We start from the raw sequence: 288,358 nt of genomic DNA on the forward strand, positions 1-288,358 counted from the left end.
TGCTTCCAGAGTACGGAAATCACCTACTCTGCATTAAACAGCATATTCCTATCCCAAAACTCCTAGCACAAGTCTTAGTCATCAACTGTGGAGGCAAAGTCCTATCATAAGGCTCCTAGCACAATGTGAACTACCATCCGTGCAGCAGGGGGAAGCTTCTGCAAGGAACTGCAACCAGCCTCATACTAGAGATAAGTCAGGCATCCAGATCTAGGTAAAATCTCCAACCAAGGTTAAGTAGAGAACAGGGTGTCTTCTTCAGGGGAGATTGGGGAGGAGAGGGTCCTCCATGTTGCCAAACTAGGAGAGAGGAGCCAGGCCAGGTAGACTGTCACCTCTGGCGAGCAGGGCCTCCCAGCAATGGGCGACCTCCAGATAGATAAGATCACGTCAAGGAGGACTGCATAGACGACTCACAGCACGGCACATTCTTCGAGGGATCTTCCTAATAGTCTCCTGGTCCTAGAACAAGCCAGCACCCTAATGGATGACACCCCCACTCCTGCCATGGCCACCAGGTGAGCAATGCCTGCCATTAAGCCCTCCTGGGACCTCACTTCAGGCCTGGAGCCCCACACACCCATCCTCACACTCATCCCATCACACACCAGCTGGCTTTGAGAGGACACAAGCAGAAGTTATGAGAGGCACCTGGGGTGCAACAGCTTTGCGGACCTGCACGCAGGCCATTGTGGCCTTTGCCAAGAAGAAAACACCATGAGAACCAAGAGGAAGCTGGGAGCGTCCTAGCCGCATTACCACTCCAACTCTTCCTCTTCCTCCTCCTCTTCCTCCTCCTCCTCCTCTTCCTCCTCCTCCTCCTCCTCCTCCTCCTCCTCCTCCTCCTCCTCCTCCAAAATAACAGCCAAGTCTCTGGGCTGTGAGAGCATCCTGCCGAGACCCCTCACCACCTACAGACACACAGAGACACCAGGGAGATGATGAAGTTCTTTAATGAGAAGCAGGGGAGTGGGAGGCAGAGGGAAGGGATGGGTGAAGCCAGAAGGGAGAGGGAGGGAGCACTTCTGTGTCCTGCCCTCAGGAGGTCTGGGTGCAGCAATGCTCTGAGGCAGCCTGGACCCCGGCATTCCTTGCTGTGGGAAAGAGGAGAGTCAGTTGAGCCAAAATGATTCATGCAGGGGGAAAATGTTGGGATGCTGGGGTCTCCACTCACCAGACCCAAATAGGGCATAGGTCATTTCCCTCCTCCCCTCTGCGAACCCCATCCCCACAGTTCTCCATGCTCATGTGTGAAAAGGGGACAGATAATTTCAGGGCAAGAGCATGGCAAAGGGATGACAAGGATACTGTTGGACTCAGGCTCTGCCCACACATGCGCAGATCCACGTGGGCAGATCTCTGAAAAGCATCTCCCAAGCATCACACAGCAAAGAGGAACCCAGGAAGGCTGCTAGACCCTAGGCATGGCTGCCATATCCTAAAAGCAATCCATGCTGTGAATAGAGTCAACATGGTAACTAAGGGGAAGGGAGCTGCAAGGGAGGGATTTCCCTTCTGCACAGAACTGCAGGGGATGCATTCAGAGAGGCATTCTCTCCAGTTGCAAACCAACTGCAGGGTATCAGTGAGGGATATTCCTAAGTCCAGGAAATAACACCCCTGAAGCAAAATACCCATGGGTAGAGTGTGTTCCAGTAGAACAGGCAGTACCTGTCCACACAGGTAGGCAAAGGTTAGAACACAGGGTCTCCAGAAGCCCCAATGACCCCAGGACCATGATTTCCTCAAGTGTCCAACAAAAATGACCACTTACCCTAATCGCTTCCTAGAGGGCAGGTTTCTGTCCAAGAAAGAAAGAACATACTTCAGAAGGTCCAGGGAATTCAGTCAGAAAACCAAGGCCCTCCATCAGCCAGCATGTATCCCACCCACAAAGGACAAAGCTGAGTGAGAGGCAGCCAGTTGTCCTGAGGAACTGGCTGCCTCCTTTGTGTAGGGCGGGAGAACATGGCAGCTTGCTTCCTACCACTCTGCCTGGGGATGAGGATGCTCTCTGTGTTGAGGCCTCCAGCCTTCACAGCATTCTGAAAATCTTCCAGTGCCTCCTGGTGGAGGTCACGGTCTCTGCCTATAGGAGAGGTCAGGAGGGACATGGTGTCAAGGACAGACCTGGGGGAGCTGATAGAGCTTCCCTCGAGCCCAGGGAACCAAGCATCTTAGGGTGAAGTGTGAGACATGGCCCACCCAGGTAGGGATATGAACCAGGGCTGGATGAGAGAGGAGAATCCAGGTGGGGAAGGAGGACCAGAACAGCATGGTCATCCCTCCATCTGACCTTGAGGACACGGGCACTGTGCCTTCATCTCACCCAAGTTTCTCTCAGGGCAGTTGGGGACACTGTGACCAACCTCACCCCGGAGGAATATGTCACCCTTGGCTGAGGGCTCCGTGCTGCCTCTCTGCTCTATGTGGGCAGTGCCCAGTCCCAGGGAGGGCTCAGGAGGCTCTGGGGCTCTTTCCCAGGCAAGGACACGGGTACGTGCTGTGATTGGGGCTGGTCTTTATATGATGGATCCTGTTCTGTACCCATCCTTATTCCTGCTGGAACCCCAACAGTGGTGAGGCCCCTTTCACCCTGTGAACCGTTGGCCCATTTCACAATAATGGGACTCACCCACGAGTTTTACAATTCGGAATTGTTCCCCGTGTATGTTGTTTTTCCAGTAGAAGATGTAGTGATCCTGCACAGCAGATGGTATGATGAAGAGCTCCTGAGTGCCCCCATCTGTGGAGGTAGAGTCACACGGATCCTTAATAAGCACCCTGCCCCTTCAACAAGGATCTAAGGGTGTCCTGGAGCCTCACAACCTGTCTTCCTCCCAATTGCTCAGTTCTTACTGCCCCAGCTTCTCCACCATCCCAGAGCCTCAGTTAGAAGGAACCTTCATTTCCATGGGAGCCACATACATGGGATGGCCATGCCCCAACCTGTGTGTCATACAGGAGCGTCTGCCTCTGGAACCAGATACATCCCTCTCTTGACTCCCTCCAGGAGCTCCCCATAGCCTACAAATGGGACAACACTGGGCTGTTCTGTTGACTAGTTTTATGTCAACTTGACACAAGCCAGAGTTATCAGACACGAGGAAAGCCCAGTTGGGAAAATGCTTCCATAAGATCAGGCTGTAGGTTAGCTTGTAGGGAACTTTCTTAGTGATTGACAGGGAGGGCCTAGGCCAAATGGGGCCACCTCCATAAGAAAGCAAGCTGAGCAAACCAGGAAAAGCAAGGAAGTAAGGAGCAAGCCTCCATGGCCTCTGCATCAACTCCTATACCCTGCCTTGTTTGAGTTCCTGTCCTGACATCCTTTGAAGTAAGCACCAATGTGGAAGTGTAGACAAAATAAGCCCTTTCCTAAGCTTGTTTTTTAACACGGGGTTGCATTCCTACAACCGTACCCTAACTAAGACAACAGCTGATTCTCATGTACGGACCCATGTACCACCCCCGATGTAGTGTTTGGTGTCGGCTGTTCCCTTCCCATCAGGAAAACTGTCTCATGGTAGCCATCATGGGAATTAACAGGGTTAGGAGAAAGCAAAGGTCCTCAAGCCATGGGTCACTGTGGGATGGCCGCACTGGTCTCATGTGTGTCAAGGATGTTGGGTACAGCCCTCACAAGCCCAGGGACTCACAGGCTGTGTATTTTATAGGCACAGATGTCTTCTCTAGGACAGTGATCATCTCGTGGCATCGTCCTTCAATCCTGGAACACAGAAGGTCTGTGAGACACACTGCCCAGCCACACAACTCTCTTCCTGGCAGCACACACAATATTGTCTACAGGTGCCTGGTCCCAAGGTGACCAAGGAAGTGCAGGCTTCACTGGGTCCCAATTACATTACCAGTAGGCCTCCTGAGTCACGTGCTCAAGTCCCCTGACTCCCACAGTGACTCAGTTCTGTATCATGTCACCTGCTGGCTGCACCCTGACAGCCTCTTGCTCACTCCCTCGGAGAACCTAGGCTACTTGGTTGGCAGACATCGTCTGAAACAAATCCTCCCTTCCTCACCTGCATGCTGTGTGACCCCCGGGGCTCACCCTCTGTCTCTGGAGATACTTAGGGAGGAGCCCAACAATCCCTGTCACCAGGCCATTGAGGAAACTTCTCAGAGAGCTTGATTCGGGGGAAAGAACAAAGGGCTCGCTCCAGGGTAACTGACAGGGCAGGGGCTGTCCAAATGCTGGACCTGGTAAAGACATCTCAGACACTGTCTTCTTCAGGAGCTACTAAAGCGACAGAAACCCAAATATGAGATCAGACAAGAAGGTAGAGGCCACAGGGATAGGAAGTCACACAGGTGTGAGACAGCAGAGGTAATAGTCTTCAAAGAGAAGAGGTCACACACATGACAGGTCACACCAGCGACTGGTCCCAAAGGTCACACCAGTGGGAACAGGCTGGGATTTCAGTGTCTCCGCAGAACCTGATAAACTTTCTCCCTGGGGTGCCATACACCTCTCAAGTGTTGTGAAATCCTGGCCCCTGCCTCCTTTACAGGCAGAATTTTATGCTACAGAGAAAACAGACTGAATGTTTATCCTGGATTTGGCAGTGAAACCCTTCTCCAAGGGCCTGGGTCACTGACAAAGGATGTCCCTTGAGAATAGAAAGTGGGTGCCACTTCCATATGAGATATTTTCTCTGCACCACTGACTGTACCATGGTCACCTCTAAAGTGAGACACCCTCAGTGGTTCTGTGGTCCCAGTCCCCCAGCTCACCCCATGCACCCCACTCAGCCCCCAGTTCTCCTATGTCGCAAAGACCAATAAGAATGCTACCAACTCAGTTGGCACACACTCACAGGACAGTGAAGTTGACTTGCAGGTTGCCCCCTTCCAGGGTCGTGATGGTCATGGGAGTCACAGACATAGACCTTAAATCCAGGCCAGGAATTTCCTTGTCAGATGCTGTAGCTTTCAAATACCACATTCCTGTCAGCTGGAGAAGGCACCCGCCCATCAGGATTCAGGTAGACCCCAAGACTGCCCCTAGTCCTTAGCCCCTGTCCCTAGCTTGCTTCCATGTTCTGGACATGTGAAGTGTTTCCCCTTCTATCAACCCATCAAATAAGCTAGTTCAACCAGGGCCACAGCAGTGTGGTCACCAACCCTTGCAGGTGTGACACTATCACAGACCCTGCACTCCCAGAGCACAGTGAGGAGAGATGGACTCTGGACTCTGACCTCCTCCAAGCCCTCTGCACCCAGAACCATCTGACCAGATTCCTTGTGCTGTGTCTGGCATTCCCTCAGAGTAGGTGTTCAAGCCTGGCTCTGAAACGATGTCTCTTTAGATGAAGAAGCAATGGCCCCTCCAACCCACAACCTCAACCCCCCAATCTGCCATAACCCTCCTCGAAGCCCCTGCCCTGCTCAGCCTCACATCTATATTCTCTTCTGCGGCCGGGAAGGCCTGGGCCTGCAGGGCAGCAACAAGGCCGAGGCCAAAGCACAGGATCAGGGTCTTCATCTCCAGAGTCTGTGCTCACAGGTCCCCAACAAGTCACTGGGCTAGCTGAGGAGGCTGTGCTGGGGCTCCACTCAGCTGCCTTTTATACTGCCTAAGCCCAGGGTCCCCAGGAAGTTGGCAAGGATGACTGACCAGTCCCTTCCTGGACATTCACCATGGCCAGCTCTTCAATGGACCAGATAAAGGTCATCATTGTTGGAAATTTCTAGATAACACTCAATACCCAGAGGATGATGGGACTGGGATACTTGTAGATTTGCCCTGGCAAGAAAGTGAGTCTGAGGTAGAGATGCAGCCTCCCGTGTCAGGAGCCCTGAGGGTGAGAAGAGCAGGAGCGAACTCCTCCTGCACACAGTGCGGTCATCCAGCTGGCTCACACGCTCATTGACACAGAGGAGGTCACTGAAGCCAGACAGTCCTGAGCTCCATTCTCAGGAACCTTCCTGAATCCCAGGGCAGGACACTGCATCTTAGATTCATCTTGGAAAAAGAGGGAAGTGGGAGCCTACTATGTGACTCTCAAGGTTTGTGCTTAAAGATGTGTCCCCTCCTCAGCAAGGTGTGCACTAGCCTCTGCTCATATGCAGAACAATGGTGGCTCAGACATAGAAAGAAAGCAAGGAGGCCATATGTACACAGCCCATGGGACAGAATCACAGACTGGAGCTGGTGGCTCAGCTGTTAAGAGTCCTTTCTGCTCTTGCTGAGGACTTGGGTTGAGTTCCTAGCACCCATAGGGTGGATCACAGCTACCTGCAGCTCCAGTTCCAGGGGATATGTACTTTCTTTGGGCTCTCAATTACCTGCATGCATGTGCTACATATAAACTCAGAGAGACTTGCAGTCTGATAAAGGCCTAAGGCACACGGACTCCTGTCCCTGAAGCTGCAGATGGCAGGGGTCTTTTTCCTAAGTAGTATGAGAGGATTCCTTGATACATTAGGAGCCTAGAGGGTTCCTATGGCTCCTATACGACACTGTTTATAACTTACTCTCCTTGTCTCCAGCACCCTCCGGGTCTATGTTGTTGTCTGGGCAACCGTGTTGTAGCATGTTCACTCTCTGTGGCCTTTTGGGTGAGGTAAGACATCTCTAGTTCGGTTCCAAAGCTCTTATTCTCAGGCTTGGGTCAGGAATTCAGAATAAATCTCCTCCTGGGACGGGATGTCCTTGTTACCATTTGTTTGGTTTTGCTTTTCAAATTTTTCCAATTCTCTGTACTTTAATATTCAAGAGCATCACAGCTGAGCGGAACACTGGCATTGAAGGCCGAGGCTCTCTGACTTCCAGTGGAATCAAGACTGCAAGGTGACAGAGAAGGGAAAAGTGGGCAGGCAATATGACCCTCTCCTAAACAAAACATTGGACAAAAGCAGCTTCCGGTTGGCTTACTGGCTAGCAATAAATGTCAACTTGCTACGACTTATATTCACCTGGAAAGAGAGTTTCATTTTGGGAATTATCTAGATCAAGTTAACCTGTAGTCTTTCTGTGTAATTGTCTTCATTGTTATTGACAGCCCTTTGTGGGCAGTACTGATGTGGGATTCTCTTCTATGTGTTGCTTTTATTGGTTAATGAATAAAGATGCTTCTTTGCTTTGTGATATGGCAGAACGGAGCTAAACGGTGAGGGTAGGGTAAGCAGCTGAATTCTGGGAGAAAGAAAGTGGAGTCAGTGAGATGCTTCATAACCGATGCTGAAGGAGACAGACACCTGGGAATTTTACCAATAGGCCACTACCTCGTGTTGGTGTACAGATTAATAGAGATGGGTTAATTCAAGATGTAAGAATTATCTAGAAATATTCATAATCTATTAGGCCAAACAGTATTGTAATTAATATAGTATCTGAGTGATTATTTGGGTCTGAATGACCCGGAAACGAATGAGCATTCTCCACCAACACAGCACCATTGGGCCCTGAAGTGTATTGGTGAAGAAATCTATCTGCGTGCTAAGCAAGCTTGCAGCACGGGTGCATTTATTTCTTGTTCTTGACTGTGGATGTGATGTGCCTGAGTCGCCTTAGCTTTCCCTCAGTCATGGACTCTGGCCCATACCTGTAAGTCAGATAAATCACTTAACTCTGGGTGTTTTTTTTTCTATTTTTGTTTTGTTTTTTGTTTTTACACATTATCTACAATGAAACTTTCCTGCCTTAAGTTGATTTTTATTAAGGCATTTTATCACTGCAGTAGAAATGAAACCAGACTGTTGAGAAATTATTTTATCTCCTGGTCTCTGAGGGTTCACTCTGTGGTCTCTTGAACCCGTGTGTTTAGGCTGAGTACTGGGAACTTGTGGTAGAAGAGGCTTTCCATCTCCTGAAAACAAGAAACAGAGAAACTGAAGAGAAACCAGATCAATTCCTCAAAGACAACTTTTAGTAACCTACTTCATTTAACTAGGTCCTATCTCCTAAGGCTTCCAGAACCTTCTCAAATAATATCAACAGCTAAGGACCAAGAGTATACCACATGAGCCTATGAGAGATACTTCATATTCAAACCTCTAAATCCCAAAGATATGAGTGTCTCATAATACATAATGCATCAAGAGTCTTCCAAGTTGTAACTGCTGGAGCAGACTTCAAAGTCTGCAGTGCACAATTCCCTGTGAGATTCAAGGTAAACCCTTAGCTCTATGTCCCTATAAAAGAAAAACAGAAAATGTCATACTGTCAAGATAAAATAGGACAGAGGAAACATCCCCATTCCCTAGGACTCATAAGAAGAAAGCATGGGATCAAAGCAAGACTGAAACCCAGATGGGGAATCATTAAGTCCTATCGTCTATGTCCTGCTCTTGAGTCACACAGTGTGGTCATCACAGCTCAGACAATCCTGGCAAAACCAACCCCTAAGATGCTGGTAGGTACACCCTGGCTTGGGGATACCTCTCTGGGGCTGGTTTTGTTTGCTATCTGGAGCTCTTATCAACAGAGAATTTTCATTCCCTACATAAATTCCCAAGGTAAACAATACATGGTCCTCATAGTTACTCTCTCGGGAGCTGCTTGCAGGAATCCGGAGTCTGCTGTTCATTGCCTAGCCTCCAGGACTTTCTCTGAAACTTGGGTGCAAGCCTCCACTTCTAGGTAAATGTGAATTGTGCATGCCTGCAAAAGCCTCACTGCAAATGCAGTTCCTGGTCCTGCCAAAAGGGCAGCAGATGGGCCGCCTTGGTAGTAGCAGCCTCTGAGTACCTGGTTACTGAGGGAAATGGATCTGGGGAAAACAACGTCTGAGTCAGATCTATCCACGTGAAGGAAATTCTTTCAAATAAATTTACTCTTTTGTGCCCATGAGTCTGCAGTAACTGGGGCCTCACCAGTTCACCAAGGTATGGTTCTCATTGTTTCAATTAAAACTATTTGATTTCTTTTCAATGGCTGTGATTTTTTCAGAAACAGTGACTTTCTTAGTTGCAACGTTCCATGAGCTTCTATGATGAAAATGCAAAAGTTTTTCCAAGTCTTTCTACTCTGTATTTTGTTCTTGATCCTCTCAGTGAACCCAACCAACAATGACCCTACTGTAGTCTCGATTCTTGGCTGCCTTGAAATTTCCTCGACTAGATTAATTAGTGTGTCACAGTTACTTCAGCCTTTCCCCAAGACCTGGGACATGAACAAACAAGTTCTCTCCACAATGTGACACACACTTCCTCAAGCCCAGTTCCCAGTAACGGTGTCATTTTCGTCGATACCACATGAGTGCAGTCTTTCCTGTTGGTCTCACATTCTCACAGGAACACTCCTTACATCTTTTCCTCAGAATACTAGGGCTTCTCTAGCCATCGTCTCCAAATTTGTCAGATTTCTCCCGCAAACCAGTTACAAAGGCTCCTGAACCACATGGTCAGGTAGCCATAGCAACAAGCCCACTTCTCCAGTATTACTTTTTAAAAAAATATCTTAGGGGCTTGGAGATATGACCCAGAGCTTAAGAACACTGCCTGCTCTTCCAGAGGTCCTGAGTTCAATTCCCAGCAACCACATGGTGGCTCACAGCCATCTGTACTGAGATCTGTTGCCCTCTTCTGGCCTGCAGAAACACATGTAGGTAGAATACTATATACATACTAAATAAAAGATCATTTTTCAAATTTTTATCACATTATTTAGTGTATGTATGTATACGTGTGGACACATTCACACCATGGAGTGCTTTTGGAAGTCAGACCACAGCTTGGAAGAGTTCACTCCCAACACCCCATAGACCCCAGTGGCCTGACTCAGTTTATCAGCGTTGGTGGCAGAGACCTTCACCTGTTCACATGTTGAGCCATCCCCCCAGCCCCTGGTCTACACAACCTAAAGGAAGTTAGGGTCCATCTGGCTCCTTGCTTCAGAGATTTCAGTTTGTCCTGGCAAAGGGCAAGGCAAACCAGCCTAGTTGCACTGTGAAAGAAACACACCGAGGGCTTCCCTTTCTGCTTCTCCTTTTTGAGAACCCATATCAATTCCAACCCCGTTATTCCCTTCCCCCTACTGAGGGATGAGATCATCTTCTCTCATGCGGCTCTCCTCACTTTAGCTAATCCTCTTTGGATTCCCTTAAAGATGCATCCAGAGTCATATTTTGCTAAAGTCCTAGGCCCTTCTCCATCTAATCCAATCTCAGACAGGATTCACAATCACTCTGGGCCTACGTGATGGGTTGTGAGAATATCTTCAGAAATGGCTTTCCCATTACCAATTCACTGTATGGAACTATCTGCCGTCCCTATGGATGAGGGCACAGAAGATTCCCCCCTCAAGTATCTGCTGAACTCTAAGAACAATGATAGAAAGTTCTGGCTTCCTGTGGCTCACAGAAAAGTTGTCCAAACTTGTAGATTTCTTGGGTGTTTTTGGTACCCTGTAGCCCAAGCCAGTATTGAAGGCTCAGAGTCGGCTCCCAAGCTTCAGTTCCTCTCAGAATAGTTAAGTCATTCAAAACCAGCATGACACAGATATGAAGTTGGCTCTCCAGTGATGCAGAAAATGGAATAATTGTCGGATACCCACTTCCTCATAGAGGAGCCAAGCCATCTGAAGCCAGCACAGCTCAGGTATGAGGTTGGCTCTCCACAGATGCAGATAACTGTGTAATGGAGACTCACTTCCCTGTGGAAGGGCCAAGCCAGCTGAAGCCGGAATGCTGTAGATCTGAGACTAGTGCTCACGGGAAGCACTGTACAGTTGTTTGGGGTGAGGACTCGGACAGTGTTATTGATGAGCGTGTCTTTTGCTGACGTTTGAAAGGTCAGTCGCTACGCTTTAAAGACACGTCCTGTTGCCTGTCACGGCTCCTTACTCAGGGCTGACTGCCGCAGCCAGCGCAGCCTGGATGCCGAGACTGGCCGGGGGTGCAGAGATTGAGAATCATAGGCTTCTTTTCCCTTTATTTTGCCCAGCAACCTTTTATACCTCTACTTCTTCTGTGGAGACCCTCAGGCCAGAAAGAACACAAACATCCTTGTCAATTACAGACCACAAGTCAGTTCCCCTGTCGGGTCAGGGCGAGTGAGGGCAGCTGGATCACAACAGATACCTCCACAGTGGTTCTGCTTATGGTGGTGCTGGGGGCCATTCTGAGCCCCACGTCTCCGGACTCCTCACTATCCTGCACTTCTCTGTCCCTGACATCCACATCACTCTACTTGTTCCTTATGGTACAGCTGTCCTCTGACACACAGCCTCCATACTGGGCACCGCTTGCCTCCCAAGCTTAGCCCACAGCCTGAGCCTCTGCTCTCTGGACTGGAATCCAGGCATTGGGCCAGCTCTGTTCAAGGGCTCACTGGGCAGGCTTCTCCCATAGGTTTTCCTCTAGGGTTCTCAGACATACTCAGTGTGTTTCTCCATGTTTGTCTGAGACATCCCCTGTGCATTTCTCTGGCCAGCCCCAGCAGCACAGACAGAGGGACAGGCCACTGTACATCAGTCAGAGCCTCCCTGTAGGTGGAAGAGCATCATTATTCCTGAGGACATTGGCCTGTGTGGGAGGAAGGAGAGAGAAAATGGATGTCAGGCAGCCACTCACAGTGCCTCCACCAGCCCCAAAGAGACCCAGAGTGTACCCAGGACAAGAATACCAGAGGCCAGTGAGGTGGCTGTGGCACCACAACTTGAGTGCAGATCAAAAAGATGGGCAAGAAACTACGGTGAAAAGGCAATTGTTCCCAATGAGCCGCACGCTCCATGGTACCCAGCTCAGACTCAGCGGAGAGTTTAGGGTGGGTTGAGTTTATACACAATTCTCACTTTTTTCTTAAAAGTCTAAAAATTATCTATAATGCATACACACACACACACACACATATGTGAACATTATTTTCTGTGTTTGATTGTACAAACCATCAGGAAATCTGAGATTTCAACAGTGGGAACCAAAGGTCATCTATGTGACACGCAGCCTTCCCATGAGCTCTTTGGCTTATGGTGAATCACTTGGCAGGTGGCCACAGCTCAGGGCTCACAAAGTCAGAAGAAAGGGGAGAGATGGTCTTAAACAGTGGGGCGATTCAGACCCCTGGATGTGGGATGGGGTGAGTCTGTAGAGAAGGGGGAACCCCAGCCACGCTCAGCACTGGATGCCTCTTCTGAAGGAGGACAGGAACCCTACTGTGGAGGGCATGGGACAGGAGATCTGAGTGGCAGCATCTGGCAAGAATCAAGGCATTTCTGTGTCCTGATCGATGGTGAATCTGGAATCTGGCAAGCCTCTGGGTGGGCCAGCACCACGCTCACTGTTTTCAACCTTGCCTTCCCTTTTTTAGGAAAAGGGGTCCAGGATGGCAGAACCCTGGCTAGACAATGAGGCACTTAAATAGCCATAATCCTTGGTCTCTTCCTCTTCCATAGGCCTGTCTAGACAAACCACAGCACTGACACATTCATGGGGCTTGCCCCACAGAGAACTTCCTGCTGTTTGTCTGGGGACCAGACAGGATACACACGATGGTTTTCTCCCACATGGTTCATGGCCTGTAGGGCCCTCCCTGGCCGCTCCCAGCCCCACATAAAAGTTGCCTGTGTGAAGAGGTGGAGGCCAAATGGGAAGAGACTGGGTCAGACTTGAATGAGCCCCGGTTTCCCAGGAGATGTCCTTGAGAGGCTCAGTGTTGCTTTCCTAGTGGCTTCTTTCCTGCCTCCCTCCCTTTGCGTTCCTTCCCCTTACTCCTGGGGACTTCAGTCTCCCTGGTTATAACACTTTGGGGTGGGGTGGTTCTTAAGCTGGAACTCCAGGAGATCAAGGAAGGAAAGAACTGTGTGTGTTTCCAAATGGTCCCCTTCTTTTCTATTGGTTTGCAGGTCTTAGATGGTCAAAGGGTCTGGATTACCCCACAGGAGATGCCCAGGCTTCTGAAACATCAAGTAAGTGACTTAGTTTCCAGCATGAGGTACCCAGGGTAAGGCTGGCATAGATGCCCCCAGACAACATCCATGACATTACTTGGCCCCTGGGTGAAGTAATCTCCAGGCGTGTTCCCATTTGTGTGACATTTACTGTGACATGGCACAAGCCATGTGTGTCCTGTGTTCAGATTAGCCATAGTCAGGAGGAACTGAAGGAGAAAGAGCCGGAAAGCAAACACAGCCTTTCCCTGAACACAGTTCCTTCTGTACACAAATATGCTCTGGTCAGGACCCCACCCTCAGCTTCTGAACCAAGAGTAGATACTATCTCAGTCACCTGCGATGCAGTCCAGTGAAGTCCAGACAACATTTACTGAGTCTCGGCCTGGAAAGATGAGGGGCCTAGCTGCTGGTTGGTCCTGATCTGCCCACTTTGCAGTACCTCTTGATACAAGGAGTGAGGCCTGTGATGGAGACAGGCGTGGAGTGGAGGAACAAGTGGGACTGGGTATGGCTCTAAGCTCCCTGAAGCCTGAGTAGTCAGGTCCTTCCTGACTCAGGGAAGCATCTAAGTTAGACAATGTGTTGGGGATGGCAGAGGGCTGCAAAAAGTAACGGAGAGACACACAGAGTTGATATGACTGTCAGACACATTTTGATCTTTCAGAGGACCCGGGTTTGATTCCCATCATCCACATGGCATCTCATAACCCTCTGTAACACCAGTTTCGGGGGATCCGATACCTTTTTCAGCCCTCTTTAGGCAACAGGCATGTGTGTAGCCGCCCATGAACACACGTCGGCAAACACTCATAAGATAAAAGTAAACTAATTTTAAAAAGAAAACTTAGAACTCCAACAAACAGGATATCATGGTTGGATCATTTCTACTTACATAACCTTGGCTAGCCTCTTCGAAACTCCTTCTGCCCTGTGACCACTATTCCTTGATTCCGGCTTCCTGTGGAACTGACGTCATACTACTTCCTGTACTTAAAACAGAACTGTTTCAGCCTTTGTTGGCTGCGGAGTTGGAATTAAAATCATTTCTCCTCATTGATTGAGAGGATGAAGGGAGCATGCAGCTTTGGCACAGATGTCCTTGTAAATTCTGCCAGGAAATAAGAAATGTGACTGTTCTATTTCATGATATACCATCAGCCTGAGGCTGCACAGTGACAGCCTGCTGTGGTTCAAGGCCCAGCACCCCTGGGACAGGACACCAGATGTTCTGGCACAAAGCCTGTTGGGGATGCTCCTGAAAGCCGAGACCATATAATAAAGATGGGTGCAAGACGACCATATGGTAAAGATGAGTGTAATCTGACGTGACTGTTGGTTTCACCCACCTATTGCCTAAAAACCTACACCACAGAGACAGATGACTGTGGCAAATGCCGTAAAAATCACATGAGACATGGGCTCCTTGCTTGTGCGTGGAAAGGCCCACATGTGAACAGTCTGGAGTCTGTCGGAGACAGCAGAGCCTAGGGTCCTAGGTCTGCCTCCTCAGCACAGCAAGCCCACGAATGAGGGCTCGGCCACCTCATCTTGTCAGCATTCATCACACTGTGTCTGCCGCGGGGCTCTGAGGTCTAACCAGTGGTTTGCATCAATTTGTGGTCTTTTCACAAGGCACTGCATCCTGGGTGTCCTTTTCTCTCACTCCCCTTCTCACCGACTTTGTTCCTTTACTCTCGTGTCTCCGGCTTTTTCCAAACTGTCTGTAGAAAATTCTTTGTGTACTTTGCCCCCCAGTCTCAGCACTGGAAGCTGCACCTGTATCTTCCCTTGTCTTGGACCCAGAGCCGAGGGGAGGGAGGAGAGGCGAATAAGAGTATTCTTCCTCCTCATCCTCAGTACTGTGGTGACTAGTCAGTTCACACCCCCCACCCCACTTCTCCATCACTGCTCATCACTGAAGAACGTTAGTGCAGGAGCTGATGCAAACACCATGGCGGAGTGCTGCTTACTGGCTTATTACACGTGGCTTGTTCAACTAATTTTCTTTCTTTCTTTTCTTTCCTTTTTTTCCAGGGGAGAGAATGAATTCAGTCACACACTACCACAAATTATGCAGGTGAGTTCCCCAAGTTTGGAGGGGTCAGTCCATCCAGAGTGTATTGAATAAGCCTCACCCTGAGAAAACCACCTTCCCAATCACAGCACGGCTCCTGCTTGCTTGTTTTCCTTCACTGACTTTTTTATTTGTTTGCATTTGTATGAGGCTGTATAAGTTTATATGCAAATGTGCATGTCAGGGCCTGAAGAGGGAAAGAGAGTGTCAGTATCCTGGGCACTGGAGTTACAGGAGGTTGTGAGCCATAATATGGGAACTAGGAATTGAACACAGATTCTCTGCAAGAGCATAAAAGACACTTAACATCTGAGTCACCTTACCAGATCCAGTCTGTGATTCTGTCCCATTGATGATTGTGTGGGCATGTTTCCCTGTACATACATACTCACACAGGCCTTCTTGCTTTCTTTCTATGTCTGAGCCATCATTGTTCTGCATATGGGCAGAGGCTTGTGGACCAGGAACTGTATATACAGTGAGGCTTTTGCAGGCATGCAGAATTCACATTTACCTAGAAATGGGGCCTTGCACCCAGGTTTCAGAGAAAGTCCTGGAGGCTAGGCAATGAACAGCAGACTCAGAATTCCTGCAAGCAGCTCCTGGGAGAATAACTATGAGGACGACGTATTGCTTTCCTTGGGAATTTATAGATGTAGGGAATGAAAATTCTCTGTTGATAAGAGCTCCAGATAGCAAACAAAACCAGCCCCAGAGAGGTATCCCCAAGCCAGGGTGTACCTACCAGCATCTTAGGGGTTGGTTTTCCCAGGATTGTCTGAGCTGTGATGACCACACTGTGTGACTCAAGAGCAGGACATAGACGATAGGACTTAATGATTCCCCATCTGGGTTTCAGTCTTGCTTTGATCCCATGTTTCCTTCTTGTAAGTCCTTGGGAATGGGGATGTCTCCTCTGTTTTATGCTATCTTGGCAGTATGACATTTTCTGTTTTTCTTTTATAGGGACATAGAGCTAAGGGTTTACCTTGAATCTCATAGGAAATTTTGCACTGCAGACTTTGAAGTCTGCTCCAGCAGTTACAACTTGGAAGACTCTTGGATGTATTTTCTATCATGAGGCACTCATGTCTTTGGGATTTAGAGGTTTGAATATGAAGTATCTCCCATAGGCTCATGTGGTATACTCTTGGTCCTTAGCTGTTGATATTATTTGAGAAGGTTCTGGAAGCCTTAGGAGATAGGACCTAGTTAAATGAAGTAGGTTACTAAAAGTTGTCTTTGAGGAATTGATCTGGTTTCTCTTCAGTTTCTCTGCTTCTTGTTTTCAGGAGATGGAAAGCCTCTTCTACCACAAGTTCCCAGTACTCAGCCTGAACACACGGGTTCAAGAGACCACAGAGTGAACCCTCAGAGACCAGGAGATAAAATAATTTCTCAACAGTCTGGTTTCATTTCTACTGCAGTGAAAAATTCCCTGATAAAAATCAACTTAAGGCAGGAAAGTTTCATTGTAGATAATGTGGAAAAACAAAAATAGAAAAAAAAAACACCCAGAGTTAAGTGATTTATCTGACTTACAGTTATGGGCCAGAGTCCATGACTGAGGGAAAGCTAAGGCGGCCCAGGCACATCACATCCACAGTCAAGAACAAGAAATAAATGCACCCGTGCTGCAAGCTTGCTTAGCACGCAGCTAGATATCTTCACTAACACACTTCAGGGCCCAATGGTGCTGTGTTGGTGGAGTCTGCATGTTCGTGTCCTGCCGCTCAGACCCAAATAATCACTCAGACACTATATTAATTACAATACTGCTTGGCATATTTGTTTATGAATATTTCGTAGATAACTCTTACATCTTGAGTTAACCCATTTCTATTCATCTGAGCAAGCCACTAGGTAGTGGCCTACTGGTAAAATTCCCAGGTCTCTGTCTCATTCTGCGCAGCTACATGGCATCTCACTGACTCCACCTTCTTTCTCCCAGAATTCAGCTTATCACCCCCCCTCACTGCCTAGCTCCATTATGCCCTATCACAGGGCAAAGCAGCTTCTTTATTCATTGAAAGCAACACATAGACAGAAGAGAATCCCACATCAGTGCTGTCCACAGAGGGCTGTCAATAACAATGAAGACAATCCCACAGACAAGGCTACAGGTTAACTTGATCTAGATAATTCCCAAAATGAGACTCTCTTTCCAGGTGAATCTAAGTCGTAGCAAGTTGACATTTATTGCTAATCAGTAAGCCAACCAGAAGTTGCTTTTGTCTGGTATTTTATTCAGGAGAGGGTCATATTGCCAACCCACTTTTCCCTTCTCTGTCACCTTGCAGTCTTGATTCCACTGGAAGTCAGAGAGCCTCGGCCTTCAATGCCAGTGTTCCGCTCAGCCATGATGCTCTTGAATATTAAAGTACAGAGAATTGGAAAAATTTGAAAAACAAAACCAAACAAATGGTAACAAGGACATCCCGTCCCAGGAGGAGATTTATTCTGAATTCCTGACCCAAGGCTGAGAATAAGAGCTTTGGAACTGAACTAGAGACGTCTTACCTCACCCAAAAGGCCACAGAGAGTGAACATGCTACAACACGGTTGCCCAGACAACAACATAGACCCGGAGGGTGCTGGAGACAAGGAGAGTAAGTTATAAACAGTGTCGTATAGGAGCCATAGGAACCCTCTAGGCTCCTAATGTATCAAGGAATCCTCTCATACTACTTAGGAAAAAGACCCCTGCCATCTGCAGCTTCAGGGACAGGAGTCCGTGTGCCTTAGGCCTTTATCAGACTGTAAGTCTCTCTGAGTTTATATGTAGCACATGCATGCAGGTAATTGAGAGCCCAAAGAAAGTACATATCCCCTGGAACTGGAGTGCAGGTAGCTGTGATCCACCCTATGGGTGCTAGGAACTCAACCCAAGTCCTCAGCAAGAGCAGAAAGGACTCTTAACAGCTGAGCCACCAGCTCCAGTCTGTGATTCTGTCCCATGGCTGTGTACAGATGACCTCCTTGCTTTCTTTCTATGCCTGAGCCACCATTGTTCTGCATATGAGCAGGGGCTAGTGCACACCTTGCTGAGGAGGGGACACATCTTTAAGCACACACCTTGAGAGTCACATAGTAGGCTCCCACTTCCCTCTTTTTCCAAGATGAATCTAAGGTTCGGTGTCCTGCCCTGGGATTCAGGAAGGTTCCTGAGAATGGAGCTCAGGACTGTCTGGCTTCAGTGACCTCCTCTGTGTCAATGAGCGTGTGAGCCAGCTGGATGACCGCACTGTGTGCAGGAGGGGTTCATCCCGCTCTTCTCACGCTCAGGGCTCCTGACACGGGAGGCTGCATCTCTACCTCAGACTCACTTTCTTGCCAGGGCAAATCTACAAGTAGCCCTGTCCCATCATCCTCTGGGTGTTGAGTGTTATCTAGAAATTTCCAACAATGATGACCTTTATCTGGTCCATTGAAGAGCTGGCCATGGTGAATGTCCAGGAAGGGACTGGTCAGTCATCCTTGCCAACTTCCTGGGGACCCTAAGCTGAGTAGTATAAAGGGCAGCTGAGTGGAGCCCCAGCACAGCCTCCTCAGCCAGCCCAGTGACTTGTTGGGGACCTGTGAGCACAGACTCTGGAGATGAAGACCCTGATCCTGTGCTTTGGCCTCGGCCTTGTTGCTGCCCTGCAGGCCCAGGCCTTCCCGGCCACAGAAGAGAATCTAGATGTGAGGCTGAGCAGGGCAGGGGCTTCGAGGAAGGTTATGGGAGATGGGGCGGGAGGGGCTGATGCTGTTGGTTGGAGGGACCGTTCCTGCTTCATCTAAAGAGGCATCATTTCAGAGCCAGGCTTGAACCCCTACTCTGAGGGAATGCCAGACACAGCACAAGGAATCTGGTCAGATGGTTCTGGGTGCAGAGGGCTGGAGGAGGTCAGAGTCCAGAGTCCATCTCTCCTCACTGTGCTCTGGGAGTGCAGGGTCTGTGATAGTGTCACACCTGCAAGGGTTGGTGACCACACTGCTGTGGCCCTGGTTGAACTAGCTTATTTTTTGATGGGCTGATGGAAGTGGAAACACTTCACATGTCCAGAACAAGGAGGCAAGCTAGAGACAGGGGCTAAGGACTAGGGGCAGTCTTGGGGTTTCCCTGAGTCCTGATGGGCGGGTCCTTCTCCAGCTGTCAGGAACGTGGTATTTGAAAGCTACAGCATCTGACAAGGAGATTCCTGGCCTGGATTTAAGGTCTATGTCTGTGACTCCCATGACCATCACGACCCTGGAAGGGGGCAACCTGCAAGTCAACTTCACTGTCCTGTGAGTGTGTGCCAACTGAGTTGGTAGCATTAGTCTTGGCCTTTGCGACATAGGAGAACTGGGGGCTGAGTGGGGTGCATGGGGTGAGCTGGGGGACTGGGACCACAGAACCACTGAGGGTGTCTCACTTTAGAGGTGACCATGGTACAGTCAGTGGTGCAGAGAAAATATTTCATATGGAAGTGGCACCCACTTTCTATTCTCAAGGGACATCCTTTGTCAGTGGCCCAGGCCCTTGGAGAAGGGTTTCAGTGCCAAATCCAGTGTAAAAATTCAGTCTGGGTCTGTTTTCTCTCTAGCGTAAAATTCTGCCTGTTAGGGAGGCAGGGGCTCCTGAAGAAGACAGTGTCTGAGATGTCTTCACCAGGTCCAGCATTTGGACAGCCCCTGCCCTGTCAGTCACCCTGGAGTGAGCCCATTGTTCTTTTCCCCGAATCACGCTCTCTGAGAAGTTTCCTCAATGGCCAGGTGACAGGGATTGTAGGGCTCGTCCCTAAGTATCTCCAGAGACAGAGGGTGAGCCCCAAGAGTCACACAGCATGCAGGTGAGGAAGGGAGGATTTGTTTCAGACGATGTCTACCAACCAAGTAGCCTAGGTTCTCCGAGAGAGTGAGCAAGAGGCTGTGGGGTGCAGCCAGCAGGTGACATGATACAGAACTGAGTCACTGTGGGAGTCAGGGGACTTGAGCACGTGACTCAGGAGGCCTACTGGTAATGTAATTGGGACCCAGTGAAGCCTGCACTTCCTTGGTCACCTTGGGACCAGGCACCTGTATACAATATTGTGTGTGCTGCCAGGAAGAGAGTTGTGTGGCTGGGCAGTGTGTCTCACAGACCTTCTGTGTTCCAGGATTGAAGGACGGTGCGAGAAGATAAACATTGTTCTAGAGAAGACATCTGTACCTAAAAAATACACAGCCTGTGAGTCCCTGGGTCTGTAAGGGCTGTACCCTTGACACACATGAGACCAGTGTGGCCATCCCACGGTGACCCATGGCCTGAGGACCTTTGCTTCTTCTAACCCTGTTAATTCCCATGATGGCTACCATGAGACAGTTTTTCTGATGAGACAGGAACAGCCAACACCAAACACTACATTGGGTATGGTAGATGGGTCCCTAGATGAGAATCGGCTGTTGTCTTAGTTAGGGTACGGTTGTAGGAACGCAACCCTGTGTTAAAAAAACAAGCTGAGGAAAGGGCTTATTTTGTCTACACTTCCACATCGGTGCTCACCTTCAAAGGACGTCAGGACAAAACTCAAACAAGGCAGGGTATAGGAGTTGATGAAGAGGCCATGGAGGCTTGCTCCTTACTTCCTTGCTCCTCCTGGTTTTCTCAGCTTGCTTTCTTATGGAGGTGGCCCCATTTGGCCTAGGCCCTCCCTGTCAATCACTAAGTAAGAAAATTCCCACAAGCTAACCTACAGCCTGATCTTATGGAAGCATTTTCCCAACTGGGCTTTCCTTGTCTCTGATAATTCTGGCTTGTGTCAAGTTGACATAAAACTAGTCAACAGAACTGCTCAGTAGTGTCCCATTGGCTATGGGAACTCATGGAGAGAGTCAGGAGAGGGATGTATCTGGTTCCAGAGGCAGACCCTCCTTTTTGACACACAGTTTGGGCACATGACCATCCCATGTATGTGGCTCCCATGGATAGGGAGGTTCCTTCTAACTGAGGCTCTGGGATGGTGGAGATGCTGGGGCAGTAAGAACTGATAAGCTGGGCAGGAGTCAGGTTGAGAGGTGCCAGGCAGGTGCCAGGACACCCTTAGATCCTTGTTGAAGGGGCAGGGTGCTTATTCAGGATCCGTGTGACTCTACCTCCACAGATGGGGGCACTCAGGAGGTCTACATCGTACCATCTGCTGTGGAGGATCACTACATCTTCTTCTGGATAAACAACATACAAGGGGAACATTACCTAATTGCAAAACTCTTGGGTGAGTTCTATAATTGTGTCGTGGGCCAAAGGTTCACAGGGTGACAGGGGCCTCACCACTGTTGGGGTTCCAGCAGGAATAAGGATGGGTACAGAACAGGATCCATCATATAAAGACCAGCCCCAATCACAGCATGTACCCGTGTCCTTGCCTGGGAAAGAGCCCCAGAGCCTCCTGAGCCCTCCCTGTGACTGGGCACTGCCCACATAGAGCAGAGAGGCAGCACGGAGCCCTCAGCCAAGGGTGACATATTCCTCCGGAGTGAGGTTGGTCACAGTGTCCCCAAATGCCCTGAAAGAAACTCAGGTGAGCTCAAGGCACAGTGCCCGTGTCCTCAAGGTCAGATGGAGTGATGGCCATGGTGTTCTGGTCCTCCTTCCCCACCTGGATTCTCCTCTCTCATCCAGGCCCTGGTTCACATCCCAACCTGGGTGGGCCATGTCTCACACTTCACCCTAAGATGCTTGGTTCCCTGGGCTGGGAGGGAAGCTCTATCAGCTCCCCCAGGTCTGTCCTTGACACCATGTCCCTCCTGACCTCTCCTATAGGCAGAGACCGTGACCTCCACCAGGAAGCCCTGAAAGATTTTCAGAATGCTGTGAAAGCTGGAGGCCTCAACACAGAGAGCATCCTCACCCCCAGGCAGAGTGGTAGGAAGCAAGCTGCCATGTTCTCCCACCCTATACTAAGGAGGCAGCTAGTTCCTCAGGACAACTGGCTGACTCTCACTCAGCTTTGTCCTTTGTGGGTGGGATACATGCTGGCTGATGGAGGGCCTTGGTTTTCTGACTGAATTCCCTGGACCTTCTGAATCATGTTCTTTCTTTCTTGGACAGAAACCTGCCCTCTAGGAAGCGATTAGGGTAAGTGGTCATTTTTGTTGGACACTTGAGGAAATCATGGTCCTGGGGTCATTGGGGCTTCTGGAGACCCTGTGTTCTAACCTTTGCCTACCTGTGTGGGCAGGTACAGCCTGTGCTACTGGAACACACTCTACCCGTGGGTCTTTTGTTCAGGATCCCTTCATGGGTGTTATTTCCTGGACATCAGGAATCTCTCTCACTGATACTCTGCAGTTCGTTTGCAACTGGAGAGAATGCCTCCCTGCATGCATCCCCTGCAGTTCTGTGCAGAAGGGAAAGTCCTCCTTTGCCGCTCCCTTCCCCTCAGTTACCATGTTGACTCCATTTACAGCGTAGGGTGTTTTAAATATATGGCAGCCCATGCCTGGGTACCTCTTTGCTGTTGATGCTTGGGAGATGCAGTTCAGAGATTTGCCCATGGATAACTGCGCATGTATGAGCAGAGCCTGAGTCCAACAGTATCCTTGTCATCCCTTTGCCATGCTCTTGCCCTGAAATCATCTATTCCCTTTACACACATGAGCATGGAGAACTGTGGGGATGGGGTTCGCAGAGGGGAGGAGGGAAATGACCTATGCCCTATTTGGATCTGGTGAGTGGAGACCCCAGCATCCCCACATTTTCCCCTTGCATGAATCATTTTGGCTCAACTGACTCTCCTCCTTTCCACAGCAAGGAATGCCGGGGTCCAGGCTGCCTCAGAGCAATGTGCACCCAGACCTCCTGAGCACAGGACACAGAAGTGCTCCCTCCCTCTCCCTTCTGGCTTCACCCATCCCTTCCCTCTGCCTCCCACTGCCCTGCTTCTCATTAAAGAACTTCATCATCTCCCTGGTGTCTCTGTGTGTCTGTAGGTGGTGAGGGGTCTTGGCAGGATGTTCTCACAGCCCAGAGACTTGGCTGTTATTTATGAGGAGTTGGAGTGTTAAAGTGGCTAGGATGGATGCGTGCTCCCAGCTTCCTCTTTTTTCTCATGGTGTTTTTTTCTGGGCAAAGGCCACAATGGCCTGCATGCAGGGCTGCAAAGCTGTTGTACCCTTGGTGCCTCTCATAACTTCTGCTTGTGTCTTCTCACAGCCAGCTGGTGTGTGATGGGACAAGTTTGAGGATGGGTGTGTGGGGCTCCAGGCCTGAAGTGAGGTCCCAGGAGGGCTTAATGGCAGGTGTTAATCACTTGGTGGCCATGACTTGAGTGATGGGTTTCATTTGTTATGGTAGTTGTTTATGCCAGAACCAGGACACCATTAGGAAGATCTCTTGAAGAGTTTGTAGTTCTTTTCCTCGTCTATGCAGTCCTCCTTGACATAATCTTGTGTATCTGGAGGTGGCCCACAACTGGGAGGCCCTGCTGGTCAGAGGTTGCAGTCCACCATGGCTTGGCTGTTCTTTCCTAGCTTGACAGCATTGAGGACTCCCTCCCCCTATGGCATAAAGTCTCCTGTTCTATAGTTAGACATGGATGCCTAACTCTAGTATTTATTTCTAGTATAATCTTTGACACAGTTCCCTGAAGAGGCTTTCCTCTTTTTCACATAAGATAATTTGAAGCAGAACACTTCCAATAAGGGAAATCATAAGTAAAATTATCCCAAACTAACTGCAAAAGTATTCTAAGATTATGATTATTCTTTATTGTAAGGGAGAAAACTCATGGAACAGGAAAGGGAGTCCAACCTCAAGGTATGTAGTGAGGGAGAGAGAGAGAAAGAGAGAGCTGGCTGGGCAGGCAGCTTTCTCTGGGTACCCAAGAGTCATGCCCCAACCTGGTCCAGGCTTTTAAAGGTCATTGGCTGAAGGAGGTTCTCCATCACCTCCCCCTTTTGGGTAAATGAGAGCGTTCCAAACCCAATACAAGACTACATACACTAGGAACAGATTTCAAGTATAAAATTAGAAGTACAACCAGCATAAATTAAACTATATTAAACAAGGTACATATGCTAAATATTTTAATAAACATTCTATCCTAAGGAGTCTAAGTCTTGTATTTGAAATGGCTTGGCCTGATCAGAATAAGGTAATTACAGCTATTTAATCTTCAACCCCATCGAAGGCCTGAGAAGGGAAATAATATTACTTGAGTAGACAGGAAGTGCAATCAAGGAGCTTCCAAAATGTGCAGTAGATGACAGAGACAACTGGCTACCTGAGCAATCACCCAAAGTCTCATTTGCAATGTTGAAGCAACCAACTTTGGCTAAGGCCTAGAGTCGCCGACTGACCATTTTCAGAAGCAGGAAAATTTTCAAAACCATCTTATCTTATCTTGGCAAGGTTTGTAGTCTTTTTTCCTGTATCCTGCTTGTCCTGTCTAGACACCATGCACTTTGTTAGTGGTCGAGGAATAGGCAGTTCCTTGTCCTAAGACCAGTTGTGCTAAGAAGAAAACAAGCTCCCAGTTTAGTGCCTTTGGTGCTCAACGTTCTCTTGGGAATAGACTGGTGCTGCCAGGAGCAATTGTGTCTCACTTCAACAGAACCCTAAGTTATTTAAATGCCATATTCTACAGCTCTTTGAAGTTGTTGAAGATTACCTATTCTTGTCGAAGCCTCACGTGCCTGGCCTTTGCTTGTGCTGGCTTTTTGTAGAAATTATTCTTCATCTCTTTCTATCTTTCTATCAGTGTGGTCTTCCAGCAGGTGTAATCAGAGAAAAGTCACCCAGATTGCAGGCACCTACCCTGGGCATCCTGGGCCCAGCATGGTTTGTCTATTGGCATCATCTTTCCTCTGAGCAGCAGGGCCTGTGATGGTCTATCTGTCCATCACCTGTAGACAATGGACTGTCCTGGGCAGAACTGAAGTCTGGGTCCATTATGAGGAAGGACACTGAGATGATGGATCTATGAATGGCTTGATTTAGAGGCTGGGTTGTTCCTGGGTTTCATGCCAGGCCCTCCAGAAGAGGTGACTGGAACCAACATTGACCTGGAAGGTGACGATATACAAGACATCATAGGTTTTTTTTTTATATTTTTTGGTTTTTCAAAAAAGGCTTCCTCTGGCTGTCCCAGAACTTATTCTGTAGATTAGACTGGCCTCTACCTAGCAGAGACTCACCTGCCTCTGCCTACAGAGTGCTGGCATTAAATGAGAGAACATTTTTTGTCGAATTTGTTGGAAGAAGATTAGGGTTTGGGCTGTATCTCAATTATCTGCAGGACAGTTAGGTCCATTTGACACTTAGCAGGGTGGTCTTTGGTCTGGGAACTGTTCTCTCTGACCACATCATATCTACCATTTTTACAGGACCAGCTGTGTCTGCTTACTATAGTATTCACCTGGACTCAGAGAAGCATCAGTCATGGCTCTGAATCTACCTTTACCTTCCTCTCCTCCTGGGAGGAGGCAAACATAACATGGTGTAATCTGCGAGTGTAGCCACTGTTTCAGGCATTAGGTAGAAGGTTAAGCTCATCCTGTGTCAGGTCCTGTGGGTGGGAACAAGAAAAGATGGGACAGATGTCTAGGAGATGATCTTCCTCTTGCCCTGTGTTCTAGGAAATCTACTGGATATGGTGAGTTCCAGCTGACCTTGGATGAATTCAAAGAACATCAGGGTGTCTCCCATAACAGTAAGTGCTCAGGTGAAGGGTTTTCCTTTTAATTGAGATTTCAGGGAGACAGAGGACAACTGTACAGCTCAGTTTCTGTCATTGCCTGGAGGGCTGAATGCTTTGACATCATCAAGTTCCAGTTTTGGGAGGCGGTCTCTGTTGATTGCACCATGATCAGGACAGACAGAACCACCATCGGGATGTCACTGCTCATGGGTGTGTCCTGCTCAGTCTGAGTTGTGAGAGCTGGGCATGGCATTCTTGGGCAGTGGGTACAGAGTGAGTGACTATTTCCTGCTCCCCTTGCTCTAGCTCCCAGCCCATGCCTGAGGTCCCTGGGCTCTTTGAGAGAGGGGTTTGTAAGCTCTTGGGAGTCCTCAACCATGGTGTCCTGAAAGCCCAAGACTCACAACCACGTCTGACCCACCCATCCCTAGCCCTTACCTCTTTTCCTTTCATCCTTTGTCATGGTCCTGCTCTGAGTAGACACCTGGTTGGGTACATCTGTGCTGCTGCCATGGCAGTAGGGGTGGGATCCTGGTTTCCGGAGTGTGGCGGCCTGAGCACTACTCAGCACGTTGTCAAGTATAAGACGTCCCCTTCTGACCAGACAGGTCTGAGACCCTCATTAACCATCCTATCAAGAGAAAATGGGAAGGTCGGGGAGATGGCACGGTCAGAGGAGCTGGTTCCTCCAGCATGAGAGCCTGTGTTCAGTAAATTCACTAGTACAGCTGTAATCTGATCACTGGCGCGTCAGAAGCAGGTGGAGAGTGGGGTGTGGTGCAATGGGCAGCTGGCGTAGCTGAACTGAACTCCAGGCTTAGTGGGAGACTAACAAATAAGGTTGAGAGCAATTGAGGCAGTCATGTGATATCAACCTCTTGCCTCCACATGAACAAACACACCCATACAAGAGCACACCACATATAAGTACATATGTTCACACAGACATGAACATCCAGAATACATAAGTAAAGAAGAATTTAAAAGGAAAAGAACTTGTAGATGACTGAGTAGATAAAGGTATTTAATGCCAAATCTGAACCTTGAGTTTCCTGGGGCCCTCATGGTGGAAGGATAGAACTGACTCCTGCAAGTTGTCATCTGACCCTCACAGGTCTCACACACACACACACACACACACACACACACACACACACACACGCCCAAGCACACATCCTGGCTTAAGCTTGTGCATCCTTTGCTAAGATACAGGCTATCATTCACATTCTGAGAATGATAGGTGTCTCAGTCCAGTGTCCCGGGCTGTCTCCATTCTCACAGGGTGGGTCTAGAAACTGTGGGACCCAAGGACACAGCTCCGAAGTCTCCAGATGCTAACATCACCAGCCCCTGAGAGCCGTGTGTCTATCCTGAGCCCTGCAGCTCTCATGACACTTTTCCCCTTTGTCATCATTGTCCGGCTGCTCTGCTCCCATGTCTGGAACACAACACTACAGACCCATCCTCTCTGTGTATCTACACTTGGGGCAGGAGTGTCAGATACATCTAGAAGCTGCAGGTGAAGGACCACAACATCCTCTACAGTGAATGGACTTTATTTGAGAGGTAGATCTATATGGAAAAGGGCCATAAGTGAGGGTACCAGGGACCCCTCTTCCTGCATGATCTCCACTACCAGACACCAGTGGAATGTGCAGCTGCTTCAGCCTTGACCTGGGGACTAGGAAGTTTTTTCTGCTGATCTGGTGTTGGGCACAGGGTGCTGCCCATGCATTATGCATGATCTGACACCAGAAGGGATCATTGGGCCTGTACTTAGGTGGTGAGGGCAGATGTGACTCTCAGAGCCTTGACCACTTAGGCTGGAGTTTCCAGAAAAAAAAATCATGAAATGTTACTTCCTGGATTCTCAGATTGCATGACACAGCAGTTTGAGGGATTGTGTCCTGCCAGATGCCCTTGGTGGGTAAGATCCCTTAATGTCAGGATACAGACCAGTATATCCAGGGGACCGGATTTTCTAAGTCATGTTGTCACACTGCATGGCTGCTTAGACGCTGTCACATCCATGTGACCAGTCAACGGAAAGATGTCCATTCCTCCTTTTGTATCCGCTTCTATTTTCACTCTAAGGTCTTGCCTCCCGTCCTGCTGCTACTGCTGTAGGGTGAAGCCCTGGTGCTGGACACTGTTCCTGTCCTTGTGTCACTGGCTCCCTGCAGGGCTATGTAGTCACACCTCCACTGCTCCTCCGATCTCTGACCACAGGAAGTATCTTAAGGAAAACCTGGAGGTCCTTGAAAGAGTGTTAAAAATCCCCACAGTGCAAAGGATTTCTGCAAGAAAACATCGTTGTCCCTGAGCAGAGGGGCGAGAGGATGTGCTGCTCTGCCCCTCCCATGTGTCCTCTGTGTCTGCCAGGAAACTCTGTGACCCTAGCTGTCTCTGTATCCCTGGTGTCCCATGTGTTACTGTGTGCCCTTCTCCCTCCTCAGTAGGACAACAGAGCCTGATGAAGTTCAGGGTCCCAGGAGCATCTAAGCTGAAAGAGTGTTGGGGCCTCCCTATTCACCCAGTGTTGTTTCTCTGGCTTGGGTGTTCTCTGTTTCTACAGAAATTATGTCCCTAGAGATCACAACGGTAAGTGACCCTCTGCAAGAACCTTAGGACAAAGCAGCCTTCTTAGTTCCTGAGGTCTATGGTCCATCTGCTTGGGCCCTGCTACTGAGACAGGAGAGACCCAGCTTGGTCAGGCGACAGTGTCTCCCCCAGGAGGTGGCCCCAAACTCAATTCTAAGTACACTAGGGAAATCTGTCCTTCCTTTCCCTAGAATTCTTCCCATACTCAGTGTTATAAAAATGCTGGCCTGCTCTGTCATCTGGTACCCTGTCCCTTTAAAAGACAGTCTCTGCCCACTCCCAATCACCCCTTCCAGTGGAGGCAAGCTGATCTTGTGCCTGTTTTTCTCTCTCTCTGTCTCTCTCTCTGTCTCTCTGTCTCTCTCTCTGTCTCTCTCTCTCTGTCTGTCTCTCTCTCTCTCGCATACCCTTTTACCCTCCCAATAATCACCAAATAATTTCTATACCCAAGCTTTCTCCTCATGGCCTATCTTTCTGTCTCCCACCCTCTGAAGCCTCTCTCACCTGCAGTGGGACCTGCCAGGGTCATCTGTGCCAAAAATCTTTAGCTCTGGTCTCCATGTGGCCTCATCTCCTACCCAACACACCCAGCAAAGATGCTTAGTGATTTGTCTGGTCAAGTCAGCTCAGGATTGTGCTTAGTGGCTTCCATGGCTGGTTATTATGTCAATTTGACACATCTTAGAAGATGGCATATCAAACCGGAAAATACCTGTATAAGATCAGGCTGTAGATTAGCTTATAGGGTATTTTCTTACTGATTAATGTGGAGGGTTTAGTCCATTAGGATGGGGTCAGCCCTGGGCTGGTGGTCCTAGTTAAAGACACAAGCAGGTTCAGTAAACTCAACGAGCAAGAGAGTAAAAAGGAGTACCTTTCATGGCCTCTGCACCAGCTCCTGCCTCCAGGGTCCTGCCCTGCTTGACTTCCTGTGTGATGAACAATGATGTTTCCTCTCCAAATGGCTTTTGGTTATGGTTATAGCTATAGAAACCCTTAGACAGGATCCACGATTGCCCAGCAGTGACTTTACAGTGACTGTGGGAATGAAGTTCTGTGATTGACACTTGTCTCCCATGTGGCTACTCTCTGACTGTTACCATAATAGTAAAAGAAGGGCCCCTCACTGTTCAGTTGGAACCCCTGACTTGCCCCTGCCTGATCCAGAAAGCCTCATTCCCGTCTCTCCTCCTTCTCCAAATCCGCCTGCTCAGAGATTCTCTGAACAAAGCAAAGATGCCAAAAAGGCCAATTCTGCATCCTTGATGGCTACTGCAGCTTTCTACCCTGAAGTTTCTGGACACCCAAGTCTTCACCTAAATGTTATGATTTATGAAGCAGGTGACCTGAAGCCATGGTGGGTGGGAGACAGAAAGATATGCTATGCAGAGAGAGCTTGGGTATAGTTTATTTAGTGGGTATGGGGAAGGGTAAAGGGGTCATTGATGGAAGAGAGAGAGAGAGAGAGAGAGAGAGAGAGAGAGAGAGAGAGAGAGGAAGAAATAGAGGAAGGAAGAAAGGGGAAGGAGGGGAAAAGAAAGGTAGAGTCAGCCTCTTCAGAAGAAAGACAGTGAGAGAAAGAAGAGAGTAGGCTTGCCTTGTTGGGAAGGAGAAGATTGGGAGTGGGTGGAGCTTGTCTCTTCACTCAGGTGACAGGGCAGGCCAGCAGAGTTATAATTGTAACATGAAGTATTTGTGAGACCCACAGAAGTGGATCTATTTCATCTTGACTAAAAGTCAGAGAGTTTGAGCCTATTCTTGCTCTTTCAAGGTTATTGACAGGAGATTTAACTTAAGATGTGGCTACTAGCCAAGATATCTTGACCTAGGGTGTGGTTACTTAGTGTTTTTGGTATTAAGATGATAATCACTTTGTTTGTTCCTTATATCATGATAAAAAAAAAAGTCCTTTTCTTTCTTTCCCTCGTGTAGGTTGGGATATTTAAAGATCATAAGAAATAAACACGGGAGGGTTCAGTATTCCTGGGTTGCCCTCCCAGGACTGTCCTATGTCTCTGTATCATTTTTGCATCTGTCTATTCTGCCTGACGTTTCTAATCCACATGCCCCTACCCTGGAGCACAGGAACCCGGTGAGGCTGGACCCCGACAGCTGTTGCCTCATGTGTGGCTATGACGCTAAGTGCTCTGTTGTTGACTATACTTGGGCAAAACCAACTTATGACTGACACATCATCACCCCTTGCCTACAATCCATAAAATCTCCTTACTTTTGTCTGGGGGTTCGACTTCTCTGGCCTCAATCTTTGGGACCAGTGTACTAGCCCAGGAATTTCTTTGTTCAAATATACCTGTGTAGATTTTCAATTTGGCTTGATCTGGCTTCCTGCATCAGCTGAGAAACTTATTAAGGGAGTAGGGGCAGAAAGCCTATCACTCACCTCCATTCCTCTTCTGGTCACAGTTGCTTTCTGTAAATCCGGAGCTAGCCCTGCCACCACACATGGGTATAGCCTTCCTGGATTGCTCCTCTCTCTGGATCACTTTCCACCAAGATGTACCCTTCCAGACCCTCTCCTCCAGGATCCTCACTACCCACAGGACCACCCTCCTAGAGCCCTCTGTCTAATCCCCGCTTACACCTGAATCTAGCTGAAGCACGGAGCCTCCATTCTAGACTCAGAAAGTGGATATGAAGTCTCCTGCTCCCTGACAGCAGCTCTAACAGGGTTGAGGAGCTGTGGGACCAAACAAGTGCCTGGCCAAGGATCTGGACTCTCTCAGTTCTGCAGAAGTTCATTTGAGGAGCCACCACCCCACATGGCTTCGGGAGATGTCTGACAAGAGGCGGGGGAATTTTGGAAGTGTTGGGGGCACACAACGTATGTATACTTGAACTTACAGAGAAGCACTAAGAGAACCAGGGACGTTAATCATGCGGGGGTGTCTCCCCAATGGAGGAGATAAAAATCAAATACCTGCATTCCATCCAGAAAGCTAAGAGTGAAGGTTATTAATGACCTGATGAACTTTTTGCTACCTATGGAGGTAGACCTTACCCAAATCCCCCAGAATGATTATCCCAGACTCTTTTCTCCTTAGACTTTTCCCATCTTTGGGATAGATGTTGCAAATATTTTATGGCCTGCTGACCTTTATTGGTCAGAAATAGGCCACACCGGATTCTAGGCTTTTAGAACCCACCCTCATGGTCACATGTACTCTGTAAATGAGTCTCTGTTGGGCACCTGGAATTGGACTGAAAAACATGCTGACAATGAATTGCTTGCATTAGAGTCCCCGAAGTCTGATCCAGGTTGATAGAACTGGGGAGATGGTATCAGATTCGAATGTGTTCAGGTTACACTAGAACTTTGTAGCACAGGGATCTTGATACGATGGGGGACTTTGTGGAATCCTGTGAAGGATGTGATCTGGGGGCAGGGGCAGTGGTGGAGGGATAAGGATTGCTTAGATCTTCTGCCATCACCCTTCAAGGAACGCAGAACTGGATGCAGTTTCTCTGCCTATTTTTATTGACCTTTACCCTCCATTTAGTTTATATAAGGCTCAACTGTGCTGACATTACCTCACAGGGACATGGGGCCTACAGTGAGGGAGGAATGACCCTGTATTGAATGATAAAGACAGATTTAGAAACTGCCAGACACATAGGGATGTGGTTTCCTGGATCATGAGTATGCAGCACCATCGTTCTCTGAGAACATGTTGATGGATTCCAAATGAGCATCAGCATTAACCCTTCATCTCGATTCCCACCTTTATCTTTATGTTCTCTCTTTACCCTCCTCTGCCTGGACCTGGTTCTTATTGTAGACAATAGGTCACCTTGAAAAGGAGTCATCCCTTTAAGTGTCTGGAAGATCCTGAGCTAGTCTGGCCATATTGGAGGTGACAGATAGCCAGAACCTTACAAAGGTACAGAGTTGTTTGTTGTGTTGTTTGGAAGCATGTGTCCCTATTCTACAGGTCTTGTAGGGGAGTCATGGCATCTATGGTAAACATTAGAACGTAACAGTTGATTCTCACTGTATCTAGGGTAGCAGTTGAATGTGTTAATGATTGTTAGAGGTACCCAGACCTTGAAGAAATTATAGTAGAGATCAGTGATTGTTTTCTATGATTTCAAGGATTGTTTTCTAATGGAGTTTTCCATCTGTTGCGTGACTTTGGTCACAAGACTATGCAGGCACACGTGGAGGTCTTGAATTATTGGACACTGCAGATCGTACACAATAAGGACTAAAGGTTGTAGGGTGTGATGATTTCTTTCACAAAACATATAGAATAGATCAAAGGAGCTTTGGTATGAGGACCTTGTCATGCTCCAAACACAGCCTTTGCATATAATAAATAAATATGCTTCTGAATGAGGTCTGAGGCTCAGATTACAAAAGCTGTTTCTTCCTGTTTCCATAAGCCTAAAATTACATTCTGGGGTTACTGTCCATTTTTTGGACAACCTACATAACACAGAACACTTGACCAAGATCTAAAGAAAATTATGATAAGGTCAAATGCCTCCACGAATTTTATAAGAAAAAAGTTGAAATATTTCATGTCATAATTTCATAATTTCTGGGACAGGCACCAAAGCTACAGAGAAACCCTGTCTCAAAAAACCAAAAAAAAAAAAAAGAAGGCTTCCTGGTTTGTGCTAGTTGCATGAACAACTCTGACTCTTTCTGGAGGTGCAGCTATGGAACATTTAAATGGGGTCTGTGAGCAGAGTGCTACAACTTGCTTAATGGCAACATAGACCTGCTGTGTGCCTGGAAATGGGGCTATCAAGCATAACTTGCGGAGCTGGCAGTGAAAAGACCTCTGCCATGTTGGACTGGGTGGAGTCAAAAGGCAAAGCAGTTTTAGTCTTAGCCATGTCACTTAGCATTTTAAGAAGTGGTCCTTAATTCAGAAAATGATTACAGATAGTCAATAAAGACAAATTCAGATGAAAAGGACCTCTAAATAGGTCATAGTGTTAAAGAAATGTATGTAGACTTGGGAAAGAGAAGAAAAAGAGTTTAAAAAATTATAAAAAGAAATACTTTTAAAAAGTAAAGCAAAGTCTTTAAAAAAACAGCAAAAGTAATATAAAAGAGTACAGACAGTGATAGATTAAAGGAGTCTTTGCTTATTATAAAATAAGCCATGTAAAGATAGAATATACACAGAGAGTCTGAATTATGAATATTAATATGTTTTCTTTGAATTATTTTGACTGTGAGCTAAGTACAGAGAGACAGTTCATTGTACAGACTGCTAAGCTAAACCAACATATATACTTTAAAGGTGCCTTGACTTCAAAATTTGGGTCTAAGGATATGTTGCTTTGGAAAAGAGGTCCTGCTTTTGTTTCCACAGAAGATGAGAACCTGTGGATTCCTTCCAGGCTAGTGTGGTTTGACAGAACAAGAACTCCTGAAAGGACTCCATAAACCCCTAAAATTACTTCACCCAACAAAAAGCAGGAAGCAGTTTGTAAAGAACTACACCCAAATTCCCAAATATTGTTTATAAATGTTTGTTTACATTTAAAGGGGGATATGCTATAGAGATGAATACTTTGAATTGGTATGGATCTTGATCTATTGATACAAATTTAAGGTCAATTTTGTTATATGTCTATTTCTGCTCTTGGTTAAGCTATTGTGTTTGTTTAGCTCATTTAAAAATGATGTATAATTAAGAAATACAGGTTAATATATAATCATCTATAATAGTCAAGCTTGTAGTCATGTTAGTTAGGTTTTCTAGATGTACAGAGATATATTTCAGATGGATAGATATTCTTCAGATCTTTCAAAGATGAACAGAATATGGCATTTAAAATATTCTAAGAATTTAAGACTTTTTATGACAATGAGACACATCTGCTCCTAGCAGCACCAATTACTTCAGAGAGGTTGATGGGCATTGAAGAAACTCATTATGAGATTTGCTTTCTATGTGATAAGGCTAGCCATTTGGGCAAGAAAATATTCTTGCCTGGACTGATTGATGGCATATTATATGAACTAGACTTGCAGGACCCACAGGAAAGTGATTGTTGAACTTTCCAAAAGAGGGCATTGTCCTTTGGGGTTCTTGCTTCACAGAATACACTGTCAAACATTCTGCAGGACACAGAAGAAAGCAACTGATAAACTTTGCCATTACAAAGCAGAACAGATCTTCAAATTTCCTGCTTCGTGGAAAAGTCTGCCAGATACTATGGGCCAGTAGGCTGAAGATAAATGCCCCAATGTTACATAAGAACTTTGGGTGACTGTCCAGGCAGCAAGACGTTCTGTCAATTCTAGAACCTTGGAAGTTGCTTACAATGCACTTCATGTTTACTTAGGTAATATTATATCCTTCTGGGGTCCTCGATGGAGTTGAAGAATGGGTAGTTATAATTAAAATTTTCTTTAATTATGCTAAAAGATAAAGTAGATATAAATATTGTAACTGTAATTATTGCTTGATACCTGTTTTGCTATATGTAATTTTACTATGTTAAAGTTAAAACCTTCCTTTTTATTTAGAAAGAAAAAGGGAGGTGATATGGGATTCCCCTCTGTATACCATTGATTAATAAAGAAGCTGCTTTGGGCTTCTAGCAGGGCAGAATAGAGCAAGGTGGGAATTCCCAGCAGAGATAGAGGAGAAGGTAGGCAGAATCAGTGGGATGCCATGTAGCCACCAAAGGAGAAAGATGCCTGCTGGAGCCCACCAGAACCTTTCTTGTAGGCCATGACCTTGTGGTGACATACAGATTAGTAGAGATGGGTTGGTTTAAGATGTGAGATTTAGCTAGAAACCATGCATAAGCTAATAGGCCAAGCAGTGTTGTAATTAATACAGTTTCTATGTGATTATTCCGAGTCTGGGTGGCCAGGAATGAACAAGCAGTCTCCACCTACAATTCATCTTCTGACAGACACTGAAAAGTTTCTGCACCCCAATAAACCTCTCTGCCAATACAGTAATGTGAATCAGACCAAATCAATCCAAATTAGAAAAAGCCCAGGTTTAATGGATACCAGTGCTCCCAGGTGACCTTGCAGCACTACAGAGAAGAGATTGGGAAGGATGACTGGAAAACCACGTGTTTGTTCTCTGGGGTAAAATTTAAATACCCTGTGGGAGGGGTCTTGAGCTTCTCTGGGGAGGGGTTGTTGATTGGCAGGCTTTCTTGGAGGTGGAGTCTGAACTAAAGCAAGTCCCAGGGGAGGGGTTTGGGATGGAACTTCCACCCAGACACTTAGGCTGGTTCTTAAATCTGGTGAACAGGCCTGCAGTAAACATGGATATGTGAGGGTCTCTGTGGAGTGGTGGGCCTAGACTCCTTCAGGTAAACAACTCAAAGGTGGTATGTCTGGTTCACACGGTAGTTATATTTCAATTTTTTTGAAAGAATTTTTATATTTCAATAATTTATGTTCCTAATATTTATTTATTTTTTGTTTTTATATCCTGACCACTCCCTCCATTCCTCCCAATTTCTCTTCAGAAAAGGGCAGGCCTCACATAGATATCAGCCAGCCATGGTATATCAAGTTGCAGTGAGATTAGGCACTCCCTTTTCTATTAAGAGTGGATGAGGCAACTCAGTAGGAGGAAAGGGTCCCAAAAGCAGGCAACAGTGTCAGAGACAGCCCCTGTTCCCACTGTTAGGAGTCCCACAAGAAGACCAAGTTACACAACTGTAACGTATGTTCAGAGGGGCCTAGGTCAGTCCCATGCAGGCTCTCTAGTTGTTTATGAGCCCAGGCTAGTTGATTCTGTGGGTTTTCTTGTGGTGTCCTTGACCTCACTGGCTCCTACAATCCTTCCACTCACCCTTCTTCCACAGGATTCCCCCAGCTCTGTTTAATGTTTGGCAGTGGGTCTTTGCATCTGTTCCCATCAGTGCCAGGTAAAGTCTCTCTGATAATAGTTGGGTTAGACGCCAATCTATGAGTATAGCAGAATACCATTAGGAATCATTTCATTGACTTTTTTTTTTTAGTGCCAGTTGAGTTTGATTTTATCCTAGGTTTCTGGACTATCCTGCCTGTGGGTCCTGGCCCTCAGGAATGAGTTCCCTCTTAAGGTATGGTTCTCATGCTGGGTCAATCATTGGTTGGTCACTCCCACAATTTCTACACCACCTTTACTCAAACTCATCTTGTATTCAGGACAAATTGTATGTTGAAGACCTTGTGGTTGGGTTGGTGTTCCAGACTCTCCACTGAAAGTCTTGTCTGGTTATAGTAGATAGCTGGTTCAGGCTCTGCATCCCCTATTGCTAGGAGTCTTAGCTAGGGTCACACTCATAGACTTCTGGAAGTTTCCATTGTACTAGGTTTCTAGCTCATTTCAGAGATGGCCCCAGATTCCAGTTGTCTTTCCCAGTTCTCTCTCCCTTTATTTACCTCCAACATGATTACTCCTCTTTCCATTCTCTACCTCCCCATTGAGACTCCTCCCCCATCCACCAGCGCTGTCTATTTTATTTCTCCTTCACAGTGAGGTCCATGCATCCACCCTTGAGCCCTCTTTGTTACCTAACTTCTCTGGGTCTGTGGATTGTAGCATGGGTAAGGTTCTGGCTTTTGCATCTTTCTCCTTTGGCTGCTACATAGCATCTCTTTGACTCTGCCTGCTCTCTCTGTATATCTCTGTTTGGATTTCCTGCCTGGCTTTATTCTGCCCTGTCATATGCCAAAGCAGCTTCTTTATTAACCAATGATAATGAAACATAGTCACAGCATACAGAGGGGAATCCCACATCACTTTTCTAATTCCATCCATTTGCCTTCAAATTTAGTGATGTCATTGCTTTTACCACTGAGTCATACTCCATTATGTAAATATACCACATTTTCTTTATCCATTCTCTCAGTTGAGGGACATCTAGGTTTTTCCAGGTTTTGGCTATTATGAATACAGCTGCTATGAGCATAATTGAGCAAGTGTCCCTGTGGTATGGTAGAATGTCCTTTGGGTATATGCCTAAGAGTGATATAGCTGTGTCTTAAGGTAGATCTAGTTCCAATTTTCTGAGAAACCCCCACATTGATTCCCAAAGTGGCTGTACTAGTTTGCACTCTCACCAGCAATGGAGGAGTGTTCCTCTTGCTCCACATCCTATTCAGCATGAGCTGTCACTTGTGTTTTTGATCTTAGTCATTCTGGCAGGTGTACTATGGAACTTCAATGTTGTTTTAACTTGCATTTCCCTCATGGCTAAGGATTTTGAACATTTCTTTAAGTGCTTCTCAGTCATTTGAATTTCCTCTGTTGAGAATTCTCTGTTTAGATCTGTACCCCATTATTAATTAGATTATTTGCTTTTTTGATGTCCAGTTTCTTGAGTTCTTTATATATTTTGGAAATCAATACTCTATTGGATATGGGTTTAATGAAGTTCTTTCTCATTTTGTAGGCTATTATTTATTCTATCAACAGTGTCCTTTGCCTTATAGAAGTTTTTCAGTTTCATGAGATCCCATTTGTTTTAACTGTCAACCTTATTGTCTGCATAATTGGTGTTCTGTTCAGGAAGTTTTCTCCAGTGCCAATGCGTTCAAAGCTATTACCAACTTTCTTTTCTAACAAGTTCGATGTATCTGGTTTTATGTTGAGGTCTTTGATAAACTTGGACTTGAGTTTTGTGCAGGGTGATAGATATGGATCTCTTTGCATTGTTCTACGTGTCAACATCAAATTATGCCAGCACCCTTTGTTGAAGACACTTTCTTTTTTCCATTGCATAATTACTTCTTGTTTTAAAAACCAGGTGTCTGTAGGTGTGAGGATTTACTTCTGGGTCTTAGATTTGGTTCCATTGTTCAACCTGTCCATTTTTATGTCAATACTATGTGTTTTTTTTGTTGCTATTGCTTTGTAGCACAGCTTGAGATCAGGGATGGTGACACCCCTGGAAGTTCTTTCATTGTACAGAATTGTTTTAGCTATCCTTTTTTGTTCTTTTCTGTATGAGGTTGGGTATTGTTTTCTCAAGGTCTGTAAAGAATTGTATTGGGATTTTAATGGGATTGCATTAAATTTGTAGGTTTCTTTGGGAAGAATGAGCATTTTACCTATGTTAATCCTACCAATCCATGAACGTGGGCAATCTTTCCATCTTTTGATATCTTCTCCAATTTCCTTTGTCAAAGACTTGAAGTTGTTGTCATACAGGTCTTTCACTTGCTTGGTTAGAGTTACCCTAAGATATTTTATATTATTTGTGGCTATTGTGAAGGGTGTTATTTCCCTGATTTCTCTCTCAACCCATTTATTGTTTGTATACAGTAGGGTTATTGATTTGTTTGAGTTAATTTTGTATCCAGCCACTTCATTGAAGGTGCTTAACAGCTATAGGAATTTTCTGGTAGAAATTTTGGGGTTGCTTATATATACTATCATTAATCTGCAAATAGTAATACTTTGATTTCTTCCTTTTCAATTTGAATCCCCTTGAATTCCTTTAGTTATCTTACTGTTCTAACTAAAATATCAAGTACTATATTGATAGCAGATAGTGGACAGCCTTGCCCTGTTCCTGATTTTAGTGGAATTGCTTTGTTTCTCTGCATTTAATTTCATGTTGGCTCTTGGTTTACTGTATATTGCCCTTATTATACTTAGGTATGTCCCTTGTATCTCTGATCTCTCAAAGACTTGTTTTTTTTAATCATGAAGGGATATTGGAGTTTGCCAAAGTCTTTTTCAGCATCTAATGAGATGATTATGTGTTTTTCCCACAATTTGCTTATATAGTGGATTGTGTTGACAGATTTCTATATGTTGATCAATCCCTGCATCTCTGGGGTGAAGCTCACTTGATCACGGTGGATGATCTTTTTGATGTATTCTTAGATTCAGTTTTCAGATATTTTATTGAGTATTTTTGCAGCAATGTTCATGAGGGAAATTGGTCTGCAATTCTTTTTCTTTGTTTAGTCTTTGTGAGGTTTGGGTATCAGGGTGACTGTAGCCTCATAAAAAGAATTTGGCACTGTTCCTTCAGTTTCTATTTTGTGGAATATCTTGAGGAGTATTGGTTTTATCTCTTCTTTGAAAGTCTAGTAGAATTCTGTGCTGAAATCATTTGTTCTCTGACTTTTTTTTTTGGAGACCTTTAATGACTGTTTCTATTTCCTTGGGGTTTATAGGTCTATTTAAATGGTTTATTTGGTCTTGATTTAACTTAGGTAAGTGGTATCTATTAGAAAATAATACTTTTTTTTAGATTTTCCAATTTTTTGGATTGTATGTTTTTGAAGTATGATCTAATGATTCTTTGGATTTCCTGGGTGTCTGTTGTTATGTTCCCCTTTTAATTTCTGATTTTCTTAACTTGAATATTCTCTTTCTGCCTTTTGGTTAGTTTGAATGTGGATTGGTCTTGCTGATTTTCTCAAAGAACCAGCTCTTTGTTTCATTGATTCTTAATATTGTTCTCTTCATTTCTATTTTATTTATTTCAACTCTAAGTTTGATTTTTTTTCTTACCATCCACTCTGTCTTGGGTGTGTTTGCTGCTTCTCGTTGGAGAGATTTCAGGTGTGCTGTTAAGTCACTGCTATCAGAATTCTCTAATTTCTTTATTTTTTTAATTTATTTATGTATTAAAGATTTCTGTCTCTTCCCCGCCACCGCCTCCCATTTCCCTCCCCCTCCCCTAATTAAGTAACCCCCCCTCAGCCTGAAGAGCAATCAGGGTTCCCTGCCCTGTGGGAAGTCCAAGGAACCCCCACCTCCATCCAGGTCTAGTAAGTTGAGGCACTAGTGCTATGAACTTTTATCAGCACCACTTTTATTTTGTCCCATAACTTTGGGCATATTGTACATTAATTTTCATTGAATTCTAGGAAATCTTTAATTTCTTTCTTTATTTTTTCATTTACCCAGTGATAATTCAGAAGAGATTTTTTCATTTTTCATGAATTTTTAGGCTTTCTGATGTTCCTGAAGTGCAGCCTTCATCCATGGTGGTCTGATAATATATCAAGTGTTATTTCAATTTCTTTTATATCCGTTGAGACTTGCTTTGTGACTGAGTATATGCTCAATTTTTTCCAAGTATATGGTCAATTTTGGAGAAGGTTCTATGGGGTGCAGAGAAGAAGGTATGTTATTTTGTGTTTGGGTGTAATGTTCTGTAGGTATGTTAGGTCCATTTGAGTCATGATCTTTGATAGTTACATTTTTCTCTTTTAGTTTCTGTCTGAATACCTGTCCATTGATGAGAGTTGAGTGTTAAAGTCTTCCACTATTAATGTTTGGGGTCCAATGTGTGATTTAAGCTTTAGCAATGTTTCTTTTACAATTGTGGGTTTTCTTGCATTTTGGGTATAGATGTTGAGAACTGAGATATCATCTTGGTGGATTTTCCTTTAATGAGATGTCCTTCTCCATCTTTTTTTTTTTTGCTTAATTTTAGTCTATTTTTTAGATATTAGGATAGCTATACTACACCAACTTGCTTTTTAGGTCCATTTGATTGGAAATTCTTTAAGGGAGATTTTTATTTCTTCTTTAAGGACCTCTACCATCCTCATAAAGTTGTTTTTAAGGTCCTTTTTTGTGAGTCGACTGTGTTGGAATATTCATTTCTTGCTGTCCTAGGATGGTTGGGCTCTGGTGGTGCCATATTGCCCTGGCTGCTGTTAATTGTATTCTTCCACTCACATTTACACTGAGTTTGGAGTGATTAGGTCTAGGTCCTAATTTCTGAGTTTGCCTTTGCTGGATAGGTTTTTTTCCCCTCTTGGTTTCTGTTTCCTCTTTGGTTTTCTAGTCTTTGTGGTGGTTGGGGTGATCTCTGGCCTATCAGAGAGTATGTCCAAGTTGGGAACTGACCTTCTGGTGGTTAGCTTGGTTTAGCAGTGAGTCTCTGATCATCTGATTGGGCTGTCCTGCACCTGTTCTGACTGATGTGGCCTGCACCTGAGCAGCTGAAGTCTGCTCTGACTTGCTTGGCCTGCGCCTAAATGGTGGAAGTCTGCTGAGGTTGGGGGCAGGGCCAGGCTGGCAGCAGTGTGGGTGATGAGCTGGGTTGGCATGGGCTGTGGGATGCATCTTTGCGCACAGAATTTAGGGTGTTCCTACTCACAATTTTTAAGGGGTTTTCCTCCCTCATATCCTCACTAGGTCTTGTTGGTATTGATTTTTTAATGATAGCCATTGTGATCAGACTAAGACAGAATCTTAGTAAAATTGTAATTGGCATTACTTTAGTGGCTAAAGATGTAAGATATAACAAATAGTCTTATTGACCATTCAGTTTTGGAGAGCTCTCTGCTCATTTCATTAGACTATTTATTGGTTAGATAAGTTGGTTTTTGAGTTCGTTTTTGTGTTCTTGGTATTAATCCTTCTTCGACGTTTAACTAGTTGTGGTGACTTTAAGGAGATTTTAGAAGCCTTTGTTCCCCTTAGGCTTGTGTATTTGCAGCCTTGGTTCCTAGTTGGTGGCGCTTTTGGGGCGGTTATAGAACTTTTAGAAGGTACAGCCTTGCTGAGTAAGTACAGCACTGTGGGCAGCATTTGAGATTTTACAGCCTTGTTTCCTCCATGCTCCTTTTGCCCCTGAGCACAGAGGAAGTGTGGTCAGCAAGCTCCATGTGCCTGCTCTGTGGACTCCAGCCTTCTGCAGCTGTGAACCAAGGTGCACTGCTGTTTGCTTACGCTTCCTTTGGTCATGGCACTTCATCTTAGCTACAGAAAAGTAACTAATGTAGTAATTATACCAGAGGAGTGTTGTTGCTGTGAAGAACCCAACCAAGTTAAGTTGATTTTAGGAGAAATTTGGAAGACTGTGAGACCTTGGACTAGATAAGTCATTGCTGTTTTAAGCAGAGCTAAATGGGCCATTCTAGTAGGGGCCTGGAAGGTGATAGTGCGGAGAGCAATGTGAGCAGTGGAGGCCTGGTTCATGAGCCTACTGTAGTGTTGTAGAATATATTCTAACGTGTGTTACATTTATGCTGTGGGATATATGTTTAATGATGCAAAGATGTGTTAAAGATGTGTTGCATTCTTTTTTCTTTCTTTCTTTTTTAAGACAGGGTTTCTCTGTGTAGTTTTGGAGCCTGTCCTGGCACTCGCTCTATAGACCAAGATGGCCTCAAACTCACAGAGATGGGTGCTCCTTCTTTTAAAGCCCTGAGTGAGAGGGTTCCATGTGGAGAGATTGTCAAGCTCACATGTCTGGTGTTTCTGACACAATCTGACATGATTCAGTGTCGGTGTTGATTGTCACACAGAAGTCTCTCATCAGTTTGTAACTCTAGCTGTGTTGGAAGGGGAAGATGTTAATTTGTGAGAGTATGATGTGGATTCTCTCTTCCCTGTCGTTTTTTTTTTCAAAACAGACTAATTCAAGTCAAGGCAGGCACTATGGAATGGGTTAGCTAGAGGCTAGGCACAGCCTGGAAGTTGGTATCACTGCAGCATGCAGGAGCCTGCAGCATCCCTGCCTGGTGTCCTCACCAAGCCACAGCATGAATGCTGAGCTTTTTTGAAAACTCCACCAGACAAATGAGTCCATAGCTGTTCAATTTAGCCTCACGTGACCTGTCTTGACATCAGCTAGAGTCTTTACCGTGGTAAAATATGAGGGACCCATAGTCCAAGTCCTGATAGTATCCTTACTGTCTTCTGAGATTTCGCAAGCTTGGTCTTTCCAGTCAGCCTTCCCCGAGGAATGCCCTTGAGCTCCTCATACAGCTCTGAAGGGCGTGTCTATCCTGCAGCTGCAATCCCTTCCTAATTTCCCGTAGAATCATTTCAAGGTTTGAGACCCACATGCTCAGGCTTCTTACAGCAGTGACCCCACTTATCAGTGACTCTTCCTTCTGTTAGTTTCTCTCTAGTGGGAGTCATGTCACAACACAAAAGAGAAACAATACAGTGGAGAAAAGATTGATTCTGGTTCATGGTTCAGGAAATTCTATCGATCACGTAAGAAGGCAAGGTAGGTGAATCAGCTCTGTGTCTGGGCATGGGAGTGGTGTAGGAGGGTCATCTGTCTATGTGTTACTTTCATTGGTTAATAAAGAAACTACCTTGACTTTTTGATAGGGTAGAATTTAGATAGGTGGAGTAGACAGAACAGAATGCTGGGAGAAAGAAAACAGAGTCAGACAGATGCCATGACTCTCCTCTCCAAGACGGATGCTGGTTAGACACATGCTGGTAAGCCACAGTCAAGTGGCAATACAGATATTAGAAATGGGTTAGATCAATATGTGATAGTTAGCCAATAAGGGACTGGAGATAATGGGCCAGGCAGTGTTTAAATGAATACAATTTGTGTGTTGTTATTTCGGGTGTTAAGCTAGCTGTGCGGGAGCCGGGCAGGATGAAAAGCAGGCCTGCTGGCCCCATCACTACATGGGAGCTTATTACAGTCTGGTGAATCCGGGGTAGAGGGCTCAGGGCAGACCCAGAGGAGATTCCACTGGCATCCAGCATCTCCTAGTGAGGCCACAGTGCCAAAGGTTCTAGTTTTCCCAACAAAGGCCTATATTTAGTGGTCAAGTGTGCAAGCATGGTGACTGTGAGGGTCATTTCAGGTCCTCATAACACCCAGAAGCTATCCCACACACAGACACATCTGCAGAGACAGGCATATACAGACACAGATTTGGACCCTGCCATACGGATTCACAGAGATACAGATACACACATAGAAATAGCGGCACACAGTCACGTATATAAACATGCCCCTCCCCAATGGCACAGGTTCATACAAAGACACATACAGGGATAGATGCAAACACACACACACACACACACACACACACACACACACACACACTGATTATATGTATACTTGTATACACAAAGACAGAGACACACAACCAAGCACAAAGGATGTACTCACTCACACATATAGGGAGAGACACCAGAATTCAAAGACAGGAACACTGATGAACTTCCAGACTTCCATGCCCTCTCAGATACCTACACGGACACACATGCATACTTACACATGTACATGGGCACACACACAGCTCCACATGGGCACAGCAGCAAGGCAGTAGGTTTGCACGGTCCTGACGCATAGGACAAAGAACCAATGGGAGGAGGGCACCTGAACTGAGAGAAATGAACAGCTCTGAGAAAAGGGGCGGTAGAATTTGGAGGCTTTCTAGAGTCTCAGGTGCTGAGTAGGATGTCTCAAGTTGCAATGAGGATGTCTGCAGAGTCCTCGTGAAAATGTGGGGAAGCCAGGACTCGGAAGTCAGAGTGTGGTGGGGAGAGAACACAGCTGAGCTCTCTGGGCACTGTGGATGGGGTAGGGTTTTGCAGCCACAATTGTTGTATAGAGAAGAGGTGGGGGCTTCATTTGGAGCTTGTAGTTCTGGGAGGGAAGAGGAAGTGTTGTGACCGGTTTTGGTGGGAATTGAACCTGGACATGGAAAGAGTGGGAACTGGGGAGCCCTGGTTATTCTCCAGGCTCTGGGTTCTCAGAAGTCACGTCTCATCTGATAATATTCTCCCCCCTGTTGACAAGGCTTTCTCAGGATGAGTGAAAACACAGGCAGGTGTGGAATTACAGACACAGCACCAGGTGTTCATGAGGTCCAAACAAAACAGTGAAACCACCCTAGAACATGAATAGGGGCTTTGTGCAGATGGGGTGTCACCCAGTGCAGGACATGTGTGCTGCAGGGAGGCCTGGAGCATGGGGCACCTTGGTGACCACACAGCCTGACTCTTCTTTCTGTAGTTCTGCAGATGAAAGGTTTTAGTGATTCCTACTGCTGTCTATAAGGGCTAGCACCTTTCCCGCCACCACTGAGAACATGAGCACCCTGGGGGCACTGAGGGTGAGACTTGGGTCTGGGTCGTGACCTTGGACTGGGTGAGCATCTGAGTTCATTGACCCACAGATAGACTTCTGTGACAGTCCCTGTGTTTCATGCTAGGCTGTGACCTCCAGTGTCACCATTCAGCTCCCCACAGGGTGTGGTACCTGGTGTGTGTACCAGGTAGAGCCAGCTGGCTCTCCACTCCATCACAGTGACCAGCGGCTTCTCTGTCAGCCTGTGGCTGCAAAGAACCTTCTTTCAATCTACAGGATTGAGTCTTTTTAGAATTTCTGTTTTCAGTGAAAGCCCCATGCAGGAGGCTGTGCACAGATGCAGTACTGCTTTATTGCAGTGGGCTGAGCTCTGCTGGGAGGGAAGGTCAGCAGGGATGGACTTCCCGAGAGGTTGTGCTTATTAACTTATGGTGTCTCTTCCTGAGAAGATGTGAGTCCTAAGGCGGTCAGTCATGCTCCCATGCCCTGTCACTGGTGAATAGAGGTGCCTGCTTCTGCCTTTCCTGTTTGTTGATGTCTTTGCCCTGGAAGCCAAGGATTATCTGCGCCAACTAGGTCCCAGGTCTAAGTATGTCCAGGCACCTTGTCTCCCTCTAGGTACAATCTTTGAGCTGTCCATCATGGCCATACATCCTATTTACGGATCCCCCAAGTCCTTTCTCCAATCAGGGAGCCGGCCAGCTGCTGCTCATGTTCTTTGCTCCCCAGGTCTGGAGACCCAGTTCCACTCTCTGTCCTTTCCAGACCAAACGCTTGGTATTCATCTTGCCTGTCCTCCACAGAAGAAAAGTCTTTCATTCCAACTCTCACCTTGGTCCTGGATCCCTGTGCACAGGAGACATTAACATCAAGGGGTAGTGCATCCTAGGCATCAAGACCAAGAGAAGGCAGGTTCTGAGGTGCGAAGGTCACATGCTAAGTAAGGTCCTTGAGGCCATTGTGTTAAGGCAGGGACAGAGACAGTATTTACTGAGTACTGAATGTCTTTGTGAGAAGATTGAGGAGTCATGTTCTTGGAGAACTGGTGTGGGACAATTGTTTATATTCTGTCAATTATGTTTTAAATAAATGCTGATTGGCCAGTAGCCAGGCAGGAAGTATAGGTGGGACAACCAGACAGGAAGTAGAGGGGTCAATGAGAACAGGAGAATTCTGGGAAGAGGGAAGCTCCCTCTGCAGTCCTGTCCAGACACAGAAGAAGGAAGATGTATTTGCCCTGCTGAAAAAAAGGTACTGAGCCATGTGGCTATCATAGATAAGAATAATGGGTTAATATAAGTTATAAGAGTTAATAAGAAGCCTGAGCTAATGGGCCAATCAGTTTATCAATATAGACTTCTGTGTGATTTCTTCGGGGGCTAAACAGCTGTGGTACCTTGTGGGAGGACAGAAACCAGGCAGCACAGAAACCCTGACAACAGAGAATTCTCCCTGATTGTGAGTGTGGAGAAAACAAAGACTGGACCCCAGGGTCAGCTGACAGATGAGTGAGGTGACGATGTCATCAATGACCCCATAGTCTCTGGGTGCTTGGTGGTGTCTACCACCCACGACTGGCTCACTCTGAGCTCTGTCTGCATCATGTTTCATTCTATGGGTGACTTTTCTCAGCTTCTTGTGCAGGACCTCCTCAAGGACACAGGTCTAAGTCCCTTTCAGGAAGATTATCTCTCAGGAGACCCCACTCCAGTTTGTCTGGCTCTGCCTGAAAATGGTGGGGAAGGTCCAATCATGACCAGGTCTCCTGCTGTGTGCACTAAGATACTCCCCAAGCCTCTCCCAGCCCCTGTTCCCACTTCATCTCTAGCTTGGGAACCCTTTAATAGCTCAGTCCATCCCTGATTCGCTACTCAGAGATGCCTTCCCCCAGCTTTTAGGAATGTGGTATGCAATTTGTTGGGCAGGAAATATGTATATTCCTGAAAAGAACTCCAGCCCGCTACTACCCTTCATGTTTATCATGAACACTATTGAGAAGTTGAGTTCAGGATGAAGACCACATCAGAGTGAACATCCAGGTAGGTGGCTCTGCTTTGGACTGCATCATCTACCATCCATTTACCTCCCACATGCCACCCAATTTCCTCCATAGTCTCCATGTCAACATGCCTGAGCAGCACACCAGGGGATTCTGTAACCACAGGATTGAGGGTTACATGGGTGGGTTGGGATAATACACTGAGCATCATTGTGTGGGGCTGTGTTCATTTCTGCTTAGGAACTATCCAAGGCCCTTCAAGATTTCACTGGTAACTGTGGTAGTAAGAAGCCAAGTATAGGCCTAGGATCCTGTCATTTGTGTGGTACATTTGGAGACACATTGGTTACCGAGTGTCTAAGTTAGGGTTTCTATTGCTGTGAAGAGATACCATGACCACAGCTACTCTTATAAGGGAAAACATTTAATTGGGTTAGCTTACACTTTCAGAGGTTTAGCCCATTATCATCATGGTGGGACATGGCAGCGTGCAGGCAGACATGGTGCTGGAGAAGGAGCTCAGAGTTCTATATCTTGATCTGCAGGCAACAGGAAGTGAACTATGTCACTGGGTATAGGTTGAGCATAGGAGACCTCAAAGCCCACCCCCACAGTGACACACTTCCTCTAACAAGGCCATACCTACTCCAACAAAGCCATACCTGGAAATAGTGCCACTCCCTATGGGGGTCATTTTCTTTCAAGCCACCACACCCCTGATGGGTCCTTAGCTCTTGGGACATAGCCTTGTGTGTTCTAGGTGTCAGACTATCCTGAAAGGGGTCTGTGCTTCTCACCCTTTCTGCACCAGTGTGTGTGTGTCAGTTGCTGTTTTCCCAGAGTGACTTGGACTGCACAGGGAGGTGTGTAGAATTATGATCAGCAGGGTTCTGAAGCTGTTGCTGGAGTTACATGGATTGGAAGGAAAGGCTTCCCGAGTCTTACGGTCAGGTCCAGTGTGTCCTGAGAAGGGTGGGAAAGTGTCCCAGTGAGAACCATTCTTTTGTCCCAAATTCCAGGAAACCCACTGGATGCATTTTGTTCACACAGTACGTGGATAATGTGAAAGACTTCCTGGTTTCTTTAAAATCTGTAAGTGCTCACTCATGCATTCTGCTTCTCATAGAGGCTTCTAAGACACCCGATGAGGCATTTCCCCACAGAGTCGTGGCACGACGGAGGCATCTTCTTCCTGATCACCGAGGATATCGGCATGGCCTATTACACGGATAGCTTTAAACATCCCACCTATGTAATGATGATGATCATGGTGTGTGGAATGATGAAGATCATGAACTTGTGAGGCATTGGGTCCAGAGTGGGCTCCTTCTACCTTACTTAGTCTGGTTTCCAACTGGGACAATTCTTGTCATTCTCGGGATCTTTAGGAGAATGATATGCAAGTTCTTGTCCTTTCTGCTCCTCAGCCATCACGTGACAAGTCCTGAGGCTCAGGTCCGCTTTTTGTCTCCACTCACCCAGTCCTGATGCCTTCACTCCCTTCTGTGTTTTCCACTGTTGTGATCTTTCTCGGAACAGATTTCTAGCTGACCTCATTCTTACGGGTCTGCTCTAGACAGACCTCCTGGCAGGAGCCAAGTAGCCTTGCCGAAAGACCAGGCGTGTTTCGGTTTCCTGGGCTGAGCTAGCCCTTGCAGGGACAACAACACCCCACCACCTCATGGAGACCAAAGATAGCTGCTCCACCCTGAAGCTGGAAAGTCCCTGGCTCCCAACCAACTCCCTGTTGACTCGTTGCTGCTAGGTTCAAACCAACCAATCAGCTGAGTTCGATACCCTACCCTGGAATTCCCCGAGCTGGGCTTAAAAGGACCTTGCACACTCCTTTCATGGTCATCGCCATTTTGCCTAAATGGTTGACTCCTACATGCGGGAACTTAGTTTTGAAGAAAGAAACGCTCTTGCTAATTGTATATGTGAGTGGTGGTCTTTGTAGAGTGATATGCAGACCCTAACAGGTCCAAGGTCATCAGTGCCAGGAGACATGACCTCCACCTGCCACTGTCCCCAAGCATTGAGAGCCTCATGTCTCCCATTAGCCCACAGCTCTGACCACACTTCACACCTCTCTTGGTGTTCGTCAGTCACTCTGCTCCTAGGATCCCTCCCAACCAGGTGCCACAGTGCTGTTTCCCTCCTGTGCTCCACCACAACCTTCTCCGCCATCCTCCTCTCTCCACTCCCTTCAACACAGGTTCTGCAGCCGAGTCCACGGTGTCCTGCGGGTGTCACAGCACAGACAACGCAGGCCCAGAGAGAAATGCCTTGGGCCCTACCTTCACATCATGATTACACTCTAGGTCCCTGTTGCTGCCCAGGTCCTCTAGGTGTTGCCAGTTTATTTTCTGACCTTCCTTTTCTGCATCAAATGTCACTGTTGGCCTGAAGTATGCAAGGACAAACAGGGCCCTCATCAATGCATGCCTTGGGGGAGGGGGAGAGGCTACTCAGGGTTATGTCGGCAGATGTGGGCATGCTGGGAGGGTTCTAGAGCGCAATGAGATCATGGATGCAGATGGTCACTCTTGGAGTCTTCCCCTTTACCCATCGTTATGTGCTAGGTGTGAAACTCAGCCCTTCCCTTCAGCAGAGTGTGCAGGCTCTATCCAGTGTGTGCCTGTGCATTGGGATCTGCATGCGTCTTCTGCTCCCCAGGGCTGTGGGGGTGGGGGCCCCCTGCTCAGAAGCTTTGTGAGTGATCCACCTGAGGCTTCAAGCCCTACTGCAGACACTGCTGCTCAGGTGAGCCTTGTCCCAAACCATAGGCAAACATGATTCTCTCCAAAGTCCTTCCATCTGGCTGACCTCTTTTATAGGAGTTTGAACTATTCCTCCCTGTTCCTGGCATTGAGTCTTCTCAGGTCCTAGATGATCGATCCATGAGGAAGGTTGGTGCCGTCCTCATTTTCTGAGACTTTATTTCCCACCCCTCTTTGGACTGGGTTCTTACAGTCCCACACACTATCACCCCATGCATCCCACAGGCCATCCTCTGGTTGCAAACCCACAATCTGTGAGGTTGTATGAAGCATTTGTAGTGAATACAGGCCTGAACAGACATCTTCAACCCTCCTTGTGATGGTAGAGATTGCGTTTTTCCTTGTGTCTTCTTCCTCTCTCTTCAGGATTTCCCTATAAGATATGACCACAGAAGCCCTCTTTAGAGCCGCCTATCTTTCACTGGCCCTGCAAACACATTCCTGAGAGTAATCTGAGAATGTGCTCTCTGAGGAGGGAAATGAAGGGAGGACCCCAGATGATCCAGGGTGAACATGTTCATGAGCTGGGCTCCAGCATAGGTCCTGCTCACTGTGGTCATAGACACGGAACATGACCTTTTCCATGTCACTTTGCCTTTCATCTGTTCCACACAGAGTTTCGGGGAGAAGATGGGTTGAGGTGTTTCTGTGCATTTAATGGGACATGTGTGTGAGGCTTTCTCGGGACACGTGAGCACATTCTACTCATGCCGATATAGACTATCAGTGACAACCTTAAGAACAGTTAGACCAAAGCTTATGTTGACCAACAAATGCCTTTTTTTGGTTACTTGCATGGCATGGGGACAGGTTTCTGAAAGGTTACGAGTAACCCAAAGTTGACTTAGCACTTAGAAAAAGTCTCATCCGTTTCTGAGCAGTGGTGGCGCATGCCTTAATCCCAGCACTCAGGAGGCAGAGGTAGACAGATCTCTGTGAGTTCGAGGCCAGTCTGGTCTACAAGAGCTAGTTTTAGGACAGCTAGGACTGTAACACAGAAAAACCCCATCTCAAAAAACCAACCCCCCAAACAAAAACAAAACAAAACAACAACAACAACAAAACCCACCACCACCACCACCACCACCACCAACAACAACAACAACAAAACCCTCACCCTAGCATGGAGAACAATCCTCTTTACCTGCGTGGCTAGAGTCCCCTCTTCAGTTCATACTATATTCTACAGCATGTCGTGGAGCGAGGAGACCACAGGCAGCTGGGGCAGAAGTCCATATAGCAGTCAGGGAGGCGTGGAAGGACATGTTTGCAGCCTCAGCTTCAGGTTCATGGACCTCTCCACCTTTTCCTGGGTAGGGGAATGGGCTCAGGGGAGGATATTGTCAGAAGACTACAAAACAGATCAAAACAGCCCACATACATATGCATATACTGCTACTACACTCATTGCTCTGCATGTAAACTTTGGAAATTGGGAAAATAAGTGTAAAATAAAGCTGTTAAAGTCACGTCCTTACTGTGTCAACACTCTCACCTTTTCCACTTTCCCCACAGTAAACAGACAGTCTTCAGCTTGGGCTACAACTCATCACTATTTTTTCTGCTCTCTTTGTAACCTGGCTCTGGCCATCTTTCTCCCCGTCCCTTCTGTTCCTGTCTCAACCACACCCCTTTGACTCTTCTAGACCACACTGCATGTCCCTCCCACCTGGAGTCCCCTCCTACTTCCTCATCCATGACTCATTTCCTTCAGTTATGGGTTCCATTGTCCCCTTTTGTGCATCTGACTTGGGCAATTCCATCGAATTCACTGACCCCTGGTCCTCTTAGTTGCTCCCCACCTTCTTCCATTTGCTTGTTCCTCAGGGATGTGCCGCCTGTAACAGTATATAATTGAGTAACCAGGAAACTGGGAAGGCACAGTTAATACAATGAACACTGAACACAGTGTAAGGCGAGCTAGAGGCACTAACAGAGGGTTACAGGAGATTAGAGGAGGAAACCTTTTTGCATTAGGATCCCTTACACTTGGTTGGTCTCACCATGACGGAGAAAGTGTTACAGCTTGGGGCCTTGGCAAAGTCACTTCTTGGTTCTGGTTTGGTTTTAGACCCATTGAATCCTCCCACAGAGACAGTCACACCACCCACACGTAGGGTTTTACTTTTTCCTATAAATCTGTCTCTTAAATTTCCTTTTCCACCCTCAGTGATCCTGTTGGAAATCACTACACTCTTCCTTGCTCATCATGAGAATTGGGTTTTTGTTTGGTTTCTGTTGCTTTGATAAAAAACTGACCCAATCAAAGTGAGTCAGAGAAGGTTTTATTTTCATACAACTTCCAGGTGACAATCCACGACAGAGGAAATCCATAGCAGGAGCTCAGGACACGCACCTGGAGGCAGGAGCGGAAGTAGAAACCATGGAGGGATGAGTGCTGCTAGCTTGCTCCCCATGACCTGGCCAGCCCAGGACCTACTGCACAAGGGAGGTACTGCCCACAAGGAGTTGTGTCCTCCGGCATTAACTCTTAATCAAGAACATGCCTTACAGACTTGCTTATAGGCCAGCGTGATGGAAGAAGTCTCTCGGTTGAGATTCCTTCATCCCAGAGAGGCCTAGGTTTGTGTCAAGCTGACATAAAATGAACCAGCATAGAGAACCACCCATCAATTTGATGCCCAAACACATCTGTATAAACCATAGACTTTCATTTCTACTTGTTCCCAAGCTGTCAAGTTGACATTAATATCAGAATATAAAACTCAAACAACTTTGAGTCCCACAGTCTTAAAAAATTCCAACACCATAAAAAAATACCATGTTCCCTTAAAAAAACCCAATGTCTCTTTCGAAGTCTCTAAACTGTGGGATCTTGTAAAATGTGTGAATGTGTGTGTGTGTGTGTGTGTGTATATCAAGTATATATGTGTATATATGTATACACACACATACAGAGTTAAATAATTCTTGCTCCAAAAGGAAAGAACCAGGGCACAGTCACAAACAACTCAAATCACAATCTAACTTCAACAGTGAAAAAGTGCTTGATGTGTGGGACCTACTTATAATTCTCTATATTTCAACTGGCCTGGGCAGCTAGCTCCAATTCTCTGCCTCCGCCCTCTACACAACAAATATCTCACTTCTTAAGTTCTGCCAGCCTCCACCTCACATCTGCTGCTCTCTTTGGCAGTGGTTACACATGGTACTGGTGTGTCCAATGTCCTGGGGTCTCCATTCCAACTAAGCCTACACCCTCACCAATGGCCTCTCTTCAGGGACTCCAGCCCTGCCCCATGATGCCAAGCTTCAGTTTCCCATGATCTCTTCATACCTTCAAAACCAGAACCACCTTGGGGAGTGAAGAGATGGTTCAGCGGTTAAGCGCACTAATGCTCTTGTAGAAGATTGAGTCCTCTTATGATAGTTTAACTTACTTAATAAATTAAGTAAATTACTTAATACCTTTCATTTAATTTAGAGGAGATCTGATCCCCTCTTCTGATCTCTGTGGGCAAGAAGCACTTACAAGGTGCACAGGCACCCTTGTACCAAAACCCCTCACATGTAAAATGAAATGAGTAAATATAATAAGAGTTATATAAAATCCAGCACCCCTTGGGTGACTCTTACTAAGTTCAGATGAAAGCACAAGATGGAGCGTTAGCTCCCTCTGGACCACAGCTTCTGTGTGCTGACCCTCAGGGAATACTCCCAGAAAACTGTACCTCAGTGATTCTAGTCTCTTCTCGGTCACAGCTATTTTCTCAGCTCCAGTTAATCAGCCCCAATTGTCTGAGAGAAGCAGTGATTTCACTTCAGTGGTGCCGGTCTCTGGCAATCACAGTTATTCTTCAGACCCAGAAGACCTGACACCATGTATTATTAATTCAAAATATCACAAAACTCCTTTGGATCTCCTCAAGGAAGTCCCCCATCACCTGCCTGCTCTCACCTTTCTTTCTTCCCATCTCGCACAGAAGAGTCACTGAACTCTGATCAGCCAATGACTTTTCCAGAACAAAGTTCCGATTTCGCCATAGTCCTCCTCAAATTACATGGTTAGGCTTGCCACAGCAACAACCCCACTCTTGGTCCCAGGTTCTGTCTTAGTTCTGTGATAACGCCAAGACCATGGTAACCTATGGAAGGAAGGGTCTCAAACACAGGCAGAAAGCACAGTCAGCAAACAAAATGCCACTTGGCTTTTGAAATCACAAAACCTGCCCCTCAGTGGCAAACTTCCATCAGCAAGGTCACATCTCTTACACCTACCCAAAGAGGCCCACAAGCTGAGGGCAACATATTAAAAATATCTGAGTCTACGTGGGTCATTGTCATGCAAACCATCACAAACAATGAAAATAGTTTAGTAAAATAAAGAAATCAAAATGCGAAGAACATGAAAAGCGTGCCACCCAGAAGAAAGAGAGAGAGAGTGGAAAACTCTCTCTCTCTCTCTCTCTCTCTCTCTCTCTCTCTCTCTCTCTCTCTCTCTGTGTGTGTGTGTGTGTGTGTGTGTGTGTGTGCGCGCGCGCGCGCGTGTGCGTGCCTGAGAGAGAGAGAGAGAGAGAGAGAGAGAGAGAGAGAGAGAGAGAGAGAGAGAGGTGAAGGAGGAACACAGAAACACAGACATCTTTCCTTAAAATTTTTTTGGAGACAGAGTCTAGTGTAGGTGAGTCTGGCCTGCAACTCAGCTTTTATCTGAGGCTTGCACTGAACTCCCTATCCTCTTGTCTCCACCTCCCAAGTGCCGGGATTAAGCTGTGCAGCACACACACCAAGCTCCTCTTACCATATTAGTAACTGCCTCTCCTAACTGAGTGTGCTAACACAGGACACAACTCTGTCTCATCCGAGCGTGTCACTTGACACACAGAAGAGAGGTACGCAGCACTGGAGGTGGGAAGCCACGAGTCTGTGGGTGCCCCTACCTTCGAAAACCAAAGAGATCCAAGAGTGTTGGTTGTCAGCTTCTTCAAGGATCCCCCACTTCTTGTACTGAACAGTCATGTATCACATTGTCTTTATTTTGGACCTGGGCATCCATGGTGATCCCAGAGCACCCTCAAAAGTAATAAAGTCAAAGGGAAACAATCTGTAGTCCCCACTATGCAGTTCATCTTCCAGGAGGACTGATATTCATCTCAGCACTGCTCCCCATTTCTTTCAGTGCACCTCAGTCCTCTTCTGGCCTGGTGCTATTGGGGGAGCTCTCAGTACCTCCTTATCTATAAATGTCATGCAACACACAGACACTGGACCCTGCAGAGAGGCACCTGTGACTTAGCATCATCTAAAAGGTGACCACCCTGAAGTGTGGTGAAGGGCAGTGAAGGATGTGACCGGAAGTGGTGAGAATGGGAGCTCTAGAGTTGGGGAACTCTATAAGAACCACTCCCAGAATGAAATGGGGCCACTCAGAGAAATGCCTTACACCATGACACACTATGGACAGGGAATCTTCTCTTCCTACCTTCTCATATCTCTACCTCGTCTACCCCTGGTTAGACACCAGCCACCCATTCTTTTGACTCCTGAGAACATGAACCGTCTGTGGACGCCCCATGAAGCCCTGTCTAGATCACCAGGGATTGACTGCAATCCCTGTTTCACCAACCCTGGATGGGTTCCCCCATCACTTTACTTTCTGGGTCTCTATGAGCATAGTTGGTATAACTCAACTCACGGGGTGACAGGAGTGTGACGGCTTCTCATCATACTAGCCATGAGATTCATGATTTGTCAATCACCTCTGCCTAATGTTTCTCATTGCCTTTTCTCAAAGGATAGAATTACATACACCATTGTCATAAATGCTTTCATCGGTGATCCACACACTGAAATATAATCTATGTGATTTTAATTGGCAGGGCAGCAAACAGGAAGCTCTTTGGTACCACAGCCATGGAGACTCCAACCTTCTCATTATTCTTTGCTTCTAAAGAGCACAGGCCCCACCCTTCCAGCCCTTGCATGTTGGGGTCAAGGCCTAGGTCTTGTGAGTATCTCAGCAAGAGCCAAGGCTTGTCAGAGACTGCACATTAATATTGTTTATAGGTAGAGTAGCTGTCCAACTTGAGTCCATATTGTTTATAGATACGTGGATCTATCCAACCTGGATCCACATAGGTACAAAGATGCCATTGTGTGACCCGTACCTGTCTCCAGAGTCTGGGCCAGCTGGGTATCAGAACAGGACACTGAGGGCCAAGAAGTACAGGACGGGGAGGAAGGAGGCTGTGTTGCTACTGGAGAGGGACCTGTACTGAGTCATTGGAGAGGCAGCCAGGGAAGCTCAGCCACAGACTCTGGATTTAAGAGGTCCTGGCCATCTTGTGTCCCTCTTGCCCTTTAGATCCAAAGGAACCTAGACTCGTGGTCACCTTGGCGTCCTGTCAGTTTTCAGACAAATAAGAGTGTTAATTTTAATGTGATGGAGACTCTTGTCTAAGAAAGTTGATGCGGTTGTATAAACACTGTCTCTCAACTGCCTCTGTCAGACCTGTACCTATCATACTCTGTATGACCTGTACGGATCATAGGTCTGACAGAGGCAGTTGAGAGACAATGTTTATACAACCGCATCAAGTTTCTTAGACAAGCATCTCCATCACACTAAGTGTTCCCTTTGAGAGTATCATGCCCACAACAAGGAACTTTGGAGTTCAGGACCACTGCCATGTGAGTGTCCCCCATGTATATTTTCTTCTTTCAATCCCTCCTCTACCTGTGTTTGGACATTGATGGCAGAAAAGCCCCTTCCTTTGAGAGGCCACAGTCTCAGCACCTAAAACTTGGAGGGGTTGATGTGGATTTTAGGGCTCGTTGCTCTAAGGCTGATGAAGCAGGAGATGTCGGCAGAGCACAGGCATGTGTTCTGAAAGAGTCTGATGGTTTCCTTTTTCCTAGGTTTGAGGGCGAGTGCATTAAGACAGGATTCCGTTTGCAGAGAACAGAGGAGCCTGGTCAATACAGTGCCTGTGAGTCCCCTGTCTCAGTTTCTTCGCCTGTTGCTGCGATAAAACACTCTAACCAACACTGCTTTTAGGGGAGAAAGGGTTTGCTTTAGCTCACAGTTCAAGGTGCGGTCCACAATGGTGGGGTATTCCAGGCTGCTGCAGCATGAAGCAGCTGCTCATATTACAGCCAGAGTCAGAAGAGAGCAGGGAATGCATTCATGCTAGTGCTCAGACGGCTTCACCGTTTCACACAGTCCAGGATCTTCTGCTCACACAATGCTCAGAGAACTTGTCATGTGCAGCAGAGTGCAAGAGGTTTACTGGGAAGGGGGAAGGGGAGGAGAGAGGGGGGAGGGGAGGGGGAAGGGGAGGGGGGAAAGGGAGGAGGGAGTGGGGAAAGCTAAAAAGAATGAAAGGCCACTTTGATCTTGGAGTGGGCACTTGAGACAGACAGAAAGACAGGAAAGCAAGAGGAGCAAGAATAAAAGAGAAGACAATGACAGATTGGTAATTTTTTGTTGCTACTAAGTCTATTTTATAACCCACTGCAGTTACCCCCTCCCTCCCATTCCCTGCCCCCATGTCCCCTCTGCCCCCTGAATCCACTTCTCTGCTTCTGTTCAGAAAAGGGCAGTCCTCCCATGGGCATCAAAGCCTAGTTGAACTAGGGCTAAGCTCATCCCCTCGTATTAAGACTTGGTAAAGCAACCCAGTATGAGGAACAGGTTCCCAAAAGCCTGCCAAAGCATCAGGGACAAACAGGCCCTGCTCCCACTGCAAGGAGTCCCACAAGTAGACCAAGCTCTACAACTACCATACATACATAGAGGGGCTAGGATGGTCTCATGCAGGCTCATTAGCGGCAGGGCCAGTGTCTGTGAGTTTCTATGGCCCCAGGTTAGTTGCCTCTGTGGCTTCTCTTGTGATGATCTTGACCCCTATGGCTCCTGCAATCCTCCCTCTCTTCTTCAGCTCTGCACAATGCTTGACTGTGGATCTCTGCCATCTGCTTCCATCAATTACTAGACAAGGCTCTCTGAAGATAATCAGGGCAGTCACCAATCTGATTACAGGAGATGACCAGGTGGGCACTCTTAAAGGGTGTGGGTGTCACGTAGCTGACAGTGGAAAGTCACCTGTCCTTGAGTGATGATGTAACCACTTTGTAGGCTGAGGCTGGCTCGCCACTGAGACAGGAACTAACTGACGGCACTGCCGGAGGAATGTTGCCTGACCTGTCGGTAGGAAGCACAGCTTGACCATAACCAAGCGGGACAGCAGGTGATAATTCTGCATCAGCATGCACAGCACCCTGTGGCACTAAAAGAGCCACTCAGCTGGGCGAACTTTCTGCTCAGTTCCGGCCTGATTTCTCCACATTTTCAGCCATAGTGTTTAGGGTCTTTACCAATAGGGTCTTATTATCTACTGCAACACATGACTATCACCGATGGTGAAATTACTGAGTGTGAGAACGGATCACGAGACACACCATGGAACCCACTTTAAGAGTTTGTTGAGAGAGAGGAAGACATGCACACAGGCCTGAGGAAACTGGTGCAGGAAGAGAGTGTGGAGCAAGTGTGTCTAGTTTTTAAAGGCTGCCTAGCGTACACGCATAGCGGCTTACATAGCTGCATCACCTGTAGATCATGTGACCACGCTGTACATAGATCACGTAGGGCTTGAGGTCTCTGGGTGACTACGTAAGTTGCCTGAACACTTGATGGCACATGTGTGGCCCTGGAACCTGGAAATGCCAGAGCTTTTGCCAAAGCGCTGGGTGATGGAAATGATAACATTTTACCCTTTTGTTTATTATAAAAATTGGGGGGGGGGAGGTTTATTAAGGGTAGCCAGAGGATGGGAATGGGGCATCAGGTCTCTTGTAGCTACTTCCTGCTGGCTTGTGGGTGTCAGAAAGTTGGGGTGCTTGGCCACTTCCTGGGATAGATGGTTGCTTCAGTGTATCTTTAGTATTTAAACATGTATGTGTGTGTAGGGGGGGTTGGATGTGCAGGTGTGAGAATGTGTATGCACTTGATTGTACATGCACATGTGCAGGCTAGAACTTGTCACGGCTGTCTTCCGTTGACTCACTTACCTCATTTTTTTTTTTGAGTCAATATTTCTCATTGAACCTGGAACATGGAATTTTGGCTAAACGGGCTGCCCGGCAAACCTGCAGGATCTCCAAGTCTCTATCTGCCATCCCCGGTGCTCTGGGGTTGTCGATACATGTTTTCTTGTCTGCCCTTTACATGGCTGCTGGGTATTTGAATTCATTCATGCCCCGGAAGCACATTACCCACTGAATAGAGTACACATCCCCCACATTCCAGCTCTTACAGCTTGGTTTTAACCATTCATTCAGATCTTTCCCAAATCTGTAAGGCGTTCGTTGAGTATCATTACTGTTAGGAAAAAAAATAATGAGAGGGGTGGCTCCGCCAGCGCAAAAAAGTCCAATTAGGTCAGATCAAACTGAATTAAAATGCCCATCGTTTTATTAAGTACGGTGCTCTTGGGTGGCCAAGTGCATGGCGGGGAGACAGGAAAGCAGGGAGCCCATGCAAACCCGGAACCACGTGTTTTTCTTCTTGGAGTCCACTTATATACCCTATGGAAGTGGTGTGCTATTAAATTTCCTTTGACAATTATTTTTATGGAGAATTGCCTCTATGTTCATCGGGAAGATTTGCCTCTACCTTTGTGTGCATGTTTCTAGCATTAGCATTAGAGTACTGTCATGAAGAAGGATGCTTAAAAGAAATCCCACATTAGCTCAGAATTGAGAATAATAGAGGGTTATTTATTTAGAGGTATACTCACAAATCAATATTCTCTGCTGGAGTGGAGAACAGCACCCAAATCCCGCAGCCGGAAAAGCGGCCGGACACATGCTTTACATGGGCATAAATAGTATAAGAGGCCACGCCCCAGTGGGCGGGTAAGTTAAAGGCTACTGGCTGTAGGATTTTCTACAGCACCGCCAGCTTTGTGAAAGTCAGTTCTCTTTCTGTCTTATGGAGTAGTTTGTGGGTCATTGGTGTTCATCCTTATTTAATATCTGGTAGCATTCTGCTGTGAATCTATTTTGGCCTGGGCTCTAGTTTTTGGAGAGGTTTGTATTACTGTTTCCATCTTATGCTCAGGATAGAACTTTTTGAGTTTTTTTTTTTGTTTTCTTTAGAACTTTTAAAAGTCATGGTTGTCTATGAAATTATCTATTTCTTTTATATTTCTCAACTTACTTGAATATAAGTTTTTAAAGCATGCCTTAATGATCCTTTGACTTTCATTTGGTGTCTGATGAAACATCTTCCTTTTGTCTCTAATACATTAGTGTTTCTTTTTTTCTTTTAATTAGTTTAACTAATTTTCTTCTATCTTTTTCATTTTTATTGAAGTCTCACTTTTTGGTTGACTTGCTTTTTCCTTTACTATCTCCTCAGTCTCTCCCTAATCATTAAATCATCCTCATCTTCTTCTTGTTCTTCCTCCTCCTCCTTCTCTTCCTCCTCCTCCTCTTCTCCTCCTCCTCATCCTCCTCCTCCTCCTTTTCCTCCTCCTCCTCGTCCTCCTCCTACATATATTACTTGAAAACTTCATATGTAAATATATTGGACTTATGTCCAGAAGCCACCTCTCCCCCTTCCAATGGCCCCTAGAACCATCCACTGCATCCTCTTCCCAAATTCATGATTATGTCACAGTTTCTCCACCTTCTCCTCCCAGCCCTTGTTCTCCTCCTGCCCGTCCTCCTTCTCCTCCACAAACCATGAGAATAGACAGTGCTGTGCACATGCACATGGGTGTAAGGCCATGCAATGAAGCAAGGGCAACCACTATGGGCAACTCCTCTGGAGAAAACTTCTGTAACTCAGCAGTAGCCACCTCCTGACCAAAGCTCCTTTGATTTTCTAGCCGGCAGCTCTAAGGTCTTTCTAAAAGCCTAAGGCCCACATACTCAGGGGTCTCAAGGTTCCCCTTTTAGTACCAATTTCTTCTGTTATTTCATCTTCTTTTTATTGGCAAAATGTACAACAGAAACAAGACAATAGAGAAGGAATTTATTCTGACTCATGTTTCAGGAGCTACTCTGTATCATGGTGGGGTAAGGCACAGTGCCTGAAATGGTTGAACCAGGGCAATATGAGATGGGGTCATGGCTTGTTTACATATTTTTTTAAAAGAAACATATTTATTGATTCTTTGGGAGTTGCACATCCTGCATCCCAATTCTGTTCACCTCATCAACCCACATATTCTCCCATCATCCCTGCCACACCCCCTTACAAAAGGAAACAAATCAAAGTAAGCAAGAAGCAAACAAAAGCAAAAGCAAAAACAAACAAACAAAAAACCCAACCCAAACCAAACCAAAACAAAAGTCATAACAGAAAATTCTCTTTGCTTCTCTTTCTTTCCTGTTTCTTCAACACCTCTTTATTTTTCCTGGTGGCAAGGGAGGCTTCAGAGTGTCATACAGTATACCTCTTTGTTCCATCAGTTTTACTGTCAAATGCTCATTGCAATGAGTCACCAGTCTGGCTCAAAGCCTTTAGTTTCTGATACATCATCATCACTGGATTTTCCCAGGAACTCCTCTGAGATATCCTGTGGCTGCCACAAGTCTTGGAGATCCTGTGGGTATCATTCCACAGGACCAGACCTTCCACCAGCTCTAGCAGGTCCTAGATGGGGTAGATGCTAGGGTGGGTCAACCCAAGGCCCTGCTGTGGGTCTGGATGGTAGCCAAGCTGGTCAGTCCAGGCCCCTGGAGCCATTTGCCTTGAGTGAGGGGGTGTAGTCAGCTCCCCTACATGCATGCCTTCAGGATCAGTTCACCCTGGCCTGTGGTGAGGGGTGGGGCCATCTCTCCAGCATGCAGGGTCCAGTTCTTTTGCTGTAGTGTCCAGCGAGAGGCAAGGCTGGCTTTCCCAGGGCCAGCGAAAGGCGTGGCCATCTCACCATGGCCCTCTGATTTCATATTGCATGGTACCTAAGGCCTCCTGAGATGACACAGGTTACAGACATTCACACAGACCCCAGGTGCAGCTGGCCCAAGGACCCAGGCATGGTCGTCTGCAGTATCTTGGGCCCGGTTGGCTCTGGGTGGAGGGTGAGAATGGTTGCAGCCCTAACCTTGAGCCTCTATGTGACCTTTGGTGAAAGGGTAGAACCCCAACTTCAGCACAGACCTCAGCCATGGGAGAACCATGGACCCCGACATAGTCCTTGATGCTTGTTTACATCTTGAGGGATCAAGAACTGCTTAGACTCAGGTGGATTCTACTAGTACCCCATGTCTTCTCATGCGGCTTCAGAGCCAAAGGTCTACGTGTTTCCCTGCGAAGTTCCTCCATCTGGTGCTGATGTGTTCAGATACAAGAACCTGTGGGAAACACCCAGGTAACACATACACACAGGGACATAAGCACAGGAATGTATGCCTAGATGCAGAGAGATCTGCACACACAGACCCTCAAGCACAAATGCACACACACAGAAACAGAGGCACACATACAACCACATATATACAACACATACCCTAAAACGCACAACGACACAGGATACAGGTACAGATATGAACACACATACACTGATCTGTTGACACACAGAGACACATCTAGTCACAACACGCATGCTCACAGACGGTGACATGGAGAGGTAGGCACCCACTTACCTGCACAGACAGAAACGAACTTGTGCACTCTTGTATTTGCTGCCCAAAACATATGCAAAGGCAAACACACACACACACACACGCATGCACGCACGCACACATCTCTACAAAGCAAGACAATGAAATTCTTTTGTGATATGAAAAAGAAGGGGGAAGTGAGGAGTAAGGACCCCTGAGCAACTGCAGTCCTGGCCTGACTCCCAACTTCTCTTGCAACATGGAGAGAGGAAAGGCAGTTGATCTAAGTACAGTTATAATTGATTTAGGCACATTGTTGGGACCCAGCTTCTGGGTGACTAGGACCAGCAGCATGGGGCAAGATATGTCTTCAGGGTCTCATGAGTCTAATGCAGTGGGGAAGACAGGACCCAGGAGTCAGGGTGCTGGAGGGAGAGGGCACAGTTCAGTTCTCAGGGGGCTGTGGCTACAGAACACAGTTGTGTGCCCAGCATTGCTATGTGGAGAGGGAATGATATGTGTGCTTAGTCCTCGGAGTCCTGGGAGAGACTGGGAGGTATAGAGGCTCCCTTTCTGTTGGGAATGGGACCTAAATGAGGGCGGGAACATGGGAGCCCTTGTAGTAATAAGGGCGGCGGCGGGGCTGTGTCCCCAACACCCCAGCCGCCTGCTCGGCTAGCTTTTGCCCCGAAATAATTACACACAAACTGTATTTATTTAAACACTGCTTTGGCCCATTTCTATCTAGCCTCTTCTAGGCTAATTCTCACATATTAATTTAGCCCATTTCTAATCATCTGTGTAGCGCCCCTAGGTGCACTTACCGGGAAGATTCTAGCCTATGTCCATCCTGGGTCGGAGCTTCATTGCTTGCGTCTGCCTGGGAGCTGGGAGCATGGTGTCTCTCTGAAGGCGTCTGCTCCCGAGAGGAGAGCTGTCGAGTCTGAGATCACTTCCTCTTCCTCTCAGCGTTTTGTTCTGTTTACTCCTCCCACCTATCTTCTAACCAATGAAATGAGCCAAGACAGTTCCTTTATTAGCCAATGACCTTCCTCCATCAAGCCCTGGTTCTCTTTCAGACTCTAGATTCTCAGCAGACCTTCAGACTCTGATAACACTCTCCCCCTCATGGACTTCGTCAGAATGAGTGACAGCACAGCCAGGTGTCTCCTATAGAAATGATCACTTCCTCTCAGAGGAAATGATCCCTTTCCTCTTTCCAGACTCTCAGAGAGGATGGGTGTCAGGGCACTGACTGAAGTCCCCAGGGCAACAGCCTGCCAATCATGCAGAGGGGCTTGTTGTGATCAAGGTCCTCCTGATCCTCCAGTCTGCTCTGAGATGCTTCCCAAGCCCCTCCTGCATCTGCCTCCCACTTCAGCTACAACCTGAAATCTTTCCCTGGCTCTTCCTCTCCCTCCTGTCCTCTTTGTGGTAACGTTCTCAGTTTAGCTATTAGGAAACCGGGACATAATTTATTGGGTAGGAAGCAAAGCTGAGAAGCCCGCTGCCACCCGTCACCTTTACCAAGCGCAGAGTTGGCTACTTGGAGTTGAGAATGAACATCTTGTGAGTCCCTGCCCTCAGGCCGACTGCTTGGGTCTTGGTTGTATGGTCTCCTCACTCTAGCCACACACGTTCTCTTGACTAGCGGGGTGGAGGATGCAAACATGGAATCCTCTTTTCTTGTCAGGAAATTGTATCAGGTGAGTTCCGAAACTGCAGGAAAGCTGTTCCCAGGAACACTGAGCTTAGCCCAGGAGACCCAGGGTCCAGCCTGTTGCATTCAGTACCGCTGCACACTGTGAATGACAGGAATGTCCAAGCACCATGCTGTTGTCGCTTGGAGAAACCAGTGTGGACACCGCCCATTTCTGTGTAGGAAGGGAGTCTCTGACTCTGCAGGATTTCAATGGATTCTGAGATCAATGAGGAACCCAAGGGATCATGCCATAGTCAGGGTTGTTTCATTTGGGGAGAGACCCTTGGAGAAACAATTGGAGACCAAGAGCATAGCCTGTCCTCCTCATGGAAAACAGTCGGGTGCATTGGTTGAACACTGTCCTGAACTCTGAGTGTGGGTTGGTCATTGGCTCTGTACCTATCCGTATCTGCTCTTTCCATGGCAGTGTGACATGGAGCACAGTGTGGCAGCCCAGAACTGTGACTGGTTGCTGTATGTATTGTGTAGGGAGCATTGAGCTCTCCTCACTGCTGGGAGCTGGAAAATGGGGGCAGGCATGAAGGAGAGAACCATGCTGCTGCCTTGTGTCCAGGAAACCCACTGGATGTGTTGAGTTCAAGATGGCCTTGAATGAAGCAGAAGACAAACCTTGATACCTCCCTCTCTGTATGCGCTTATATTTATGTTGTTCCATTTCACAGACGATTTTTGGGAAATCCTGACAGTCACATGCTTGTTCTTTGTCTTCAGGGATGTGGAACTATGTCACAGTGTTTCTTGGAGGGGAGAACTTCTTAAATGGCAAAACCAATGATGTACCAGATCTCCCTCCTAGAGTGTCTGGGGTCAAGGGAGGCAAGATGTCCTTGAGCCTCTGATGTATTTTGTGTGAATGTTTCCTATCCAGACATAACCAACTTCTACTCACCCAAGATAGTGCACCTAAGAGACTCAAGGCAGTTTAAGCAAGGCAAACGGGGCTCTGGCAGGCCTTGCCCTTCTCCCCAATTCTCTCTGCCTTGCTAAAAATTGTTAGATTACATCCCTAAAGCTAGCCACCAAGGGTCTCTTCCCTCATTTGGCCACTTCCTCCTCCTGAGGCTGACTACCAAGATCCAGTTACCAAAGTATTGACTAGTGACCGAAAGTACTCTTTGGCTCACCTAATTAATGTGTGCAATTAAAATTAAATACCTCATCCTAACATTGGTTTTCATTTCACCTTAAAAAATCACCATTTGCCTATGAACCACAACTGTCTATTCAGAGCCAGTCCTTTGTCTTCCTCCAAACCCTCTTGGGACAAATACCCCTTTTCCCTCTCCCTTTTCCCTTCCCCTTCTCCCTCATCCTCTGTCTCCTGTCTTTGTCTCTTATTCCCTGCCCTTTGTTCCTCCAGGACAAATTAATCTCTTTGTGCTGAGAACTTGGCCTCGTGGTATCTTGAGCCCAAACTAGTCCCTCCAGTAGCAGCTGTCCAGCTTGGTGATCCAGCGAATGATTATTGTTATTGTTTGCAGTATGTGGGTGAAGCGGTACTCAGAGGGGTGTGGGTGACCCCAAACCAGCTGAATTACTTAAAAGTCTCACCACAGCTTGATGGCAGCCTTCCCCCCTACATGGATAGCTTGTCTTCTTTAGCTTTTAATATTCTATATATTCTAAAGCACCTCCTGAGATGGGGAGACCTTGTGTAGCCTGGGGGAGACAGAACTTTGGGAGACCGTCTGTTGGTGCCACCTCCTCCTTCTGTGAGGATCTCTGGACTGGCCTGGTCTTGATGGTTTCTTCAGAACCACAGCTACCACACACAAATGGTGGTAGGTATTAGACTTGGGGGATAGTGTTCCACAACAGGCCTGTCTAGGAGCTCTACACTCTCCTTTCCTATGTGTGAAATGGTGTAGGAGGGTCTTCTTTCTATGTGTTGCTTTCATTGGTTAAATAAAGAGACTGCCTTGGCCTTCTGATAGGACAGCAGCTTAGATAGGCAGAGTAGACAGAACAGAATGCTGGGAGAAAGGAGGTAGAGGCAGAGAGCTGCCCGCCATGAAGCTGCCAGGTCAGACATGCTGAATCTTTCCTGGTAAGCCATGAGCTCGTGGTAACAAACAGATTATTAGAAATGGGTTGAATCAAGATGTGAGAGTAAGCCAATACGAGGCTAGAACTAATGGGCCAGACAGTAATTAATTAATACAATTTCCATGTAGTTATTTTGGGGGTTAAGCTAGCCGGGTGCCAGGAAGCAGCCCGCTGCTCCTTTTACTACACCTATGCAGGAAGGAGATGGTTAGCCCATTCCTCTGGATCCTCGGCATTTGAGAACTACCCAGGGGTTGTGAACTCCTAGATGCTCATCCACACAAGAGCTACTCCTAGATGCTCATCCACACAAGAGCTATGCCACTGAGTCAAATGCCCTTTGCACCCTACATCTGGGGTGAGAATATTTGTGTTCATTTCTTTGGGCATTGGGAAAATGGGCGTGGACCTTGACTGGTACCCTGAATATCCCTGCACACTGGACCCCACTGTGAAGCTAGGCTGACTTTCCTCCATTGAGGGAACACAGACCATGGGATGAAGACACTGGCAGGTGGGCCCTGTTCACAACAGCTCTTGACAGAGGGGAACTGTTGTTTTCTTCAGAAGGGTTTCATGTACCCTGGATGCAGACACAGGGTTCATGTATATTGAAGAGATTTTGCTTGGGAGCCAGGTAGATTGGTTAAAAGGCTGAGCTCATTGCTGTGGAAACTCACCAGAGGGTTCTCCTAGATTGGGGTGTGTTATGAGGAGGAATGCACTTTAGTAGCCAGCCCCACAGTGACCTCAGGGAAATGAGGACACCTTGTGGAACTCAGTGTAGAGAACAGCTTGGGAGGCTGGGTCACAGGGTGGCTTGTCTGTGGGACAGGGTGGAGGTGTGCTGGATCTAAGGGCCACAGGGTGTGTAGCTGGTTTACTAGGCTCATATGTATTGACTAAGCTTCTAATGCAATTAGAGCTGTATGCCTGGTCCCAGCGTGATGGGAAACTATGGCTGTGGTTTACTGGCAAGGTTCTGGCGTCTTTCTCCTTCAATAGCTACATGGCGTGGCGTCTGCCTGATTCTGCCTTCTTTCTCTTCTATCTCTACTTGGATTTCCCACCTTGCTATATTCTGCCCTGCTATAGGCTAAAGCAGCTTCTTTATTAACCAATGGTAATAAAACATATTCACAGCATACAGAGGGGAATCCCGCATCAGCGGCCCCCAAATCACCACCGTTTGTACTATCCCCTCTCTAACCTGGTCTCTGGCTATCATCCGCTCCCTGTCCTGCCATCCACTCCCTCTTCTCTGCCCTCCAGTCACTTCCTGTTACAGCCAGGCTCTGTCTGCCCCTTCCAGGCTCAACTGAATGTCCCTCCCTCTGGGAGTCCTCTTCCACTTCCTTATTCGTGTCTCATTCTCGTCAATACCCTCAATTATGTCTTTAAATGTCCCCTTTGTACAGCTGACTCAGACAGTTGAATCTACAACCCCTTGTGCCCATAGTGATTGTTCACCTTGCTTCATTTGGGCTTGCTCATGGCATATGCCACACTTGTAATAATCTATAATTAAGCAATCAGGAGATAGGAGCACCTAATAGAGCAGGGATAATTGATACAAGGAATACTGAACAATACAGTGTAAGGAGAGCTAAGACATCTAGGGTTGCGGAAAATCAGTGTGGAAGGTGTCATATATGGGGAACCCAAGTAACTTGACAATTCTGGTTTTGTTTGTAGACTTACTGGATCCTTACACAGAGACAGTTACACCATCCCCACATAGGGTCTTTCTCTTCCTGTAAATATATATATATATATTTCTCCTACTAACCCTGAATCTATATTTGGAACTGAAGAGACAAAACTAAAGCCATTTTAGACCTAGGGCTCATCTTTGTGAGAGTGTAACCTAGCAGGTACCCCACCCCAGGCACATTACCCCATGTACTTCTGAATTCAGAGAAAAGCCACAACCAGCCTAAAAACTACCTGGCTTCCCAGAGACTAGAGGACAGCCCATCAGAAGCTAGACAAACAAGTTAATTATTATTTTTTTTTTTACAGTTACTGGGTGGTTTTGTGGAAAGTTACAAAAATCCCATCTTGACTTAGCGCCAACTACCCCCCTACCCAAGGCACGTAACTCCCTGTCTGCAATTTTCCCCTTTAAAGACCCCATGCACTGTGAGCTCAGGGCCTGTCTTCCTCACCCGCTGTGTTGGTGTGTGAGAGAAGGCTCCTGCTTGCAAGCCTGTACAATAAATTGCATCGGAAGTTGGCTCCGTGGTGGTCTTGCTGGTGCGCGGGGAGGGGTGTGTGTGTGTCTTGAGACTCAGGCTCAACAGAACCTTCTGCACTGCACTACACAAACACATGGAGAGTGGACGTCCTCACTGGTCCTTGACGCTGTATAAATGGCCGTATTGCACAGCAGGAGCGGCCCAGGTTGCAGATCTTTTGTAGACGTTCTTCTTCAAAGTAAGAGAGAGACTCTTCTTCAGACAGTTCTTTCTCAGAATCTTGTCAAATGACCTTCCAGCACTGACTGATTGACACAGCACAGCATTTTCTACTTCAATTGTTTAAATGGTCGATTTCTTTTAAAGGACAGAATCTAATGTAGCTCAGGCTAGCCTAAAATTTAGTATGAAATTGAGACTGGCTTTGAGCTCCTAATCTTCCTGCCTCTGCCTCCCAAGTGTTGGGACTGTGCACTACCACACCAGGCCGCTTTTATCCAACTAGGAACTGCCCTAATTAGCTGCAGTAATTCATGACACATCTGGGCTTCACCAGAGTTGTTACTGGAAGCAGAGAAAAGACGGACACGGGCATTGAAAGTGAAACTGAGATCTATGATGGTTGTGACAGGCACTGTCTTCAAAAACCTGCAAGAGGACCAAGTTGGTTGGTCATTGGCACTTAACCCCAGCCCATCTCCTGACTGACCACTTATGCTTCAGCCTGAGTGTATTCTATAGGCGAACATTCAGAGTTACGAATACACACCTCTCAATAATGAACGAGGGACTGGAGAGTTATCTCATTGGTTAAAAGCAGATGCTACTCTTGTAGATTACCTGGGCTCCATTCACAGTACATATAGGGCTGCTCACAACTGTCTGTAATTCCAGTTCCAAGGGGAATCTGATGCCTTTTGCTGACCTCCTCCTCTACCTGCAACTGTGTAGGGCACATATACATGTGGGAAAAAAGATTTATTCACATAAAATAAATGAATCTAAACTGGCTAAAATAATCCCGTTTAGGGAAACAATCTTTAGTATACACGATGTAGGTAATCTTTTAGGTCAGACTGCTCCCCAGGAGTCTCAGATGCATCTTGTTCTAGCTAATTTGATGACAACTCAGCACAAGCTGGAGTCATCTGGGAAGACCAAACGTCAACCAGGAAAATGCCCCCACATTATTGGCCTGTAGAAAAGCCTGTGTATTTTCTTAATTGGTAGTTGATGTGGGAGTGTACAGCTCAATGTGGGCAAGGACCACTGGACTGGTGGTTCTTGGTGCTATAAGAAAGCAGGCTGAGCAAGCCATAAGGAACAAGCCAGTAAGCATCGGTTTCTACCTCCAGGTTGCTGACTTGAGTTCCTGCCCTGGCTTCTCTGGGTGATGGATTATGAACTGAAACAAGTTGCTTCTGGACATCAACAGAGAGCTAACTAAGACACACCTCAGTCCCAGCCAGTTCCCCTTGTGCCTGGTGCTGTTGGCACCAACAGAAATTCTATCAACTATCTATTCTGAGTAAAGCCCAGCCACTGTCCTTTGCAGTGAGGTATCTAGGAATTAGCTAGACAGAGAAGGGGTGGCCAAGTTGAGGTTAAAATTCAAGGTAGTGAGGGACACAACCCAAAACAATGAAAACAGGAGCCGTGGAATTGGGAATCCCTGCCGGAACTGCCACCAGAAAGAAAGGGGAGGCCTGAAGAGAAATGCCTTAGGCCGTGGGAACACACAGGCCAGGACTTCCTTCGTCTCTGGCTTACCATCTCCATAAGGTCTACCCAAGCCTGAGCACAAATGCCTGTTGACTCCTGAGAGCATCTACCATGAGGAGACCTCCACTTCCTGTCCTACCTCTTATCCTCCCAGGGTTACCTGCAGTCCTCTGTCCCCCCCCCCCCCCCCGGTGTCTTTTATCACTTTAGCTTACAGGTGTCCATGAACATAGCTTGAGCACTTGGTAGAACTCAGTCCACTGGGACAGAGGGAAGGACAGGTAGATAGATGATGGGAAATGGCTGTAATGTGTGTCAGCTGCCCTTCTTATTGCACGAGACTCGTGGGGGCAGGCCTCACCTGTCTGTCATCTGCATGTGGCTCTCGTGGTTTGGCTAAGGGAAGAATCACACACACCATTGCTGTAAGTGCTGACATCAGTAGGTCCTCACAGCAATGTGGATGGTGTCCATGGTGTGGTCAGCAGGACAAAGTACACAAAGTCCTTGGCACCCTGGGTGTAGAGACTCCAGGCTGCTCACTAATCTCTGGTGCTAAGGAGCGCTGGCCCCACCCGCTCACATCCAGGATGTCAGGCTTCCTGTGCAGTAGCAGCTAACAGGATTGGATCGTGGCAGCTTCTCAGCGCAGTCCAGGGCCTGCCATAGGGTGCTCATTAATATTGTTTAGATGTCCTTGAAGCTGTCAAAACTTGGTCTACAGAGGCACAAAGGTGCCTTTGTGGGACTAGAACCTCTCTCTGGAGCTCAGGTCAGATGGGACTCAGGACATCAGGATGGGGAGGGGCAAAACAGAGTTCCTAACGGAGTGAGCTAGGCTGAGACCGGAAGATGAGGTGGCCAAGGCTCCAAGGTCTTGTTGGAGATGAAACCCTGAACAACAGTGGGGGACACTTCTCTGTAGTGGGCACAAATTGGTTACTGCTTTATAGCTAGAGCCTTCGCAGCTTTTGGAATAAAGGGTGAACCCCAGGGGTCAAGGCTCTACTTGGGAGCTTGGAATATAATTGGGTAGATAGATGGGTGATGATGGTTCAAGAAGGGAAATGATAAGGGTGAGCCTCTGTGAGGTAAGAAGTGCGGTGAGAGAGAAGAGCTGCCTGGTGCACAGCATGAAGCTCGTCAGGTAACTGAGGTCTCTAATGTTCCTATGTGTTCCCGCCCTCTCAGAGCAGTCCAGGCACAGGAGCTCCTGAGCTGTCAGCTAGATCCTGACACATCAAATGTATCCCTACTCACATCTGGGGCAGGGTCACCGAGTAGCATAGGGCCATGTTGGTGGGCTCTTAGTGCACCGTTTGTGCCCAGGGTTGTGTGTGGGTAAGAAGCTCAGTCCTTTTCTTGGCTTCTGTGGGAGAGAAACCAGCTTCTAGATAAGATGGCTAAGGGAGCCAGGGGTGGCTGGGGAGCGAGCGCGGGAGTGGAGAAGGAGTAGGAGGCAGCCAGGTCCCTCCCTTCCTGGCTGCCTGTTCTCTACTCCTGTCCAAGAATCATTTAGACACCATTGTGGGTTCTGTGTATGCACCTTTGGACGTGCAGACATTGCAGGCCATTGTGTCTTTCATCTGCAGTAGGTAAAGAATGGTCATCTATCGCTGCACAATAACCTCCATGCCCGTGACGGACACGGATTTGTCGAGGTGGGGTGTGGTCAGTGCCGTTTGTGACCATAAAGGGCATTCTCCAAGGAGCCAGCACAGTCTCATTTTGTCATCCGTGTGACCTGCCTTGTCTATAGGACAGAGCCTGCAGATGAAGAGCCTGCTTTTGACTGTTACACTGTTCGTCCTGGTGACTGGCCTACGTGCCCAGGATGACCTGCCTTTCCTCTCAGAAGACAAGAACGTGAGGCAGGGAGCGATGGTGGAAGGGAGTAGGGGGAATGCTTGACTGTTGTCCGGTGCCTAAGGATTGGAGCCGGCACTCGTGAGCTTTTTAGTTCTCTGAGCCTGGTCTCTAGCCCTGCACCTCAGCCTGGAGTCTTGTCCGCTCTCTACTGCTCTGCCGTCTCTATTGCTGTTCTGCCAGCAGGCACGGGCCCTCCTGGACCACAGAGATGGACCCACAGAAGGGTCCTAGTTGCAGTGACTCCAAGAACCAGAATGTTTCTCAGGGGTGGACCTTCATGCCCTGTCCTAGAACCGATGACTTTGGGGGCTTTGAGAACAGACACATTCTGCCTAACTAGAACATGGGTTTTTGGTGAAACTTTAAGGAACACAGAACCGGGGAGTGGGGGCCAGACCATGTCAGGGGCTTCAGCCTGGGCTCTGAAATGTTTTTCAGACTCCTTCCCATGTGCTGGAGCCTGAGGAAGAACTTGGCTTGGACTGGGGTGTATTGGGTGTACACGGTATACAGGGCTCTGTTCGTTACAGGTCTCAGGGATCTGGTACAGGAAAGTCATAGTGAGTGACCAGAACATCACAGAGCAGAAGAGCCATGTGGAAGAATTCCCTTTTGTGGTGAGAGCCCTGGAAAAAGGAAGCATGGAGGTTACGTTGTTTTTCATGTGAGTGTCACCACCGTGAGTCTTCCCAGCTTTCCCTTCCCCTCTCCTCTATGCTTTGAGTGTTGATGACAAGTAGGTTCATGCTTTAAGGGGACACTATCACCTCAATCACTTGAAAAATCCTGACTGCACTTGAAATGGGGTAGACAGGTCACTGACTCACCGTGCAAGCTGAGCAGAACGCAGGTGTGGGCCCTGCAAGACACTGCTGCTGTGCTTCCTGTTTTCCAGGTTTAAGGAGAATTGCCAACAGATTGAATTCGTGCTGGAGAAGACAAAGAAGCCTGGCCAATACAGTGCCTGTGAGCCCGTTTGAATTTCTTCTCCCATTGCCTTGATAAAACTCTCTGTCCCAAAGGATTAGGGAAAGGGCGTTTATTTCAGCTCACTGTTCAAGGGGCAGTCCATCCTGGTGGAGAATTCATGGCAGCTGGTGCTTGGAAGAGCTGGTTATACCCCATCTACTGCTGGAAGAAGGGAATGGGGGATGCATGTGTGCTAGCGCTACCATCCTAGGCCAGCGGTTTTCAACCTGTGCGTGGTGACCCCTTTGGGAGTCAATATCAGATAGTCACATTATGATTCCCAACAGTAACAAAATTACAGCAGTGAAGTAGCAATGAAATAATTTTATGGTTGGGGTCACCACACAATGAGGAACTGTCTTAAAGGGCTGCAACACTAGGAAAGCTGAGAACCACTGCTCTACCCAGCTCCTTAGCACAGTCAGAACAACGTGTCAGGAACACTGCCGACCTGTTTTCTCTGTTTATCTACAGTTTGGGGCGCGAATCTCATGTACATCTATGAACTGCCAGTGATGGACCACTACATCTTCTACAGTGAATGCCGTTTTTTTGAGCAGAAAATCTATATGGGAGAGCTCATAGGTAGGACCCTGGCTACCCCATGTCCTGTGTTATCTCTATCACCAGAAGCCAGAGGATGTGCAGTAGCTACAACTTGGCATTAGGGACTAGAATGCTTAGTACGGAAGACTTGATGTGTATCTAGGTTCTGGACACCAGGTGCTGCCTGTGCAGTGGGCAAGATCTGAGTGAGAAGGGTCAGGTTGATGGGGATGTTCGGAGAAAAGGACAGATATAGCCCTCAGGGCCATAACAACTCAGGATGGAAGTTCCAAGCAGTGAACTATAGGCTGACTTTTCCTGTCCTGACTGCTTGTTCCCAAATAACCAGCAATCACTTCACAAATAACTGACTCAGAGACTTAATATAAATGCTCAGCCAATAGCTCAGGCTTATTATTAACTAGCTCTTACATCTAAACCCATTTCTATTAATCTATGTGCTGTCCAAAGGCTTGTGGCTTTTACCTCTACACCATTTTGTGTGTCCAACTAATTTTCCATCTGGCTGAAAATTCCTCTGACCTCACCCTTCCTCATCCCATCATTCTCAGTTTGACTTTCCCACCTAACTTTATCATGTTTAACTACTGGGCAATCAGTTTTATTGTTTATTAAATCAATCATAGTGACATATATTCACCCAGTGTACAGAAGGATTACACCACTGCAATAAACTGTCCAGTACCATTTTCTGGGGTCTCAAATTTCAGGAAGGTCAGTTCAAAGGGTTGGGTCCAAAAAGAGATCTTTGGTTGGCAATGTCCCTCTGGACTTGAGAGACAGACTGGTATCCCTGTGACCAGGGTGCTTCCAGGTCAGGGTGCAATTCTGTGCAGCCATTCAGAATATATCCCATCCTTTTGTACCTCCCTGCAGGCTATGTCCTTCTTCTCCATCCATACCCCATTTCCCTGTCTTCTCTAAGTGCTCCCTCCTCTCCTGCCTGCACCTGGCCCAGGGTAACGCCCCTAGTGCTGCCCTTGTACCACTGACTCCCTGCAGCACTGTGCAGTCACAACCCTGTGCTCATCTGGTCTCTGCCCCCAGGGAAGGATCCCACAGAAAACCACGAGGCCCTAGAAGAGTTCAAGAAGTTCGCACAACAGAAAGGCTTCCCACCAGAAAACATCATAGTTCCTGAGCAGAGAGGTGAGCAAATGACTTTAGAGATCACAGACTAGACCACAAAGGACCATACTTTCCTGTAGTTACATAGAACTGTCCACACCCCTCCTGTTCTCCTGTGTTAGCCATTATTCAGAAACCCTTGTGTTTCTCCATGTCCCTAGCATCTCTTTCTGTCTCCATTTGCCCTACTCTTCCCTCACCATATTCCAGGTCTTGGTCATGATGACATCTAAGCTGCATGTGTGATGGGGCCTAGGTCTTTTTCAGCACACACCTTCAACCCTGGATTTTTCTTTGTTTCTACAGAAATGTGTGTCCCTAAAAACCACAATGGTAAGTGACACCTGGAAGAAACTTAGGACAGCTCAGACTCCATAGTACTTGAGTTTTGTGGTTCATCTTTTGGATCCTTAAACTGAGATACGTGAGACCCTTTGTATCCAGGTATGAGCAGCCTTTCAAGGATGTGACCACAAGCAAAACCCCAGGACACTTGGGAACCCATTTATTTTTTCATAGACTCCTTCCCATGCCATGGGCTCCATGCGGTCTCACCTCCCACCCAACATACCCCCTACTTAGTGACCTACATAGGTGCTTAGTGACCTGCCTGGTAAACATGGCAGGCTGTGCTTGAGGATCACGAGTGTCTGGCAACATCTCCACAGTGTCTGTGGGAAGGGAGTTCTCTGATTGGCATCTGTTTCCTATGAGCTCCACTGGAGAAGGAGGGGGCCTCATCTCTGTCCTCTTCCTGTCACAGCTGTCCCTTGGAACTGCAAATCTTGAGTCAACTCTGCACCAGTTAATAACACTGCCTCTTCTGGAATACTCGTGCCCCTGGACCACCCAACCCTGAGACACACCCCTCAAGACCATCTCACTACCCATCGGACCACACTTCTGCTAGGACCCTTTGTCCCACCCTAAACCCAAGTAAAGCCTTAAGCAGCAATTTTGGACTCAGTGTGTGCTTTGGAGTCTCCTGTAAACTCCCAGAAGCTCTATGACCTTTTCATATGTGAGAAGCTCTGGGACCCAGTAGGTACCAGACCCCAAAGTCTGACTACCTCAGTCCTGTAGGATATAGGACACCCTAGAAGTTCATATGATGGGACAACCCCTGCCCTCCCTCTTATGGCTTCAGAAGGTGTTTGACTTTGTGGAGAATTTGGGAAGCTACTGGGTTGGGCACAGCTGGGGAGATGGTGTTACAGATGCAAATGTGTGCAGGTTTCCACAGGGATCTTACTCCAGTGGGGACTTTGGGGAATCTATGAGAGGCCATGTGGTGGGCTCTTAGCGCACAGCTTGTGCCCGGGGCACTGACAGAGTTGTGTGTGGTAAAGAAACTCAGTCCTTTTCTTGGCTTCTGTGGGAGAGAACCTAGCTTCCAGATAAGATGGCTAAGGGAGCCAGGGGTGGCTGGGGAGCGAGTGCTCCTATTCATGCTCTTAGCCCGGTTCTCTTAATGGTTTTTCTGCTGTGTGGGAACCCTGGAATCGACCTGTCCCAGGAATGATATCTCCCACTCAAGGTCCCTGTCCTAGACTGACTAGATCTGCCTGCTTATGACAGAGAGGGGCTAGCCATGACCAGGAATCTTCCTGATCTTCCAAAGTATCATGTTCCTCCAGGTGGTACTGGGACCCTCCCGGAGTCCCCTCTGCGTATCCTTCCATCTCATCTCCTGCCATGAACCCCTTTGCTTGTTCCCCCTCAAGGGTGGCATCCCCCTCTAGCTTCTAGGCAAGTGGTTCATAACTCACTGGGCAGGAAACCTGCAAAGCCATTATAGATAACTATTAAAGCCTGGTTTCTGGAAACCTAAACCTTACTAGAGTCCTGTAGAGCAGGAAGCTTTGTGTTGAAGAATACGTGTGTGCATTGCCTCTGCTGCCAGAGTGAAATCCAGCAGGACTGACAGCTGCCTGGGTAGCACAGAGTCTCACAGGAAAGCTGCCTGTTCTAAAGACTCTAGAAATAGTGTAAAGTCTGCCAAAATGTAGAATGGCTCAATGTTCCCCTTGGCCTTTGTCTCCCCCGCCCCCAGCCCCGAGGGTGTGTGCTGTGCATTGCTCTGTGGTGGACTCTGTCACACTGTGCTGTGCGCCTTCAGTCACTTCAGTGGACACTGCTGGGTGGAGGACTCTGGGGACGCTAAGTGAGATCCTCATGAGGTCCTTTGTGTTTCTGCCTGGTTACTAGGTTTTCTTCATCTCATGGTAAGACATAAACTTTCTTTCTTTGTCTGAGAAACCTTTTTTTTTAAAATCAAAGATTGTTAGCTCATTAAAGGCCCATATCGTATCAATCACTCCCTTCCCCTTTTCACCGATCAGCCAGTTTTGTCAGATTATGAAGACATCCACCACCAATGGGAAGAGACAGTCACCACCTACACTCAGGATGAAAGACAGAGTTTGTTTTAGTTACTTTTCTAGTGCCGTGACAAAAACCCCACGACCTAGGAAACTTACAGAGGAAAGCATCTAGAGGGCGCTTACAGTTTCAGAAGGTCCATGACCACCGTGGTGTGGAGCAGAGCAGCAGGCAGGCAGGCCTGGTGCTGGGGAGTAGTGTGAACTCACATCCTGGTCCAAAGTAGGTGGCAGAGAAAGAGAAAGACTCAGAACGTCATAGACTTTTGAAACCTCATAGCCCACGCCCAGTGACACACTTCCTAATCCTACCCAAACAGTTCTTCAATCTGGAAATAAAGTATCCAAACATATGAAACTATGGGTGCCATTCTTTTTTAACAAAGTTTTTTAATTGATTCTTTGGGAATTAAATATTGCACACCCCAATCCTACTCATTTCCCAGTCCCTCTATATTTGCACTTCACCCTTGTAGCATTCCCCTACAAAAAGAAAATTAAAAAAGAAATAATAAAAACCAAAACAAAAAAGAAACAATAAAAGAAAAAATTAAAATATCAAATAAAAACAAATAAAAATAGAAAACAAAACAAAAAACAACAAAAAAGCAAAACAAAAACAAACAAAACCCACTGCCCTCCCCTGTCTTTCCAGCGTCTCCATCTCCTCTTCATGCACCATAGTGTCATTGGGAACTGAGGTGTGTCACCAAGTAGACCCTTTGGTCCAAATAGCTTTACTTGCAAATATTCACTGTGTAATGAGTTGTTGGTCAGGTTCAAGGCCTCTGGTGAATCATCAATAATGGACCCTTACAGAAATTCCTCTCAGATATCCTGCTGTTGCCCTGAGTCATGGAGATCCTGTAGCTATGTTTCTGCAGGACCTGTCCCTTAATGTGCCCCAGCAGGTTATAGACGAGTTAGATGCTGGTGTGAGCTAACTCAAACCTTGGTGGTGTGCCTTGATGGTAGCTGAGTTGGTCAGTCTGGGCCCCTGGGACCACCCTCTCAGGCAAGGGGTGGAGCCAGCTTTCCATCGCCCTTTGTGAGGGGTAGCACCAGCTTTTCCAAGTGTGGTGTTGGGGGAAGCTCTCCTATGAGGGGAGGGGTTAGCTCTCTTGTTTTGGTGGCCATTGTGGCCAGCTCTCCCAGGGCTAATGAGGGTAGGGTTCAGCTTAGCATGACCCTAGGACCACAACACACATGGGTCTCTGTGTTAACACATGCAACAGACATCAACACAGACCTCAGCTGCAACAGGACCATGGACCCAGACATGGCCCTCAGCAGAAGCTTGGGCCTAATTGTCTCCATGGCCCCAGGGAATAGCACAGGTCAGTCAGATCTTTATGGGACCTGGTAGCAGTGTGATTCCTGGACTCCAACATGGCCTCAGGTAACAGTCAAGACCCCTGGCATCACATGCCCTTGATGGTAACAGGAACCCGTGGAGGCCCAAAAATGTGAGCCTATTTCCACCTTGACCAAAGGGAAGAGAGTTGGAACTCACTCCTATTCCTTCAAGGTTATTGTCTGTTTCTACCTCAAACAAAGGTCCCACCTAGATTTAGATCAGAGAGTTCTCTGAGGTTACTGTCAACAGGTGTGGCTAATAGCCAGACCTTGTATTTCAGCAACAGAGAAGTAGACATGTTTCTACCTCAAACAAAAGTGTAACTATCCAACTAAGGATTCCACCTAGGGAGTGGTTTGCCTACAAAATGTTTTGGTCTGGGGTGTGAGTGTGATTTGTTTTGTTCTAGCAACAAAGTGTTTTCCTAAGAATGTAGCCTGCAACCTTCAATTGGTATGTTGACTTCTTTGTATCATGTTAATGCATTTTTTTTTTAAAAAAATTCTTACTCCTGCCTTTTGGGGTCAGGGGTATTTTAAGCAATTGGAAATTAAACATGGGCGATTTCAGTATTCACTGGAGCTCCGTTCCGATCTATCCTATGTTTCTGTTTTATTATTTTCACTCGTGCCTTCATCTTCTTTTCTATTTTTCTGATCCCCATATGATGGAGGAGGGTCTTCTACCTATCTGTTGCTTTCATTGGTTAATTAATAAAGAAAACTGCTTGGCCTGATAGGTCAGAATATAGGTAGGTGGGGGAAGACAGAACAGAATTCTGGGAGAAAGAAAGCAGAATCAGGCACACACCATGAATCTCTGGCCCAAGATGGATGTAGGTTAGAATCTTCCCAGTAAGCCACCACTTCATGGTGCTACACAGATTATTAAAAATAGGTTAATTAAGATGTGAGAGTTAGCTAAGAAGAGGCATTTCCTGGATGGCTAAGGTGTTTCTCAGCCATTTGAGATTCTTCTGTTGAGGATTCTATCTTTAGATCTGCACCCCATTTTTAAATCGGATCATTTGGTTTGTTGATATCTAATTTCTTGAGTTCTTTATATACTTTGGAAATCAGCCCTCTGATGGTTGTCAGGTTGGTGAAGATCTTGTCTCATTCTGTGGGCTGCTGTTTGTCCTATTGACAGTGTTCTTTGACTTACAGAAGCTTTTTAGTTTCAGGAGGTCCCATTTATTGTCAATCTTCATGTCTGTGCTATGGGCATGCTGTTCAGAAAGTTGCCTCCTGCACCAGTGCTTTCAAGGCTACTTCCCACTTTCCTTTCTATCAAGTTCAGTGTATCTGGCTTTATGTTGAGGTCTTTGATCCACTTGAACTTGAATTTTGTAAGTCAATCTTGCAATCTTCTACATGCTGACATCCAGTTAGACCAGCATCATTTGTAGAAGATGCTTCTTGTAAAAAATCAGGTGTCCATAGGTGTGTGGGTTTACATCTGGGTCTTTCATTGGATTCCATTGATCAGCTTCTCTGTTTTTATTCCAATACCAAGCTATTTTTATTACTATTGCTCTGTAGTAGAGCTTTAAATCAGGAATGGTGATATCTCCAGAAATTATTTTATTTTATAGGATTGTTTTAGCTATCTTAGATTTTTTTGTTTTCCTTATGAAGTTGAGTATTATTCTTTCAAAGTATGTAAATATTTATGTTGGGACTTTAATGGGGATTTCATTGAATCTGTAGACTGCTTTTGGTAAGATGGCCATTTTTACTGTGCTAATCCCACTGATTAATGAGCATGGGAGATCTTTCTATCTTCTAATATCTACTCCACTTCTTGACCAAGACTTGATGTTATCATACAGGTCTTTCATTTACTTGGTTAGAGTTAGACTAAGATATTTTATATTATTTGAGGCTATTGTAAATGGCATTGATTACATGATTTCTTTCTCAGCCTGTTTATCATTTGTATATAGGAGGACTACTGACATTTTTGAGTTACTCTTGTATGTAGCCACTTGACTAAAGGTATTTATCAGCTGTAAGAGTCACCTGGTAGAGTTTTGGGGGCCATTTACTATCATATCATCTGAAAATAATGATACTTTGACTTCTTCCTTTCCAATTTGTATCCCTTTAATTTCCTTTAGTTGTCTAATTGCTCTAGCTAGAATATCAATTACTATATTGAATAGATATGGAGAGAGTGAACAAGCCTGTCTTGTTCCTGATTTTAGTGGAATTTCTTTGCATTTTTCCCTTTAATATGATGTTGGCGATTGGCTCACTGTACATTGCCTTATTATGTTTAGGTATGTTCCGTGTATCTAATAGTGGGCAATAGAGTGAATACTTGTGAGCTATTATTTATGGATAATTTACATTGATATAGTTTTTGTATACTGATACAAGTTCAAATTATATTTATTTTTGTTTACATTATTTATACACCTATGAAAAGTTACTCTATCATATTGTATTTATGTATGTTTCTACTTCTGTTTAGGACATTTTGTATATTGATACAACTTTTAGGATATATTTTTATATTGCATTATATATTACTCCTACCTCTGATCAAGATACTTATACATTGTTTACATTTTGAGGTCATTATCCTCACTTGTTGCACATTTGTGTACAGATTATTTAATATTCTGACATGAAGTCTTAGTATGTAAGTTATACAGGTATTAAATATTATAGGTCAATAGTTGTTCATGTTTGTTGTACATACAGTCAGATTGTTTAGTTTTTTTAGATACATAGAGATTGTATTCTGTTTAGATAGGTAATCCTCAACCACTTCAAGGATCTGTAGAACATGGCATTTAAATAACTTAGGGTTCTATTGATAGAGACATGGTTGTTTGTGACAGCACCAATCTATTCCTGAGAGAATGTTAAGTGCCAAAGATATTCTACTCAGAATTTATTTTCTTCTTGGCACAATTTGCCTTTGAGCAAGGAACTGCCTATACCTCAATCACTGACAAAATACATGGTATCTGGAAATGGCTAAGCAGGACATAAGGCAAAAGACTGTCAAATCTTGCCAAGACAGGGCAGGATGGTTCTGAAAAATTTCCCACCTCTGAAAATGGTCTGTCAGTTATGCTAGGCCTTTGCTAAAGTTGGTTGCTTCAATGTTGCAAATGAGGCTTTGGGTGATTGCTCAGGTAGCTTATTGTCTCTGTCATATATTGCTCTCTTTGGAAGCTGCCTGATTGTACTTCTTGCCTGCTCAAGTAATATTATCTCCCTTGTCATACCTTCAATGAGGTTGAAGATTACATAGTAGTAGTTACTGTCCTCCTATGATCTAGCCAAGCCATTTCCTATACAAGACTTAGACTCCTTAGGATAGTATGGGGGCCAGCCATAATAAGCTAAGTCTGGGCAGGGCACCCAAAGGAAGTTCTTTACTTCCAACCATTATCACCTGGGACTCTGGCCATCGATGAATTTAAATGGAATCTGGAGTCTCAATGATTTATCCTGAGACAATGCCTGGCAGGCCAAGATTGCCTGACCCCCACCCAAGAGCAGACCATTCAAAGGAAATGCTCTGGCATTCCAAGAGCTGTAGATAGAGACGCCTGCCAGTGCACCTCAACAGGACACCCCTAAACAAATGTCAGCCAATCAGGGGCCCTAAACCTCAGAGACCTCTCACCCCCACCTCTACTACTATAAAAACCCTATTCTAATTGAGCTTGGGCTCTGGGTATTCCACTATGTTGGACATGCAGAAGCTTGATTAAAATAAAGGCTCTTTGCTTTTACATATGGGACTCTGTCTCCTTGTTTGGCTTTTGTGGGGACCCCGTGGATTTAGTTATAACAGATAGAATGTTTATTAAAACATTTAGCACACATTCCTTGCTTAATATTGTTTAAGCTGGTTGTAATTCTAATTATACTTGACATCTGTTCCTAGTGTATATACTTTTGTATTGGGTTTGGAACTCTCTTATTTAAACAAAAGAAGGAGGTATTGTGGGAGCACATTCTGCTCCTTCAGCCAATAGCATTTAAGATACCAGCCCACTTGGGTGCGGTCTCTGATACTGTAAATGCAGCTGTAAAGTGTGCTCCCTCTCTTGCTTCCGGCTCTCACTTCCGGCTGCTGGACTCTGTTCCTGTTCATGTAGAGGACTGTTATCTAGGACAGTGATCTGTAAGTTTACCTTAAATAAATAACCTATTATTCATAATTCTGAACTCATGTGGGATTATTTTGTTACTTCCACCATCATATATCCCTGATCTCTCCAGAATCTTTATCAGGAAGAGGTGTTGGATTTTGTCAAAGGTATTTTCAGCATCTAATGAGATGATAATGTATTTTTTCTTTCATTTTTTTATATGGTAGATTATATTGACTGATTTTCATATGTTGTACCATTCCTGTGTCTCTGGCATGAAGCCTGCTTGGTCATGGTGGATGATCTTTTTGATGTGTTCTTGGATTTTGTTTGCATGTTTTTTATTGAGGATTTTGCTTCAAATTTCATGAGTAAAATTGGTCTGTAATCTCTTTCTTTGTTGGATCTTTGTGTGGTTTGGTCATCAGGGTGACTGTTGTCTCATAGAAAGAATTTGACAGTGTTCCTTCTGTTTCTATTTTGTGAGTTATTTAAAGAGTACTGTTATCATCTCTTTGACAGTCTAGAAGAATTTTGCACTAAAACCGTCTGGCCCTGGGCTTTTTTGCTTTTTGTTTGGAAGACTTTTAATAACTGCTTCTATTTCCTTAGGGGTTATATATCTTTTCAAATTGTTTATGTGCTCTTGATTAAACTTAGGTAAGTGGTATCTATTAAGAAATTTGTTCATTTCTTTTAGATTTTCTAGTTTTGTGGAGTACAGGTTTTTGGTGTATGACCTAATGATCCTCTGAACTTCCTTTTTGTTTCTGATTTTGTTGATTTGTATATTCTCTGACTTTTATTTTTGATAAGGATTTATCTATTTTGTTGATTTTCTCAAAGAACCAAATCTTTATTTCATTGATTCTTTGGATTGTCCTCTTTGTTTCTATTTTATTGATTTCAGCCTTCAGTTTATTTCCTGTCTTCTACTCTTCTTAGGTATGTCTCCTCCTTTTTGTTCTAGAACTTTCATGTGTGCTGTTAAGTCACTGGTATGGGATCTCTCCAAAATCTTCATCACGGTACTCAGTGTTATGAACTTCCTTTTTAGTGCCACTTTCATTGTGTCTCATAATTTTGGGTTTGCTGTGAATTCATTTTCATTGAACTCTAGTAAGGCTTTAACTTCTTTATTTCTTCCTTGACCCAGTAGTAAGTCAGTAGAGAGTAGTTCAGTTTCCACGAGTTTGTAGGCTTTCTGTAGTTTGTGTTGTTGTTGAAATTCATCTTTACTCCATGGTGGTCTGATAAGATATCGGGGTTATTCCAATTTTTTTGTATCTGTTGAGACTGGGTTTGTGGCTGAGTATATGGTATATTATTTTGTGTTTGTGTGAAATGTTACACTATCTCTTATGCTCATTTGATTAATAACATCTGTTAGTTCTGCTATTTCTCTGTTTAGTTTCTGTCTGGATGACTTGTCCATTTGTGAGAGTGGGGTGTTAAAGTTTCTCACTATTATTGTGTGGGGTTCACATTGTGGCTGCTCTTACATCTATATCTATCTATCTATCTATCTATCTATCTATCTATCTATCTATCTATCTATCTATCTATCTATCTATCTATCTATCTATCTATCTGATTTTCCAGGCAAGGTTTCTCTGTGTAACAGCTCTGGCTGTCCTGAAACTCAGTTTGTAGACTAGGCTGGTCTAGAACTCAATGAGATCCATCTGCCTCTTTGACCAGTGTGCTGGGATTAAAGACATACATCACCTTGCCCAGCTTATTTCACGTTTTAAAGGATGATGTTTGAAGTTATAGTTTTTGAGGGTGTAGTGTACATCTATCCACAATATATCCCTGCTGTTGAAAAATTGATTTTTGTTTTATTTCTTTCTAGTGTAATTTTGAGACCAACCTTTTTGAAGCAGCTCTTCATGTCCTTTTCATGCCTTTAAAACCAATACCACCAGGGTAACTCTTACACTACCAAGTTTAACTGCCAGAAGGAGCTACAGCCTTGGCCACGTTTGGAACATAGACTCCATGTTCTTGCAGCAAACATTTCCCAGAAGATTTCACCTCACTGATGCCGGTCTCCTCTTCATCACCACTAATTTTTCAGCTCCAGCTGACCTGTGCCAAGTATCCCATAAAACAAGGGTTTTACTTTAGTGACTCTGGCTTCTTGTTAATTACTGCCATTTCCTCAGCTCCTGCTGACCAGAACCACAGATTCTTCACACAAATGGCCTTATAGAATCTTTGCTTCCCCCTGAAACTTCATAGGCCAGGCTTCCATTGTCTGTATTGCTCTCAACATTCCTGTCTTCAAAGCTCTGACAAAATAACTCACTAACTCTCTCAATTACACACACACACACACACTATATATATATATATATATATATATATATATATATATATATATATATATGGGATTCAGTAGAATGACTTATAGACTGCAGTCCAGTTACTACAACAATGGTTGAGTGTGAATGGAAATTTCAAGAATACCATTGTTGCTGGGTCCATGAGACTGAGTATCTCAGCTGGTCTTCAGTATATGCTGGAATCCCAAAGAAGCATACTCCAAAGCTAGTGAAGAAATGGGCTTGCTATCAAGGTAAGAGCAAGCAGTAAAAAAAAAGCGAAAGCTTCCTATTTCCATGCCCTTATACAGGTTTCTAGTTGAAGGTGTGGCTTAGATATAAGATGTGTCTTCCAGCCTCAATATCTGGATTATAGGTATGTGTATTACCACCTCAACATCTGGATTAGAAGTAGAACTTCATAATTAAAATTTAACAAAATTTCCTTCACTCCTATGCCCTCCATTTTTGGATTTTAGCTAATTACAGAGGTTTCTGGACAATATTCCAGACAACAACAAATAGCCACCACAGGCCAATATGGACATCACATAGTCTGTGCCCATTATAACCACAATCACCAAGCAGCCTCCTGGTCTCTGCTCCCTTGGGCCCAATTAAACCCATTTCACTTAAATAATACAACTGAACAGCAGCATCTCCAGCCCTAAGTTCTGGCACAAGAAAGAGTGATAGCAATGCTCTTCAAATATCCTGGTGACCTTCTCACCATTTTGCATCTCATAGGATTAGAGAAGAACATGTATTCTGGGCCTCCCCATTGTGAAGGATGTGGTTTTAGATAGTGTGCCCACTCTAGCATCACAACTTTCCTGTGCCTTAACATCCCCTCATCAACACTGAACCAAGGGATTTCAGGCATCTCCAACTCCTCTTCAGTAGGCCATCTTTTTACAGATGCTTTATCCAATCATTCAAACTAACTTTTGGCACCCCCTTTAACTGTGCAAGCTTCCATATTGATCCTGGAATCTCCACTCAGAGGACCTGTATCAATAAATTCAACTTGATCTAGTTTTATGTTCCTTCCACCATTATCCCACAACCTTAAAAATCCACTCCCCCACATATTCCTCAGACTTCTGCTTGAACGAATTAGCAAATTTATTAAGCTCTTTAGTAGTGCAAGATATCTCCTCATGGACTACACTTTCCACCTCCCCTCTAGGAGCCTGCTTTGCCTCAAGTTTGGTGTAGGTCTAGAGGCAACTAATGGTGGTCCCCGATATCAGTATTGTTTTGCTTGGCATTTCCTTCAGAGAAAATCATTGTTGGTTTAACAGGCAATGAAGAATTAATTTTCTCAGTCAAAGGTGAAAAAGGCAATATTTCAAGGGGTGGACCTGAGGATACTACTTCAGGTGAGATTAACTCTTGAGAATCTGAGGGTTCAAAGTTCTCATCTTCATTAGGATCATCCTACACATCCTTATCCCAAAGTACACAATTAATTCTTTACCAATTAATGCTCTTACCTTAACTACTGATACCCTCTGAGGCAGGTATGGATGTTGGGGTCCCATATTGGGGTCCCATCTGTTGGGGTCCAGCCCCAATGGGGTTCTCATATTTCAGGATAGGGGTATCTGGATTAGAAATATTAGATAGGAGGATCAGAGATACAAAAGAAAAGAACAGTGATGTAGACTAGAACTGGGAAAGTAATCCAGTGAATATTGAATTCACCAGCATCTATTTTTCATATGCTTATATACCCCAATCCAAAAGGGAGGGAAGAAGGCAAAAGACTGCTTTAACATAATACAATGAACAAACAGAGCAATTACCTGTTTCAATTTACGAAACATCAAGCAACTATATCCTGAGTTAAGCGTTCTGCTTTTTAGGCAGACCAAGCATCCTATAGGCAGCCACTCCCTAGGTCAAACCTCCTGTTTTATTCTTGATGGAGAATAAATAGGCTTGAATTCTCTAACCTTTGGTCAAAGTGAAATGGATCCAACTCTGTGAGTCATTTCAATACCCAAGACACTAAATAACCATATCCTAGGTCAAGATATCTTGTTTGTAGACACACCTTAAGTCAGGACTCTTGTAAATAATCTTAAAAGAGCAAGAGCAGGCTTAAACTCTCTGACCTTCAGTCAAGATAGTGCGTGTAGTAGGAGGCCGCTTGCTCATTTCCCGGCCACCCAGACTCCTGAAATAATCACACAGAAATTATTTATTATTAATTTTTAATTAATAATAATAATTATTACTTAAATCACTACTTGGCCCATTAGCTTTAGCTTCTTATTTGCTAACTCTTACATCTTAATTTAACCCATCTCCATTAATCTGTGCATCACCACGAGGTCATGGCCTGCCAGCAAAGTTTCAGCCCATCTCTCTCCGGTGGCGGCTCCATGGCTTCTCCCTGACTCTGCCTCCTTTCTTCCAGCATTCAGTTTAGTTTTCCCTGCCTAGCTCTACTCTACCCTATCACAGGCATAAGACAGTCTCTTTATTAACCAATGGTATTTACAGCATACAGAAGGGAATCCCATATCAAGTGCAGACCCACTTCTGTGGGCCCCTACACATGGAGAGAAATTTTTACTGTAATTCAGCCAAGAAAGACACATTCACCAGCAAGAAACTAAGGGAGTCAAACACGTGTAAGGTTCTTCCATGGACTCCTCTCTATCTGGGCCACTGCAGGAAGGTGCTGTCCACTCAGTCAATACTTCCTGGAACCGTGGTCCCAGAGATATGTCCTAGTCAGTTCTAGATATTACAAAATTGACACTTAAGTTTAAGCACCACAGTAGAGTTGACTGGTTTTATAAGGGTGGGTTTTATGAATTCTTTATGTACTTTGAATGATAGTCTTTCATCAGATAATCAGCAACTCTTATTGTCTACATTTCCTGCTGAGTTATCGTCTATAAACCATATTTGCATTTAAACCAGTGAGCTGTACTGGATTAACTTTTATGAAGGCTGGGCAGTGTCTTTCTTATTTGTTTTATGTGTGCGTGTTCAGACAATCCAGCACTGCCCTTTCTCTGCTGTATTGGCCTTACTCCTCTGCAAAAGGCCAGTGAGCTGATATCTGTGGGTCGATGTCTGGACTCTTGCTTCTGCTCCACTCGTCTATGTGTCCAGTCTTTCAAATACCACGCTGCCCCAGGTAGTGTGAGTCCTAAGGCTTTATCCCTCATCACTGTGTCAACCGTCCTTGGATTTTTAGCTTTTCCACATATATTTTTAAAATTCAGTCTTCTTTTTTTTTCTTCTCTAGACAGCATCTTTTACCTCAGACTGATGTTGGACTCACTACGTAGCCAAGATGACCTTGAAATCTTGATTGCCTGCTCCCACCTGTAAAGTGCTGAGATCAAACTCTTGCTTTGTGTATGCCAGGGCAGCCATTCTACCAACTGAGACAAATTCCCCAGTCTTAACTAGCTGTTTGAAGCTTACAAAATAACTTGCTAAGATTCCGATGGTGCTCTATTGACTCTGTATCACAGACTGGGAAGCGCAGGTATCTTGGCAGTTCTGAGTCTTCCAGTACATAAACTGTAGTCTCTCTCTCTCTCTCTCTCTCTCTCTCTCTCTCTCTCTCTCTCTCTCTCTCTCTCCCTCATTCTCTCTCTCTAATGGGTCAAGTGAGGAGAGGAAGGAGAATGGAGCCTTGGGTCTTGCTCGACTGGTTTCCAGTTTCAATAAGCTCTCAGACAGATAGCGAAAGCCCGAGATGGAGTGGCGAGGAGGGAAGTGAAGGTCGATGGTGACCTGTGCTGTGGGCCTAAGCTCTAGCTTTCTGGCTCACAGTGTGCTTCTATGCAATGCAAGGTTGAGGCCCTGGAGCTCAGGCCCCACAGGAATGAGAGGATGAAGGCAGTTGACTGGCAGTGATTAGATTATAGAGAAGTAAGAAACACGAATTCGGAAAAATTAACCAAGGTGAACGGGACACCAAATTCCATTCTGCTGAACCTTGTTGTCTCTGGGTGATTCTGGGTTCTCACCTGCTAAAAGTGGATCAGAACATCACTGAGAAGTAGATGTGCGGGCCGGGCGATGGTGGCGCACGCCTTTAATCCCAGCACTCGGGAGGCAGAGGTAGGCGGATCTCTGTGAGTTCGAGACCAGCCTGGTCTACAGAGCTAGTTCCAGGACAGGCTCCAAAGCCACAGAGAAACCCTGTCTCGAAAAACCAAAAAAAAAAAAAAAAAAAAAAAAAAAAAAAAAGAGAGAGAAGTAGATGTGCAAAGGAGTCTCTAAACAGGTAGGGAAGTACCACCTGGAATAGGGTCCCTACCTGCACCGAGTTCATTGTGCACCTGCCCTTGTTCTTTATAGGATTTAATGGCCCCGCCCTGCCCTAGGGGCTATCTGCCAGAGAACAAAACTGATGTCTCTCTAGGGACCTTGGGGTTGGAGCTGCAGAAGTGTGCAGCTGAATTCTGAGACCTGGAGTTGCAGGGTGTAGTTGGCCATGAATGTTAAGGGTTTCTATAGGAGCTGAAGGTTTCTAAGCAGGAACTGCTAGGGATGAGGTGGGGCCAATGGACAGGGCACGGGGTGGGGTCCCTAGATTGAGGCTGGGAGGGATGGAGCTTTGCAGTATTAGCTAAGGTCTTCAGGACATATACTTTGAGTTCTGTCAGAAGAACCCTTGTCTTAGGCGGTGAGGGCATTGGAGGGTCAGTGCTGTGGGAGCGCAATCCATTTAGCCACATTGCTAAATATATAAAACCCTTAATAAATCGTTAAATAGACTTTTTTGGGTTCTCACTTCAGGTCTGGGTCCCCGGATGTATCCCTTCCAACTAGCATCCACCGCAACTGCTCTCAAGGTACATGGTACACTGACTATATCATTCCCAGGTCAGGAACATCACGGGGGATCATGACCCAGCTGCAGAAAAATGGACCATCACCAAGGCCTATGAAGAGCCATTAATGATAAGTCTGAAGTGGATTGTAGACTAATATTGTTTTGGTTGACTATGTTCCCCTCTGTTCTTTCACGGTATATATGTCTAGATCCCCTTCAAGAGCAAATACAAATTTGCCAAAAATGTCTCGCAGCACCCAGCCTTCACTTCCCCGTTGAAGCTGTTTGGTTTGCATGTACCAAAAACGATGCAAAGCAAAGGATGCACTTTGGCTTGCCTGTTTGTCAGATGCATCAAATCCTGATATCCTGTATCTTGGCATCCCTGTTGTTATGGTAAAAATAAAATGCTGTGGTTTCCCCGAGGGGTACAATGGCATAAACGCTGCAGGTCCCTGAGTGGTGGCAGAGGGCAGCAGGCCACAAGACCACAGCGGGCCACAAATGCAGCCGGTCCCAGGCAGGGAGCCATGCAGCAGGTGGGAGACAGAGATCTATTAGACATGCCATGCAGAGAAAATGGGTATTTTGGGTTATAGAGGGGAAAGGAAAAAGGGGAAGAGGAGAAGGAAGAAGAATACAGAGAGAGAGAGAGGCAGAGAGAGAGAGAGAAAGAGAAACAGAGAGCAAGAGAGAGAGAGGAGGGGGGAAGAGGAGAAGTGGGGAGAAGGGAGAGAGGCAGAAGCTGCCTCTTTGGGAAAAAGAACAAAAGCAAAGGAGCTCAGGCCAGAAACAGTAGGAAGATCAACTTGCCTCTGTGGATGGGGGAGGTAGTAGGCAGGGCTTGTCTCTTAAAGGGACAGGACAGACCATTATACCTGTTCCCCAGGATATATGCCTATGATGGTTCAGAAGGGAGAAAACACACATATGCACAGACACAGGGAGGCCCTTCCAACCTCCATGTTCATGGGAAAACAAATTGGTTTCCCCCTTTATACCCCCTCATAAGAAGCTTAGGGATAGGAACAGCAGGAGCCACTCTGGGCATCACTGCTACAGTAATGACTGCCATTAGCTTGAAAAGCTGAGGACCCAGGGATCTGTCTGTAGTAGAAAAAAATCGATTGTCAAGCTAGAACAGATGGATTTAGTCAAGGTGGGTTTACAGTACGGGAGAGTGTTTGATCTGCTTTATTTAGCACAAGGAGGCCACTGCGGCTTTAGGGGGTAGTTGTTTCTATGAAAATCATTTGGAAACAAACATTAGAGCTAAGTTGGTGTGCTCCAGAGAAACCTCACCTTGAAGAATGGGAAAAGGCCCTAAAAGAAAAAAAAAACCCAAATGGTTCCCATTCTCATAATCAGGCCCTTCCTGGGTAGTAACAATGCTGTCGGTCATGGCGGGGTCCACAGTTCTCCTGTGCCTGCTGATTATGGATGGTCCCTGCATCTGCCTTAGCCAGATATATAATTTCCCACTTAGTAGCTATTAAGCGGCTGGTCATTAATTCCCAATATGAAGAGGTTCCCAGCACAGAGACAAGACTTTTACAGGGTGCAACTCAATGGGAGAAATGTGCTAACTAACTTTATGTTTAAAAGTTTAAAAATTCTGTGCTTAAGAACTTTAAAGCAAAATTGGACTTTCAAATGTTGAGGGTTCTTAAGGATTAATTTTTGTAATTACTTAGTATTGTACACATTTAACAAAACTGTTTTGCAAAGTAATAGGTCTTAAGGTCAACCTCTGTTTCTGCTTCTGTAAACAAAAACTTGTCTTGATGGAGAGAGGTGGAAGAGAGAAGATAAAATGAAGGGAGGAAGGGAGAGAGAAAGAAACGAGAGAAGAAAGGGGGAAGGAGAAAGAAGAGAGAGAATATCCTAAAGCAAAACAGTCAGGAGAGGAGAACTTGGGGGAGGTTGATAGACTAGGAAGGAATCCAAGCTGAAGAAGACAGTGGGGGAAGATCTGGGGGACCACAGCAAAGGCAGTGGAGCCTGACCGCAGGGGGAGACATCCACAGTCCCTGGGCTCTTAGATGTCGGTGAGATACTGCCTGTGCCCTTGGGGATACCTGGCTGAGGACAGACACCTGGTTCCTGGAGACACACCTGGGCAAATCAGAAGTCTGCTAGAGTTTTTCCCCGCCCACAGGTGTTCAGGACTGAGCTCTCTCTCCTGAGGGTGGGTCCTGCTGTGTGCCTGAGGTCTGGGCTGTGCCTAAGGACTTACTACTACCCAGAAACTCAACCGTGCTGGGCCCTGCCATGGACCTCCGAGGTGAGCTGAGGGGTGAGGAAGGGGGCTGTGGGGTCCCTCGGTTTATTGCTCAATGTCTGGTTGGGGCTGCATTCCTGCTGTACCTGGGGCTCAGAGGCAGCAGGGCCAGGCCTGCTGGGCTGTCAGAACCCTGAGGGTCCCTGGATCTGTGTGTTTGTACTTGTGTACTAGTGAGGAGTGTGTAAGAGGGGCAGAGGTCTGGGTCATGTGGAAAGTCCTGATCTGACTAGGCAAGGCTGCCCTGGAAGTACGTTGAAGGCAAGTGGCCTGTTTGTCTCCTGGTCATCTTCTTCTCCCCCTGCCTAGGCATTCCAGGACAGAGGTGGTGGCCAGTGGCCATGAAGCTGGCCTTCGAGGGGCTCAGCTAAGTCCATGTCTCCTGTGGGAAGAAGGGGAGGATGGAGGCCAAGGGAAGAATCTCCAGGTGGCTGCGTGGCCAGTAATCCTTTAGGGCTGGAGGTGGGCTGGAGGGGAGGTGTGATGGGAGGGAGCACGGGGCTGGCTCCCCAGGATTCACCTGCCCAATCCAGGATCATTTTGATAAAAAAGAATACTCTTGGTGTTGTACAAAAAAAGGGCATACAATCAAAGCAAAATTAATCCAGGAAGGGAATTTCTTTTTGCAAAAAGAGTATGCTACCGGTGAAGTGGGAGAACAAAAGACACCTTTTCCCCATAGGGTGAGTAGTGACTGGGTCTCACCCCATTGGTGGGAGCTGGATTTTACAATCTGATGCTGTTGGCTCATTACTAATCAGCACAAAGGGTAAGGGTGTGATAGAATCAACAGGCGCATACACCAGAGTTTTACAAGCAGAGGGAGGCTGGAGAGTGTTGGCTAGTAACCTTGATAGGAAAACTAATTTCTCATACTCCCGTTTCCTCCTGTGGTAAAACACAGACAAAAAATTACCATCTTAACTGCTCCCCCACCATATCAAATAAGATAGTTCATTTATGTGTGGGATGTGTCTACGTGGGCATATGTGGCAGTCAGAGGACAGCTCTGTGGAGACGCTTCCCTTCTACCTCCTGGGCTCCAGAGCTCAGACTCGGGTTGTCAAGCTTATGCAGAAAGGCTCTACCTTCCGAGCCATCTTGCTGGCCAATTCTAGCAGTTTTAAGTGCAAGGCTCCGTGTCTTTAGACACATTCACACTAAGGTCAGGGAGGAAGCTCACTGCTGCCCCCTAATCCCCAGCAAGGGGCACTGAGGCCTGACAAGGTCCAATGTGGGTGCTGCAGGTCTCCCATACTTTCATGGCAGGGCCCAGGATGGTTCAGTTTCTGGGGTGTGAGTTGGGATGAGGTTGCAGCTGGGAGAGAAAACAAGTTGTGCTTGAAGCTGTAACCCAGGGTCAGGTAGTGGACGTGTGTGGGGGTGGGCAGGGTGACCCAGGATAGCACTGAGGGTGCTGTGGGGTCAGGGGAGCAAAGATGATGCAGAGGAGTGACCAGAGCAGCTAAACCAGGAGGGTGTGGAGGGCTGGAGGCCCAGGGGAGCCAGTTTGTCCTCCACTGTCAGCCGTGGCCGGAGGGTAAACTCTCAGAGGACAGAAGACAGAACCAGGACAGGGCTGCTCAGGTGCCAGGGAAGCTGGGTTAGAGGCCAGGACTGGGGATGAGCAGATGAGAGAAAGGCTAGGGCTCCTGACCTGAGCAGATTTTTCCAAGTTTCTCTACAAAGACAAGGCCAGACATGTTGGAGTTTGGGGTAGAAAGGGTGGTGGAGGAAATGTCACTATTTGTTGTCACCGTGTGTTGTCACAGAGCTCAGTTGGTTTCCTGTAGTAATTTATATCCTGCTCAGTTCTGAGATCTCTTATTGTCCTGGGTCCCCACCCACCATGCCTAGTGCCTAATGTACCTACGTGTCTACACTTTCACCTATTCTATGGATCTCAGTGTGGACAAAGACAAAGTAAGGACAGCCAAGATGTAGAAGGGAAAACATCATCACCCATGGCAGCAGGGGAAAAATGGGGGTGCAAAGCAATGCACTTCCTGAGTAAACCGAGCTTTCAGTAAGGGACATGCGCAGTCCTCCAGAGCTCACCCACTCCTGAGCAGAAGCTCACACGCTGACACAGACCATGGCTTTATTTGGTGCTAGGTTTAAATGGATAGCATTTGAGTTTTGTGCAGAATACCTGGAAAGGAACAAAAGTTTGGAAAACTTCTGAAGTACATTTTGCTGTTGATAGGCTGGAGCTGTGACGTGATGAATCAACCACAGAGGTCAACAACCTCACACAGGAGTGTATCAGAATCAGGGTAAGGGGGAGAAAGTGTGGTCTGCCGGGCCAGGATGGAAAAGGGACAAACGCGCAGGCAGAGCTTATGTAAGGGGCTTTATTGGGGAGAGGGAAGGGAATGGGAAAAGGGAGAGAGGAGAAAATAGACAGAGAGAGAGAGAGAGAGAGAGAGAGAGAGAGAGAGAGAGAGAGAGAGAGAGAAGCAGGAAAAGTCCTGTCTGCTCCTTCAGAGGAACAGTGAGAAAGAGAGACCTGGAGTGGGCAGAACTTACTTAAAAGGGAAAGCTTGCTCATGCGTACAGAGTCATGCACAATCAGGCAACGCGTGACGTAGCCACAAATGGTTGTAGGGCCCGTGGGCTGGCTAGGTGTTTGCCTGAATGCCGATGGGCCGGGGTCAGAATAATGCTGGGATCCTAACATTTCCATCTTTTTCTTATTTTAAAAAGGTGGGGGAATTAAAGGGGCTAGCAGGTGGGACGGCGCTGAAATTCCAAGACAGCTTGCAGCTGACTTAGCGGGCATTTTTGGGGCCCTGAAAGAGCTGGGCTGTTGGTAAATGGTCATTTCACTGCTTTCCCAGGCTATGTGGAACCTCCAATATTTCTTGGATCTGGCAAGATGCTGTCAGCAGAAGATAATGTTAAATTTAGAAAGAAAAAATTTTTGTTAGGTCCTGGCAATTGAGGGAAGGGCATGTCTGACCTGTTCAAAGTGAATCCAAGTCGACCTTTAGCTTTTATCTTTATATAAGCAAACCTTAAAGTACCTGTTCCTTTCCCCATCATTATGATATCACCTTAACCTTCAGGAGAGACAGGTGATTGATTTTGGAGGGTACCCAAGCAACTTGGCGGTCTTTGTGACTCCAGCTCTGTGGCTAATGGCTGGGAGTCCTGTAACAACAACAGCTAATTTATTTGATTAAGAGTTTTGAATGAGTCATTGGGGGTACATGGAGGGCAGGTTGATGAAGCAGGGTGTAATTATTAGAAACAGGAGAACGTGGATCAGCCTCAGGGGAGGAAGGGTGAGGAAGGAAGGTGTCTGGAGTTCCCAATCAAGCAGAGTACAATTGTGGGGTGAAGACTCATTCTTCTGAAATTCGGGACAAGACCATTGATCTTGGTGTCTTCCAAAGCTTAAGGGAACAGGGTGCTGTTGGGGTTACTGTGTATGGAGGAGGACGAGTTGGGGGTGGAGGAGTAAAGGGTTTGAGATGAGATAAATGAATCCAGGAGGGAGGCCTTCAAGCTTAGCAGCTGTTGGAGTTACCTGTCACTTAGGGAAAAGTGGTGAGGGGCATTGATCTGGAGGAGAGAGAAGGACCTGGTCTCCAGTGTTGACTTGAGATGGACAAGGGTTGGTACATGGTCATGGTAGGGTGTCCACAGTAGGGAGGGGAGATGATAAAGTAGGGGTGCAATTGAATGACAATGAGGGAATGGTGTTTAGCAACAGAAGGGTTTTGGGTGTCCCAGACTCTGGGTCCACCTGAGAGGCTGTCAAAGGTTAGACCCAGTAGGATGGGTGGCTAAGAGGAGAAGGGGAGGAGTTGCTGGAGAATCTGGGGTAAGATGAAGATGGGATCAAATGAGATAAAAGCTCCTACTTTTGCTAAAAGATTCCTTCTTAGGAAGAACACAGGACAGGTTGGCACTACCAAAAATGAAGGAGTGAGAGGAATACCCCCAGAAATGCAATTGAGTGTTGGGGTCTGATGAGGTAGATAAGGCTTTCCCCCTACCCCAACTACAGGGAGATGAGGAGAGGTGGGTCCCCCAAATTCTCTCATGACCAAGTTTGTGGCACCAGTGTCCAGAAGAAAGGAGATGGATCACCCTGATACCATGATGTCCACCCGGGGTTCCCTATTGGAGATGACAGTGGTGGTCAGGTCAAGAGAGCCTGGGCCTTCTCAGTCATCCACGGTCATGTCTAAGAAGTCGACTGGAGCGTGGTCTGTGTTTAAGGTCTCCATGCCACAATGTGCATGGGGACAGTTCGCTGACGAGTGTCCCTCTTGCTGGCACTTTGGACATGGTCTACATGACCCACGGGTATTAGGGAAAGCCCAAGCTCAGTGCCCATTTTGATCACATTTGAAACAAGGACCAGGAGATCTTTGAGCCCCAGAGGGCAAGGGATCCTGGGCAGACTCTGAGCCGGGTCAGATGGACTTGGCCAGCATCTGGTATTTATGTTTGTGGGCCTATTCATCCCTCTCATGGTATACCTTAAAGGCCAATGCTAAAACTTCTGCCTGTAGGGTAAGGGGTCCTCTCTCCAGATGCCCAAGCTTAGTCCTAATGTCAGAGAAACTCTGGAAAAAATAAGTCATAAGTAGTTGTCTGGTATATGGGTTTTAGGGTCTAAGTTAGTATACTTTAAGAGGGCCTTTGTAAGGTGTTCTAGGAACTGAGATGGATTTTCCTGTCTGTCCTGAACTATTTCCTGAAGTTTTTCATCATTTACTGGGTCGAGGGCAGCCTTACAAAGCCCCTCCAGGGGGCAGATTGTAAACTGATTTCTAGCTAAAATGCCCCCCCGGGGGGTATTATAGTCCCAATGGCGGTTACAATCTGTGACAGCCTCTGCCCTAACTGGGTGAGCTGCATTAGTCTGATGAACTTCCTGTGCATGGGCTCTAGCCTACTCCTAAACTCGCCTGTGTTCCTCGGGTAGTAGTTTGTTAGTTAGAATCATATACGTATATATAGAAAGGTGAGATCATAAGACTGGGTGGCATATTGGAATTCCTTTATAAAAGTGGTAGAGTTAGAGGTATAAGATCCCGGTTTCTTTTCTATTTGAGAGAGTTCTGCTAGTGAGGAGGTGACATGAACTTTAACCAGTCCATCCACCCCGGCTGGGAGAACTGGACCTGACTCGGTTGACTCGCGCAGGGGCCCGTGGAAGCACGAGAACGCGTAATGGTGGCTGAAGGACGGTGCCAGTGTTGGGTGCCTAGAGTGGCCTGGTGCTGGAGAGGGAGAAGGAGCTGGGGGGCAGTTGGATGTTGAGGATGAAACAGTGGGCGTTCATTAGCAGGACGTAGGATCTAAAGTAGTGGGAGTTTCCTCTGGCTCAGGTTCATATCTAGAAAAAAAACGAGATGGAAAAGATAGAGATGACGTTTTGCACTGAGACAGAAGAATGCCTGAACATATGATAACTCCTTCTGTTTGCAAGTTTGGACAAATTCCTTAAAGTTCGGAATCTAAGGAGCCGTAAGGCAGCCAATTTGAGTTATCTTAGGGGCCATCTGGGCCATTTCTTAGTACAGAGGTGAGTGAGTTTAGGGGCCTTTATATATGGCATTAAGTGGAAAGATTTTAAGTTTTCTGAAAGGCATCCCAGAAGGGCGGTAGGCTTATACTTTTCACAGGTTTGTTTCCCATGAGTGACGTAGGAAGATCCAAAGGCTTTTTTTTTTTTTTGCAAGTAAGGATCAGTGCTAATGTCTCAGGCCATCAATTTTATTAGTCAACGAAATTATAGGGACCGAGGGGACATATACTCCAAAGGCACAAGGCCGAGAAGGTGACTATACTCTAAAAGGACCCGTAGATCCAACAAGTGAAGCCATCACTCAGTGAGGGCAATGCTAAGGCACTATGCCCAAAAGCCTCACTTGTGGGGAGGTCTGCTGGAGGTGATTGTTGATGAAGTGGCCCATCCGTGACCTTGAAGGATGTGGCTGGGTGTGACCAGGATTACCAGAAGGGTGCTCGATATTCAACGGCCACTCCCATGGGTTCAAGTAAATGTTTATGCCAACTGAGGGTAGGGGAATTTACCAGTCGCAGCAGATATTGTGTGGAGTATCCCAGCAGAGGGGTAATTGGAACATGGGTTGTCAGTCCAGTCCATGGTCAGGACCCCACAGGAGGAAACACAGAGAGAGCCTGGCGTGTATCATGATATGAAAGGTTGTTGGAAGGCTGGAACTGTGGCAGTTAGGAATTAACCACAGAGCTCAACAACCCACGTGGGAGTTTATCAGAAAAGGTCAGGGTAAGGGGGAGAAAGTGTGGTCGACCAGGTAGGGAGTGGAAAAGGGACAAACAGGCAGGCAGAGCTTATGTGAGGAGTTTTATTGGGGGAAGGGAATGGGAATGGGAATGGGAAGGGAGAAAGGGGGGTGGGAGGGAGAGAGAGAGAATAAAACCTGTATTTTCATAAAAGAATTGGTCATTTTCATTCCTTTTTTATGAGATATGAAATTAAGTTAATGTAAGCAGTAACATTTTGAGATGCTAAATTTGTCCATTCTATGATGCCAAGGGCAGGAGTCAATTGTGCCAGAATACCTATAGGTAGTGAATGAAAATGAGGACATGACTAGTCCTAGGCATGGCTGAGGTGCAAGTTCTTAGTATAGATATGAAGAAGAATTCAGCCAGAGGCACCGTAAGAGTCCAGACTGAACAGGGCCAGTAGACTAGACCAGGTCATGAGAAGAAAGAGCGATGAGGAGAGTGAGAGAGGAAGAGAAGAGAGATAGGAGAGCGGGAAAATGGACAAAGAGAGATCCAGAAGTGGAGCAAGAAAGAACCAAGAGAGTGTGGAGTGCTGAGTTGTATGGGAAAGAGAAGCTGGGGAAAGGGAAGTCAAGCTCAGGGGCTGGAGAGGTTTAGGGTAGGGGTGGAGCTGAGGAGTGCTGAGAGCAGCCTGGACTCTCCAATGGGTACTTGCTGGGAGAGACTGGAGGCCACAGTCTGCTTTGATGTGCTAATAAACACCTCAGTTAGCCATCTGTCTAGCGTCTCCACAGGACCTATTCTAGGCTTTTGTTGATGCTATGGGGGTAACATCATCTCTGCTCTAAGTGCTCCTGAGCTGAAATTGGGGCATTGCTGGGGTTGAGGGTGGCAGGAAGGCTGGAGTGACGGTCAAAGGACAGGAAAGAAGAGAGGACTGCAGGCTGGGGTGAAACCTGTTTCGCTCGCTGCCCAGGTTCTAAGAGACCACGGGGGCTGGTGAAGTGTCTGCTGCGGTGGCTTAGACTGGTAGAAAATTCCTGGTGAGGCTCCTAAGGCTGCCTCATGTGTACTAGTTCTCAGTCTTCACTTGATTGGAAATCTGCATTGACGGACACAGACGAGGGAGAGAAGGGAAAGTTAAGAAGCTTAGGGGATTTTTTTTTTTTAAATCATGGCTGTATATTTGAAACTTTTAGGCCTGTGGTCATGGTAGTTGAGGGAAGGGGAATAATGTAAAGACTAGAGAAAGGGGACATCCCACCCTCAGGAATATGGAGGTGGGGCTGTTGATTGACAGGAGGACTTATTTGGAGTCCGAATGTGACCAGTGAGAGGAGGAGCCTGAAGCCTCAGGGGGCTTCCTGTAAGCTTACATGAATTTCTTAAGTTTACAAAAAGAGATAACAGTTTTAGATACATTAGTATTAGCACTGTTTGTAATCTGTCCTGAAATCCACACTGTAGAGAGAGCACAAGACTCACGTTTTGAGTCATAGTAAAAGCCTAGGAACTCAAAGAAATGAGTCTCGACTAAGAGAATTAATATTCTCTTCTCTGTCCAGGGGGAATGGATGTATAGATTGGACAGAGATGTTCTCAGCATGGCGAGGAGCACTTTTAGGTCTATACTTAGCAGACACCAAAAGGAAATTTAGTCTTTTGATCTTGTGACTGTGATAATAGCAGTCAGTGCTTTACCAGGACTGAGTAATAGCTTATCATAACTCCACTGATTAATGTTAAAACTCTGAATCTTTGGAGTTTTAATATAACAATAATATAGTGAGAAGGCAAGAAGTTTGAAACTTTATTCACGTACTTTAAATCACTCATTTAGACCTTTATATTGACACATTTTAAATCACTTTCTTAGACCCCCGTAACTTAGTTAACATTTTACCTCTTCAGACTTTAATGTCTTGGGTTTACACACCTTAAAACATTTTCTTAGACCCTCAAATATAAACCTTTAGCCTTTTCCGTCTATTCAATCATTTACTAAGAGACACAGGTGGTTGATGAGAGAAGTCATTCCTTTAAATAAAGGAATAATGTAAACACTCCGTTGAAACCTGTTTTGTGAGTTTATCTCTTTTAGTGAAGTTTGTCAGCAGACAAACTGTGTGTGTCTTTCTCAACTGAAGACCTAGTACTTCTAAAAAGAACTGAGGCCCAATTTTACCTACGAAATGAACAGACAAGGCAGCTGCAGCCTTGAGAAGAAGCTGTGTACTTGTTGCCGCCAAACTTAGAAAAGTCCAGTTGATCTTAAATACCACTATTGATCTGAGAAGGACCGGAAGTATAATCCAAACTGATTACGTATCAATTAAAAAGACAGAAATTTACCACTACCTGGGTTACCCTAGGTTCCCGCTGAAGGGATCTGTATGAGCTCATAACCCCTAAGACTAAGTTTTCAGCACAAAGGAGATTTATTTGTTCCTGAGGGACAAATGGCAGGGAACAAGAGACAAAGATAGGAGACAGAGGAGGGGGGAGAGGAAAGGAGTATTTGTTCCAGAGGGACAAAGGATTGACTGCCTCTAGATAGAGAGGAGACAGATGTGGCCCATAGACAAGTGGGGCTTCTAAAGGTAAAATGAGAAACCCCATGTTAGGATGAGGTGTTTACTGTGCATGTTAATTAGTTGAGCCAAAGGGGGCTTTTGATTGCTGGATTAATGGTGGAGGAAATGTTCAAATAAGGGCATAGACCTTGAGGATTAGCTTTAGGAAAGAATCTAATGGTTTTTATCAAGGCAGAGAAGGGCATGGTCTGCTAGAGTCCTGTTTGCTGTGCTCAGGCTCACTAGAGCCCCTTCATTCCCTCCTATTTGTTTTATTGCTGGGTGTTGGGGAAAGGTTGCTTCCTGCTGACGTTTGTGCATTGTTGTTAGGGGACCCAAGGCAGCTGGGAAGGTTTTAATTGAAGATTGTAAATGCCATATTCATCAGATGTCTGAAGAGTATAAGGAGCACGTGTTTATTAAGTATTTATGCTTAATTTTGAAAACAGGCTACATGAAGTTTATTTTGGTAATTAATCATGCATATAAGTATAGTTCTGAATACATTAAGCTAACACAGTATTTATAAGATCAGGGATCGCGGCTTTATCCTTTTAAAGTTTGAGCCTTGAAGTTTGAGTTGAAGATCTTTCAGCAAGAAAATAAACCTTAAACCATAAATGTAGCAAGCATCTGTCATTACAGAATATTACAGTGTTTCTTTCTACGACATAGTGTAAGCTATAGGCAGTGTCAGGACAAGAAAGGGTAAAAGAAAGAAAGCGACAGCAGCTTTGGTGGAGGGAGGTGTTATCGCCAGTCTAGAAGTTATATTTTAGTTTACTTGGTAATCAGCTGTGAAGCATTGGCTTCAGGAAGCAAGGGTGGAGGAGGCCACTGTAAGAGTGTAAGAGCGTGGCTGCTGTGGGAGCCTGAGGCTGGGTAAGTGGGGTATTTGGGTTAAGGACCAGCGGGAACCAGCATCAGGCCGAGAAGAGGGGGTCCTTTGGAGCTATGACAGGGCTGTGGATGAGTCAAGAGTTTTGGGGCATCACAGCTGGAAGAAGTCCCATGAACCACAGCAGTAGAGGAAGCAGGAGAGGAGGCTTTTGTGGCAGGCGCAGGGTTAGAGTAGCCTTCATTCGTAATCTCAACGGCCTCGTTGGGGAGCAAAGGTCATAGATCTTTGACCATCACATAGCACTTCATTACACCTTTAGCTGCTTGCATATGCCTTGGCTACCAGACCCAGAAAGTCTGAGAGATTTTCCTGTAGATGAGGAAATAGGAAAACTGACCTACTTTGGTGAGGCAGATTAGAGCAATCAGCTCAGTGTTCACAGTTTGGGCAGGGCCCTAATGGTGGGCCAGGCACGGGCAGTTCTTTGTCTACCGTTTAGGGTAACCATAATACAGGTGGAGCAGGCTGTGCCCCATCGTCTTCCACAACCTTGGAATAGTCTCTAGGAGCTGGCATTTCTATCTATACTGAAAACTTTTCTCATTAAACACTTTAAATGCCATATTCCGCAGATCTCTGGAGAGTTTGAGGAGCATGCATTAAGTATACCGACTTAAAAAAAAAACTTTATTTGTTTTTAGTTACTTGTTTTAGGTTTAACCTTGAAATCATATACCGGAAGCTAAATCAAGCTTGCCTTTGTAAATGAATTACAATGCACCTAGCATGGCTGTGTGCATAGTTCTGAGCATTTAAAAACTTGATCACTTTTAAGGAGATTGAGTATTAACTTGCATGTCTTTAATAGTTTACAAGTTTGTGGCTTTTTTTTTTAAAGATTAAGATTTTACAACTTTATTCCCTTTAAGTTTGATTTTAATGTGCCCGTATGCCCCTGTAGTTTCAACTCACACCCACAACCTCATAAGGTGACTCACTTTTTATTTCCAGGAATACGACATTTATCCTTCTGGGCTGAATGGGTGGTGCTGAGAAGATGATGGGGCCTCTTAGGGCAAGGCTTAGGTTGGAAAAATATGATTTGTACAATAAGGGGTCACTCAGAGCAGGACAGACCTGATTCCAACCACCCCAGTATTAGTGTTCATTCAGCCAGGCTCTGTTTAGGCTCACGGATCTCTTAATAAATCCTTAGAGTGGGATGGGGTGAGTTTCTCTCTTTTTGCTATGGAAAGACAGGTTTGGAGAGACGCAATGGGAAGGGTGAATGGAATTGGGGTGGTACAGCTGCAATCCCTGCTTCTATCATTGGGGATGCATTCCTGGGCTGTTCTCTGTCCTTTCTTCCCTCCCCACCCCCACTGTCCTTCCTTTGTTACCTTTCCTTCCTAATATATGTTGACAATTATTATATAGTAAAGCATACAGTGTATTCAAGTTGATAACTTTGATACTTGTGACATAGTCTTTAGTCAAGATAAGGAGCAGGTCAGCTCCTCAGTTCCTTCTGCCCTTGTGCTGTTCTGCTGTCCGTGGGTCAGAGACCAGTCATTTTCCTTGTTCTGGGACCCTCAAAGGACCTGAGATTCTTCAGTGGGTGTTCATACCCTTGAGGCCCTAGTTTAGATCTAGTCCCTGCCTGGAGCTGAGACAGATGTCTTGAAGATTGAAATGTTCAGGATTTTTAATGAACTTGACAAATTAGTGCCTATTCTTAGGCTACCCATATTTGTTTAATGTCTATTCGTCTACCCAGTGAAATGTGTTGAACCCTGGTAGGTATCCTCTAGCCAGGTACCAGGAAGGATGCCTGCCACAGTGAGCAGGATAAGGAGGTAGGCTTGGAGGTATAAGTGAAAGGCCTGGTGTGTACACATCTGAGAAGCAGCGTGTCAGGAGAAGAGCAGTGCAGGGGAAGCACAGCCCCAGAAGCTGGCGGAGAGTGCTGGGAGGTAGAAAGGGCTCCCACCACACAATACAAGCCTGGAGTTACAGCAATAGCTGATGAGCTTGCTGGGCACTGCTGCTGTGTGGACCTGTTTCTTAGAGAATGCTTGCTGGCTCTTGGAGAACTGACCAACCAGGAACTCTGGAAAGTGTAACACACTGGGTCTTCCTCTTTTCCGTGGGTCTCCCTAGTGCTTGACAAGAAGACTTATTGAACATCTTGGCAGTGACCATGCCTTGAGGTGACCTGATTGTCTAGAACCTCTCTGAACATCCTTAGCCATCTCTTCATTTCCTGTACAGGTAGTGATTGATGCTCGGTGATGCTTAAAACAACCCAACACCATAGCCCTGGCTGCTGCAAGTCAAAGAGATCCACCTGTTACTGTTGTTTTGATTTGTGCCTCCCTAAAAGCAAGAAATGCTGAGCAGCATTGTTATTTCTTAGTAAAATGCCTGGCAAACTTTTTTTTTAAATCCTAAAGTTAAGATATCTTGTCATTGTTAGCATTTTTATTGCTGTGCAGAAACACCTTAATCATGGCAGCTCTTATAATGGAAATACATTTAATTGCGGTGGATTACATTTTCATAGGTTTAGTCAATTACCATTATGGTGTGACCTGGTGGCTTGCAGGTGCACAAGGTGGCGGAAAAGCAGCTGAATGGTTTGATCTCTTGACCCACAGGCAATAAGAATTGGTGATGGCTTGATATAGGAGACCTCAAAGTCCATTCCAGTAGCGATACACTTCTTCCAGTAAAACCGTACCTACTCCAGGAAAGCCGCACCTTCTAAAGGTGTCACTCTCTCTGAGCACATGGGGGTCAGTTACATTCAAACTACTACATATCCCTTTTTGTATTTTATCAGTTTTCAAGTCCAATTCCAGAGGATCTGATGTCCTCTTGTGGTCTCTTCAGGGAATCAGCACGCATGTCGTTCACAGACACACATGGCAGTAATACCCACCTACCCCACAAAAACAGGCAGACAACCCCCCCCCCGCAAACAGAACCAAACAACTTAAAATGAGGTAAAAATAAAAAAAAAGAAATGAAAAGGATTTAAAATAATGGCTAGGGGCTGGAGAGCGAAACTGGGTGGAGGTTTTCTCTGAAAAGGGTTTTCACACCTGCATACAGACTAAGTCAGATCCTAGGTTGGCCAGGGTACCACCTGGATTTATCTTGCCAGGTGACAGGGGTCAGTATAATGCCCGAATCCTAACAGTATCAGCAGGCACTCAGGCTTTCTGAACTGTTGAGCCGTCTTTCCAGCTGGCTTTAAAATATTTTTTCCTTTTTAGCATTTATTTTTTATTGATTGAGAATTTCATACACGCATAGATAGGTTTTGATCAAATCTACCCTGTATCCCTCCCCTCTATCTCCTCCTCTATTCCCTCACATATATTTTCCCCATAACTTCGTGTGACTTTTCAAAAAACTCACTGAATCCACTTGACGCCACCTGCATGTGCTTGGGTGTGGGGTCACCTCCTGGTGCATGAGGAGTTAAGAGGCTTCATTCCTGAAGAAAATGGATTCTTATCTCCCCTGTAGCTGAGAGTTACCAGTAGTCTTTAGCTAGGATGGGACTTCCTGAGCCCTGGTTTTTAAAACATGGTGTGTGCATAGAGAGGCCAGTAGAGGGCGCTGCTTGGCCTCCTTTATAACACTTTACCTATTCCTTTGAGGTAGGGTCTCTCTCTGAAACCGAGGCTCAGTTTTCTTAGGCAGGCTGGAAGCCAACAGACCCCTTTGATCATCCACCACTGCACACACACTTGGAGTTGGGGTTGCGGGCTCTCATTCGTGGGATGCCTGTCATGCTACCTGCTTACTGGGATCCCTGCTCAGGCCCCCATGATAGCGCAGCAAATGTGTTTAATCCCTGAGCAACCTCTCCAGCTCCCACCACGTGGTTTTTGATGACTGCTAGAATGACGTGATGGGGAAAAAAATATTTTCTTAAATGGCTGGGACTATTTGGGCATTTTTTTTTTTAAAAAAAAAAAGCAACAGAAAAGAATGGAGAATTTTCACATGACCCTGTGGTAACTGTTGACAGCATCAAGCTACGTAAACAGCCAGCCGAGAGGGCACATGTGTTTCCTGACTCCTGTGTAGATGAAGAAGGGGATGTGGGGACATGCACAACAAGGGGTTCCTTGTTCAAAGTTTATCAAACAATTTCTAAATGGACACATTTTATTAGCTATAAAATAAACTTTAAGAAAGCTTTTTAGCTGGAGGTTGATGGGAAATGCCTTTAATACCTACATTCAGGAAGCAGAGGAATCCAGTATGGTCTACAGACTGATTTCCAGGACAGGCAGAGCAACAGAGAAAAACAAAACAAAAGACCAAAAATAAAAAAGATATGAAACAAACAACAAAACACAAGAAAAGAAAAATGCACATTCCTTTCTGTTTTTGCATTAAAGGTCACGTTTTTTCCCCTTTTTATTACAGCAGGTATTTTGCTCTTTTCAAACTCTTTATTTTTGTATATATGAGCGTTTTGCCTGCATGTGTCTGTGCGCCACTTGTATGCTTGGTGCCTGAAGGGGTCAGAGACCACCTTGGATTCCCTGAAACTGGAGTAGATCATGGCTGTGAGCTGGCATGTGGGAGCTCTTCAGAAGAGCAGCCAGTGCTCTTACCTGGTGAGCCATCTCTGCAGCCGCAAGAAGTTATTTTCAAAAAGCTAAAAAAGGAGCAACTATTTCAACATTGGGCAAATGTTACCTTCAGTCAGATTTCTCTATAACCTATGACCACCAAAACGGGGAGGAGAACATAATGAGGACAGAAAGTTCCCATGTCAGTTTCTCTTCGGTTCTAGAAGTTTTAGATCTCAGTTGTTCCTTTCTGGGAGGATGTGGAGACGTGGAGAGGAAGCATAAGAAGTGACAAATCGGATGGCTCAGTGGGTAAAGGTGCTGGAAGACAAACTTGACCTGAGTTCAATCCCTGGAACTCACAGTGTGGAAAGAGAACCGACCTTTGAAAGTTGCCCTCTGACCTCCATTAGTGCTCTGAGGCACGCACAGGTGCACACACGTGCAACTAAATAAGCAAATAAAATAAGAGAGAAAGTATTAGATCAGGTGGTTTAAAGGGGGAAGTAACTGCCTGGGACAGGGAGTCTAAGGCTTTTTAGACATAAACCTTTAAAACACACCATGTGTGTGCGGGTGTGCCTGTGAGTGACAGAGGACAGCCATGGGGAGTGACGTCCTTGCCTTTCACCTTGTTTGAGACAGGGTTTCTTTGTTGTTCCTCTCTGTGTGCAGGCTAGCTGGCTGTGAGCTTCCGGAGTCTCGCACCCCCTCCCACCTCATTACAGGAGTGCTGGGATTCCAGATGTCTGGCTTTTCCTAGGCTTTGGGGTCCTAGGAACTGAGGTCCCTATACTTGTGTGGCTATGACAAAAGCTTTACCCACTGAGCTCTTCTCCAGAGCCCACACCTGAGTCTATTTAAATCTATGTCTTTTAGGTCTATTTGAACTTGATTATGAGAATACATAACTTCTAGAGATGGGACAGTCATCTGAGGTATTAGGGGCATAGGTCAGCGGTGGAACACTTACCCAATACTCATGAGCCCTGGGTTTCAACCCAGGGTCCTAGGACTGTCCAGCTGCTGGCCCTGTGGATGTGAGCCTACAGGGGACAGAGGGGGAGCTGCCCTAGCCTCCTCTGATGGAGCCACAGTGACCCCAAGATATTCATTTGGTTCATTTCTATTTGCCCAGGGAAGGGGTGCTTAGTGGCGTGAGGACATGGGGGCCCTAGGGAATCTTGAGGGCCCAAGGGAGCAGCTGGAGTCAGGAGCAGGAAGTAAACAACTTTCTTTCCCCTCTGAGTGCACAGTCAGGCTGGAGCCTCATCAAGGATTGGGGCTGCCTGAGATAGGGCACCTTGGTTGCTGTGGTAATGTGGATGACCTCTGAGTCTCAGGAGAGACCTGGAGGGGGGTCAGGCCTAAGAACGGCATGTGTAACTGGATCCCTTGCTGCTGTTTTTCAGGAAAACCAAAATGCTTCTCGCTTCACCTCGGAATCCTTCCCCTCACAGTGTTCCTCTTGGTCTTCTTTGGGTAAGAACCCGGGCTGGTGAGGATCCTGAGCCGTGAGCATGCCCATTTCCATGGGAGTGATGAGGGTGCTCTTGGCCACTCCCACAGTGGCACGTCCACCTTTTGCTTCTCCCCAAAGTGAAGCGTCTCTTAAAAGACTCTTGATTTCACAAAAGGGTTCTTGGGGCTGGATGCCCTGTCATTTGACCCTAGCTATGTGGGTGGGTCTGGGGAAGGAGGCAAAGGCAGGTCTGGTGGCTCGGAGGCATTTCTCTCTAGATGCAGATGGTCTGAGAACCCTCACAGAGCAAACTCACTGCCATGTTCTGTAGACGCAGTCTGGAAATACAGTCCGGTGTAGTCTTGAGTTATAGGTACCTGGCATGGAGGTGGGGCTGTCTGCAGCTGCTACAGGTGTTTAGATAGAGGTCTTGTGCCCAGGGTCCTTCTTCTCACCACCTCTTTTTCTAGTGTGATGGGCATGCTTAGTTCTGTCACGTGGCCCTGAATCCCCACTGAGAACTTCTGTGTTCACTGTGCTGGGTGCAGTGGTGCCTTTTGGAGGCGGGGACAATTAGCTGGTCTCAGATCTGTGTCCTGAACAGCTGCCCCTGTGTGCACCCTTCCCACAGCTATGGGTTCCTGAGCCAAAGAAGTCAGAAATCGAGAGACCCAGGAGCTGTGACTAGGTGAGTGTTTGTGGAATGTGTGTGTCATATATGTATGTGGGTCCTATATGCGTATGCGTATGTAAGTGTGTATCATGTGTGTCTGTCATATGTGTCTGTGTGGTGAAGGGTTACTGACTGGGTGAACATTCTGCTTCCTGCTCTCTTGTGTCTCTGCCATCTTACACTTCTACATAGATGGGTCTACTCCTACTCCAGGCTGCACAGAGCAGCCTCAACTACCCCATGCTGTCTTTTTAAAGGGAGTGTTTGGGGGGGCACTATTATCTTTCCTGTCTTCAGCCTTGTCCTCCCTCCTGAACCTGCCTGGGACAGCTTCCATTCCCAAAACACCTTCCCTGCAGCCTGCTGAATGCAAGAGTTTTTTTTCTTCTATAACTAGAACAAAGTTGTACCCTCAGGAACTATACTCCTTCCTCCAGTCTCTGTGTACCTGGTCTTAATCTGTCTCCTGTGTTCTCCTTTTGCAGTGTGGATGTCGGAGAGCTGGATGTCCGGGAAGCTGCAGCCTTGTCAAGGTAACCTGCCCTCACATGGTGCTCGCCACTCTGGACTAAGGGGGTGCAGATGGAGGTGTGTGTGTGTGTGTGTGTGTGTGTGTGTGTAATTATGAGCAGCTAGGATGTCCCTTCCTGTACCCAAAGTGGAGCACCTAGCCCTACACTTTGCGTTGACTAACTGCATGTCATTTGACTTTTAAATTGTCTGCCTGGCTCTTGTGGTACAACTGAGTTTACAGATTTCACCGCATTCCCAGGGCAGCATACACAGAACGTTTACTCGTTCAGCGTAGTAAGCACATTCATGCTGTGGTGCAGCCATCACCACCATCCGTCTCCAGAACATCCCATCTTGTAAACTGTGTCCGTTAAACACTGACTCCCCATTGCCCAGCCCTACTGGGGGTCCTGGCACCCATCTTGCCTGTTCTGTGTTGTTCCTCTGAGCACAGCCACTCTGTAGTAGTGTCTCCTAGGGATGGGGTCCTGTAGGGTTTCTCTCCTGGTGCCTGGCCAGACTCACTCAGGAAGGTGTTATCCTGCACAGGCTTCATCCCTGTGCAGAAATTTCCTGTTTCCCCTTTTTTAAAGGCTCATTCACTGCCTTTAATAAAATTATTTTTGTTTTATGTGTATGAGTGTTTTGCCCACATGTATGTCTGTGTACAACATTCATGTCTGTAAGCAATGAGGCCATAAATGGTTTTGGATCCACTGGAACTGGAGTTACAGACAGGTGTGGGTCTCCATGTGGGTGCTGGGAACTGAATCCCGTTGCTCTGCAAGAGGAGCCTGTGCACTTCCGGCTGAGCATCTCTCCAGCCCTGCATCTGGGCTGCATAGGGCTTGTAGCTTACTAGTAGGGGTGGCTCATGACCCTTGGGGCTTGAACTTTTGAGGGAACTTTACACTGACATTGGGACCGGTCTCTGTTCAAGACAGAGAGCCAGGAATCTTTGTGCCATCAACCAGGGGAGGACCATGGCAGGCTGCAGGATCAGGCTAAATGGTCAGCATCAACCCGGGATAGAAATGTTCAGTGTCATATGACCTGTGATTAAAGTGGTCTCAGCTCTCCCAGCCTTAAATGCGGGAGGGGGTCATGATTTCCTCTTTCTGCCTCGTGTCAAGTAAGACTGTGATCTTCCTACTTTGGTCCATCCTAGGCTCCCAGGATCATGGACAGGCTCAATGGCTTGGTTGCCACCACTTGTTCAGGTCTGTGTGTCTGGTGCACAGCCGCCAGTGACATGCATTCCAGGGACTTTCTTGTCACCTTGAGTTCTGGTGTTTTCTTATTGCAGGATGGTCTACGCCCAGCCAAAGACGTTAACACCCAGGTGAGTAGATTTAGTCAGTGCATGTGTAGTGCAGGAGTCGCAAAGGTACAGAAGGACCATTTGCTTGCAGCCAGGAATAGTTCAGCAGCACACCTGAGACCCTGGGTTAGTCTCCAGCACTGGAAAAACAAAAAACCCAATTATGATTCTCTTGGCTCTTGGCACGCACTTCATCAACCCTTTCCGAGACTTAAGGTTGTCTGATTCTGGAGCCCAGAGCATCTTCTGGCTCTCATTTCCCATCTGGGCTTCTGTTCATTGTTTCCTGTCTCTGTCACCTGGGTTTTCAGAGATGTGGTGGTTGCAGTGGCAGTAAACTCAGTTGCTTCTAGAGCTTGGGGGAGTGGGGTTGGGGTAGTCAGTGAGAGCTGCTGATTAGCCCAGCCCACACTCAGGGATTGCCACATCCACGGCTGTCTCGCCTGTGTGACAAAATGCCTCTCAGGTGGTGGCTGTCTCAAAATGAGGGGCTCGTGCTTCCTGGAGCTTGGCCCCCCAGTGGTTTCCTGGCAGTCTGCTCCAGTTATGGTGCCTGATTAGCCTTAATGACCTCATTCACTTTGTTCCTGGCGATGGTTTCTTGCATTGGCTTTGCTATCTTTTCTTCTGTTCTACTTTTCTCTTGACAAAAACTTAATCTGTTCAGGGAACCAGGAGACATTCCCAACGGCTCCTTGAATACGGAGGAACTGATGCGTCAGTTCCCTCCCTTGATTCAGGCCATTAATGTTATGATTAAGACTCTGGCTTGCTCTCTGGGGGAATTTATGGATACCCTAGAACAGAAAGAGCTCATGATAGGAGATTTGGTAGAAGATGGGTAAATTATGAAGGAAAATGTATGGAATGGCATGAGTTACCATTTATGGAGAGGCTAGCCAGAATGAGAAACCCCTGTTACATTTTAGATAGGAAAGAAAGGCAGGCTATTCTTGATAACATGAAGCCAGCCATTCAATATTGGAGCAAACCTTGGGGGTGGAATCCTGAAGAATGGTGTTTGGGTTACCTTGGTTACCTTGAGGGCAGATATGATTTAGTGTAGTAATATGGGTGGCGGGGCTGCGTCCCCAACACCCCAGCCGCCCAGCTCGGCTAGCTTATGCCCAAAATAACAACACACAAACTGTATTCATTTAAACACTGCTTGGCTCATTTCTACCTAGCCTCTTCTAGGCTAACTCTCGCACCTGGACTAGCCCATTTCTTATCATCTGTATAGCACCCGTCTTACCGGGAAGATTCTAGCCTAAGTCCATCCTGGGTCGGAGCTTCATAGCGTGCATCTTCCCTGGAGCGGGGAGCATGGCGTCTTTCTGAGGCATCTGCTCCGGAGAGGAGAGCTGTCGAGTCTGACCTCACTTCCTCTTCCTCCCAGCGTTTTGTTCTGTTTACTCCTCCCACCTATCTCCTAACCAATGAGAGCCAAGCAGTTTCTTTTTATTTAACCAATGACCTTCCTCCACCAATTTAGGGCCATGAGAAAGCGCAATTGGTTAGTGGTGTAAGACAAATTTCAAAGAAAAGCTCTGCCCACCTGGCCCTGACCACAAGACTTGCTGAGAATAATCAATTGTCTGTAATCATTTTTCTATGGAAGCTTTTATGTCTTCCAACTTCCTTCTGTAATCTCTTAAAAGTGATGCTTGAATTTTAGTAAAATTGCAGCAGATTCAAATCTCGTTAAGGTTGTGTCTGTCTGTCATTCGCCGATTCCTGGGTTCTCCTAAGCCTTCACCCCTGCTCTTCCTCGGTCTTCGATCTCCAAGAGAGTCAATCTGTGGCAAGGGATGGTGGGCAGCCCTGAGGGAAGCTGAGGGTGAGAATCTGAGAAGGGTTCCTGCAGACGTGTTTGGTCACATGTTGCCTGTGGCTTTCTCCCCTTGCAGTAGAGAAGATGTTCTTGTCTTGACTCCGTGGCTGGCTCCCATCATCTGGGAGGGGACCTTCAACATTGACATCCTGAATGAGCAGTTCAGGCTTCAGAACACCACCATTGGACTGACAGTGTTTGCCATCAAAAAGTAAGCAGAGAGTGCTGGAGAGATGGCTGAGGATAAAGTACTTTGTTCAGGGACATGAGGACCTGAGTTTGATCCCTAATACCCGTGTAATGACTGGGCATGGAGTCACACCTCTGTAATCCCAGTACAGGGTGGAGGGGAGAGACAAGTGGATCCGGGCAGCTTTCTGGACAGCACAGACAAACAGTGAACTTCAGAGTCAGAGAAGGAACCCTGTCCAAAGAACAGAAAGAAATGACAGAAGAAGACACCCAAAGTCAACTTTGGCCTCCACATAGGCACACAGACAAGTAAAGATGAACATATACAATGGGCAGACACACACATGCACACATACACACACACACAATAGTCAAGGTGGACGCCAGTCACACTAAGCTTCATTTTTGTATTTAATATGAAGCAGGCATGGGGCTGGTTCACTCTGTCACCCTGGTTAACTCTAGAGGGCTCAAAGGGGAATGAATTCAGCTGTGACACCTGCCAGTGCCCCAGGCCAGCTGTTCCTCGCTCTGTGATCCTAGCCAGGTGCTATTTTCACCTCTCAGCACACACTACACACTTCAATGTGTACTTATCCCCAGGTCTGGTGGCAAGGGACGGAACGTCCACAGAGCTGCAGCCAATCATGTGTGTCCCAGGCTTTTCTTCTTAGGCCACCACCAGCTCACAAATCATGATATGGAGACTTAGTATTAGTTTTGAATGCTTGACTTAGCTTACCTTTTATTTTAATGTGTTTCTCTTTATCTACATTTTGCTGTGGGGCTTTTTTTTTTACCTTTCTACGTTCATTCATCAGTTTGTTCCTTCCTACCTAACTTCCCCCTTCCTTCTTCCTTTTTTTCTCCCTTGTTTTGTTTTCTCATTCCTCCTTCTCCTCCTCCTCCTCCTCCTCCTCCTCCTTCTCCTCCTCCTCCTCATTCTTCTCCTCTTCCTCCTTCTCCTTTTTTCTTCTTCTCTTGTCCTCTCCTATTTATTCCCTCTGCCCAGCAGCCCCACCTAACCATCTTTTGCCTAACCATTGGTTGTTCAGGTTTTCATTAGAACAATCAGGTGCCTTAGGCAGACACGATGAAACATATGAACACATCTTTACATAGTTAAACAAATGCAGCATAAACAAGTGGAACACATCTTTCATAGTTAGAGTGATGTCCACAACAGATGTGTCCTCAGATGCAGGACAAGGTGGACAGCAATGGTTGGGTCAAACCTTTCATTTTAGCCTTGTGGGTGGAGAGCAGCAGACCTGTAAAGCCCTGAGACCCTTCGTCAGGCTGACTTTAGGTCACAGACAAGAAACTTGCCCTGTGGAAGCCTGCAGAAGCGGGACAGAGTGGCATTACAGTGTAGAAGGCTGTGGAAGGCTGAGAGCTGCTTTTGTGTGGCCTGTGAATGAGAAGAAAGGGGCTTTATCCCTCCCTGCAAGGGCTCGGTGAGACCCAAGGATAGCACTGAGGCCTTTATACCCATCAGTCTTGAGAGAGGTTTGGGGCTCAGCTGGAGGGATCCTAGGCACCTTGAGAATGCCTGCAGTGCTAGGGACAGAGAACTTCACAGTAACAAGACACACACACTACATTGTCTGGGTGCTGCTGGGTTCATGAGCAAATGCCTTGCCAGGTGTGAGTAGGTGCTTGGTGGGAAGAAGGCCTCTAAGGGAACTAGCATGGTCACCTTGGCATAAAGACAACAGACACGTCTACCTGTATTCTGCCATGGTCCCCACCATGTTGATAACGGCCTGAACATCTGAAACTGTAAGCTGCCATCTCAATGAAATGTTTCCCTTATAAATATTGCCATGGTCATGACCTCTCTTTTCAAAAATAAAAACCCCAAGTAAGACAGAAGTCTTTTGCCCTTGGACCAGAGAGTTTGGCTTAGGCTTGACCTTCCTTTTAGGGTGCCCGTTTCCCCTTCCCTGCCTTCTCTGCGAGACTGATTCTTTCTTGGTGGAGACCATAGGGGAAGACTCTTAGGAACATGAGAGAGTTACTGAGTGGTTGTCCACAGGCAACTTCAAGTCTCCTCTGAGTTAGGTCTGGGATAGAGAGAACCTTTCCTTTCCTGAGGCAGGACCCTGGAGGGTGCCACAAAGGAGGGGTGCAGGTACTAGGCACTTAAAAATCTATCTTGGCCCACCAGAGCTTAGAATGTGGGACCCTGTGCCCAGGCTCTGCTCAGGCCAATGCAAGGGTATGGAATGTGGAATGTGTTGGGATGGAGGGGAGGGTGACAGACTCCTGGAGAGGTGGCCTGCTGAGGGGCCTGCCAAGACAAGAGATACCTGCAGCACATCTGCCTGGATCCCCAAGTCTGGAGTCATCTCTGCTGCCTGAGTAAAAGCTTCCAGGCCTCTGCTTCAACATTTCTTGCTTAGATGTGGTGCTGATGGTACCCTTCTGAGGTAAAGGAGGGTGAGGTGAGGAACAGCCTGCAGACTGCTCAGTACAGCTGTAAAGTGGGGATGCTGTTACTTCAAGCCTCATGTTAGCCATGGTTTCTGCTGCCTGGGCCCCTGCCCTGGTTAGTCTTGCCCTAGCTGTGTTAAACCTCTGCTTACCCCTTTGTCATCGTCCACAGGTATGTGGTGTTCCTGAAACTGTTCCTGGAGACAGCAGAGCAGCACTTCATGGTGGGACACAAGGTCATCTACTATGTCTTCACTGACCGTCCTGCCGAGGTGCCGCAGGTGCCCCTGGGGGCAGGACGGAAGCTGGTGGTGCTGACCGTGCGCAACTACTCCCGCTGGCAGGATGTGTCCATGCACAGGATGGAGATGATCAGCGACTTCTCTGAGCGGCGCTTTCTGCAGGAGGTAGACTACCTGGTGTGTGCAGATGTGGACATGAAGTTCCAAGACCACGTGGGTGTGGAGATTCTCTCAGCACTCTTCGGTACCCTGCATCCCGGCTTCTACAGAAGCAGCCGAGGGTCCTTTACCTATGAGCGCCGGCCGAAGTCCCGGGCCTACATTCCCCGGGACGAGGGTGACTTTTACTATGCAGGGGGCTTCTTTGGGGGATCAGTGGTGGAGGTGCACCGTCTCACCAAGGTCTGCCATCAGGCTATGGTGGAGGACAAGGCCAATGGCATCGAGGCCGTGTGGCATGATGAGAGTCATCTGAACAAGTACCTGCTGTACCACAAGCCTACAAAGGTGCTGTCCCCAGAGTATGTGTGGGACCAGAAGCTTCTGGGCTGGCCCTCCGTCATGAAGAAGCTGAGATATGTGGCTGTGCCCAAGAACCATCAGGCAATCAGGAACCGATAGCTGAATTCCTGTTGGAGAGGCCAGGCTTATATCCAGGGTCACTCCAGGCTGTGTGGAAGTGGGAAGATTTGAGAGACATAATGAAGTGTCGCCATCTACCCCACTTCAGGGTCTAGCAGGCCCAGTACCACTTGTCTTACCCTACACTGAGCCCCTGGAGTGGCAGCCACCCTCAGCTCCCACTGTGTCTCTAAGCTCCTTCTCAGTGAGAGGTAGCAGGAGCTTGCAGAACATGGGAGAAATGCTGTCATGCAGTTACCTGAGGGCCTGAGCATCCTTATTCAGTCATGTGCCTTCCTCTTCTGGGAGGCTTGACAGATGGCCAGTGCCCTTAGGAATAGGCAGGAGGTCAGGGAGACTCACAGCCTGCAGGCCTCAGAGGTGCTTAGCTCCTGTTTAGCCCAGCTGGTAGATCAACAACCTGTGACCATTGCCTCTGCTCAGTTTTGGTTCATTTGGGAATAGCTAGTTATTCATCCTGGGACTAAATGTATCTGTAGATGATACAGGAAGTTTAATTTTTTTCTTTTCTTTCTTTCTCCTCCTCCTCCTCCTCCTCCTCCTCCTCCTCCTCCTCCTCCTCCTCCTCCTCTTCTTCTTCTTCTTCTTCTTCTTCTTCTTCTTTTTCTTTTTCAAGGTACTTGGAATTGAACCCAGGGCCTCATGGATGCTAGTCAGCATGCTACCACTGAAGTCCGGGTCAAGAGACACATGACTGAACTTACTGAGTGTTAGGTCCACTGCCTCATTTTATACTCCAGTTTTTTATCTGAAATTTCCAATCTAAAGAGATTGATACTTTTTTTTTTCAGTGTTGCGATCAGACTCATGTCCTACCCTCCAGTTTTACATTTTTTAGATGGTAGAGGGTATTGTTGCTTGTTTGTCTTTTTTTTTTAATTGGCGCAGAATCTCTAGTAGGTCCATCTGGTTTCGGCCTTAGTATGTGTCCAAGGATGGTCTTGAACTCCTGATCCTTCTGTATCTTCCTCTGCAGTGCTGGGGTGATAAGCATGCCATGACACCTACCTCTGATGTTCTTAATTTTCTTAAAACCCCAGTGATCTTGGTCCAAAATGGTTTCTCGGCCCCAAAGTCCTTTGTGTCCTTGGCTGGTTTTTCATTTCTCACAGTGTCAGATTGTGTTTTTTTTTTTTTTTTTCTGTGACAGGATCCCTATGTATCCCTGGATGGCCTGGAATTTGCTACTAGACCAGGATGGCAGAACTCATAGAGATCCTCCTCCCTCTGCCTGTCACCACACCTGGCCAGATTTTTCCCCCTCCATCAAAGGTGGATAAACCACCAATGTCCAATATTCCATAAACCTTTCCCATCTTGACAACCCATGTATGTGCTGTCTGACAAGCCTTGGATACCCTTGAGACTTGACTTCCCTTCAAACCCTTACCTTTCTCAGCAATTATGAATTAGCCAATCACATTCATTCTGATGTCTGATTCCCGTCAATGGAATGAGGCCCAGTCATGACCTGTGTTGCCAAAAAAGCAAGTGAACATCCTGCCTAGTGTGCTTGCTTGCTCTGTGTGGCGGAACACACTTTTCAGAAAGAAATAGCCTTGACAGGTTGTTTTTGATTCCTTGTGTGCTCGTGAGATACTGAGAATGTTCTCCAGAAACATGAAAGCTAGAGGGGAGTGTCTTTCTGTCTCTTCTGTGATTGGTGGATTCCCTGGGTTCTCGGCCTCTCTGCAGGATCTCTAAAATGTAAGGTAGAGGGTTCTCCTTGAGGTCAGGAGGGTCATTTAACCTCAGAGATTATGGTAGTTAAGAGAGGTGTGGGGCATTATTTAGGGGGGTTCAGACAAGGCTGGAGACGTGGAGGCCCCATAGCCTTCTGTGAGCTTCTATATCCTCTTCAATATCTCTGTCTTCATTCCCACTCAGGGTTGATCTCGGTTATCTGGTGCTGGAAGCTGAGAGTTGGGAGTCTTTAAGGTAACAGCTAAAGTAAGGTACAGAACGATCTGAATATTAAGATGGAAAAATTCCAATGGTGCTTCATGTTAGGAGCTTCCTGAGTGCCGTCATCTTTCCCTTTTCTCTAAAGTTCATACAAGCTTCAATCTCCATTTGAGAAAAACCAAAATAAGTGTTTTCACAGGGGCATGCCCCGGGTTCCTTGTGCTCTCCACTGTCTATTCCTAAGACCCGTTCTGGAGAGAGAGAGAGAGAGAGAGAGAGAGAGAGAGAGAGAGAGAGAGAGAGAGAGAGAGAGAGAGAGAAAGAGAGAACTCAAACATAAGTCAATCAAAACAAAACGTTAAAATGTTGTCCAGCTGTATCTAGGAGCACACACCTGTAGTCACAGGACCTGACAAGTGGCAGACAGAAGGATTAGTAAGTAGCTCAAGGTCACCCTCCACTTCTTATCAAGTTTAAGGACAATCTCCGTTATTTTGACCTGATCTCCAAATATTTAAAAAATAGAAATCCCACACTAGCTCAGAATTGAGAATAATAGAGGGTTATTTATCCTCAACCTCATCAAAGGCCTGAGAAGGGAGATAATATTACTTGAGCAGGCAGGAAGTACAATCAAGCAGCTTCCAAAGAGAGCAATATATGACAGAGACAATTAGTTACCTGAGTAATCACCCGAAGTTTCATTTGCAACATTGAAGCAACCAATTTTAGTTCTGGCCTAGCATAACTGATAGACCATTTTTAGAGGCAGGAAAAATTTCAGAACCATCTTGCCCTGTCTTGGCAAGATTTGACAGTCTTTTTCCTTGTGTCCTGGTTATCAATTTCCAGATACCATGTACTTTGTCAGTGGTTAGGATGCGAGCAGTTCCTTGCCCAAATGACAATTGTGCCAAGAAGAAAACAAACTCTGAGTACAGCGTCTTTGGTGCTCAACATTCTCTCGGGGGTAGATTGGTGCTGTCAGGAGCAATCAAGTCTCAGCTCAACAGAACCCTAAGTTATTTAAATGCAATGTTCTACAGATTCTTGAAGTTGTTGAAGATTACCTATCTAGACAGAATACAATCTCTATGTATCTAAAGAGCCTAATTGATCTGACTGTATGTACAACAAGCATGAACAACTATTGACCTATAATATTTAATACCTGTATAACTTAAAGACTAAAGCTTCATGTCAGAATACTAAATAATCTGTAAACAAATGTACAACAAATGAGGACAATGACATCAAAATGTAAACAATCTAAGTATCTTGGTCAGAGGTAGGATTAATAGATAATGCAATATGAAATTATATCCTAAAAGTTGTATCAATATTCAAAATGTCCTAAACAGAGGCAGAAGCATGCATATATACAATCTGACAGAGTAGCTTTGCATAGGTATACAAATATTATTTGAGCTTGTATCAATATACAAAAACGATACCAATGTACATTATCCACAAATAATAGCTCTATTACCCACTATTACTATCCTCCCCCCTTTTTTTTAAACACACATAGTTTTCACCCCAACCCTCTATCGAATACAAGTAATAATCAACAACCCCAAAACAGTGTTCCCAACTCTATGGTTGGGGGTGCCGACTTCTCAGATTGCTTCCTGCTGTCATGGGGGCGATGTTCTCTTTATGGGATCCTGCAAAATTATAGTGACGGTTAAGTTTCAAAATTACTGTCTAGTATAGTTGCAAACAATTTCCAAGCAGTCTATAGATAGTTTTTTCAAAGTTCTTACTTGGAATTCTGGCCAGAATGTCATGAGAAAGTGCACCATTTCAGCAGCTGGTACCCCAAAAAGAAGCGGTCTTATAGTAGCACTCTCTGCATATTGATGTCATCTCAACTAGGTGGAGTTGTTGCTGTGGGGCCCCATCTTCTTCCTGGAAACTTCAAAGATTACTTCAGGAAAAGGATCTGTAGGAAAGTCTATTGTTCATTATAAAAATCTTAAACATCATTCATATATACATACATTCAATGAAGAATATGATATAGGCAAAAAAGGCTTGGAGAAAGTAAAAAATTTTCCTAAAGTCTTTCTTCTGTCCCATACCAGATGGCTCCCGATATGAGACAGAAGCTCTGAATGTTCCTTTTGACAACATGCTTGGATTTAGAGAAGTACAGAGCCATTGTCCAACTCCAAAACCAGCTGAATATATTAATATATATGTGCACGTGTGTGTGCATGTGTGTGTGTGTGTGTAAATGTAATATAACCCATACCTGGATTCATAAAACATATTCTGTTTTCTAGATGTTCCTTAGTGGATAGTTATTTTTTCTTCTGTCAGCATTCAGACATCCAGGATCTCTTGAGTTTTTGATGATGTGTATTTTCCTGCAAAGATAAGAGCCGAACTCTGCCCTAACCCTTATGAGCTTTGCCTATCACCTGTATATTTGTCATCATTGTGGATGTGGTATCATTTCTCTTTGTCAAGAGGTTTCTCCTTTTCAAAGCGAATTTTTATTAATTTTGATGGTATCCATAATTTTTCTTCTCCTGTGGAAACAAGAGCAAAAACCCTTCCCCAATGTAGTATATCTCCTGGTTTCCATTGTGAGGCCAACACATCCTTAAAATATACTGGTTGATTCAATTCAGAAGTTTTTTTCCATTATCCAATGCCTCTCTGCTGCTGTTGTTCCTTTCTCATTAGCGTTAAGAAAATTCAAGGTTAATAAAGCATTATGCAATCTATTTCTGGGTGTATTTTCCATCCCTTTCTGTTTGTTCAGCATATCCTTTATAGTACTATTTGACTGACCTGTAGGATTATTTGGTATACCTGTAATGTGCTTTATATTATAATAAGCAAAAAAGCATTTCATTTTCTTAGACACATATGCTGGACAATTATCTATCTTTATTTGTGCAAGTATATCCATGATGGCCATAACTTCCAATAAATGTTTGATTACTGAATCAGCCTTTCCTGAGCTCAAGGCAGTTGCCCATTGAAAACCTGAATATGTGTCAATGGTGTAGTGTACATATTTTAATTTACCAAATTCTGTAAAGTGGATCACATCCATCTGCCAGATTTCATTCCTTTGAGTACCCTTTGGGTTACTTCATGTAGGCAACAGTGTTTGATTATAGAAAGAGCAAGTACAGCATCTCTTTATAAACTCCTTAACTTATTGCCATGTAATAGAAAACTCTTTCTTGAAACCTTTGGTATTGACGTGATATTGTTTTATGAAATTCTGAGGCCTGCAACATGCTTTCAATCAATAATTGATCAATTTCTGCATTCCCTTGTGCTAGAGGACCTGGCAGACCCGTATGGGATCGGATGTGTGTTATGTACATAGGACAAAGCCTATTCCTGATTATGTCTTACACCTGGGTAAACAATGAAGTCAATTCTGTATCATTCAGCAGTTTCAATATATAAGATAACTCTGCATATTGTGAATCAGTCACTATACAAAGAGGTTCTTTAAAATCCCTTAGCACTATAAGAATGGCATATAATTCTGCCTTCTGGACAGAATTATAAGGGCTTGGTTCCACCTTACTCAATTTGTCTGATTTGTAACCTGCCTTCCCTGATTTATTTGCATCAGTATAAAATGTTCGTGCTCCAATTATTGGTACATCATGTCCAATTCTAGGAAGAATCCAAGAAGTTCTCTTTATAAGGTTAAGTATACCACTTTTGGGATAGTTGCTATCAATTTCTCCCCCCAAATTAGCACAAGCTCTTTGCCAAGGTTCATTGTTTTCCCATACCTTTTTTATTTCATAAGTAGAGAAAGGCACTATAATTTCTGCTGGGTCTACACCTGCTAGTGGACAAAGTCTCAGTTTACCTTTTATAATTAATTCAGAGACTTTTCCACATAAGTTTTAAATTTTTTTTAGTTTTATTTATTTATTTTTTATTTTTTCATTCAAAAATTTACACTTCCTCCGGTCCTCCCATTCCCCTCCTGCTCCCCCACTCACCTCTCTCCCTCCCCCTCCCTCCTTAAGACAGTGCCAAGAACCCTGTCCTGTGGGAAGTCCAAGGCCCTCCCCTGCTACACCCAGGCCTAGGAAGCTGTGCATCCAAATAAACTTGGGTCACAAAAAGCCAGTGCATGCAGTAGAAACAAGTCCCAGTGCCTTTATCAATGGCTTTCAGTCAGTCCCCATTGTCAGCCTCATTCAGAGAGTCTGGTTTGATCACATGCTCCTTCAGGCCAGGTCCAGCTGGATTTGGTGAGCTCCCATTAGAACATGCACTCTGCATCAGTGGATAGAGCAACCCCTCACAGTCCTGACTTCCTTTTTTGTCTTCTCCCTCCTTCTGCTCTTCAACTGGACCTTGGGGGCTTGTAGTAGGAGCTGCGGGCTGCATTCCTGTCGCCCCAGCTCCCAGCCGCCTGGCTAGCTTATGCTCCAAAGTAACAACACACAAACTGTAGTCTTTTAAACACTGCTTGGCCCATTTCTATTAATGTGTGTAGCACCGAGGTGCGCTTACCGGGAAGATTCTAGCCTATGTCCATCTTGGGTCAGAGCTTCATCGCGTCTGCCCGGGAGAGGGGAGCATGGCATCTGTCTGAGGTGTCTTACCTCACTTCCTCTTGCTCCTAGCATTCTGTTCTGTTTACTCCACCCACCTATGTTCTAACCTATGAGGGCCAAGCAGTTTCTTTATTTTTTAACCAATGACCTTCCTCCATCAGGAGCTCAGTACATTGCTGTGATGAGGGTCTCTGTCTCTATCTCCATCCGTTGCCAGATGAAGATTTTATAGTGATATTCGAGAGAATCATCAGTGCAAGGACAGTTCAGACACCCTCTCCTCTGCTGTCCAAGGACCTAGCTGAGGACATCTCTATGGACACCTGGGATCCCCTGAGAGCCAAGTCTCTTGCCACCACTAAAATGGCTCCCTTAATGTAGATATCTTCTTTCCTGCTCCTATATCCACCCTTCCTCCATCACTACCCTCCCACTCCCCCAAGCTCTCCTCAGTTTTTCCCTTATCCCTTCTCTCTCCCCCTCTCCCCTTCCCCACCCCCATCCCCACGTTTACCCCACCCCCATGCTCCCAACTTTTGCCTGGCAATCTTGTTTGCTTCCAATTTCCAGGAGGATCTATATATGTTTTTCTTTGGGTTCACCTTGTTATTTGGCTTCTCTAGGCTTGTGAACTATAGGCTTAATGTCCTTTATTTATTACTAGAGTCTACTAATGAGTGAGGACATACCATATTCATCTTTTTGGGTTTAGGTTATCTCACTCAGGATAGTATTTTCTATTTCCATCCATTTGCATGCAAAACTCAACATGTCAATTTTTTTTAACCACTGAATAGTACTCTAATGTGTATATATTTCACACATTCTTTATCCATTTTTCCATTGATGGGCATCTAGGTTGTTTTTAGGTTATGGCTATTACAAATAATGCTGCTATGAACATAGTTGAACAAATGCTTTTGTAGTATGATTGGGCTTCTCTCGGATATATTCCCAAGAGTGGTATTGTTGGATCCTGAGGTAGGTTGATTCCTGAGAAACCACCACACTGATTTCCAAAGTGGTTTCACAAGTTTGCATTCCCTCCAGCAATGGATGAGTGTTCCCCTTACTCCACATCCTCTCCAGCATAGGCTATCATTGGTGTTTTTGATTATAGCCATTCTCACAGGTGTAAAATGGTATCTCAAAGTTGTTTTGATTTGCATTTCCCTGATTGCTAAAAAGGTTGAACATGACCTGGATCTCCTCAGCACAGGAACATGGACTCCTGGTAGTCCAAGGACCATGCAGACAAAAGTGCAAACTTGGGGGGGGGAGGCAGGGTTGTGTGGAACAAAGAAGCCCCTGCAGCAGGAGTTGGAGGTGCCCTGCAGTCCCTTCCAGGGACCTTCCTGCTGGGCGAGCACACACTCACCCCTCTGGGTGGATTGCCTCAGTGCAGGAGCAGGAACTGTTCCTGAGCCAAGGACCTCACAGAAAATAGGGCAGGCTTGGGGGAGGCAGGGTCATGTGGAACAAAGAAGCCCCAGCAGCCAGAACTGAAGGGGCCCTGTGCTCCATTCCTTGACCATTCACCCCGGGCAGGCACACTCACCCGTCTGGACAGATCCCCTCAGCTCAGGAACAGAGACTCCTATACTCTTTCATGAAGCAGGAACTCCAAAGCATCATCTCACCTTTACACAAGTTCAGTAGTCATTTCTCTGGGTACTGCATGTCCAGTTCAGCAGTTCAGGCAAGAGCAGTTTCTTGCCCAAATGGCTAACCAACTCCATAAGGAGCCTCTTCAATGTCCATCTTCTTCTTGAAGTAGCTTGTGCCATGAGCAGATGTGTCTCACTGTCATGAAAAGTCCTAAGTTGTAAATGCTATATTCTGAAGGTCTCTGAAATATTTGAAAAATACCTATTTAACTGAAATATATCTGTATATATCTAGAAAATCTAACTAACATGACTACAAGCTTGACTATTAAAGATGATTCTCCATTAACCTATATTTATTAATTATACATTACCTTTTGAAATGAGCTACACAATTGCAATACCTTAATCATGATCAGAAATACATATAGATATAACAAAATTGGCCTTATATTTGTATCAATAAACCAAGATCCACACCAATACAAATTATTCATATCTATCTCATATCCCCCTTTAAATGTAAAAGAACTGCTTCCTGTTGTTTGGGGGTGCTGTTAATCAGGACTTTCAACTTTCATGGTATGTCCTGTGTGCTAGGTTCATCTCAGTCAGCAGTTGTGCAAAGTAATTTTTTGAGGGTGTTCACAGTTACCTTTTAGGAGGTCTTGGTCCATGAAACCATATTTGCCTGGATGCAATTCATAGCTTCTCATCTTCTATGAAAATAAAAGAAGAACCTCTTTTGTTAAGCAACATGCTCTTAGACCAGCCACTAGAGAGTTTTTACCTCTCTGCCAATACTCAGACTGAAAGAGCAATCCTGTCCTCAGACTGCCTCTCCCCACTGCATTTGTCTCCACCAGACCTCAGACTGCAACTGTCTCCACCGAAACTCAGACTGCACTGCCTTCCTGCCTCCTTCTGCCTTATAATCCTCTCTTCACCCAGCCATATCACTTCTGTATCCACCTCCCTAGTGATGGGATTAAAGGTAGGTGGTACCAAATGCTGGGATTACCTTTGTGTGTGCTCTGTTTCTTTTTTAGACAGATCCAATCTTGTGTATCCTAGGGTGCCTTTAACTAATAGACATCCCTCTGCCTATGCCTCCTGAGTCCTGGGAATAAAGGACTGTGCTACCACCCTCTGGAGTCTAGTGGCTTATCTCTGCTGTCTGATCTTTACTTCTCCCTTTTGTCTAAATAAGAAGGTTCTAAACTGTATACAATAAGAACAATTGTCAAGTTTTGTCCAGGTAAAAGAAAAGGAAATAACATATACAAAATAGAACTGTAACCAACAAGAACAACACCAAGTAACAAATGTATGCTAAATGTCTAGGTTATAGGTAATTGGCAAATAACAGATTTTCCAATAGTTATCCTATTCTGAGGAGTGTAAGTCTTGTACATAAAATGCCTTAGTGACGATATGAGAGGGTAGTGACTGTGACTATCTAGTCTTCAACCCCATCAAAAGCTGAGAATGAAAATAGTATTACCTCAGTAAGCAGGAAGTGTAAGCAAGCAACTTCCAAAATGGCAGAAACAGCTGGCTTCCTAGACAGTCACCCAAAATCTCTCTGCAATGCTGGGGCAACCAACTTTGGCTATTGGCCAAAAATATCTGACAGGCCGTTATCAGAAGCAGGGAAATTCAAAAGACTGTCTTACCCTGTCTTGGTAATATTTAACAGTTGCTTTTTCCTGAATTCTGATTGTCCAGTTTAGACAGTGGGTTTACTATCAGCAGTTGAGGTAAGGTTCTTTGCCCAATAGGCCAGTTTCATCAGAAAGAAAATAAACTCCATATTGAGTGTTTCTGGTGCCCATAATTCTCTTGGGAATAGCTCGGTACTTCCAGGAGCTGTTAGGACTCATGTCAACAGAATTCTAAATTATTAAAACATTTACATCTTTTATAAGTCTTTACAGTGTTTGAAGATTACCTATCTAAGCAGAGTACATCTCTGTGCATCTAGAGAACCTAACTAAGTATGACAGACATGGGTGACTATAACATGTTTGCTGTGGGACAATGGTCTTCTACCCTGTAAAGATTTGTTGCTTGTATTGCTTTATTAAAATGCTGATTGGCCAGTATCCATGAAGGAAGTATAGGCAGGGTGACCAGGCAGAAAGTAAAGGTGGGACTCCAAGAACAGGAGAATTCTGGGGAGAGAAAAAACTCAGTCTGCTGTCGTCACCCAGACACAGAAGAAGCAAGATGAGCATGCCTCACTGATAAAAGGCACCAAGCCATGTGACTAACGAAGGTAGGAATTATGGGTTAATAATGTAGGATGTAAGAGTGAATAAGAAGCCTGAGCTAGTAAGCCAACCACTTTATGATTTATGTGTGTGTCTTTGGGATTGACAGAAACCTAAGTCAAAACATGTAATTCTCAATAGCCTATAAAGCTTATAGACTAAAGCTTCATATTCAAAACAAATAATCTTTAAACAGATTTGCAACATGAGGACAATGACCTTGAAATTTAACAAATATATAAGACTATCTTGATTAGAGGTAGAAACATATAGTACAATATGACAAAAATATCCTTGAATTATATGAATTTACAAAGTATCTTAAGCCGATATAGAAACATACACACATATATATATATATATATTGTATGACAAAATAATTTTTCATTTGTGTGCAAAAATGTTGCAAGTAGAAATAGGAACATACACAATATAACAAATACAATATTGAATTTGTATCAATATACAAATTATCTTAGACAAGAATGCAAAATAATTTTATACAAGTATCAATATACAAGAATTTATATCAATGTAAATTGTCTATAACTAATAGTTGATAAATTAGTTTACAGGCAGATACATTATCCTATCCTATCTTTTTCCCTTTTTCTTTACTAAATGTGATTCCTGAGTCTAACATTATTATTATCCAACCAAATCCTATAATAAATTATAACCAATCCTGAGAAAACTCAAAGACCATCCATTCCAACTGTTGGGAGAGGCCGCATCATTTTCTTTGAATTACTTTCAGTTGTCTTGGGGGCGATGTGTGATTTTATCTTTAAAATCTTTATGTGATTTTATAAAAAAAACTAAAATGATTGTTAAGTCTCAAGAGGACTGACTAGCTGTAAGATTTGTAGCCAGTGTCTAAGTAGCAGGTAAATCTATTTTAACCTTCTTATCTGAAGTTCTGGCTAGAGTGTTGTAAGAAGGTGGACCATCTCAGCTAGCTAATTTGGAATTGTGTTGAGCATTTTTAAATCCAAAACTGATCCTTGCTCAGCCTTTATTGGCTCGATGGCATCATTATGATCCAGGTGGAACTGTTGTTGGGCCACATCATTCTGGAGACTTCAGAGATTCATGTTAGGGAAATTTATTGTTCACTGTGGAACACTTAAACATTATTAGTATCTAAACAGAAAGTTTAAATTTCTGATATATTTGTATCCAAAGAAAGGTGACAAAGAGGGCTGGAGAGATGGCTCAGAGGTTAAGGGCACTGACTGCTCTTCTAGAGGTCCTGAGTTCAATTTCCAGCAACCACATGGTGGCTCACAACCATCTGTAATGAGATCTGGTGCCCTCTTCTGGCCTGCAGGCATACATGCAGACAGAATACTGAGAATACTGTATAAGAAAGAAAGAAAGAAAGAAAGAAAGAAAGAAAGAAAGAAAGAAAGAAAACAAAGAGATGAATACAAGTATGGGGACAAATAGAATTTTGGGAGATAACAGAGTTTTGACAATAGTCCCTAGGTTTCTTTAAAAATATGACCAAACTAATAGCAATTATGGCTAAGAATCTATATTCCCATGTAGGTTTTATATCTCATCTAAAATTTCACAAATAGTAGAAATAAAAGGGTTTTAAAATTCCTGGATGGTGCTATTATCCGCCATTGGCGTGGAATGGGTGTACAAACCATTAAAAAAAATCTATCTATCTATCTATCTATCTATCTATCTATCTATCTATCTATCTATCTCTAATTTATCAGTTTAAAATGTAAAAATATCCACTAATTTACCTCAGATAAAATCCTCTGGAGATCGTCCTTGTGTGCTAGGCTCTTAAATAACCAGGCAAGAAAATAACTAGGGAGGTATGGCTGCTGCAAGGTATTGATGGCTGGTTTGGTTGGAGATTTTAAACTGCAATGACGATGTTTGCCAGCAGGTGTCTCAAGTGTACTGCCAAGGCAGGTGCTTTACTTCTACACCTGTGACTTCTTAGCAGGATTGGAAGCTACTAAGGAACAGAGTTAGGTTATAGGGAAAATAAAAGGAGGTCCTGAGAGGCCCCAAAACGCTAGTGAGAAGGCAGAATATAACAGCAACTCTGCTGGGCGGCCGTGGGGGGCTCAGTGGGCACAGGATGCAGGAAGCTGGGAGCGCTCTAGTGAGCGCTGCTTGTGTGCCTCTGGGGAAGAGAACTCAGCTGTACTCTTGCAAGGCAACTGGGGATGAGGATGGGGTGGAAAGCAGGTCCTGTTTCAGGACTGAGCTGTGAACGCTTGGGGTTTTGCACGCATGGGAAGCAGGGCAACAGCAAGATGCCTGGAGAGGAAATGCCACGCAGACACCAAACGTAAGCAATATATGTGATTCCACAGGAGCTCTTCCAAATGGCTATCAGGGATTTGTTAGGGAAACACAGGGTACACAGCAAGGTATATAGCCTCCGAGGTCTTCCGTTCTGCCCCGGGGTGAATGGAAGCCTGCCCCCCTCTCTTTTAAAGGATTCACATCAGCAGCCTCTATGGGGCCAAATAGCCCAAGGTCAGAGAAGGGGGGAATACCCACTACAGTCCTCTATTCCCCAACAAGGGGCAATGAGGCATGCCAAGTGCTCTGACCTAAGGTGGGTGCTGCAGGTCTGTCATACTTTCATGGCGGGACCCATGATGGTTCCTTTTCTGGGATGCAAGTTGACATGAGTTTGAGGCTGGCTGTGAAAACAAGTTGTGCTTGAAGCTGTAGCCCATGGGTTAGGCAGTTGGAGTTGGGGGTTGAGGAAGATGCCCCAGAAGAGCACTGAAGGTGCTGTGGGGCCAGAGGAGCAAAGATGATGCAAAAGAGTGACCAGGGCAGCAAAACCAGGGGCATGCGGAGGGCAGCAAGCACAATGGAGCCAGATTGTACTCCACTGTGAGCCCTGGTTCCTGAGTAAAGTCTGAGAAGACAGAAGAGAGAACCAGGACAGGGCTGCCCAGGTGCGTGGGAAGCTGGGCTTGAGGCAGGGAAGGGAGATGAGCAGATAGAAGAAGGGCTGGGGCTCACGACCTGGGCAGATTTTTCAAGTTACCTTCTACAAAGGTAGGACCAGACATGGATAGGGGGTGGTGTCTGGGATGAAGGAGGAAATGTCACCATTTTTGTCCCAGAGCTCAGTTGGCTGCCTGCTCTACTTTACATCCTGCTCAGCTCTGACACCTCATATTGTGCTGGGTCCCCCACTCACCACTGCCTAGTGCTTTTATATACATAAGTGCCTGTGGTTTTTACCTATTCTATGCATCACGGTGTGGATAAAGCCAAAGTAAGCACAGCCAAGATGTAGAAGAAAGACTTATTGCCCACAGCAGCAGGGCAAGAACAGAGTCATTTACAAAGCAATGCTCTCCTCAAATAAAGTAAACATAGTTTCTCAGTAAGTGTGCCTGCACACAGACATGTCGGGACCGGCCAATTCCTGAGCATAAGGACACATGCGGGCACAGACAATTACTTATTTGGTTATAGATTTTGTTATGGTGTTGAAAACCCGGAGCCAACCCTAAGATGTTGCTAGGCAAAAATTTTATCTTTTTCACCTTGCCCAAATTTACAGTTTCTTTGAGATTAGGAGGAGAAGTGACTTCAACCAAAGGAAAGTTTGCCCCTTTAAAACAACTGAGTATATAAGAAGTATAAAGTGGAATTTTTTTCAGTTAGTTATTTTTATGATTATGAGGAAAACACATGCTGTGGATTTATGAGCAGCCAAAATGGAAACGATTTTTGACGTGTAAAAAGAAGATTACAGAGGAAGAAAGAATTTTAAAAACTCAACAATTGTACTAAAGATTAACCTTCAGTATGGGACATGATCAAAATAAACACTATATAAAACCATGAAGAAATAAGTCAAAATTTGACTAAGAGAAAAATGTAATAAGTTGTTACGTGACAGTTTAAATGGGCAACATTTTGAGTTGTATCTTAGTGATAATCTCTACACTGTTATCACTCCCAGCTCCCAGAGGTGGTCCCCCAATAGGACCAAATACTAAAAGTGGGGGGTGGGGCTAACTGACCTGTAGCTCACTTCATTATGGTATTGTAATGCATCACTGTGTGGTAAGAATAATTCAATCGAATTGTGAGTTCTGTCCCAACACCCCGTTTTTACCATTACCCAATTCTCTGTGTGGTCCCCAATGGTAACACACCTGGATCATCTTAAAAATCTCACTTTGAAAGTGGGGTGCCATTGCCTATGATCAGCACAAGAAGGTCTATTTGGAGCCTAAATGAAATTCTTAAGGATCCTAGGTTCAGATTCTCAAGCTGTTACATATTTTAGCATGGCCTTTGGATCTTTATTGGGGACATAGGCCAGCCAAATCTGTAATCCTGGTTGATAATAAAAGAACTTAATAACAGCAACACCTAGTGGGTGGATGTGTGGGAACATGAAACCAATATTGTAAGAATTTATCCATGGGCACTGTGTCAAGTAAGGGTTCAGGCAGGTATGCAGTATTACTTTAAATAATAGCAGGCTGCGTCAGACTGAATGACAAGATGAATGAGAGTGGGCTTAGGAATATTGCTTAGTAAGTCTGACCCCTGTAAGCAGAACCCACTGAGTCTCTGATGATAAGACCCCCACAAAGAACATATTTGCAATGGGAAAGGCTGGCTAAGACCTCTTAATTTCTGTACCCCTTTATCAGATCTCTCTTTTTCTTGCTCCCAGTCCCTTGAAGCTTCCAGCTGCCCAGTCCCTGCCTAAAGCATTATAACTGGGTACAAACCCAACTTATGTAGGACACATCATCACCCCTGGGCTACAGGATATTTAAGCTCCCTCCCTCTTCTAGCTCATCCATGTGATTTTCTCTTGCACCCTCCCTCCTCCCCCTGCCTTGATGTCGGTGCCAGTGATATGGGATGTGATGATGGTGCCCAACATTGGCAACGTACATTCACATAAAGCCCAAGAAAGCTTTTTAAAAAGGGCTTCTAGACTCACAAAAACAGGAGTCAATTGGAGGTACTTGGTAGCTGTATATTTTTAGATAGACTCCGTTGGCTGGCAGTGAACAGAGATGGGGCTTCTTCAAGGGACATCTTCCTGGTTCATGCTGGTGGCACAAATGGTTCTGACTCTTTTGGGAGGTCCTGCTATGGAGAACTTAAATGGGGTTTGGGATCAGCCTATTATGAATTGCTTAATGGTGACATAGACCTACTGCACCGCTGGAGCTGGGGTGGTAAGCATGGCTCACAGAGGCGGTGAACATACCTCTGCATGTTGGATGGGGTGGAGCCAACAGGCAAAGCTGCAGAGTTAGTTCCAACCTGCTTAGCGTTTTTTTTTAAATCCTCTCCTGGTCAGAAAATGATTACAGATACGCAATAAGACAGAGTCAGACAAAAAAGACCTCTGAATGGGTCACAGTGTTGAATTAAAGTACATGGGCTTAGGAGAGAAGAAAAAGTACAGACAGACATAAATTAAATAAGTAAAATTAATAAAATAAATATTAAAATGTAATAGAGTAAAAACACAAGCCACATAAAGATGAAATATATATAGAGAGTCTAGATTGTGTTTATTATTATGTTTTAAACACTTTGACTGCAGAGAGACATTTGATTCTAGGGGCTGCTGATATATATATATATATATATATATATATATATATATATTTAAAGGTATCTTGATTTCAAAAAATGAGTCTAAGAATATGTTACTTTGGAAAAGAGGTTCTGCTTTTGTTTCTACAGAAGATAAAAATCTTCCAGGCTAATGTGGTTTGATGAAACAAAACTCCCCAAAAGGTCTTCACAAACCCTAAAAATACTTCACTCAACAAAGAACAGAAAGCATTTTGGAGAAAACAATACCCAAATCCCCAAAATTATTGTTTATAAATGTTTGTTTTCATTTAAAGGGTACTGATTATAAGTGGTTAAGAGTCATAGTCAATCTTTTTCTTTAAAGGAGGGGGGATATAGGAATGAATACTTTACATTGGTATGGTCTTTGGCTTAATGATACATATTTAAGGTCAATTTTGTTATATGCATATTTCTACTCTTGTTTAAGGTATTATGTTTATACAGCTCATTTAAAAATTTAATATATAATTAAAAATACAGATTAATAGTCATTTATAACAGTCAAATTTGTAGTCATGTTAGTTAGGTTTTCTAGATCTACAGAGGTATATTTCAGTTAGATAGATAATCTTCAATGCTTCAAAGACCTACAGAATATGATATTTAAAATATTTTAAGAACTTAGATTTTTCTCAATAGTGAGACATATCTGCTTCAGGCAGCACCAATTACTTCAGAGAAGTTGAGGGACATTGAAGAAACATATTATGGAATTTGCCTTCAATGCTACATGGCTATCCATTTGGGCAAGAAACTGCTCTTGCCTGGACTGCTTGCCTGTATGCTATATAAACTGGACAAGCAGATCCACAGAAGAGTGGTTGCTGAACTTGCCAAAACAAGATGGGACAGTCTTTCAGGGTTCCTGCTTCATGGAAGAGTCTGCCAGACATTCTGTACGACACAAAAGAATGTGACTGACAAACTTCCAGCGCAAGCAAAGCAGTCCTTCAATTTTCCTGCTTCATGGAAAAGTCTGTTGGATACTATGGGCCTGTAGGCTGAAGGTAGGTACCCCAACATTACAGAAGAACTTTGGGTGATTGTCCAGGCAGTGAGATGTCACTGTCAATTCTAGAGTTTTGGAAGTTGCTTACAATGCACTTACTGTTTACTTATGTAATATTATATTCTTATGGGGTCTTTAATGAAATTGAAAACAGATAGTTATAGTTTTCCTTATTTATTATAAAAGATAAATTAAATATGAAACTTTAGACTCACAAAGATAAAATAGATGATAAAATATTTTTTTAATTTTGCCAGTACAAATAGTCTAAATATTGTAACTATAATTTTTGCTTGATACTTGTTATGTTAAATATAATTTTACTGTGTTAAAGTTAAAACTTTCCTTTTTATTTAGACAGAAAAGGCAAAATGATATGGGATTTTCCTTGTATGCTATGAATATGTTTTATTTCCATTGGTTAATAAAGAAGCTACTTTGGCCTATGGCAGGGCAGAATACAGTTAGGTGGAAAACTAAACTGAATGTAGAATGTGATTATATATATTACATATATAATCACATATATAGTTATATATATAAATATAGTTTTGTGAGATTATCCAGCCTCTCCTAGTCAGGAAATGAAAGTGGAGTCTCTGTTTACAGGCTGAAGGATTCACTTGTGAATGGCTATGCTCAGAATTAACCTGTTTTTTTTTTTTTTTACTTTTTAATTGGACTTGATCTGGCTTACTGCATCAGCAGAAAACCTGCTATTGGGTACAGAAAACCTATTATCTTGGGGCCAGAAACCCGGGAGGAGTTGAGCCTTCCATGACTGGCGGACTGGTTCCCTTAGCCATATGGGAAACCACTCCTTTTTTTTTTATCTCCCTCTGCTAGATGAAATCAATTTTTGACTTGGGTAAGACTCTGACATCCAAGCAACTGTATACAGAGGTCCAGGACCTCTTCTTGGTCAAGACACCTTCTGGGTCAAAACCTTTGGGTTCCTGCAAAGCCACAGTCATGTCAGGATGACCTTGATATGCTTCTGGAGCAAAGACTATCATTGTCCTTTGGGACCTTTGCAGGGGAGACACCCTACCCAAAGACTATCCACCTCCATAGCTTCACCCCAGGCTATCTCAGGGGGATGCCCTGCCCTAGTTAGTCTTCATCAAGGACTTGGAAATAAGCAATCCTGGATCTAAACCTGATCCTTAGTCACTTCTGAGGTATCTACTATGAAAATTATTCAAATGGGGACTATGTCAAACCATACAACAAATGATTTGACTCCCTTATCCAGGGCTTTTGAGCTCTGCATTCCCACCCCTCCCTCTTCCCTGTTCTGTCTGTCTGTCTATCTGCCCACCTCCCACATGTCTCCTCTCTGAAATGGCCTTCTGCTCTTTCATTCTCAACATCCCCCAATAAACCTCTTGCCCTAACTATGTTGTTTCTGGTGTGTTCTCTAGTGTCTTGGGTTGGTCTGGCCTAGCTCTCAACCCATGTACCATTCTGGAGACGTCCTGATTAGCCTTTGGGTTTGCACCTTTCTCACATTTTTATCCATGGGAAACAAATCCTCAAAAACTATCAGTTCAACCTCCCCCTGGGATGTCTTTTTTTTTTTCTTTTTTAAGATTTATTTATGTGTACACAACATTCCTTCCATGTATGCTTGCAGACCAGAAGAGGGCGCCAGATCTCATTACAGATGGTTGTGAGCCACCATGTGGTTGCTGGGAATTGAACTCAGGACCTCTGGAAGAGCAGTCAGTGCTCTTAACCTCTGAGCCGTCTCTCCAGACCCCCTGGGATGTCTTTTAGAGATCCTAAAACCTCAAACCTTAATGCCTTACTTAAAAACTCCCAAGCTTGTCTGCCTTTGTTCTAAAATAAATGGCCCAAGTACCCTGTAGATAATAACCTAAAGTGGCAGTACAATGTCCTCGTGCACATTGTGGCATAGAGACATCAAACCCAGACAATTCCCAAACTGACCTTCTAGGTGTGGCCATGGATGATTGAGGCTGCCAGGGCCCTTTTTCCCTGACAACAACTGTCATCTGTAACAGGGAGCTGTGGATAAATATCATGGTATTAGGATGGTCCATCTCCTTTCTCTTAGACACCAGAACTACATACTTGGTACTGAGAGAATCCTAGGGGCCTGTCTCTCCTTGTAGTTTCCCCATTGTCAGGGTAGGGGGACAACCTATCTACCTCAGCAGACCCTACCACTTAACTGTATTTTTAGGGGTGTTTATCTCCCTCATTTATTTTTAGTCATGCCATCCTGCCCAGTACTTTTTATGGAAAGAGATCTTTTAGCAAAAGTGGGAGCTTCCATTTTGTTTGCGCCTTCCATTTGCCTTACCCCAGACTTGCCAACAGCTCCTCTTCTCCTCCTCCTTCTAGTCTCCAAACCCCCAGCTGTAATGTGTCTTTTCCTTTGCCAGCCTCTCAGATGGACCCCCAAGTCTGGGACACCCAAAACCCTTCTATTGCTAAACACAATTTCCCCATCATTATCCAATTACAGGATTCTACTAGGTACATTACCCAAACTTAGTACCCTCTCTCTCTCCAGAGCCTTAGGGGACTTAAGCCTTCTAAGAAAAAAGCTACTTCACCCCACCTCTTCTCCTTTTAACATCCCTGTACTTGATATTAAAAAAAAACCTAATGGAACCTATCACCTGGTTCAAGACCTCCAGCTCATTAACTCTGCAATGGTCCCCCTTCATCTTATAGTGCCTAACCTTACACACTTCTTTTCACTATCCCTCCAGGAACCTCCAGCTTCTCAGTTATAGACCTCAAGGATGCTTTTTTTTTCTCTATTCCTCTCAGCCCTCAATCTTAAGATATCTTCGCCTTCACCTGGACTGACCCTGACACTTACCTCTCCACATAATTCACCTGGACTGTCCAACTCCAGGGATTTCGGGACAGCCCACACCTATTTGGTCAGGTTTTAGTTTCTGAGATACTCTCACTGTCTCTCCCTAAGTCTAAACTCATACAGTATATAGATAACATTTTACTTTGCAGTCCATCCTTAGATATCTAATACCTCTACTCTTAAGTTTCTTGTCCCAAAAGGACTATAGAGTCTCACCTTCTAATGTCCAATTGTCTACCTCTTAGGTCATTTACTTGGGATTAACTATTACCCCCACCAAAAGGCTATTACCCTAGACAGAAAAAACTAACTCAGACCCTTACAGTCTCTTCTACAAGAGAGGAGGATTTATCGTTCCTGGGAATAGCTGGCTTCCTGCATTCCTGGATCCCCTCTTTTTCTCTCCTTTCCTGCCCCTTATATGAGGCTGCTCTCTGCTCTCCACATGAACCCCTCCCATACCCTATTACTAAGCTCCAGCAAGCCCTTACCAAGGCTCCAGCTCTCCATCTCCCAAACCTAACTCGTCCTTTTTCCTCTATGCAACAGATAAGGAGGGATATGCCCTTGAGTCCTAGGGCATCAGCTGGGACCTTCCTTTGCAGCTGTAATGTACCTTACCACTCAGGGCTGGGTAACCTGAATACGTTCTTTAGTGGCCACTGAGCTCTTTATTAGTGAGTCAAAGAAACAAACCTTTGGGTTACTCTCCAGTCTTCTCCCACCACAATCTGTCCCCTCTCTTAACTTATAAAGGCTTACAAACCTTATCTCCTTCCCGAGTTCTTTCCCCCCAGGTGGCACTAGTGGAAGATGCCACACTCACTTTCCAATGCTGCCCACCCCTTAACATCTCAAACCTCCTATCTCAATGTAATCCTAACTCTTCCCCATCTCATTCCTGCATAGAAACCTTAGAGGACCTACAGCTCCACCCCTTACATATACAGGAGGGCAAACTGCCCCAGTCCACTTATACCTAGTACACAGATGGCATCTCCTTTTTATGCGAAGGGACCTGCAGAGCAGGCTATGCTTCAGTGTTGGATACTGGGGTGGTGGAGGCACAGGCACTTCCGGCCTATACTACTAACCAACAGGCTGAATTAATAACCCACATGCGTGCCTTCCAGTTGGCACAGGGACAATCCTTAAATGTTTACACATACTCCAAATATGCTTTTCATATCTTCCTATCCCATTTGGCTATCTGTAAAGAGCACAGCATTCCTATGACAAAAGGAGGATCCATAACTAACTCAGGCTACATTATGGACTTATTGAAGGCCTTCTATCTCCCCAAAGCTATAGAAATTATTCACTGTGTGTCTCATCATACCGACAGCTCCATTCTTTCTAAGGGAAATAAATGAGTTGACTAAGCAGCCAGGACAGCAGCACTCCAGAGCCCAAACCTACCTCAGTCACCTCAGGGAGTTCATAGAGTACAGAACACATTCTCACCGACATCCCCTAACACTTGGCAAATTCTGTCCTACCTACATCAGCTCTTTCATCCTAATAGTAAGGCTCTGTCTCACTTTGTCAAGGCTTACCTCCAACCTACCCCTGAGGACTTAGAGTTCTTGAAAACTATTATTGCCTCTTGTAAAATCTGTCAAAATTCAGATTCCAAGTTCAAATATTATAACTTCTCTTTTCCCACCCACCAGGCCAGGGGCTCCCTTCCAGGAACTGACCAGCAGCTTGATTTTTTTCATGTGCCCACAGTCAGATGGGTTAAATATCACCTGGTTTTGGTAGCTACCATGTCTGGGTGGATTGAAGTGTTCCCCACCACTAACAAGAGGGCCCAAACAAATTTTTGATGTCCTTCTCTGGGAAATTATTCCCTGGCTTGGAATTCCAACCTCTCTTCTGTCAGATAATGTCCCAGAGTTTGCCTCCCAGATCTCTCAAACTTTATCTAAGGCTCTTAACATTCCCTGGCATTTTCATATCCCATACCATCCTCAGTCCTCAGTGAAGCTAGAACAAGCTAACCAATCCTTAAAAAATACTCTTGTTAAGATGTCACAAGAATTTCACCTTGACTGGGTAAAGCTTTTCCCTCTGGCTCTTTTCAGGCTTTCCCCAAAAGATCCCCTTCCATCTCGCCCTTTGAACTCATGTATGGGTGGCAGGTTTTAGCTCCTGTCCTCTTACCTAAAACCTCACCCCTCCCCAATCATCTGCTCACCCTGTTGCTAGGCCACCTCTGTTCCCTCTTATGGGAGTTTACTGACTACTCATCTCGACCATGAGCCAATCCTTGCCCATCTCCAAATAAAATTGGGGACCAGGCTCTTTTCTCCCCCCTAGACCAATGCCCCTCACTCCTTTCCCCTAAATGGCAGGGCCCCTTTAAAGACATCTTTTTTTTTTTTGGTTTTTCGAGACAGGGTTTCTCTGTGGTTTTGGAGCCTGTCCTGGAACTAGCTCTTGTAGACCAGGCTGGTCTCGAACTCTCAGAGATCCGCCTGCCTCTGCCTCCCGAGTGCTGGGATTAAAGGCATGCGCCACCACCGCCCGGCTAAAGAAATTCTTGTAATCCACAGCTGCCAAACTCGAGGGCCTCCCTCATTGGATTTACCTGTTTCATCTCAAACCTTTTACTCTTTCAGCTCTGGAAATTCCCTCTTCATATACCATAACTCACACAGGGACCTGTTCCCTCAAGTTCCAGAGGACACCAAGATCAGCTATTTTTTCCTCAGTTCCAAAAGACTAAATCTCACTCAACTCTCCAGTGCCAGAAACTCCATACACTCTCCTTTCTAATTCTCCCCTTTTCCTCTTTCTCCTATCTGCTTTACCAATTTCTCTGTATCTCCAATGTCATCTTTAAATTTCCAGTTAACCATTCAGCTATTGTTACAGGGACCACCATCAGACACAGAGTCGGAGGTGCAAAGACAGTCAGATGCCCAGGTGGTAAGAAACAATAGTAGTCTGGGGACAGTCACACCCCCAGATTCCAAAGGGGAGACTCACAAAACAGATTGTAATATAACAGGGTTATCATTGGTTGCAGCAGTGTCTCCTGGATGCTAAGGTAATACCACGATGCTAAAAGAAACAAGTGCCTTAAGGTTTGCTTCAGGTAAAACATTAAAAGGTCTAATAATTCCCTTTCTTCCTCTCCCTCCTCTCTCACTATACAACTATCCATAATCTTCTATTCTAACAGTATACTACCATAATCACAAGCTTTTAATGTGTCTAAAATGTATCTCTTTTTATAAATTTAAACATTCTCATAAGCTCCAGGGAGCCAAATTGGACCCACCTAAACAGAACAGACTTGCCCAGGATAAGTATCATTTAATTCTTCCCTGGTTTCCCAAGAGAAGTATCATTCCTGGTCTTGGGACCCCTGGGAAACTCTCTCCCTTCCATCTCAGGAACCCTGGGAAATACCCCTACATCTTCCATCTGGGGACCCTTCTCCCTCAATCACTAGGATCTAAAATTTGTCTAAACATAGTCTTCTGCTTTGCCAGCATCTTGTCAGATCCAAGCTGCCAGCCAGTCAGTTCCACATAGCCTGGGAAACACAGAAGTAACCAGCTATCCCAGGATGTGTCTAAGCATCCTAACTCTCTGATGCTCACAAGCCAGAAGGAAGAAGCCTCGAGGGACCCAACGCACCATTCCCACTCATTGGCGATCCCTAACCCCCTCAAATTTTTATAAGAAACAAAAGGGTGGAATGTTATGGTTTTTATCACCCAGCACTTTGGGTGGCACTTCCTGGTTCCAGGGCTGCACATGTGCTATCATCAGCGCTCAGGCAATTTGCATAGCCATCCAAGGTCCTCAGCCCCTATATGACTTACGTGATCATGTGACCTACGCATGCTGCAGCTACTTAAGCCCTTGTGTGCATGCATAAGCCCCTGTGCATATGTGCTAGGCAGTCCCCCAAAGTTCTTCTGTACCATTGGGGCACCCATCTTCAGCCTACAGGCCCATAGTATCTGAAGACTTTATCATGGAGCAGGAAATTTCAAAGACAGTTCTGCATATATTGGCAGTTTGTCAGTCATTTTCTTCTGTGTCCTGAAAAATGTCTAGCAGATTCTTTCATGAAGCAGGAACCCTGAAGGATCGTCTCATCATTAGGCAAATTCAGCAGTTATTTTTCTGTGGGTCCTGCATGTCTAGTTCATCAAGCAGTTCAGGAAAGAGCAAGTTCTTGTCCAAATGGCTAACCAATTTCATAAGGAGCCTCTTTGATGCCCATCATCCTCTTGAAGTAATTGGTTCTGCCAGGAGCAGATATATCTCACAAAACACATTCCAGAATTCTCTCTTTCACTATGGTACTGTTTTATTAGGACTCCAAGTGTCCGTAGTCTTAACATTAATCAATAAAATTTTGATAAGCTAGCTCTGACAGTACTACCACTATCATAACTGCAACATCAAGATTTTAAATTCCCTGTAGTTATTTTCTAACTATAGACCTCAAAGATACTTTTATTATGCAAATTTGTCACCACCATTTCTGACATGAGTATACTGCTGTTTCTACAAAAACAGTTTCAGTACAGATTATAAACAGTATAAGTGCTAATGTGCCTAAAATGTATGTTTTCACAAACTCAACAAACTCTTCTAACTTCCAGGGAGTCAACCTAGAGGATTCACCTCAAACAGGTCAGATGCCCCCCTCCCTCAACTACCAGGCCCTAAGAGCCCAAGCCTCTCCACCTTTCCCTGTACTGACACCCTCCCCTTCATTCAGTAGGAACTAAGGAAATTCCCCCCGCCCTAAACTTAATATTGTCCTCTGATCTGCCAGCAACTAGCCAGGTCAAAGAGACATCAGACAGTTCCCCAGACCCTGGACAGCTGTGAAACAACCAGCTACCCCAGCATGTGGCAGCACCCCAGCTTTCTCAGGTTCTCCCACAGGTGGTAAATGCCCTCAAGCTCAGCTGGAAGAAGTCTCAAGAACTTGATGGATGTCCTCATTCCCTTAACCTGCCACACCTAACTCCTCACCTTTTTAATAAAAAGAAAAGAAGGGAGGAATGTTAGTATTGAGACACACCTTGACCCTGCCCCTTGGGAACCTGGCCCAGTGTATCCCATGCTGCACCCTGCATCATGCATGGATGCAAGGCAGACAGTACCTGGTCCTTTTAAGAGACAAGCTCTGCCTACTGCTGCTCTCTTCTTTTCTGCCATTTCTCTGAGGAGGCAGCTTTCCATCATTCTCTGTCTTTCTTTCCCTCTCTCTCTGTATCTCCCTCTCTCTCTCTTCCCCATCTCCCCACCCTCTTTATCTCTGTGTGTGTGTCTCTCTTTCCCTTCCATCTCTTCTACCCTCCTCTTAATGAACTCAACACTCAAGCTCTGTCTGCATGGCACATTTGTCTCTTGCCTGCAGTCCTCACCCATGAGACCTGTTAGAGTCCCAACTTATGCTGTAATCCTAACAGGGTATGTTATAAGGAGAATTACTCTTTAGTATCCAGCCCCACAATGATCTAAGGAAATAATGTAAGGCTCCTTCTGGATTGAAGCGACAATCTCCTTCTGGAGAGCAGCTTGGGAGGCTGGGTCACAGGATGGAGGTGAATTAAATCAAAGGGCTCCTGGGTATCTTGTTAGTTTATTATACTATACATACATATGTACTGATTTCCTCCTCCGCTTCTTTATCCTTTGTGTATAGGAGGGCTACTGATTTTTTTGAGTTGATCTGTATCCTGCCATATCACTGAAGGTATTTATCAGCTGTAGGAGTTCTCTGGTAGAATTATGTACAATAACATATCATCTGCAAATAACAAAAGTTATTTGACTTTTTCCTTTCCAATTTGAATCCCCTTGATCTCCTTTTGTTCTCTTATTGCTATTGCTAGAACTTCAAGCACTATGTTGAAGAGGTATGGAGAAAGTGGAAAGGACAGGCTTGTCTTGTTCCTGATTTTAATGGAATTGATTTGAGTTTCTCTTCATTTAATTTGATGTTAGCTGTTGGTTTGCTGTATATTGCTTTTATTATATTTAGATATGATCATTGTATTCCTAATCTCTACAATATCTTTATCATAAAGGGGTGTTGAATTTTGTCAAATGCTTTTTCAGCATCTAATGACATGATCATATTTTTTTCAGTTTATTTTTATGATGGATTACATTGATAGATTTTTGTATGTTGAACAAGCCCTGATATCTCTGGGATGAAGCTTATTTGATCATAATAGATGATTTTTTGATGTGTTCTTGGATTCAGTTTACCAGTATTTTATTGAGAATTTTTGCATCCATGTTCATGAATGAGACTGATCTGTAATTCTCCTTCTTGGTTTAGTCTTTGTGCACTTTTGGCATCAGGGTAACAGTAGCTTCATAAAAAGAGTTTGCCAATGACCCTTCTGTTTCTATTATGTGGAACACATTGAGAAGTATAGTTATTAGCTCTTCTTGGAAATTCTAGTAGAATTCTTCACTAAAACCATTCTGCCCTGGGCTTTTGCTGGTTGGGAGGTTTTGAATGGCAACTTCTATTTCCTCATGACTTATAGGTCTATTTAAATTGCTCACCTGGTCTTGATTTAATTTTGGTATATTATATCTATCTAAAAATTGTCCATTTCTTTTACCTTTTCCAATTTTGTGGAGTACAGGCTTTTGTAGTAAGAATTAATGATTCTCTGAATTTCCTCAGTGTCTGTTGTCATGTCCCTCTTTTCATTTCTGATTTTGTTAATTTCAGTGTTCTCTCTCTGCCTTTTTAGTAGTTTGGATAGGGGTTTGTCAATCTTGTTTATTTTCTCAAAGAACCAGCTCTTTATTTCATTGATTCTTTGAATTGTTTTCTGTGTTTATGTTGTGTGGAATGGCGGGCTGCATTCTGCCTGCCGGCCAGCTTTACACCCAGAATAATTACACGGAAACTATATTCTTTTAAACACTGCTTGGCCCATTAGCTCTATCCTCTTACTGGCTAACTCTCACATCTTGATTAACCCATTTCTATTAATGAGCGTAGCACTACGAGGTGGTGGCTTACCAGGAAGGATCTTAACCTGCATCCATCTTGGAGAGGAGAGCTATAGCATCTGCTCCACTGCCTTCTTCCTCCCAGCATTCTGTTTGGTCTACTCTGCCTATCTAAGTTCTGCCCTATCAGGCCAAGCAGTTTTTTGTATTAATTAACCAATGAAAGCAACAGATAGAAGACCCACCTACATCATGTTTCTATTTTGTTGATTTCAGCCCTCAGTTTGATTATTTCCAGTCTTCTACTCCTCCTGGATGAGCCTGCTTCTTTTTTTCTACAGCTCTCAGGTGTGCTGTTAAGTCTCTAATGTGAGCTTTCTCCATTTTCTTTATGTGGGCACTTAGTGCTATGAACTTTCCTCTTAGCACTGCTTTGATAGTGTCCCATAGGTTTGGGTATGTTGTGGCTTCATTTTCATTGAATTCAAGGAAGACTTTAATTTCTTTTTTTTATTTCTCCCCTGACCCAGGAGTGGTTCGGTAGTTGACTTTTCAGTTCCCATGAGTTTGTAGGCTTTCTGGGGTTAGTATTATTGTTAAATTGTAACTTTACTCCATGGTGATCTGATAAGACACAGGTGCTTATTCCATTTTTTTTATCTGTGGATGTTTGCTTTGTTACCGCGTATGTGATCGATTTTTGAGAAGGTTCCATGAGGTGCTGATAAGAAGGTATATTCTTTTTTGTTTGGGTGGAATGTTCTATAGATGTCTGTTAAGTGCATTTGAGTCATAGCATCTGTTAGTTCTTTTATTTCTCTTTTAAGTTTCTGTCTGGTTGACCTGTCCATTGCTGAGAGAGGAGTGTTGAAATCTCTTACTATTAGTGTGTGGGGTTTGATGTGTGCTTTGAGTTCTAATGATGTTTCTTTTACATATGTGGGTACTTTTTTTTTCATTTATTGAGAAAAGGAGAAAAAAATAACAAGTTTCCACCTCCTCCCAGCCTCCCATTTCCCTCCCCCTCCTCCCATCCTTCTCCCCCTCCTCCCACCCTTCTCCCCCTCCCCCCACTCCTTTCTCCCTCCCTCTCCAGTCCAAAGAGCAGTCAGGGTTTCCTGCCCTGTGGTAAGTCCTAGGTCCTCCCCCCTCCGTCCATATCTAGGAAGGTGAACATCCAAACTGGCTAGGCTCCTATAAAACCAGCACATTATGTAGGCTCAAAACCCCTTGCCATTGTCTTTGGCGTCTCATCAGCCCTCATTGTTCGCCATGTTCAGAGGTCAGTTTTATCCCATGCTTTTTCAGTCACAGTCCAGCTGGCCTTGGTGAGCTCCCAATAGATCAGCACCTCGTGGTCCCAACTTCTTTTCTCATGTTCTCCCTCCTTCTGTTCCTCATTGGGACCTTGGGAGCTCAGTCCAGTGCTCCAGTGTGGGTTTCTGTCTCTATCTCCATCCATCACCAGATGAAGGTTCTAGGATGATATGCAAGATATTCGTCAGTATTGCTCTAGGATAGGATCATTTCAGGTTCCCTATCCTCAGCTGCCCAAGGAACTAACTGGGGACCTCGGCTTGGGCACCTGGGAGCCACTCTAGATTCAAGTCTCTTGCCAACCCTAAGGTGGCTCCCTTAACTAAGAATTGTGCTTCCGTGCTCCCCTATCCATCCTTCCTTTATCCCAATCAACCTTTTTCCCCAAGTTCTCCCATCCTCCCCTTCTCCCTTATCTCTCCCCATATCCCCTTACCCCCATCCCACCCCACCCCCAAGATCCCAATTTTCTCCCCGGAAATTTTGTCTACTTCCCATAGCCATGAGGATAACTATATGTTTTTCCTTTGGTTCACCTTCTTACTTAGCTTCTTTAGGATCACCAATTGTAGACTCTGTGACGCTTATTTATGGCTAGAAACCAATTATGAGTGAGTACATCCCATATTCATCTTTTTGGGTCTGAGTTACCTCACTCAGGATAGTGTTTTCTATTTCCATCCATTTGCATGCAAAATTCGAGAAGTCATTGTTTTTTACCGCAGCGTAGTACTCTAATGTGTAGATATTCCACACTTTCTTCATCCATTCTTCCATTGAAGGGCATCTAGGTTGTTTCCAGGTTCTGGCTATTACAAATGATACTGCTATGAACATAGTTGAACAAATGCTCTAGTCATATGATAGGGCATCTCTTGGGTATATTCCCAGGAGTGGTATTGCTGGGTCCAGGGGTAGGTTGATCCCGAATTTCCTGAGAAACCGAAACACTGACTTCCACAGTGGTTGCACAAGATTGCATTCCCACCAGCAATGGATGAGGGTACCCCTTCCTCCACAGCCTCTCCAGCAAAGGCTATCATTGGAGTTTTTTATTTTAGCCATTCTGACAGGTGTAAGATGATATCTCAAAGTTGTTTTGATTTGCATTTCCCTGATCGCTAAGGAGGTTGAACATGACCTTAAGTGTCTTTTGGCCATTTGAACTTCCTCTGCTGAGAATTCTCTGTTCAGTTCAGTGCCCCATTTTTTAATTGGGTTAATTAGCATTTTAAAGTCTAGTTTCCTGAGTTCTCTATATGTTTTGGAGATGAGACCTTTGTCTGTTGCGGGGTTGGTGAAGATCTTCTACCAGTCAGTAGGTTGCCTTTTCGTCTTGGTGACAGTGTCCTTTGCTTTACAGAAGCTTCTCAGTCTCAGGAGGTCCCATTTATTCAATGTTGCCCTTAATGTCTGAGTTGTTGGGGTTACACATAGGAAGCGATCTCCTGTGCCCATCTGATGTAGGGTACTTCCCTGATGTGGGAGTGTCATATATCAATCTGTTGATTTCATTGGCTAAGCAATAAAGGAACTGCCTCGGCCCATTTCATTGGTTAGAAGATAGGTGGGAGGAGTAGACAGAACTCTGGGAGGAAGAGGAAGTGAGGTCAGACTCCACAGCTCTGCTCTCCGGAGCAGACGCCTCAGGGGAGATGCCATGCTACCTGCTCCAGGGAAGACGCACGCTATGAAGCTCCAACCCAGGATGGACTTTGGCTAGAATCTTCCCGGTAAGCGCACCTAGGGGCGCTACACAGATGATTAGAAATGGGCCAGAGCAGTGTTTAAAAGAATACAGTGTCCGTGTAATTATTTCGGGGAATAAGCTAGCCGAGCCGGGCAGGCGGCTGGGGTGTTTGGGGACGCAACCCCGCCGCCGCTCCCCATATTACTACAAATGACGCCCAGACGTGTGGCTAGCTGAGTCCACAAAAAACTTGAGAAGGCTTAAAAATAAGGGAGAGAGAGTTTAACACAGATTTTTGCTGTTTGTTGGTGGCGTGCTGTAGAGAGATTTCCTGATTCGGCAACAGCAGCAGAAAAAAAGCTGCGTTATCTTAAAGCGCTGCTTCCTGGGGCTGTGCCGCCAGTGCAAACTCTGGCTTCATGTTTGTGTTCCCGCTTGGGATCAGAAGGAGAGTGCTCTGAGACCGTGACGATGACTCAGAGCTCCCCGCCTGCTCCTGGGCAGAAGGCAGAATCAGGCTTAGGCAGGCGGAAGAGCATGGCGGATTCCTGCCGCCATACAGAGATGTGTTTTCAGACTGCGCAGTGCTCTGCGTGTCAGATTTGGATGTTACTTGGATGAAAAGAATTTCTGTGCTGCACGCTCAGTCTCAGAATTAAAGTGCTGAGTGCCGCTCCTACATGGTGATGGAGCTAGCACAAAATGGTACGTCCTCCATTTTGAAATTTTCCTGACTCAGCAGCAGGAACAAACCTGTGTTGTTTTAAAATGCCGGCTTTCTGGGCCATCCTGCCAGGGCAAACTCTGACTGTTTGAGGCAGGAGGGCCGGCTACCGAGAGAGATTTTGAGTGTTGTCTGTTGTAGCTCTCTGGCTGGCAGGTACCTTGAAATGCCAGTTGTGGCTATAAACATGGCTGCAGCCTGTATATCCGCCATGAGGCTGGAAAGCTAAGGAATGGACTGGATCTAGCTGGCAAAGCCACGCCTTTAGTCCTACTGATATTGCTTGGCAAATTAAAGACTCACATGGTCAGAAAAAGAGAGATATACAGTAAAGAGAGATTCAAAGACAGAGAAAATTTCTGAATGGTTTAAAGTGTGTTAAAAATATATGCAAGCTGAAAGTTGAAGTTCTTAAAGCAAAAAACAAAAAAAAAGGAAGAGAGTTGTTGTGTGTATACACCTTTAATCCCAACACTTGGGAGGCAGAGGGAGATAGACCTCTGTGACTTCAAGGTGTGGTAGCACACGCCTTTAATCCCAATGCCTGGGAGGCAGAGACAGGTGGATCTCTGAGAGTTCAAAGACAGCCTGGTCTACAGGGTTATTTCAGGTCAAAGATATACGCTCAAAAAGCAAAAAGTTAACCTAGGAATGTCACAGCTTAGATTCTTAAGCGCCTAATGATTTAAAGGCGCAAATCAAAAGTGCTCCTGGATAGTAAAAAATTACAGATTCACAATAGGACAGATTCAGACCACTAAATGAGTCACACTGTTGGATGAATGTACGTAGGCTTGAGAGAGAGAAGAAAAAGAATATAGAGAATAAAGTTAATGGTTTAAAAAAAAAGGTAAAGTCTTTAAAGAGACAGAATAAAGTAAAGTGATAGAGTAAAAATAAGCCGCGTAAAGATGGAAAATTCACAGAGAGTCTGGATTATGTACATTGTGTTTTCTTTAAAATTTTTGACTGTGAAGGAGCTAAGTACAGAGAGACATTTCATTACATGGGCTGCCAAGCTAAACCAGAATGGATATAAGGGTATTACGATTTCAGAATTTGGGTCTAAGGATATGATGCTTTGGAGAGAGTCTTCTTTTGTTTTCACAGAGGATGAGACTCTATGGATTTCTTCAATTCCGATTTGGTATGATGGACCACGTCCTCCTGAAGGGTTGCTGTGAACATCTTCAGAAAATTGCTTCGCTCAACTGCCAACTGAGACGACCCTGGCACACAGGTTATACCATGAAAGGCCTAATTAACGACACCCCCATTCAGCAGGAAGCAGTTTGGAGAGAAAAAACTGCGCCCATGCTCCCAAAAATTGTTTATAAATGTTCCTTTACATTTAAAGGGGGATATGATATAGACATGAATAATTTGCATTAGTATAGATTTTGCTTTATTGATAGAGATTTACGGTCAATTTTGTTATATGTATAAATGTTTCTGATGTAACTTTTACTTGATAACTGTTTTGTTATATGTAATTTTGCTATGTTAAGGTTAAAGCCTTCCTTTTTTTGTTTAAACAGAGAAAGGGGAAGTGATGTGGGAGTGTCATATATCAATCTGTTGATTTCATTGGCTAAGCAATAAAGGAACTGCCTCGGCCCATTTCATTGGTTAGAAGATAGGTGGGAGGAGTAGACAGAACTCTGGGAGGAAGAGGAAGTGAGGTCAGACTCCACAGCTCTGCTCTCCGGAGCAGACGCCTCAGGGGAGACGCCATGCTACCTGCTCCAGGGAAGACGCACGCTATGAAGCTCCAACCCAGGATGGACTTAGGCTAGAATCTTCCCGGTAAGCGCACCTAGGGGCGCTACACAGATGATTAGAAATGGGCCAGAGCAGTGTTTAAAAGAATACAGTGTCCGTGTAATTATTTCGGGGAATAAGCTAGCCGAGCCGGGCAGGCGGCTGGGGTGTTTGGGGACGCAACCCCGCCGCCGCTCCCCATATTACTACACTTCCCACTTTCTCTTCTATCAGGTTCAATGTGTTCTGACTGATAGTGAGGTCTTTAATCCATTTGGACTTGAGTTTTGTGCATGGTGATAGATATGGGTCTATTTTCATTCTTCTACAGGTTGACATCCAGTTATGCCAGCACCATTTGTTGAAGATGCTTTCTTTCTTCCATTGTATACTTTTGGCTCCTTTATCAAAAATGAGGTGTTCATAGGTTTGTGGGTTAAAATTCGGGTCTTCTATACGATTCCATTGGTCGACTTCTCTGTTTTTATGCCAGTACCACCCTGTTTTCATTACTGTAGCTCTGTAATAGAGTTTGAAGTCAGGGATGGTAATGCCTCCAGACAATCCTTTATTGTATAAGATTGTTTTGGCTATCCTGGGTTTTTTGTTTTTCCATATAAAGTTGATTATTGTTCTCTCAAGATCTGTGTGTCCCTTCTGGCCAGCATCTGCCCTCACTGCTGTCAAGGTGGGTGATGTCTGCACTGGACACATCATTCTCAGGTCAAGCAGATCACAGGGTTCCATGACACCCGTGCCACAGCTACAAAGAAATGGACGCTCACCGAAGCCTGTGAAGATCCACTGGGATAAGACTTAGGTGGGTGCTGCGCACCGCAGTGTTGAAATAGGTGCGGCGGGGCTGCGTCCCCGGCACCCGGCTGCCCTCACGGCTAGCTTTACTCGAAATAATTACACGGAAACTGTATTCTTTTAAACACCGCTTGGCCCATTTCTATCTAGCCTCTTCTAGGCTAGCTCTCGCACCTGGACTAGCCCATTTCTAATAATCTGCTGTAGCCCACGAGCTGGCTTACCAGGAATGATCTTAACCTGCATCTGCCTGGAGTGGGAGAACCATGGCGACTCCCTGACTCAGCTTCTTTCTCCCAGCCTTCTGTTCTGTTTACTCCACCCACCTAAGGGTGGGCCTATCAAATGGGCCTAGCAGTTTCTTTATTGCTTAACCAATGAAATCAACAGATTGATATATGACACTCCCACATCACTGCAGCCCTCATCTGTGCTCTAAGCACTAGAACCCAGTTCGTGAGTGAGCTTTGGGCAAGGGGCTGGAGGTTGAGAATACACATGCAGAGACAGACCAATACACAGACCTTCAAATAGCACCATGAAGGCTTAAATACCCTGCAGTCAATGGCCAACAGATGAAAACCCCATCCTCTGACCCTCTAAGCTAGGCACAGCTTCTAGAAACTTCAATTAGAAGGTTCTAGCAGGGAAGAGCAGCTGAAGGCCACGACTCATTAGTCCCAACAGGTGGGTTGTAGACTACTAATGCCATCTGTTTGACTATGGTCCTGCCTGCACTTTCATGGGATATATGTCTAGACCCCCCTTTAAGAGAAAATGCAAATTTGTCATAAATGTCTCACAGCTCCCAGTCACCACTCTGTCAGGTGAGCATTCCTTCCTTCGTTTACTTCCTGGTTGAAACCGGTTTACATAGGCTGATAGTTTGTCTTTGCTTGCCTATTTGGCAAATGTGTCAATTCCTGATATCCCATATCTTGGCATCCCTGTTCCCCAGGATATGTGTTTATGATGGTTCAGTAAGGAGAAAACACATGCATGCATAGACACAGGCCCTTTGAGTCTCCATGTTCGGGGGAAACAAGCAATTCCCCTTTTCACACCCCTCATAATAAGCTTAGAGTTAAGATGAACAATAGAAGTCATCCTTAGTGCCACTGGTATAATAATGACTGCCATTAACTTCAAATACCTATGGTGCCAGATTGTTATTAAAAATCTTAAGACGAGCATTTCTGCCAGCATAAAGAAATCCAATCAGACCACATTAAAACACATCAAATACCCGTGTTTAATAGACCACAGTCTTGGGTAAGCATGGCAAGGGAAAGACAGAGGGAGCATACATGCAAACTCAAAACCATGTTTTCCTTTCTCCAGTGCCAGCCTAAATAGCCTGTGGGAGTGGTTCTGACCCTCCCTGGGGACAGGTCAGCACTTGGCAGGCTGGGGCTTCCAAACATCCCAGACTTCTTGGTTATAGGAGTGTTAGAAGACTGGGGTGATGCCCCCAGCTTAATATTACTTTCTAGACTCTTTGGATATGGGGGTGTGACAAGAAGCTGAAGTGATATTTATGACCAACATTTTAGAGTCTTTGGGTATAGGGGTGACGGTTCCAGTCTGGCTACTTCCTGTCGACATGGGGCGACATAGGAGAAGGGGAGCTAGGAGTTGGTGTGCTCATGCTCAGTGAGAGGTGTGGCTGGAGTGGCATCCAGTTTACTGTCATCCTGGAGACCCCAGGCAGCTGGGTTTTGAGGGAGAAGAGAAGAAAGATGGCTAGGAGAAAAAATATTGTTATTATTGGTCCTATGTATTAACTGCCAGAAAGACTGGTACAGAGAAGTGCCCTGGTTGGACAGGTGAGGCTCAGGTGTATCAGATACAAACCAGATTTTAGTCAGTAGGTGTACTTCATCTAGGAGAGTTGGTACCAATGGTGAAGTCCCAGGAGCTGATGCAGGTCTTTTGACATTATCTGGGGAGTACTTTGTCAGTTGGTCTTGGCCCAGGCAGCAGGAGTGACCTGTAAAATATGTTTGAAACTGGCTAGGGTTAGCAAAAGGCTCTGGAGACCAGACCTGATTTTGATACGGCAGTAGAACTTTTCCAGGAACCTGTAAGAGAACTGAAACCTGTTAGGCACACCTGTTTGCCTTTTAGCAGGAAGCTTCATTAAATGTCATGGATGTAGTAATAAGTTAACAGTACCTAGGTTGTCAAATGCCATTAGATAGATCTGAGGGATAAATGAGCAAAACTGAGACAGCTTTTTAGCTAGGTAGGCAATCCCAAATCCTCTCCTTAGTCTTTGGAGAACACCAGTCTTAAAAACAGTGCTTGTCCTTAGCTGCTGAGTATAAGAGTCCCAAAGATTTTTCCTGTGTGGGGAAGATTTTGTCTGCCTATCTTGGTAGGATGAATAGATCGATTCCCTGGAAGGCATACAGGAAGCTGAAAAGGTGAAAGGCCACTTTTTTGCATTATGGGTGGCTTGCCAAACCCAGAGGCAAGGTGTGGAGACAGAAGGTCTTCTGTCTTCTCGGAGAAGCAAAAGGATACTGCAGAAGCTGCATGTCTCTTGTTAAAATGCCATGATTTCAGATTTGTAATGGCACTTGAGAACCAGGTACCATTACCTGTTATTTTAAACTGGGCATGTAAGCTAAATTTAGATGTGTATTTTATTTAATTAGTTACAATTTAATAATAGACTACCTGCACATGTGGGAACTCTTACCAAAATGGCAGTGAGGTTAAAATGGTGGCTACCCACATGTTTGTATTTTTCCAGAGCTGCTGTAATTTGGAAGCACACATGCACACAGAAACATAAATTAAGTACATCATGAAAACATGCTTACACAATTGCATAAATATATTGTGGCCACATCATTTTAGCAGGCAGATAAATAGGACACTTTTAGAAAACTGTGTCAGCTGATCAACTTAAAAATCTCGGAGCAGTTAGGTGGCAGAAGAGGGGAAACAGATTTTCTTTTAATCCCAGAGTGAGAGGAACAGCAAACAACCTGAGGGGGGGCGTGATGAAGAAGTTGGGAAGGGAGCATGTGAACCACAGGTTAGAAGCAAGCAGGAAGGGGAGTGCCCATCTAGAAACCACATGCTATGGAGACAGAGAAGTGGGGAGGGGGCAGAGATGAGAAGCAGGGAGGGGAGCTGGCTGCAACTCTGGGCACACTGAGCTGGAGCCTGAGCTGATGTTTGCCAGGCCCTTGTTCTTCATGCCCGTGCCATGTTCAGTTTGGACCCACAGCAGAGCCACCACTGTTATGGTTTTTGTCTCTTTAAGAGACAAGCCACATACACTCCCTCCCCTATCCACTGAGCCAGGCTGATCTTCAGCTTCCAGCCTGAGCTCTCTCTCTTTTCCATCTTCCTCTCAGAGAGGCAGCTTCGCTTCTGCCTCTCTCCCTACTTTTCTGCCAGCCCCCCATGTGTGTGTGTGTCCTCTTCTCCTTCCCCCCTCCTCTAAGTAATAAATATCCAATTCTGATCCATACAATGTGTCTGTCCACGTGTCTCCCAGCAGCTCGCCTGCCCAGCCCCTCACCACTGCTGGGACTGAACCTTCCGGGGACTCAGTGTCGCCAGGACCAGCCCAGTGCCACATGGCTGGGCCCTGCCCTGGGCTGGCAGCTCTTGGGACCCACCAGCCCCACCCCCACCAGCCCCACCCCTGCTGCTCTGGACCGGGCACCAGGACCTGCCGCCAGCTGCTTGGGACCCACTAGCATTTTTTAAAAAATCATAAAAACTACTGCGACTGATGTTGCCGAGTGTGGAGCCTGGCTGGGCCAGGGCCCAGGGAATGGGGCCTGTCGAAGCTGGAAGTTGGGGTAGGACAAGAGCACTGGCTGCAAATGAGGGGACAAACAAAGGTGGAAATGGGGGAGGGGGAACAAACCACTGGCTGTGAATGAGCAAAGAGGAAGTGGCAGAAGGGGGGGGGCTTTTGGAGCATCGAATAGCCCCAATTTAAAAGGGCTTTTTGTAAAAGTCTGCTTAAGGGTGTTTGAAAAATAGGCTTGGAATCAGAAGAAACCCATTTTAAGCGCTGTCTGTGTGACTTGAGTGTTGCGATGCATCCATTGAACAGAGCCTAAATAGCTGGTGGGAGTAGTCCTGACTGTTGGGAGCTGTGAACCACCCCAGATCCTGAATTTCTGGTAAACAACTTGTAATGCCTGCAGCTGCTCTGAGCACAAGACCCTCAGGACTTCCTGATGGCAGGGGAGTGATTTCTGGTATGTTTGGCTGGGGCAAGGCTATCTCTATATAAGCTGCCCCTGGACACAATAAAGGAGGCATTCTTGGGGCATTCCTCTTTCAAGGATGACCCGTGACTCTGTCTCTCTCTCTGTCTATGTATCATTGTGTGTTTCAATCTCCAGCCCCTTGCCCAGTTCATGAACTATATATGGTGGTATATAGAGTGCACACAGGCATCATGCGCTGCACCTGACCCTCCCCTTGGAGGGGTCAGCACTTGGCAGGCTGGAAGTTGGAGTCCAATCCAGGGAATCTCCCAGGCCAGGGGTTTTCAAACATCCCAGACTTCTTGGATATAGGGGTGTTAGAGGGCTGGGGTGACACCCGCAGCTTAATATTATACAGATAACCTAGGATCTCTCTATTTTAGAAGAAAAAAATCTATTGCCAAGATAGAAGAACAGATGTCTTTGTTAGCTTAGGTCGGTTTTCAGCTGGTCTATGAACTATCTGCAGTGCAAGGATGTCACTGTGTGGCTGAGGGGAATGCTGTTTCTGTGCAAATTACTTGGAAACCTTTACAGATTACTTGGTTGTGCTCTGGAAAATCCTCGCCTTACAGAAAAGAAGAATATGTTAAAAGGGAAAGAGACAAATGGTTGCCATTCTGATTCTTCCTGACCAATAACTCTGCTGTCAGCCATCCCAGGGCCCAGGGATCTCCTTCACCTGCCGAATATGATTGGCCCTGCATCACCAATGCCTTAACCAGATATGTAAATTAGGAGCTATTAGCTATGCTCATTAAGTCTGGGTATGGAAGGCACCTGGCACAGAGTCAAGGCCCTGACTCTGGCTTTAACTCAAGGGGGAATGTGATGGCTAAGGTTATGTTTAAAGTTTAACATTTCTGTGCTTAAGAAATCTTTAAAGCGGGGCTGGAGAGATGGCTCAGCGGTTAAGAGCATTGCCTGCTCTTCCAAAGGTCCTGAGTTCAATTCCCAGCAACTACATGGTGGCTCACAACCATCTGAAATGAGATCTGATGCCCTCTTCTGGCCTGCAGGCAGACACACAAACAGAATATTGTATACATAATAAATAAATATTAAAAAAAAAGAAATCTTTAAAGCAAAATTGAACATCCAAATGTTAAGGTATATTAAGGGTTACTTTTTGTACTTGCCTTTGCCTGGTCTTGTACAGCTTTAACAAATCTATTGTTTCTTTCAAGGTACTAGGTTATAAAGTCAACCAGTGTAAACAAAAACTTATTTTTGCAAAAGGTAACCTTCTACTTGCAAAAAAACAAGATGTAATTTTGTGATCTTTGCCTTTATAAACTCCTAACTGAAGTGGCTGGGGGCTGCATTCAGAAATCCACAGTCCCATATGTTGAACTGATGCCGGTATATGAATAAAAGCTTCTTCTTTGCCAAACTTCATTAATGGTCAGACTGGTGACTCTCTGAATGACCCCAGACCCATAACACTAGGACCAGGAATTTTCCATCCTAGAGCAGTGGTTCTCAACCTTCCTAATGCTGGGACCTCTTAATACAGTTCCTCATGTGGTAGCTCCTAACCATAAATTATTTTCGTTGCTACTTCATATTTGTAATTTTACAACTGTTACGAATGGTAATGTAAATATTTTTGGAGATAGAACTTTGTTAAAGGGGTCACAAACCACAGGCTGAAAACCACTGAAGATAACTCAGAAAGTATCACCGACTTTGGGTTGTTTAGCGGATGTGCCTTCAAGGTGCTCAGGTGATGAGAAGGAGGGCTGGGGACATGGTTTCCGTATCTAGGGCTGGATAAACTTGGGGGGATGGCTACATGAACATAATCACAGCATTTGGAAAGTAGAAACAGATGAGGTTCAAGACTGTTCTACAGAATATGTTGCGGACAGCCTGCCGAGAGAGAGAGAGATAAAAAGATGCAGAGAGAGACATGAGAGAAGGAAGAGGAAGGAAAGGATGAGATGAGAGGGAGAGGAGAAAGAGAAAAAGAGGGGACAGGACAGAGAGGGGAGGAGGAGAAAGAGATGGGGGAAGAGGAAGGGAAGTAAGGGAGAAAGATGAGAGAGAAAAAAAATCCCAAAACAAAACAGTCAGAAAAAAAAGAAAAAGAAAAAAACAGTCAGAAGAGGAGGGCTTGGGAGAGGGTTGATAAAGTAGGAAGGAACCTAAGCTGAAGAAGACAGTGGGGTCAGGTTTGGGGAAATCACAATGAAGGCAGGCTAGAGTAGATAGCAGGGGGAAACACCGACAATCCCCGGGATCCGAGTTGTAGGTGAGATACTGCCTGTGTCCATGGCAATAACTGACTGAGGACACCTGGTTCCTGTAGACACACCTGGGCAAATCCAAAGTCAGCCAGAGTTCTTCCCCGCCCACAGGCATTCAGGACTGGATTTTCGCTCCTGAGGGTGGGTCCTGCTGTGTGCCTGAGGTCTGGGCTGTGCCTAATGACCTGCTGCTCAGAAATTTAATCGTCCAGGATTAAATCATGGACCTCCGAGGTGAGCTGAGGGGTGAGGAAGGGGGCTGTGGGTACTCTTGATTGATTGCTAACCACCTGGTTGGGGCTTCATTGCTGCTGGGGCTAGAGAGGCTCAGAGGTGTCAGGTGCCTGACCTGGCAGGATCCCTGAGGGTACCTACATCTGTGTGTTTGTCCGTGTGTACTGCTGAGGGGTGTCTAAGGGGGCAGAGGTCTGAATCATAGTGGAGAGTCCTGATCTGACTTTGCAGACTTTGAATGCAAGTCACCTGTCTGTCTCTTTATGGGGTATCCTCCTCTTCACCTGCCTAGGCATTTCAGGACAGAGCTTGTGGTTAGTGGCCATGAAGGTGGCCTCCCATGAGCTCAGAGGAGTCTAGGCCATCTGTGGGGAGAAGAGAGGGAAGGATGCCAAGGGGAAGCATTTCTAGGTGGCTGAGTGGCCAGTAATTCTACAGGGTTGGAGGTGGGCTGGAGAGGAGGTGTGCTGGGAGGGAGGGTGAGGTTGGCTTCACATATCTCACTTGGTCAAGTCGCAATCATTTTTATAGAAAAGAATATTCTTGGTGTTGTACAAAGAAATGCATAGTCAATGAAAAATTAATTCAGGAAGGGAATTTCTTTTGATGAAAGGGTTTGCTACGTGTGATCAAGAAGCACAAAGAAGTAGGAGCACAAAGTCTGCTTAGTTTGTATTGTAGCACGAGTGGTGACTCTCATCTCATTGGTGGGAGCTGGACCTTATATCCTGGTGCCACTGATTATTGCTTATCAGTACAAAGGGTAAGGTCATTAAATAATAAACAGACTTGTTTGCCAGAGTTTTAAAAGATGAGGAGGCTATGGATTCTTGGCCCTTGCTGGCTGACTACCTTGGATAGGGAAAACCCAAAAACTTATTTCTCATTCTCCCTCTTTTCTCTCTGTGGTAAAATACATAAAACAAAATTATGATTAAAAATTTATCTCTGTGTGTGACGTGTACACGTGGGCATATGTGGAGGTCAGAGTACAACTCTGTGAAGATGTTTCTCATTTATCTCCTGGGCTCCAGGGCTCAGACTCAGCTTGTCAAGCTTATGCAGCAAGATACTACCTACCAAGACATCTTACTAATTTTAGCAAATTTAAGTGCAAAGCTCAGTGTCTTTAAACCCATTCACACTTAATTCATCTATTTCCTACAAGAAATGAAGTTTAGGTAAGTACAGGAAGTAACAGACCTTTACTTGAATCTGGGGTTGAGATGGCAAATTTGTCCATTTTTTGAGGATTTTTGCAGGGGTCAGTTGAGCCAGAATGCCTTGTAGGTAGTGAACGGATGATGTGGGATTCCCCTCTGTATGCTTGAATATCATTGGTTAATAATGAAACTGCTTTGGGCCTATAGCTGAGCTATTGCAGAGCAGAGCTAGGAGGGGAAAACTAAGCTGAATGCTGGGATAAAGAAGGGTGGAGTCAGAAAAGCCAGGGAGCCACCAGAGACAGACACTGGGAACTTTACCCGATAAACCACAACCACGTGGCAATATACAGATTAATAGAAATTGGTTAAATTAATATAAGAGTTAGCCAATGAGAAGCTAAAACTAATGGGCTAAGCAGTGATTTAATTAATACAGTTTCTGTGTGATTATTTTGGGTATAAGCTAGCTGGGCAACTGGGAACCAACAAGTGGCCTGCTGCTAGAAATTGGCTCCACATGGCCAAATAAAATCCACTTAAACCCTGAGAGGGCTTGCAAAGGAATTCTAGATACTAAAAAAAACAAAGTTTAGCTACATTTATTTTCCTTAATGGGCTTTGGTTGCTAGCAGCATGCCAAGCTCCTTTAAGAGAGGTTTTCCTGATTCAGCAATAGCAGGGGAAAAAAAGATAGCTGGGCGGTGGTGGCACACGCCTTTAATCCCAGCACTCGGGAAGCAGAGGCAGGTGGATCTCTGTAAGTTCAAGGCCAGCCTGGTTTAGAAGAGCTAGTTCCAGGATAGGAACCAAAAAGCTACAGAGAAACCCTGTCTCTAAAATCAAAAAACGAAAGAAAGAAAGAAAGAAAGAAAGAAAGAAAGAAAGAAAGAAAGAAAGTAATGGCTGTGGCCATGCTGCCATTTTGAACTCTGATAAGGTCTGGCTATGAAGCATTTAAATGGGGTTTTGTGAGCAGAGTGCTACAACTGCTTGATGGCTCGACAAAGACCCACTGCATACTTGGAACTGTGGCAATGTGCATGGCTTGCAGATGCAGTGAATAGACTTCTACCAATGCTGGACTGTGCAGAGCAAGCAGGAAATGTTGTATTACCCATAGCAATGACACCACTTAAGTTTTTAAGAAGTGCTTAGCATTTTAAGGAGCCATCTTGGTCAAACAAGGCTTACAGATACACAATAAACACAGATTCGGACAGATATAGACTTCTAAATGGGTCACATTGTTAGATGTGGCTTGGGAGGGAGAAGAAGAGTACAGAGAGTTATAAAAAGAAGTAAATGGTTTTTTAAAAAAATAAAACAGTCTTTAAAGAGACAGAGTACAGACAGTCATAGATTAAAGGAGCAAAGATAACAAAAATAAATATTAAACTTGTAGAAAAAAGTAATAGTAAAAACAAGCCATATAAAGGTGGAAAAATCACAGTGAGTTTGGATTATGTATATTATTGTGTTATCTTTAATTTTTTGACTGCAGAGAGACATTTGATTCTGGGGACTGCTAATCTAAACCAACATATATACTTTAAAGGTATCTTTATCTAAGAATATGTTGCTTTGGAAAAGAGGTTCTTCTTTTGTTTCCACAGAGGATGAGAACCTGTGGAATGCTTCCAGATTAATATGGTTTGATGAACCAAGACCCCATGAAAAGTTGCCTGAGCACCCCTCAAAAAATTACTTTGCCCAATAAACAGCAGGAAGAAGTTTGGACAAAACTACACCCATATTCCCAAATATTGTCTATAAATGTTTCTTTACATTTAAAAGGGGATATGCATTGGTATGGATCTTGGTTTATTGATACAAATTCAAGGTCAATTTTGTTATACTACATGTATGTATTTCTTACCTTGATTAAGGTATTATGGTTATCCAGCTCATTTAAAAATGTAATGTATAATTAAGAAATATAGGCTAACAGATAATCATCTATAATATTCAAGCATGAATTCATGTTAGTTAGATTTTCTACATGTGCAGAGATATATTTCAGATATATAGGTATTCTTCAAGCCTTTCAAAGACTACAGAACATGGCATTTAAAGTCTTTTAAGAATTTAGGACTTTTCATGACAATGAGACACAACTGCTCCTTGCAGCACTACTACAAGAGGATGATGGGCATCGAAGAGGCTCGTTATGGAGTTTGTTAGCCATTTGGGCAAGAAACTGCTCTTACCCGGACTGCTTGATGCACTGGACATGCAGGACCCACATAAAAATGACTGATGAACTTTGCCTAAATGTGAGACTGGCCTTCGGAGTTCCTGCTTCATGAAAGAGTCTGCCAGACATCTGCAGGACACAGAAGAAAGTGGCTGACAAACTGCCAATATAGACAGAACTTTCTTTGAAATTTCCTGCTTCATGCCTGTTACTATGAGCCAGTAGGCTGAAAAATGGATGCCCCAATGATACAGAAGAGTTTTGAGTGACTGTCCAGGCAGCAGAATGTCTCTGTCAATTCTAGAATTTTGGAAGTTGCTTGCAATGTACTCCCTGTTTACTTAGGTAATATTATATCCTTCTGGAGTCTTTGATGGAGTTGAAGAATAGATAGTTATTATTATAGTTTATCTTATTTATGATAAAAGATAAAGTAGATATAAATATTATAACTGTAATTCTTGCTTGATAACTGTTTTGTTATATGTAATTTTACTATGCTAAAGTTAAAAACCTTCCTTTTTATTTAAGCAGAAAAGGATGTTCTCTGTATCCTGTGAATATCATTGGTTAATAAAGGAACTGCTTTGGGCCTATAGCAGAACTATAGGGGAATAGAATTAGGCAGGGAAAACTAAACTAAATGCTGGGAGAAAGAAGGTGAAGTCAGAGAGAAGCCATGTAGCCCAGCCAGAGCCAGATGGAACTTTAGCTGGTAAGTCACAGCCACGTGGGGATACACAGATTAATAGAAATAGGTTAAATTAGTATGCAAGAGTCAGCCAATAAGAAGCTAGAGCTAATGGGCCAAGTAGTTATTTAATTAATATGGTTTCTGTGTGATTATTTCTGTTCTGGGTGGCCGGGACAAACAAACAGGCTTCCTCTTACAAATGAAAATGAGAAGAACATGACCAATCTTAGGTATGGCTTGGGAGGTTTCTTGTTGTTGTTGTTGTTGTTGTTGTTGTTTGCAGATATGTGAAATAATTCAGTCAGAGGCACCTGGCTATGTACAGAATGAACATGGCCATCAGATGGGCCATGAGAGGAGAGAGAGATGGGAGAAAGGAAGAAAAGCTAAGAGAGAGATAGAAAAGGAGAGAGGGGAAAACAGAGAGATCCAGGAATGGATCCAAGAGAAAAGAATCATAAGAGCATGTAAGTAAAACTGGCTGAGTTGTATAGGAAAGAGAAGCTGGGGGAAGGGAAGGGAAGCTCAGGGGCTGGAGAGGTTGAGGGTAGGGGTGGAGGGGAGAAGTGCTGAGAGCAGCCAGGACTCTGCCACAGAGACTTGCAATGGCGAGAAAGACTGGCCTCCGGAGTCTCATGTGACATGTCGGTAGGCACATCAGTTAGCCATTTGTCGCCCATATCTTCAGTCATACCCTTCCTGCCTTGTGTTGATGATATGGGACAATATATTTTCTTCTCTGAGTGCTTCTGAGCTAAAATTGGGGCATTGTTGGGGAGCAGGCTGCGGGGCTGGAATTACAGTGAAAGAACTGGAAAGGAAAGAGGAGTGCAGCCTGGGGGAACATCTGTTTTGTTGGCTGCCCAGGTCCCGTGAGGTCACCTGGGGCTAGTGAAGTACAGGCAGCTTTGGAGCAGAACACTGGGGCTCAGGCTAAGCAGAAATTCCTTCAGAAACATGTAGGGCTGCAAGTTTGGAACAGTTTTCTGTCTTCGCTTGATTGGAAATCTACTCATCCAGATGTAGACTAAGGGTAGAGGTAAAGTTAAGGAGTTTAAGGGAATATTTTTATCTTGGGTGTACGTTTGGAACAGCCAGGTCTGTGGTTCTGGAAATTGGGGGAAGGGGTGGATTTGTAGATGGAAGTTTCTGTCCCACATGGTCCCTCAGCTGTCCAGTCCTAAAGAAACACAAAGAGTCATATTTTAATTATAAGCTATTTGATTTATTATCTCAGGCTTATTATTAACTTGCTTTTATACCTTAAATTAAGCCATAATTCTTATCTATGTTTCGCCACCTGGCTTGGTACCTTTTCTCAGTGCAGCATTTTCATCTTGCTTCCTCTGTGTTTGGGTGGTGACTGCAGACTGAGCCTTTCCTCTTCCCAGAATTCTTCTAGTCTCATCACCCTGCTTATACTTCCTGCCTGGCTACTGGCCGATCCACATTTTATTAAACTGATACATGTGACAAATATTTACAGGGTACAAGAGCATTATCCCACAGCAATTACCTTTTTTTTTCTTTTCAAAGCATGAACTCTGAATCTAAACTCCAAAGACCAGGGGAAGGGGAAGATACCACCATCAAGAATAAGGAGGTCTGGCTATTGATTAACAGGAGTATTTATCTGGAGTCAATTAATCTATGAGAGGAGGATCCTGAAACTTTAGATGACTTCCTGTAAACTTACATGAATTTTTAAGTTTACCAAAAAAAATTTAAAAGTTTTAGACATATTATCATTAGCACTCTTTGTAATCCATACTGAAATCCACATAGCAGAAAAAGCAGTAGATTCATGTCTTTGAGTCATAGTAAAAGCCTGGAGATCCAAAGAAATTAATCTGGGCTTAAAGCATTAAAACACTCTTCTTTGTCTAGGGGGATGGATTTGTAAATTGGACAGTGATGTTTTCAGCATGATCAGAAACACTTTTAAATTTATACTTAGAAAACAACCAATGAAAATTTAAATTTTTGAACTCATGACTATAATAGCAGTCAGTGGTTTACCAAGATTAGATTAATGGCTTATCAGTAATCCAGTGATTAATATTAAAACTCTGAATATTTTATGTCTTAATATGATATTGTGAGAAGGGAAACCTTAAATATTTTTGTTTTTTTACATACCTTAAATCACTTTTTTAGACCTTTACAGATTGCATTTACACACCTTAACACATTTTCTTAGATTCTCACAATGTACACAAATTTCAAACTTTTTCCTTCTATCCAGTCATTTACTGTGAGATACAGGTGGTTGATTAATGATAACAGTCATTGTAAAGCAATTCCTTATATGAAGGAGTTGTAAAAAGTTATAATGAAACCTGTTTTGTGAGTTTATCTCCTTTAGAGTTTGTCAGAAGATAAACTGTGTTTGTCTTTTCAGCTGAAGACACAGTTGCTCTAGAAAGAAGTGAGGCCTGATTTTACCTGTGAAATGAACTGCTCTAGCAGCCTTGAGAAGGAGCTGTTTACTTGTTGCTGCTAAACTAACAAAGCTAGAGTTAACCTTCAACACCATCAGATAACCAAGAAGGATAAATTATAGCAGGAAATTAATTCAAATAGACTATGTACCAATTGAAAAGACAGAAACTTACCATAGTTTTTCACTAAAGGGATCTGTATGGCTTCTGGATGCCTAAGACCAAGTTCTTGGCAGAAAGGATATTTATTTACCCCAGAGGGACAAATATCAGGAAATCAGAGACGAATACAGGAGATAGAGAAGAAGGGAGAAGGGAAAAGGAGCAAGGGAGAAAGGGAAAGGATATTTGTCCCAGAGGGACAAAGGACTGCCATTGGATAGAGAGGAATCACCCATACCCAAGTGGGGGCTTATAAAGGTAAAGTGAGAAACACTTTAGGATGAGGTGTTTAATTTTAATTGTGCATGTTAATTAGTTGAGCCAAAGGGGGGCTTTTGATTGCTGGACTAAAATACTTTGATAGTTGTACAGTGGTAGTCAGCCTCAGGAGGAAGAAGTAACCCAAATAAGAGACTAGACCTTGATGACTACCTTTAGGAATATTGTTTTAAGGAGAGCCGCTTGTTCGTTCCAGCTGTTCAGCCCCAAAATAATCACACAGAAACTATATTAATTAAACCACTGCTTGGCCCATTAGCTCTAAATTCTTATTAGCTAACTCTTGCAACTTAGTTTAACCCATTTCTATTAATCTGTGTATTGCCAAGTGGCGGTGGCTTATTGGGAAAGATTTGGCATGTTTGTCTCTGGTGGCTCCATGGTGTGTGTCTCTCACTCTGCCTCCTTTCTCCCAGCATACCATTTAGCTTTCCCTGCCTGCCTAAGTCCTGCCCTATCAACAGGCCCAAGACAGTTTCATTATTAACCAATGAAAGCAACACAAAGAATTCCTACACCAGAATATAATCTAATGGATCTTATCAAGGCAGAGGGAATTGGGGAGAAGGGCAAGGTCTGCCACAGCCATGTTTACCATGCTTAGGCTGGCTATATATTCCCACCTATTTGCTTTATTATTGGTTTTCTGGGTGTTGGGTAAGTGGCCATCATTTTCTCTAGCTGCTTCCTGGTGACATTTGTGCATTGTTGTTAGGAGATCCATGGAAGCGGGGTTGTTGGTTAAGGATGGGAAGAGCAGGCTGTATAAATCAATGTCCAGATTATGCGGGACTTCTGGGATTAGGGGAGTATAGTCTGTAAGGCTACACCAAGATATAGAGTATGAAGAAACAGTTGCAGCTGGCACTGGACTTTCTGGAGTGTTCTGCAGTTGACTTAAAATATGTTGAGACAGATAAACTACGAATAGATGTAAAGTTGTGGAATTTAGAAAAAGACATTATCTTAGATGTACATTTGAAGCTTTTAGGTTCATGGCTCTTGAGAGGAGCCTGGAAATTTTCATATTGTCTATATAAGGTTAAATGGGGACCTACGTTTTATCTTAAAGTGGGATCTGGTTATGTTAGGGAGAATATACTTTGAGAGACTTTTGTTTTATCAGAATTGTCTTTCTTGGGTGTTTTTGTGGGTTCTGAAACTGAAATATTTTGGATCATAAGTGGTTGGGGAAGCTTTGACAAATGGTGTGAGGGATGGTCTGTAATGGTTTTGGGGTTTGTGTGGAAAGATTGAGGGAATTTGTCTTTGGTTCCCAAAGAGGGACTTGGATTGTAAAGGGACAGGCAGTTAGTGGGGGTGGAGCATTGACAATTGCTGTATCTGCAGCAAGAGGGACAGTGGCTGATGGAGGGCATTGAAAAGAGGCACAAAGAAATCAGGGGGAGGCATTGAAGGAGGGGTTAGAGAAGTTAAGGAGTTTGTTGGATGATCTTGACCTAAGTGAGGGTTTGTCCATGAAAGTGTGTGTGTGTCAGAGAGGAAACAGCTTGGGTTTAGTTATGTCTTGTAATTGTGAGTGTTGGATTTATTTAGAGTGACTGATGTCTAAGGATGTCTGGATGGTTAATGAATTTAAGTGAGTCAATTGACAATAACTATTTGCCAATCATTTTGGGCAGAGGAAAATTAGGAGTGTGAGAAGAGAAGTGAACTTTGTGGGGAACAGGTGATACTGAGAGAACAGGCACCAGAGGTTGAGATTAAATATGCAAAGTGGGGGTTTGGTGAGTGTCTGGTGTTGGAGGCTTAGGCGTGTTGTTATCTGTGAAGAAAATGGAAGAGTTTGACTTCTTTTCTGATTTGTATAGCCTTGATCTCCTTTTGTTGTCTTATTGCTCTAGCTAGGACCTCAAGAACTATACTGAATAGAATATAGAGAGAGTAGAAAACCTTGTCTTGTTCCTAATTTCAGTGGGATCGCATTGAACTTCTCTCCATTTAGTTTGATGTTGGCTGTTGACTTGCTATATATTGCCTTTATTATGTTTGGATATGTTCCTTGTGTCCCTACTCTCTCCAAGACATTTATCATGAAGAGATGTTATATTTTGTCAAAGGCTTTTTCAGCATCTAATGATATAATCATATTTTTTCAGTTTGTTTATATGGTGGATTACATTGACAGATTTTTTGTATGTTAAACCATCCCTATATCTCTGAGATGAAGCCTACTTGGTCATGGTGGATAATTTTTCTGAGGTGTTCATGGATTTAGTTTGCCAGTATTTTATTGAGTATTTTTACCTCAATGTTCATGAGTGAGATTGGTGTGTAATTCTCTTTCTAAGTAATGCCTTTGTGTGGTTTGGGCAGGATAATTGTAACCTCACAAAAAGAGTGTTTCAATGTCCCTTCTGTTTCTATTGTGTGGAACAATTTGAGGAGTGTTGATATTAGTTCTTTGAAAATCTTGTAGAATTCTGTGCTTAAACCATCTAGTCCTGGGCTTTTTTTTTTTGGATTGGGAGATTTTTGATGACTGTTTTTATTTCTTTAGCAGTTATAGGTCTATTTAATTTGCTTACATGGTCTTGATTTAATTTTGGTAAGTGATATTTATGCAGAAAATTGTCTATTTACATTAAGTTTTCCAATTTTGTGGAGTATAGGTTTTTGAAGTATGGCCTGATGATTTTTCTGGATTTTCTCCATTGTCAGTTGTTATGCCTCCTTTTACATGTCTGATTTTGTTAATTTGGATATTCTCTCCTGCCTTTTGGTTAGTTTAGATAAAGATTTTTCAATTTTGTTTATTTTTTTCAATGAACTAATTCTTGTCTCATTGGTTCTTTGTATTGTTTTCTTTGTTTCTATTTTTTGTTTATTTCAGCTCTCAATTTGATTATTTCCTGCTGTCTAGTCCTCCTGTATGAGTTTGATTCTTTCTGTTCTAGAGTTTTTAGATTAACTCACTAGTGTGGGATTTTTTACAGCTTCTTCATGTAGGCATTTAGTGCTATTAACTTTCTTCTTAACACTGCTTTTATTGTGTCCCATAAATTTGGGTATGCTGTGTGTTGATTTTTATTGAATTTTAGGAAGTCTTTATTTTCTTCCTTGAACAGTTGGTGAATCAGGTGAGCATTGTTTAATTTCCTTGTGTTTGTGAGCTTTCTAAAATTAGTGTTGTTGTTGAATTCTAATTTTAAGTCATGGTTATCCAATAAGATATATGGGGTTATTCCATTTTTTTTTAATCTGTTGAGGTTTGCTTTGTTACCTAGTATGTGGTCAACTTTTGAGAAGGTTACATGAGGTGCTGAGAAGGAGGTATGTTCTTTTATGTTTGCATGGAATGTTCTGTAGATGTCTGTTAAGCCCATTTGAGTCATAGTATCTGTTAGTTCTCTTATTTTTCTCTTAAGTTTCTGATGTACGTACCTGTACAGGGGTGAGAGTGGGGTGTTGGAGTCTTCCAATATTAGTGTTTGGCTTTGATGTGTGAGTTAAGCTTTAGTAAAGTTTCTTTTACATATGAGGCTGACCTTGTATTTGGGTCATAGATGTTAAGCATTGAGATTTACTCTTGATGGAGTTTTCCTGTGACTAATAGGAAATGTTCATTTTTTGTCTCTTTGGATTGATTTTAGTTTGAAGTCTATTTCGTTAGATATTAGAATAGCTACACCTGCTTGTTTCTTAAGTCCATTTGATTGGAAATTTTTTCCTAAACTTTTATTCTGAGGTGATGTCTGTCTTTGAGGTTGAGGTGTGCTTCTTGTATGCATCAGAAGGATGGATTGTGTTTTCATATCCAATCTCTTAGCCTTGTAGTAGTATGGAGCGGCGCGGCGGCGGGGCTGCGTCCCCAAAACCCCAGCCGCCTGCCCGGCTAGCTTTACCCGAAATAATTACACAGACACTGTATTCATTTAAACACTGCTTGGCTCATTTCTACCTAGCCTCTTCTAGGCTAACTCTCGCACCTGGACTAGCCCATTTCTTATCATCTGTATAGCACCGGTCTTACCGGGAAGATTCTAGCCTAAGTCCATCCTGGGTCGGAGCTTCATCGCGTGTGTCTGCCCGGGAGCGGGTCATGGCGTCTCTCTCTGAAGCGTCTGCTCCCCAGCGGAGAGCTGTCGAGTCTGACCTAACTTCCTCTTCCTCCCAGCGTTTTGTTCTGTTTACTCCTCCCACCTATCTCCTAACCAATGAGAGCCAAGCAGTTTCTTTTAATTTAACCAATGACCTTCCTCCATCATAGCCTGTGTCTCTTTATAGGTGAGTTGAGTCCATTTGTATCAAGGGGTATTAATTACCAGAGATTGATAGATCCTGTTATTTTAGTTTTCATTGTTGGTGATGTTATTGTGGTTTTTCCCCCTTTTTTTGGATTTGCTGCTGTGAGATCATCTATTGTCTGTGTTTTTGAGGATAGCTAATTTCTGTGGGTTGGAGTTTTCCTTTATGTACTTTGTGTAGGGCTGGGTTGCTGGGTAGGTATTGCTTAAATCTGGTTCCATCATGGATTATCTTGTTTTGCCTACCTACGGTTATTGAAGTTTTGCTAAGTATAGTATCTGGACTGGCATCCATGGTCTTTTAATGTCTGTGTAATGCTTAACCAGGACCTTCTGGCATTCATTGTTTCCAATTAGAAGTCAGGTGTAATTCTGATAGGTCTGCCTTTATATATTACTTGGCCTTTTTCCTTTGCAGTTCTTTATATTCTTTCTTTATTCTGTATGTTTAGTGTTTTGATTATTATGTGATGATGGATTTTTCTTTTGGTCCTGCCTATTTGGTGTTCCATAAGCTCCTATATCTTCATAGGCATATCTTTCTTTAGATTGGAAAAGTTTTCTTAACCTCTGAGCCACCTCTCCAGCCCCCGGAAAAGTTTTCTTCTATGATTTTGTTGAATATACTTTCTGTGCTTTTGAGTTGAACTTCTCAGTCTTCTATCCCTATTATTCTTAGGTTTGATTTCTTCTTTATGTCCCACATTTTCTGGATATTTTATTAAACTTTTTTTATATTTAAAATTTTCTTTGACTGATGAGTCTATTTCCACTATTGTATCTTCAACGCTTGAGATTCTCTCTTCCATCTTTTGTATATTCTGCTGGTTATCCTTGCACTTGTGGTTCCTGATCATTTTCCTGTATTTTTTATTTCCAAGATTCCCTCAGGTTTTTTTATATTGTATCTATTTCAGTTTTGAAGTCTTGGATCATTTCTTTCACCTGTTTGATTGCTGTTTCTTGGTTTTGTTCAGGGGATTTGTTGATTTTTTTTCAGATTTTTTGTTTGTCTTTTCCTCCATTTCTTTGAGAGGATTTTTATTTCTACTTTAAGGGCTTCAAATATTCTCCTAAAGTTATTTTTTTAGGTTATTTTTTTCTGCTTTATCTATATTGGGGCGTTCAAGTCTTGCTGTTTTAGAGTCACTAGTTTTTGTTGGTATCATGTTGCTCTTTGTGGTAGTGAGTGAGTTCTTACCTTGTCTACCCATCTTTTCCTCTGATTGATGTAGTTGGGGCTATGTCTCTGGTAATCACTCCTCTAGACGCCAGTGGATTCAAGGCTCAGATAGTTGCTTCTCGTGTTGGAATCTGGGCCATGGTTCCAGTCATCCCAGAGGTCAGTCAGCATTTCCAGAGGTCTCTGGGCATTTCTAGAATTCGCTGTGTAATCCTTGAGGTTGTTTGGGCCTGTTCCCATGGGGATCCCTGGCTCGGGGCTGCTCCTGCAGAAGTCACTGGCCTGGGCCTGGTTCTGTGGAGGTAGCTGGCTCGGGACTGCTCTGGCAGAGGTCACTGGTTTGGGCCTGCTACTGCTCCAGCAGAGGTTGCTGGCTCAAGCCTGCTCCCATGGATGTCCCTGGCTTGGGCCTGTTCCCAAGGAGGTCACTGACCTGGGTGTGGTCCCACAGACGTTGCTATCTCAGGTCTCTTCCCGCAGAGGTCACTTTCTCTGGCCTGCTCCTGCAGACGTCACTGGCTTGTGGGCCTGGACTCATAGAGGTCACACATGTTTGATTTCAATATGTTCATATGCCCCTATAGTCTCAACTCACACTCATAACCTCATAGGGTGACTCACTTTTTATGACCAGGAATAGACATTTATCATTCTGGGCTGAATGGGTGGTGCTGGGTAGATGAGGGAACCTCTTAGGGCAAAATTTAGTTTGGGAAAAAAATATGATTTGTACAATATGAGGTCACTCAGAGCAGGACACACCTGATTCTGACCACCCCAGTGTTAGTGTTCATTCAGCCATGCTCTGTTTAGGCTCTCTGATCTCTTAATAAGTCCTTGGAGTGGGAAGGGGTATATTTCTCTCTTTTTGCTGTGGAAAGATAGGTTTGGAGAGACACAGAGGGAATGGAGTTGAGTTGCTATACTGTAATCCCTGCTTGTGTCATTGAGAATGCATTCCTGGGCTGTTCTCTGTGCTTTCTTTATCTGTTTACCTCCACTATCCTTCTTTTGTAATCTATATCTTCCCAATAAACGTTAACAGCTCTTATATAGTAAGACATACAGTGTATACAATTTGATAACTTTTGACACCTGTGACGCAGTCTTTAGCCAAGACAAGAAAACCAGCTCCTCATTTCCTTCTGCCCATGAGCTGCATTGTTATCCTCAAATATAGGTCAGAGACCAGTCATTTCACTTGTTCTGGGACCCTCTGAGGACCACTTTTCAGTGGGTGTCCGTAACCTTGAGACCCCAGTTCAGGATCTCGTCCATGCCTGGACCTGAGACAGATGTCTTGAAGATTAAAAACGTTCAGGGTTTTTGAGGAACTTGACAAATAGTGCCTGTTCTTAGGTTACCCATCTTGCTTAATCTCTATACATCTACTTAGTGAAACTTGTTGAACACTGGTAGTTATCATCAACCAAGATACCAGAAGATTGCCTGCCAAGATAAGCTTGGAGGTATGAGTCTCCATATAAGTGAGAGGCCTGATATGTGCAAGTTTGAGAACTAGTGTGTCAGGAGAAGAGCCAGTGCAGGGGAGGCACAGCACCAGAATTTGGTGAAGAGTGCTGGGAAGTAGAGAGGGCCCCCACCAGACAAAGTAAGCCTGGAGTTTAGACACAATAGTTGTTGGTGAGTTGGTTGAGCATGGTTGATGTGTGGCTTTTTAAAAAGTTCTAGCTCTTGGAGAACTGATCAACCAGGAATTTTGGAAAGTACCTGCATGTCAGGTCTGCCTCTTCCCTGTGGGTCTCCCCAGTGCTTGACAAGAAGACTTAATGAACATTTTGGAAGCTATCATGCCTTAAGGTGACCTGCTTGTCAGAACCTGGCGGATCATACTTAGCATCTCTTCATTCCATGTAGAAGTAGTGATTGATGGTTGGTGATACCTAAACAGAACAAACAGCAGCAAGTCCTGGCTAGTCTGTGACTCACAGAAACCCAGGAGTTACTGTGGTTTTAATTTGTGTTCTTCTAAGAGTAAGAAATTTTGAGCAGCTTGTGTTTCTTTGATAAAATACCTGGTAAACATTTTTTTATATGTTAAAGATATTAATATATCCTGTCTTAGAGTTTCTATTGCTGTGAAGAGACACAATGACCATGGCAGCCCTTATAATAGAAATACATTAAATTGGGGTGGATTAATTTTCAGAGGTTTAGTCAATTATCACATTGTCTGACTTTTAGGCAGACGTGGTGCTGGAAAAGCAGCTGAGTGTTATACATCTTGACTCACAGGCAATAAGAAGTGGTCTTAGACACTGGGTGTGGCAGGAGCATATATATGAGACCTCAAAGCCCACCTCCATAGTGACACACTTCCTCCAACAAAGCCAGATCTTCGAATAGTGCCTCTCCCTATGAGAGTATGGGGCCAATTACATTTAAATTACCACATATCCCTTTTTTATATTTCTTCAATTTTGATCGTTTTATGCATGCACACACACACACATGTGCATACCCAGGAGTGTGAGTACAGATGGCAGGAAAGGGCATTAGGTGTCCCTCTTTATAACTCTTTATTTATTCCTTTAAGGTAGGGTCTCTCTGTAAACCTGAGGCTCAGTATCTTCAGTTAATCTGGAAGCCAACAAACCCCAGGGATACAAACACACAAACACATACACACTACACACACACAACTAGAGTGTGTGTTACCTGGTTAAAGGCCTTCCTTCAGAAATTCTTGTGTTACATGCTTACTTGAATCCCAGCTCAGGCCCCCATGATAGCACAGCAAGTGTGCTTAATTCCTGAGCATCCTCTCCAGCTCCCACCACGTGGTTTTTGATGTGTGCTAGAATGACGTGACAGGAAGAATGTAATTCCTTAAGTGGTTGAAACTATTCGGAGCATTTTTTTTTTAAAAAAAAGCAATAAAAACAATGATGAGGTCTCACACAATCCTGTGGTGAGTATTGACAGCATTGTGTTCTGTAAACATCCAGCCAAGAGGACAGATGGGTCTCTTTTTTTTTTATTTTTTTTTTATTGATAAAAGAAGAATAAAGAAAAAATAAACAAATTTCCACCTCCTCCCAGCCTCCCATTTCCCTCCCCCTTCTCCCACTCTTCTCCCCCTCCTCCCATTCTTCTCCCCCTCCTCCCACCCCTCTCCCCTTCCCCCCACTCCTCTCCCCCTCCCTCTCCAGTCCAAAGAGCAGTCAGGGTTCCCTGCCCTGTGGTAAGTCCTAGGTCCTCCCCCCTCCGTCCATATCTAGGAAGGTGAACATCCAAACTGGCTAGGCTCCCACCAAGCCAGCAGATTGCGTAGGATCAAAACTGTGTGCCATTGTCCTTGGCGTCTCATCAGCCCTCATTGTTCGTCATGTTCAGAGAGTCCAGTTTTATCCCATGCTTTTTTGGTAACAGTCCAGCTGGCCTTGGTGAGCTCCCAGTAGATCAGCTCCACTGTCTCAGTGGGTGGGTGCACCCCTCGTGGTCCCGACTTCTTTGCTCATGTTCTCCCTCCTGCTCCTCATTGGGACCTTGGGAGCTCAGTCCATTGCTCCAGTGTGGGTCTCTGTCTCTATCTCCATCCATCGCCAGATGAAAGTTCTAGGATGATATGCAAGATATTCGTCAGTATTGTGCTAGGATAGGGTCATTTCATTCATATATAGATGATGAGGGGAATGTGGGGCATACACAGCAAGGGGGGGTCCTTGTTCAAAGCACATCAAACAATATCTTAAATATAAAATTATTTATATTTATGTACACGAGCATCTGTCTGCATGCATTTCTGTGCACCAATTGTATTCTTGGTGCCTTAAATATGCCAGAGACCATATTAGATTAAATGGGCATATTTTGTTAGATTTAAATTATACTTTAAAAGATTGGTAACATTGGTGGCGCATGCCTTTAATTCCAGCACTCAGAGCAGGAGGCAAGTGGATCTCTGAGTTCAAGTTCAGTCTGGTTTACAGACGGAGTTCCAGGACAGCTAGAGCTACATGGAAAAAAACCCTGTCTCAAAACAAACAAACACCCCAAAACAACAGCAACAGCAGCAACAACAAACCAAAAAAGGAACAAAAAAGTATACACATTACTTCTTGCTTTTGCCTTTAAAATACCTTGATTTTTCCTTTCTAGTACACCAGGCATTTTTTAAATAAATAAATAAATAAACTTTATATTTATGTGTATGAGCATTCTTCTGCATGTATTTCTGTGCACCAGTGGTATGCTTGGTGCCTTAAAAGGCCAGATACCTAATTGGATTCCCTGAAACTGGAGTTAATAATAATTGTGAGCTGCCGTATGAGTCATCTACTGGCAGAGCAGTCAGTGCTCTTATGTAGTGAGCCATCTTTGCAGCCCTAAAGGAGTTGTTTTTAAAAGTTAAAAGTAGCAACTATTTAAAGATTGGGGAAATGTTACTTTCAGTTAGATTTCTGTGACCACCAAAAGGGGGAGGAGAACATAATGGGGACAAAGAAAGTTCGCATGTCAGTTTCTCTTTGTTTGTGTCTAGAAGCTTTTAGAACTCAGGTGTTCCATTGCAGGAAGATGTGGAGACGTGGAGAGGAAGCATAAGAAGTGATAATTGAGATGGCTCAGTGGGTAAAGGTGCTGGCAGCCAAACTTGACCTGAGTTCAGTACCTGGAACTCACAGTGTTGAAAGAGAACCGACCTTTGCAAGTTGCCCTCTGACCTCCATTACTGCTCTGTGGCACGCACAGGTGCACACACGTGCAACTAAATAGACAAAATTAGAAACAAAGTATCAGATCAGGTGGTTTAAAGGGGAAAGTAACTGGTTGGCTGGGAAAGGGAGACATAAGGCTTTTTAGACATAAACCTCTAAAAACACACCCTGTGAGTGTGGGTGTGCCTGTGAGTGACAGAGGACAGCCGTGGGGAGTGACAGTCCTTGCCTTTCACCTTGTTTGAGACAGGGTTTCTTTGTTGTTCCTCTCTGTGTGCAGGCTAGCTGGCCGTGAGCTTCCTGATTCTCCCACCCCCTCCCACCTCATCACAAGAGTGCTGGGATTCCAGATGTCTGGCTTTTCCTAGGCTCTGGGGATCTGAACTGAGGTCCCTATGCTTGTGTGGCTGTGACAGAAGCTTTCCCCACTGAGCTCTTCTCCAGAGCCCACACATGAGTCTATTTAGATCTATGTCTTTTAGGTCTATTTGAACTTGATTATGAGAATACATAACTTCTAGAGACGTGAAAGTCATCTGAGGTATTATGGGCATAGCTCAGCGGTGGAATGCTTACCCAATACTCATGAGCCCTGGGTTTCAACCCCAGCGTGAAATAAAGTCCTATAACAGACCAGCTGCTGGCCCTGTGGATGTGAGCCTACAGGGGACAGAGGGGGAGCTGCCCTAGCCTCCTTTGATGGAGCCACAGTGACCCCAAGATATTCATTTGGTTCATTTCTATTTACCCAGGGAAGGAGTACTCAGTGGCATGAGGACATGGGGCCCCTGGGGAAACTTGAGGGCCCAAGGGAGCAGCTGGATCAGGAGCAGGAAGTAAACAACTTTCTTTCCCTCTGAGTGCTCAGCCAGGCTGGAGCCTCAGCTGTGGTTGCGGCTGCCTGAGATAGGGCACAGTGGTGGGTGTGGTCCTGGGGATGACCTCTGAATCTCAGGAGAGGACTGGAGGGGGGTCAGGCCCAAGAAGGGAGTGAGTAACTGGATCTCGTGCTGCTGTTTTTCAGTAAGACAAAAATGCTACTCGCCTCACCTTGGAATCCTTCCCCTCACAGTGCTCATCTTGGTCTTCTTTGGGTAAGAATCCAGGCTGGTGAGGAACAGCTCATGAAACCCTTGATGGGGACCCTGAGACACAAGCATACGCACTACCATGTCGGTCATGAGGATGCTGCTCTTGCTCCAACACATTGGCATGTCAAGCTTTTTTGTTCTTTTTAGTGAAGCCTCTCTTGCAAATCTCTTGATTTCACAAAAGGGATCTTGAGGCTGCATGCCCTGTCATTTGGCCATAGCTATGTGGGTGGGTCTGTGGAAGGAGAAGAAGGCAGGCCTGGGAGCTCAGAGGCATTTCTCTCTAGATGCAGATGGTCTGAGAACCCTGACAGAGCAAAGTCATTTCTATGTCTACTGGGGCTTCTGTAGACGCAATCAGGAAATAGTCCCAGATGTGATCTTGAGTTATAGGTACCTGGCATGGAGAACAGGCTGTCTGCCACTGTTACATGTGTTCAGGTCCAGACCTTGTGCCCAGGGTCCTTCCTCTTGCCACCTTTTCTTTTAGTGTGGTGGACATGCTTAGTCCTGTCACGTGGCCCTGAATACCCATTGGGAATTTGTTTGCTCACTGTGCTGGGTACAGTGGTACATTCTGGAGGGAGGGACGGACATGCAGTCTCAGGTCTGTGTCCTGAACAGCTGCTCCTGTGCACACCCTTCCCATAGCTATGGATTCCTGGGCCACAGAAGTCAGGAATTGGGACACCAAGGAACTGTGACTAGGTGAGTATTTGTAGAATGTGTGTGTCATATATGTATGTATCATATGTGTGTGTAATATGTGTATCATATTTGTTTATATGTATGTATATATCATGTTTGTGTATCTGTCATACATGTGTGTATGTGTTTTGGTTACTTGTAGTGATGAGGCGAGCAGGCCTGCTTTTCGTCCCGCCCAGCTCCCACATGGTTAGCTCTACACCCGAAATAACAGCACACAAATTGTATTCGTTTAAACACTGCTTGTCCCATTAGCTCTAGCCTCTTACTGGCTAACTCTTACATCTTGATTAACCCATTTCTATTAATGTGTGTAGCACCACGAGGTGGTGGCTTATTGAGAAGATTCTAACCTGCGTCCATCTTGGAGAGGAGAGCTATGGCATCTGCCTCATTGTCTTCTTCCCAGCATTCTATTCTGTGTACTCCACCCACCTATGTCCTGACCTATCAGGCCAAGCAGTTTCTTTATTAATTAACCAATGAAAACAACAGATAGATAGAAAACGCTCCTACATCAGTTCCTGACTAGATGAACATTTTGCTACATGCTGTGACCTCTACCTGTACTTCTGCATGGATGGGTCTAGTCCTTTAGGCTGCCCAGAGCATCCTCAACTGCCCTCTGCTGTCTTTAAATGGAGTAGTGATTTTTGGGGAACACTGTTGCATTTTCTGGCTTCAGCCTCATTCTCCTACCTACATTGTCAGCCCTTAGAACAATTTCTCTTCCCTACCCATCTCCCCATCAGCCTGTTGAGTGCAAGATCTTTTGCCTTCTACAACGAGACCCAAGTTGGAGGTCCCTCCATCCCCACAGTCACTAGATCCTGTCAGTCTGCCTTTTGGGAAGGCATCCTCAGCTTTGCTCTACTTTCCTGGACCTGCAGTGACCTTGTATTAACTGTATGTTTGTCTGTCTGTTTCAGCCTTACTTTCCTTACAGTAGCTAATGATCTGTCTGCACAGGAGTAGGAGGCTTTCTGAAATCGGATCCTGCTTGCTGACCCTCTCCAACAGCTTGCCCCTCAGCATTCCTTCACAAGCAATGCATGCCTTGGAGCCGAGCTCTGGTCTTGGTCTTTATCTGTGCTGTGCTTCCCATTAGACTACACTGCCTCCCACCTGCTCTTTGTTCCCACCAGTTCTCTCTTATGTCAGTTTTCCTCTGCGGCGAAACGTTCTGTCCCACCCTCCCTCATTGGAGTTGGGAGGCACTCACACCTTTGATGACTGTCTCTTTAACATTGGCTATGTAGCCATAGTTGTATCTTCTTGGAGGTCTCTCACCATTCTGGTGGTTAATGGTGTCCCATCCCTGGGGCCAGCTGGGCTTACTCTCAGCCTGGCTGGAAGGTTCTAGATCAGAGACCTATTACACGTTAGACCTGCCTCTAAGAAGCTGGGTTTGAAGTCAGCCAGGCCCTGCTGCCCCAGTTTACCTCTTCAAGGACAGCAATAAACTCGACTCCTTGATGGGAGGGGCCGAGAATCTGCTGTGTTCTGGAAATGCTTCTGCTAGGATCCACACAGGAATGGCTGGTATATGGGGCAGTGAACCTTGGCCACAGTGTTTGACATTGGAATTTATGGGATGACAGTGCCTGATTTCATGTTGTTGGCATAGTGTCTGGAGTGTTCACCATTATGTTCTTCTTTAACTGTAACAGACAGACTGTTGTACCCTCAGGAACTATGCTCCTTCCTCCAGTTTCTATGTACCTGGTCAAAATCTGTCTCCTGTGTTTTCCTTTTGCAGTGTGGCTGTCGGAGAACTAGATGTCCGGGAAGTTGTAGCTCTGTCAAGGTAACCTGCCCTCACATGGTGTTCCCCACTCTGAACTGAGGGGTGCAAATGAAGGGGTGTGTGTGTGTGTGTGTGTGTGTGTGTGTGTGTGTGTGTGTGTAATTATGAGCAGTTGGTATGTCCCTTCCTGTACCCAAGTGGAGCACCTAGCCCTACACTTTGCATGGCATGTCATTTGACTTTTAAATTGTCTGCCTGTCTCCTGAGGTACAGAGCTGAGTTTACAGCTGTTCACTGCATTCCCAGGGCAGCACACACAGCACATGAGTTTACCATGCTCACCATTTCAATGTTCAGTGCAGTAAGCACATTCATGCTGTGGTGCAGCCATCACCACCATCCGTCTCCAGAACATCCCATCTTGTACACTGTGTCCGTTAAACACCGACTCCCCATTGCCCAGCCCTACTGGGGGTCCTGGAACTCATCTTGCCTGTTCTGTGTTGTTCCTCTGAGCACAGACACTCTGTAGTAGTGTCTCCTAGGGATGGGGTCCTGTAGGGTTTATCTTATGTGACTGGCCAGACTCATCCACTAAGGGGTCATCAAACTTTATCCCCGTGCAGAAATTCTCCATGTTTATTTAAAGGCTTCTTCTCTGTCTTAAAAAGATTAATTTTTATATGTGTATGAATGTTGTGCCTGCATGTATGTCACATTCATTTCTGTGCCCCAAAAAGCCAGAAAAGAAACTCAGATCCTCTAGAACTGAAGTAACTGACTGTTGTGGTGTAGAAGGCTGTTTGTTCATCCTTGCTACCCAGAACCAAAATAACCACACAGAAACATTATTATTGAAATCACTGCTTGGCCCATTAGCTCTAGCTTCTTATTGGCTAACTCATATATTAATTTAAGCCATCTCCATTAATCTGTGCACCATCATACGGTTGTGGCTTACATGCAAAGTTTTAGCACATCAGTCTCTGGTGGTGGCTCCATGGCATCTCTCTGACTCTGCCCTTTTTTCTCCCAGCATTCAGCCTAGCCACCTAAGTTCTGTCTTACTATAGTTCCAAAGCAGTTTCTTTATTCATTAATGATAATCACAGCATACAGAGGGGACTCCCACATCATTGTGTGTCTCCATGTGGGTGCTGAGAACTGAATCCTGTTGTTCTGCAAGAAGAGCCTGTGCTCTTACTGCTGAGCATCTCTCCAGCCCGGCTCTCTGATTTACAAGACATCATAGGGAAGGCAGCTTACTAGCAAAGGTGACTCTTGTCCCTTGGGGCCTGACATCCTTTGTGGGGACATCCCACTGTCATACATTGCCCCAGGCCTTTTGAGGAAACTTTACACCTATGTTAGGACTGATCTCTGACAGAGACAGTGTTAATATTCAGGCTCACCTGGGCCCTGTCCCTTGGGAACCTGGCACAGTGTGTCACACCCTGCGTCATGCCAGAATGCATGGCAAACAGTACCCTGTCCCTTTAAGAGACAAGCTCTGTCCACTCCTAATCTCTCCCTCCCTGCTCTTTTAATTTTATTATTTTAAAAAGAAAACAAACTATCCTTTTTCATTATACATACCAATTCAAGTTCCCACTCCCTCCCCTCCTCCCATTTCCTCCACTTACCCCCTACCCCACCCCATCCCATCCACTCCACCGAGAGGGTAAGTCATAGTGTTTTGGGGAAGGTCTAAGGCCCTCCCTACTATATCTAGGCAGGGAAAGATATCCATCCAGAGAGAATGGGTTCTTCCAAAGCCAGTAGAAGCAGTAGGGATAAATCCTGGTGCCACTGCCAGTGGACCCTTCATCTGCCTCAGCCATGCAACTGTCAACCACATTCAGAGGGACTAGTTTGGTCCTATGCTGGTTCCTTCCCTGTCCAACTGGAGTTGGTGAGCTCCAATTAGCTCAGGTAAACTGTTTCATTGGGTGTCCCCATCATGGTCTTGACCTCTTTGCTCATATTCTCATTCCTCCAACTTTTCAGCTGGACTTTGGGAGCTCAGCCCAGTACTCTGATGCAGATTTCTGACTCTGTTTTCATCAGTTGCTGAATGAAGGCTCAATGGTGATATTTAAGATATTCATTAGTCTGATAACAGGGCAAGTTAAGATCAGGTCCTCTCTCCTCTGTTGCTTAGGGACTTAGCTGGGGTCATCCTTGTGGATTCCCGGGAATTTCTCTAGTGCTAGGTGTCTTACTAGCCCAGAATGGCTCCCTCAATCAGAATATCTCTTTCCTTGCTCTCATTTCTGTCCTTCCTCTATCACGACAACCAATTCTCTCAAGTACTCCTTCTCCTCCCCTTCTCTCCTCCTCTTCCCCTTCCACTGGAATTGAGTTCATTGATATTAAGAGGTGTTAATGACCAGTGATTATTAATTCCTGTTATTTTTAGGTGGTGTGCATGTGTGTTTCCCTTTAGGGGCAGGGGGTTTGCTGGTGGGAGGTTATCTGTTGCCTGTGTTTTTGTGGGCACAGTTAACTTCCTTGGGTTGGGGTTTTCCTTCTAGTATGGTTAGGTTTTTTTTATGGCAAGTATTATGTTATATTCAGTTAGATTTAGTTAATTACTTATATAATTGAAGACTAATTTTAAACAGAAAAATTAGAGTATAATATTAGAGTCCATAATGCTATACAGTAAAAGAATACTGACAGATCAATAGTCTAATCCTCTGGAAGAATATACATACATATTCACATGGAATAACCCATTATTTGCTTTGGTTTTTTCTTTCTTTTTTGCTTTGATTACTTTGCTTTTGATTACTTTGAAATGTATATTTAATAGGTCATAAATTTTTTTGTTTTTATTGAACTATACATGTTTCTCCATTCTCTGTTCTTCCTCGATCCTCCTTTTCTACCCTCTGCCATAACCCCCACACTCCCAATTTACTCAGGAGATCTTGTTTTTTTCTACTTCCCATGTAGATTAGATCAAGAAAATTTAGGTCATTTTTCTTGTCTAGGTTTTTTGTAGTTGTGAACTTTTGATTAGTTTTTCTTTGTTTTCTGTTTAAAAGCCACTTATGAGTGAGGAAACCTTATATTTATCTTTCTGGGTCTGAGCTACCTCACTTAGTAAGATGATTTCTTATTCCGTTCATTTACCTGCACAGGTCAAGATGTCATGAGTTTTTTCCCCGTTGTGCAGAACTCCATTGTGTAAATGTACCACATTTTCTTTATACATTTTTGGTCGAGGGGCATTTATTTTGTTTCTACATTTTGGCTTTACAAATAATGTTTCTATGAACATAGTTATACACATGCCCTTGTGGTATGATTGAGCATCCTTTTGGTATATATCCAAAAGTGATATTGCTGAATTTTGAGGTAGATTGTTTTTAATTTTCTGATAAATCGCCAAACTGATTTCCAAAGAGGCTGTAGCAGAGTTTTCACTCCCAACAGCAAGGGAATAGTATTCCTTTTGCCACACATTCTATCCAAAATAACAGTGTTTTTTTTTATCCTGGCCATTCTGCCAGATGTAAAATAAAATCTCAGAGTTGTTTTGATTCACATTTCTCTGATAGCTTAAGGGTGTTGAGTATTTCCTTAAGTGTCTTTTGGTCACTTCAGATTAATCTGTTAAGAGCTCTCTGTTTAGGTCTGTGCTGCATTTTTTATTGGATATTTTTTATTTTAATGACAAGTTTCTTACATTATTTGTGCATTTTGGAAATAAGTCCTCTGTCCAAAGTGCAGTTGGTAAAGATCTTTTCCCATTCTGTAGGCTGCCCTTTTGTCTTGTTGACCATGTCCTTTGCTTTACAGAAGCTTCTTGATTTTAGGAGGTCCTATTTATTAATTGTTTTTTCACCGTTTTTGCTATTTGTGTTATATATTTGAAACAGTCTCTGGCGCTAATATGTTCAAGTGTAATTCTCACTTTCTTTTCTATGATGGTCAGTGTGGTTAGTTTTATTTTGACATCTTTGATCTTGTACTTGAGTTTTATGCATGCCAATAAGTAAGGATCTATTTTCATTCTTCTACAAGTTGCTATCCAGTTATACTAGCACAATTTATTGTATATGCTTCCTTTCTTCCACTTTTTATTTTTTGCTTCTTTGTCAAAAATCAGGTGTTCATAGGTGTGTTGATTAATATCTGGGTCTTTGATTTGATTCCATTGGTTCCCCTATGGCAATACCAGGCTATTTTATTACAGTTCAAAGTCAGAGTTCATGATGTCTCCAGAAGTTCCTTTATTTTGCTTTATTGTTCATACTATCCTTGGTGTTTTGCTTTTCCATATGAAGTTGAGAATTGTTCTTTCAAGGTCTATGAAGAATTTTTCTGGGATTTTGTTTGGCATTGCAATACTAATTTCAGTAATCCCACAAATACATAGAATTTAAATAATGTTTATTTGAATTACCAATCAGTCAAGGAAGAAATAAAGAAATTAAAGATTTGCAAAAATTCAATGAAAATGACCATGTAACATATCCAAATTTATGGGAGCCAATGAAAGCAGTGTTAAGAGGAAATTTTATAGCACTAAATGGATGGAAAAATTTCACATCAGCAAGTTAACAGAACACCTGAAAACTATAGAACAAAAAAAAAATCAGACCCACCTAGGAAGAGTAGCTGTCAGGAAATAATCAAATTGAGAGCTCAAATCAACAAAGAAAACAATACAAAAAACCATTGAGATAAAGAATTGCTTCTTCAAAAAAATCAGCAATATGAAAAAAAACCTTTATTTAAACTAACCAAAAGGCATAGAGAGAATAACCAAATTAACAAAATCAGAAATAAAGAGGTAGACATAACAACAGACACAGAAGTAATCTAGAGAATCATCAGGCCATACTTTGAAAACCTGTACTCCACAAAGTTGAAAAACCTAAAGGAAATGGATTTTTTTTCAATATCATTTACTAAAATTAAAGACCATATAAGTAAATTATATAGACCTATATCCACTAAGAGATGGAAACAGTCATCATAAGTCTCCAACCCCCCCCAAAAATATCCACAAGACCAGATATTTTCAGTGCAGAATTTTACAAGATTTTCAAAGAACTACTGACAATACTCCTCAAATTGTTCCACACAATAAAAACAGAAGGAGCATTGCCAAAATTTTAATGAGCTCACAATTACCCTAAAATAAGCTGTTTTGCAGAGCTCAGGTAATTTTCTTTTTTTTTTTTTTGTCAAAGTACTTGTCATATCTGTGAGGCCTTATGAGGCCATCATTCTCTTTTCAAAATGGGATTTATTCCCAGAACACCTCAGCAGCTTAACTTCTCCTGTAGCGGCAATAGAAGAACATTTCCATTCCCTCTCACCATGAGCCCTCACAGTGATAACAGTCACTCTTTGTTTTATTTTTTATTTTTTTAATTAATTTATTTATTAAGGATTTCTGCCTCCTCCCCGCAACCGCCTCCCATTTCCCTCCCCCTCCCCCGATCAAGTCACCCTCCCTCATCTGCTCGAAGAGCACTTAGGGTTCTCTGACCTGTGAGACCCCAAAAATTCTACCAAAGAACTCCTACAGCTGATAAACACCTTTAGTAATGTGGCAGGATACAAGATCAACTCCAAAAAATCAGTTGCCTTCCTTTACACTAAGGATAAGGAAGCAGAGAGGGAAATCAGAGAAGCATCACCTTTCATGATAGCCACAAATAGCATAAAATATCTTGGGGTAACCCTGACCAAGGAAGTGAAAGACCTATTTGACAAGAACTTTAAGTCTTTGAAGAAAGAAATTGAAGAAGACACCAGAAAATGGAAGGACCTCCCTTACTCTTGGATTGGGAGGACCAACATAGTAAAAATGGCAATTCTACCAAAAGCAATCTATAGATTCAATGCAATCCCCATCAAAATCCCATCAAAATTCTTCACAGATCTGGAGAAGACAATAATCAACTTTATATGGAAGAACAAAAAACCCAGGATAGCCAGAACAATCTTATACAATAAAGGATTGTCTGGAGGCATTACCATCCCTGACTTCAAACTCTATTATAGAGCTACAGTATTGAAAACAGCCTGGTATTGGCATAAAAACAGAGAAGTCAACCAATGGAATCGAATAGAAGACCCTGACTTTAACCCACAAACCTATGAGCACCTGATTTTCGATAAAGGAGCTAAAAGTATACAATGGAAAAAAGACAGCATTTTCAACAAATTGTGCTGGCAAAACTAGTATGGTTAGGTTTTGAATACACATTGCTTAAATCTGGTTTTTCATAGCATATCTTGTTTTCTCCATCAATGGTGATTGAAACCATTGTTGGGTATTGTAGTCTGGGCTTGCATCTGCAGCAATCTGCCCAGGACCTTCTGGCTTTTATGGTTTTCATTGAAAAGTTGGGTGTAATTCTGTTAGGTCTACCTTTATATGTTACTTGACCTTTTTCCTTTGCAGCTCTTAATATTCTTTCTTTATTCTGTTAGTTTTGTGTTTTGATTATTATGTTATATCTATTTAGTGTTATGTAAGCTTCTTATACCTTCATAAGGATATCCTTCTTTAGGTTGGAAAAGTTTCTTCTGTGATTTTGTTGATTATATTTTCTGTGCCTTTGAGCTGGAGTTCTCCTTCTTCTATCCCTATTATTCTTAGGTTTGGTCTTTTATGGTATCCCAGCTTTTCTGAATGTTTTGTGTTAAAAATTTGTTGAATTTTATGTTTTCTTTGATGAATGAGTTGATTTCCTCTATAGTATCTTCAACACCTGAGATTCTCTCTTCCAGCTCTTGTATTCTGTCGGTTATGCTTGCCTCTGTAGTTCCTGTTCATTTACCCAGATTTTTCATATCCATAATTTCCTCGGTTTGTGTTTTCTTTATTGCCTCAATTTCAGTATTCAATCTCATACTCTTGCTTCACCTGTTTGATTGTTTTTTCATGGTTTTTGGTGTTTCTTTGAGGGATTTATTAAATGCTTCCAATTTTTTATGTTTTTCTCTGTTGCTTTAATAAGGGAGTTTTTCACTTCCTCTTTAAAGGTTTCCATCATCTTCATAAAGTTACATTTAAAATCATTTTCTTCTGGATTTGGATGATCAAGTCTTCCTGTTGTATAACCACTGGATTCTTGTGTTACAATGTTGCTTTTTATGTTGTTGAATGAATTCTTACATTGGTGCCTACCCATCTCTTTCTTCAGTTGATCCTGGCAGTGTCTTTGCATTTTGGTCCAATCCTTGCTGTGTTTGTTTTCATCTTTAGGAACTGTTCTTGATCTGCTCTATACTGCCACTCTCTGTGTCTTAGGGAGCCACTGAGGTCTCTCTTAGCCTATTCTCTTGGTCTACTCTGTGCAGTTACAGCTTGTGCTTTAGAGTTTCTTTCTTGGTCCTCTCTCTTGGTCCTCCCTCATGGTCCTCTCTTGTGGTTCTCTCTGTTGGTCCTTTCTGTATTGTAGCAAACTGTATTTCAGAGTTCCACTGAGGTTGCAGAAGGATAGGCAGGTTTAGGGGTGGGCTGGGGCTTATAGTTTGCAGGGTCCAATGAATGGGGGTAGGTACTGGGGCAGCCTACCTGCAGGAAACTCTCCTGCTGGCTGACTAGAGAAGCCAAGTCAGGTGGGAGAGAAGCCCAGGGCTTTGCCCCCATGTAGAGGCCCCCACTGGGTGGACGGTCACTCACCCTCTTGATCCTCTCTGTATTGTAGCAGACTGTGTTTCAGATTTCCACTGACTTTGGGGGATGATAGGCATGTTTGGGGACAGGTTGGGGCTTATAGCTTGCACGGTCCAATGAATGGGGGTGGGTACTGGGGCAGTACCTACCTGCAGGAAACTCTCCTGCTGGCTGACTAGAGAAACTAAGGCGTGTGAGGGAGGGGCCTGGGGTTTGGGCCCCATAAATTGGCCCTAGATAGTGGTGTGTCCTGCCCAGTGGCTGGTCACTCACATCTTGGTCCTCTGTGTGTTGTAACAGACTGTGTTTTTCCCTTCCTGCTATACTGGAGATGTAAACAGGCCTTTGATTCTCTCTCCTCCCTTTTCTCCCACCCTCCCTGTTCTCCCCTCCTTTCACTTCCTTCTACCCTTCCCTCAATAAACTCCACACTCAAATTCTGTCCGCATGGTGTATTTGACATGGATCGTGATTTGGCCCCGCCACAAAGGTCTCTCTGGTGCCTTAACAGGTCCTTATATGCCATGGGACCCACCTGGGTCCCTTTCATGCCATAAATCATAACAGACAGAGAGAGCCAGGACTTTGTGTGTCACCAGCCAGAAGAGGATCAAGGCAGGTTGCTGGCCCAGGTGGGGTGGTCGGCATCTACCAGGGACAAAACTGTTTGGTCCCATCAGGTTTGAGAATTTAAGTAGTTCTTGTCTCTCCTATCCTCAAGTGGGGTAGGAGATATCATGATTTCTCCCCCTACTTTCGGTCAAGACTGTGATCTTCCCGCTTCAGCTCATCCTCAGCTCCCAGGACCACGGACAGACATGATGCCCACAACTCGTTCAGGTCTGTGTGTCTGGTGCACAGCTGCCAGTGACATGCATCCCAGGAACTTTCTTGTCACCTTGAGTTCTGGTGTTTTCTTATTGCAGGATGGTCTACGCTCAGCCGAAGGTGCTAACACCCAGGTGAGTAGATTTAGTCAGTGCATGTGTAGTGCAGGACTCGCAAAGGTACAGAAGGACGATTAGCTTGCTCTGGGGAAGAGTTCAGCAGCACACCTGAGACGCTGGGTCAGTTTCCAGCACTGGAAAAACAAAGAACTGAGAAAAAAACAAAAACCCAATTATGATTCTCTTTGCACTCACTTCAACAACCCTTTCTGAAACTTAAGGTCGTCTCATTCTGGAGCCCAGAGCTTCTGGTTCTCATTCCCCATCTGGGCTTCTGTTCATTGTTTCCTGTCTCTGTCATCAGAGTTTTCAGGCTGCAGTGGTAGCACTCAGTTGCTTTTAGAGTGGGGTTGGGGTAGTCAGTGAGAGCTGCTGATTGGCCCAGCCCTCACTCAGGAATGGTGGGCAGCCCTGAGGGAAGCTGAGGGTGTGGAATCTGAGAAGGGTTCCTGCAGACATGTTGGTCACATGTTGCCTCTGGCTCTTCTCCCATGTAGTAGAAAAGATGTTCTTGTCTTGACTCCGTGGCTGGCTCCCATCATCTGGGAAGGGACCTTCAACATCGACATCCTGAATGAGCAGTTCAGGCTTCAGAACACCACCATTGGACTGACCGTGTTTGCAATCAAAAAGTAAGCAGAGAGTGCTGGAGAGATGGCTAGAGGATAAAGTACTTTCTTCAGGGACATGAGGACCTGAATTTGATCCCTAACACCCATGTAAAGGCTGGGCATGGAGGCACACGCCTGTAATCCTAGTACAGGGTAGAGGGGAGAGACAAGTGGATCCTGGCAGCTTTCTGGACAGCACAGGCAAACATTGAGCTTCAGAGTTAGAGAAGGGACCCTGTCCAAAGATCAGAAAGGAAAAATTACAGAAGACCCCCCCCCCCCAAAGTCAACCTCTGTCCTCCACACAGGCACACGGGCAAATAAACACAAATCTATACAATGGCCATGCACACACATGTACATATGTGCACAATGGCAAAGGTGGAGGCTAGACATACCTAGATATAAATTCCACGCTTGTATTTAGGATGCAGTAGGACAGGGTATGGCTTGTTCACTCTGCCACCTTCCTGACTACTGATGGGCTCACAGGGGAATGAAGCCCATCTCTGCCTCCATTCAGAACCCCAGGCCAACTGCCTCCAGGTCTCTGTGCTCTCAGGCAGATGCCATTTGCATCTCTCAGCACATGCATCAGGTGAGGAGCCCCGTTCCCAGGGCTGGCAGGGACCAGGTACCAGCAGAGCTGCGGCCACTGAAGCATCCTCGGATGCAGGAAAAGAACAGAAATAGTTGAGAGAAGCCTTAATCCTGGGGGTAAGGAGTAGCTCTGGGACTCTGGGTCAAGCTGACGTTAGCCCTCAGACAAGAACCTTGCCCTGTAGGAGCCTGTGGGAGCCTGTGGCAGCCTGTGGGAGATGTGGGAGCCTGTGGCAGCCTGTGGGAGCCTTTGGGATACGTGGGAGCCTGTAGGAGCCTATGGGAATCTGTGGGAGTCTGTGGGAGCCTTGGGAAACTGTGGGGAACAGGTCAGACAACATTACAGTGTAGAAGGCTATAAAGGAACTGAGAGAGACAATTGTGCTGTTTGCATATGAGAATTCTGTATCCTTCTGTAGATAGAGAATTCTGCTAGGTGAAATTCAAGGGTAGCTCTGAGGCCTTTGTACCAATCGGACCTGAGAAAGGTTTGGGGCTCAGCTGGAGGGATCTTAGGCACCTTGAGAATGTCTGCAGCTACTAGGGAGTAGCTAGCAACTGACAGTAACAAGATACAAACATTACTTTGTCTGGGTGCTGCTGTGCATGAGCAAGAGCCCTGTTAGGTGTCAGTAGGTTATTGGCCTCTGAGGGAACCAGCCGGGAGCCCAGTGGTCACCTTTGCACAGGGAATACAGCCACTTGCCTGTTTATGACAGGTGGGGAGGGCTTGGCACACTTGCCAGGTGATGGGGATCCCTGTTCCCATGGTGGGGAAACATGACCCTGGGAAAAGCATCTAGGGAAAAGCAGCCATTGGAAACAGGTGAAAACCTGGACTGGGAGAGGACCTAGAATTTAGTTTGAAAGCCTTCCGCCATTATACCCGAGGATTTGAAATAGGCTTGCCCTTCTTTCTAGGGTGTTTGTCTCCCCTTCCCTGCATAAATCTGCGAGATGTTTTCTTCCTCTAGTGGAGTGAATTTGGAATAAGACTTAGGGATTTAGTGAGTTACTGAATGTCTTGTCCACAGGCACCTTCAAGTCTCTGATGAGGAAGATCTGGGATACAGAGACCCCTTCCTTTCCTGAGACAGGACCCTGGAGAGTTCCACAAACGAGGGGTGTGGATACCAGGCTCTTACAGATTCATCCAGTTCCTCCAGGGTTTAGAAAGTGGGGCCCTATTAGCACAGGCTCTACTTAGGCCAATGCAAGGGTGTGGGATGTGGAATGTGTTGGGATGGAGCTGTCCCTCTCTGGGGAGGGTGACAGACTCATGGAGAGGTGCCCTACTAAGGGGCCTGCCAAGACAAGAGATACCTGCAGGATAACTAGCTGGATCCCTATGTCTGGAGTCATCTCTGCTGCCTGACTGGAATCTTCCTGACCTCTGCCTCAGCATTACTTGCTAAGATGTGGTGCTGATGTAATACAATTCTAGAATAAAGGAAGATGAGGTGATGTACAGCCTGTAGACTGGTCAGGATCTGTAAAAGGGGGCTGCTGTTGCTTCAAGCCTCAGGGTAGCCATGATTTCTGCAGCCTGGGCCCCCGCCCTGGTTAGTCTTGCCCTAGCTGTGTTAAACCTCTGCTTACCCCTTTGTCATCTTCCACAGGTATGTGGTGTTCCTGAAACTGTTCCTGGAGACAGCAGAGCAGCACTTCATGGTGGGACACAAGGTCATCTACTATGTCTTCACTGACCGTCCTGCCGAGGTGCCGCAGGTGCCCCTGGGGGCAGGACGGAAGCTGGTGGTGCTGACTGTGCGCAACTACTCCCGCTGGCAGGATGTGTCCATGCACAGGATGGAGATGATCAGCGACTTCTCTGAGCGGCGCTTTCTGCAGGAGGTGGACTACCTGGTGTGTGCAGATGTGGACATGAAGTTCCAAGACCACGTGGGTGTGGAGATTCTCTCAGCACTCTTCGGTACCCTGCATCCCGGCTTCTATGGTAGTAGCCGAGAGGCCTTTACCTACGAGCGCCGGCCGAAGTCCCAGGCCTACATCCCCCACGAAGAGGGTGACTTTTATTACATGGGGGCCTTCTTTGGGGGATCAGTGGTGGAGGTGCACCGTCTCACCAAGGCCTGCCATCAGGCTATGGTGGAGGACAAGGCCAATGGCATCGAGGCCGTGTGGCATGATGAGAGTCATCTGAACAAGTACCTGCTGTACCACAAGCCTACAAAGGTGCTGTCCCCAGAGTACATGTGGGACCAGCAGCTGCTGGGCTGGCCCTCTGTCATGAAGAAGCTGAGATATGTGGCTGTTCCCAAGAACCATCAGGCAATCAGGAACCGATAGCTGAATTCCTATCGGAGAGGCCAGGCTTATATCCAGGGTCACTCCAGGCTGTGTGGAACTGGGAAGATTTGAGAGACATTTATGAAGTGTCGCCATCTACCCCACTTCAGGGTCTAGCAGGCCCAGTACCACTTGTCTTACCCTACACCGAGCCCCTGGAGTGGCAGCCACCCTCAGCTCCCACTGTGTCTCTAAGCTCCTTCTCAGTGAGATGTAGCAAGAGCTTGCAGAACATGGGAGAAATTCTGTCATGCAGTTACCTGAGGGCCTGGGCATCCTTATTCAGGCATGTGCCTTCCTCTTCTGGGAGGCTTGACAGATGACCAGTGCCCTTAGGAATAGGTAGGAAAGCATGGAGACTCACAGCCTGCAGGCCTCAGAGGTGCTTAGCTCCTGTTTAGCCCAACTGGTAGACCAACAGCCTGTGACCATTGCCTCTGCTCAGTTTTGGTTCATTTGGGAATAGGTGGTTATTCATCCTGAGACTAAATGTATTTGTAGATGATACAGGAAGTTTAATTTTTTTCTTTTCTTTCTTCTTCTTCCTCCTCCTCCTCCCCCTCGTCCTCCTCCTCCTCCTCTTCCTCCTCTTCCTCCTCCTCCTCCTCCTCCTCTTCTTCTTCTTCTTCTTCTTCGTCTTCTTCTTCTTTTTCAAGGTACTTGGAATTGAACCCAGGGCCTCATGGATGCTAGTCAGCATGCTACCACTGAAGTCCGGGTCAAGAGACACATGACTGAACTTGCTGAGTGCTAGGTCCACTGCCTCATTTTATACTCCAGTTTTTTATCTGAAATTTCCAATCTAAAGAGATTGATACTTTTTTTTTCAGTGTTGGGATCAGACTCATGTCCTACCCTCCAGTTTTACATTTTTTAGATGGTAGAGGGTATTGTTGCTTGTTTTTTTTTTTTAATTGGCGCAGAATCTCTAGTAGGTCCATCTGGTTTCAGCCTTAGTATGTGTCCAAGGATGGTCTTGAACTCCAGATCCTTCTACATCTCCCTCTACAGTGCTGGGGTGATAAGCATGCCATGACACCTACCTCTGATGTTCTTAATTTTCTTAAAACCCCAGTGATCTTGTTCCAAAATGGTTTCTCGGCCCCAAAGTCCTTTGTGTCCTTGGCTGGTTTTTCATTTCTCACAGTGTCAGATTGTGTTTTTTTTTTCTGTGACAGAATCCCTATGTATCCCCAGATGGCCTGGAATTTGCTACTAGACCAGGATGGCCTGGAACTAATAGAGATCCTCCTCCCTCTGCCTGTCACCACACCTGGCCAGATTTTCCCCCTCCATCAAAGGTGGATAAACCACCAATGTCCAATATTCCATAAACCTTTCCCATCTTGACAACCCATGTATGTGCTGTCTGACAAGCCTTGGATACCCTTGAGACTTGACTTCCCTTCAAACCTTTACCTTTCTCAGCAATTATGAATTAGCCAATCACATTCATTCTGATGTCTGATTCCCGTCAATGGAATGAGGCCCAGTCATGACCTGTGTTGCCAAAAAAGCAAGTGAACATCCTGTCTGGTATGCTTGCTTGCTCTGTGTGGCGGAACACACTTTTCAGAAAGAAATAGCCTTGACAAGTTGTTTTTGATTCCTTGTGTGCTCGTGAGATACTGAGAATGTTCTCCAGAAACATGAAAGCTAGAGGGGAGTGTCTTTCTGTCTCTTCTGTGATTGGTGGATTCCCTGGGTTCTCGGCCTCTCTGCAGGATCTCTAAAATGTAAGGTAGAGGGCGTGGACAGGGTTCCTCGAAGCCAAGAGGGTCATTTAACCTCAGAGATTATGGTAGTTAAGAGAGGTGTGGGGCATTATTTAGGGGGGTTCAGACAAGGCTGGAGACGTGGAGGCCCCCATAGCCTTCTGTGAGCTTCTATATCCTCTTCAATATCTCTGTCTTCATTCCCACTCAGGGTTGATCTCGGTTATCTGGTGCTGGAAGCTGAGAGTTGGGAGTCTTTAAGGTAACAGCTAAAGTAAGGTACAGACAGATCTGAATATTAAGATGGAAAAATTCCAATGTTAGGAGCTTCCTGGGTGCCGTCATCTTTCCCTTTTCTCTAAAGTTCGTACAAGCTTCCATCTCCATTTGAGAAAAACCAAAATAAGTGTTTTCACAGGGACATGCCCTGGGTTCCTTGTGCTCTCCACTGTCTATTCCTGAGACCCCTTCTGGAGAGAAAGAGAGAGAGAGAGAGAGAGAGAGAGAGAGAGAGAGAGAGAGAGAGAGAGAGACAGAGACAGAGACAGAGACAGAGAGAGACAGAGAGAAACACCTGTAGTCACAGGACCTGACAAGTGGCAGGCAGAAGGATTAGTAAGCAGCTCAATGTCACCCTCTACTTCTTATCAAGTTTAAGGACAATCTCAGTTCTTTGTGACCTGGTCTCCAAATATTTAAAAAATAGAAATCCCACACTAGCTCACAATTGAGAATAATAGAGGGTTATTTATCCTCAACCTCATCAAAGGCCTGAGAAGGGAGATAATATTACTTGAGCAGGCAGGAAGTTCAATCAGGCAGCTTCCAAAGAGAGCAATATATGACAGAGACAATTAGTTACCTGAGTAATCACCCGAAGTTTCATTTGCAGCATTGAAGCAACCAATTTTAGTTCTGGCCTGGCATAACTGACAGAGCATTTTCAGAGGCAGGAAAATTTTCAGAAGCATCTTACCCTGTCTTGGCAAGATTTGACAGTCTTTTTCCTTGTGTCCTGCTTATCAATTTCCAGATACCATGTACTTTGTCAGTGGTTAGGATGCGAGCAGTTCCTTGCCCAAATGACAATTGTGCCAAGAAGAAAACAAACTCTGAGTACAGCGTCTTTGGTGCTCAACATTCTCTCGGGGGTAGATTGGTGCTGTCAGGAGCAATCAAGTCTCAGCTCAACAGAACCCTAAGTTATTTAAATGCCATGTTCTACAGATTCTTGAAGTTGTTGAAGATTACCTATCTAGACATACTACAGTCTCTATGTATCTAAAGAACCTAATTGATCTCACTGTATGTACAAGCATGAACAACTATTGACCTAAATATTTAATACCTGTATAACTTAAAGACTAAAGCTTCATGTCAGAATATTAAATAATCTGTAAACAAATGTAAACAAATGTGAGGACAATGACATCAAAATGTAAACAATCTAAGTATCTTGGTCAGAGGTAGGATTAATAGACAATGCAATATGAAAATATATCCTAAAAGTTGTATCAATATTCAAAATGTCCTAAACAGAGGCAGAAGCATGCATATATACAATCTGACAGAGTAGCTTTGCATAGGTATACAAATATAATTTGAGCTTGTATCAATATACAAAAACTATACCAATGTACATTATCCACAAATAATAGCTCTATTACCCACTATTACTATCCTCCCCCCTTTTTTTAAACACACATAGTTTTCACCCCAACCCTCTATCGAATACAAGTAATAATCAACAACCCCAAAACAGTGTTCCCAACTCTATGGACAAACTTTTTTGGGTTGGGGGTGCCAACTTCTCAAATTGCTTCCTGCTGTCATGGGGGCGATGTTTTCTTATGGGATCCTGCAAAATTAAAGTGACGGTTAAGTTTCAAAATTACTGTCTAGTATAGTTGCAAACAATTTCCAAGCAGTCTATAGATAGTTTTTTTCAAAGTTCTTATTTGGAATTCTGGCCAGAATGTCATGAGAAAGTGCACCATTTCAGCAGCTGGTACCCCAAAAAGAAGCGGTCTTATAGTAGCACTGTCTGCATATTGATGTCATCTCAACTAGGTGGAGTTGTTACTGTGGGGCCCCATCTTCTTCCTGGAAACTTCAAAGATTACTGCAGGAAAAGGATCTGTAGGAAAATCTATTGTTCATCATGAAAATCTTAAACAACATTCATATATACATACATTCAATGAAGAATATGATATAGGCAAAAAAGGCATGGAGAAAGTAAAATTTTTTCCTAAAGTCTTTCTTCTGTCCCATACCAGATGGCTCCCGATATGAGACAGAAGCTCTGAATGTTCCTTTTGACAACATGCTTGGATTTAGAGAATTGCAGAGCCATTGTCCAACTCCAAAACCAGCTGAATATATTAATATATATATGTGCACGTGTGTGTGTGTCTGTGTAAATGTAATACAACCCACACCTGGATTCATAAAACATATTCTGTTTTCTAGATGCTCCTTAGTGGATAGTTATTTTTTCTTCTGTCAGCATTCAGACATCCAGGGTCTCTTGAGTTTTTGATGATGTGTATTTTCCTGCAAAGATAAGAGCAGAACTCTGCCCTAACCCTTATGAGCTTTGCCTATCACCTGTATATTTGTCAGCATTGTGGATGTGGTATCATTTCTCTTTGTCAAGAGGTTTCTCCTTTTCAAAGCGAATATTTATTAATTTTGATGGTATCCATAATTTTCTTCTCCTGTGGAAACAAGAGCAAAAACCCTTCCCCAACGTAGTATATCTCCTGGTTTCCATTGTGAGGCCAACACATCCTTAAAATATACTGGTTGATTCAATTCAGAAGTTTTTTTCCATTATCCAATGCCTCTCTGCTGCTGTTGTTCCTTTCTCATTAGCGTTAAGAAAATTCAAGGTTAATAAAGCATTATGCAATCTATTTCTGGGTATATTTTCCATCCCTTTCTGTTTGTTCAGCATATCCTTTATAGTACTATTTGACTGACCTGTAGGATTATTTGGTATACCTGTAATGTGCTTTATATTATAATAAGCAAAAAAGCATTTCATTTTCTTAGACACATATGCTGGACTATTATCTGTCTTTATTTGTGCAGGTATATCCATGATGGCCATAACTTCCAATAAATGTGTGATTACTGAATCAGCCTTTCCTGAGCTCAAGGCAGTTGCCCGTTGAAAACCTGAATATGTTTCAATGGTGTAGTGTACATATTTTAATTTACCAAATTCTGTAAAGTGGATCACATCCATCTGCCAGATTTCATTCCTTTGAGTACCCTTTGGGTTACTTCATGTAGGCAACAGTGTTTGATTGTAGAAAGAGCAAGTACAGCATCTCTTTATAAACTCCTTAACTTATTGCCATGTAATAGAAAACTCTTTCTTGAAACCTTTGGTATTGACGTGATGTTGTTTTATGAAATTCTGAGGCCTGCAACATGCTTTCAATCAATAATTGATCAATTTCTGCATTCCCTTGTGCTAGAGGACCTGGCAGACCCGTATGGGACCGGATGTGTGTTATGTACATAGGACAAAGCCTATTCCTGATTATGTCTTACACCTGGGTAAACAATGAAGTCAATTCTGTATCATTCAGCAGTTTCAATATATAAGATAACTCTGCATATTGTGAATCAGTCACTATACAAAGAGGTTCTTTAAAATCCCTTAGCACTATAAGAATAGCATATAATTCTGCCTTTTGGACAGAATTATAAGGGCTTAATTCCACCTTACTCAATTCGTCTGATAGTTAACCTGCCGTCCCTGATTTATTTGCATCAGTATAAAATGTTCGTGCTCTAGTTATTGGTACATCATGTACAATTCTAGGAAGAATCCAAGAAGTTCTCTTTATAAGGTTAAGTCTACCACTTTTGGGATAGTTGCTATCAATTTCTCCCCCCAAATTAGCACAAGCTCTTTGCCAAGGTTCATTGTTTTCTCATACCTTTTTATTTTATAAGTCGAGAAAGGCACTATAATTTCTGCTGGGTCTACACCTGCTAGTGGACAAAGTCTCAGTTTACCTTTTATAATTAATTCAGAGACTTTTCCACATAAGTTTTAAATTTTTTTTAGTTTTATTTATTTATTTTTTATTTTTTCATTCAAAAATTTACACTTCCTCTGGTCCTCCCATTCCCCTCATGCTCCTCCACTCACCTTTCTTCCTCTCCCTCCCTCCTTAAGACAGTGCAGGGAACCCTGTCCTGTGGGAAGTCCAAGGCCCTCCCCTGCTATACCCAGGCCTAGGAAGCTGTGCATCCAAATAAACTAGGGTCACAAAAAGCCAGTACATGCAGTAGAAACAAGTCCCAGTGCCTTTATCAATGGCTTTTCAGTCAGTCCCCATTGTCAGCCTCATTCAGAGAGTCTGGTTTGATCACATGCTCCTTCAGGCCAGGTCCAGCTGGATTTGGTGAGCTCCCATTAGAACATGCACTCTGCATCAGTGGATAGAGCAACCCCTCGCAGTCCTAACTTCCTTTTTTGTCTTCTCCCTCCTTCTGCTCTTCAACTGGACCTTGGGGGCTTGGTAGTAGGAGCTGCGGGCTGCATTCCTGTCGCCCCAGCTCCCAGCCGCCTGGCTAGCTTATGCTCCGAAATAACAACACACAAACTGTATTCTTTTAAACACTGCTTGGCCCATTTCTATTAATGTGTGTAGCACCGAGGTGCGCTCACCGGGAAGATTCTAGCCTATGTCCATCCTGGGTCAGAGCTTCATCGCGTCTGCCCGGGAGAGGGGAGCATGGCATCTGTCTGAGGTGTCTTACCTCACTTCCTCTTGCTCCTAGCATTCTGTTCTGTTTACTCCACCCACCTATGTTCTAACCTATGAGGGCCAAGCAGTTTCTTTATTTTTTAACCAATGACCTTCCTCCATCAGGAGCTCAGTACATTGCTGTGATGAGGGTCTCTGTCTCTATCTCCATCCGTTGCCAGATGAAGATTTTATAGTGATATTCGAGAGAATCATCAGTGCAAGGACAGTTCAGATACCCTCTCCTCTGCTGTCCAAGGACCTAGCTGAGGACACCTCTATGGACAACTGGGATCCCCTGAGAGCCAAGTCTCTTGCCACCACTAAAATGGCTCCCTTAATGTAGGTATCTTCTTCCCTGCTCCTATATCCACCCTTCCTCCATCGCTACCCTCCCACTCCCCCAAGCTCTCCTCAGTTTTTCCCTTCTCCCTTCTCTCTCCCCCTCTCCCCTTCCCCAAACCCACCCCCACGGTTACCCCCACCCCAATGCTCCCAACTTTTGCCCGGCAATCTTGTTTGCTTCCAATTTCCAGGAGGATCTATATATGTTTTTCTTTGGGTTCACCTTGTTATTTGGCTTCTCTAGGCTTGTGAACTATAGGCTTAATGTCCTTTATTTATTGCTAGAGTCTACTAATGAGTGAGGACATACCATATCATCTTTTTGGGTTTAGGTTATCTCACTCAGGATAGTATTTTCTATTTCCATCCATTTGCATGCAAAATTCAAGATGTCATTTTTTTACCACTGAATAGTACTCTAATGTGTATATATTTCACACATTCTTTATCCATTTTTCCATTGATGGGCATCTAGGTTGTTTTTAGGTTATGGCTATTACAAATAATGCTGCTATGAACATAGTTGAACAAATGCTTTTGTAGTATGATTGGGCTTCTCTTGGATATATTCCCAAGAGTGGTATTGCTGGATCCTGTGGTAGGTTGATTCCTGAGAAACCACCACACTGATTTCCAAAGTGGTTTCACAAGTTTGCATTCCCTCCAGCAATGGATGAGTGTTCCCCTTACTCCACATCCTCTCCAGCATAGGCTATCATTGGTGTTTTTTATTTTAGCCATTCTGACAGGTGTAAGATGGTATCTCAAAGTTGTTTTGATTTGCATTTCCGTGATTGCTAAAAAGGTTGAACATGACCTGGATCTCCTCAGCACAGGAACATGGACTCCTGGTAGTCCAAGGACCATGCAGACAAAAGTGCAAACTTGGCGGGGGTGGGGGGAGGCAGGGTTGTGTGGAACAAAGAAGCCCCTGCAGCAGCAGTTGGAGGTGCCCTGCAGTCCCTTCCAGGGATCTTCCTGCTGGGCGAGCACACACTCACCCCTCTGGGTGGATTGCCTCAGTGCAAGAGCAGGAACTGTTCCTGGGCCAAGGACCTCACAGACAATAGGGCAGGCTTGGGGGAGAAAGGGTCATGTGGAACAAAGAATCCCCAGCAGCCAGAACTGAAGGGGCCCTGTGCTCCATTGCTGGACCATTCACCCCGGGCAGGCACACACTCACCCGTCTGGACAGATCTTCTCAGCTCAGGAACAGGGACTCCTATACTCTTTCATGAAGCAGGAACTCCAAAGCATCATCTTACCTTTACACAAGTTCAGTAGTAATTTCTCTGGGTACTGCATGTCCAGTTCAGCAGTTCAGGCAAGAGAAGTTTCTTGGCCAAATGGCTAACCAACTCCATAAAGAGACTCTTCAATGTCCATCTTCTTCTTGAAGTAGCTTGTGCCATGAGCAGATGTGTCTCATTGTCATGAAAAGTCCTAAGTTGTAAATGCTATATTCTGAAGGTCTCTGAAAGATTTGAAAAATAACCTATTTAACTGAAATATATCTCTATATATCTAGAAAATCTAACTAACATGACTACAAGCTTGACTATTAAAGATGATTCTCCATTAGCCTATATTTCTTAATTATACATTACCTTTTGAAATGAGCTACACAATTGCAACACCTTAATCATGATCAGAAATACATATAGATATAACAAAATTGGCCTTATATTTGTATCAATAAACCAAGATCCACACCAATACAAATTATTCATATCTATCTCATATCCCCCTTTAAATGTAAAAGAACTGCTTCCTGTTGTTTGGGGGTGCTGTTAATCAGGACTTTCAACTTTCATGGTATGTCCTGTGTGCTAGGTTCATCTCAGTCAGCAGTTGTGCAAAGTAATTTTTTGAGGGTGTTCACAGTTACCTTTTAGGAGGCCTTGGTCCATGAAACCATATTTGCCTGGATGCAATTCATAGCTTCTCATCTTCTATGAAAATAAAAGAAGAACCTCTTTTGTTAAGCTACATGCTCTTAGGCCAGCAACTAGAGAGTTCTTTTACCTCTCTGCCAATACTCAGACTGAAAGAGCAATCCTGTCCTCAGACTGCCTCTCCCCACTGCATTTGTCTCCACCAGACCTCAGACTGCAACTGTCTCCACCGAAACTCAGACTGCACTGCCTTCTTGCCTCCTTCTGCCTTATAGTTCTCTCTTCACCCAGCCATATCACTTCTGTATCCACCTCCCTAGTGATGGGATTAAAGGTAGGTGGTCCCAAGTGCTGGGATTTCCTTTGTGTGTGCTCTGTTTCTCTTTTAGACAGATCCAATCTTGTGTATCCTAGGGTGCCTTTAACTAATAGACATCCCTCTGCCTATGCCTCCTGAGTCCTGGGAATAAAGGACTGTGCTACCACCCTCTCGAGTCTAGTGGCTTATCTCTGCTGTCTGATCTTTACTTCTCCCTTTTGTCTAAATAAGAAGGTTCTAAACTGTATACAATAAGAACAATTGTCATGTTTTGTCCAGGTAAAAGAAAAGGAAATAACATATACAAAATAGAACTGTAACCAACAAGAACAACACCAAGTAACAAATGTATGCTAAATGTCTAGGTTATAGGTAATTGGCAAATAACAGATTTTCCAATAGTTATCCTATTCTGAGGAGTGTAAGTCTTGTACATAAAATGCCTTAGTGACGATATGAGAGGGTAGTGACTGTGACTATCTAGTCTTCAACCCCATCAAAAGCTGAGAATGAAAATAGTATTACCTCAGTAAGCAGGAAGTGTAAGCAAGCAACTTCCAAAATGGCAGAAACAGCTGGCTTCCTAGACAGTCACCCAAAATCTCTCTGCAATGCTGGGGCAACCAACTTTGGCTATTGGCCAAAAATATCTGACAGGCCGTTATCAGAACCAGGGAAATTCAAAAGACTGTCTTACCCTGTCTTGGAAATATTTAACAGTTGCTTTTTCCTGGATTCTGATTGTCCAGTTTAGACAGTGGGTTTACTGTCAGCAGTTGAGGTAAGGTTCTTTGCCCAATAGGCCAGTTTCATCAGAAAGAAAATAAACTCCATATGGAGTGTCTCTGGTGCCCATAATTCTCTTGGGAATAGCTCAGTACTTCCAGGAGCTGTTAGGACTCATGTCAAAAGAATTCTAAATTATTAAAACATTTACATCTTTTGTAAGTCTTTACAGTGTTTGAAGATTACCTATCTAAGCAGAGTACATCTCTGTGCATCTAGAGAACCTAAGTATGACAGACATGGGTGACTATAACATGTTTGCTGTGGGACAATGGTCTTCTACCCTGTAAAGATTTGTTGCTTGTATTTCTTTAATAAAATGCTGATTGGCCAGTATCCATGAAGGAAGTATAGGCAGGGTGTACCAGGCAGAAAGTAAAGGCGGGACACCAAGAACAGGAGAATTCTGGTAAGAGGAAAGACTCAGTCTGCTGTCATCACCCAGACACAGAAGAAGCAAGATGAGCATGCCTCACTGATAAAAGGCACCAAGCCATGTGACTAACGAAGGTAGGAATTATGGGTTAATAATGTAGGATGTAAGAGTGAATAAGAAGCCTGAGCTAGTAAGCCAACCACTTTATGATTTATGTGTGTGTCTTTGGGATTGAACAACTGTGGGACTGGGCAGGACAGAAACCTAAGTCAAAACATGTAATTCTCAATAGCCTATACAGCTTATAGACTAAAGCTTCATATTCAAAACAAATAATCTTTAAACAGATTTGCAACATGAGGACAATGACCTTGAAATTTAACAAATATATAAGACTATCTTGATTATAGGTAGAAACATATAGTACAATATGACAAAAATATCCTTGAATTATATGAATTTACAAAGTATCTTAAGCCGATATAGAAACATACACACATATATATATATAAATATATAGTATGACAAAATAATTTTTCATTTGTGTGCAAAAATGTTGCAAGTAGAAATAGGAACATACACAATATAACAAATACAATATTGAATTTGTCTCAATATACAAATTATCTTAGACAAGAATGCAAAATAATTTTACGCAAGTATCAATATACAAGAATTTATATCAATGTAAATTGTCTATAACTAATAGTTGCTAAAGTAGTTTACAGGCAGATACATTATCCTATCCTATCTTTTTCCCTTTTTCTTTACTAAATGTGATTCCTGAGTCTAACATTATTATTATCCAACCAAATCCTATAATAAATTATAACCAATCCTGAGAAAACTCAAAGACCATCCATTCCAACTGTTGGGAGAGGCGGCATCATTTTCTTTGAATTACTTTCAGTTGTGTTGGGGGCGATGTGTGATTTTATCTTTAAAATCTTTATGTGATTTTATAAAAAACCCTAAAATGATTGTTAAGTCTCAAGAGGACTGACTAGCTGTAAGATTTGTAGCCAGTGTCTAAGTAGCAGGTAAATCTATTTTAACCTTCTTATCTGAAGTTCTGGCTAGAGTGTTGTAAGAAGGTGGATCATCTCAGCTAGCTAATTTGGAATTGTGTTGAGCATTTTTAAATCCAAAACTGATCCTTGCTCAGCCTTTATTGGCTCGATGGCATCATTATGATCCAGGTGGAACTGTTGTTGGGCCACATCATTCTGGAGACTTCAGAGATTCATGTTAGGGAAATTTATTGTTCACTGTGGAACACTTAAACATTATTAGTATCTAAACAGAAAGTTTAAATTTCTGATATATTTGTATCCAAAGAAAGGTGACAAAGAGGGCTGGAGAGATGGCTCAGTGGTTAAGAGCACTGCCTGCTCTTCCAGAGGTCCTGAGTTCAATTTCCAGCAACCACATGGTGGCTCACAACCATCTGTAATGAGATCTGGTGCCCTCTTCTGGCCTGCAGGCAAACATGCAGACAGAATACTGAGAATACTGTATAAGAAAGAAAGAAAGAAAGAAAGAAAGAAAGAAAGAAAGAAAGAAAGAAAGAAAGAAAGAAAGAATACAAATATGGGGACAAATAGAATTTTGGGAGATAACAGAATTTTGACAATAGTCCCTAGGTTTCTTTAAAAATATGACATGAATTACCAAACTAATAGCAATTATGGCTAAGAATTTATATTCCCATGTAGGTTTTATATCTCATCTAAAATTTCACAAATAGTAGAAATAAAAGGGTTTTAAAATTCCTGGATGGTGCTATTATCCGCCATTGGCATGGAATGGGTGTACATAAAAAATCTATCTATCTATCTATCTATCTATCTATCTATCTATCTATCTCTAATTTATCAGTTTAAAATGTAAAAATATCCACTAATTTACCTCAGATAAAATCCTCTGGAGATCGTCCTTGTGTGCTAGGCTCTTAAATAACCAGGCAGGAAAATAACCAGAGAGGTATGGCTGCTGCAAGGTATTGATGGCTGGTTTGGTTGGAGATTTTAAACTGCAACGTCGATGTCTCAAGTGTACTGCCAAGGCAGGTGCTTTACTTCTACACCTGTGACTCCTTAGCAGGATTAGAAGCAACTAAAGAACAGAGTTAGGTTATAGGGAAAATAAAAGGAGATGCTGAGGGGCCCCAAAACGCTAGTGAGGAGGCAGAATATAACAGCAACTCTGCTGGGCGGCCGTGGGGGGCGCAGTGGGCACAGGATGCAGGAAGCTGGGAGCTCTCTAGTGAGCACTGCCTCTGTGCCTCTGGGGAAGAGAACTCAGCTGTACTCTTGCAAGGCAACTGGGGATGAGGATGGGGTGGAAAGCAGGTCCTGTTTCAGGACTGAGCTGTGAACGCTTGGGGTTTTGCACGTATGGGAAGCAGGGCAACAGCAAGATGCCTGGAGAGGAAATGCCACGCAGACAACAAACGTAGGCAATATATGTGATTCCACAGGAGCTCTTTCAAATGGCTATCAGGGATTTGTTAGGGAAACACAGGGTACACAGCAAGGTATATAGCCTCCGAGGTCTTCGGTTCTGCCCCGGGGTGAATGGAAGCCTGCCCCCCTCTCTTTTAAAGGATTCACATCAGCAGCCTCTATGGGGCCAAATAGCCCAAGGTCAGAGAAGGGGGAAATACCCACTACAGTCCTCTATTCCCCAACAAGGGGGAGTGAGGCATGCCAGGTGCTCTGGCCTAAGGTGGGTGCTGCAGGTCTGTCATACTTTCATGGCGGGACCCATGATGGTTCCTTTTCTGGAATGCAAGTTGACATGAGGCTGGCTGTGAAAACAAGTTGTGCTTGAAGCTGTAGCCCATGGGTTAGGCAGTTGGAGTTGGGGGTTGAGGAAGATGCCCCAGAAGAGCACTGAAGGTGCTGTGGGGCCAGAGGAGCAAAGATGATGCAAAGGAGTGACCAGGGCAGCAAAACCAGGGGCATGCGGAGGGCAGCAAGCACAATGGAGCCAGATTGTACTCCACTGTGAGCCCTGGTTCCTGAGTAAAGTCTGAGAAGACAGAAGAGAGAACCAGGACAGGGCTGCCCAGGTGCGTGGGAAGCTGGGCTTGAGGCAGGGAGGGGAGATGAGCAGATAGAAGAAGGGCTGGGGCTCACGACCTGGGCAGATTTTTCAAGTTACCTTCTACAAAGGTAGGGCCAGACATGGATAGGGGGTGGTGTCTGGGATGAAGGAGGAAATGTCACCATTTTTGTCCCAGAGCTCAGTTGGCTGCCTGCTCTACTTTACATCCTGCTCAGCTCTGACACCTCATATTGTGCTGGGTCCCCCACTCACCACTGCCTAGTGCTTTTATATACATAAGTGCCTGTGGTTTTTACCTATTCTATGCATCACGGTGTGGGCAAAGCCAAAGTAAGCACAGCCAAGATGTAGAAGAAAGACTTATTGCCCACAGCAGCAGGGCAAGAACAGCGTCGTTTACAAAGCAATGCTCTCCTCAAATAAAGTAAACATAGTTTCTCAGTAAGTGTGCCTGCACACAGACATGTCGGGACCGGCCAATTCCTGAGCATAAGGACACATGCGGGCACAGACAATTACTTATTTGGTTATAGATTTTGTTATGGTGTTGAAAACCCGGAGCCAACCCTAAGATGTTGCTAGGCAAAAATTTTATCTTTTTCACCTTGCCCAAATTTACAGTTTCCTTGAGATTAGGAGGAGAAGTGACTTCAACCAAAGGAAAGTTTGCCCGTTTAAAACAACTGAGTATATAAGTATAAAGTGGAATTTTTTTCAGTTAGTTATTTTTATGATTATGAGGAAAACACATGCTGTGGATTTATGAGCAACCAAAATGGAAACAATTTATGACGTGTAAAAAGAAGATTACAGAGGAAGAAAGAATTTAAAAAACTCAACAAGTTGTACTAAAGATTAACCTTCAGTATGGGACATGATCAAAATAAACACTATATAAAACCATGAAGAAATAAGTCAAAATTTGACAAAGAGAAAAATGTAATAACTTGTTACGTGACAGTTTAAATGGGCAACATTTTGAGTTGTATCTTAGTGATAATCTCTACACTGTTATCACTCCCAGCTCCCAGAGGTGGTCCCCCAATAGGACCAAATACTAAAAGTGGGGGGTGGGGCTAACTGACCTGTAGCTCACTTCATTATGGTATTGTAATGCATCACTGTGTGGTAAGAATAATTCAATCGAATTGTGAGTTCTGTCCCAACACCCCGTTTTTACCATTACCCAATTCTCTGTGTGGTCCCCAAGAGTAACACACCTAGATTATCTTAAAAATCTCACATTGAAAGTGGGGTGCCATTGCCTATGATCAGCACAAGAATGTCTATTTGGAGCGTAAATGAAATTCTTAAGGATCCTAGGTTCAGATCTCAAGCTGTTACACATTTTAGCATAGCCTTTGGATCTTTATTGGGTACATAGGCCAGCCAAATCTGTAATCCTGGTTGATAATAAAAGAACTTAATAACAGCAACACCTAGTGGGTGGATGTGTGGGAAAATGAAACCAATATTGTAAGAATTTATCCATGGGCACTGTGTCAAGTAAGGGTTCAGGCAGGTATGCAGTATTACTTTAAATAATAGCAGGCTGCGTCAGACTGAATGACAAGATGAATGAGAGTGGGCTTAGGAATATTGCTTAGTAAGTCTGACCCCGTAAGCAGAACCCACTGAGTCTCAGATGATAAGACCCACACAAAGAACATATTTGCAATGGGAAAGGCTGGCTAAGATCTCTTAATTTCTGTACCCCTTTATCAGATCTCTCTTTTTCTTGCTCCCAGTCCCTTGAAGCTTCCAGCTGCCCAGTCCCTGCCTAAAGCATTATAACTGGGTACAAACCCAGCTTATGTAGGACACCTCATCACCCCTGGGCTACAGGATATTTAAGCTCCCTCCCTCTTCTAGCCCATCCATGTGATTTTCTCTTGCACCCTCCCTCCTCCCCCTGCCTTGATGTCGGCGCCAGGAATATGGGATGTGGTGATGGTGCCCAACATTGGCAACGTAATTACATTCACATAAAGCCCGAGAAAGCTTTTAAAAAGGGCTTCTAGACCCACAAAAACAGGAGTCAATTGGAGGTACTTGGTAGCTGTATATTTTTAGATAGACTCCGTTGGCTGGCAGTGAGCAGAGATGGGGCTTCTTCAAGGGACATCTTCCTGGTTCATGCTGGTGGCACAAATGGTTCTGACTCTTTTGGGAGGTCCTGCTATGGAGAACTTAAATGGGGTTTGGGATCAGCCTATTATGAATTGCTTAATGGTGACATAGACCTACTGCACCGCTGGAGCTGGGGTGGTAAGCATGGCTCACAGAGGCGGTGAACATACCTCTGCATGTTGGATGGGGTGGAGCCAACAGGCAAAGCTGCAGAGTTAGTTCTAACCTGCTTAGCGTTTTTTTTTTTTTAAATCCTCTCCTGGTCAGAAAACGATTACAGATACACAATAAGACAGATTCAGACAAAAAAGACCTCTGAATGGGTCACAGTGTTGAATTAAAGTACATGGGCTTAGGAGAGAAGAAAAAGTACAGACAGACATAAATTAAAGAAGTAAAAGTAATAAAATAAATATTTAAATGTAATAGAGTAAAAACACAAGCCACATAAAGATTAAATATATATAGAGAGTCTAGATTATGTATATTATTATGTTTTCTTTAAATTTTTTGACTGCAGAGAGACATTTGATTCTAGGGGCTGCTGATATATATATATATAATTAAAGGTATCTTGATTTCAAAAAACGAGTCTAAGAATATGTTACTTTGGAAAAGAGGTTCTGCTTTTGTTTCTACAGAAGATAAAAACCTTCCAGGCTAATGTGGTTTGATGAAACAAAACTCCCCAAAAGATCTTCACAAACCCTAAAAATACTTCACTCAACAAAGAACGGAAAGCATTTTGGAGAAAACAATACCCAAATTCCCAAAATTATTGTTTATAAATGTTTGTTTTCATTTAAAGGGTACTGATTATAAGTGGTTAAGAGTCACAGTCAATCTTTTTCTTTAAAGGAGGAGGGATATAGGAATGAATACTTTACATTGGTATGGTCTTTGGCTTAATGATACATATGTAAGGTCAATTTTGTTATATGCATATTTCTTTTTTTTTTGTGGTTTTTCGAGACAGGGTTTCTCTGTGGTTTTGGAGCCTGTCCTGGAACTAGCTCTTTTTTTTATTTTTTTTTTATTTTTTTTTTTATTGATAAAAGGAGAATAAAGAAAAGAAAGAAAAAAAAACAAATTTCCACCTCCTCCCAGCCTCCCATTTCCCTCCCCCTCCTCCCATTCTTCTCCCCCTCCTCCCACCCCTCTCCCTTTCCCCCCACGTTTCTCCCCCTCCCTCTCCAGTCCAAAGAGCAGTCAGGGTTCCCTGCCCTGTGGTAAGTCCTAGGTCCTCCCCCCTCCGTCCATATCTAGGAAGGTGAACATCCAAACTGGCTAGGCTCCCACCAAGCCAGTACATTGCGTTGGATCAAAACCGCGTGCCATTGTCCTTGGCGTCTCATCAGCCCTCATTGTTCGTCATGTTCAGAGAGTCCAGTTTTATCCTATGCTTTTTTTGGTAACAGTCCAGCTGGCCTTGGTGAGCTCCCAGTAGATCAGCTCCACTGTCTCAGTGGGTGGGTGCACCCCTCGTGGTCCCGACTTCTTTGCTCATGTTCTCCCTCCTTCTGCTCCTCCTTGGGACCTTGGGAGCTCTATCCAGTGTTCCAGTGTGGGTCTCTGTCTCTATCTCCATCCATCGCCAGATGAAAGTTCTAGGATGATATGCATGATATTCGTCAGTATTTCTCTAGGATAGGGTCATTTCAGGTTCTCTATCCTCAGCTGCCCAAGGAACTAACTGGGGGCCTCAGCTTGGGCACCTGGGAGCCCCACTAGGGTCAAGTCTCTTGCCCATCCTAAAGTGGGTCCTTTAACTAAGAAATGGGGTTCCGTGCTCCCCTATCCAACCTTCCTTTATCCCGATCCTCCTGTTTCCCCAAGTCCCCCCTCCTTCCCTTCTACCTTTTCTCTCCCTATCTCCCCATACCCCCATCCCACCCCACCCCCAACATCCCACTTTTCTCCCTGGCAATTTTGTCTACTTCCCTTATCCAAGAGGATAACTATATGTTTTTCCTTGGGTTCACCTTCTTACTTAGCTTCTTTAGATTCGCCTATTGTAGACTCCGTGACCCCTATTTATGGCTAGAAACCAATTATAAGTGAGTACATCCCATGTTCATCTTTTTGGGTCTGGGATACCTCACTCAGGATAGTGTTTTCTATTTCCATCCATTTGCATGCAAAATTCGAGAAGTCATTGTTTTTTACCGCAGCATAGTACTCTAATGTGTATATATTCCATACTTTCTTCATCCATTCTTCCATTGAAGGGCATCTAGGTTGTTTCCAGGTTCTGGCTATTACAAATAATACTGCTATGAACATAGTTGAACAAATGCTTTTGACATATGATAGAGCATCTCTTGGGTAAATTCCCAAGAGTGGTATTGCTGGGTCGAGGGGTAGGTTGATCCCGAATTTCCTGATAAACCGAAACACCGACTTCCACAGTGGTTGCACAAGATTGCATTCCCACCAGCAATGGATGAGGGTACCCCTTCCTCCACAGCCTCTCCAGCAAAGGCTATCCTTGGTGTTTTTGACTTTAGCCATTCTGACAGGTGTAAGATGATATCTCAAAGTTGTTTTGATTTGCATTTCCCTGATTGCTAAGGAGATTGAGCACGACCTTAAGTGTCTTTTGGCCATTTGAACTTCTTCTGTTGAGAATTCTCTGTTCAGTTCAGTGCCCCATTTTTTAATTGGGTTAATTAGCCTTTTAAAGTCTAGTTTCTTGAGTTCTCTATATATTTTGGAGATCAGACCTTTGTCTGTTGTGGGGTTGGTGAAGATCTTCTCCCAGTCAGTAGGTTGCCTTTGTGTCTTAGTGACAGTATCCTTTGCTTTACAGAAGCTTCTCAGTTTTAGTAGGTCCCATTTATTCAATGTTGCCCTTAATGTCTGTGCTTCTGGGGTTATACCTAAGAAGCGATCACCTGTGCCCATCTGTTGTAGGGTACTTCCCACTTTCTCTTCTATCAGGTTCAGTGTTTTCGGGCTGATATTGAGGTCTTTAATCCATTTGGACTTGAGTTTTGTGCACGGTGATAGATATGGGTCTATTTTCATTCTTCTACAGGTTGACATCCAGTTGTGCCAGCACCATTTGTTGAAGATGCTTTCTTTCTTCCATTGTATACTTTTAGCTCCTTTATCGAAAATGAGGTGTTCATAGGTTTGTGGGATTAAATCCGGGTCTTCTATACGATTCCATTGGTCGACTTCTCTGTTTTTATGCCAGTACCACCCTGTTTTCATTACTGTAGCTCTGACAGCTAACATCAAATTAAACGGAGAGAAACTCAAAGCCATCCCGCTTAACTCAGGAACACGACAAGGCTGTCCACTTTCGCCATACCTCTTCAATATAGTGCTGGAAGTTCTAGCAATAGCAATAAGACAACATAATGGGATCAAGGGGATTCGAATTGGAAAGGAAGAAGTTAAACTTTCGTTATTCGCAGATGATATGATAGTGTACATAAGCGACCCCCAAAACTCCACCAAAGAACTTTTACAGCTGATAAACAGCTTTAGTAATGTGGCAGGATACAAGATCAACTCCAAAAAATCAGTCGCCCTCTTATACACAAAGGATATGGAAGCAGAGAGGGAAATCAGAGAAGCTTCTCCATTCACGATAGCCACAAACAGCATAAAATATCTTGGGGTAAATCTAACCAAGGAAGTGAAAGATCTATTTGACAAGAACTTTAAGGCATTGAAGAAAGAAATTGAGGAGGATACCAAAAAATGGATGGACATCCCTTGCTCTTGGATTGGGAGGATCAACATAGTAAAAATGGCAATTCTACCTAAGGCAATTTATAGATTCAATGCAATCCCCATCAAGATCCCATCAAAATTCTTCACAGATCTGGAGAGGACAATAATCAACTTTATATGGAAAAACAAAAAACCCAGGATAGCCAAAACAATCCTATACAATAAAGGATTGTTGTTACGGGAGGTCCTCCCACTCCTCCAGCCTATCGCCGCTGAGATACCAGCCCCTTGGGGTGTGGTCTCTCTCCCTTTAAAAAAGCGGCCACTTCCCTCTACTCGCTCTCTTCACTTCCTGCTCCGCCGGTGACTTGACTTCCTTCCTGGTTACGCAGAGGGCTGACAGTGATCTGTAAGTTTTTTCCCCTTTAAATAAATATCACCCTATTAATCATAATCCCAAGTGGTGTGGCATTGTTTGTGACTTACGCCTTCATTTGGCGCCCAACGTTTGGTTTTAGAACCTCTCCCGGCTCGCAGCCGCGAGTTCGGCTTGGCGGCCGGAAGTTCGGCTTGGCGGCCGCAAGTTCGGCTTGGCGGGCGCTTGTTCGGCTTGGCGGGAGCCCTTGCTTCCTCAGCTGCTGCCTGTGGATTTAAACTCCACAGGCCCGCGTAGTCTCTGCCCGCGTGATTTGCTCTTTTCTGAGTCGTTTTCAAATCTCCCTTGCAAGCACAGCTCTTAAGTGGCGCGAACCAGAGCACGCGGTTGCTGAAAGCTGCAACCCCTCAGGGTGACTCTGTCACGTGGAGGCATAAGTAGCTTCCAGATTGCTCTTCTCTACCCCTGGATTCTAGGTTTCTGGTTCCATCTCTGGAATTGATTTAATTACATTTACTTTGTTGAGCAACTTACATTTTCCAGTTTTTAACAAATACTAGGCGGACTCTGAAACAGGACCGTGTTTTCGTCAAGACTTGGCAACAGCGCCACCTGCTGGATAATAGGTAATATGGCAGTTCTCGTTTCCAACGCGAATTTTACTGTTCTGGTTACCAATACAATGGGTTATATCATGCAAGGTTTATATGACTATGGGGATAACTTAATTTACTGGTTACTAGGTTTCAGTATTCTTTTGAATATTCTATCATTTAGGAAGATCATGGCACTCCTAAGAACCATACAATCTTTACTAGAAACTCATGCAGGTCAGGAGATTCAGGATTCAAAAGAGACAATAATAAAGACAATAATAAGAAGACTTGAAATGATTGAAGAAATGATTGGAGCTGGTGAACAGAGTAATAAGGCACAAGGACAGGATACAATGCCAACACCAGCTATTAGAACTGGCTTACCAAAGGTTTTAGCAGCATACCCTATACTTAATTCTGACAAAGCGTCAACTTCTAAAGGCTCAAAGGGAGTCAGAGAAGCTAGATGGACGCCAATAGCAATGAATGATCTAAAAGAAATTAAGCAAGCTATTGTTAATTTTGGCTTGCACTCTGCATACGTAAAGGAAATGATAAGGACTTGGGCTTCTAATGCTAGAGCTACCCCCCATGATTTCCATCAGTTAGTGTCTGCAGTTTTAGATAATGGACCTTCCTTGATGTTTGGAATTTATTTTAGAGAAGAATCCAAACATATGGAACAGCAAGGAAGAGCAAAAGGTATTGAGGTTTCCCAAGATCAAATTCTTGGTGCAGGAGAATATGCTGATCCACAGGTCCAAGCTCTTTATGATGATGAAGTACTGTGTCTATGTCACCAAGCAGCTTTAAATGCTTGGAATAGGATACAAGATCCAGCAAAAAGGGTTGAATCATATACCAGAATTAGGCAGGGACAGAGAGAACCCTTTATTGACTTTTTGCAAAGATTAATTAAGGCTCTGGACATAGGGGTAACAGACCCAGAAGCTAGACGAATACTTCTTGAATCTCTAGCTTTTGAGAATGCAAACATAGAATGCAAAAAGATAATTGGGCCTTTAAAGTCTAGATCAGCACCTATGGATGAATGGATTCAGCATACAATGAATGTTGAGACGTTTAGCTATAACGATGAATCTTGGGTAGGAGAAGCGATTTCCACAGCAATGAGGAGACATCAAACTGCCAGGTGTTTTAATTGTGGTAAATTAGGACATCTGAAAAGGGATTGCAGGCACAGAATTTCTAGGAATATTATCTCCTCTGGGAATGACAAAGATAGGAGACCTAGGCCTTCAGGTATATGTAGGAGATGCGGTAAAGGCCGACATTGGTCCAATGAATGCAGGTCAACAACAGACAAACAAGGCAACCCGATACCGACGGGAAACTCCTTGAGGGGCCTCTCGCAGGCCCCCAAGCCAACAGTGGCCCAGTCATTCCCAGTCACAGTGGAGAACGTGCCTCACCAAGAAAATTAAAAGCTCCAATTTCTGCTGTAAAAAGTAATACTGGTCTAAATGATGAAATCCATGTGGAGGATGAGTCAAAAAACCCAGTTGGACAGAGTAAACGTATATTTTGGCAGACTTCTATTAATGATCAAAGACCAAAGCTAAGAGTCTGTATAAATGGCACTTTTATTGAAGGCTTATTAGACACAGGTGCGGATGTAAGTATCATTACCCCAGAATCTTGGCATCCGAATTGGCCTCTTCAAGAGGTAGATGTTCAGTTCCTGGGAATTGGAACCCTATCTCGTGTAAAACAAAGCACAAGATGGGTTGAATGCATAGGGCCCGAAGGGCAAATAGGAAGACTAAGGCCATATATAGCCAATATTGCCATAAATTTATGGGGCCGTGACCTGCTACAGCAATGGAATACCCAGATTAACATTCCTGTAGTTCCAGGAACTCATAATTCGGGGAAGGATATGATGAGGTATTATGGAAAAAGGTCACTAGCCATTCAGGCTGTACAAGAACATACAGCAAATACCAAACCTTTAGAGGTACCAACAGCCCTACCTTTAAAATGGCTAACTGAGAAGCCAATATGGATCAAACAGTGGCCTCTAGCTGAAGATAAACTACAGGCATTGGAACAGCTGGTGCAGGAGCAACTAGATGCTCACCACATTGAAGAATCAACCAGCCCTTGGAATTCTCCTGTGTTTGTTGTAAAAAAGAAATCTGGTAAATGGAGAATGGTGACAGATCTAAGAGCTGTCAACAAAGTAATTCAACCTATGGGCTCACTACAATCTGGAATTCCTTTGCCTTCTCTGTTACCAAAAGGATGGCCTCTTATAGTTATTGATTTGAAAGATTGTTTTTTCACTATACCGTTACAAGAAAAGGATAGAGAAAAATTTGCCTTCACAGTGCCTACTTATAATAATTCTCAGCCCAATAGGAGATATCAATGGACTGTCCTCCCACAGGGTATGCTCAATAGTCCTACACTGTGCCAATATTTTGTAAGTAAGCCATTGGAAATAATTCGTAAACAATTCCCCAAGTCCATTATTTATCATTACATGGATGACATCTTGTTATCTGATCCAAATAAAGATACTTTAGAAAGGATGTTCGAAGAAGTAAAGAAAGTCTTGCCTAGGTGGGGATTACAAATTGCCCCTGAAAAGATTCAAAGAGGAAATTCTATTAATTACCTAGGTTACAGAATAGGGTTAGAGAAAATTAAAACGCAAAAGGCACAAATTAGGAGAGACCGGTTAAAGACTCTTAATGACTTCCAAAGATTGTTAGGAGACATTTCCAGTCTACGACCAGCTGTTGGGATAACACCTGATCTAATAGTTCATTTAAACAAAACCTTAGATGGTGATAAAGATTTGAATAGTCCAAGAGAACTGACAGCTGAAGCAGAAAAGGAACTGACAATGATTGAGGAAAAATTACAGGAGGCACATGTGGATAGGGTGAACCCAAATCTTAGCTGCATCCTAGTCATATTGCCTTCCAGAATTTCTCCTACAGGGATTCTAATGCAGAGGGAAGATATTATTTTAGAGTGGATATTTATACCTAATAAACCAAGTAAAAAATTAAAAACTTATGTGGAAAAAGTCTCTGAATTAATTATAAAAGGTAAGCTGAGACTTCGTCAACTAGCAGGTATAGACCCAGCAGAAATTATAGTGCCTTTTACTACTGAAGAAATAAAAAAGTTATGGGAAGACAATGAACCGTGGCAAAGAGCTTGTGCTAATTTTTTGGGAGAAATTAATAGCAACTATCCCAAAAGTGGTAGACTTAACCTCATAAAAAGAACTTCTTGGATTCTTCCTAGAATTGTACGTGATGCTCCAATAACTGGAGCCCGTACGTTCTATACTGATGCAAATAAATCAGGGAAAGCAGGTTACAAGTCAGATGAATTGAGTAAGGTGGAACAAAGCCCTTATAATTCTGTCCAGAAGGCAGAATTATATGCCATTCTTATGGTGCTAAGGGATTTTAAAGAACCTCTTAATATAGTTACAGATTCACAATATGCAGAAAGAGTTATCTTGCATATTGAAACCGCTGAATTTATACCAGATGACACAGAGTTGACTTCATTGTTTATCCAGGTACAAGACATAATCAGGAACAGGCTTTGTCCGATGTACATAACACACATCCGGTCCCATACAGGTCTGCCTGGTCCTCTAGCCCAAGGCAACGCTGAGATTGATCAATTATTGATTGGAAGTGTGTTGCAGGCCTCAGAATTTCATAAGAAGCATCATGTCAATAGTAAAGGCCTAAAGAAAGAATTTTCCATTACTTGGCAACAAGCTAAGGACATTATAAAGAGATGTCCTACTTGTTCTTTCTATAATCAAACACCGTTGCCTGCAGGGAGTAACCCAAAGGGCACTAAGAGAAATGAAATCTGGCAGATGGATGTGTTCCACTTTATAGAATTTGGTAAATTAAAATATGTACACCACACCATAGACACGTATTCAGGTTTTCAATGGGCTACTGCCCTGAGCTCAGAAAAGGCTGATTCAGTAATCACACATTTATTGGAAGTTATGGCCATCATGGGTATACCTGCGCAAATAAAGACAGATAATGGTCCAGCATATGTATCTAAGAAAATGAAATGCTTTTTTGATTATTATAATATAAAACATATTACAGGTATACCAAATAATCCTACAGGTCAGGCAGTTATAGAAAGATCAAATCGTACTATAAAGGATATGCTGAACAAACAGAAAGGGACCGAAAATACCCCCAGAAATAGATTACATAATGCTTTATTAACCTTGAATTTTCTTAACGCTAATGAGAAAGGAACGACAGCAGCAGAGAGACATTGGATAATGGAAAAGTCTGCTGAACTAAATCAACCGATTTATTTCAAAGATGTGCTGACCTCTCAATGGAAGCCAGGAGATGTGCTACGTTGGGGAAGGGGTTTTGCTCTTGTTTCCACAGGAGAAGAAAAATTGTGGATACCATCAAAATTAATAAAGTTTCGATTTGAAGAGGAAAAACCTCTTGGAAAGGAGAAATGACAACTTATCTACAATGATGATATTCATACAGATGGTAAGAAAAACATATAGAATGGGGGCAGGGTTCTGTTCTTATCTCCACAGGAAAACACTCATCTTTGAAAAATTCAAGGGACCCTGGATGTTTGGATACTGACAGATGGAAAAGTACCTGCCCGATAGGAAATATCAAGAAAACTGAATGGGTTGTGTAAGTAATATTAAACCATATTTCTAAATTTATAAAGCTGGTTTTGAAGTTGGACTCTGGCTCAGTCCCTCTCCAATTCCAAGCCTGTTAGTAAGAGAAAAACCCAGAGTTTCTGGAGTTTCTGTCTCATGTCAAGAGCCATGATGTGGGACAGAAAGAAATATGAGTTTAGAAAACATCTTTGCTTTTCTTCATATCTATCATACTTTTCATTGAATATATCTATCATGTCTTTCATTGAATATATATATATATATGTCTATATGATTAATGCTTAAGTTTTTCATAATGAACAATGAGTTTTTCCTGAAGTGACATTTGAAGTTTCCAGGAAGAAGATGGGGCCCCATAACAACAACTCCACCTGGTTGATATGACGTCATGATACTGATAGCGCTACAACAAGACCTGCTTTGGATACCAGCTGCACAAGACAGTTCCAACTTGGTTAGCTGAAATGGTGCACATCTTATACAACATTTTGGCCAGACCTGCACAAAATACTCAGAGACTATTGGCAATTTTAAAAGACATTGATCTTGAAATTTAACCATCATTTTACTTTCACAGGATCCCCCAGAAAGAACGTCGCCCCCATGACAGCTGGAAGTAATTCTAGAGGACGACGTCCCCTCTCCCAGTAAAGTTTGCCCTTGGGTTTAGGGACATCATTTAGGGGTTGATTATAATTAGTATACGATTGAGGGTTGGGGGAGGAATTTTATAAGCTCAGGGATCATTTTGAAAAAAAAAAAAAAAGAGGGATGATGGGATAATAGATTTGTAATTGTGAGTTACTGTTGTTAGACAAATATATTGATATAGATTCTTGTATATTGATACAAAGTTAAATTGTATTGACTATTGTATGCATTCATGTTTCTACCTCTGTTTAAAACATTTTTATGTATTGACATATATTGTATTGTATATATTTACCATATTGCTGTGTACATTTCTACCTCTGATTAAGATACTTATATAATGTTTGTGTATTGATATATATTTACCTACTGCAATGTATATTTGTACATTGTTTATATTTGGAGGTCATTGTCCTCATTTGTTTCACAGTTGTTTATTGTCTTAGTCTTTAAGTTAGATAGATATTGAGAATTATATAGACTAATAGTCATCTAAGTTTGTCATTTATAATTAGACTAATCAGGTTCTTTAGATATATAGAGATTATACTCAGTATAGATAGATAGTCTTCAACTTCTTCAAAGAGCTGTAGAAAATGGCCTTTAATCTAACTCAGAGTTTTGTGGTAGTGAGACACAATTGCTCCTGGCAACACCACTCTATTTCCCGAGAGAATGTTGAGCACCAAAGACACTCCACCTGGAGCCTTTCCTTTTGGCAGAACTGGCCTTGGGGCAAAGAAATGCCCATACCTCAACCACTGACAAAGATACAGAGCGTGCATCAATGGATAAAACAGGGCTGTCTTATCCTGCCAAGACAGGGTAAGATAGTTTTGAAAAGTTGCTTGCCTTTGAAAATGGTGTGTCAGTTATGTTAGGCCTTAGCCAAAGTTGGTTGCTTCAACGCTGCTAATGTGACTTTGGGTGATTGCCTAGGTAGCTAGTTGTCTCTGTGATTTGTTGCATGTTTTGGAAGTTGTTTTACTGAACTTCCTAATTAACCAGGTAACATTATTTCCCTTCTCAGATCTTCGATGGGGTTGAAGACTATATAGATGTAGTTACTTTTCTCTCATGACTTGGCCAAGTTATTTATTATACAAGACCTAAGCTAGTTAGAATAGGATATTTGTACTTATTGTATATAATTTCATAGTAGGTTTAGAACTCTCTTATTTAAACAGAAGGGGGAGGTGTTACGGGAGGTCCTCCCACTCCTCCAGCCTATCGCCGCTGAGATACCAGCCCCTTGGGGTGTGGTCTCTCTCCCTTTAAAAAAGCGGCCACTTCCCTCTACTCGCTCTCTTCACTTCCTGCTCCGCCGGTGACTTGACTTCCTTCCTGGTTACGCAGAGGGCTGACAGTGATCTGTAAGTTTTTTCCCCTTTAAATAAATATCACCCTATTAATCATAATCCCAAGTGGTGTGGCATTGTTTGTGACTTACGCCTTCAGATTGTCTGGAGGCATTACCATCCCTGGAACTAGCTCTTGTAGTCCAGGCTGTACTCTTGTTTAAGGTATTATGTTTATACAACTCATTTAAAAATTTAATATATAATTAAAAATACAGATTAATAGTCATTTATAACAGTCAAATTTGTAGTCATGTTATTTAGGTTTTCTAGATCTACAGAAGTATATTTCAGTTAGATAGATAATCTTCAATGCTTCAAAGACCTACAGAATATGATATTTAAAATATTTTAAGAACTTAGATTTTTCTCAATAGTGAGACATATCTGCTTCAGGCAGCACCAATTACTTCAGAGAAGTTGAGGGACATTGAAGAATCATGTTATGGAATTTGCCTTCAATGAGACAAGGCTATCCATTTGGGCAAGAAGCTGCTCTTGCCTGGACTGCTTGCCTGTATGCTATATAAACTGGACAAGCAGATCCACAGAAAAGTGATTGCTGAACTTGCCATAACAAGATGGGACAGTCTCTCAGGGTTCCTGCTTCATGGAAGAGTCTGCCAGACATTCTATAGGACACAAAAGAATGTGACTGACAAACTTCCAGTGCAAGCAAAGCAGTCCTTCAATGTAGTAATATGGGCGGCGGGGCTGTGTCCCCAACACCCCAGCCGCCGGCTCGGCTAGCTTATGCCCGAAATAACAACACACAAACTGTATTCATTTAATCACTGCTTGGCCCATTCTGCTCTAGCCCTTACTGGCTAATTCTGATATCCCGATCAACCCATCTCTAATAAACTGTGAGCACCGGTCTTACCGGGAAAGATTCAGCATGTCTGACCTGGCGGCTTGCTTCATCGCGGTGTGTCTGCCCGGGAGCGAGGCATGGTGTCTCTCTCTGAGGCGTCTGCTCCCGAGAGGAGAGATGTGGAGTCTGAGCTCACTTCCTCTTCCTCCCAGCGTTCTGTTCTGTTTACTCCTCCCACCTATCTTCTAACCAATGAGGACCAAGCAGTTTCTTTTTATTTAACCAATGACCTTCCTCCATCACTTCAAGTTTCCTGCTTCATGGAAAAGTCTGTTGCATACTATGGGCCTGTAGGCTGAAGGTAGGTACCCCAACATTACAGAAGAACTTTGGGTGATTGTCCAGGCAGTGAGATGTCACTGTCAATTCTAGAGTTTTGGAAGTTGCTTACAATGCACTTACTGTTTATTTATGTAATATTATATTCTTATGGGGTCTTTAATGACATTGAAAACAGTTATAGTTTTCCTTAGTTATGATAAAAGATAAATTAAATATGAAACTTTAGACTCACAAAGATAAAATAGATGATAAAATATTTTCTTTAATTTTGCCAGTACAAATAGACTAAATATTGTAACTATAATTTTTGCTTGATACTTGTTATGTTAAATATAATTTTACTGTGTTAAAGTTAAAACTTTCCTTTTTATTTAGACAGAAAAGGCAAGATGATATGGGATGTTCCTTGTATGCTATGAATATGTTTTATTTCCATTGGTTAATAAAGAAGCTACTTTGGCCTATGGCAGGGCAGAATACAGTTAGGTGGAAAGCTAAACTGAATGTAGAATGTGATTATATATATTACATATATAATCACACACACACACACACACACACACACACACACACACACACACACACACACATATATATATATATATATATATATATATATATATATATATATATAGTTTTTTGAGATTATTCAGCCTCTCCTAGTCAGGAAATGAAAGTGGAGTCTCTGTTTACAGGCTGAAGGATTCACTTGGGAATGGCTATGCTCAGAATTAACCTGTTGTTTTTTTTTTTACTTTTTAATTGGACTTGATCTGGCTTACTGCATCAGCAGAAAACCTGCTATTGGGTACAGAAAACCTATTATCTTGGGGCCAGAAACCTGGGAGGAGTTGAGCTTTCCATGACTGGCGGACTGGTTCCCTTAGCCATATGGGAAACCACTCCTTTGTTTATCTCCCTCTGCTAGATGGAAACAGTTTTTGACTTCGGTAAGACTCTGACATCCAAGCAACTGTATACAGAGGTCCAGGACCTCTTCTTGGTCAAGACACCTTCTGGGTCAAAACCTTTGGGTTCCTGCAAAGCCACAGTCATGTCAGGACGACCTTGATATGCTTCTGGAGCAAAGACTATCATTGTCCTTTGGGACCTTTGCAGGGGAGACACCCTACCCAAAGACTATCCACCTCCATAGCTTCACCCCAGGCTATCTCAGGGGGATGCCCTGCCCTAGTTAGTCTTCATCAAGGACTTGGAAATAAGCAATCCTGGATCTAAACCTGATCCTTAGTCACTTCTGAGGTATCTACTATGAAAATTATCCAAATTGGGATTGTGTCAAACCATACAACAAATGATTTGACTCCCTTATCCAGGGCTTTTGAGCTCTGCATTCCCACTCCTCCCTCTTCCCTGTTCTGTCTGTCTGTCTATCTGCCCACCTCCCACATGTCTCCTCTCTGAAATGGCCTTCTGCTCTTTCATTCTCAACATCCCCCAATAAACCTCTTGCCCTAACTATGTTGTTTCTGGTGTGTTCTCTTAGTGTCTTGGGTTGGTCTGGCCTAGTTCTCAACCCATATACCATTCTGGAGACGTCCTGATTAGCCTTTGGGTTTGCACCTTTCTCACATTTTTATCCATGGGAAACAAATCCTCAAAAACTATCAGTCCAACCTCCCCCTGGGATGTCTTTTCTTTTTTTTTTTTAAGATTTATTTATGTGTACACAACATTCCTTCCATGTATGCTTGCAGACCAGAAGAAGGCGCCAGATCTCATTACAGATGGCTGTGAGCCACCATGTGGTTGCTGGGAATTGAACTCAGGACCTCTGGAAGAGCAGTCAGTGCCCTTAACCTCTGAGCCATCTCTCCAGCCCCCCTGGGATGTCTTTTAGAGATCCTAAAAACCTCAAACCTTAATGCCTTACTTAAAAACTCCCACGCTTGTCTGCCTTTGTTCTAAAAAATGGCCTAAGTACCCTGTAGATAATAACCTAAAGTGGCTGCATAATTTCACCTTAGATCCCGGCATTCTGCAGGAGCTTTCTAACTATTGTCAGCGCACAGGCACATGGAAGGAGTTTCCTTATATCCAAGCCTTTTTCTATCTAAGTTCTAAGCCCTCATCCTTACAAGACATTCACCTGCTTGCATGCTCCTGGCTATGCCATCTAAACTGGACGAACATACCTGGTTTCTGCTCTGGACCCTGCTAACGAGCCTCCACCTTTCCAACCTCAGCAGACAGCGACTTCTACCTCTTCAGCACCCCCCTCAACTAGTCCCATCAGCCCCTCCAGATCCTCTGGTGTTATACCCATGGCAACCACCCAACCCTAGAACCTACCTTTACCCCTCATCTCTTGTGCTTGTGTGCTGCTAAGGAACCTAACCCTGACCAAACCAAGATGGCTGCGGTTCTCCTGTTGTGAGAGGTGGCCGGTGTGGATGGGCTGGTCAAGGTACATGTTCCTTTCTCACTCTCAGAACTCTCTCACATAGAATAAAAGCTGCGTTCTTATACGTCTAATTCTACCTCTTTCATACCTCTTTCATAAAGCAATTCCAATATATTACCCAATCTTATAGTCTCACCTTTCATGATATTTTTATGATCATATCTAATAACCTACTTCCTGAGGAGCACAGGTGAGTTTGGGAGTACATGCAGATGAGGTTCACCAGACTAATGTAGCACACCCCCTAGGGCAGAGTAGTCCTGAGCAGGATCCACACTGGGATTATAACACCCCAGGTGGCATTTCAGCTAGAGACTGGTTTACTTGCCTTCTGCTGGGTCTCAGTAAGACTGCCCTCAAGCTAGTAAACTATAATAAACTCTTAGAGATTTTTCAGGATACAAAGAAAAATCCATCTAAATTTTTAGAATGCCTCACTAATGTTCTGTTATAATATACTAAAGTAGATCCAGAGACCCCAGAGGGCAGACAGTTCCTTATGACCCATTTTTTTTTCTCAGAGTTTCCCTGACATCATGGTTAAACTAACTGTCTGGAGAAAGGCCCCTGGACCCACAGGCAGAAGTTTTAGAGTTGACTTTTAAGGTATACCATACAAGAAATGATAAAACCCATAGTCATAAGTGTCAAATGCTAGTCATGTCCACCCAACCAGCCATGGCAACTGATTGTCCTGTCCATGCTGTCCATGTTGCTCCCTTGCTCCCCTGGGGCTCAAACAGGCCCATGTTTCAAATCTGGTAAAACTTGGCACTAGACCTGGGTGTGTCCTAATCCTCATATTGGTCCCACAAGACCGTGTTCGAGGTGCCATAGAGAAGGACATTGGGCAGTACAATGTCCTCGTGCACATTGTGGCATAGAGACATCAAACCCAGACAATTCCCAAACTGACCTTCTAGGTATGGCCATGGATGATTGAGGCTGCCAGGGCTCTTTTTCCCTGACAACAACTGTCATCTGTAACAGGGAGCTGTGGATAAATATCATGGTATCAGGATGATCCATCTCCTTTCTCTTAGACACCAGAACTACATACTTGGTACTGAGAGAATCCTAGGGGCCTGTCTCTCCTTGTAGTTTCCCTATTGTCAGAGTAGGGGGACAACTTATCTGCCTCAGCAGACCCTACCACTTAACTGTATTTTTGGTTTTTCGAGACAGGGTTTCTCTGTGGTTTTGGAGCCTGTCCTGGAACTAGCTCATGTAGACCAGGCTGGTCTCGAACTCACAGAGATCCACCTGCCTCTGCCTCCCGAGTGCAGGAATTAAAGGCGTGCACCACCACTGCCCAGCTAAAGAAATTCTTGTAATCCACAGCTGCCAAACTCGAGGGCCTCCCTCATTGGATTTACCTGTTTCATCTCAAACCTTTTACTCTTTCAGCTCTGGAAATTCCCTCTTCATATACCATAACTCACACAGGGACCTGTTCCCTCAAGTTCCCGAGGACACCAAGATCAGCTACTTTTTCCTCAGTTCCAAAAGACTAAATCTCCCCACTGCACTCAACTCTCCAGTGCCAGAAACTCCATACACTCTCCTTTCTAATTCTCCCCTTTTCCTCTTTCTCCTATCTGCTTTACCAATTTATCTGTATCTCCAATGTCATATTTAAATTTCCAGTTAACCATTCAGCTATTGTTACAGGGACCACCATCAGACACAGAGTCGGAGGTGCAAAGACTGTTAGATGCCCAGGTGGTAAGAAACAATAGTAGTCTGGGGACAGTCACACCCCCAGATTCCAAAGGGGAGACTCACAAAACAGATTGTAATATAACAGGGTTATCATTGATTGCAGCAGTGTCTCCTGGATGCTAAGGTAATACCACGATGCTAAAAGAAACAAGTGCCTTAAGGTTTGCTTCAGGTAAAACATTAAAAGGTCTAATAATTCCCTTTCTTCCTCTCCCTCCTCTCTCACTATACAACTATCCATAATCTTCTATTCTAACAGTATACTACCATAATCACAAGCTTTTAATGTGTGTAAAATTTATCTCTTTTTATAAATTTAAACATTCTCATAAGCTCCAGGGAGCCAAATTGGACCCACCTAAACAGAACAGACTTGCCCAGGATAAGTATCATTTAATTCTTCCCTGGTTTCCCAAGAGAAGTATCATTCCTGGTCTTGGGACCCCTGGGAAACTCTCTCCCTTCCATCTCAGGAACCCTGGGAAATACCCCTACATCTTCCATCTGGGGACCCTTCTCCCTCAATCACTAGGATCTAAAATTTGTCTAAACATAGTCTTCTGCTTTGCCAGCATCTTGTCAGATCCAAGCTGCCAGCCAGCCAGTTCCACATAGCCCGGGAAACACAGAAGTAACCAGCTATCCCAGGATGTGTCTAAGCATCCTAACTCTCTGATGCTCACAAGCCAGAAGGAAGAAGCCTCGAGAGACCCAACGCACCATTCCCACCCATTGGCGATCCCTAACCCCCTCAAATTTTTATAAGAAACAAAAGGGTGGAATGTTATGGTTTCTATCACCCAGCACTTTGGGTGGCACTTCCAGGTTCCAGGGCTGCACATGTGCTATCATCAGCGCTCAGGCAATTTGCATAGCCATCCAAGGTCCTCAGCCCCTATATGACTTACGTGATCATGTGACCTACGCATGCTGCAGCTACTTAAGCCCTTGTGTGCATGCATAAGCCCCTGTGCGTATGTGCTAGGCAGTCACCCAAAGTTCTTCTGTACCATTGGGGCACCCATCTTCAGCCTACAGGCCCATAGTATCTGAAGACTTTATCATGGAGCAGGAAATTTCAAAGACAGTTCTGCATATATTGGCAGTTTGTCAGTCATTTTCTTCTGTGTCCTGAAAAATGTCTAGCAGATTCTTTCATGAAGCAGGAACCCTGAAGGATCATCTCACCATTAGACAAATTCAGCAGTTATTTCTCTGTGGGTCCTGCATGTCTAGTTCATCAAGGAGTTCAGGAAAGAGCAAGTTCTTGTCCGAATGGCTAACCAATTCCATAAGGAGCCTCTTTGATGCCCATCATCCTCTTGAAGTAATTGGTGCTGCCAGGAGCAGATATATCTCACAAAACACATTCCAGAATTCTCTCTTTCACTATGGTACTGTTTTATTAGGACTCCAAGTGTCCATAGTCTTAACATTAATCAATAAAATTTTGATAAGCTAGCTCTGACAGTACTACCACTATCATAACTGCAACATCAAGATTTTAAATTCCCTGTAGTTATTTTCTAACTATAGACCTCAAAGATACTTTTATTATGCAAATTTGTCACCACCATTTCTGACATGAGTATACTGCTGTTTCTACAAAAACAGTTTCAATACAGATTATAAACAGTATAAGTGCTAATGTGCCTAAAATGTATGTTTTCACAAACTCAACAAACTCTTCTAACTTCCAGGGAGTCAACCTAGAGGATTCACCTCAAACAGGTCAGATGCCCCCCTCCCTCAACTACTAGGCCCTAAGAGCCCGAGCCTCTCCACCTTTCCCTGTACTGACACCCTCCCCTTCATTCACTAGGAACTAAGGAAATTCCCCCCGCCCTAAACTTAATATTGTTCTCTGCTCTGCCAGCAACTAGCCAGGTCCAAGAGACACCAGACAGTTCCCCAGACCCTGGACAGCTGTGAAACAACCAGCTACCCCAGCATGTGGCAGCACCCCAGCTTTCTCAGGTTCTCCCACAGGTGGTAAATGCCCTCAAGCTCAGTTGGAAGAAGTCTCAAGAACTTGATGGATGTCCTCATTCCCTTAACCTGCCACACCTAACTCCTCACCTTTTTAATAAAAAGAAAAGAAGGGAGGAATGTTAGTATTGAGACACACCTTGACCCTGCCCCTTGGGAACCTGGCCCAGTGTATCCCATGCTGCACCCTGCATCATGCATGGATGCAAGGCAGACAGTACCTGGTCCTTTTAAGAGACAAGCTCTGCCTACTCTTCTTTTCTGCCATTTCTCTGGGGAGGCAGCTTTCCATCATTCTCTGTCTTTCTTTCCCTCTCTCTCTGTATCTCCCTCTCTCTCTCTTCCCCATCTCCCCACCCTCTTTATCTCTGTGTGTGTGTGTCTCTCTTTCCCTTCCATCTCTTCTACCCTCCTCTTAATGAACTCAACACTCAAGCTCTGTCTGCGTGGCACATTTGTCTCTTGCCTGCAGTCCTCACCCATGAGACCTGTTAGAGTCCCAACTTATGCTGTAATCCTAACAGGGTATGTTATAAGGAGAATTACTCTTTAGTATCCAGCCCCACAATGATCTAAGGAAATAATGTAAGGCTCCTTCTGGATTGAAGCGACAATCTCCTTCTGGAGAGCAGCTTGGGAGGCTGGGTCACAGGATGGAGGTGAATTAGATCAAAGGGCTCCTGGGTATCTTGTTAGTTTATTATACTATACACACATATGCACTGATTTCCCTCTCCGCTTCTTTATCCTTTGTGTATAGGAGGGCTACTGATTTTTTTGAGTTGATCTGTATCCTGCCATATCACTGAAGGTATTTATCAACTGTAGGAGTTCTCTGGTAGAATTTTTGGGGTCACTTATGTACGCTAACATATCATCTGCAAATAACAAAAGTTATTTGACTTTTTCCTTTCCAATTCGAATCCCCTTGATCTCCTTTTGTTCTCTTATTGCTATTGCCAGAACTTCAAGCACTATGTTGAAGAGATATGGAGAGAGTGGAAAGGACAGCCTTGTCTTGTTCCTGATTTTAGTGGAATTGATTTGAGTTTCTCTTCATTTAATTTGATGTTAGCTGTTGGTTTGCTGTATATTGCTTTTATTATATTTAGATATGATCATAGTATTCCTAATCTCTGCAATACCTTTATCATAAAGGGGTGTTGAATTTTGTCAAATGCTTTTTCAGCATCTAATGAAATGATCATATTTTTTTCAGTTTATTTTTATGATGGATTACATTAATAGATTTTTGTATGTTGAACAAGCCCTGATATCTCTGGGATGAATCTTATTTGATCATAATAGATGATTTTTTGATGTGTTCTTGGATTCGGTTTGCCAGTATTTTATTGAGAATTTTTGCATCCATGTTCATGAATGAGACTGATCTGTAATTCTCCTTCTTGGTTTAGTCTTTGTGCACTTTTGGCATCAGGGTAACAGTAGCTTCGTAAAAAGAGTTTGCCAATGACCCTTCTGTTTCTATTATGTGGAACACATTGAGAAGTATAGTTATTAGCTCTTCTTGGAAATTCTAGTAGAATTCTTCACTAAAACCATTCTGCCCTGGGCTTTTTCTGGTTGGGAGGTTTTGAATGGCAACTTCTATTTCCTCATGACTTATAGGTCTATTTAAATTCCTCACCTGGTCTTGATTTAATTTTGTTATATGATATCTATCTAAAAATTGTCCATTTCTTTTACCTTTTCCAATTTTGTGGAGTACAGGCTTATGTAGTAAGAATTAATGATTCTCTGAATTTCCTCAGTGTCTGTTGTTATGTCCCTCTTTTCATTTCTGATTTTGTTAATTTCAGTGTTCTCTCTCTGCCTTTTTAGTAGTTTGGATAGGGGTTTGTCAATCTTGTTTATTTTCTCAAAGAACCAGCTCTTTATTTCATTGATTCTTTGAATTGTTTTCTGTGTTTCTGTTGTGTGGAGTGGCGGGCTGCATTCCGCCTGCCAGCCAGCTTTACACCCAAAATAATTACAAGGAAACTGTATTCTTTTAAACACTGCTTGGCCCATTAGCTCTAGCCTCTTACTGGCTAACTCTCACATCTTGATGAACCCATTTCTATTAATGAGCGTAGCACTACGAGGTGGTGGCTTACCAGGAAGGATCTTAACCTGCATCCATCTTGGAGAGGAGAGCTATAGCGTCTGCTCCACTGCCTTCTTCCTCCCAGCATTCTGTTCTGTCTACTCTGCCTATCTAAGTTCTGCCCTATCAGGCCAAGCAGTTTTTTTTAATTAATTAACCAATGAAAGCAACAGATAGAAGACCCACCTACATCATGTTTCTATTTTGTTGATTTCAGCCCTCAGTTTGATTATTTCCAGTCTTCTACTCCTCCTGGGTGAGCCTGCTTCTTTTTTTCTACAGCTTTCAGGTGTGCTGCTAAGTCTCTAATGTGAGCTTTCTCCATTTTCTTTATGTGGGCACTTAGTGCTATGAACTTTCCTCTTAGCACTGCTTTGATAGTGTCCCATAGGTTTGGGTATGTTGTGTCTTCATTTTCATTGAATTCAAGGAAGACTTTAATTTCTTTTTTTTATTTCTCCCCTGAGCCAGAGGTGGTTCGGTAGTTGACTTTTCAGTTCCCATGAGTTTGTAGGCTTTCTGAGGTTAGTATTATTGTTAAATTGTAACTTTACTCCATGGTGATCTGATAAGACACAGGTGCTTATTCCATTTTTTTTTATCTGTGGATGTTTGCTTTGTTACCGCGTATGTGATTGATTTTTGAGAAGGTTCCATGAGGTGCTGATAAGAAGGTATATTCTTTTTTGTTTGGGTGGAATGTTCTATAGATGTCTGTTAAGTGCATTTGAGTCATAGCATCTGTTAGTTCTTTTATTTCTCTGTTAAGTTTCTGTCTGGTTGACCTGTCCATTGCTGAGAGAGGAGCGTTGAAATCTCTTACTATTAGTGTGTGGGGTTTGATGTGTGCTTTGAGCTCTAATGATGTTTCTTTTACATATGTGGGTACTTTTATATTAGGGGAATAGATAGTCAGGATTGAGACTTCATCTTGATGAATTGTTTCTGTTATGAGTAGAAAGTGTCCTTTTCCATCTCTTCTGATAAATTTTAGTTTGAAATCAATTTTGTTAGATATTAGGATAGCCACACTCACTTATTTCTTAGGTCTGTTTGATTGGAAAACCTTTTCCCAACCCTTTACTCTGAGGTAGTGTCTGTCTTTGAGGTTGAGGTGTGTTTCTTGTAAACAGCAGAATGTTGGATGCTGTTTTTGTATCCATTCTCTTAACCTGTGCCTTTTTATAGGTGAATTGAGACCATTGATATTAAGTGATATTAATGACCAGTGGTTGTTAACTCAAGTTATTTTTGGTGGTAGTGTTTGTGTGTTTCCCTTCTTTGAGTTGTGTTGGTGGAGGGTTATCAGATGTCTGTGCTATTGTGGGTGCTGTTAGCTTCCTTGTGTTGTGGTTTTCCTTCTAATACTTTCTATAAGGCTGGGTTTGTGGCTACATATTGTTTAAATCCGTTTATGTCATGGAATATCTTGTTTTATCCATTGATGGTGAAAGAAAGCTTTTCTGGGTATAGTAGCCTGAGGGCTTGTATCCATGGTCTCTTAGTATCTGCAGCACATCTATCCAAGACCTTCTGGCTTTCATGGTTTCCGTTGAAATGTCAGGTGTAATTCTGATATGTTTACCTTTGTATGTTACATGACCTTTTTCATTTGCAGCTCTTAAAATTCTTTCTTTATTCCGCATGTTTTGTGTTCTGATTATTATATAGTGAGGGGATTTTTTTTTGATCCAGCCTGTTTGGTGTTCTGTAAGCTTCTTGTACCTTCATAGGTATGTCCTTCTTTAGGTTGGGAAAGTTTTCTTCTATAATTTTGTTCAAAATATTTTTTCGGACCTTTGAGCTGGAGCTCTTCTCCATTTTCTACACCAATTATCCCTAGGTTTGTTCTTTTCATGGTGTCCCAGATTTCCTGGATGTTTTGTGTAAGAATTTGTTGGATTTTCTGTTTTCTTTGATCAACGTGTCTATTTCTTCTATAGTATCTTCAGCACCTGAGATTCTTTTCTTCTATCTCTTGAATTCTGTTGGTTATACTTGTCTCTGTAGTTCCTGTTCATTTTCCCAGATTTTCCATATCCAGCCATCCCTCAGTTTGTGTTTTCTTTATTACCTCCATTTCAGTCTTTAAGTCTTGAACTGTTTCCTTTACCTGTTTGATTACTTTTTCTTGGTTTTCTTGGGTATCTTGAAGGGATTTATTAATTTCTTCTAACTCTTTGTTTGTCTTCTCTTCCATTTCTTTTAGTGAGTTTTTCACTTCCTGTTTAAAGGTCTCCATCATTTTCATAAGGTTATGTTTAAAGTTGTTTTCTTCTACTTCTTCTGTGTTTTCAAGTCTTCCTGTTGTGTGTTCACTGAATTCTGGTGTTACCATGTTGCCCATCAGGATGTTGGAGGTATTCTTGCTTTGGCACATACCCATTTCTTTCTTCAAATGAGGCCAGCAGAGCCTTGGTGTCTTGGTCCAATCTTTGCTGTGGTGGACTGAGTACTTGGGAGTTTTTTTGTTGTTGTTGTTTTTTGTTTTTGATCTGCCCTCCCTTAGGTCCCCTCAGCACTAGAGAAAGCTGTGTTTGAGGATTCCAAGGACCTCACAGGCGAAAGGTGGGCTTCGGGGCAGGGTGGGTCGGGGAAAGCCCAGCAGCAAGGACACTCCCAACTGGCTGGCCAGAAAAACTAGGGCGTTGTGGAGGGGCCCCTATGTTCTTGCCCATTGGTAAGGTCCTGAAGAGTGAGACTTTTCGCTTTCCAGGCTTGTGGGCACTGACTTACCTCTCAGATCCCCTCAGCACTGAAGCAGGTGGTGTTGCAGGGTTCCAAGGATCTCTCAGGTGAAAAGGCAGGCTTGGGGGCTGGGTGGGATGGGGTAAAGAAAGCCAGCAGCAGGAACACACCCCGCTGGATGGACAGGAAAGCTTAGGGAATGGGGGGCTGGAATCTGTCCCCTGGGAAGACCCCAGAAAGTGGCAGTTCCAGCTGTTTGGCCCTGGGACCACTGACTTACCTCTCTGGTCCCTTCAGCATGGACCTTGCAGATGAAAAGGCGGGAGAAGGTAGAATTTTCTTGTCCTGCAGCTGCTCTCAAATAAGCACACTGAGGCTTTTATTAATTATTATAATGCTTGACAAATAGCTCCTAGGCTTATTACTGTAATAAGTAATTACTTATTACTAACTCTTACATTTTAATTAACCCATATTTCTTATTTATGCTTTGCTATGCGGCTCATGGTTTGTTACATTTTCTGTACATCATGCTTCCTTGGCAGCTGGCTGGCATCTCCTCTGACTCTGCCCATCCTCGTTCCATTGTTCTCAGTTTGGTTTCCCCACCTAACTTTATCCTGTTCAGCTACTGGCCAATCAGCTTTATCAAATCAATCCTAGTGACATATATTCACACAGTATACAGAAGGATTATTCCACAGCAGGTTGTGGCTTTGGTAAGGAATTAATAACTTCTCTGAAACACCAGTGGATGACTGGCCTCTTAAGCTGTTTCCTCAAAACTGGGTCAACATGTCATGTGTACACAGTTCTTTTCCATTAACTCCACCATCCATACCCTGAAAACAGAACTTCTCTGGAAGCAGAATCTTTTGGTTAATGTAGTGTGATTTACATACATGTAACTGGATCCATAAAGACTTTTTAGGAAGTGTATAAAGCAGTACAAAAGAATGAAGGTTGACCATTTCAGGGCATCTGAGGCTCCTCCTGTGGGGACTGTAAAAACATCTAATGTAATAATCTGTTCACAGGGCACTACGGTCCCTTTATGGGCTGGTTAATGACCATGCAAGCTGCACAACCTTTCTCAGGTCTGCAGATCTCTTTTTCCCCTTCTAGGTGACACCAGTCACAGTGGAGAACCCAGGAAGACAGCCTGGCTGGGTAGGAGCAAAGAGCTGTTAGAAGTCCAAGGGGAATCTTTGCCAGAGACAACACCTGGGCAGCAGTTTCTGTGGCCATAAAGATGACAGGGCTATTGGATATCTGAATGGCAGAAGATAGCGTGCTCACCCCCAGAAAGAATACACACACACACACACACACACACACACACACACAAATCTCATTGGGGACATACTGAGATTTTGAACCTGTAAACTTCAGTGGAAGCTGAATAATGCCACCCAGAAGGGAGATATTCCAGCCCTTTAAATCTTCTCTGAGCCTTGTTATCATTCCCTTTACTACATTGCCACTCACTTCTTCCTTTTGTCTAAGACAATGAGGTAAGTCTGCACCATGATACCCTCCGCTGCTCTCCATTTTACTCACAGTGGAAGTGAAAGTGCCACAGTGGTCCACATCATCACTCTGCCTTCTCTCCAACCTGGTCCCTGGGTAACTTCCTCTCCCTGCCCTGCCATCTGCTCCATCGTCTCCGCCCTCCGGTCATTTCCTCTTACAGTCAGGCTCCCTTTATCCCTCGAAGGCCCCGTTGAATGTTCCTCTCACCTGGAGTCCTCTACTACTTCACATATTCCTGGCTCATTCTCTTCACTACCTTCAACTATGTGTTTAAATGTTCCTTTGTGCAGCTGACTCAAACAAATCAACTTAATATACAATCCATGTATCCATAGTTGATGCTTACACTGTTCCATTTGGGGCTTCCTTGTGTAACATGCCATACTTATAATATATAATTAAGATATGCTGGTGGTGACAGACACCTTTAATCCCGGCACTTGGGAGGCAGAGGCAAGTGGATCCCTGTGAGTTCAAGGACAGCCTGGTCTACAGAGTTACTTCAGGACAAAGACATACAGAGAACCTGTCTCAAAAAGTAAAAGTAAAAATAAAAGAAATAGATGTTAAAGTAAAGCCACATAAAGATGGAAAATACACACAGAATCTTGATACTGTATGCTATTATGCTCTCTTTAAATTGCTTAAATGCTGAGGAAGGAGCAACAGCTGCTAAAAGGTATTTGCTTATAAATGCTGCTAAATTAATCCAAGATAGGTAGTTTGAAAATACCTTGACTTCAAAATCGAAGTCAAAATATATGCTACTTTGGAGAAGAGATTTTGCTTTTGTTTCCACAGGAAATGAGAGGCTGTGGATTCATTCTGAGTTAAAAAAAATCAGGTTCAATCAAGGAAGACCACCTGAGAAATCTCCAGCAGGAACAGATGGCCCAGATGTCTGAGTTCTACATCCAGAAGGGATTCAAGATGCTGCCTGAGATGATCAAGCCTCATAGGATACTTCAGTCAGGACTTCATCATAACTCTAAAATTTCTTTAGGTCCCCATAAGATTATCAATGCCCCAACCAGCTGGAAGTATCCTGGAATACCACGCCCACATTCCAAAAAAAATGGACTATGGATATTTTCCTTTGTTAAAAAAAAAAGAGGGGTAAATGGTGTGGGAGAATTGTCTGTATTTGGTCAATCATGTTTTAAATAAATGCTGATTGGCCAGGCAGGAAGTATAGGTGGGTCAACCAGACAAAAAGTAGAGGCAGAGATGAGAACAGGAGATGCTAGGAAGGAGGAAGCCCATTCCTCCAACTCCTGCCCAGACCACCAAAGAAGCAGGATGTAGCCTACCCCGCTGAAAAAGGTACTGAGCCATGTGGCTAACATAGATCAGAATAATGGGTTAATGTGAGTGATAAGAGCTAATAGGAAGCTAGAGCTAATGGACCAATCAGTTTATAATTAATAAAGACTCTGTGTGATTTTCTTTGGGGCTAAACGGCTGTAGCAACTGGGCAGGACAAGAGCAGGCCCTCATGTTACAATATGTATTTAAGTAATCAGGAGATAGGAACACACAGTACATTGGGCAGGGATAGTTAATATAATAAACAATAATACAAGTGGGTTGTGAGAAATCAATGGAGCAAACCATTTTTGGCTGATCCCTTCCACATATCCTGTTCCCCCTTGGCAGGAAAGTTTTACAGCCTGCCCAGGTGTGGTTTTTCTATTCTTTTTCAGAGACTGGTCAGTTTTGGGCTGTCTAGTTATATGGTTCAGTGATTGAAAAGATGACATAAATCACGATGAAAGAGTGCTTTCATGATGAAGAAACTTTCTGTTTTCCTTTGGGCTCAGCCCAGGGAAACTTCCCCCTTTGCCTAAGGCTGCTTAGAGCAGGCAGGAAGAAGCACAGAGAGCTTGAGCGGCTTGCAGAGCTTTTTTCCCCTCCTCATATACATTATGCCTAGATGAGCAAGAGTCAAGTACAAACATAGATATACTTCTGATCATAGGGTGGAAAAAATGGAGACTTCTTTTTCTTGTTTGGCAGGGAGGGTTTCCCCCTGGTCAACCTGGAACAGTTGTCTGGTTTGGATCCCCAACAGGAGGAGGCACCGGTCTTGAGCCAGTGGTATTCTCACTACAGAGAAAGCCACTGGTCAATACAGGGAAACAAAACTTACAAGAAAACAATCGAAGAGACACAGACGGACAAATACACAGAGACATACAGTAAAGACAACTGGAGCAGTCACTACATATTCATATATCTGAAAAGACTAGGTGGAGTCAATGTGGACACTGGATCAGTGGCCACATCCAACCTCTCCTGTTTGTTGTCCAAACAGAAGGCACATTAACTAGACTTACCTCTGGAGGTGACAGAGCAGGTTACTTGCTAATTTTCATCCTTTTGGGATGGAGGTGTCAGATCTCTTCAAAGAGTTAGGCAGAAATTGGTCAAAGGGAGCCATGGCGACCTGGAATATTTCAGGATGTACACCCCAAGGATTTCCCTGCACTCTTCATTGTTCAAAGGGGCTTTGAGACCCTCCCTCAGTTTCTTGAGGTCTGGTGTCTGGGATCATGAGAGCCCTCCAGAAATATTGTGAAGCATTCACTAAGAAGACTGCTGAGACATGGATTTAAGCATGCTGGTGTTCCGCTCATTTATTCCAAAATCCAGCTCATGGGATGAGGTGCTCACATTAAGAGTTGGTCTTTTCTTCTCCAGTAAGCCTCTGTAAAAACATCTTCACAGATGCACCCAGAGGTTTCTTTCCATGGGGATTCTCAATCCAGGCACGCTGACCATAAAGAGAAACCATCATGCTGCCCAACTGGATTAGTAAAGAAAGACAAGTTAGCCATATTCCACACTGCTATGACAAAACACTCAATGCAAGTACTTTAAGGGCACTTGTAGAGAACAAAGAGCCTTATGTACACAGCTCAGCTCTTCAGAAGAATGAGGTGTGAAGCTGTCCTTCCTGAAAAGCCAGGAATTACGTTGTTTTGCATCCTGGTGATCCTTTTTTTGTCTGATGAGACAGTCTCTGTCCATATCACCCAGAATTTATGTTTGTTACCTATCCAAGACCATTTCTCCTAAATTTTGAGCATTGCTTTTAGAACATAAAACCCTCTCTTATGGGTGAGGTCGTTTGTGGTTTACAACAGCCTAAGTGACTTCTATGTTATCTTTGGACCAAGGAAATCCTGACTCCTACAGCTATTATGTTTACCCAAGTCAAACTCTCTAGGCCCTGGATCTTGGGCACTATCTCTGAGTCAACAGTAACCATTCTTGTGAAAGAAGCCAGATGTACTTTGTAAGAAATCTCACTGTAAACATATCTTAAATTTTTGTATACTTGAGACTGAGTTAGTTGCTAACTGAATACTTTTTCAAAATTTGTGCCGTGCTTAAATATGGCTAAAGTAAAGTGATCTGGACCATACTCTAGAAGTCCTGGCCCAGCACTGATTACAATAAAATTGGGCGTAATAGAGTTTTATTCTTGTCTCTTCATGGATCATTTCTTTCCCTGACTGCTGTAAAGCCTGCAGGGAAAAAAAACCACAGGCACCCATGTATCCATTGTAGGGAGAGGATTGGAATTGTGCCTAGTTCTGGCTAGTTTGAGGAAAACCTACCCACCTCACTTTCAAAGCATGTGCCATGCCACTAGATGCGTTAAGACCAAAAGTAAGACAAAATGCCCACTGTCAGCAGGATTAGCTTCATTCTGGAGGGATCAGCTGACACCAGATCTGGACAAATGCCCGCTAGATTTCTTCTCTGCCCACAGGTAATCAGGACTGTGTTTCTGTCTCTCCTGAGGTCTGGGCTGTGCCTAACAATTTGCTTCTCAGAAACTGAACCAACTAGGGCCCTGCCATGGACCTCAAAGGTAAGCTGGAATGGAGAGGAAGGGGTGTGTGCATACCCTGCATTGATTACTCACCATATGGTTGGGGCTGCATTGTTGCTGTGGCCAGAGGCTCAGAGGCATCAGGGCCAGGCCTGCTGTGCTGGTCAGAACCCTGAGAATCCCTGGATCTGTTTCTTTGAGCATATATATTACTGAGGAGTGGGTAAGTGGGGCATGTGACCCAGAGTTCTGGGTCATAGTGGAGAGGATGGATCTGAATAGGCAAGGGTGCTATGGAGGACACTGAATTCAAGTGACCTGTCGATCTCTTCCTGGGCATCCTCTTCACCTGTCAGGCATTCCAGAACAGTGGTTGTTGTCAGTAGCTGTTTCAGTTAGGGTTTGTATTGCTGTGATGAGACACTATGACCATGGCAACTATTACAATTGAGACTGGCTTATAGTTTCAGAGGTTTAGTTCATTATGGTCATAGCAGGAAGCTGGTACTAACATCTGTCTTAGTATTCTGTTACTACATCGAGATGCCACAACCATGACAACTCTTACAGCAAAAAAATAATTAATTTGGGCTGGCTTATAGTTCAGAGTTTAGCCCATTATCATCATGTAAGGCAGCATAGTGGCCTGCAGGCAAGCATAGTACCCAATGTAGCTGAGAAGTCAACATTAGTATCTTCAGTTAGCAAGAAGAAACTGTGTGTCATATTGGGCTTAGCTTGAACATCTTAAACCTCAAAGCCTGCTCCCAGAGACACACTTCCTCTAACAATGCCACATCTACTCCAGCTAGACTACACTTCCTGTGACCCTAAGGGGGGCATTTTCTTTCAGATCACCACATTGCTCTCTTTGGCTCCCATAGCTTTGTAGCCATGTCAAATGTGGAAATGCATTAAGTCCAACTTTAAAATCCCTCATAGTCTGTAAAATTTCAAAGTCCAAAGTCTCTTCTGAGACTGATGGCAATCTCTTAACGATAACCCCCTATAAGACAAAAATCAAAAAACAGACTACACACTTCCAACTTTTAATGGCACATGGTATATAATTCTGGTTCAGAAGGGAGGGAAAGGAGCATAGTGAGAAAATACTGGAGCAAAGCAAGACTGGCAACCAGCTTGGCAAACTCCAAATTCTGCATATCTATATTGGTAGGTGTACATTTTTACCTATCCACTAGTTCACAGATAACCAACATGGAGACTCAATATTAATTATAAATGCTTGGCTGATAGTTTAGCCTTGTTATAAACTAGCTCTTATAACTTAAATTAATCCAAATTTCTTAAATAAGTTCTACCATGTGGCTCATGGCTTGTTACCTCATTTTGTACATGTTCTGCTTCCCCTCCTTTTGGCTCAAGACTCCTCAGGCTCCATGCGTCTTCTTCTCAGCATCCTCCTAGTCTGGCTCTCCTGCCCAATCTCTTCCTGCACAGCCAAAGGAGAGTTAGCTCTCTATTAACCAATGAGAGTAATACTTGTTCAAAATATAGAGAAGGATTATTCCACAGCATTTTCTCCTTTTTGGCTGGATAAAAATTAAAATAAAAAGGTTTTAACAGTAAAATTATATACTACAAAATAGTTATCAATTAAGAGTTACAGTTAAAATAGCTAGTCCATTTGTATTTGGTAGGATTAGAGAAACTATTTTATTATATATCTTTTCTTTGTAAGTGTAAAGTTTCATATATTATTTACCTTTTTATCATAACTAAGGAAAACTTTAAGTCTAATTATTTAGTCTTTAACTGCATCAAAGACCACAGAAATGTGAAATGTTACCAGATGACCAAATGACAGGGGCATCTGGATGTCTGGACAGTCACTCTATGTTACTTTGTAATGTTGGGGTAATCAACTTTGGCTTATGGGCCTGGTATATCTGACACACCTTTCTGAAAAGCAAGGAATTTTGAAGGACTTTCCTACCATGTCTTTGAAAGTTTGGTGGTTGGTTTTCTTTACATCCTACTGGTCCAATTTACAGCATACTCTCAGCAATTGAGGTAAGGACAGGGTTTTTTTTTTTGTCCAAATAACTAGCCTGTGCCATAAAGAAAGCAAGCTCCATTCAGAGATTCTTCGTAGCCCATTGTCTTCTCTGAAGAAAACTGGTGCTTCCAGGAGCAGATGTGTCTCACTGTCAACAAAAACCTTATGTTTTTAAAACATTTTAACCGCCATATTCTGGATGTCTTTGAAGTATTTGAAGACCATCTATCTATCTAAATATATCTGTGTATGATCTTGAAAATATCCATTACATGACTATAAGTTTGACACTAATAGATTACTATTAATTTGCATTTCTTAACTGTACATTACATTTCAAATGAGTTAGACACACACAGTATCCCAAAAAGGAGTAGAAACATGCATATAGGATAGCCATGATAGCTTTAAATTTGTATCAATAAACCAAAATTAAAAAAGCAATGTAAAATATTTTGATATTAATAGTTGTTTTTTGGATTAAAGTAGATTCCATAATCTATCAATTTATCTCATAATTTCTACATCATATCCTGCTAGTAAACCTCAATAACCCATTTTTTGGAGTGTGGGCATCATTCTCTGGACTTCTTTCTGTTGTTCATGGACCCTGGTGTCTTTGTGGGAACCTTCAGAAAAATCAGGATAATTGTTAGGTCTTGACTAGAGTAGTTTATGGAATTGGATCATTTCAGCCATCAGTCTTGATGCTGTTTTGGTTGTAAAATTCCAAGGAGATTTTAATAGAGGCATTCTGAGATGCTGGAATACCTGCACCATTTTTATTGGTGTCTGGTTCCCTTGTTCTGAAATACAAAGCCTTTTAAAAGTAACATAATATCTGTATTAATACAAATATAGACCATGCAAGGTACACAAGTCAACAAAAGATTTTTTTGTTTTATGTTTGAGCAGATAGAATATACATTATATGTCTCGTATTTCTTGTAGATCAAACCTGGTTCATATCAACATAGGATGAATACACAGCCTCTGATTTCCTGTGGGGAAAAAAGTAGCTGAACCAGGATCTCTGTAGGTCTGGGTGCACCCAAGTCTGAGACTTCTGAAGGAGTAGATCAGAGCCAAAGACCTTTATGGGACCAACCCCAAACCAGGGACCTCCACAGAAGCATATCCAGACCAAGGACATTTACAGAAACAGGACTGAGCCAATGACCTAGGACAGAGCAGGCCTGAGACAGTGAACTCCACAGGAACAAGTACAAGGGAGCAACTGCTGAGGGAGTAGGCTGGAATCAGAGACCTCTGCAGGTCCGGGCATGAGTCTGAGATCTCTGAGGGAGTAGGCCTAAGCCAGGATGTCTATGGGTTCATGCAAGAGCCTGGGAACAACAAGGAAGTAGGCAGGAACCAGAGACCTCTGTGGGTCTGTGTGAGAGTCTGGGACCTCTGTGGGGGCAAGAAACAGAGGCCTCTGCAGATCTGGGCATGAGTGTGGGACCTCTAAGAGAATAGGCCCGAGCCAGGACCTCTGCAGGTCTGGGTACACCTGGGTCTGGGACCTCTATGGGAGTAGATCAGAGCCAAAGACCTTTATGGGACCAACTCCAAGCTAGGGACCTCCACAGGAGTGGATCCAGACCAGGGACATTCACAAAAAAAACAGGACTGGGCCAGTGCTGTAGGCTTGAGCAAGCCTGAGACAACAACCTTCAAAGGAGCAGAGCAAACCCTGGGAGTGCCAACCAACTTCCAGGAACATGGAGTGACCAATGGGGTGACTGGAATCGTGGAACTGACTGCACCATGAGGAGCAACCATCTGAGCCTTGGATCCACTGGCACCTGGAAGGCTGAACACCAGAGTCACAAACAGAACCAAGTACACCAATCAGAGGAAAAGATAGGTAGATAGGATAAAGACACATACAACACCACAAAGAACAACACAACACCAGTAAACACTAATGACTGTGCAACAGCAAGACTTGAACAACCAAATATAGATGAAGCAGAAGAAAATGACCCAAATAATGACTTTGGGAGAATTTTTGAGGCCCTTAAAGAGCAAAGAAAAATTCCCTCAAAGAAATGGAGGAAAAGAGAAACAAAAAAATGCAAGACATCACCAAATCTCTTAATGAAAACCAAGAAAAAGTAATCAAGCAGATGAAAGAAACTATTCAAGACTTGAAAACTGAAATAGAGACTATAAAGAAAACTCAAGCCAAAAGAATTATAGAAACATAAATCATGAGAAAATGATCAGAAACCACAAGTACAAGCATAAACAGCAGAATATGAGAGATGGAAGAGAGAATCTCAAGCACTAAAGATACAATAGAGGAAATAGACTCATCAGCCAAAGAAAACATTAAATCTAATAAAAGCTTAACACAAAATATACAGGAAATATGGGAAAAGACCAAACTTAAGAATAATATGTATATAAGAAGGAGAAGTTCAACTCAAAAGCACAAAAATATATTTAACAAAATCATAGAAGAAAACATTCCCAACCTAAAGAATGATATGCCTATGAAGATACAAGAAGTTTACAGAACACCAAATAGATTGGATCAAAAACAAAGTCCCTTTGCCACATAATAATTAAAACACTAAACATACAGAATAAAGGAAGAATATTAAGAGCTGCACAGGAAAAGGACCAAGTAATATATAAAGGCAGACCTATCAGAATTACACCTGACTTCTCAATGGAGACAATGAAAGCCAGAAGATCCTGGTCAAGCATTATGCAGACATTAACAGACAATGGATCCCAGCCCAGACTACTATACTCAGCAAAACTTTTAATCACTATAGAGGGACAAAACAAGATATTCCATGACAAAGCTAGATTTAACCGATACCCGGTCACAAACTCAAACCTACACAAAGCACTAGAAGGAAAACTCCAACCCAAGAAAGTTGGCTACATCAACAAAACCCCAGATGATTGATTATCTCACAGCAGTAAATCCCAAAGAAATAACATCACCAACAATGAAAACTAAGTTAAGAGGAGATAGCAATCACAGGTCATTAATATCCCTTAATATAAATGGACTCAACACACATATGAAAAGACACAGGCTAACAGATTGGATGCAAAAACAGAATCCATCCTTTCGTTGCATACAGAAAAACACCTCAACCTCAAAGACAGATATTGCCTCAGAATAAAGGGTTGAGAAAAAATTTCCAATCAAATGGAACTAAGAAACAAACTGATATAGCTATCCTAATATCTAACAAAATAGACTTCAAACTAAAATCAATCAATCAAACAAACAAAAAACAAAGAAGGGCATTTTATCGCAGGAAAAATCCATCAAGATGAAATCTCAAAACTTAATATCTATTCCTGGAATACAAGGGCACCCGCATGTGTAAAAGAGACACTTCCAAAGCTTAAATAATACATTAAACCCCACACACTAATAGTGGGAGACTTCAACACTCCACTCTCACCACTGAACAGGTCAGTCAGACAAAAAATTATCAGAGCAATAAAAGAACTAACAGAGGTTATGACTCAAATGGACTTAACAGACATATATAGAATATTCCATCCAAACATAAATGAATATACCTCCACAAATAGCACAAATATCTTGGAGTGACTCTAACCAAACAAGTTAAGACTTTCTTGAGTTTTGTGCATAGTGATAGATATGGGTCTATTCTCACTCTTCTACATGTAGACATTGAGTTATCCAGCATTATTTGTACATACAAGGAAGACTTGTATGACAAGAACTTTAAATCTTTGAAGAAAGAAATTGAAGACGACATCAGAAAGTGGAAAGATCTCCCATGCTCTTGGGTAGGTAGAATTAACATAGTAAAACTGGCAATCTTAACAAAAACAATCTACAGATTCAATGCAATGCCAATCAAAACTCCAGAAAAATTCTTCACATACCTCAAGAGAACAGTATTCAACTTCATATACAAAAGCAAAAACCCAGAATAGCCAAAACAATCCTGTACAATAAAAGAACTTTTAGAGGTATCACAATCCCTGACTTCAAACTCTACTACAGAGATACACTACTTTAAACAGCCTGGTACTGGCATTAAAACAGACAGAAGGACCAATGTGATTGGACAGAAGACCTGGATATTAATCCACATACCTATGAACACCTGATTGTTGACAAAGAAGCTAAAATATCAAATGGAAAAAAGAAAACATATTTAACAAATAATGCTGGATAACTCAATGTCAACATGTAGAAGAGTGAGAATAGACCCATATCTATCACTATGCACAAAACTCAAGTTCAAATGGATCAAAAACATTAACATAAAGCCAGATACTCTGAACCTCACAGAAGAGAAAGCAGGAAGTACATTTGAATATGTTGGCACAGGAGACCTCTTCCTAAATATAACCCCAGCAGCACAGACACTGAGAGAAACAATTAATAAATTGGACCTCCAGAAACTGACAAGCTTCTGTAAAGCAAAGGACATGGTCAACAGGACAAAACAACAGCCTACAGAATGGGAAAAGATCTTCACCAATCCCACATCAGTCAGATGACTGATCTCCAAAATATACAAAGCATTCAAGAAATTGGTCATCAAAAGAACAAATAATCCAATAAAAAATATATCACAGACTTAAATAGAGAACTCTCAATAGAGGAATCTGAAATGGCTGAAAGACCATTTTACACATCTTTAGTCATCAGAGAAGTGCAAATCAAAACAACTCTGAGATTCCATCTTACACCTGTAAGAATGGCCAAGATAAAAAACACTGATGACAACTTATGCTGAAGAGGTTGGGGGGTAAAGGGAACACTCCTCCATTGCTGGTTGGGGTGCAAGCTGGTACAGCCCCTTTGGATATCAGTATGGTGATTTCTAGGAGAATTAGGAAACAACCTTCCTCAAGACCCAGCAATACCCCTTTTGGGTAAATACCCCAAAGATGCTCAATCATGCCACAAGAACATGTGCTCAACTATGTCTATAGGAGCATTGTTTGTCATGCCAGAACCTGGAAACAACCTAAATGCCCCTCAACCAAAGGATTGATAAGGAAAATGTGGTACATTTACACAATTGAGTACTACACAGCAGAAATAAATAACATCTTGAATTTTGCAGAAAAATGGATGAAACTAGAAAACATCATTTTGAGTAAGGTAACCCAGACTCAGAAGGACAATTATCACATGTACTCACTCATAAGTTGTTTTTAAACATAAAGCAAAGAAAACCAGTTTACAAATCACAATCCCAGAGAACTCAGACAACAATGAGGACACTAAGAAAGACATACATAGATCTAATCTACATGGGAAGTAGAAAAAGACAAGATTGCCTGAGGAAGTTGGGAGCATGAGAACCTTGTGGGAGGGTTGAAGGGGAGAGATGAGGCAGGGAGGGGAGCAGAGAAAAATGTAGAGCTCAGTAAAAGTCAATAAAAAGGAAAGAAAATAAAATTAAAAAAACAAAGGCCAGCCTATCTTTACAATGTGCTCCATTGTGAAAGTACGTTCAACATACCAGTTGAGGTTCACGACCATGGTCTCCTGAGTAAATTGGGAACATGGGAACCTTTTGGGAGGGATGAAGGGGAGGAGAGAGACAGGGAGGGGAGGAGAGAAAAATGTATAGTTCATTAAAAATAAAATTATAACTTGTCTCCCCAAGTAACATATCTTTTATTTCCATTTTGAAATCAAGATGTTTTAAAAATACATCGGTTGATTTAATCCAGAAGTTTTCATAGTCCAATGTGTTTTACCAGCTGTTGTAACTTTATTAGCAATCAGAAAATCTAAAGACAACACAACAATATACAGAATGCAGACTTTGTATGCATTTCCCATCTTTATGTTATATATATATATATAATATTTATATCATTTCTTTTTAACTACTTTATTTTATTATTTTAAATTATTTTTAATCTATGAATGTCTCTATTTTTTGTTTTTCTCCACTAAGCCTGTATATATATATATATATATATATATATCACAATGTGTTTCATTTAGAAGTTTGTTTTCATGTGAATCTGTCTTTTCCAAGCATTTGTATTGTTTTTTGCTCTCATTAAATGGATCTTAAACTGCTATGTCAGTCACCATCAGTGTCACTTAGCTTAGTGCATGGTGGCAGTGTATGGTGGTTGGTAGTTACCACCTCTGGCAGGCAGTTGCTGGGAGATGTGTCACAGTGCTGTGGCTGGCAATAGAGACATGAAACTAGGGCTCCAAATGAGGCTCTGTGTTTTGTGTGCTCAGAATCTTTATTCAAGCTTTGCTAGGTCTTAAGTGGAAGTTCTGGCCCAATGTTAGAATGTCATTTGTAGGCAGACTTTTCCTTACCAACCACTAGTTCAGAAATTGTAGTATAAAGAGCAGGCCGCATCCCACCACCCAGCTAGCTTAACCCCAAAATAATCACACAGAAATTGTATTAATTAAAATTACTGCCTGGCCCATTACGTATAGCCTCTTCTCGGCTAACTCTCACATCTTGATTAACCCATTTCTATTAAATTTGTGTATCACCACGTGACTGTGGCTTACTGGTAAGATTCTAACCTACGTCCATCTCAAGCCAGAGATTCATGGCATCTGTCACACTTCCTTCTTCCCAACATTCTGTTCCGTCTATTCCGCCCACCTAAAGGCTGCTCTATCAAAAGGCCAAGGCAGTTTCTTTATTCAACCAATGAAAGCAACACAAATACAGGAGAACTTCCTACACCATTTCCCCTTTCTCTGTTTAAACAAAAAGAAAGGCTTTCACTTTAACATAGAAAAATTACATATAACAAAACAGTTATTAAGCAAGAATTAGTTATAATATTTATATCTTTTTTATCTTTTATCATAACAGTGGAAAACTATAACTATAACTATCTATTCTTCAAATCCATCAAAGAATCCAGAAGGATATTATATTACCTAAGTAAACAAGAAGTAAGCAACTTCCAAATCTCTAGAAATGACAGAGACATCTCGCTGCCTGGACAGTCACCCAAAGTTTTTTTGTACCGTTGGGGCATCCATCTTCAGCCTACAGGCCCATAGTATCCAGGAGACATTTCCACAACGAAGGAAACTTTAAAGACAGTTCATTCACTTTCTTCTGTGTCCTGCAGAATGTCTCACAAGACTCAGGATCCCCGAAGGATCATCTCACCTTTTGGCAAGCTCAGCAGTCATCACTTTGTGGGTTCCTCATGTCCAGTTTAGGTAATAGTCCAGGCAAGAGCAGTTTCTTGCCCAAATGGCTATCAAACTCCATAATGAGCCTCTTCAATGCCCATCTTCCTCTTGAAGTAGATTGGTGCTGCCAGGAGCAGACATGTCTCATTTTCATGAAAAGCCCTAAGTTATTAAAACATCGTAAATGCCATATTCTGTAGTCTTTGAAATATATGAAAAATGCCTGTCTGAAATATATCTATGCACATCTAGAAAATCTAACTAACATGACTACAAACTTTACTGTTATAGATGATTATCTTTTTAATAACCTATACTTTCTAATTATACATTACATTTTTAAATGAACTACACAATCACAATACCTTAATCAAGATCAGAAATACATATAACAAGATTGACCTTAAATTTATATCAATAAAATAAAAATTATACCAATGTAAATTATTCATATCTATATCATATCCCCCTTTAAAGGTAAAAGAACATTTATAAACAATATTTGGGAATATAGGCACAGTTTTTTTTCTCTCCAAACTACTTCATGCTGTATGGGGCACTATTAATCAGGTCTTTCATGGTATAACCTGTGTGCCAGGTTCATCTCAGTCAGAAGTTGAGTTCTGAAGGTGAGTTCATGGTGACCTTTCAGGAGGGTATGGTCTATCATACCATATTGGTCTAGAAGCAATCCACAAGGTCTCATCTTCTGTGAAAACAAAAGAACCTCTTTTCCAAAGCATCATATCCTTAGACCCAAATTCTGAAGTCAAGATACCTTTATGATATAAATACTGGATTAGCTTAGCCCATACAAGAAAATATCTCTCGTACTTAGCTCCTTTACAGTCAAAAAAATTCAAAGATAACACAATAATACATAGAATCCAGACTCTCTGTGAATTTTTCATTTTTATGTGGCTTATTTTTTTTTACTCCTTTTAATCTATCATCTGTACTTTGTATCTTTAAAGACTTTACCCCTTTTCTAAAGCATTAACTTTACCTTATGACTTTTTAATACTCTTTTTCTTCTCTCTCCCATGTCTACGTATGTCTATCTGACACTATGACCCATTTAAAGGTTTTTATGTCTGAATCTGTCCTATTGCATTGTCTTTAATTCTCTGCTGTCTTGAAGAGCTTTTCAGTTTAACTACTGTTAACATTTTGATCTTTCCCACTTTCCAAACAGAAATCTGGGTCACGGTGCACATCTTTTCCTCTCACTGAAAATGTAAATTATGACATTTTTATGTTATTAAAATATTTGAAAAAATAAAAAGAAATGCTAAGATCTTAAGAATCTAAGCTGTGACAATCCCAGGTCAAATACAGGTACTGCCTGCTTGCCCCTGTCCAGTCCAACATTGCAGAGCTGCTTGTGCCTCTGAGCCATGTGCACTGCACCACTAGCATGGCAGAGCTGCTCTGGATGTCGGCTCCACCTCTCTCCAATTTCAAAATGGTGGTTGTACCATTTCTGCTGGCTCTGGGGCCACCAGGTAGGAGCCACACTCAGCACTTTAACTCTGAGGATGAGCTTTTTAAATGAGTTACAACCAAATCTCTGTATGGTGGCAGAAATCCGCCATGCTCTCCTGCTTGTGCATGCCTAGTAAACCTGATTCCACTGCCTGCCCAGGCAGGGAGCACTGAGTCACAGGCATGGTATGTGGGTAAGCCACAGTCACGTGGTGATGCACAGATTTAATAGAAATGGGTTAATCAAGATGTGAGAGTTAGCCAAGAAGAGGCTAGATATAATGGGCCAGGCAGTAATTTTAATTAATACAATTTCTGTGTGATTATTTCAGAGGTTAAGCTAGCTGGGTGGTGGGATGCGGCCTGCTCTTCATACTACAAGAAACAGCCAACATGGAGACTCAAAATTAATTATAAACGCTTGGCTGATAGCTTAGGCTTGTTATACACTAGTTCTTACAACTTAAATTATTCTGTATTTGTTATATAAGTTCTACCATGTGGCTCAATGCTCATTTTCTGGTGTGGGACAATGGTCTGTATTCTGTCAATTTTATTTTAAATAAACGCTAATTGGCCAGTAGCAAGGCAGGAAGTATAGGTGGGACAACCAAACAGGAAATAGAGGGGGGTCAATGAGAACAGGAGAATTCAGGGAAGAGGAAAGCTTGGTCTGCTGTCCTGGTCTGGCCACAGAGCAAGCAAGATGTGACTCCCTCAACGAGAAAGGTACCGAGCCATGTGGCTAACATAGATAAGAATAATGGGCGAATATAAGTTATAAGGGTTAACGAGAAGCCTGAGATAATGGACAATCAGTTTATAGTTAATGTAGACCTCTGTGCGATTTCTTTGGGACTTAATGATTGCAGGAACTGGGCAGGACAGAAACCTCGGACAACAATTTTCTACATGTCCTGCTTTCTCTGCATTTACTTGAGACTCCTCAGACTCCATGCTTTTTCTTCCCAGCATCCTCCTAGTCTGGCTCTCCTGCCCAAGCTCTTCCTGCCCAGCCATAAGCCAGTCAGCTCCTTATTAACCAATGAGGATAATACACATTTACAATGTACAGAAGGATTATTCCACAGCAATAGTGAGTTTAGGGTTTGGAGCAAGCTCAGTGCTGCCTGCTATCCCCTCAGTGAGGGGCACTGAGGCATGACATATGTTCTGATCCAATGTGAGTGCTGCAGGAAACCCATACTTAGTTCATTTTCTGAAGTGAAATTTGGAATGAGGTTGAGGCTGGGAGAGAAAACAAGTTGTGCTTGAAGCTGTAGCCCATTGGTTGGTCAGCTGGGTTGGGGTTGAGGAAGATGCCTTAGGAGAGAGCACTGAAGGTGCTGTGGGGCCAGGGGAGTAAAGATGATACAAAAGAGTGACCAGGGCAGCAAAAACAGGGGCATGCAGAGGCCTGGAACCCCAAGGGAACCTGTTTCTCCTCCATTGTATCTGCCATGATTGATGGGTAAATTTCAGGAGAACTGAAGAGAAAAAGGTCAGGACTGTTCAGGTGGCCAGGAAAGCAGAGTTAGAGGCAGGTAAGTGGGGATAAGCAAATGGGAGAGAGACTAGGGTTCCTGACCTGGGAAGATCTTTTAAGTTTTTCAACAAAAGTAAAGCAAGATATGGAATTAGGGTGGGTGATGGAGGAAATGCCACCATTTGTTCTCAGAGCTCAGTTGGCTGCCTGCCCTACATTACAGCCTGCTCAACTCTGACATTTTCATTGCTCTGGGTCCCCACTATTGTATGCATCTTAATGTGGCCAAAGCCGAAATAAACACAGCCAAGATGTAAAAGAGAAAGATTTATTGCCCACAGCAGAAAGGGAAGGAAGGGAGCCATGTGCAAAGCAATTCTCTCCCCGAATAGACTAAATATAGGGTTTTAGTAAGGGTGCCTGCAAACAGTCATGTCGGAGTTGGCCAGTTCCTGAGCAGACGCACACATGCTGACACAGACCTACACTTATTTGCTGTTATGTTTCAATGGGTAGCTTTTGAGTTGTATTGTAGTAATAATCTCTATATTTTACCACACAAACCTCCAGAGATGGTCATGCAACAGGACTAAATCATATGCGTGAGGGATTAGGCTAACCCAAACATACCCCCACTTTATAGTGTTATTGGAAAGAATCACCTATGATAAGAGTGATTCAATTGAATTTTGAGTTACTGTCCCAAAACCCAGTTTTCTCCATTCCCCAATTCTCCAAGTAATCCCTAGTCTATCGCCTTCCTTTTAGCTATGCTTTTATTACAAGGATGTTTGGTAACACGCTCAGACCATCTTAAAATCTTACTTTTTAAGTGGGGAGCCTATAATTAGCACAAGAAGATCTATTTAGAGTATAAATGAATCTGGTAAGAATCCAAGGCTCAGATTCACAAGTTGTTATAAATTTTGGCATAGCCTTTGGATTTTTTTTGGCACTCAATTCAGCCAGATCTGTAATCCTGGTTAATAACAAATAATTTAATAACAGCAACATATAGTGGGTGGGGAACCAAATCAATACAATATTGTTACAATATAGTTGTAAAGAAATATATTCATGGGCACTATGGCAAGTAAGGGTTCAGGCAGGTGTGCAGAATTATTTAAAATAATAGTTGGGAGCATCAAGCCAAATGACAGGATGAATGATAGTGTGCTTAGGAATATGTGCCCAGTAAGTCTGTTTGTAAGCAAAACCCACTGAAGGTCTGATGATGAGACCCTTACAATGAACAGATTTGCAGGAGAAAAGGCTGTCCCAGATCTCTTAATTTCTGCACCCCTTCATCAGATGTCTCTTTTCCTGGTTCAGCCCAGGGATAGAGTACTCAGGCAAAGAAAGACATTTTACAGTCACTGTGGAAGGCTCTGCTGAACCAGGGTTGGACATTTCCCCCCTGTGCTATAAAGACAGTTTTCTTCATGACTTAACAGGCATACCCTTCACCAGAAGTGAGACTGTCCTGAGGTGTTTTTACATGTGCCATCCTGTGGATCTTGCTGGAAAGCCTGTGAGTAAAAGTCAGGATGAGAGGAGGATCCTGTGCAGTGCTGTTATAGAAGACTACCCGTCATCACCCAGAGAAAAAAATTGAGAATTATTACCACTATGGATAATAAAGAAATGGGTTTGAGGGATTAGTCCTCTTTTACAATGTTGTAATTTTAAAGGTTTTTTTTTAAGCCAGCTCAGCAATAGCTTGTCCTGCAGTATTTCAAGAAATGTCAGTTTTGTGCAGAATACCCAAAAAGGAACAAAAGTTTGGAAAGCTGGTCAAGTAATATAAGTTTATTATTTGTTTTGATTATGTGAAAAAAAGCTTTAGAACAGAAAATTTAGCATGACAGAGTAATATCGTATTCACAAAGTTGTAGTCCAGGTAAATAAAATGTGTGCAGATTATAGGCAGAGGGTAAGAGGAAGGAACCATAGGAACAACAAAGGAGGTGTGTCATGGGAATTATAGAATCCTATCACTTGGGTAATGATGTAAGATCTGTTGTATAAAAGAAGATACTTATGTTGATTATGGGAGAACAAAAACTTGGGAGCATCAAAAAGGATGATAAAATCTTGGTTTTCATAGCTGAATTGATCATTCTTACTACGAGATACTAAGTTAGCTTAGTATAGTGGGTAACTGACTTTTGGGGTTGATCTGGCAAATTTGTCAGGAGTTAGTTGAATCAGAATGCCTGTAGGAAGTAAGCATGTACTCAAAATACCAAGGTATGTCACATTTAACTTTTGTCAGTTGAATATTTTGATAACTTTCTTCATCATCACATAGAGCATGAGACTTAGCAGTGAGGATACACATAGAGGCTAGGTCAAATCTCCATTAGCAACATAAAATGAGGTTGCTATTCAGCTATGGACATGTGTAGGGGTCATCTCATACAGTTAATATCATATATAATATCATGTATATATGGAAAGAGAGAGAGAGAGAGAGAGAGAGAGAGAGAGAGAGAGAGAGAGAGAGAGAGAGAACCATCCTAAGGAACATAAAGTAGGAAATTCAGAGGGGGATAATAAGAGGGGATAATATTTTAAGTCTGGAAGGAAGATTCTGGCCTTTGGGTAACAGCAAAACTGGGGAATTGGAATCTATGCCTCAAGAAAGGACCCTGTGGATAGGTTTGCAATCCAGAAGAAACTGCCTCCCTAGGTCTCCAGATCTTGGAGTCCTAATAGATATCTCCTACCTGTGCCAAAGCATCAGCCAACTCTCCCCTCCAAAGCACTTGACACACCCAGGGCCAGAGTTCCACCTCCTGTCAAGGAACCTGAAGAATCCACGTATTTATATTATACTCTTGACAAGGTCCACCACTTAATTAATTATTCCCATGCAGAAATTGACCAGGATATCTGGTTATGCTTAGATCTGTGGCCCCTGTACTACATAGGGACAGGAACTAACCAGACTGTCAGTCCATTGACTGATAAAGCTCACTATGACTGGAGGCAGCCCCAATAAACAGAGTAATCGCAAGGACTAAAACTTGTCTAATATCCCAAAGTTTTAACCTAGGAACTTCCCCTTATTCTTTTGCCTGCCAGTTTGTGTGTTAATTCATCTTGAAAACAACAATTTTACCAAGTCCCTGAGATTATTTGGTGGGTGTGTAATAATGGTTGGACTAAATATGCCTCTTCTGTTGCTCTAAAAGAAAAAAAAAACTTTTACGCATCTTAGTATACATTTTGCCCCAGGTGTACGTATATAATTGGGAGGAATGGAGAAAACATTTTAACATGGACCTGGGACTACAAAGAAAAAAAAAAGAGCTACACCAGTTCTCATCCCTCTCCTGGTCCAAGCAGGGAAAGCTGGCTCAACAGCCAGAGATACATCAGCGTTTATCACGGAACTACAAACTTTAAGAAACTAAGTAGACAGATTGATCATGACATAGCTTTATTAAACGTTTCTATTTTTGAATTAGAACAACAGTGAGATTCCCTTGAAGAAGTAGTCTTATAAAAATGGAGATCCTTATACTTGTTTCACATGAGATAAGGGGGCTATGTATGACTTTGGGAGAAATCTGTTATTTCTATGGTAATCAATAAGGAGAGAGAGAGAGAGAGAGAGAGAGAGAGAGAGAGAGAGAGAGAGAGAGAGAGAGAGAGAGAGAGAGAGATGAGATGAGATGAGATGAGATAATTGGATAAGTGGTACTCTGTTCTCTTAGTCTTCCTTGTTAACTACTCTGATATCAGCACTGGCTGGGCCTTATTTTTCATTCTGATTAGATTAAAGTTAGGCCCTATATTTTAAATTACCTCCTTGCAGTTATATAAAACAAAGGATTAATTCAGTCAAAATAATGGTTCTTAGAACCAACTACACCTCTTTAGAACAGGATGAGTCCACAATTTGGCTCATTCACCAGTGAGAAATAAAGTGGGGCAAAGATTTCTCCATCATGTCTCATTGAAGCCATCTTTGGCTTCTATCCCCTGTCCTGAAAAGTCCCATAGGAAAGCAGCCAACACTGTCCTAGAAACTCAGAGTCGAAATGCCCCATCTAACTGCATGTCCTTGGCTCTTATTCAACTGCCTGTTTGCTTCTCCATTTGACTGCCAAGCAGGATGTAGGTTTTCTGTGATCTTTATCTTTAAAATTCCTTGTAACATGCATCAGGGCTGCACTATAAGAAGTGCTTCCTCACAGGCCATTGATGCCTGTCTTAACAGAGACTCAATTCGGACTTTGGCGGTGCTGAGTGGTCTTTGGGTCCTTACTCTGTAACAAGTACATCCCCTGAGTTGTTGCTAACTGCAGCTATTTCCTGGTGTCACAGGAAGACAGACAAGGGGTCGCTTATCTCTATAAAACTTGTTCTCCATGGATTAGCCAACAAGTGCAGAATTTGGCATGTTAAAATTATTAGTAGCTGTCTGTGAGCCACCAAGCCATCTCTACTGTCCTTGCAGGTGCCCTGGATTCCCACATCTAAAGAAACTGGTCTACCTAGTCTCAGTGCTTGTACCTATGGACAAAGACTTTGTTTTTGCTGCCTGAACCACAACCTGTCTTTTTACTGAGTTTGTAAGGCAACCAAGAAATCAACAAAAGATTCTGAAAGACCCAGTAAAATAGAGGAAGGTCTGGGTAGGTTTCAGGAAGGTTTTTTTTTTTGCCATGTTTACAATGCAGCCAGTGAAATGTGTTTCTTTCTCAAGTGATGCTGTTGACAACAGGCTGTGGCAGTGGCAGCCACGAGAGGGACACACTTACCAGCAAGAAGCTAAGGGAGGAAAGCATGCCCAAGGCTCTGCCATGAACCCCTCTCTATCTGGGCCACTGCAGGAAAGTGCTGTCCACTCAGTCAATACTTCCTGGAACCGCCTTCCCAGAGATGTGTCTTAGTCAATTCTAGAGCTTAGCAAATTGATATTTAAGTTTAACCACCATAGTAGGATTTTATAAGGATGGATTTTATGAATCCTTTATGTACTTTGGATGATATTTCTAATAATAATGTCTTTTACAATCAGTTTAGGACTTGTGTTTTCTGTTCTCCTTCGTTAGGGAAGACAATTGAATTTTAAGAAAGGGTATCTTTAAATCATTTCTTTCATGTCCTCTGCCATTGGTGTTGTATCTAAAAGTCATCCCTAAAACTCTCAAGGTCTCCATTTCTTCCTGAGGGATTCTCTGATGTTGGACTCACTGGGTAGCCAAGGATGACCTTGAAATCTCGATTCTCCTGCCTCCACCTGCAAAGTGCTGGGATCAAACTCTGGCTTTGTGTACGCTTAGGAGAGCCACTCTACCATCTGAGACAAATTCCAGCTCTTAATCAGCTTTTTGATACTTACAAAATAACTTACTAGGGTTCTGATGGTGCCTTATTGACTCCATTTAGCAGGTTGGCAAGAGCAGGTATGCCCACAGCTTGAGTTTTCTGGTACATAAACTGTGGTCTCTCTTTCTGATGGGCCAGGGGAGGGAAGGAGGGGGAGTGGAGCCTCGGGATTTGCTTGAGTGGTTTCCAGCTCTATCTAGCTCTCAGCCAGGTAGTGGAAGCCTGAGACAGTGTGGCTGGGAAACCAGTGAAAGTTGATGGTGAGATGGGCTATGGCCTTAAGGTCATAGGTTTCTGGCCCTCAGTGTACTTCTGTGCAATGCAAGATGGAGGTACTGTAGCCTGTGACCAACATGGGTGGGAGTTTGAAGGCAGTTTGTTGACAGGAATTAGATGACAACTGAGTAAGAAACATGAATTTGAAAATTAATCAAGGTGTTTAATGTGTTGATAATGGGAACCTCAAGAGTCCACTTAAAAATCCCTTTTGGGGTTCAATTAAAGACACCACAATGAGCAAAAGAAACTAACATGAGGGTTAAGAGATCTACTTACTACAGAATCCATCCTTCTTTCTTTCCTCCTTTCTTTTATTCATTCATTCCTCCTCCTTCTCCTTCTTCTTCTTTCTTTTTCCTTATTCCTCTGTTACAAATGTTCCCAGTAAAATATACCCTTATAACCAGCAATTTCCCAGGCCTAGCAGGTTTCGGGGCTGGAATTCTTTTGCCCCATAAAAATCAGATAAGAGTTTTCACACACACACACACACACACACACACTGAGAGAGAGAGAGAGAGAGAGAGAGAGAGAGAGAGAGAGAGAGAGAGAGAGAGAGAGAGATTTGTGGCTGTCAGTTTAAAGGTGGGAGTGTATAGTGCAGGTTCAGTGAACTCCTTAATGTAGAAAGTTAGTTAAGAAAGGAATTAAATTAAATCATCAGGGAATTCTAGAGGAGAAAGCTAGTGCACTATGCTACACATTTAAAAAGTTTGCTTTCAGTAAAAATTATGAATAGGGCATGGATTGCTTTTTAAATCAGTGTACCATTTTCCCCCAGCATGCATAGAGGATATCGGGTAATCAGGCAACCTATTTAAACAGTCGGGGGGAAGCTAATGGCCCCTGATCTGTTCGCACATTCACCAGATGCTCCAAATTCTTTGGGTCTAGATCTGGAGTTTAACTTATTGCTCTAAGCAGTGGAAACAAAGAGGAGACCCAGGTCTCTAAATTATCAGGTCTGGGGTATGCTGTTATCAGCCATTTTTATCATGGGTGTTGTGTATATGGGGTGCCAGCAGGAAGGACGTATTTCTTTGAGTTGTGGTATTTCTATCTTTGCTCTCATTGAGATTAAAACACAAACAGTAAATTTCCTGAACTAATATCATCAGTGAACTGAGGTGAAGGAGAGTGTGAGGAGTTAAGAATCTTTTAAGTGAGGTAAAACTAGGGAATGCTTATTTTTCTATCTGTCTGAGCAGCTAAGAACCAGCAGCTTTGAGAGAGTAGTAATTCTATGTCCTCTTGGAGATCTGTGAATATCTTTAATGAGATGTACCCGTTTCCTGGACCCTAAACACTGACCAAATGCCTACTGATGAAGGTGATTGCAGAAAGGCAGATCTCTGCAGTTACCCGGGAGAGAGGAATGAAGGCCTGGCAGTGAGAAACTGTTTCCACATGTAGCTGGGAATGTGATCAGTAAGTGCCAAAAGCATAGGAAACATCTCTGAACTGTGGGAATTAATTCCCAAATATGTAACAGAAGGGGAGTCAATTACAACAAAAATCTATAGGAAAATATAGCAACTTTATTCCCAAAGCAATAATCCTAAAATTTCTTGACATTTTGTTTAACCTTTACCAAAGTCTCTGGCTCTGATAAGTCACTCATGAAAAGATGACTGAGCAATTACTGTATAATGTTGCAGTTTGTAGCATGTTGGGGCACCAAACTCCATTCTGCTCAACCCTGTTGCCTCTGGGTGATTCTGTGTTCTCACCTGCTAAAACTGGGTGAGGACAACCCCACCACGAAGCAGAAGAAGTGTGAAGATCTCTAACCATAGGGAAACACCAACTGGAATAGGACATCTATATTCATTGGGTTCCCTGTACACCTGCCTCTCCTCCAGGAGAATAAGATGCCCCCACCCTGCCCAGAGACACCATCAGTCAGAGGAAAAGCTGAGGTCTCCAACAAAGGGGCTGGAGCTGCAGAGGTGTGCAGTTGTGTCCTGAGAACTGGAGTTGCATGGTGTAGTTGGCCGAGAGAGTTAAGAGTATCTCCAGGAGCTGAGGCTCCCTAGGCAGGAACTCTTCAGGATTGGGTGGGACCAGTGGGTAGGGCATGGGAGGGGCATCTAGGCTGAGCTTGGAAGTGGCAGAGCTTCTTGGTACCAGACAAGGCCTCTGGGGAAAGGCCTTGGTTCTGTTTGTGGAACCAGAGTCTTAGGAGATATGGTGTTGGAGGGTCTGTGTCCCTGGGCCCCCACTGCTCTCAAGGTGGATGACGTCTGCACTGGACACATCATTCTCAGGTCAAGCACATCACAGGGGTCCATGACACCCATGCCACAGCTACAAAGAAATGGACGCTCACCGAAGCCTGGGAAGATCCACTGGGATAAGACTTAGGTGGGTTGTAGACTACTAATGCCATCTGTTTGACTATGGTCCTGCCTGCGCTTTCATGAAATATGTCTAGACCCCCCCTTTAAGAGAAAATGCAAATTTGTCATAAATGTCTCACAGCTCCCAGCCACCACTCTGTCAGGTGAGCATTCCTTCCTTTGTTTACTTCCTGGTTGAAACCGGTTTACATAGGCTGATAGTTTGTGCCTTTGCTTACCTATTTGGCAAATGTGTCAATTCCTGATATCCCATATCTTGGCATCCCTGTTCCCCAGGATATGTGTTTATGATGGTCCAGTAGGGAGAAAACACATGTATGCGTAGACACAGGCCCTTCCAGTCTCCGTGTTCGGGGGAAGCATGCAATTCCCCTTTTCACACCCCTCATAATAAGCTTAGGGACCAACAGCAGGAGCTGTCCTTAGTGCCACTGGTACAGTAATGGCTGACGTTAACTTCAAAAACCTAGGCACCAGATTGTTATGAAAAATCTTAAGACGAGCATCTCCGCTGGTGCAAAGAAATCCAATCAGACCAGATTAAAACATATTAAATGCCTGTGTTTAATAGGGCACCAGATAACCTTGAATATTTTAGAAAAAATCTATTGCCAAGACAGAAGAACAGATGTCATTGTTAGCTCAGGTGGGTTTTCAGCACAGGAGACCCCTGGTCTATGGACTATCTACAGTGCAAGGATGTCACTGCGTGGCTGAGGGGAATGCTGTTTCTGTGCAAATCACTTGGAAACCTTTACAGATTACTTGGTTATGCTCTGGAAAACCCTCGCCTTACAGAAAGGAAGAATACATTAAAGGGGAAATACAAATGGTTGCCATTCTGATTCTTCCTGACCAGTAACTCTGCTGTCAGCCATCACAGGGCCCAGGGCTCTCCTTCACCTGCCGAATATGATCGGCCCTGCATCACCAATGCCTTAACCAGATATATAAATTAGGAGCTATTAGCTGTGCTCATTAAGTCTGGGTATGGAAGGCACCCAGCACAGAGTCAAGGATTTGACTCTGAGTATAACTCAAGGGGGAATGTGATGTCTAAGGTTATGTTTAAAAGTTTAAAATTTCTGTGCTTAAGAGAACTTTAAAGTGAAATTAGACATCCAAATGTTAAGGTCTATTAAGGGTTACTCTTTGTAGTTGCCTGGTCTTGTACAGCATTAACAAACCGGTTATAGCTAAGTTATAACGTCAACCAGTGTTTCTGCTTGTGTAAACAAGAACTTGTTTTGCAAGAGTTGCCCTTCTGCTTGCGTTCTTTGCCTTAAAAAAAAAAACAAAAAAAAAAAAAACCCTAACTGGCTGCTGGGAGCTAAATTCAGGAATTCACAGTCCCATTTGTAAACTCGGTGCCAGTAAATGAATAAAAGCCTCTTCTTTGCCAAACTTCATTAGTGGTCACACTAGTGAATCTCTGGATGACCCCAGACCCATAACACTAGGACTGTTGACTGAGGTTTTTATCCTGCTCGGTCCTGCAGCCATTCAGTCCCAAAGAATCACACAGAGATCTACATTAATTACAAACTGATTGGCCTAGTATCTCAGGCCCTTTTTCTTAACTAATTTTTATAACTTATATTAGCCCATAGTTTTTGTGTATGTTGGCCACGTGGCTTGGTATCTTTTTCTGTGAGGCAGTCACATCTTTCTTCCTCTGCAGCTGGGTCACAACTGCAGACTGAAACTTCCCTCTTCCCAGAATTCTCATGGCCCTGCCTCTACTTCCTGCCTGGTCACCCCACCAATACTTCCTGACTGGCTACTGACCAATCAGCATTTTATTAAAAATGTACAAAAACCAAATCTTTACAGGGTAAAACCATTACCCCACAACATCAGGACCAAGAGTTTCCCATCCTAGAGCAGTAATTCTCAATCTTCCTGATCCTGAGACCTCTTAATACAGTTCCTCGTGTGGTGGCTCCTAACCATAAATTATTTTCATTGCTACTTCAAATTTTTAATTTTGCAACTGTTACGGATGGATATTTTTTGGAACTAGAACTTTGTTAAAGGGGTCACAAACCACAGGTTGAGAACCACTGAAGAGTTAATAACAAGGTAGAAAGTATCACCGACTTTGGGTTGTTTAGCGGATGTGCCTTCAAGGTGCTCAGGTGATGAGAAGGAGGGTTGGAAACATGGTTTCGATATCCAGGGCTGGATGAACTTGGGAGTGGGGCTACATGCCCATAATCACATTTGGAAAGTAGAAACAGATGTGGTTCAAGACTGTTCTACAGCGTATGTTGAGGACAGCCTGCCAAGAGAGAGAGAGAGAGAGAGAGAGAGAGAGAGAGAGAGAGAGAAAGATGCAGAGATAGACCTGAGAGAAGGAAGAGGAAGGAAAGAATGAGATGAGAGGGAAAGGAGGGAGAGAGGAGGAGAAAGAGATGGAAGAAGAAGGAGGGAAGTTTGGGAGAAAGATGAGAGAGAGAAAAAATCCTAAAACAAAACAGTCAGAAGAGGAGGGCTTGGGAGAGGGTTGATAAAGTAGGAAGGAACCTAAGCTGAAGAAGACAGTGGGGTCAGGTTTGGGGAAATCACAATGAAGGCAGGCTAGAGTAGATAGCAGGGGGAAACACCCACAATCCCCAGGATCTGAGTTGTAGGTGAGATACTGCCTGTGTCCATGGCAATAGCTGACTGAGGACACCTGGTTCCTGTAGACACACCTAGGTAAATCTAAATTCAGCCAGAGTTCTTCCCCGCCCACAGGCATTCAAGACTGGATTTTCGCTCCTGAGGGTGGGTCCTGCTGTGTGCCTGAGGTCTGGGCTGTGCCTAATGACTTGCTGCTCTGAAATTTAATCGTCCAGGGCCCGTTCATGTACCTCCGAGGTGAGCTGAGGGGTGAGGAAGGGGGCTGTGGGTACCCTCGATTGATTGCTAACCACCTGGTTGGGGCTTCATTGCTGCTGGGGCCAGAGAGGCTCAAAGGTGTCAGGGCCAGGCTTCCTGGCCTGGCAGGAGCCCCCAGGGCACCTACATCTGTGTGCTTGTGCGTGTGTACTGTTGAGGGGTGGGTAAGAGGGCAGAGGTCTGGATCACAGCAGAGAGTCCTGATCTGACATTGCAGACATTGAGTGCAAGTCTGTCTGTCTCCTTGTGTGGCATCCTCTTCTCCACCTGTCTAGGCATTTGAGGACAGAGATGGTGGTCAGTGGCCAGGAAGCTGGCCTTCCAGGAGCTCAGAGGAGTCCAGGCCATCTGTAGGGAGAAGGGGAGTAAGAAGGCTAAGGGGAGGCATCTCCAGGATTACAAGGCTGGAAGTGGACTGGCTAGGAGTTGTGATAGAAGGGTGTTGTAATAAGAGGCCGCTTGTTGGCTCCCAGCAGCTCAGCACCAAAATAATCACACAGAAACTGTATTAATTAAATCACTGCTTGGCCCATTAGCTCTAGCTTCTTATTGGCTAACTCTTACATCTTAATTTAACCCATTTCTATTAATCTGTGTATCACCACGTGGCTGTGGCTTCCATCTGGCTCTGGCAGGGCTACACATGGCTTCTCTCACACTCTGCCTCCTTTCTCCCAGCATCCCGTTTAGTTTTCCCCACATAGCTCTGTTCCCCTATAGCTCTGCTATAGGCCCAAAGCAGTTCCTTTATTAACCAATGATATTCACAGCATACAGAAGGGAATCCCACATCAGGAGGGAGGATGAGACTGGCTCCCCAGGCCTCCTCTGGTCAAGTCATGATCCTTTGGATAGAAAGAATATTCTCGGTGTTGCACAGAGAAACAATAGACAATGGAAAATTAATTTAGGAAGGGAATTTCTTTTGACAAAAGGGTTTGCTACGTGTGATCAAGGAGCACAAAGTCTGCTTAGTTTTTATTCTAGCATGAGTGGTGGCTCTCATCTCATTGGTGGGAGCTGGACCTTACTTACATCCTGGTGCCACTGATTATTAATTATCATCACAAAGGCTAAGGTCATTATAGAATAAACAGACTTACATGCCAGAATTCTAAAAGATGGGGTAAGCTATGGAGTCTTGGCCCTTTCTGGCTGACTATCTTGGATAGGAAAAAAACAAAAAAACTTCTCACTCATATTCCCTCTTTTCTCCCTGTTGTAAAATACAAAAAACAAAATTATGATTAAAAATTCATCTCTGTGTGTGATGTGTACATACACATGGGCGTGTGTGGCGGTCAGAGGACAGCTCTGTGGAGATGCTTCCCTTCTTCCTCCTGGGCTCCAGAGCTAAGACTCAGGTTGTCAAGCTTATGCAGAAAGGCTCTCTCTACCGAGCCATCTTACTGGTCAATCTCAGCAAATTTAGGTGCAGAGCTCAGTGTCTTTAAACACATTCACACTTAATGGGACCTCATCATATGCTATTTGGGAAGGTGAATTTGGGGTGGGGAGGAAGCTTGGTGCTGCCTCTCAGTCCCAGTGAGGGACCCTGCTATCGTGTGGGTGCTGTGGATCACCCATACTTTCATAGCAAGGCCCAGGATGGTTCAGTTTCTGGGATGAAAGTTAGGATAAGGGTGAAGCTGGGTGAGAAAGGAAGCTGCAGCCCATGGGTTGAACAGTGGAGGTGTGTTGGGGGAGGATGCCCCACACAAGGGATGAAAGTGCTGGGTGGGGGGAGGAACAAGAGTAATGCAAAGGAGTGACAAGCGTAGCAAAAGCAGGGATGTGTGGAGGGTTGGAGGCCCAAGGGAGTCAGTTTGTCATCCACCGTGTGAGCCATGGTTGGTGAGTCAACTCTCTGAGAATAGAAGAGAGAACCAGGTCTAGGCTGCCCAGGTGCCAGGTAAGTAGGAAGAAGGGATTGGCTGATGGGGAGAAAAGCTGGGGCTACTGACCTGGGTAGATTTTTCAAATTTTTGTGCAGAAGTAAGGCCAGACATGAAAGGAAGGCAGTGTCAGGGTCGGAAGAGGAAATGTCACCATCTGTTGTCACAGAGCTCGGTTGACTGCCTGCCCTACCTTACATCCTGCTCTGCTCTGACATCTCCTATTGCTCTGGGTCCCCATGCACCACTACCTAGTGCTTTTATATACCTAAGGTGCTTGCACATTTACATAGTATATGCATCTTGGTGTGGGAAAAGCTTGAACAAGCACAGCCAACATGTAAATGGGAAAGATTTATTACAGCAAGGGGAGGAAGGGACGCATTTTCAAAGCAATGCTCTCCCTGAGTAAACTAAGCTTAGAGATCCAGTAAGGGTGCCTGCACACCGTCATGAAGTGGCCAGCCAATACCTGAGCAAAAGCACACATGCTTTTACAGACCGTTACTTATTTGGGGTTATGTTTAAATGGGTAGCATTTGAGTTGTATTATAGAGATAATCTCCACACTGTTACCACACCAAACACCAGATATGACTTCTGCAATAGGCTCCAAACCCACCCTAAGAGTGTTGCATGGGACTAACCTACCCTTAGCACACTTTATAGTGTTATTAGAATGATTCACTGTGTGATAAGAGTGATTAATTGAATTGTGTGTTCCTGTCCCAACACCCAGTTTTCTCCATTCCCCGACACTCCATGTGGTCTCAAATCTATCACCTATTAGGTATGTTTTTATTACAAGGATGTTTGGTAACATACTCAGACCATCTGAAAAGTCTCATCTTTTAAGTGGGGTGCCTCTGAGCAGCACAAGAAGGTCTATAGGGAGTATAAATGGTAAGGGTCCAAGGCTCTGATTCTCGAGCTATTATAAAGAGAAGCTGGGGGAAGGGAAGGGAAGCTCAGGGACTGGAGAGGTTTAGGGTAGGGGTGGAGGGGAGAAGTGCTGAGAGGAGCCAGGACTCTGCAACAGAGACTTGCAATGGCGAGAAAAACTGGCCTCCGGAGTCTCATTTGACATGTCGGTAGGCACATCAGTTAGCCATTTGTCGCCCATATCTTCAGTCATACCCTTCCTGCCTTGTGTTGATGATATGGGACAATATATTTTCTTCTATGAGTGCTTCTGAGCTGAAATTGGGGCATTGTTGGGGAGCAGGCTGCGGGACTGGAATTACAGTGAAAGAACTGGAAAGGAAAGAGGAGTGCAGCCTGGGGGAACATCTGTTTTGTTGGCTGCCCAGGTCCCGTGAGATCACCTGGGGCTAGTGAAGTACAGGCAGCTTTGGAGCAGAACACAGGGGCTGAGGCTAAGCAGAAATTCCTTCAGAAACATGTAGGGCTGCAAGTTTGGAACAGTTTTCTGTCTTCGCTTGATTGGAAATCTACTCATCCAGAGATAGTCTAGGGGCAGAAGTAAGGTTAAGGAGTTTAGGGGAGTATTTTTTATCTTGGGTGTATGTTTGGAACAGCCAGACCTGTGGTCCTGGAAATTAGGGAAAGGGGTGGATTTGTAGATGAAAGTTTCTGTCCCACATGGTCCCTCAGCTGTCCAGTCCAAAGAAACACACAGAGGCTTATATTAAATCTAAGCTGTTTGACCATTAGCTCAGGCTTATTAGCTTGCTCTTACTACTTAAATTAATCAATAATTCTAGTCTATGTTTAGCCACATGGCTTAGTACCTTCTCTCAGTGCAACATTTTCATCTTGCTTCCTCTGCATCTGAGTGTTGACTGCAGACTGAGCCTTTCCTCTTCCCAGAATTCTCCTAGTCTAGTCACCTTGCCTATACTTTCTGCCTGGCTACTGGTCACTCAGCATTTTATTAAACCAATACAAGTGACAAATCTTTACAGGGTACAAGAGCATTATCCCACAGCACTTCTGTTTTTCTTTTCTTTTCAAAGCATGAACTCTGACTCTAATCTCCAAAGACCAGGGGAAGGGGAGGATTCCACCCTCGAGAATAGAGAGGTCTGGCTGTTGAATGACAGGAGTACTTATCAGGAGTCTATTAAATCCATGAGAAGAGGATCCTTACAAGAGGTGACTTCATATAAGCTTACATGAATTTTAAGTTTTAGATAAAAGTTTTAGATACATTATCATTAGCACTGTTTGTAATCTGTACTAAAATACAAAAAGTAGAAAAAGCAGTAGATTCATGTCGAGTCGTAGTAAAAGCCTGGGAACCCAATGAAATGAGTCTGGGCTAAAAGCATTAATACTCTTTTCTTTGTCCAGGGTGATGGATTTATAAATTGGACAGCGGTGTTGTGAGCATGATCAGAAACATTTTAAGTCTATACTTAGTCTATACTTAGAAGACAACCAAAGGGAATGTAAATATTTGAACTCATGACTATAGCAGTCAGTGCTTTACCAGGATTAGATTGATAGCTTATCAGTACTCCACTGATTAATGGAAAAACTCTGAACATTTTTTCTTCATATAACAATATAGTGAGAAAGAAAATCTGAAACATTTTCATTTTTTTACATACCTTAATTCACTTTTTTAAACCTTTACACATTGCATTTATACATATTAACACATTTTCTTAGATCCTCACAATGTACACAAATTTCAAACCTTTTCCTTCTATCTAGTCATTTACTATGAGATAGAGATGGTTGATTAATGAGAGCAGTCATTGTAAAGCAATTCCATTTATTTATTTACTTATTATTACTTTATAAATAATATCATTCAAAATTTCCTCTTCCTCCCCTCCTCCTACTTCCCTCCCATTCCTTCCTTCCCCTCTCCCTCCCCTTCCAGTCCTAAGAGAGGGCAGGGTACCCTGACTTGTGGGAAATCCAAGGCCCTCCCCACTCTATCCAGGCTTAGGAAGGTATGCATCCAAATAGAATAGGATCCCAAAAAGCCAGTACATGCAGTAGAGACAAATCCCAGTGCCATTATCATTGTCTTCTCAGTCTGCCCAAATTGTCAGCCACTGAATGGAAGGAAATCTTCACTAACCCCACATCAGACAAAGGTCTGATCTCCAAAATATATAAAGAGCTCAAGAAACTAGACATTAAAATTCTAAATAACTCAATTTAAAAATGGGGTACTGAACTAAACAGGGAATTCTCAACAGAAGAATTTCAAATAGCCAAAAGATACTTAAGGACATGTTCAACTTCCTTAGCTATCAGGGAAATGCAAATCAAAACAATTTTGAGATACTATCTTTCACCTGTCAGAATGGCTAAGATAAAAAACACCAATGATAACCTATGCCAAAGAGGATGTGGAGTAAGGAGAACACTCATCCATTGCTGGTGGGAATGCAAACTTAAGCAACCACTTTGGAAATCGGTGTGGTGGTTTCTCAGAAAATTAGGAATCAACCTACCTCAGGATTCAGCAATACCACTCTTGGGAATATACCTAAGAGATGCCCAATCATACTACAAGAGCATTTGTTCAACTATGTTCATAGCAGCATTATTTGTAATAACCAGAACCTGGAAACAACCTAGATGCCCCTCAATGGAAGAATAGATAAAGAAAGTATGTCATATCTACACATTAGAGTACTACTCAGTGGTAAAAAACAATGACATCTTGAATTTTGCATGCAAATGGATGGAAATACAAAACACTATCCTGAGTGAGATAACCCAGACCAAAAAATATGAATATGGTATATACTCACTCATTAGTGGATTCTAGCCATAAACAAAGGACTAGAGCTCATGATCCTAGAGAAGCTAAGTAATAAGGTGAACCCAAAGAAAAACATATATATATATATATATATATATATCCTACTGGAAATTGGAAACAGACAAGATCGCCAGGCAAAAGTTGGGAGCATGGGGGTGGGGTGGGATGGGGAAAGGGAGAGGGGGAGAGAGAAGGGAGAAGGGGAGGGTTGGAGAGAGCTTGGGGGAGTGAGATGGTTGAGATGGAGGAAGGACGGATATGGAATCAGGGAAGAAGATATCTTAATTAAGGGAGCCATTTTGGGGTTGGCAAGAGGCTTTGCTCTAGAGGGGTTCCCAGGTGTCCACAGGGATGTCCCCAGCTAGAACCCAGGGCAGTGGATGAGAGGGTGCCTGAACTGGCCTTGTCCCATAGTCAGACTGATGACTATCTTGAATATCACCATAGAAGCAATTCCTTACATTGAAACTTGTTTTATGAGTTTATCCTTTTTAGAGTAAATTCTGGCAGTAGATAAACTGTGTCTTTACAGCTGGAGACTAGTAGCTCTGGAAAAAAGTAAGGCCTGATTTTACCTGTGAAATGAACTGCTCTAGCAGCCTTGAGAAGGAGCTGTTTACCTGTTGCTGCTAAACTAACAAAGCTACAACACCTTCAACACCATCAGAGAACTGAGAAGGATAAATTATATCAGGAAATATAATTCAAATTGACTATGTATCAATTGAAACGACAGAAACTTATCACTACCTGGGTTATGGGTTCCCACAGGTTCCCACTGAAGGGATCTGTATGGGACACCTAAGACCAAGTTCTCAGCACAAAAGAGATTTATTTGCCCCAGAAGGACAAATATCAGGCAATCAGAGACAAATGCAGAAGATAGTGAAGGAGGGAAAAGGGGAAAGGAGCAAGGGAGAAAGTGAAGGGATATTTGTTCCAGAGGGACAAGGAACTGCCTTAAGATAGAGAGGAGACAGATGTGACCTATAGGCTTATAAAGGTAAAATGAGAAACACGTTTTAGGATGAGGTGTTTAATTTTAATTGTGCATGTTAATTAGTTGAGCCAAAGGGGGCTTTTGGTTGCTTGATTCAAATACTTTGATAGCTTTATCGTGGGAGTCTCAGGAGGGAGAAGTAGCCCAATAAGAGACTATCCCTTGATGAATATAATCTAATGGATCTTATCAAGGCAGAGGAAATGGGGAAGAATGGCAAAGTCTGCCACAGCCACGTTTGCTGTGCTCAGGCTGGCTATACATCCCCACCTATTTGCTTTATTATTGGGTTGCTGAGTGTTGGGTAAGTGGCCATCTCTTTCAGTTTTCAAGTCTTGGATCATTTCTTTTTCTTGTTTGATTGCTGTTTCTTGGTTATGTTTAAGGGATTTGTTGACTTCCTCAAATTCTTTGTCTTTCCCTCCATCTCTTTGAGAGAATTTTTCATTTCTGCTTTAAGGTCCTTGAGCATTCTCCTAAAGTTATTTTTTAGGTTATTTTCTTCTACTTCATCCGTATTGCTGTTTTAGAGTCACTAAATTTTGTTGGTGTCGTGTTGCTCTTTGTGGTTTTGAGTGAGTTCTAACCTTGTCTACCCCTCTTTTCCTCTGACTGCTATAGTTGGGGTCCTGTCTCTGGTGATCACTCTTCTAGGTGCCAGTGGATTCAAGGCTTAGATGCTTGCTCCTCATGGTGGAGTCTGGGACATGGTTCCTGTTACCCTGGAGGTCAGTCGGCATTCCCAGAGGTCACTTGGTGTTCCCAGAGTTTGATCTGCAATCCGGGAGTTTGTTTGAGCCTGCTCCCATGGAGATTGCTTGCTTGGGTCTGCTCCCTTGGAGGTCGCTGACTCAGGCCTGCTCCTGTGGAGGTGGTTGGTTTGCGCCTACTCTCATGGAGGTTGCTGGTTTGGGTCTGCTCTGGCAGAGGTTTCCAACTTGGGCCTGCTCCAGCGAAGGTGGCTGGCTCAGACCTGTTCCTGTGAGTGTTCCTGTCTCGAACCTGCTCCTACAGAAGTGACTGACCTGGACCAGGTCCTGTGGAGGTCGCTGGCTTGGGTCTGCTCTGGCTGAGGTCACTGGCTTGGGCCTGTTCCCAAGGAGGTTGCTGATCTGAGCCTGGTCCCACAGACATTGCTGTTTCAGGTCTCCTACTGCAGATGCCACTTACTCTGGCCTGCTCCCGCAGACGTCGCTGGCTCGGGGGACTGGACTCATAGAGATCACTCAAGTTTGATTTTTAATATGCCCGTATGCACCTACAGTCTCAACTCACACCCATAATCTCATAGGGTGACTCACTTTTTATTCCCAGGGATACATCATTTATCATTCTGGGCTGAGTGGGTGGTGCTGGGTAGTTGATGAAGACTCTTAGGGCAAAGTTTAGGTTAAAAAAAATATGATTTGTATAATATGGGGCCAGTCGTTCCTGGTGATTCCAACCACCTCAATGTTGGTGTTTGTTCAGCCAGGCTCTGTTTAGGCTCACTGGTCTCTCAGTGAGTGCGTCCTTGGAATGGGAAGGGGTAAATTTCTCTCTCTTTTTTGCTGTGGAAAGATAGGTTTGGAGAGACACAGAGGGAATGGAGTTGAGTTGCTATACTGTAATCCCTGCTTCTGTCATTGGGAATGCTTCCTGGGCTGTTCTCTGGGCTTTCTTTATCTGTTTACCTCCACTATCCTTCTTTTGTAATCTATAACTTCCCAATAAATGTTAACAGCTCTTATATAGTAAAACATACAGTGTATACAATTTGATAACTTTTGACACCTGTGACGCAGTCTTTAGCCAAGATAAGAAAACCAGCTCCTCATTTCCTTCTGCCCGTGAGCTGCATTGTTTCCTCAGGTCAGAGGCTAATCATTTTACTTGTTCTGGGACCCTCCGAGGACCACTGTTCAGTGGGTGTCCATAAACTTGAGGCCCCAGTTCAGGATCTCATCCATGCCTGGACCTGAGACAGATGTCTTGAAGAATAAAAACATTCAGGGTTTTTGAGGAACTTGGCAAATTAGTGCCTGTTCTTGGGCTACCCGTCTTGTTTAATCTCTATTCATCTACTTGGTGAAATTTGTTGAACACTGGTAGTTATCATCATCCAAGATACCAGAAGAATGCCTGCCACAGTGAGCAGGAAAAAGGAGGTAAGCTTGAAAGTATGAGTCTCCATATAATAAATGAGAGGCCTGATATGTGCAAGTTTGAGAACTAGTGTGTCAGGAGAAGAGCCAGTGCAGGGGAGGCACAGCACCAGAATTTGGTGAAGAGTGCTGGGAGGTAGAGAGGGCCCCCACCAGACGAAGAAAGCCTGGAGTTTAGACACAATGGTTGTTGGTGAGTTGGTTGAGCATGGTTTATGTGTGGGTTTTTAGAAAGTACTAGTTCTTGGAGAACTGATCAACCAGGAATTTTGGAAAGTACCTGCATGCTGGGTCTTCCTCTTTTCTGTGGGTCTCCCCAGTGCTTGACAAGAAGACCTAATGAACATCTCAGAAGCGATCATGCCTTAGGGTGACCTGCTTGTCAGAACCTGGCGGATCATACTTAGCCTCTCTTCATTCCATGTAGAAGTAGCAATTGATGGTTGGTGATACCGAAACAGAACAAACAGCAGCAAGTCCTGGCTAGTCTGTGACTCACAGAAACCCAACGGTTACTATGGTTTTAACTTGTGCTCTTCTAAGAACAAGAAATTTTGAGCAGCTTGTGTTTCTTTGGTAAAATGCCTGGTAAACTATTTTTTTTATCTTTTAAAGATGTTACTATCTCCTGTCTTAGGGTTTCTATTGCTGTGAAGAGATACCATGACCACAGTAGCACTTATAATAGAAATATATTAAATTGGGGAGAATTAATTCTAAGAGGTTGAGTTATTATAAAGGTTGCCATGGTCATGGTATCTCTTCACAGCATCATTGTGTGACATGGTGACTTGCAGGCAGACGTGGTGCTGGAAAAGCAGCTGAGTATTATACATCTTGACTCACAGGCAATAAGAAGTGGTCTGAGACACTGGGTCTGGCTGGAGCATATATGAGACCTCAAAGCCCACCTCCATAGTGACACACTTCCTCCAACAAAGCCAGACCTTCGAATAGTGCCTCTCCCTATGAGAGTATGGGGCCAATTACATTCAAATTACCACATATCCCTTTTTTATATTTCTTCAATTTTGAAAGTTACACACACACACACACACACACACACACACACACACACACATCCAGGAGTGAAAGTACAGATGGCAGGAGTGGGCATTAGGTGTCCCTCTTTATAACTCTTTATCTATTACTTTAAGGTAGGGTCTCTCTGTAAACCTGAGACTCAGTTAATCTAATCTTGAAGCCAACAAACCCCAAGGATACCTACACACACACACACACACACACACACACACACACACACACACACCTAGAGTGTGTGTTACCTGGTTACAGGCCTTCCTTCAGGAATTCTTGTTTTACATGCCTACTAGAATCCCAGCTCAGGCCCCAATGATAGCACAGCAAGTGTGCTTAATCCCTGAGAAACCTCTCCAGCTCCCACCACGTAGTGTTTGATGACTGCTAGAATGATGTGACGGGAAGAATGTAATTCCTTAAAAGGTTGAAACTGTTGGGGATATTTTTTTAAAGCAATAAAAACAATGACGAGGTCTCACACAATCCTGTGGTGAGTATTGACAGCATTGTGTTCTGTAAACATCCAGCCAAGAGGGCAGATGGGTCTCTAGATTCATATATAGATGAGGAGGAGAGTGTGGGACATAGTCAGCAAGGGAGTTCCTTGTTCAAAGAGCATCAAACAATATTTTAGATATAAAATTATTTATAATTATGTACATGAACATTCTGTCTGCATGGATTTCTGTGCACCAATTGTATTCTTGGTGCCTTAAAAGATCAGAGACCATATTGGATTAAATGGGCATATTTTGTTAGATTTAAATTAGATTATTTAGTTAGATTAGATTATTTAGTTAGATTGGTGGCATTGGTGGCGCATGCCTTTAATTCCAGCACTCAGAGCAAGAGGCAAGTGGATCTCTGAGTTCAAGCCCAGTCTGGTTTACAGACGGAGTTCCAGGACAGCTAGAGCTACATGGAAAAAAAAACCCTGTCTCAAAACAAACAAACAAACACCCCCAAAACAACAGCAACATCAACAACAACAAAAAAACCCAAAATACTCAACCAGACAAGAAAGGAACAAAAAAGTATACACACTGTTTCTTGCTTTTGCCTTTAAAACCCTTGCTCTTTCTTTTTTAATACACCAGGCATTTGGTTTTTTTAAAAAAAAAAAAGTTTATATTTATGTACATGAACATTCTTCTGCATGTATTTCTGTGAATCAATGGTATGCTTGGTGCCTTAAAAGGCCAGAGACCTTATTGGGTTCCCTGAAACTGGAGTTAATTATGGTTGTGAGATGCCATGTGCTCTTAATGTGGTGAGCCATCTCTTTATCCCCAAAGGAGATATTTTTAAAAGTTAAAAAGTAGCAACTATTTAAAGATTGGGGAGATGTTACCTTCCGTTAGATTCCTCTATAACCTGTGACCACCAAAGCATGGAGGAGAACATAATGAGGACAAAGAAAGTTCCCATGTCAGTTTCTCTTTGTTTGTTTCTAGAAGCTTTTAGATCTTAGCTGTTCCATTGTGGGAGGATGTGGAGACATGGAGAGGAAGCATAAGAAGTGGGTAAAGGTGCTGGAAGACAAATTTGACCTGAGTTCAATCCCTGGAACTCACAGTGTGGAAAGAGAATCGACCTTTGCAAGTTGCCTCTGACCTCCATTAGTGCTCTGAGGCACACACAGGTGCACACACATGCAACTAAATAAACAAATAAAATAAGAAACAAAGTATCAGATCAGGTGGTTTAAAGGGGAAGTAACCGGCTGGGACAGGGAGACTAAGGTCTTTTAGACATAAACCTCTAAAAACACACCATGTGTGTGCGGTGTGCCTGTGTCAGAGGACAGCCATGGGGAATGATGGTCCTTGCCTTTCACCTTGTTTGAGACAGGGTTTCTTTGTTGTTTCTCGCTGTGTGCAGCCCAGCTGGCTGTGAGCTTCCGGAGTCTCCCACCCCCTCCCATCTCATCACAGGAGTGCTGGGATTCCAGATGTCTGGGGATCTGAACTGAGGTCCCTATGCTTGTGTGGCTATGATAAAAGCTTTACCCACTGAGCTCTTCTCCAGAGCCCACACCTGAGTGTATTTAGATCTATGTCTTTTAAGTCTATTTGAACTTGATTATGAGAATACATAACTTCTAGAGACGTGACAGTCATCTGAGGTATTAGGGGCATAGGTCAGTGGTGAAACACTTACCCAATATTCATGAGCCCTAGGTTCCAACCCCAGTGTGAGAAAAAGTCCTAGAACAGGCCTGGTGCGGGACAATTGTAATATTCTGTCAATTATGTTTTAAATAAATGCTGATTGGCAAGTAGCCAGGCAGTAATTATAGGCAGGACAACCAGACAGGAAGTAGAAGCGGGTCAATGAGAACGGGGGAATTCTGGGAAGAAGGAAGTTCTTTCTGCGGTTGTGAGCCTGCCACAGAAGAAGAAAGATGTGACCTATCCTGCCAGAAAAAGTACTGAGCCATGTGGCTAACATAGATAAGAATAATGGGTTAATATAAGTTATAAGAGTAAGTAAGAAGCCTGAGCTAATGGGCCAATCAGTTTATAGTTAATATAGAACTCTGTGTGATTTCTTTGGGACTTAACGATTGTGGGAACCAGGAAGGACAGAAAACTCAGTCAACACATGCCAACTGCTGTCCTTGTGGATGGGAGCCTACAGGGGACAGAGGGGGAGCTGGCCCTAGCCTCCTCTGATGGAGTCAGCAATGGCCCCCAAGGTATTCATTTTGGTTCACTTCTGAAGGGGTGCTCAGTAGTTTGAGGACATGTGGGCCCAAGGGGATCCTGAGGACCCAAGGGAGCAGCTGGAGTCAGGAGCAGGAAGTAAACAACTTTCCCTCTGAGTGCTCAGCCAGGCTGGAGCCTCATCAAGGATTGGGGCTGCCTGAGATAGGGCACAGTGGTTGCTGTGGTAATGAGGATGACCTCTGAATCTCAGGAGAGACCTGGAGGGGGGTCAGGCCTAAGAACGGCATGTGTAACTGAATCCCTTGCTGCTGTTTTTCAGGAAGACAAAAATGCTACTCGCCTCACCTTGGAATCCTTCCCCTCACAATGTTCATCTTGGTCTTCTTTGGGTAAGAATCCAGGCTGGTGAGGAACAGCTCATCAGACCCTGATGGGGACCCTGAGACACAAGCATAGCCACTACCACGTCGGTCATGAGGATGCTGCTCTTGCTACAACACATTGGCATGTCATGCTTTTTTGGTCTCCTTAGTGAAGCCTCTCTTGCAAACCTCTTTTGATTTCACAAAATCTTGGGGCTGGATGCCCTGTCATTTGGCCATAGCTATGTGGGTGGGTCTGGGGAAGGAGAGGAAGGCAGGCCTGGTGGCTCTGAGGCAGTTCTCTCTAGATGCAGATGGTCTGAGAACCCTGACAGAGCAAAGTCACTGCTATGTCTACTGGGGCTTCTGTAGATGCAATCAGGAAATAGTCCCAGATGTGATCTTGGGCTATAGGTATCTGGCATGGGGGGGGGGGGTGTCTCCAGCTGTTACAGGTGTTCGCATACAGGTCTTGTGCCCAGGGTCCTTCCTCTCACCACCTCTTTTTCTAGTGTGATGGGCATGCTTAGTCCCGTCACGTGGCCCTGCATCCCCACTGAGAACTTCTGTGCTCACTGTGCTGGGTGCAGTGGTGCATTTTGGAGGCAGGGACAATCAGCTGGTCTCAGGTCTGTGTCCTGAACAGCTGCCCCTGTGTGCACCCTTTCCACAGCTATGGGTTCCTAAGCCAAAGAAGTCAGGAATTGGGACACCAAGGAACTGTGACTAGGTGAGTGTTTGTAAAATGTGTGTGTCATATATTTATGTATCATATGTGTGTGTAATATGTGTGTATCATATTTGTTTATATGTATGTATATATCATGTTTGTGTATCTGTCATACATGTGTGTATGTGTTTTGGTTACTAACTATGTGAATATTTTGCTACATGCTGTGGACTCTGCCTGTACTTCTGCGTGGATGGGTCTAGTCCTTTAGGCTGTCCAGAGCATCCTCAACTGCCCTCTGCTGTCTTTTTTTTTTTTTTTTGCAAAACACATAATGTGTATTTTATCTGCTCAAACACACAACAACAAAATTTTGGCTAACTTGTGTACAACACACAATCTATACTTGCATTGATAAAGAAATGTAAGTTACTTTAATGGAGTGATTTTGGGGGAAAACTGTTGTCTTTTCTAGGTTCAGGATCATTCTCCTACCTACATGGACAGCCCTTAGAACAATTACTCTTCCCTACCCATTGGAATCTATGGGATGACAGTGCCTGATTTCATGTTGTTGACATAGTGCCTGGGATGTTCACTACTATGTTGTTCTTAACTGTAACAGACAGACTATTGTACCCTCAGGAGCCGTGCTCCTTCCTCCAGTCTCTGTGTACCTGGTCAAAATCTGTCTCCTGTGTTCTCCTTTTGCAGTGTGCCTGTCAGGGAGCTGGATGTCCGGGAAGTTGTAGCCCTGTCAAGGTAACCTGCCCTCACATGGTGTTCCCCACTCTGAACTGAGGGGTGCAAATGGAGGGGTGTGTGTGTGTGTGTGTGTGTGTGTGTGTGTGTGTGTGTGTGTGTAATTATGAGCAGCTAGGATGTCCCTTCCTGGACCCAAAGCAGAGCACTTAGCCCTACACTTTGTGTTGACTAACTGCATGTCATTTGACTTTTAAATTGTTACATTTAAATTGTCTGCCTGGCTCTTATGGTACAACTGAGTTTACAGATTTCACCGCATTCCCAGGGCAGCATACACAGAACGTTTACTCGTTCAGCGTAGTAAGCACATTCACGCTGTGGTGCAGCCATCACCACCATCCGTCTCCAGAACATCCCATCTTGTAAACTGTGTCCGTTAAACACCGACTCCCCATTGCCCAGCCCTACTGGGGGTCCTGGAACTCATCTTGCCTGTTCTGTGTTGTTCCTCTGAGCACGGACACTCTGTAGTAGTGTCTCCTAGGGAAGGGGTCCTGTAGGGTTTATCTTATGTGACTGGCCAGACTCATCCACTAAGGGATCATCAAACTTTATCCCTGTGCAGGAATTTTCCATGTTTATTTAAAGGCTTCTTCTCTGTCTTAAAAAAAGATTAATTTTTATATGTGTATGAATGTTGTGCCTGCATGTATGTCTGTCACATTCATTTCAGAGCCCCAAAAAGCCAGAAAAGAAACTCAGATCCCCTAGAACTGAAGTAACAGGCTGTTGTGTTGTAATAGGAGCGGCAGGGCTGCGTTCCTGGCACCCGGCTGCCCGCACGGCTAGCTTTATACCCGAAATAATTACAGGGAAACTATATTCTTTTAAACACTGCTTGTCCCATTAGTTCCAGCCTCTTATTGGCTAGCTCTTACATATTGATCTAACCCATTTCTAATATTCTGTGTAGCCCATGAGGTGGCTTACCAGGGAAGATCTTAACCTGCGTCTGTCTGGAGTGGGAGAATCATGGCGGCTCTTAGACTCTGCTTCTTTCTCCCAGCATTCTGTTCTGTTTACTCAGCCTATCTAAATTCTGTCCTATCAGAGGCCAAGCAGTTTCTTTATTACTTAACCAATGAAACAACAGATAGAAAGATGACCCTCCTCCATCACTGTTGTGGTGTAGAAAGCTGTTTGTTCATCCTTGCTACCCAGAACCAAAATAACCACACAGAAACATTATTATTGAAATCACTGCTTGGCCCATTAGCTCTAGCTTTTTATTGGCTAACTCATATGTTAATTTAAGCCATCTCCATTCATCTGTGCACCATCATGCGGTTGTGCCTTACCAGCAAAGTTTTAGCACATCAGTCTCTGGTGGTGGCTCCATGGCATCTCTCTGACTCTGCCCTTTTTTTCTCCCAGCATTCAGCCTAGCTACCTAAGTTCTGTCTTACTATAGTTCCAAAGCAGTTTCTTTATTCATTAATGATAATCACAGCACAAAGAGGGGACTCCCACTTCATTGTGGGTCTCCATGTGGGTGCTGAGAACTGAATCCCATTGTGTTCTTACTGCTGAGCGTCTCTCCGGCCCTGCTCTCTGATTTATAAGCCATCATAGGGCAAGCAGCTTTCCAGCAAATGTGACTCTTGTCCCTTATGGCCTCACATCCTTTGTGGGGACATCCACTGCCATACACTGCCCCACGCTTTTTGAGGAAACTTTACACCTATGTTAGGACTGATCTCTGACAGAGACAATGTTAGTATTCAGGTTCACCTGGGCCCTGTCCCTTGGGAACCTGGCAGAGTGTGTCACACCCTGAGTCATGCCAATGTGCATGGCAAACAGTACCCTGTCCCTTTAAGAGACAAGCTCTGTCCACTCCTAATCTCTCCCTCCCTGCTCTTCTTATTTTATTTTTTTAAAAAAAGAAAACAAATTATACTTTTTCATTATACATAGCAATTCAAGTTCCCACTCTCTCCCCTCCTCCCATTTCCTCCACTTACCCCCTACCCCACCCCATCCCATCCACTCCACAGAGAGGGTAAGTCACAGTGCTTTGGGGAAGGTCCAAGGCCCTCCCTATTATATCTAGGCAGGGAAAGATATCCATCCAGAGAGAATGGGTTCTTCCAAAGCCAGTAGAAGCAGTAGGGATAAATCCTGGTGCCACTGCCAGTGGACCCTTCATCTGCCTCAGCCATGCAACTGTCAACCACATTCAGAGGGACTAGTTTGGTCCTATGCTGGTTCCTTCCCTGTCCAACTGGAGTTGGTGAGCTCCAATTAGCTCAGGTAAACTGTTTCATTGGGTGCCTCCATCATGGTCTTGACCTCTTTGCTCATATTCTCATTCCTCCAACTTTTCAACTGGACTTTGTGAGCTCAGCCCAGTACTCTGATGCAGATTTCTGACTCTGTTTTCATCAGTTGCTGAATGAAGGTTATACAGTAATATTTAAGATATTCATTAGTCTGATAACAGGGCAAGTTATGATCAGGCCCTCTCTCCTCTATTGCTTAGGGACTTAGCTGGGGTCATCCTTGGGAATTTCTCTAGTGCTAGGTTTCTTACTAGCCCAGAATGGCTCCCTCAATCAGAATATCTCTTTCCTTGCTCTCAATTCTGTCCTTCCTCTATCACGACTATCCCATTCTCTCAAGTACTCCTTTTCCTCTCCTTCTCTCCTCCTCTTCCCCTTCCACTGGAATTGAGTCCATTGATATTAAGAGGTGTTAATGACCAGTGATTATTAATTCCTGTTATTTTTCAGTGGTGTGCATGTGTGTTTCCCTTTTTGGGCTGGGGGGGTTGCTGGTGGGAGGTTATCTGTTGCCTGTGTTTTTGTGGGCACAGTTAACTTCCTTGGGTTGGGGTTTTCCTTCTAGTAGGGTTAGGTTTTGAATACACATTGTTTAAATCTGGTTTTTCATGGTATATCTTGTTTTCTCCATCAATGGTGATTGAAACCTTTGTTGGGTATAATAGTCTGGGCTTGCATCTGCAGCAATCTGCCCAGGACCTTCTGGCTTTTATGGTTTTCATTGAGAAGTTCAGTGTAATTCTATTAGGTTTACCTTTATATGTTACTTGACCTTTTTCCTTTGCAGCTCTTAATATTCTTTCTTGATTCTGTTTGTTTTGCGTTTTGATTATTATTTAGCTATGAGTGTCTATTTAGTGTTCTGTAAGCTTCTTATACCTTCATAGGGATAACCTTCTTTAGGTTGGAAAAGTTTTCTTCTGTGATTTTGTTGATTATATTTTCTGTGCCTTTGAGCTGGAGTTCTCCTTCTTCTATCCCTATTATTCTTAGGTTTAGTCTTTTCATGGTGTCCCAGATATTCTGAATATTTTGTGTTAAAAATTTGTTGAATTTTATGTTTTCTTTGATGAATGAATTGATTTCCTCTATAGTATCTTCAACACCTGAGATTCTCTCTTCCAACTCTTGTATTCTGTTGGTTATGCTTGCCTCTGTAGTTCCTGTTCATTTACCCAGATTTTTCATATCCATAATTTCCTCGGTTTGTGTTTTCTTTATTGCCTCTATTTCAGTATTCAGTCTCATAATCTTTGCTTCACCTGTTTGGTTGTTTTTTCATGGGTTTTTTTTTCTTTGAGGGATTTATTAAATTCTTCCAATTTTTTATCTTTTTCTCTGTTGTTTTAAGGGAGTTTTTCACTTCCTCTTTAAAGTCTCCATCATTTTCATAAAGTTACATTTAAAATCATTTTCTTCTGTTTCTTCTGGATTCAGATGATCAAGTCTTCCTGTTGTATAACCACTGTGTTCTTGTGTTACCACGTTGCTTTTTAGGTTGTTGAATGAATTCTTGCATTGGCGCCTACCAATCTCTTCCTTCAATTGATGCCGGCAGTGTCTTTGCATCTTGGTCCAATCCTTGCTGTGTTTGTTTTCGTCTTTAGGAACTATTCTCGATCTGCTCTATATTGTCACTCTCTGTGTCTTAGGGAGCCACTGAGATCTCTTAGCCCTCTGTCTTGGTCTGCTTTCCTGGTTTGCTCTCTTGGTCTACTCTGTGCAGCCACAGCTTGTACTTCAGAATCCCTTTCTTGGTCCTCCTCTTGATCCTCCATCATGGTTCTTGTGGTTCTCTCTGTTGGTCCTCTCTGTATTGTAGCAAACTGTATTTCAGAGTTCCACTGAGGTTGTGGAAGGATAGGCAAGTTTAGGAGCAGAGTGGGGCTTGTAGTTTGCAGAGTCCAATGGACATTGTCGATATTGGAGCAGTCTACCTTCAGGAAATCTCCTAGAGGCTGACTAGAGAAGCTGAGACAGGTGGGGGAGGGGTCTGGGGTTTGGGTCCATATAGAGGCCCTAGAGAGTGGTGTGTCCTGCCTGGTGGCTGGTCACTCATCTCTTGTTCCTCTGTGTATTGTAACAGACTGTGCTTTTCCCTCCCTGCTCTTCTGAAGATGTAAACAGGCCTTTGATTCCCTCTCCTCCCTTCTCTCCCTCCCATCCTTCCCTCCCTTCTATCCTACCCTCAATAAACTCCACACTCGAATTCTGTCTGCATGGTGTATTTGTCACCAATCATGATTTGGCCCCAATGCCACAAAGGTCTCTCTGGTGCCTTAACAGGTCCTTATATGCCATGGGACCCACCAGGGTCCCTTTCATGCCACAAATCATAACAGACAGAGAGAGCCAGGACTTTGTGTGCCACCAGCCAGAAGAGGATCAAGGCAGGTTGCTGGCCCAGGAGGGGTGGTCACCAACTACCAGGGACAAAACTTTGGTCCCATCAGGTTTGTGAATTTAAGTAGTTCTTGTCTCTCCTATCCTTAAGTGGGGTAGGAGATATCATGATTTCTCTCCCTACTTTCGGTCAAGACTGTGATCTTCCTGCTTCAGCTCATCCTCAGCTCCCAGGACCACGGACAGACATGATGCCCACAACTCGTTCAGGTCTGTGAGTCTGGTGCACAGCTGCCAGTGACTTGCATCCCAGGGACTTTCTTGTCACCTTGAGTTCTGGTGTTTTCTTATTGCAGGATGGTCTACGCCCAGCCAAAGGCGCTAACACCCAGGTGAGTAGATTTAGTCAGTGCATGTGTAGTGCAGGAGTCGCAAAGGTCCAGAAGGACAATTTGCTTGCTCTGGGGAATAGTTCAGCAGGACACCTGAGACCCTGGGTCAGTCTCTAGCACTGGAAAAACCAAGAACTCAGAAAAAAAAACCAAAAACCCAATTATAATTCTCTTTGCACTCACTTCAACAACCCTTTCCGAGACTTAAGGTCATCTCATTCTGGAGCCCAGAGCATCTTCTGGCTCTCATTCCCCATCTTGGCTTCTGTTCATTGTTTCCTGTTTCTGTCACCAAGGTTTTCAGGCTTCAGTGGTAGTAAACTCAGTTGCTTTTAGAGTGGGGTTGGGGTAGTCAGTGAGAGCTGCTGATTGGCCCAGCCTTCACTCAGGGATGGTGGGCAGCCCTGGGGGAAGCTGAGGGTATGGAATCTGAGAAGGGTTCCTGCAGACGTGTTTGATCACATGTTGCCTGTGGCTTTCTCTCCTTGCAGTAGAGAAGATGTTCTTGTCTTGACTCCGTGGCTGGCTCCCATCATCTGGGAGGGGACCTTCAACATCGACATCCTGAATGAGCAGTTCAGGCTTCAGAACACCACCATTGGACTGACCGTGTTTGCCATCAAAAAGTAAGCAGAGGGTGCTGGAGAGATGGCTGAGGATAAAGTACTTTCTTCAGGGACGTGAGGACCTGAGTTTGATCCCTAACACCCGTGTGATGACTGGGCATGGAGTCACGTTCCTGTAATCCCAGTACTGAGGGTGGAGGGGACAGACAAGTGGATCCGGGCAGCTTTCTGGACAGCACAGGCAAACATTCAGCTTCAGAGTTAGAGAAGGGACCCTGTCCAAAGAACAGAAAGGAAAAATGACAGAAGACCCCCCCAAAGTCAACCTCTGTCCTCCACCACACAGGCACACAGGCAAATAAACACAAATCTATACAATGGCCATGCACACACATGTACATATGTGCACAATGGCAAAGGTGGAGGCTAGACATACCTAGATATAAATTCCACGCTTGTATTTAGGATGCAGTGGGGGGTACGGCTTGTTCACTCTGCCACCTTCCTGACTACTGATGGGCTCACAGGGGAATGAAGCCCATCTCTGCCTCTATTCAGAACCCCAGGCCAACTGCCTCCAGGTCTCTGTGCTCTCAGGCAGATGCCATTTGCATCTCTCAGCACATGCATCAGGTGAGGAGCCCCGTTCCCAGGGCTGGCAGGGACCGGGTACCAGCAGAGCTGCGGCCACTGAAGCATCCTCGGATGCAGGAAGAGGACAGAAATGGTTGAGTGAAGCCTTAGACCTGGGGGCAGGGCATAGCTCTGGGACTCTGGGTCAGCTGACTTTAGATCTCAGGCAAGAACCTTGCCCTGTGGCAGCCTGTGAGGGCCTATGGGAGCCTGTGGCAGCCTGTGGGGGCCTGTGGGAGCCTGTGGCAGCTTGTGGGAGCCTGAGGGAGCCTGTGGGAGCCTATGGGAGCCTGTGGGCATCAGGCCAGGGCAACATTACAATGTGGAAGGCTGTAGGGGAAATGAGAGAGACATTTGTGCTGTCTGCATATGAGAATTCTGTATCCTTCCGTGCAGCGGTAGGTGAGGTTCAAGGGTAGCTCTGAGGCCTTTGTACCAATCGGACCTGAGAAAGGTTTGGGGCTCAGCTGGAGGGATCTTAGGCACCTTGAGAATGTCTGCAGCTACTAGGGAGTAGCTAGCAACTGACAGTAACAAGATACAAACATTACTTTGTCTGGGTGCTGCTGTGCATGAGCAAGAGCCCTGCGAGGTGTCGGTAGGTTATTGGCCTCTGAGGGAACCAGCCGGGAGCGCAGTGGTCACCTTTGCACAGGGAAAACAGCCACTTGCCTGTTTATGACAGGTGGGGAGGGCTTGGCACACTTGCCAGGTGATGGGGATCCCTGTTCCCATGATGGGGAAACATAACCCTGGGAAAAGCATCTAGGGGAAAGCAGCCATTGGAAACAGGTGAAAACCTGGACTGGGAGAGGAACTAGAATTCAGGTTAGAATCCTTCCGCCATTGGACCTGAGGGTTGGGATAGGCTTGCCCTTCTTTCTGGGGTGTCTGTCTCCCCTTCCCTGCGTACTCTGAGATGATTCCTCCTCTGGTGGAGTGAATGTGGATGACACTTAGGGACATAGTGAGTTACTGAGTGCCTTCTCCCCAGCACCTTCAAGTCTCTGATGAGGAAGGTCTGGGATACAGAGACCCCTTCCTTTCCTAAGGCAAAACCCTAAAGGGTGCCACAAAGGAGGGGTGCGGGTACCAGGCCCTTACAGATTCATCCATTTCCGCCAGGGTTTAGAAAGTGGGGCCCTGTTAGCACAGGCTCTGCTCAGGCCAATGCAAGGATGTAGGATGTGGAATGTTTTGGGAGGGAGCTGTCACTTTTGGGGGTAGGGTGACAGACTCATGGTGAGGTGGCCTGCTGAGGGGCCTTCCAAGACAAGAGATACCTGCAGCACATCTGCCTGGATCCCTATGTCTGGAGTCATCTCTGCTGCCTGAGTAAAAGCTTCCAGGCCTCTGCCTCAACATTTCTTGTTAAGATGTGGTGCTGATGTTATACTCTTTTGAAGCAAAGGAGGGTGAGGTGAGGAACAGCCTGCAGACCGCTCAGTACAGCTGTAAAGTGGGGATGCTGTTGCTTCAAGCCTCATGGTAGCCATGGTTTCTGCAGCCTGGGCCCCTGCCCTGGTTAGTCTTGCCCTAGCTGTGTTAAACCTCTGCTTACCCCTTTGTCATCGTCCACAGGTATGTGGTGTTCCTGAAACTGTTCCTGGAGACAGCAGAGCAGCACTTCATGGTGGGACACAAGGTCATCTACTATGTCTTCACTGACCGTCCTGCCGAGGTGCCGCAGGTGCCCCTGGGGGCAGGACGGAAGCTGGTGGTGCTGACCGTGCGCAACTACTCCCGCTGGCAGGATGTGTCCATGCACAGGATGGAGATGATCAGCCACTTCTCTGAGCGTCGCTTTCTGCAGGAGGTGGACTACCTGGTGTGTGCAGATGTGGACATGAAGTTCCAAGACCACGTGGGTGTGGAGATTCTCTCAGCACTCTTCAGTACCCTGCATCCCGGCTTCTACAGAAGCAGCCGAGAGGCCTTTACTTACGAGCGCCGGCTGAAGTCCAGGGCCTACATCCCCCACGATGAGGGTGACTTTTATTACATGGGGGCCTTCTTTGGGGGGTCAGTGGTGGAGGTGCACCGTCTCACCAAGGCCTGCCATCAGGCTATGGTGGAGGACAAGGCCAATGGCATCGAGGCCGTGTGGCATGATGAGAGTCATCTGAACAAGTACCTGCTGTACCACAAGCCTACAAAGGTGCTGTCCCCAGAGTACATGTGGGACCAGCAACTGCTGGGCTGGCCCTCTGTCATGAAGAAGCTGAGATATGTGGCTGTGCCCAAGAACCATCAGGCAATCAGGAACCGATAACTGAATTCCTATCGGAGAGGCCAGGCTTATATCCAGGGTCACTCCAGGCTGTGTGGAACTGGGAAGATTTGAGAGACATAATGAAGTGTTTATCTTCTACCCCACCTCAGAGTCTGGCAGGCTCAGTGCCACTTGGATTACCACATTCTGAGGCCCTAGAGTGACAGTCACTTTCAGTTCCCACTGTGTCCCTAAGCTCCTTCTCCTCAGGGGCTTGGTCCTGGAGCCTCCAGAAACAAGAGAAACTCTGTCACGCAGTTACCTGAGGGCTTGGGCATCCTCACTCAGTAGTTTCTTCCTCTTCTGGAGGCGTGGCAAGTGGTCAGTGTGCATGGAAGAGGCAGGAGGGCAGGGAGACTCACAGCCTGCAGGCCTCTGAGGTGCTTAGCTCCTGCTCAGCCCAGATGGCAGATCAACAACCAGGACCCTCACCTCTACTCAGTTTTGGTACATGAGGCAATAGTTAATTATCCATCCTGGGAATAAATGTATTTGTTGATGATGTGGGAAGTTTTAAATTTTCTTTCTCTTTATCTGAGGTACTTGGGGTTGAAACCAGAACCTCATGGATGCTATTTGAGCATGTTGCCGCTGAAGCTCGATCCCAGTCCAGGTTCTCCTAGGGAACACCTGACTAGACTTGCTGAGTCTTAGGTCCACTGCATTATTTTTAACTCTGGGTTTCATTTGAAGTTTCCAAATAAAGAGATTGTTACTTTTCTTTTCTTTTACTGTGTTGTGATCAAACTCCATTCCCAGCATCAAATTTACATTTTGGGGGGACCGTAGGGCAGGGTATTATTGCTTGCTTTCTATTGAGGCAGAATCTTTAGTAGCTCCAGCCAGTTTCAGCCTCACTATGTGGCCAGGGATGGCCTTGAACTCCTGATCCTCCTGTTTCTACCTCCAGAGTCCTGGGATTACAGGCATGCCACCATGCTAGCTCTGACATTCTTAATTTTCTTAAAATTCCATTTATCTTGATCTGCTTGTGGGACACCTAGTGATGGAGGCAGGGTCTGTCCCTAATGCTTTGGCTGACTTCCAGGAAGCCTCATACTGGGCTGCCTTGTGCAGGCTTAATACAAAGGGAGGAGCTTAGTCCTACTTGAACTTGCTATACCATGCTTTGTTGACACCCATGGACGCCTGCCCTTTTCTTTAAACAGAAACAAAGGAGGAGTGAATTGAGATGGGATGGGGTAAAGTGGTGGGGAGAGAATGGGAGGAAAAGAGGGGGGAAATTGGTTGGGATGTAAAATAAATGAATACATTTAATTAATAATAAAAAAGTAAAAAACAAAACAAGAACAAAACCAACCCAACATGTATCTTGTTTCAAGATGGTGTCTGGGCCCTGAGGACGTTGTGTGTCCTTGGCTGGTTTTTCATCTCTCACAGTGTGAGAACTTTATGCTTTCTGTGGCAGGATTCCCTATGTATCCCTGGCTGTGTAACAGAGCCTCAGACCTTAGAACTGACTCCATGATGAAAGTACCTTTCAGGCTGCAAAACTCAGGACGTAGACAACTCCACCTGCCAAAGCTAAAACAAAGGCCCAATCCATCAAAGCTCTCAGAATGTACTAACCTTGCTTTTTAGCTTCTGTAATCCTGCTTTTGACTGATTGTTCTTATTAACTGGAGTGTATCAACCCAGAAAACCCAGAGCATAGTGCTAGCTTTTTTTTTCTGGGGCAAGGTTTCTCTGTGTAACAGTGCTGACTATCCTAGAACTCACTTATAGAGCATGCTGGCCTTGAACTCACAGACGTCTGCCAGTCTCTGCCCTCCCAAATGCTGGTGTTAACGATGTGTGCTACCACCCATTGGCCAGAATATGGTTTTTGTACTTAAAAGATCAACCCGAGAAAGGTTCAGGACTACACTGGGATCCCACACACCCAGTTTAGCCACAGACCAACTAGTAAAGTCTTTCTTTTGGCTTAAACCCATGTCTGACCAGTCTTCTTTGATGAATGTCCCCACAACAGCGGACCTGGAATTTGCTCCTAGAACAGGGATGCCTGGAACTCATGGAGATCCACCCCCTTCTCTTGTCAACACACCTGGCAAGAATTTTTTTCCTCTCTGAAAGCTCCAATTGGCCAATATTTAATAAACCTCCACCATCCTGACACCACATGTATGTGCTGTCTGCCAAGCCCTGGTCACTTCTGAGACAACTTCCTATCACAGCCTGCCCTTTCTCAGCAATTATGAATTAGCCAATCACATCATTTCCTAGGTCTGGCTCCTACCAATGGGATAAGGCTCATTCATGCCACATGTTACCACAAACAAAACAAGTGAACTTCCTGCTTGGTGTGCTTGCTCAATATTTGTGCGGTGGGGCGTTCTTTTGCAAAAGGAAGTTGCCTTGATAGGTTGACTTGGATTCCTTGTGTGTTTGTGAGACACTGAGAATATTTCCAACACATGGGAAGTAGACCGCGGTGTCCTACCTTCTCTTCTGTGGTTGGTGAATTTCTCGAACTTTGGGCACCTTCTGTGGATCTACAGAATGTTAGATAGAGGATACAGACAGATATTTGTGTGGCCAGGAGAGTCATTTAATCTCAGAGATTATGGTATTTAAGAAAGGAGAGGGGGTTCAGTCAACCCAGAAAATCAGGGAAACCAACTTTATGACTTTTGAGGAAGAGAAATGTTATGCCCAGATCATAGAGTCCCCAAAAACCAACAAGGAGCTCGAGTCCTGTATGTAAAAGCAAAGAGCCTTTATTCAAGTTCAAATTTGGACTCTCTGTGTCCAACACATTAACACAATCAGAGCCCCAAGCTCAGTTGGGGTGAGGGATTTCTAAGGTTAGGACACCTGAGTGACTGGCATTTGTCTAGGGGTGTACTGATGAGTGTGCTGGGCTGAGGGACATCAGGTAATCCTATCTACAATGGTCGGAATATTAAGTATTTCCTTTGGAACATTAGGTGCTTTCCCCTGGATGGTCCGTTCATGGGCAGTCTCTGTTGAACCTGTCGTGGCTGGGCCCTTTAGGAAGAATTGGGTCAGAGAGATCATGCTCTGTGGGCAAGTGAGGAAGTCATCTAGCAGCCATGGGGCGGTGTGAAGGAAAGCCACCTTAGGTGTATTCACGTGAGGTTGGGGAGATTTGCCCTTTGACACCTGAAGTCTCTAATTGCTGGGCATCTGTCGTTTTCCTGACTCGGGACACCTAAGGACCAGCTATTTCCTCCCCATATAGCATCAGGGATCCCGAGAGAGGAAAATGGGAGAGGAGCGGAAGAAAGAGCATTGCTGTGGGAGAGTGAGCCTGTCATAGCCTGACCTGTGTGGTCCTGAGGCAGTGCCTGCTAGTACCTGTAGACGTCAGGGAAACAGGGTCTGCTTATCTCTAGCTCAGAACTAAGGCTTCACGTGTAAGAAGTTCTGAAGCTCTGGGTGTGCTTTTCTGTCACAGCTGGCAGCGTTATTCATATTGGAAAAGCCCAGGGAAATGTTTCTCTCTAATTAAAAATGATTCCAGCCTTACTCATGGGAGAGACAGGCTCTGGCAGGAAATCAGAGTCTGGTAGCTAACTTCCTTCTAACCCCGCAGGCTTCTGTTGGCAGGTCAAGCTGTGGAGGCTTTGGGGTCTCATAGAGGCCCCACCCTTTCAGTTCCTGTAGTCAGAGGCCTCCACCAAAATGGGTACTTTGCTCGGCCCTGAGGGCCATGATGGATGAGTGTTTTCTTGTTGTGGATGCTTTTGTGCTGTTTTTCTAAGGTTCTGACCAGTCTGTGTCCCCCCTGGGATGCCTTGTGCTCACAGTTGACTTTGAACTTGTGTCTCTATCTAGAACCTTCTTTCCTCAGAGCTCTTCCCATGGGGCTGATTGGGCTTTCATAGAAAGAAGATGGAACTTCCAGGGACATTTGCTGTTGTCCCATGATGGGGGTCTCTGGAACAGACAGAGGAATGGACTAGGGAGCTTAGGCAGGTCTCTGCTGCTGATGCTCTTGTGGGCTCTGGGTGAATACTCAGCTTCTGTCCTACTGTTGGGTCCAGGCAGGAGCATCACTGAAGGGTGGGGCTTCCACTCTTGGCTATCCTGTTGTGGACTGTATCTACTTTGTGAGTTTTCTTGGTTACCTTTCTTGCTTCACCATGAGACCCCCCCCCTGAGTCCAGTATCTTGTTCTTGGTTTTGCTCTGCCCTTATCGAAAGGCTGGTTCCATCCCACCATGAGCTGAGAGCCACTCTCATCCTATCCTTTCAGGATGCCCGTGTCTATCCTCTCAGGTCCTGGAGATCACTGTCCCTGTTAGGTTCCTGCCCCTCAGCCCTCTCGTCCAATGTCCTGGCTCCTTTCCTTGGTCCCCATTTCAGGATAGGGCACTTCCTCGTGTTCCAGCATTCTTTGATGACTTTACTCTGCCACCACCTCCAAACAGCTCACTAATTCAGCCAGTTTGGCCCACCTCAGCCCCACTCTACCAGCCTGTTCTAGGTCAGTCTCATGTATGCCAGGATGGTGGACTATGGTTTCCTGGCACCCGCAGGACATTCTTCCCCCAGTGGCTAGAGTTGTCCCTTGAGTGGTTTCTCTGTTGGATACTTGGAGGTGCCCCATGGCCTCCAGGGGCTTCTCTATGTCCTCATCAATACCTCTCTGTCTTCATTCACACTCAGGTTTGGGATATTTGGTGCTGGAAGCTGATAGTTGGGTGTCCTCATCAATACCTCTCTGTCTTCATTCACACTCAGGTTTGGGATATTTGGTGCTGGAAGCTGATAGTTGGGAGTCTTTAAGGGAACAGGTACAGAACTGGATATTAAGATGGAGAAGGTCCAATGCTCCTTCCTGTTGGGAGCTTCCTGGGTGCCTTCCTCTTCTTGTTTCTCTAAATTCCATAGAAGATTCCATCTCCATTTTGAGAAGAGCCAAAATGTCTCCACAAGGATGTCTTCATTGAGAGCATGCTTTGTGTTCCCTGTCTACTCCACTGTCCTGTTCCTGTGACCTCTTCCTTCCCACAGGCAGTGCTCATAGGCCCATGCCAGAGAGACAGAGAGAGAAAAATCAAATACCAAACAAACAAACAAATAAACAAGCAACCTTAAAATGTTGTCAAATAGGATCTAGGAACACACACCTGTAATCACAGCACTGGTGGTTAGGAGGAGGCAGAGAATCGGTAGCTCAAGGTCACCGCTAGTGTCTTATCAAGCTTAAGGACAGTCTTGGCTGCAAGTGACCTGGTCTCAAAATATTTTTAAAAAATAGCATAAAAAAATAGCATAAAAAAATTAAAGCAAATAACAGTGTCAGGAAGTCGAATTCCTGGAATGGAAAAAGGAGTCATCATGCAGGATTATCCCAGCTTCCGTCATTGGTCGTGTGAGGATTCAGGCATAAGGCTGGCCCGTCACCTGGCAAGATGCACACAGGCAGTATTCTAGTCATCCCAGGGTCCGTTGTCCACTACATCACTAAGTAGTCTGTACGCAGGTGCAAAAGGTCCCTTTAAGAGACAAGTTCCACCCATTCCCGCTGTTCTTCTGAAGAGGCAATCAGGTCTCTGCTTCTCTGCCTCTCTCTCTCTCTCTCTCTCTCTCTCTCTCTCTCTTCCCTCTCCTTTACCCTTCTCTGCACTCAAGCTCTGTCTGCGGGGCATATTCGTCTCTCACCCACTGTGAGGCCTCTGGCTCTCGCTCATCAAGGTGTCTCACATCTGCGTATCATTACATCCGTGCTGGACTCTACCAGGCTCTTTCCATGTTCCCTCTTGCCTGTGGGTGGTCAGCTTGAGGACCCTGGGGACCCTTGAATTACCCTCTACAACCTGCCCATTTCCCATCCACCCAGCTGCTGTATCACTTCATACAAAACCAGCTAAAATCGGTGAGTTTCCCTCACGCTGATCACTGCCCTCGGGACTACAGCTGATCCCTTTCACCAACAATCACCTCTGACAAATTTCCCATGGGCAAGGACCTCAGGCCTAGTGTATTAGCACTGCCCTTACTGAGTGGTGCCTTCATTTCTTGGACCAATAAGTCTTCTCAGGCCTAGTGTTCTAGCATCAGCCCTACCCTCACTGAGTAGCGCCTTCATTTCTTGGACCTATTGTCAGGAACCAGCTTCTACAAGTATACTTTACCAGGGTAGTGGCATGAGGATTGCTTAAAAGAGAACAAAGACACGAATGAAAACAATGAAACAGGAAGTAGTACCAGGAAGGAGTTCCAGTGGGTACTAGAATCCGCTTGCATTTAATTTTCCATACACTTTTATACCCCAACACCACAGGGGGAAGAAGACAAAAGACTGCTCTACTATGGTACAAAGGACAACCAGAACAGTTATCTGTCTCAATACTTTGAGACATCAAGTCATAAGCATTCTGCTGTTTAGGCAGTGAACTCACCCGAGACCAAGTATCCTGAAGGCATCACTCCCAATGACAAACTTCCCATTTCAAATGAAGGAACAGAAGTGTGCTTAAATATCCTGACTGTTGGTCAGGGTGGAATGAATCTACCTGGATCTACCTGTATGTCAATGACCTGTATGTCAAAGCCTGTATATCATGACTTGTATGTCACAAGGACCAAGACACCACACCCTAGGTCAGGACATGTAGCCACACTTATTGCCAACAATTTTGAACAAGCTAAAACTCTCTGACATTCAGCCAAGGTGAAAATAGACTTATATTTTTGGGCCTCCACAACCTAGGGTTCTTTTTGGGTTCCAGCCCTTTTGGCTTCGAGCCTCTGACTTCATGCCTTTTTGGACTCCACATCTTTCAGGCATATTGCCCAGGTACTCATTCTTTTGACTGACAAGCCAGAGTATGACCTGAGCCAGTGGCTTATCTTTCTGCCTCACCTGTGGGAAACAAGCTCATCAAAGCATATCCCCAAGTTTTATGGATTCTTTCTAACTTCTGCCAGAGGATGAATAAATGGAAGGATTTACAACACATGGACAGGTGCCATCTTGGCTAAGGGCAGGTTGAATGTCTTAACCACCATCTTTACTAAGCTACTCCTATACCACTCAGCCCCAGGTGGTGACTATGGCAGGGAGGAACCTCAGACTCATGCAGTTCCACCCCTAACCAAGCTGTGCAGATAGCAGCCTGTCCCCACAATCAGAGCAGTTACATCAACTATCAACTGCCTTTATGCTATTAGCTATGCTTTTTAAAATTCCTTTTATACTGACTCTGTTGCATGTGGAATGTTTGCAGAGTGGCATGCTTTTTAACAGGACCTTCCAGAGCACCCACTTCACTCAGGGACCCCACTCACCTACTCCACCTGCAGTGGATCTGTTCTCTTCCACTTGCAATGAATCTGCTTTCTTGATCACCGGCGGCTCTGATTCTCTACTTTTTTCTTTGTTCCAAAGACCTGTGCATGTCTGCCTACTCTTTCTCTAGAGCCAGAGATGGAGAAACAAGCTTCAGATCATTTAGCATACAGCAGTTTTCCCTTTCATCTTATTTACTCAATTCTTGATATATAAATATATATATGTGTGTGTGTGTGTATGTGTGTGTACATACAAATATATATATATATATACATATATATATGTGTATATATATATATATATATAATTTTCCTGGGGAGGCAAGTCCTCCACAGTGACTGGGAATGACTGGACCATGTTTGACATGGGGGCCTGTGAGAGCCCCCACCCCAAGTAGTTTCCCAATGGTATCAGGTTGCCTGGTCTTCTCTTTTTGATCTGTATTCATGGGTCCAATGTTGGTCTTTGCTGCATCTTCTACATAATTCAGAAGATTGAGGCCTTCTATTTTTGTGATTTCCAGAAGAATTATTTCTAGGAATGACTGGTCTACAACCCCTTCTTAGATGGCCTACTCTACCACAATTAAAACAGTTGGTATTTTGATGTCTTTTCATACCTTTGGAAATCACTTTTCCTACCCAAGCCACAATATTATAGTCAAATGATTTAACATTGGCTGTGTGCAGGATCCATTCATCTATTGGTGCTGATCTGACCTTTAAAGATCCATGTACCTTTTTGTATACTAAACTGTCATTTTCAAAAGCCAGAGGTTCAATAAATACTCATCTAGCTTTGGGATCTGTTAACCCTATTTGTACAGCTTTAGTTAATCTTTCTTTTAAAAGTCACTAAAATGTTCCCTTGTATGACCTTGTATGACCTTAGCACATGATTCAAAACTTCTTCCTAGTTTTTGTATCTTGTACCAAGCATTCAAGGCCTCTGTACATCACAGGGACAAGATGTGTTCATTGTATGTAGCTTGGCTATCCAGATCAGCATAAAGGCCCTCATCAAGATTTGAACTTTGGAGGCCTCAGATCCTCTGGTTCTACCTTGATGTTCAAGGGCCTTAGTCTCCTCTCTCCAGTACTTCCACTGTAGCTGTGGACCATATGCCAGTACAGCTGAGACTAATTGAAGCCAATCATGCAGAGTGACCTTATTTATTAAAGCCCATGTCTTTACCAGCTCTGTAACATATGATGAATACATGCCATAAGATACTACTGCTTGCTTAGTATCTTATAGATCTTTCATATGTATAGGTTCCCATTTACTTTCTGTATATCCTTTTGGGTATTGAGTATTTGCTGGCTTTTCAGAGATAATAACAGAATAAGTACCTAAAGTCATCTCTGACTCTGAGAGGTACTGGTGATGCTAAATATTTACTATCGTCTTTTGCCTGTACCTCCTCTCCTTGCTTATCAGTCAGTCTGACAAGTTCCTCAATTGATTGAAATCTTTTTATTACTGTCTTATGTAAAGTCTAAATCTCTTGATCTGTGATGGAAACTCAGGTGAGGGTCTGATGATGCCCCATCCCCCTTATATGAGGATCCCTGGACAATATTTATCTCAATAGTTTCTTGAATAACCACAGTTGCTGTTGGCAGCTCTGGTGGGTGTTATTCTTTGGGGACAGTGCTCCACAGCATGCCTGTCCAGGAGCTCTGCATCATCTCCTTTTGGGCAAGAAGCAAGTGGTATTCCATTCCTCTGGATCCTTGGCATGAAAGAACTACCCAGGGGTTATAAGGCTCCCATGATGCTCATCCATTCAGGTGCTGTGTCACATAGTGTAGTAAAATGTATAGTAAAGCCTTTGTGTCTGACCTTGAGTGAAGTGTTCCAGCAAAGCCTTTGCTATTTTTGTGTTAATAGGTAAAGACTAAGAAGTTGTTTTAATAATGTTTAAACCTTCAAGAAATGTCTCTATGGAGAATTCTGTACTTGGTGCTGCATGAGAACTTGCAGCTGCACTTACCTTGGACCTAAGACACTCCTGGCAAACCTGGAGCTCTTAGAGTGATAAGAACTAGCCATAATCAAAAGGCTCTGAGACTTGTGTGGGTTGTCTGCTCTTATGGGTAGCAAGAGCAAGATGACTTTGGTAGTTGGGCTCTTTCCCAGCCCCAATGATCCTTACAAATATTTTAATAAAGGAACTGGAGTGAGATAACTGGGTGTCAGTCTTTTCCAGGAAAGTTGAACCCCTTTGTTCCTTTGAGAAATTAAGGCTTAAACTATTGGTGAGTTTCTCTCTCTTTACTATGGCACCTAAGACAGATATCAAACAACAACAGAGTCAAATGGTCTTGCATCTGATATCTAGGGTGAGACTCCTTGTGTTTGCTTTCTTTGGGCATTGTGAAAATGAGTGGGGACTTTGACTGGTAACCAGAATATCCCTGTACACTGGACCACACTGTGAATACAGGCTGGCCTTGATCCACTGCGGAAACATAGACAATTGGATGGAGATAGTGACATGGTACATCCCTTCTTTATAGATGATTACAAAATGGAACAGTCTTGGACCTCAGAAGGGTTTCATCCTGCCAGGATTCAGACACAGGATTCATGTGTGTTGAAGAGATTTTGCTTGGGAACCAGTAGATGGGGTAAGAGACTGAGCTCTTTGCTGTGGAAACTCACCGGAGGGCGCTCCTGGATCGGGGTGTGTTACGAGGAGGAATGCACTTTAGTGGCCAGCCCCACAGTGACCTCATGGAAATGAGGACACCTTGTGGAACTCATTGTAGAGAACAGCTTGGGAGACTGGGTCACAGGGTGGCTTGTCTGTGGGACAGGGTGTTGGGGAGTTGGATCTAAGGGACACTGGGTATGTATCTGATTTATTGGGTTCCATGTGTGTTGACAAAGTTGTGGTGCTCTAGAGCACAGTGTCTCTTATTCTAGTGTAATCAGAGCTGTGTGTCCATCCCAGAGTGAGAGTAACCATGACTGTGGTCAGGGTTGAACTCAATATCTACTCAGGATGTCTAGAGAATAACTGGCCTCCTCCAGTTGTCCCCTCAAAGTTGGGTCAACATGTCATGTTTATGCAATTCTATTCCATGGGTTCCACCATTCATACCTCAAGGTCAGAACTTTTCTGGAAGCAAAGACTTTTGGCT

General features: G+C 44.1%; 5 protein-coding genes across 7 annotated transcripts; 4 read left to right on the forward strand and 1 right to left on the reverse strand.

Moving 5' to 3' along the window:
• Positions 1 to 971: 971 nt before the first annotated feature.
• On the reverse strand, positions 972 to 5,497 carry LOC142856791 (von Ebner gland protein 1-like). Its single transcript, XM_075984443.1, has 7 exons — positions 5,411 to 5,497; positions 4,830 to 4,966; positions 3,657 to 3,727; positions 2,636 to 2,746; positions 1,988 to 2,089; positions 1,775 to 1,801; positions 972 to 1,094 (listed from the first exon to the last, which is right to left on the reverse strand). The coding sequence occupies exons 1-6, from the start codon at positions 5,495 to 5,497 to the stop codon at positions 1,776 to 1,778; spliced, it is 534 nt and encodes a 177-aa protein (XP_075840558.1). The 3' UTR covers positions 972 to 1,094; position 1,775.
• A 12,981-nt stretch (positions 5,498 to 18,478) lies between these two features.
• On the forward strand, positions 18,479 to 22,800 carry LOC142856793 (von Ebner gland protein 1-like). The gene is made up of 7 exons (XM_075984444.1): positions 18,479 to 18,605; positions 19,057 to 19,193; positions 20,045 to 20,115; positions 21,029 to 21,139; positions 21,688 to 21,789; positions 21,976 to 22,002; positions 22,675 to 22,800. Exons 1-6 carry the CDS (start codon positions 18,519 to 18,521, stop codon positions 21,999 to 22,001), a joined length of 534 nt encoding a protein of 177 aa, XP_075840559.1. The 5' UTR covers positions 18,479 to 18,518; the 3' UTR covers position 22,002; positions 22,675 to 22,800.
• Positions 22,801 to 71,741: 48,941 nt separating this feature from the next.
• Positions 71,742 to 75,315, forward strand: Obp2b (odorant binding protein 2B). The gene is made up of 7 exons (XM_075984610.1): positions 71,742 to 71,842; positions 72,376 to 72,509; positions 72,741 to 72,811; positions 73,289 to 73,399; positions 74,429 to 74,530; positions 74,816 to 74,842; positions 75,273 to 75,315. The coding sequence occupies exons 1-7, from the start codon at positions 71,750 to 71,752 to the stop codon at positions 75,296 to 75,298; spliced, it is 564 nt and encodes a 187-aa protein (XP_075840725.1). The 5' UTR covers positions 71,742 to 71,749; the 3' UTR covers positions 75,299 to 75,315.
• Positions 75,316 to 91,700: 16,385 nt separating this feature from the next.
• On the forward strand, positions 91,701 to 192,242 carry LOC142857380 (histo-blood group ABO system transferase 1-like). Of its 3 annotated transcripts, none has more exons than XM_075985518.1 (7): positions 91,701 to 91,788; positions 107,447 to 107,516; positions 108,128 to 108,184; positions 108,655 to 108,702; positions 109,989 to 110,024; positions 111,914 to 112,048; positions 114,638 to 115,914. In XM_075985518.1, the coding sequence occupies exons 1-7, from the start codon at positions 91,776 to 91,778 to the stop codon at positions 115,326 to 115,328; spliced, it is 1,050 nt and encodes a 349-aa protein (XP_075841633.1). In that variant the 5' UTR covers positions 91,701 to 91,775; the 3' UTR covers positions 115,329 to 115,914. The 3 variants fall into 3 exon arrangements, with proteins under 3 accessions (XP_075841633.1, XP_075841632.1, XP_075841631.1); XM_075985517.1 differs by lacking the exons at positions 91,701 to 91,788; positions 109,989 to 110,024; positions 111,914 to 112,048; positions 114,638 to 115,914 and adding exons at positions 92,093 to 92,212; positions 184,357 to 184,392; positions 184,875 to 185,009; positions 187,208 to 192,242; XM_075985516.1 differs by lacking the exon at positions 91,701 to 91,788 and adding an exon at positions 92,093 to 92,212.
• Positions 192,243 to 255,031: 62,789 nt separating this feature from the next.
• On the forward strand, positions 255,032 to 278,575 carry LOC142856794 (histo-blood group ABO system transferase 1-like). The gene is made up of 7 exons (XM_075984445.1): positions 255,032 to 255,118; positions 267,956 to 268,025; positions 268,672 to 268,728; positions 269,383 to 269,430; positions 274,415 to 274,450; positions 274,942 to 275,076; positions 277,231 to 278,575. Exons 1-7 carry the CDS (start codon positions 255,106 to 255,108, stop codon positions 277,919 to 277,921), a joined length of 1,050 nt encoding a protein of 349 aa, XP_075840560.1. The 5' UTR covers positions 255,032 to 255,105; the 3' UTR covers positions 277,922 to 278,575.
• Positions 278,576 to 288,358: the final 9,783 nt, after the last annotated feature.

This window comes from Microtus pennsylvanicus, chromosome 9 (assembly GCF_037038515.1).
Source record: "Microtus pennsylvanicus isolate mMicPen1 chromosome 9, mMicPen1.hap1, whole genome shotgun sequence".
Taxonomy (NCBI): domain Eukaryota; kingdom Metazoa; phylum Chordata; class Mammalia; order Rodentia; family Cricetidae; genus Microtus; species Microtus pennsylvanicus.

Bases quoted from the DNA above. Each gene is read 5' to 3' on its own strand.
- LOC142856791 (XM_075984443.1), bottom strand. From the start codon at position 5,497: ATGAAGACCCTGATCCTGTGCTTTGGCCTCGGCCTTGTTGCTGCCCTG. The intron at 4,967-5,410 runs GTGAGGCTGAGC...TGCCTTCTCCAG, and splicing joins CCGCAGAAGAGAATATAGAT to CTGACAGGAATGTGGTATTT. The intron at 3,728-4,829 runs GTGAGTGTGTGC...TCTGTGTTCCAG, and splicing joins CAAGTCAACTTCACTGTCCT to GATTGAAGGACGATGCCACG.
- LOC142856793 (XM_075984444.1), top strand. From the start codon at position 18,519: ATGAAGACCCTGATCCTGTGCTTTGGCCTCGGCCTTGTTGCTGCCCTG. The intron at 18,606-19,056 runs GTGAGGCTGAGC...GTCCTTCTCCAG, and splicing joins CCACAGAAGAGAATCTAGAT to CTGTCAGGAACGTGGTATTT. The intron at 21,140-21,687 runs GTGAGTTCTATA...CCTCTCCTATAG, and splicing joins CCTAATTGCAAAACTCTTGG to GCAGAGACCGTGACCTCCAC.
- Obp2b (XM_075984610.1), top strand. From the start codon at position 71,750: ATGAAGAGCCTGCTTTTGACTGTTACACTGTTCGTCCTGGTGACTGGC. The intron at 72,510-72,740 runs GTGAGTGTCACC...CCTGTTTTCCAG, and splicing joins GAGGTTACGTTGTTTTTCAT to GTTTAAGGAGAATTGCCAAC. The intron at 73,400-74,428 runs GTAGGACCCTGG...CTCTGCCCCCAG, and splicing joins CTATATGGGAGAGCTCATAG to GGAAGGATCCCACAGAAAAC.
- LOC142857380 (XM_075985517.1), top strand. From the start codon at position 92,161: ATGTCTCCTGTGGGAAGAAGGGGAGGATGGAGGCCAAGGGAAGAATCT. The intron at 92,213-107,446 runs GTGGCTGCGTGG...GCTGTTTTTCAG, and splicing joins GCCAAGGGAAGAATCTCCAG to GAAAACCAAAATGCTTCTCG. The intron at 108,185-108,654 runs GTGAGTGTTTGT...CTCCTTTTGCAG, and splicing joins GACCCAGGAGCTGTGACTAG to TGTGGATGTCGGAGAGCTGG.
- LOC142856794 (XM_075984445.1), top strand. The intron at 268,026-268,671 runs GTAAGAATCCAG...CCCTTTCCACAG, and splicing joins TTCATCTTGGTCTTCTTTGG to CTATGGGTTCCTAAGCCAAA. The intron at 269,431-274,414 runs GTAACCTGCCCT...TTCTTATTGCAG, and splicing joins GAAGTTGTAGCCCTGTCAAG to GATGGTCTACGCCCAGCCAA.